At 43.9% G+C, this 288,358-nt stretch overlaps 5 protein-coding genes and 2 pseudogenes across 7 annotated transcripts in view; 2 read left to right on the forward strand and 5 right to left on the reverse strand.

Annotated features, from left to right (window-relative positions):
- Positions 1-29,242: 29,242 nt before the first annotated feature.
- On the reverse strand, positions 29,243-38,176 carry LOC148543148 (uncharacterized). 2 transcript variants are annotated; one of them, XR_015871067.1, is made up of 2 exons: positions 36,981-37,399; positions 29,243-30,151 (listed from the first exon to the last, which is right to left on the reverse strand). XR_015871067.1 is itself a non-coding variant. In XM_088451755.1 (2 exons), the coding sequence occupies exons 1-2, from the start codon at positions 38,139-38,141 to the stop codon at positions 29,984-29,986; spliced, it is 306 nt and encodes a 101-aa protein (XP_088307881.1). In that variant the 5' UTR covers positions 38,142-38,176; the 3' UTR covers positions 29,243-29,983. The 2 variants fall into 2 exon arrangements, 1 of the variants encoding a protein (XP_088307881.1); XM_088451755.1 differs by lacking the exon at positions 36,981-37,399 and adding an exon at positions 38,004-38,176.
- Positions 38,177-58,291: 20,115 nt separating this feature from the next.
- PPIL4 (peptidylprolyl isomerase like 4) lies at positions 58,292-159,082 on the reverse strand. Its single transcript, XM_088455904.1, has 13 exons — positions 158,832-159,082; positions 137,460-137,527; positions 130,522-130,586; positions 114,258-114,375; positions 107,020-107,162; positions 102,809-102,905; positions 102,431-102,547; positions 92,239-92,363; positions 85,020-85,086; positions 84,806-84,917; positions 83,870-83,966; positions 83,103-83,235; positions 58,292-58,616 (listed from the first exon to the last, which is right to left on the reverse strand). Exons 1-13 carry the CDS (start codon positions 158,899-158,901, stop codon positions 58,386-58,388), a joined length of 1,443 nt encoding a protein of 480 aa, XP_088312030.1. The 5' UTR covers positions 158,902-159,082; the 3' UTR covers positions 58,292-58,385.
- LOC148543150 (uncharacterized) lies at positions 88,582-91,030 on the reverse strand. Its single transcript, XM_088451756.1, has 2 exons — positions 90,649-91,030; positions 88,582-89,776 (listed from the first exon to the last, which is right to left on the reverse strand). Exons 1-2 carry the CDS (start codon positions 90,949-90,951, stop codon positions 89,606-89,608), a joined length of 474 nt encoding a protein of 157 aa, XP_088307882.1. The 5' UTR covers positions 90,952-91,030; the 3' UTR covers positions 88,582-89,605.
- Positions 134,544-136,143, reverse strand: LOC148543151 (uncharacterized; annotated as a pseudogene).
- A 256-nt stretch (positions 159,083-159,338) lies between the features above and the next one.
- Positions 159,339-240,493, forward strand: GINM1 (glycosylated integral membrane protein 1). 2 transcript variants are annotated; one of them, XM_088455973.1, is made up of 8 exons: positions 159,339-159,653; positions 187,502-187,558; positions 190,137-190,233; positions 205,710-205,861; positions 207,608-207,767; positions 225,617-225,747; positions 225,973-226,136; positions 238,712-240,493. In XM_088455973.1, exons 1-8 carry the CDS (start codon positions 159,534-159,536, stop codon positions 238,806-238,808), a joined length of 978 nt encoding a protein of 325 aa, XP_088312099.1. In that variant the 5' UTR covers positions 159,339-159,533; the 3' UTR covers positions 238,809-240,493. The 2 variants fall into 2 exon arrangements, with proteins under 2 accessions (XP_088312099.1, XP_088312067.1); XM_088455941.1 differs by having other exon boundaries at positions 159,343-159,653; positions 225,614-225,747.
- On the forward strand, positions 198,857-198,975 carry LOC148543153 (5S ribosomal RNA; annotated as a pseudogene).
- A 36,919-nt stretch (positions 240,494-277,412) lies between the features above and the next one.
- KATNA1 (katanin catalytic subunit A1) overlaps positions 277,413-288,358 on the reverse strand; it is an 80,297-nt gene continuing 69,351 nt past the window's right edge. Inside the window, exons 10-11 of the mRNA XM_088456086.1 lie at positions 286,101-286,227; positions 277,413-277,784 (exon numbers count right to left, since the gene is read on the reverse strand). Of these exons, the coding sequence (XP_088312212.1) occupies positions 277,586-277,784; positions 286,101-286,227 (326 nt within the window). The 3' untranslated portion in view covers positions 277,413-277,585. The remainder of the gene's footprint in view (positions 277,785-286,100; positions 286,228-288,358) is intronic.

Here is a 288,358-nt window from a genome sequence, read left to right on the forward strand (position 1 = left end):
TTCTGTGGGCCTGATTCAGAGCCGGACGCTCTGAAAGAGCACTCACTCTGAATCAGGGCGTTTGTTTTTTATTGGTGCGGTTTCCAGGCCGCTCACATAGCTGTGGGTGACCATCGCGACCATCGGGGCTTGCGACGAGACCCTTGCGGTAGGGTCTCGTTCCCGCAAGCCCCAGTGAGCTTCTGGCTTTTAATAGAGCCAGAAGCTCACCACTGACATCACTCGTGATGTCAGTGGGGCCGCCCCCAAACGGCAGGCGTTCCATCCGGAACGCCTCCGTTTGGCCAGCCATCCCCCCCATGCCCGCCTCCAAAACGGTGCGAGCTGTCGATCAAAATCGACAGCCACCCCCCTTTGGTGCGAGAACCGGAACGACGGAGCGTCCGACGCTAGCCGGGTCTCGGGCATGCGCATTAGCTCTCATTAGCTGTGGGTGGCAACTGACAGCAATGCGAGCGGCCGGGAGGCCGCTCCAAAAAAAAAAAAAAGACGCCCTGATTCAGAGCATCCGGCTCTGAATCAGGGCCACTGTTCTTTGGAAACATCTCACCTTTCTGACAAATTTATATTAGTGCTGTGACATGCAAACATATGCAGTGACATTGTAAGGTCAGAATTTGAATAAACAACATACATTCAACTTCCTTTATATCAATGGTTCAGGCTGGTGGTGGTGGGATGTGATGGTATGGGAAAAGTTTCCTTGGCACACCTTAGGCCCTTTGAAACTAATTGAACATTGTTTAAATGCCACATCCTGAGTGTTGCTGCTGACCATGTGCTCCACTTTATGGCAGTGGGTTTCAACTCAAATCCTCATCTATCCCCAATAGATCATATTTTCTGGATTTCTTTAGTTATGTACTAATTAGGGGTGTGCACCGGTCACTTTTCGTGTTTTGGTTTGGATCTTTCTTTGTGTTTTGGATCTGGATTGGTTTTGCCAAAACCACCCTTCCCTGTTTTGAGTTCTGGGTTTTGTGTTTTGGATCTGTATTTTTTTTTTTTTTTTTTTTAAAGCATAAAAACAGCAAAAATCACAGAATTTGTGGGTTTTTCTGCTCCTATGCTATTATTAACCTCAATAACTTTAATTTCCACTCATTTCCAGTCTATTCTGAACACCTCACAATAGTGTTTTTATGTCCAAAAGGTTGCACCGAGGTAGCTGGATGACTATGCTAAGCGACACGAGTGGGCGGCACAAACACGTGGCCCATCGAGCAGTGACACTGCAGTGGCAGACAGGATGGCAGTTTGAAAAACTAGGCCCCAAACAGTACATAATGCAAAGAAAAAGAAGAGGTGCAAGATGGAATTGTCCTTGGGCCCTCCCACCCACCCTTATGTTGTATAAACAGGACATGCACACTTTAACAAACCAATCATTTCAGCGCCAGGGTCTGCCACACGACTGTGGCTGAAATGATTGGTTCGTTTGGGCCCTCACAAAACAAGCTGGTAATTAATCTGTCCCTGCACAAACTGGCTCTACGGAGGCAAGATGTCGTCCACATCCTTCTCATCCACCGATTCCTCAGCCTCTTCAGTGTTGTGTACATCCTCATCCTCACAGAGTATTAATTCGTCCCCGCTGGAATCCACCACCACAGGTCCCTCTGTACGTTCTTGAGGCTGGTCTCCCTGGAAGAGATCATAATGAATTTTTATGAACATCATCTTCCCCACATTTTGTGGAAGCAACCTCCTATGCCTTTCGCTAACAAGGTTCCCGGCTGCACTAAACACTCCTGCGGAGTACACACTGGAGGGGGGGCAACTCAGGTAAAATAGAGCCAGTTTGTACAGGGGTCTCCCAATTGCCTCTTTTTCTTGCCAGTACAGGTATGGACTGTCTGATATGCCTACTTGGATGCTGTCACCGATGTAATCCTCCACCATTCTGTCAATGGTGACAGTATCATATGCATATGCAGTGACAGTAGACATGTCAGAAATTGTTGCCAGGTCCTTCAGTCCGGACCAGATGTCCAAACTTGGTCCTGCCTGCCCTGCATCACCACCAGCGGGTTGCTTAGGATACTTAAGTTGTTTCCTGGCAGCCCCAGTTGCGGGAGAAAATGAAGAAGGAGCTGTTGACGTGTCATGTTCGGCTTCAGCTGACAGTGCTTTCACCAGCAGGTCTTTGCACCTCTGCAGGCTTGTGTCGGCCGGAAAGAGAGACACCACATAGGCTTTAAACCTAGGATCGAGCATGGTGGCCAAAATGTAGTGGTCTGATTTCAACAGATTGACCACCCTGGAATCCTGGCAAAGCGAATGAAGGGCTTCATCCACAAGTCCCACATACCGAGCGGAATCGCTCCATCTTAGCTCCTCCTTCACTTTCTCCAGCTGCTTCTGCAAAAGCCTGATGAGGGGAATGACCTGACTCAAGCTGGCAGTGTCTGAACTGACTTCACGTGTGGCAAGTTCGAAGGGCTGGAGAACCGTGCACAACACGGAAATCATTCTCCACTGTGCTTGAGTCAGGTGCATACCCCCTTTGCCTATGTCATAGGTGGATGTATAGGCTTGAATGGCCTTTTGCTGCTACTCCATCCTCTGAAGCATATAGAGGGTTGAGTTCCACCGCGTCACAACCTCTTGCTTCAGGTGATAGCGGGGCAGGTTCAAGAGTGTTTGCTGGTGCTCCAGTCTTCGGCACGCAGTCGCTGAATGGCAAAATTTTTCGGGCCACCCAAAGCATCTCCTGCATGCCCCTGTCGCTTTTCAGAAAATTCTGCACCACCAAATTTATTGTGTGAGCAAAACATGGGACGTGCTGGAATTTGCCCAGATGTAATGCCCGCACAATATTGGTGGCATTGTCAGATATCACAAATCCCCAGGAGAGTCTAAGTGGGGTAAGCCACTGGGTGATGATTTCCCTCAGTTTTTCTAAGAGGTTGTTGGCGGTGTGCCTCTTACTGAAACCGGTGATACACAGTGTAGCCTGCCTTGGAACGAGCTGGCTTTTCTGAGATGCTGCTACTGGTGACGCTGCTATTGTTGCTGCATAAGGTGATATATCTACCCAGTGGGCTGTCACAGTCATATAGTCCTTAGTCTGCCCTGTTCCACTTGTCCACATGTCTGTGGTTAAGTGGACATTGGGTACAACTGCATTTTTCAAGAAACTGAGGACACTTTTTCTGACGTTTCTGTACAGTCTCAGTATCACCTGCCTGAAGTGGAATCTAGACGGGATTTGGAACCGGGGACACACCACCTCCATCAATTATCTAAATCCCACTGCACTAATGGTGGATACCGGATGCACGTCTAACACCAACATAGCAGTCAAGGCCTCAGTTATACGTTTTGCTTCAGGATGACTGCTGTCGTACTTCATCCTCCTCGCGAAGGACTATCGGAGGGTCAATTGTTTAGTAAAAGTAGTGGTGTTCCTACTTCCTCTCTGGGATGATGAACGACTCCCAGCAGCAACAGCAGCAGTAGGCGTAGCAATGCAGGATCCTCCGGAGGAATCCCGGATAGGAGAGTCAATTATGCCAGTGACATGGCCTGCAGGACTACTTCCGTTCCTGACTAAGAAGGAAATTGACGAGGAGGGAGTTGACGGTGTGGTTTGCAGGCACTTGGATACAACAGGACAAAGGAATTTAGGTGTCCCTGGTCTGCTTACGGTCTTAGCCAAAGTTTCTGAACTTGACAGTAACTTTTTATGAACGCGCTGCAGGTGATGTATAAGGGAGGATGTTCCTTGGTGGTTAATGTCCCTACCCCTAATTATTTCACCTTTACATATGGTACATATGGCAAGACAGTTGTTGTCCGGATTTGGATAGAAATATTGCCAGACCAAAGAGGTGGAATGTTTGGTCTTCTGCCCAGGCATGACCGTGATGGGCTTTTTCATCCCACGGACTACAACTCTCTCCCCCGGAGCCTGATTTAAACAAACCACATAACAATCAGAATCCTCCTCGCCAACTTCCTCCTCAGCGCCAGCTACACCAGTATCCTCATCCTATTGTACTTCAACAGTGACATCTTCAATTTGCATATCAGCAAGTGGACTGTGGGTGCTCCTTTCAGCACTTGCTGAGGGTGTGCAAATGGTGGAAAGAGCCACCTCTTCCCGTCCAGTGCTGGGGAGGTCAGGCATCACAACCGCCACCACACTTGGACTCTCCTTGGGGATTTGTGATATCTTCTTAGAACGCACAGTTCTTCGCTGTGCTTTTGCCAGCTTAACTCGTTTGATTTTTGTAGCGGGAGGAGAGCTTCCATCGTCATGTGAAGCTGAACCACTAGTCATGAACATAGGGAAAGACCTTAGCCGTTCCTTGCCACTCCGTGTCGTAAATGGCATATTGGCAAGTTTACGTTTCTCCTCAGATGATTTAAATGTTTTTTTTTAAGGTCATTTTCCTGAACTTTGTCATTTAGGATTTTATATGCCCTCTACTATGACATTGGGCATCGGCCTTGGCAGATGACGTTGATGGCATGTTATCATCTATGTCCTGACTAGTGGCAGCAGCTACAGCACTAGGAGGAAGAGGTTCTTGATCTTTCCCTATTTTATTTTTATCGGAGAAAGTTTGGTCCTCCATTTATGTTATATTGATATATACATGCGACTAAGGTGCACACAAACACAGAAAATATTTTTTTATTTTTGTTGGAGACTAGTGCACTTTGGGGGTTACACCACCCTTTAAGAAATGAGCCAGCTGGCTCTTTACTTATGGGACACAGGTGCACGCTTGGCGCTGCTCCTTTGTTGATGCACTTGCAGCTACAGTGCACACAATTCACAAAGACATGGAAAAAAAGAAGAATTTTTTATTTTTTGTGGAGTGCACTTTGGGGGTTACACCACCCTTTAACGGACAGACGCATGCTTGGTGCTGCTGCTTTGAGGATGCACGTACAGTGCACACAATTCACAAACACAGAAGAAAATATTTTATTTTTCTTGGAGTGCACTTTGGGGGTTACACCACCCTTTAACGGACAGACGCATGCTTGGCGCTGCTGCTTTGAGGATGCACGTACAGTGCACACAATTCACAAACACAGAAGAAAATGTTTTATTTTTGTTGGAGTGCACTTTGGGGGTTACACCACCCTTTAACGGACAGACACACACGCTTGGCACTGCTGCTTTGAGGATGCACGTACAGTGCACACAATTCACAAACACAGAAGAAAATGTTTTATTTTTGTTGGAGTGCACTTTGGGGGTTACACCACCCTTTAATAAACAGACGCACGCTTGGCGCTGCTGCTTTGAGGATGCACGTACAGTGCACACAACTCACAACACAGAAAAAAAAAATTTTTTGGAGTGCACTTTGGGGGTTACAGCACCCTTTAACGGATGAGCCAGCCGGCCCTTTACTTATGACACAAGCGCACGCTTGGCGCTACCTTGTTGCACGTGCGGCTACTGCGCACACAATCCACAAACACAGAAAATATTTTTTTATTTGGTTTGGAGTGTACTTTGGGGGTTACAGCACCCTTTAACGGTCAAGCCAGCCGGCCCTTTACTTATGACACAGGCGCATGCTTGGCACTACTTTGTTGATGCACGTGCGGCTACTGCGCACACAATTCACAAACAGAATAAAAAATTATTTTTTTTTGCTCTTGGGGGGAGCACCCCTGATGGACAGAGCACCCCTTTAGGACTGGGACACTGCACAACACAGCCCAGCCAGCCCCTATAGACTTTGGAGTGGACACAGCCCCTATGGACAACTGCAGCACAGCGCAGCACAGCACTACACAGCCCAGCCAGCCCTAACTCCCACCCTCCCTCTTCACTGTCCACAGCCAAGTGAGAAAATGGCGCCGACGCAGGTACCTTTTATAGAATCCAAAACCCGTGAGATTCGGAAGGTGGGATGATGACGTTTTGCCTCGATTTCAGATCCGAGTCAGGCAGGAAAAGTCGAGCCTGACTCAGATACAACTCAGATAGGGGGGACTCGGGGGGTTCGGATTTCAGAAATCCGAACCCGCTTAGCCAAAGTACTAATGAGCTAATCTATTTTGCTTGCTATGTAATTCTCCAACTTGTTTGCACAGAAAGACATTTTGAAAACATGATCTGTTAGGTGTAATTGAAGACTGGAGTTGAAAATAAATACTTTATGGCAGTAGTTTACCCATCTTCTAATGGTTTCTTCAATCTAGATAACCCACCTTGTTGCAAAGCATACGTCATCTCAAGCTGGTTCCACAAATATGATGATGGGTTCTGTGTACCCCTATAGGCGTCTCAGTCACCAGATCTCAATCTAATAGAACACCAATGTGATTTTGTGAAGTAGGAGATTATACGCATTAATGTGCAATTGACAAATCTTCAGCAACGGTGTGATGTTGCCATGTCAACATGGATCAAATGTTTAAGGGAATGTTCCAGTACCTGGTTGAATCCAATCCGCGAAAAAGTCTGTCTGTTCAAGGGGCAAATGGAGGCCTTACCTAGTAATAGAGCGGAGTGCCTAATAAAGTGGCCACTAATATGTAATATTATTTTTTTCTTCAGAGTCACTAATTAAAATGAAGGACTGAAAATATTTTTTCTCAAGAAACCGTAACCTCTGCTTCTAACACTGAAAATTGTTATGCTCTCTAAATAAATGATAGTGCTAATAAACAATATGCATCATTACAAGCCGAATTAAACAATTCTAAACATGAGCACACCATTATGCGGAATTATAAATATGGGAAACCTATGCATATTATGAAAATAATAACAATATGTTTAAGAATGTACAGAAAGTGGTATCTATTATTGTACTGCACTCAATATTTAATACTTGACTTTAAAATCGCTCTATGCCTATATCTGGTGGGTTAAAGGGTGTAAAATGCGGAGCAAGATTGCCTGACTTGCGGCCGGCTGCTAGGGAACAGCTCCCGCCAAATTCTTCTGAAACCTCCACACTGAGAACTCTGCCAGCCCCTCTCTCATCTCCATGTCTCTCTTGCCCTGTTTTCCTTCTCATCTTTCTTTCCTCTACCTCTCTTAGGGGCAGCTGCACCCTCAGTGTTGGGGATGCATATACGGTTCTGGGGATCTCTAGTGCTACACTGTGGCCCGGCAGCAGGGCCAGGTCTAACCTTTGTGGAGCGCAGGGCGAGAGTTTCCTTTGGTGCCCCCATATTAGTAAGAGGAACAGTGCGCGCCAAAAAAATATAAGAGCGTGGCTTTGTGGGGAAGGGGCGTGGCCACATAATAGTACCAATTCACATTACATAGTGTCCGTTATTCAGATTACACCACACAGTAGTGTCCATAATTCACAATAGACCACACAGTACTACTCCTTGCATGCATTACACCACAGTAGAGCCCCTTATACACAATACACCACCGGCACCGGCATCCTCTTTCCGTCCCCCGCAAGACAAGTCAGCGCAGCATCAGGAGACTCGCTCCCCCAGCCCAGGAGGCCGCTAGCACCATCAGCAAATGGCAACATATCCTGGACTGGTTCCTATGAGCACTGGTACACACAGGCAGCGCACATACCACTGGGCTTGAAGACATAGAGGGGAAGGTCACCAGCTTCTAGCATCAACAGCCAAGACATTCTCTGTGCCCTGGAAGGGGGAGACTTCCCCCACACTGTGCCACCTCCAAAGGCAGCCCGAGAGCTGTGAAGGACTCCACAGGTGCGTTACCACACAGACACCCCAGTGAACCATTCTCCGCCTCCTGCACCACAGCAAACAGCACAAGCCAGGAAGAGACAAACCAACTAGCGGCAAGAATCCACTGCCGGCAGCACCTCCATTCCTCTCAAGAACCTACCGGTAGGTAAGAACTTTGGCAAACCGCCATACGGGACGCCGTTTACTCTCAACATCCGAGACTTTGTTCACCCCACCACCTAGTCCACACACTTATATCTGCTCATAAGACTGCAGACCAAAGGTCGAGCAGGGAATACGTGTTGGTCTAGAACCGCAAGGTAAGGAGCCCCCTGAAAGGGTCTACCCATATTCCCTCACAGAGCCAGTCATTCCATTACCAGCACACCATCCCCAACCCCATTATCCCTAGTTCCCTAACCAGACTTCATAACCATACCACCCCTCTCCCCCCGTTCATTCCGGAGCAGCATTGTGAATACTAAAATAAAACGGTTTGGCCCCTACACTGATGTCTGTTTACAATTCAGCATCTCCCATCACAAACACAACACAGGGCCTGATTCAGAGCCGGATGCTCTTTCAGAGCGCTCGCTCTGAATCAGGGCGTCCCTTTTTTTTTTTTTAAAAGACGGCCTCCTGGCCGCTCGCATAGCTGTGGGTAACCACCCACAGCTTATGCGAGCAGCCAGGTGATGGTCGCGATGGTCAAGACCATCGTGACCATCGGGCTTGCGACGAGACCCTTGTGCTAGGGTCTCGAGGCCACAAGCCTCAGTGGACTTTCTGCTCTAATAGAATGCCTCAGTTTGAGTAGCCACCCCCCCACCCCGCCTACAAAAGGGGGTGAGCTGTCGATCAACATCGACAGCCACCCCTTTTGTAGTGAGTCCCAGAGCGAGAGAATTTCTCTCTCGCTCCGGGGCTCGAACATGCGCACGCCAGAGCCGGCTCCAGCGTGCACATGCGCAGTGGGGGACCATCGACCCGCTTGCAAGTGAGTCTGAATCAGGCCCATAGTTCAACACCACAACTCCACCATCTCCAGAAACACACATCTAAAGAGCGCACCTAACCTCCAGTTCGATTTTAATATGGTCATTCAAAATCAAACATCAAATCACTGTTCAAAATCGAACCAAATCGAATATGATTTAGAAAAGCCTTCAAAAATTAAATTTTAGTAAATATGGGATTTTGAATGTAAAATCAAACAACTGTAATTGTAGAGAAACCTCCTTCCACCATTTCTGCACCCTCTGAGTAGTACTAAAAGTAAAGATAATGACATAGAAATTAGGATGCTACTGTGGAAGTGCAACAGGATGAGGGGGATATTTGTGTATCTGATGATAATGAGGAGGTTGATGATGAATGTGTTGGACAAGAAGTTGATAAAATTCAGGAGGAGGATGTTGTTTGTGTCAAAGTAAGTCAGCCACCAGTGGCAGCAGTTATGAAAGACATGCCTTAGCGCAAGACCAAAAATGCCACTTCTTCCATGTGGAATAAATTTTTACCAAATCCTGCCAACATTTCCCAAGCCATCTGTACCATTTGTGAGGCAAAAGTTAGTAGACTTAGGGACCTTAACCATCTAGGCACCTCACCTGTAACGTCAATTTGTAGCAAGTTCATACAAATTATTTGAGTAAATCTAAAAAATCCTGTAAATTATAACAAGCAGTCCAGCATCAGCTAGCAGCAGGGATAGATCCATACCCACCTTCATCATCAGTCTCCTTATTAATGATTGTTGGTAGTCCTCCTGCATCCAATTTGCAAAGGCTAACTGACTCATCCCCTATCCAGCATTTCCATAAAGAATCCTTGCGTTTTAAGGCTGCTGCTCCTGCTGGGGGTGAATCTTCATCACAGAAGAGGTCCAAGAAGACTAGTAGTTTAAAGCAATTGACTGTGGAATAATAATTTGCAAGTGGAACCAATTATGACAGCCACCATCCTGTTGCACAGTGGATCACTGAAGCCATGATGGCTATGTTAGCATTAGGTCTGCATCCAATGTCTGCCATCAATGCTTCTGGTTTTATACAGTTATTTGAGGTCATGTTTTCCCGCTAACAAATTACATCTCATTTCCATTTTACCAGAGTACCGGGATTTTAAAAGAAAACGTATTCTTGGCTAGAGAAAATGCTATTGTACCTACTGTTCACTTAACTACAGATATGTGGACAAAGTGTATTGGTGAAACTAAAGATTACATGAATGTCACAGCCCACTGGGTGGATGTATCACTTTCAGCAGCAATATCTAACACACAACACCAGCTCATTCACAGGCAGGCTATTCTCTGTCTCACCGGCTTCACTAAGAGATATACTAGTGGCAACCTGTTGGAAACACTCAGGGATGTGATACCAAAATGGCTTACCCCGCTAAGACTCTCCTCAGGATTTGTCATTTCCAATAACACAAGTAACATTGTATGAGCAGTACAACTTGGTGAATTTGAAGTCCCACGTTTTGCACCCGTTTTACAAATTGACAGGTGCGTACAGGACATGCTCACTGTAGGCCAAAACATTTCAGGACATTTTTAGCATTCAGCAGCCGCATGTAGAAGATTGCAGCAACTTCAACAACAGTTTCATTTTCTATGCCACCAACCAGTGGCGGGCTGGGCCGGGGGGCAGGGTGCCATGTGCCCCCCGGGCCGCAGCGTCATGCGGGCCGTGGGCAGTCTGTGTCCCTGTGACACAGACTGCACCGCGTGTGTAGCTCTGACCGGACGGAGTTCAGTCAGCGCTACACAAGTGACAAACACACAGCCGCTGGCTCCAGCAGCTGTGTGTTTATTGTAAGCAGCAGCCAATGAGAGTCTGTCAGACTCTCATTAGCTGCAGCTGCGCCCACTGCAGGAGCCGCTCCATCTTCTGGCTCCCGCAGTGGGTAATGGGAGAGGCGTCATGACGTCATATGACGTCTCTCCCATTATGCAGAGCGGCCCGGCCCTGGAGGACAGACAGAGGAGCAGATGGCAGCGGCGGGAGCGGGGATTCAGGTAAGTGTTTTTTTTTATTTTGTTTTTTATATTACGTGTGTCTACTGGGGGGTGTCTGGTACTACTGGGGGCACTACAAAGGGGGGGGACTACTACTACTGGGGGCACTACAAGGGGGGTGAGGGACTACAACTACTGGGGGCACTACAAAGGGGGGGACTACTATTACTGGGGGCACTACAAGGGGGAGGGGACTACTACTGCTGGGGACTACTACTACTGGAGGCACTATAAGGGGACTACTACTACTGGGGGCACTACAAGGGGGGTGGGGGAGTACTACTGGGGACTACTACTACTGGGGACACTACAAGGGGGGGGACTACTACTGGGGGCACTACAGGGGGGACTACTACTACTGGGGGCACTACAAGGGGGGACTACTACTACTGGGGGCACTACAAGGGGGGACTACTACTAATGGGGGCACTACAAAGGGGGGGGGACTACTACTAGTGGGGGCACTACAAAGGGGGGGACTACTAGTGGGGGCACTACAAGGGGGGGACTACTACTACTGGGGGCACTACAAGGGGGGGACTACTACTACTGGGGGCACTACAAGGAGGGCTACTACTACTACTGGGGGCACTACAAGGGGGGCTACTACTACTACTGGGGGCACTACAAGGGGGGGACTACTACTAGGGGCACTACAAGGGGAGGGGACTACTACTAGCGGCACTGCATAGGGGGAGGGGACTACTACTAGGGGCACTACATAGGGGGAGGGGACTACCACTGGGGGCACTGCATCGAGGGACCACTGCTAGGGGCTCTATATAAAGGGCAATAGGGGGGAGACTACAACTGGGGCCACTATTTAAGGGGCATTGCATAAGGGTTACCACTATTGGGGGCACTGCATGGGTGGTGGACTGCTACTGGGGGCACTATATAAGGGGCACTGCATAGGGGATACCACTATTAGGGGCACTATATAAGGGGCTTACTACTGGGGGCACAAGGGGCACTGCACATGGGGGACCACTACTGGGGGCACTATATAAGGGGCTTACTACTGGGGCACAAGGGGCACTGCATAGGGGGGCTCACTACTGGGGGCACTTCTGGAGGCCTGCATAAGGGTGTTCTCTCCTGTGGCACACGAGGGCACTGCATATGGGCACTACGACAGGGGGCTGCCCTAATCTTTATTTTTACCTTACATTAATCCCATATGGACCCACCTCCTCCCTGGAACACTTGAGGGGGGGGGCGCCGTAGCACGCATATTCTTCGGGCACCCTGGCTACACGCTACTCCTCTGCCAGGGTCGCCTGCATGCATTTGCCCCCCAGGCTAAAAGTTGCCAGCCAGCCCCTGCCACTAACTGAAACAAGAGGTAGTAACCAGGTTGAATTCCACCCTTTATATGCTTCAGTGATTGGAGGAACAGCAACAAGCTATCAAAACCTACACTACAAGCCATGATAATAGGGACTGGGAGTGGAGGGCATATACCTTGTACCAGCACATTGGAAAATACTCTGCATTTTATGCAAGCTACTGAAACCATTTGAAATTGTAACCAATAAAGTGAGTTTAGAGTTTAGACACTGCCAGCCTGAATCAGGTGATTCCATTAATTAATGAAAAAACAGGTAGAGAAGCTGAAGAAGATGCAATGTAGCGATTCCGATAAGTACTGTATGTTCGACTTGTAAATCAGGTTCTTTATTCGCTTCACATGGACCAAAATGGTTTGTATCATCTTGAAATTGGATCACTACATTTTGGCAACCATGCTTGATCCTAGGTTTAAGTCGTATATAATGTCTTTCTTTCCAACTGACGCAGATCTTAAGAGATGCAAAGAGCTCCTTGCGAGCAAGCTTTCAGAATGTTTAGCCTAGCCCCGGAACCTTTTGAGCGATCGGCGTAGAAGACTACTTCCAAAATATGTGGAAAACTGATGTTCATTAATATGAGCTACAATTCTATGAGGAAGACCTTTGCTGCCAATTACAAGAAAGTATAGACTTCTGTAACAGTGGATTCCAGTGGGGATGATCTAATATTGTGTGATGATGATGAAACTGTGCATGTCCTTTTAACCACTTAACTGACGAATTCTTTTTCCAAAAACCGCTCCAAAATTGTCGGTTTCTTTTATGATTGAATTAGGTCACGAACATAATTTTAAAGATCCATCACTATTTTATTTGAAAAAAATATTTTTTTAAAACACAGTATACCATAAAAATAGGAATTTTTATATTATACTGTAGTGATTGCCATTGACGGCTGTACCATCGATGGTTCAACAATCAATTGTTTTGCGATTGGTCGAGGAGATCTGTGTACACCACAACTGCCGATGTTTCCTAAACATCGATTGAGGTTTGCCATCGATGGTGCAACATTGATGGCCACCAGCAATGGCAAACCACTTGTTTTCAGTCAGACCATCGATGGTTTGCAAACCATCGATGGACAGTTGCCATCCCTAATCAGAGGCTCTGCGATATCCATCGATCGATATATACATATATATATATATTTATGAAGAGAACAGATGGATACTAGCGCTCCAAGATTTTTAGAGGGCATAGGATGCAAGCGAGCTGCTGTATAGGATATCTGACTAGATCCTTAAGTATTGACAAAGAAAAAGATATAGGGCCTGATTCAGACCCACTCGCGAGCGGCTGTCCGCTCGCAAGTGGGTCGATGGTCTGCACTGAGCATGCGCACGACGGAGGGAGCTCCGTCGTGCGCATGCGCCAGACGCGACGAGCGAAGGAAAGTCCTTCGCTTGTTGTGTCTGATCAAAGGGGGCGTGCTGTCGATGTTGATTGACAGCACGCCCCCTTTAGTGGGCGTGCCGGGGCGTGCCTCCCTGACGGGGGCGTTCCCAAGGGAACGCCTACCGTCAGAAGCCGGCCCACTGACATCACTAGTGATGCCAGTGGGAGTGATTTTGGCTCTGAAAGAGCCAAAATCACTCCGGGCCTTGCGGTTGAAAACCTCAACTGCAGGCTCCGGCTCGCAGTTTCGATGGTCGCGATGGTCACGACCATCGCGGCCATCAAACTGCACGTTCGTATAGGCTGTGGGTGGTGACCCACAGCTATACGAGCGTCCAGGAGGACGCTCCATTTTTATGGAGGGCGGCTCTCATTCAGAGCGTGCGCTCTGCTCAGAGCGTACGGCTCTGAATGAGGGCCATACTGCGCTCAGCTAGCATATATTACTATCATGCGGTGTCTGTGAACCAAGTATGGAGTTACTCTATGTTAAGCACGGATGATATGATAAGACAATATGTAACAAATTCTTAATAGACAATGTAGATATTATGTAATAAAAATTGATTTATTCTCAAAGTGGCTAAACCATACAGAGTGGAAAACCAGCACATGCACATAAATAAACAATATCCTACCAGATCAGTTAGGAATGAAATCAACATTAACTGATCAAAAGACCATAGGATATATGTATGCCAAGATAGAGTAAATGGATAGTGAATATCAAGCCAAGGGGTGATAATACTAAGAGTGATAGAGTGCACTGGGGTGCACGATCCCAAATGAATCTGGATGCTTAATGTCAGTCTTTTAATCAGAAAGCGGCGTCCCGCTGTAGTGGCAGCAAGAAGTGGTTAAAAGTTCAGTCTGAGGTATGGTGCCCGGGATGATCTTCACGGGGACAAGAGTACAGTGTAAATGCCGGGGAGCAGTAGCCTCCTGGTTTTCAGTGTGATCCGCTTGCCATGTCAGTATCGGAGGTTGCCTGAATGACCAAGCTGCCTCCGACCTGCAACACCGGGGATGACACTGTGTCCAACGGGAGACTGCCCGGCACCACCGCTCACTTGAGTAGCGTGCCGAGCGTCTTTAACTGTGTAACCGGTGACTTACCTGTCTCACCCTGGGATTCACCGCTCCTTCCCCTGCTGGCTATGTTCCTCCAGATGGTAGAGTTGCTAGTAGTACCGTCCGTGATGTGATCACCTGACCCGGTGGTCACGTGTGTGGAATGGGTAATTAGTTCAGTCTGGATATTCTTTGTATGCAGCGCATACTTGTACTGGTAGCCACAATGAAAAACAGCAAATGTTTGGATGTATGGGATAAGTCCAACGCGTTTCTGCCTGGATGGCCTTTCTCAAGGAGTAATGTGTTCTGTTCCTGTCAGTGTTAAATAGCAGAGTTTCTTCTCTCTGATTGGTCGTATGCACACTGGGAGGATCTAGAGTACTAATATGCAATAGAATTGGCTTACATCAGTGTATATATTCTCTACACTTAATCCACAGCAGTATAAGTATTAAATCTATTATAGATTAAAGCAAAGGTAGGAATATATTACATTAAGTATTAGGACAGTATAAATTGGGTATGCATATGATAATCATACATAAGACATGTCCTAATTAATAATATAAAATGCTGCGTCAGTATTCTACCAAAAAGAGTGCCCCCATATTAACAGATAAGTGAAAATTATAGCAGTAAGTTTATTTTCCATATAGTCCAAGTAATAGACAGCGGTAGACTAATATCAAATTATCTGCGGAAGTATCTTATACATCCTGAGCTCCATATTTCAAGTGAGCATGGGATTTGCATACACGACTTAGTGGTAAAGATATAAATGGTAGTTCTAGACGCACTGTATGTGATGTCCAGTACGGGCTAAAATTGGCATTGTAGTGCTTCTATTGACAAGAATTAATTAACTCAGAGGTACTATTTAGTTTCTTTTTTTTACATATGATCGACTTAATTTCGTTGTCTAAATTGTGTCCTCGGGGGGCAAATGTCTTAAGTTCATATATCCATTCAAGTTCTCTGCTGTTCATCTTATGCTTGAAATCCCCACCTCTCCAATTGTGTGTCACTTGTTCTAGACCCAGAAATTTTAGTAATTTTGGATCACTGTCGTGATGAATTAAGAAGTGGTTTGACAGATTGTGCTCTTCCAATCCTCTTTATATGTTCCTAATATGTTCACTAATACGGGTTTTAAAGGTCTTATGGTCCTGCCTATGTACTGTTTATTACAGCTACATTCTAGCATGTAAATTACCCCTTTTGTGTTGCATGTTATCGTGCTCTTAATCGGGTATTCCTTTCCTGTCGTGCTAGATGTAAATGTCGTGATTGGTTTCGTGGATCTGTAGCCATAATTTGTACAACCTAGGCAATTGCTGCAGTGGAAAAAGCCTTTGTTGTTGGCATTGTCTAAAGTGGTTTGTTTAAGTTGTTTGGGTGGGATATGGTTTTGTATGATCTTTTTTCTTAGATCTGGTGCTTTATTATAGATGATTCTCGGATTTGGAGGTAGGTGTTTGGCCAGTGTGTCATCACCAAGCAGTATTGGCTAATGTTTGTTCAGGATGCGCCTAACATCTTTTGCTTGTTTCGAATACTGCGTGATGAAAAGAACTTCATCCTTGAACTTGCTCTGTCTGTTATTGGTGTTTTTATAATCCAGTAGATATTGTCTATTACTCATTTCTACTTCATGAAATGTTTTGAAGACCGAGTTTTTGTCGTATTCCTTCTCAAGAAGATCATCCTGGGCACCATACCTCAGACTGAACTTTTAACCACTTCTTCCTGCCACTACACCCAAGTGCACTCTATCACTCTTAGTATTATCACCCCTTGGCTTGATATTCACTATCCATTTACTCTATCTTGACATACATATATCCTATGGTCTTTTGATCAGTTAATGTTGATTTCATTCCTAACTGATCTGGTAGGATATTGTTTATTTATGTGCATGTGCTGGTTTTCCACTCTATATGGTTTAGCCACTTTGAGAATAAATCAATTTTTATTACATAATATCTACATTGTCTATTAAGAATTTGTTACATATTGTCTTATCATATCATCCGTGCTTAACATAGAGTAACTCCATACTTGGTTCACAGACACCGCATGATAGTAATATATGCTAGCTGAGCGCAGTATATATTTTTCTATATATATCTCAATCGAGCATTATATATATATATACACACACACACACATATAGACATATACACACACACATATATACATACGTATATATATATATATATATGTTGTGATAGGATCACTGGTAAAGTGGTCTGTGGCAGGGACATTTATCCCAGATTCCTGTCCTATATGTTTAAAATCCCCAGGAGAAAGTCTGCAGTATAGCAGGCTTGAGTTTCGGCTTTTTGAAAAGCCGGTTTGGGACCTGGGGGTTGTGGGTGAGAGGAGAGGGAGGGCTCCACCCACGGCCACTCCAGGTTTTGGATCTTGCAGCCTGGTAACAGGCTTGTTAAGGTTTCCACCTGAGAGTGGCCAATATAAGCCTAGTGTGTTGAGGGCTGATTGTCTCACCTGGGAGAGCAGACAGGGAGTTTGCTCAGAGACACTTGAAAACCTAACTGTAAGTGTTGTGCTGTGCTTTTGTTGCTGGTGAGGGCATTAGGTCCTGCCAGGTTCTGGTAGTGAGGGAACTACCTGTGAAGTTAGTGCGCCGACAGGGCTAGGATTTACGTTTAAGTTTTCTTTGTGTTATTTCTGACATTGCACAATAAAGACTGGCACCGACCAGCTTGTACTTGCATCCAGTCTGGCGTACTGTTTCCCAGCTGCTGTGTGTGAAAGGAAGGAGTCCTCTACCCAGGAGAGGGACCCCCTAACCTAACTCTGTCACAGTATGGTGGAGAATGCGGGCAACCACACACACTGAAGTTGCAGCGAGAGGAAAACTTTCCGTTTAAAAATGAAAGGGACAGACACCCAATTTGTGAGTGTGGAAATAACACTGTGTCCTTGAAGTCCCATAGAGGAGGCGTCAGCCACTGCTCAGAGAGGCAAGGTTCAGCTTCCAACCTACACCCCAGAACAAAATGGAGGAAATTATTAAAGCCTTGCTCCAAGCTACAGAAGCTCAGCAGGAGACGAACAAACTTCAGCAGGAGACGAACCAACTTCAGCAGGAAGCTACCAGAGCTCAGCAGGAGACTAACAGACTTCAACAGGTCGCCATTGAGGAAACCCGCCAGGCCTTAGCGGAAAACAGCCAGGCCATAAGAGAGGTGGTACAGCACCTGGTCGCCCTGCCCAGAGATGTTAATACTGGTCCTCCCACCACCACTCACTGCGTACGAGCCAGTCACTTCCTCCAAAAGATGACTTCGGGCGATGATGTGGAGGCCTATCTCGCCGCATTTGAAAGAATGGCCGAAAGGGAGAGTTGGCCCCAGGAGCAGTGGGCAAGTCTGGTGGCACCTTTTTTGTCTGGGGAGCCACAAAAAGCATATTTCGACTTATGCCTGGCCGATGCCAAGGACTATAAAAAACTAAAACAGGAGATCCTAACTCGCTTGGGAGTCACCAACTTTGTTCGTGCCCAACGGGTCCACCGCTGGGAGTTCCATATGGACAAGCCTCCACGTTCACAGATGCATGACCTCGTCCATCTGTCCTCAAAATGGCTACAGCCCGAGACGCTGATGGGACCACAGATCATGGAAAGGGTCGTGATGGACCGGTACCTGCGATCATTACCCGCGACTCTGCGCAAGTGGGTGAGCCATGCAGACCCTAAGACCGCGGACCAGTTGGTCGAGCTAGTGGAGAGGTACGTGGCAGCTGAGGAGCTGAGGAGTATGCCCCACCAAGCCCCGATGGCGCACCGGCGAACTCCCACAGACACTGGTAAGACTGTTCCAGGGGAGAAGGGTGCTGGGCGGTGGGATGTACCTAAGACTGAGGGTGTAGAACCTGGAGACAGGCCTGCCAGGCCAGGAAGGTTCTTGCCCCGTAAACGACTAGACATTAATATGATTCAGTGTTTCCGGAGTGGTGACTTCGGCCATATTTCCGCTAATTGTTCACTTACAACTGAACCTATGCAATGTGATACTGCTCATGTCTACCGCAGGGCGTCTTTCTTTGCACAGACAGCCTGTACGGCTGACCGGCAGGCTGAGACTGATAAGCACATGTGTGTACTCACTGTAGATGGCAACCGAGTAGAGGCACTGTTAGACTCTGGTAGCTTGGTGACACTTATAAAAGCTGAGCTGGTGAACCCCTTGATGCATAAGGGGAAAACTGTTGATGTGACCTGCATACATGGGGATAATCGATATTATGTTACTGCCGAGGTGAACATCGAGACACCATGTGGCTCTGCTATAGTTTCTATGGGTTTGGTGCCTGGTCTGATGTACGATGCAATATTGGGGAGAGACTTTGCTCACTTCTGGAAATTGTGGGAAAGCCGTTTTGTTCCAGAAGTGAACAACCCCGGTCCACTTGAGAAGGTTGTCGATATAGTGGAGGAGGGAGTTTCTTCTGAGTCAGAGTTATTCCCTTTTCCTACTATGGTTGGCGAACTAGAGAATGCGGAGCGTGACGGTGGCCCGCCAACTGATGTGCCTCCCATTGAGGTGGGAAGTGTTGTTGGGCCAGTGGATCATCTGCCTGATTTAGAGGTCAGAAGAGAGGTCTTTGCCGTGGAGCAGTTGAATGACCCTACTTTGGTAAAAGCCAGGGAGAATGTAAAAGTAGTTGATGGTAAACCCATAGACCCCGATAGTCCTTTGTCCTATCCCCACATGGCAATGTGTCAGGATTGGTTATATCAGGCGACTAAGAAAGGGGAAGATGTTGTGGAACAACTAATAGTTCTCAAAGCCTACAGAAGAACAGTGTTGGATCTGGCCCATGGTCGTATAATGGCAGGTCATCTAGGGGTAGAGAAAACCACTGAGCGAATAATGCAGAGGTTTTTCTGGCCCGGGCTTCATAAAGAGGTATCTGACTTTTGCGCATCCTGCCCTGAGTGTCAGTATCATGCTCCCAGACCACGTTTTAAGGGACCCATTGCCTATTATAGAGGTGCCGATAGCGAGAGAGCACCTGAAACAGGCTCAACAGGCACAGCAGAGGGTATACAACCGCAATGCTCGGTTACGCAGCTTTGCTCCTGGGGACAGAGTGTTAGTGTTGGTTCCCACTGTGGAAAATAAACTTTTGGCTAAATGGCAAGGGCCCTTTGAAATCTTAGAAAGAGTGGGACAGGTCAATTACAAAGTTTACCAGCCGGGGAAAAGAAAGCCGGAACAGATACACCATATAAATCTGTTAAAGCCCTGAAAGATAGAACGGTACTGTCGGCCGTCCGAGCCCCTCCAGTAAGTCCAGGGCCCTTAGTTCCCGAAGTGACAGTGGCAAAAACCCTGTCGGCAATTCAACGAGAGGTCAAGGAGTTTCTGGTTAGAAATAGGGTGCTGTTCTCTGACGTACCTGGGAAAACCTCGGTCGTTAAACATGACATCACCACTGACCCAGGGGTTAAAGTTAATCTAAAGCCCTATAGGTTACCAGAAGCACCAAGAGCATCTGTGTCGAAAGAAATTAAAAATATGCTAGAGTTAGGGGTTATTGAAGTATCAACTAGTGAATGGTCAATTCCCAATGTGTTGATTCCAAAGCCCGACGGGAGTGTGCGTTTCTGCAATGGCTTCCGAAAGTTGAACAGTGTTTCAAAATTCGATGCCTACCCGGTGCCACAGTGGAGAAGGAGGCGTTGGCCATAAAGTGGGCGTTACAAACTTTTAAATTTTCGGTGTGACACAGGCCAGGGGGCTTGTTGTTTAAAGCAGACGCGTTGTCACGCGTTCATTGTTTGGGGGCTTCAGTTGTTCCGCCCCATAGGTCGAAACAAAGGGGGGGGATATGTGATAGGATCACTGGTAAAGTGGTCTGTGGCAGGGACATTTATCCCAGATTCCTGTCCTATGTGTTTAAAATCCCCAGGAGGAAGTCTGCAGTATAGCAGGCTTGAGTTTCGGCTTTTTGAAAAGCCGGTTTGGGACCTGGGAGTTGTGGGTGAGAGGAGAGGGAGGGCTCCACCCACGGCCACTCCAGGTTTTGGATCTTGCAGCCTGGTAACAGGCTTGTTAAGGTTTCCACCTGAGAGTGGCCAATATAAGCCTAGTGTGTTGAGGGCTGATTGTCTCACCTGGGAGAGCAGACAGGGAGTTTGCTCAGAGACACTTGAAAACCTAACTGTAAGTGTTGTGCTGTGCTTTTGTTGCTGGTGAGGGCATTAGGTCCTGCCAGGTTCTGGTAGTGAGGGAACTACCTGTGAAGTTAGTGCCCTGACAGGGCTAGGATTTACGTTTATGTTTTCTTTGTGTTATTTCTGACATTGCACAATAAAGACTGGCGCCGACCAGCTTGTACTTGCATCCAGTCTGGCGTACTGTTTCCCAGCTGCTGTGTGTGAAAGGAAGGAGTCCTCTACCCAGGAGAGGGACCCCCTAACCTAACTCTGTCACAATGTACACATACGTGTATATATATATATATATATACATACATATACACACACACATATATATATATATATATTTAATAATTGCTCAATTATTTATTGACCGATCACTGTGGCCAGCAGTGATCGGGCACATGGGGATGGGGAGGCGGAGCTAAGGCCAGAAAAGAGTGGGCGGGAGCGCCGGGGGAACATGGCAGCAGCCGCGGCTACCAGAGCCGCTGCTGCTGCTCCTACAGTGATTTTACTGATCACTGTGTTCCGAAGCCGTAGCGGGAGGGTGTCTCACTAGCGGCCCAGAAACATAGCAGCGGCGGCGGCTACCAGAGCCGCTGCTGCTGCTCCTACACAGTGATTACTTAGTCTCCCGCTGGCGGCCCGGAAACATAGCAGCGGCGGTGGCTACCAGAGCCGCCGCCACTGCTCCTTTACACATAGTGATCAATATGTAATCACTGTAGTTCCGGAGCTGCAGCGGGAAGGTGTCCCGCTGGCGGCCCGGATACATAGCAGCGGCGGCGGCTGCCAGAGCCGCCGCTGCTCCTTCACAGCGCCACTGCTCCTTCCTTCTCCTAGTTCCGGAGCTGCAGCGGGAAGTTGTCCCGCTAGCGGCCCGGATACATAGTAGCGGCGGCGGCTACCAGAGCCGCCACTACGGCTGTTTGCTGAAGGAGGTGGAGATGGCTGCCCGATCACTGCTGGCCACAGTGATCAGGTCACAGGAGCAGCACTGCTGCTTCTATGGGAGGGGGGCTGCCAACGGTGCCCGATCACTGTGGCCAGCAGTGATCGGGACACGCTAGAGAGGCAGCCACGCTTGCAGAGGGACCAGAAGGTCCCTCTGATGTAGGCGGCTGTGGGAAGATTAGCTTCCCACAGCCACCTAGTGGGCATTCCTGACTGGTCGTATCAGATAAGACCATGTCAGGGAAAGCCCAGCCTGGTGCGGTCGTATCTGATACGACAGTGCCAGGCAAGTGGTTAAATTTACAATATGAGGGTGAGAGGGAGGGCCCAAGGACAATTCCATCTTTCACCTCTTTTCATTATGGACTTTGCCACAATTTTGTGTGTTTGACAGGCAGCGTATATTACTGTACTTTACTTGGGTGTTCAAGTTCTTTTATATCTTGCAATGCCATCCATAACTAGCTTCTCATCCAGGCGTATAGGCCTGTTTCCTGCAGCTTCTCAACAGACACAGAGTAATATAATCAAATCATATAATTAATAATTATCAACTGCGACTAGGCTGTTACTCTTCTTTGAATCCTGAGGCCTGTGATTTTCTCTTTGGATTCAGTTTCCACTTTAAAAATCTAATTGGAATTTTGGAAGCATGTATTTTAATAGTGTTTAATATTGTTTTCCATCTGATTTGTTATTTTTTTATAGTTAACTTGTAATCAATCAATTAATCAATGCTTTATATGGCTTCCAGTAAATACTTCACCTCCATTTACCTGTGCTGGCCTTAGGCCTCTGATTTAGTTCTTTAATAAAATCATTCTATAGCATCGTATAGCTTATTAAACTGCCATCCTATCTGCCACTACAGTGCCACAATGTTTCATAGATGTGCTATATTATGTTTTAAACCACAATGTGTTTGTGCCACTGCACTGTCGCTTACTTTAACAAGCCAGTTTGCAGCATCCTTTGGCCAATATGGGTGAAAACAATATTGTGAGCTGTAAATGACTGGCAATGAATGTTATTCATGTCAATAATACTGTAGGAACAAAAACAGGCCCAAAATTACATTGATTAATATTCATTAAAAAATGCTCAAATCATGTAAAGAAAACCAAAACTGAAACAGAAAACCAAAACAAAAACCAAAACACTTGGGACCCTGCACATTTCTAGTTATTAAGGACTGTTGGACTTGTTAAACTGTTGCCAATAATTGGATACATAATAATGCTACTGGGGTACACAGTGGTTTAGTATTTTATCCATGGTGCCCCTAGGTCACAGTTTCCTATTTATGTAATCCACAAAAATGATAAATTTGAGAAAATGTGTCATCCTTACATTTATTTATGTTCTGATGGAAAAAACTCCAAATGTTTGTCAAGTAGCATGTGATTAGCAGGTACCCACACTATTTGCCTATTAAATTGAAGAGGGGAGAAGAGGAAGATGAGGAGTGAGAGCTTCTCACTGCGTGCACCTGAAATAACAACTGCTACTCTGCAATGAGACAATCGTGATGCCTGCAAGGTGCGATTTAGATGCCTGCGCGGTAACAAAAACATCACTCCACTATCTCCAACATTGAGTGTGCGTACATCTCTGAAAGGCCCTAGATCCAACAATATTAAGGTATAAAGCCTATAATCCAGGTCATCTTACAAGTTGATAGTCTTATCACATATGACTCTGGGAAGCACCATGGCCCTCATTCAGAGCCGTTCGCAAAAAGCGAGCGCTCGCTCTGAATGAGGACGGCCGCTTTTTTTTTTTTAAGCCGGCCTCCTGGCTGCTCGCCAAGCTGTGGGTGACCACCCACAGCTTTAGTGAGCGGCCAGGTGATAGTCACGATGGTCGTGAACATCGGGCTTGCGACAAGACCCTTGAGGTAGGGTGTCGTCTGATGCAAGCCCCAATGAGCTTTCAGCTCTAATAGAGTTGGAAGCTCACTACTGACATTACTCGTGATTCAGCAGGGCCGCCCCCAAATGGCAGGCGTTCCTTCGGGAATGCCTCCGTTTGGCCAGCCACCCTCCCCACCCCATCTACAAAACGGGGCGAGCTGTCGATCAACATCGACAGCCGCCCCGTTTGTAGCGAGCCCGGAGCGAGAGAATTTCTCTTTAGCTCCGGGGCTTGCGCACGTGACGCATGCGCAGTGCCCTACCATCGACCAGCTTGCGAGCGGGTCTGAATGAGGGCCCATATGTCAACCAGAGAAAAAAAATCATAACATAGTAAACTTGCAAAATTTCAATTGAGGTATAGTTTCATTTCATAATTGTTAGTAATAAACAGAAAGCACTAGAAACCACAAAGCATGCCAGGAAGGGAAATTCCTTGTATTGCCTCATGAAAGGGAATTCCCATTCATTTATTTTTATAAAGAAATATCCCCTACTGTCTTATATAGAACAATTCATTCAATTAGTTTTGCACCCGCTGTACTTTTCCGCCTGCTGCACTTTTCTCCTACATCGAGTGTTTAGGCCGCACCCTCAGCAAGCACCTGCAATCAAAAAAACACCTTCCCCATACTTGCAGACCCCCCAAAAGTCTGTTTTGCTACTTTTAATGTGTGTACTCCCACTTTGTAATTTTTCGCCCCCATTTTTAAAGTAATTTTTTGGAGTGTTATTTTTTGGGGGGGATTTTTTTACACATTTAACCTCTGGGGGGCTGTCCCAAGGGTGCAGAGTGGTTTCCGCACCTTTGCACCCCAAAGCCGCAATTCTGCACTTTTTCTGCCTGTAAATATACAGGCAAAACATTTTTGCCTATTACATTCCATTGACTTTCCGTGGACGGTGAAAAGTTTCCGCCTGGTGAAATGACGTCATCCGCGATAATTTCGGGCGGATTCCGATTTTTCGCTTGTAATTGAATACGGGCCATGGTTTAATATCAATGAAAACATTCTTCAGTTAGACAAATCAGAAATAACGCAGTTCTGCCAGCTTACCTTGACAATGCTTTAAAAATTGCATTTTTGGGGGGAATTGTATCAGATCTTAGAGAGAGATAAATTAAAAAAGTTTCCCAATCAGCTTCTAGCTATCATGAACTGTATACAGCACAGTTTATAAAATGACAGTTAGAATCCACTTGGTTGCTATAGGTGACTTCTCTTTCTCTCTTTCTAAGATTTGATATATCCATACTTGCCTACTTTTGAAAATGCATTTCAGGGAGATTGTGAAAGCAGCACCTATGAGCGCGGCAGTAAAGTGGACGTGTTCTGGTACATCTGAGAGGCATGTCATAAAACTGATATATCCAAATGTAAATGAGCCCTAAAGCAGTTATGGTGCATACAGACGGTCCAACTTGCTCGATCATCGATATCGTTGAACGATTATTTTATTTTTAAAATGAACGATATCGATGAACGATATTAATGATTTTGCCAACGATCATGAACGATTTCATTAATGATGAACGATATCTAACAGTATTTAAATGAAGAATTCAAATGCCAATGATTGGTCCAGGAATGGGTATGATATACCGCCGGCCGCACGCAGGAGCAGAGTGCGATGCAGCGGAAGCCCGACAGCGCTGGAAATCCTTATCGTGGATAGGTAAGTATCCACTAACCTAAGCCCCCTAACCCTCCTTATGGGTGCCTAACCCTAACTTCCCCCCCAAGTGCCTAACCCTAACCACCCCCTTCCCCGCTGCCTACACCTAAGTCCCCCGGGGGGCTGCCTAACCCTAAGTCCCCCTCGGGGTTGCCTAACCCTAACCTTCCCTCCCCCTAGCCTAACCCTAACCCTCTCGGGGGGTGCCTAACCCTAAGTCCACCCTGGGAGCCCTAAACCTAACCCTCCCCCCCTCGCGGCTGTCCGCTCGCGGCGCTCGGCATCACTATGATCGTGATGCCGGGCGCCAGTCTCCCGGCGTCGGGGAAATGCGGGCGTCTACATCTAGACGCCCGGCATTTCACCCTTGCCGGGATAAGACAGCCGGGATAAGACAGTCGGGAAGCCGGCTGCCGGTATATAGGCAGTCGGCTTCCCGATTGCTTCCCTTGGTCCAAGTGTTCTTGAGGGGTGTATAAATTCACAGATATTTCAACAATGTTGGGATGGACTACCATGAGGGAATAAAAAGGCTGGGGACATTTTAAAACTCTACATTTCTTGCTCTGTGGCTAGTTTGGTTTGGTTTATACCTGCTGAACGTTGTTGCATTGCTAATTTGCTTGGCTTTGTTTTTGGCTTGCCTACAACAAAGTACCTCTATTGTGCTATTGTGTCATGGATTCCAATAGTCAGCGAATGATGTTGGCGTACGCAGGAGTAGTGATCTTGTCTGAGAGGGAGAGGGCCAAGAGGAGGAGAAGGCCTCACTCCTGTTGGACAAAGGAGAGGCTGCTGCAGAGGGATACCATGTCTCACATGCCTCTGTTGATGGAGATACGTGAGAATAATCCGGACGACTACCAGAATTTCTTGGGTATGGACAAGGTGACGTTTCAGGAGTTGCTGATTTCACCACAGGCTTTGGGGGTCATCATCCCCGAGTCGTGTAAGGCCTTTTGCAAGGCCCTCAAGTCTGAGTATTTAAAGGTAAGATATTTTTGCACATTATGCACTATGATATTTGCAATCAAAGAGACACTGTATGTGACCTTGGGCCAGATGTATGATCCACCAAAGTGGTATCAGCGCACATTAAGTGCGCTGACAGAGCTTCTCCCTCAAGTATTGTGTTGTGGCCGGTAAATTACAGGGGAGCTCTGCGCCCCTCATTATTGGCGCTGCCATCTACAAGATAGCATTGCCGATAGCCTGGACTATGTACGAACGCTCAGTTCGCCTGACCGTTGCGTTTGCTGTCGCTATAGACAGCTACAGCCTGGCGACGCCATATCCCCACAGCAGGGACAGCACTGTCCTTGCTGTGGCGACTGCTGGCTCTAGGGCTGCACGCGGGTATCTCGCGACACTTGTGAGATTCTGCGCATGCTCCGTGGAGCCAGCCGGGACTGAGATACAATAATTAGCACTATGCTGATGTGCTGTGGTCTCTAGCGGGGAGCGCAGGAGGGGGGAGGTATCGCTCCACCGCTCCGACCAATGAGATGTTAAAACATGTCATCGTTAGTGCTTCCTACTTCGCCTCAGTAACGAGGCAAAGCAGGAAGCGTTATAGCGGCATGTGCCGCTATAATACATCTCCCCCCCCTATGCCTGTGCCCCCTAGCCGTATATGAGGCTAGAAAAATAGTGGGTACTTATATGGATATTAAAGTATTATGGGGGAGATGTACTATAGCGCCAATTATGGTACCGCTGTAACGCTTTCTGGTTCGCCTCATTACCAAGGCAAAGTAGGAAATAGTTTTGATGAGATGTAATAACATGTCATCATGCTGGAGCAGGGGAGTGCTAAATTTCCCCTCCGGCAATCCCTGATAGAGATAACAGTCCATCAGTCTAGTGGTGTTGCGCAGTGTTTCTTTCCCTGCCATCTCCACTGAGCAAAGATCACAAGGTGAACTGAACGTTCATACATAGCACTTGGCCATCAACTATGCTATATTGTACATAGTAGCGGCCATAATGACAGGGGTACATAGCGCCCCTGCCATTTACCGCCAAAAACCCCAATGATACATGGAGGTGAAGCGGTATCAGTGCACATAACATTTGCTGATGCGGCTTCATCAGTTAATACATCTCCACTTTTGTAATAGGACCACTATCTAACCACCCTGTTTAATAAAATAGTCCTCAAATGTGATGATTTTATAAAAATTATAGTGTGTAAACTATTTAGTCTAACTTTATTTCTTTTCCTATTTACAGTTTCCTTCTACTGTCGCAGAATGGCAGACAATCGCTAGTGAATTCGAACGGAAATGGAAATTTCCTAACTGTGGTGGTGCCATTGATGGCAAGCATGTGAGGATAACCCAAACCAGCAGCAGTGGCTCATTGTACTACAATTATAAGGGCTATTTTAGCATAGTCCTTATGGCAATTGTTACGGCCAATTATGAGTTTATATTTGTGGACATTGGGAAGAATGGCAGCGCTTCAGATGGTGGATCTTTTAAAAATACAGTTTTTTACAAACAGATGGTAAAGAAGACCCTAAATCTCCCATCGGCAGATCAATGTACTCATGGGTTGAGTTATGTCTTTGTAGCGGATGAGGCTTTCGCTTTACACGAACAAGTCTTAAAACCTTATGCCCAAAGGTCATTGACGACCGAAAGGCATATATTTAATTACAGGCTGTCCAGAGCACGACGGACAGTGGAAAATGCATTCGGGATCCTCAGCAACTGATTTAGAGTATTTCATACAGCAATAAACTTGAGGATAGATAAAATGAATTGGGTGGTGCTGGTCTCATGTGTTCCGCACAACTTACTACTGAGGAACACCCAACAGCAAATGAGTTTGCCATCTGCAAATTTTCAAGAACCTGGGGATCAAAACTGGCCCTCTGTGAATAGGCCACCAGTTCCACATGCTGGCACTGCAGGGGCAAAGGAAGTCAGGGAGCGGTACCTTGCATATTTCAATGCTGAAGGTGCCATTTCCTGCCTAATTGTTAAAGATCAAAAAATTTCTGATCACTTATGTTGAAAAATTTATAAATAAAATCATTGTTTAAGATGAATTTTAATTTTTGGTTTGCTTTCATATGTGTCTATAGGTATTTTATTTTAACGGGAAAAAAAAAATTACGAAAAGTTATTACCATTGAAAAGATTATTTCACATTAGATTATAAAATCTATGTTTAAAATGTGACTATAAACAGTTAAGTTTTTATTAAGTTTGTCTTCATTAATGCATGTCATTAAACAGTGCTTTTAGTTTTGGAAGGCTGCTTATTGCCACCCCTACTCTAGGTGGACAACACAGCGATCCAGGAGAGCCTGAACAATGCAGAACCTGACTACAGGTGGCAGGTACACTAAACTACACCTCTTCCTGCCACACAAAAAAACTCCTGCAGTGTTGTGTAAATACCAACTCCATGGGTGTTGTTTTAACCTAATCTCTACCTAATTTTGGGGATTTACACCCCACCAATAGACACATAACTTTCACAAACCATATACCCCGGTCAAATCCACAACTAGATAGTGGAACTAAAGTACGATTACAGCATTGTAATCGTACAGTTGGTCCTCGGCCCCTGTACTGTCAACACAGAACAATATGTCATTCAGTGCAGGCACCCTTACTCATCCCCGATCCTGGCCAATCTGGCATTAGCGGCAGGTTGACCGGCATGTTCTGGCGATGACTGATGTTGGAAACAACCAATGGGAGAATACACTGCTGGTCATTTTTGACATTCAACTTCCAGAATTATGCACGATTAATGAGCGTTTGAACGATAACGATGACGTTATGGTTCAATCACTCATTAATATCGACAAGATGATACGTGCGCCTTAGTCTTATCTTTTTTGGTCACAAATCGGTTAATATCAAACAAACATTGCAAAAAAATTAGCCAAAAACATATGTGTAAATATACACCGAAATTAAAGACAGACAACCATTTGTTTAGTTTTTTGTTGATTTTTATATAAAATAATTATATGTAAACTGTCGAATTCTGGTCAGGATCTAGAGATTTGAACCAAGCCAATGAGTGCCTTCACAATAAAGAGTACTCAGATCAGGACAACCAGGCACATCAGCTTTTGGTGATGTATTGCAAGCACCCAAAGAAAAAAGCAGACATAACTGGGTAAAGAAGATGATACATACACTTCCAAACAGTGTCCATGGAAGTCACAACCACATATTGGAATGCCAAACATCCAGCAACAGGGGCAACTGAGGTGGAGAAACACAAAGTTTATGGTAGGATGAACTACTCAATATCATCCTAAGCAAAGAGCAGGAGAAATCGGGCAGAACATTTTTAAAACATGCTAAAAAAAACGAATGTAAAAATATTAACTATGAAAAAATCATCATCGGCAAGAAGAGTTGACTGTGCACTCCACCAAGCAGAGTGCACGCCACTTGAGGATGGCCCAGCGAGGTTGATTGGTGGCGCAGGGGTACCCAATGCATAATGGGGATAATACTGTAGAGGAGGATTTTGGGGATACAGCTTTGGGGGGGTGAGAACTACTGTGTTCCAATGGAGCTGGCTGCTTAGTTATGTATGGGGTTAGCGTCATGGATTCATCGACCATATCATGATACAAAACCTCATACTTGATCCTTGTGCAACACATCTGGGTTTGGGGCTTCATTTTCCACAATTCATTACCGATGTTTTGCCCAAAAGTACTAAAATCATTTTTATTTGTCTGTAGGACCTCCTCGGCACGTTTTAAAAATTATTCTGCCCAACACGGTTCGGAACTTGAGGATGGAGCTGCCTTGCCTGCAGACCTCCGCTTCTTGGCGGCAGATTCTGAGGGTGGTGGTGGCGCCTCAACGATGGACTCCTCAAGTTCCAACAGCTCACTGGCTGGAGCGTCAGGATCCACTACCGTGAGAAGTAACTAGGAGATAAACAAATGTGATTTATCAAATAAAATACATGACCAAATTGGTCCAATCATTTTTATTTACATTATTAATATCATTACATTAGTTAAGGAATCGGTATGTTATACCGCCAGACTTCAGTCCTGCGGATAAAATACCAATGCCGCAAGGCCGCCAGCAGAAGATCCAGACACAGTTGAGTAAGCCCCCAACCATTCCCATATCCCCCCCTTAACCCTAACCCCCTCCTTTAGGGGTGCCTAACCTCCCACCGTAGTGCCAAACCCTAACCTCCCTTCCGGAATCCCTATCCCTAGCCTAACCCTCCCGGGGGGAGGGGTGCCTAAACCTAAGATCCCTCCCTCCGTGGCTAACAAGTCCAGACGCCCGGCTTACCCACGTTCCATATACCGGGCATTGGGATTTCGCTGTGGGGCTGATGTTGGAGTCAGTATTTTGACACCTATCATTGGTCCCATGGCAGGAGTTCACAGTCGGGAAGCCAGCGATCGACATTTTGGCCGCTGGCTTCCTGACTACATCCCATTGGTAAAGTGAGTAAGGGTAAAAACAAGTAGTTAATCCCTTTCCACTTGTTAAAGTCAGGATATGACGCCATCTTGTTCAAGACACCATTTTGTTAAGGTGATTCCATTTTCTAATATTCTTGTGTGGAACAGACACAGAAGTTATTTCAAATGCTGAATTTCATTGGGGAAGGCAGAGACAGGCACAGCTTCACTGATAACCATGCTTTGATGTATGTAAACTCCTGATTTATAAGTTTCTGGGAGTTCATTTCTGACATATGATATCTTTTGTGCTTATTAGAATGTATCAACTCACAGTTTGTTTTATATTCGTTAATTAGGTATGTGCACCATCAAATGATTGGTTAGGATATTAGCCAGAAAGAAGTGGTCAGCAGGCAAATTTCAGTGTTCCATAGCACCCATGTTAAAATAACCTATAAATACCACACCTTAATACAATAAAATTCAGATATACTTCAACCATACTCTGTGCATGCTTATGTATAGTCTCCCGCGGTTAACTGCAGATAAGGAATTGGAATGTGGCTATCTGAACTCACAGCACAAGACTACAGGTTTATTAGCCTGAATTAATCACAACTTTGACAGCAATGGAGGTTTCCCAGCGGGATGTTCATGAATAATAATTCTCTGATGGACACATAAGACGCTGGCTGGTGGGAGAGACACTGAACTATCCGCGGTGTGAGTATTTTTGCACAATTTCAGACTCTATCCCTTCACCCTGTTATATCTGGGTATTTTTTGATAGTCACCTTCCAAATTCTTTCCATGTTCTTTTATCTGTTAGAACTTATGCGTTATGTGCATCAGAGTATGAAAGTTTGAATCTATTGTTTGTCTGTGTGAATTTGGATGTCTGGCAGGGGCCGTGCAGCCCAAGGTCAAAAGATATGTTTCTCTGTTTAAAGCAATGATAATACTCTGTCCAGATTATATATGCATATGTATAATTACCTTGATATGCCCAACTGATTTAGATAGTGAATAGGGAGGACAGCAGTAGTTTGTACTTGAGGTTACTGAAAAGGGGGACGCCCCACTCGGTGCCGAAAGTGCAGACTCTGGAGTCTGGGTGGAAGGATTTGATTACTGAAGTGTGTTTGTTGTCACTTTTGGGTTGCTAACATTCATCAAGGTAGACCGTGGATAACAGTGTGTCAGGAGTTAGGTGGTGACTTGCATTCTGTTCATGAGGAAGATGACTGGACCATGAGAGGGATATAGCTTTGCTGGAACATATATTGTCACACTGAAAGATCTGCACAAACCACAGATCAGTTCTCAGATTGCCTCAAGGAGGGGAGAGAACTTTTAATTGACTGATCTTAATATCAGCAATTAAGGGGAGTCATTTGGCTCCCGGAATTATAAGGGAATTTAGCTCCAGGAAAGATAAGGGCGTCATAAGGTTAATTTGACCCCCTGAGCCATAAGGTTATTTTGGCTTGAAGATAAGGGCATCATAAGGCTACTTTGACTCCCTGAGTCATAAGGTTATTTTGGCTCGAAGATAAGGGTGTCATAAGGCTACTTTGACCCCCTGAGTCATAAGGTTATTTTGGCTCGAAGATAAGGGCGTCATAAGCTTACTTTGACCCCCTGAGTCATAAGGTTACTTTGACTCGAAGATTATTAAGGGACCATAAGGTAATTTGGTTCCGCAAGAAAGGTCAAAATGAGAGATTGTTTTCTTTTTTACCATGGGGAGCGCAGAGAGTAAGAATGTGCCCAAGGGTACTGCCTGTCAGGTTCTTAAGAAGCTGTATGGTGAGTATAAGGCTGACAAGATGATGAGGGTGTTCCACAAAGCTAATGTCCCTGAAAGCGATTGGTTTGGTCACCACAGAATGATGGATGTGAGAAAGAGAAACAGGGGTTTTGTTAATAGACATGTTTGAATGACGCATTAGATGATTGGATTGATAAGTGCAACAGACTTGAATTTGAACAAGAAGAGGGACAGGATAAGACGCTTATAGATCATCTGACTCAATTTGATCTAGACAGCAGGGTTAGATAAAGGAGAGGAAACAGACTATAAACATATCTCAATTGGTCCTGTTTGAGCTGTGGATTCTGCAATCCAGCGGTGGACACTATATGCAAAAATTATAGTTCCCCATGGTCCGAAGCCTGCCCGCCCTGTGGTACAGGTCTGGTTGGCTCCTTAAGACCTGGACCACTGCTAATGGCAGATCAAATTCTAAGCTATGTGCAGAGACCATGGGAAAAGCGGACCTGGAGATGTGATTGTGAATGTTGTCATTATTGGACTGATAGACAATGTGCTGTCTGTAAAATAATGAGAAAGGACAGACAGGATAAGCAAGACATGGCTAAATTAGCACCACAGCCTATTTATGTTGTGCAATCATTAGGAAAGCGACAACAGTTAGTGTTATTTAAGCAAAATATAGGCGCACATTTAAAAAATAAAAAATATGCTAACAGCGTCACCTGTTGCTATAATGTTATCGAATGTTAAAATTAGTCAAAGATCCCAATCTTATATGTAGATTGGTTTGTGTTTTCACTTCCCTCATCTCAGTGAACCCATAGCAGAACACACAGACAGAACAAGTCAAAGGAATTAAACTCTAAATACCTCTATTGAATATGTAGACGGTCCAATGTGTAATAATCCAAATACCTATACATCAAATAGATCTAGGAAGAATAAAGTTAATCCACAGACAGCTCGATACAAGGAACTGTCATTCTGTTGTGAGAGGAGGGGGCATATAAAGAGGAACTGTTATGATTTTCATGACAGCCCAGACGCTCCTTCATACAAAGCGACCCACAGCATCGACACACAAACAAAATTGAGAAACTTATGAGAGATAAGAAGTATGTTCAGTTGACTAAATTGTTCGCAGCTGTGCGTGAGTGTAGAATGTGTGGTGTAGAAATTGATTAGTCAGAATGTTAGTTCTAAGTTAAAAAGTACTGTAAATTTAAAAGTGTACATGTAATAGTGTAAATAGATATGCAATCCTCGGATGAGGACAATGTTGATAGCTTCCCTTTAAGAAATTCCATAGGGAAAGTTAAAATTGCAGTGATTAGATAATTTGCTTTGTCCAGCGAGGTGGTGTGAAGAAGAACAGAATGAGACAACCATAGACCCCTTGACCCAATTGAATTTGGAGGCATGTTGCATTTTAAATAAACTAGTGTTTTTTCTAAATGTATTTTCACAGTATTGCTATTGCAGAACTATTAGCTTTGTATCATGAATAGTTTTTGTTACGCTATTCTGATAACAATGGAATGTTTGGAATACAGGATTTCACAGAAACTAAGAAACTGTAAGTGCTGTAATAATGTAATGAAGCAGATGTTATTTTGTACGGTATAATTACCTCATGTATGTACAGTATGTGAGGAGAGAAAGTCAACTAAATCTGTAGTGAAAGTTTGTATTTGTTTGCATCAAGTTATATCGATCGGCTGTAACAAGAGAAAGCTTTAAGTGAGGTTGATGCAGAGGGATGTGACTTTTAACGTGTTAGGAGGGGTGCTCTCAATGTAGAAGGTTTTACAAATGTTTCGCTGTGAGATATAGTTCTATATGACAGGAAATCAGGAAATATTCAAGTGCCTAAGTAAAAGGGTGGGCTTAATGCCTGCTGCATTGTGTGATGAAAATATGGGAGTTCCTAAAAGCTGGTGTGTGTGTGTGAGTTAGGCAGGATTGCCAGTATAGCACATGCCCCTGAAACAGGAGACAATCAACGTGAAGAAATACATTTACATGGTGTAAAATGCAAGCTATAATTGCAAAATAAAAATGGTAGAGCTGATTTTCAAATACCACAAAAAGTGGGGTTAGTACATAGTGATGTACAACTGTTTTATAAGCTGACTAGTAATTAATGTAGATTTTTGTAAATAATGACATTTAGATTCCAATGTACTCCCCAACAAAATGTTTTATTGGCTGATGATTTATGAAACAGTTAAATGATGTTTACATACAGATTAAGATGTTGAATTGCTTCAGAAAAATCAGCAGAATTTTTTTACAAATATAGAATATAAGCAGGAGAACAGTTAATCAGTACAGGACTACTGTGATTTAATACTATAAGAATTTCAAAGCATTTACTGGCTTAAATGTATTTCTCAGTTGGTTTATGTTATGAATATCAGATTCACCAAGTATACAGTAGTATTAATTTAATATTACTATCCAAGGGTGTATAGGTTTGAACCCAGCTATTTTATTATTGCTGAGTTCAAAAAGAGGGGAGAATATAATTATGTGATTATGAGACAGAGGACTCAAATGTTACTTTTTTTTTCATTTTGTTTTGGATTATTTTGAATTAATGAAACTTTTACTTTGATAACGTTTTGTTATTATGAGTTAGATGTGGATTATGTAGATTGCATTAGATTCTTGTTTGCTGCTTTTCAATTCCCTGCAAATTTAGTTGTAATTTAAGGTCAAAGGACACACTGGAGAAAATACCCCAAAGGTAAGAGACGATGCCCTAGCAGTTCAAGCCGCCAAATAGGCCGCAGTTAAAATCCTACCTGATATTCTGATACTGATGACTATAACACAGGGACATTGGACTTCCTTACAAAAGTTATAGGCCCAGGCCTCCACAGGAGGAAGTAGAAAACTGGAAAAGACTAGTGCACAACTTCAGGGTGATGGATAGATGGATGATTGAGCACCATCTCTGTCTGCCACGTGCACTGTTTTCAGTCTTAGCCCAGATACTTCATGGAAATACTCACCAGTCAAGAGATACTATGGTGAGGGTGCTAAACCAGCATTGGGTAGCACCAGGCTTCAAGGCCACATAGGCCTACCCTCCAATTGTTACAGGGTGTGTAATCTGTGTTTTGCACAACCCAGGACAAGTAGGCAAGGTACTAGTAAAATGTACCCCACAAACATGTTATCCCTTCCAGAGATTATAATTACTTTTATCAAGTTATTTAAAGTGTTATTATGGGTATTATTATGTTTTGTGCTCAGACCTGTTGTCAAATCGACTATGGTTTTGCAAGGTAGCAAACACAAAGGAATAAAAAAAGAAATAAATCACAGAAGTAATTTTTATATATAAAGCACTTGAAGTAATAGAGAGTGACAAAGGTACACATTATACTTAAAACATTTATAATGTATCTTGGAGAATCTGAGGATAAGTAGTTTCCAAAAGCAATGATAGAATGTAAAGACTGAACTATAAGAAGTTTGTTAGAATGTTTATTTTTAATATGGTTGTTAGTCAACCAAGAACATTCCCAGTGGGAAACGTAGGATGATAGCTTATGAAATACTATTTAGTATAGCTGTTAGATAAAGATGTGACTTCCTACAACAGTTACGATATGAGCATAGTGACTTGATTCAACATGTGATGTGTATATAATAGAAACTAACCAAAGTCCACCACCAGGTGTTCTCTTATATTTTAGATCCCAATTCAGATTGCAGCACCCAAACTGCAACCAGGTGATTGGGTCGTGATAAAGAAGCATCTGAGGAAAAGTCCTAGAACCCAAATACAAGGTTCTTATCAAGTTCTCCTAACTACTCCAACGGCAGTAAAGGTGGCCTCACATTGCAAGATCTTCATACAAGGGGAGTTGCAGTAATTTGAAATTATGAACAGTTATATGTTGTTAGGCCCAAAGCCAGATAAGGGCCTGTGGGAATGCATACTTTGCTTTGTTATGGTTTTAATTTTATTTTTAAACCTTGAGTTTTTATAACAAGTATTAAGCTTTTGATAACTGCGTGAGTAGTAGTATATCAATAGACGGGAAGTAGTAACAATATCTAGACTCAGAGTATAGAATGTTCACAATACAGAAGTTTTAGCCAAATTGTTTGATAATGTTACAGATGAAATATTTGATGTGCTTGAAATAATCACTAACGAGTTGCAATTCCAGGTAAAGGTTTTGGGGCAGTTTAGACTGGTCCTTGATTACCTCATGGCTGCAGAGGGAGGTATGTGTCAAGTGGTAGGACCAGCCTGCTGCAATTACATATCTGATAACTTCACTGATTCCATACATGGGCATCTGGAAAAAAGATTCATGAACCCAAGGAAGAATTTAGGGATAAACATAACATTGATTCCTGGGATACATCCACAGAAGGATGGGTTTTATGGTTGAACCCAGCAAACTAGTTTAAGGGAATTCGTGGATGGATTTCAGGCATACTTGGTGTAATAGCTAGGGGATTAGTAATACAGTTTATGATATATATAGCAATAACATTGCTTGCGTGTGTGATGGGAAAAATACTTACACTTGACTATTGTTCCAGGAACCAGACTCCAGCATCAACTTCAATGATGGTCCTTTATGATGGCACTGTACAGACTTGCGTAATTTGCAAAAAGAAAGCAGCTCTGCTTGAAAAGGACGTATGTGAACTTTGTATGGCGACTGCAGAAAGACTATACATAAAAGTTGGACAAGATAAAGAGGACACAGGACTGTAGGGACTGAGGGATTCACCACCTATATATGGTCTCGAATGAAATGGATGTTGCCCATACAGCTACCTCGTTAGGAGGGATAACTTGTTGTGTGAAGTAGGGACCAGATGCATAGGGGGTGGGACCGTAAGTTAGGTAAGCTAGATGTGTCAGATTTGAATAAAAAGGAGGGAAGTTGTTAAAGTCAGGATATGACGCCATCTTGTTCAGAGACGGCATTTTGTTCAAGACACCATTTTGTTAAGGTGATTCCATTTTCTAACATTCTTGTGTGGAACAGACACAGAAGTTATTTCAAATGCTGAATTTCCCTGGGGAAAGGCAGAGACAGGCACAGCTTCATTAATAACCATGCTTTGATGTATGTAAACTCCTAATTTATAAGTTTCTGGGAGTTAATTTCTGACATATGATATCTTATGTGCTTATTAGAATGTATCAACTCACAGTTTGTTTTATATTCGTTAATTAGTTACGTGCACTATGAAATGATTGGTTAGGATATTAGCCAGAAAGAAGTGGTCAGCAGGCAGATTTCAGTGTTTCATAGCACTCATGTTAAAATAACCTATAAATACCACAGGTTAAGACAATAAAATTCAGATATACTTCAACCATACTCTGTGTATGCTTATGTATAGTCTCCCGCGGTTAACTGCAGATAAGGAATTGGAATGTGGCTATCTGAACTCACAACACAAGACTACAGGTTTATTAGCCTGAATTAATCACAACTTTGACACACTGTAAAGTAATCTATGCTCAAAAAAAAAAATACAAAAAACATAAAAAAAACCATATATTTTATATATATTTGTTGATGTACTTACGGTATCCTGACTCTCTGGGTCATCCTTCCTCAGGCACTTGCTGTATATCAGCAGCTTCTGATATGCCTGGTTTTTAAGGTCCCGATCTGCGTACTCTTTAATCCTGACCTTCCACAAGCACTCATTGGCTTGGTACATATCCAGAAATCCTGACCAGAATTCTCTATTTCCAGCCATGTCTGAAATTATAAAATGTAAAAAACACACATTAAAAAAATTATTAAAAAGAGTTCTTTGGAGTTCACTATTATATACTGAGTCCGATAAATATGGGCCTACAACTATGCAGTCCCACCTTATGCTGTGCATGCCCCCTTATAATGTGCCCCTGTTGTGTCTGCCCCATAATGCAGAACCCCCTTATATGCAGAGCTCCCTTATGCAGAGACCCCTTATACTGGCCATACACTAGTACGATTTTGGCCCGACTGCCCGATTTTTTGACGCGTCGTAATATGATTCGTGTAGAAGTAGGATACGATCCAATGTGTGCTCCCACAGCTCCTAAAACGTATCGTATGATCAGATGTGCAGCCCATACGATCCATTGTATTTGTATGTTGATCTTGCAGTTTATTTGTGCATGCAATGTATTGTGCGTCCAGCCGGTGTCATTTGTTAAAATAAAAAAACAACTGATGCAAGCACGGGGAGATCCGTGATGCAAGCATCTGTCTGTAATAAAATAAGCACAGATGAGTGAGAGCCATCCTTGCATCTGTGAAAAAAAGAAAGTGTTTAAAAAAAATAAATAAAAACAGCGTGCCCCCCCCCCCCCCCCCCCAAAGAGCAACCAGCCCCGGGCCTTAGTGCTGGTTGGGAAACATACGGGGGACAAACAAAGTAGGCGTCCCCCATGTGTAAGCACAACCAGCACCAGGCTAGTCAGAACCAGTCCTGGTTGCCAAAATACGGGTGACAAATGACATAGGGGTCCCCCGTATTCTGCGCAACCAGCACTGGGCTCTGATCCGGTCCTCGTTCTGGAAAATACAGGGGGAAAAAATGCACACACTTCACGTTTTCCAGGTCTCCTCACAAAATCAGAAGCAAAATAATTAGCTCCACCTGTGGATCTTTTAAAATGTGTCAGTGAGTAATGACTGCACCTGCTGGGTGACCTTGAAATATAAACTGTGTGGGATCCTGAGGACCGAGTTTGAGAACCACTGCTGTAGACCATTGATTGGGATAATTTAAATGGAGAAAATGTTCCACTAGTTTCTGCAAAAGCAGCCTGGTGCAAAAATTAGATCTCCTGTCGAACTACAAATTATCCTAATAAACTCTATTTTTATTCTGCAAACTAGTTGAGTAGTCCCACTCAGAACTGTAATTCAAGATAACTAAAATCCTTTTCCCTGCAGTGGCAGCTCACTAGGTTCCTGCAGCATACCATGTAACTTCTCTCTTCTGACTACATCCAGCTGTCTCTTGTAACAGTAAAAAAAGAGTTCGGCCGCACTGCGCGTGCGCAAGCCCGTTTCTCTCTCGCTCTGGAGCTCGCTACAAAGGGGCGGCTGTCGATGTTGATCGACAGCTCGCCCCTTTTTGTAGGCGGGCCGGGGAGTTGGTTTCCAAAACGGAGGCGTTCCTTAAGGAATGCCTACCGTTTTGTGGGCGGCCGCACTGACATCATCAGAGCAGAAAGCTCCCTGGGGCTTGCGAGTGCCCAGACCCAACCTTAGGGTCTGGTCGCAAGCCCCGATGATCACCATCGCGACCATCACGATGGTCGCTAGCTAAGCTGTGGGTGGTAACCCACAGCTTATCTTGCGTCCAGGAGGCCACACCAAAAAAAAAAAGAAGTGCCCGCCCTCATTCAGAGAGAGCGATCGCTTCTTGCGACCGCCTCTGAATGAGGTCAAGAGTGTGAAACTGTGGTTAAAACTGCTTTACAGACCTAACTCTCGTCAGCTGCACTGGACTTAAGCTGGGCATCCACTATACAGTTTTCTGTCAGATATCTGTCCAATCTGGCTGGTTGGAATGAAAACCTGGTGATGTATGGGAGGAAATGAAAGTAGATTACAGGTTGAGTGTCCCATATCCAAATATTCCGAAATACGGAATTTTTTTGGCATGACTGAGATAATGAAACCTTGGATTTTTGATGGTTGAATGTACACAAACGTTGTCTAAGGCACAAATTATTACAAATATTGTATAAAATTACCTTCAGGCTGTGTGTTTTAAGGTGTATATGAAACAAATTAATTTAATTTCTGTACACAAACTTTGTTTGAGCCACAAAATTATTGAATATATTGTATAAAAGTACCTGCAAGCTGTGTGTATAAGGTGTATATAACACAAATGCATTCTGTGTGTATATTTGAGTCCTATTCCCAACATATTTCATTATGGTATGCAAGTATTTCAAAATGTGGAATATTCCGTTATCCAAAATACTCTTGGTCCCAATAATTTGGATATGGGAGACTCAACCTGTATATGGTTTTAAACACTGAAAAGAGGACAAATTTTTTTTTCAAATTGGTTAAATTTGTGTGTTCTAACCAGTTTGTCTGAACAACCATATTTGGCTATTTTCCAGTGTTTGTGAGCAAATGGACGATTGTCATTTGCTCCCATACATTACCAGGTTTTCAATCCAACCAGCCAGTTTGGACAGATATCTGACAGAAAATTGTATAGTGGATTCCCAGCTTAACAGAAGGAAATTGCAGTGACACTGTCTATCCATCGCTTTAGCCACTCCCCTGGGAAGGTCCTGCCTTTTCAGCCACCATCCACTGCCTATCTAGGGCCATTGCCAGCCTCCTGTGGTAAGAGGTCTGCCTTGAAATCGCCCAGCTACTAACTTTGGACTGTGTCACCGAGGTGTGTGAAGGGGGGAAGGCTGGCTCTGATCTCCCCTGCCCACTTCTGGCTCCGCCTTCTCCTGCTGCAGTCCTTAACATGCCAGAGGCGAAGGGCGGTAAGTCTTTCTATGATGCAGCTCTGCTTGTTGTTGCAAGGAATATTAAGCTGGCAGCCAGTTTCTCAGCCTAGGTCTCCTCTTTGAGAAAGCTCACTCGGGACTCATCAACAGTCCAGGGATGAGTCCTGTCAGGGGAGCCACAAAATAATATATACAAAACATATTTTGACCTGGCTCATTGTCACATAGCTGCAGGACATCTAGGGTTAGAGAACACTTCTAAGAGAATTTTACAGCATCGCCCTCCAGTGACCGGCATCCTTAGGCAGCCAATTAAAGCTGGAAAATGGTAGCACTGCCCTGCCTGGGGAGAAAGCTGTAGGCTATCTTAAGAGATGCCATTACTACTGTAAGTGAGTGCCGTCATAAACTACTGTTTTGTGAGTTGGGCAGTAGGTTTTTCCATCTATAGAGAAGGAAGCATTTGTTTAGTTAGTGCCAGACAGGCTAGGATTGATTTGTTTTGTTTTTACTTTTGTTGCAAATAAAAATAGCTGCAGCTTTTTGTACCAACCACCCTGTACTGGCGCGCTGTGAATTGGCTGCTGTGTGAAAAACCATCCTGCTTACCCCAGACAACGGAAACTTGAGAGCAGAAAATTTGCATAACTTCCTTATATCCAGCAATATCATTGGACATCGGAAGTGATCTTTTAGCAAGTTTGGAGCCGAGAGCGCAATGCCATGTTAGTACAGTTTCTTTTTCAGTTCTTACAAAGAGAAAAATAATAATAATTTGATATTTAATGTTAGGGAGATAGATAATAGATTACATCAACATATACAGTAGATAGGCAATAGATTACATTAACACGTAGAAATGAGTTGAAAATGTAGATTGTACTTCATAAGATTGGAATGTGAGTGATGGAACCTAGGTTACAACTCTAAATTTGTAGCCTGGGAAAAGGAAAGTGTGGAAGGAGACCTCAGTGTAGGTATCAATTTAATGGGGATCATCTTCTCAAAGGGCTGCAGGTGAAGCACTGTCTGATTGTGTGAGACTTTTTATTCTGTTAATGCTAGAAAGTTGAGGTTGTTTGAGAGAAGAGGTCATGGGTGAATGTAAAGCTGGGTACACACCTAAACAATGTGCCGACAGCGCATTCTTGCCTACCCTCCAAATTTGTCCGGGAGCCTACCGAAAATTGTGTGCCACTCCCGGCCCCCTGGAAAGGCAGGCAAGCCTCCCGGCGGAAACCGACCCCCCACCCTAGCCCCGCAATTACCTGTGAAACTTCATTTTGGCAGGGCCAAAATGACATGATCACCTGGCCCCGTCCACAAATTACCATCATCCATCCGACCACGCCCGCCCTGTCCTGCCGATCTGGCTGCTCCTTCCTGGAAGAGGCAGCCAGAATGTCGTCAGTCATGCGACTGCGATGCAATGTAACGATATAACGCTTTGCCGTTCAACAATGCTCTGTCTCTGGCATCATCCCATCTGATGTGGAGCACATCAGATGGGAAGATACGACCACCCAATTCATCAAATAATGAATTGGTTTTACACACTATACAATGGTTGTTGCGATCCATTGCGGACAAGATCAGCCATTATATAGTATAGTTTGTCTGTAGCAAACTAAAGCTGGGTACAGAGAGGCTGATGCAGAGTTGGGAGTAAAGCAAAAAAAAAAAAAAATGATGCATATGTGCTTGTTAGCAAAACCACACTGCACCACAGGTGGTGCAAATTTAAAATATGATGAAAATTGCAGAATAAAAATAAAATAAAAAGTTGTCCAGTATTTGAAGGATGTATAACAATAGCTGACAGATATTTCACTGCAAGGGAAATTTAAATAAATAAATGCATTTGCACCACTCTCATTTCAACAGTTTGTCTATCAGCAAAGTTGTTGTTTTTTATATGCATCTGCCTTAGAATGTGCAAAGGTCCCATTTAAGTGAGTTTGAAAGTGATGGGTAACAAGCTACATGTTTGTAATTTGCTGGGTTTTTCATAGTGTGCAAAATCAAGATGAAATACATGAGAGATGGTGATATTATTATTACAAGTGTTTCCGTAGCACCTTACAAAGTACATAAACAAATAAGTGAACAAGAAACCAGTGACTTACAGTACAATACAGGACAAGGACATGGTTTCTATACATTGCTGCGTTAGCAATCATAACACTCAAATAAGCAACAGGGCGTAAGCAACCTAGTGTTAGGTGCCCTAGTGGGAAGTAAGGAGTAAATGAAAGTATAAGTAAAGAGAAGCGTGAGTGTAGAGGGCCCTGCTTGTAAGAGTTTCCATTCTATATCATTTTGAGGAGCAATGATGGGAAAACAGTTCATGAGTGTTAATTAGAGAGTAGTACTATAAATAAAGGTGCATGCCTGAGTTGGCTGTGAAACATTTTAATTCTAAAGATAATACCATATCAAGAAAACAGTATGACCCTTCACTTGTAAGTATAATTTATCTACTTGATAGCATGGAAAATGAAAAGTCATAGTCATTGGGCATATATTCAAGCCAGTAGCGCAGCCGCCACTTGGCCCAGAGTGTACGGTTTTTAAGCAACCTAAAAACAAAATTTAAACATGCATTGAAGAAGAGGTTAATGAGAGGAACATTTATTTTCAATCTGGAGTGTCCAATGAAATTGAGGATCTTGCTATTTAATGTGGCTCATGTGGGGAAGGAGCAATCAACTTAAAAAAGGTCACAGGAGTGACTGAAACGCGTTGTTGTTCCCCGTAACCAAATGCTGACCGGTGCTTAAGAACCTAATACTACGGGCCAAGAGGCAGCTGCACTACTGGTTTGCATGCCTGCCCGATGAATTGGCAGAGACGTGAGTCGGCTCACACAGAATTACTTTACAGCCCCTGCCAAATCTCTACATGTACTAATGGCAGGCTCCCTGTGAGTGGGGTAATGGCTGCTGATGATTCCCCTCACAAAGTAACTATACAGCACAATATAGGTGGTGAAGTAACTGTTACAACCAGCCGCTCTCATTACTATGCATACCAGAGCTAATTGTCAGTGGTTGCCAGCTGCCCAGCGCTGACGAGAGCTTCTCAGGTTTGCGGTACAGTGACTGTGCTTGGAATTTAAACAGCAAGCATTTGGATTACTATACTAACTCTTGGTAAGTGCTAAGCACAAATAATAAGAGATATGGTAAGACCTTACCTTTGTTATCTCTATTTCTACGAAGTCCATAGGGCTCCACAGGAGACCTTGGGGTATAGGCTGATGACGTCAGTCGTAGAGCACCTCAATAGTTAAATTTGTGCTCCCAGGATGCACCGGGTCCCTCTCCTATACCCCGCCCCCAAGCCAAGGCACCTCAGTTTCGTAACAAGCCAATGGCCGGAGGAGGAGAAGAGAGAAGGAAGAAATTCTGGAACACGCAAGTATCACACTCTCACATACAGAAGGAGATGGAAAAACCGGTGACCAGAACACAGCTCATCTGCAGCACAGGTGTGACAGGGTGGGAGTCCTGTGGATCCCTATGGACTTCGTAGAAATAGAGATAACAAAGGTCTTACCATATCTTGTATTTTCTACTGCAGCGTCCATAGGGTTCCACAGGAGACCTTGGGGATGTCCCAAAGCAGTCTCCTTAAGGGTGGGGACGCTCCTGTGCAAAGAGGAGAATCCGCCGCCCGAAGGAGGCATCCTGAGAGGCAAAGGTATCAAATGCATAATACCTTAGGAATGTATGGACAGTAGACCAAGTGGGTGCCTTACAGAGCTGAACAGGTGAGGCGCCACGACGAGCTGCCCACGAGGGACCCACAGACCGAGTAGAGTGAGCTTTGACAGAGGACGGAACAGGAAGGCCCTCATGAATGTAAGCCTCTAATATTGCCAGGCGAATCCAGCCTGAAAACATCTGCTTAGTGGCAGGCCATCCTTTCTTTCGAAAACCAAAAAGGAGAAACAATGAGTCTGACTTACGAAATGAGTTGGTACAGTCAACATAGGTCTTTAGAGCCCGTACCACATCCAATGAGGCCTCACCAGCTGAGAGGTCTGGGGAGTTAAAGGCTGGCACTACAATTTCCTCATTAATGTGGAAGCTGGATACCACCTTAGGCAAGAAACCAGGGCGAGTATGAAGAACCGCCCTGTCCCTATGAAAAATCAGAAAGGGAGGACGACATGAAAGAGCCCCCAAATCTGATACCCTTCTGGTCGAAGCAATGGCCAGAAGAAACACACAGTTTTAATAGTAAGCCATTTTAAATGGTTCAAATGGCGGTCCTTGTAGAGCCCTAAGGACCATAGTCAAATCCCACGAAGCCACCGATGGGATAAAAGGAGGTTGGATGCGAAGCACCACTTGCATAAAGGTGTGTACATCAGGAAGGGTAGCAATCCTACGGTGAAACAGTACTGACAGGGCAGAAACCTGCACCTTCAGAGAAGCAAGGCGAAGACCGTGATCTAAGCACTCCTGTAGAAATGCTAAAATCATGGATAATCCAAATGTCTGAGGATTCGACACCATTCAAAGAATGTGTGCCACACTCTAATAAATTCTCGCAGAAGCAGGCTTGCGAGCTCTGAGCACGGTGTTTACCACCGGGCTGGAAAAACCCCTGGAACTCAAGAGGGCAGTCTCAAGAGCCATGCCGTCAAAGACAGATGACTCAGGTCTGGGTAGAGGCAGGGACCTTGGGACAACAGGTCCGGACATTGAGGCAACAGCATCGGAGTGTCTATGGATAGACCCTGAATATCTGCGTACCAGTGACGTCTGGGCCACGCTGGAGCCACCAGCAGCAGCGTACCTCCTTCCTGCTTGAACTTCCGAATCACCCGAGGCAGAAGGGAGAACGGAGGGAACAGGTACGCGAACTGGAAGGTCCATTTGACCACCAGAGCGTCTACCAACAGAGCCCCCACGTCTCGTGTCCTTGAGCCGTACCTTGGCAACTTGTGATTGTGCCAAGATGCCATCAGATCTACTTCGGGAAAGCCCCATGTGTCCACCAGAAGCTGAAATACTTCCTGGTGAAGTGACCATTCCCCTGGATGTACGTCGTGACAGCTTAGGAAGTCCGCTTCCCAGTTCAGGACTGTCGGGATAAACACCACTGATATTTTCCTTCAACAAAGTCAGAATGCGGGACACTTCCTGACTTCGAGTGCCTCCTTGGCGGTTTATGTAGGCCACTGTGGTGACGTTGTCTGACTGGACTTGTACAGGTTTTCCGTGAAGTATGAGCCTTGCTTGCTGAAGAGCCCTTAGAACCGCCCTGAGTTCCAATATGTTTATTGGAAGCACGGACTCCTCTATTGTCCACCTTCCTTGGAAGAGGTATGAACCTGTCACTGCACCCCAACCCCGGGGACAGGCGTCTGTTGTCAACAGAAAGGTCAGCCCTTGGTGAGGCGACCTGTTTGTAGCCACCTAGTTAGAGACAGACATACCTCCAGAGATAGTACCAATGTCTGGGTTCGTATCCGACGTGGTGATTCGTCCCATCTGGAAAGGATCAGTGTCTGTAGAGGCCGGGAATGAAACTGGCCATACTCCACCATGTCGAATGTTGACACCATGGAGCCCAGTAATTGCATTGCCGAGTGAATCGACACCTGGCGACTGTGTAAGCAGCTGCGAACCCGCTGCTGTAGTATGGTTATCTTGTCCCTGGTTAAGAAAATCCTCTGTTGAGAATCCAGCTGTAGATGCTGAAGAAGTAAATCCGCTGAAGAAGTAAATCCAGAGACCTGGCTAACAGCAGCAGGTCGTCCAGGAAGGGCAACAGGCGGATCCCCTGCAGACAGCCCATGCTGACCACTCTGAAGAAAAAAAACTATTCTCAGGGGATGTCCATGCAGCCCTCCTTGAAGTGACCCAACTCTGTGCCGAGCACCTACGAAACTGAGGTGCCTTGGCATGGGGGCGGAGTATAGGAGAGGGACCCGGTGCATCCTGGGAGCACAAATTTAAATATTGAGGGGCTCGATGACTGACGTCATCAGCCTATACCCCAAGGTCTCCTGTGGAGCCCTATGGATCCTGCAGTAGAAAATTACATTATTAATCCAAGTGATTGTGGAATCAGAACTGTGGACACTGGGCCTGATTCACTACGGATCACTATTGCGATTGCAGCTGCGATTATGCACGCAGACCCGCTGCAAAAATATGCTGTGTGCAAATCGCAAAGCCAGCATAGAGACGCCCACTACCGCTTTCACACATACGTAATACCTTGCAGTCCTGTGTATACATCGGCCCCTCACACACAATTACAGCAGGTCAGACCGTACTCAGAAATTGCTAGCCGTGACGCACACAGTGAGTACACAAGCTGCGTATGCTGTCGCAGTGGCTAATTTATGTATGCTCATGCAACGGCGTTCAAACAGGCAACTCGCCTGCGTTTCTCCTACCACTCCCCCGTCACCACCCCCAAACACTGACATCCCTTCCCTTGATCTGTGATGGCTTTGTATCTGCGTAGGTGATCGCAGTGCCAATTCACGCACATGCCCTGCAATGCATACGCAGTACACACCATCGGTCGATCTGCATACGCTATTGCAGTTGCAATCCGTAATGAATCAGGCTCATTGTCAACCTTTTACGTGCAAAACTGCAGGACTTGCTACAAAGTTACATAGCCACATGTATAATAATTCAAGTTATTTGTATCTAGCGATTCTCCACTGTATAGAATTTACTTAGGTGTTTTATTTCATTTATGGGATTTGTGTATTTTAAATAAATGTTTTATATTATTACACCTGTGCAGAATTGGTTTTTTTTCTTCAATTCACATTGCAGTATAGCGCTTCATTCATAAAGTATATAGTGAAGCATGTGATAGAAATTCCAGGCAAAATTAATAAACCTGTAACAGATATTTACCAGCAGTCACCTTTCAAAGACCAAAGTCCACAAGGCAAAAATCCATTACGCCTCCCTTTTACACAGCAGATGTAATCAGTCTGCTCCTCTCTGGGTGGGTGGTATGAATTCAATCCCATTTACAGTTACTGCTTTTATGTTGCTATTATACTGTGAAGCTACATGTTGGGAGACAGTGTGTGTCCTCACACCCTTGATATTTCTCCTATGTTCCATGAACCACGATGTTAAGGTTCCTAGTGGTTCTTCAGACATATTGTTTCCCACAGATACACGTGATCAGATAAATGACAGCAGTTAATAAAATGCTCAACTATAAAAATAGTACCTAAAGATGAAGAATTATAGGCAATGCTTCTCTGTTTCATAAATTTGCAGTTAACACATGAAGTTTTCCCGCATTTATAAACGCCTTTGGGTTTCGTAGTAAAAGCCAGTACACACTAGACGACCCTGTTAGCGATGCGTCCCGGCAGGGTGCCGGTAACGGCAAGTGATTACACAGTTGCCATTGCCGGAAGACATATCGTCTAGTGTGTACCCGGCCTAAGCCAGCTAGAGGTTCTATCTAGAGAATTAAAAAGAGGTTTCTGTTCTATAAAAAAAAAGCTTGGTGACAGATATTTCCTTAAATTAAGAGCGTTACAGAAAATTATCACTGATTCCTCCTCCAGATGGGGAGCTAAAATCATATTCATCCTAAGTAAAAGGAAAATTCCGCTTGATGATCTTTTTCATTTTATGAGAATAGCGGTTTTATTTTAAAACAATGTATACCACTGATTTAGTTTAGTTCTAACTAATGTCTGATTTTCAGTAGAGATAAGATCATCTCTATTGTACATTTCCACTTCTCTAAAGCTTGATTTAGTATCTCATCTGGATATCCCTTAAAGGTCAATGTTAATTTTAAAATCCACATATTCTGAACAATTACATTTTAACTGTATAACGAATAATAGAGCAAGTGTGATGCGCACAAACGAGCAGCAAGTCGGTGATCTCTATAAAAGGTGGTTCCCAAACCTCCACCACAACTGGAAAGTTTATGCAATAAAAATTATATAGCGATCATATAACCTGCGCTCCTAAATGACCAAATGGCAATAGGTAATCTGGGACTGCAGATCAAGATGAAGTCAGGAGTTGTGAACTCACAAGGCCAATCACAGTGTACCCAGAAAAAAAAAAAAAATTATAATATGCATATAGTGAAGTACAATTTAATATGACATATACATAAAAACAAGTGAATACATAAATCACACAAGGATCCCCAAGGAGGCAACAAAGATGACGTTTACCGGATCCGTGCATGAAGGAGCATGTGGTGTTTAAACATCAAGGAAAGTCCCGGTCACTTCACTGATACAGCTCCCAAGCCTGGGTCCGTGTCAATCGTAATCCCCGTCAGCCGCCGAGGTCTCCGTTCTACCGATGCGTTTCGACCCCCGTTCTGGAGTCTTTTTCAAGGTAAGATCAAATGGTAAGTGTGCTTCCCCAGTTCCCTATACCTTAAAAACCCCCTTTATCCAATCGGATCGGCGCCGGCACAGCTGATCTCTATACAGGAATCGACTACAATGTCCATGATCCTTTGCTGCGCCAGCGCCGTCCGCATTCCTAACCAACGTCACTTCCGGTATTGCCATGGCAACCGGATCTTCTCCTCATCACGTTGTTTCACATGATCTTCCAGTGGAAACCTCCCGATACGTCACATCCGGGATATTTGTATGGCCAATAGTAAAGTCCTCATTCGTTGTCATGACAATAACAAACAGCAAGCTCCTCACGTCATAATTAACTCCATCATTGTTATATTCCAAAATGGATGCCAAGAAGTATAAATAAAAGAATAAAAAGTCACAATTAATATTAGTCATTTTGTGCATGCATATAACATTGAAATTTCACATGAGGGCTTAATTCAAAAGTGCAACGTGCAGGAAGGTAAGAAAAGTGCAAACCAGCATTGAAATACTATAGAAACCACTTAATTTCGAAGTCAAGGTTTAGGCCTCCCGGGGTCAAAGTAGCACAATCAAATATACTTTTCATTTCAGCTTTGGCTAATTGCTTAGCTATATCATTTCTTCGCCAATGACCCACTATATGTTTTAGACCTACAAAACGTTTGATCTCCGCGGTGTTACAATTGTGTATTTGTTTAAAGTGATTAGCGAGTGCATGCGTTTCAAGCCCTTTACGGATATTTCGTAGGTGTTCACCTATCCGGACTTTTAGGGGCCTAGATGTTCTACCTATGTAGAACAAATTACAGCTACATTCGATTGTATAAATAACACTCTTAGTGTTGCACGTAATAAAATCACTGATTGCACAACACTTCCCATTTATTGTAACTTCAGTTGTCTTATTCTGTCCGTCTCCCTTAATGCCTTTACACCCCAGACAGAGTCCACAACGATAGAACCCCTTTGAGGTGATACCCCCTCTTTTCGAAATATTTGGTACGGCACTCTTAACTAAATGAGAGCCTAAGTTTGGGGCCCTTCTATAAATACATTTAGGTTTCATTGGGAGATGGGGACCTAAGACAGCGTCTTTCTGTAGAATACCCCAATGTTTGTTTAAAGTTTTTTCTATATATTTGTGTTGGCTACTATAGGAAGTTATGAATGACCATTCCACAGCGGAAGGTTTCTCATTTATTTTCCTGTTATTTATCAATAACTCCTCCCTTGGTATTCTCCCTACCTCTTCTTTCGCTTTAATCATAAGATTGGAGGGATAGCCTGATGCTGCGAATTTGGCCTGCATATCATCTGACTGTTTTTCATACACTTCTGGTTTGCTACAATTGCGCTTCAATCTCCTCAATTGACTGCCTGGGATAGAGTGTAACTAGTTTGAGTGGTGACAACTATCTATTCCAATATAGGCGTGGGAGTCTGTTGGTTTCAAATAATTTTTGGTATGTAGTGAATTATCAACCATGTCTACCATAATATCCAGAAAATTGATGGATGTGGTACTTTCATTAAAAGTGAATTCTATATTTAAAATATTCTTATTAAGATACGTATAAAAATCTTTTAAAAGTGCACTACCTCCTCTCCATATAAAAAATGCGTCGTCTATATACCTGGACCAGGACACCAGGTTCGCTCCGAAGGGGTTGGCATTCCATATCATATCCTTCTCCCATTGCCCCATAAACAAATTTGCGTAACTCGGAGCGAACCTGGTGCCCATCGCAGTCCCTACCTTCTGTAGATAAAAGACGTCATTAAAAGCAAAGTAATTATTAAGTACTTCCTCTTAAACTAGTCCTTATTGCTTTTATTCCATCCTGGTGATCAATGATGGTATAAAGGGACTTGACATCACCTGTAACCATAACAAAACCCTCTTCCCATTGAATAGTTTTAAGTTGATTTAAGAAATCCTTTGTATCTTTGAGATGTGACCGATTCTGTGTCACTAATGGCTGAAGGTAATAATCGATAAATTCTGCGCACAAACGAGCAGCAAGTCGGTGATCTCTGGAGGTTTGGGAACCACCTTTTATAGAGATCACTGACTTGCTGCTCGTTTGTGCGCATCACACTTGCTCTCTTATTCGTTATATCTTTGTGTATTATTCCCACCTGAGTGGAGTTGGTGCTGTATAGATGTTTAAATATAGAGACAAGAGGCGGTACCTATTGGACAATATATTTAAAGAAAATGATTCAGTGATCCTAATAGATGAGGATTTAGAGAATATAATGAGAAAACTAGAAAATACTCTAATACGGGAAAATAAGATCTGGTGGGAGACAGTGACATTGGAAAAATATGTCGCCCACCAGATGATCCCTAAGGGTTTGATTATAAATAAAGCGGCGTCATTTGCATCAGCTAATGAGAATTTTAAAGCAGAATGGAATAGTATTCTAACCACTTGCTCGTTCTCTTTGATGCAACTCATTATCAAGGATAGAAGGAAAGATCTCATACAGATGGAGGAGGAAATTGCCACTTACAAAGAATTAATATCACCCTTTATTGGTTCACCAGAATATATAGAATATGAAAAAAGAATAGAATTAAATATGAAAAAGAATGAGAAGATTCTCATAGAGAGGAAAATTAAGAAATTCAATAGGGATAAGATGTCATTAACAAATGGTTCCCAAATAAAATCCTCCATAGGGAAAACAAATATGTATAGAAAACAAAAGAAACAAGGTCATTTGCATAATTGGACCACTCCGTACAAATTTCAAAGAGATGAGTTAAATGAAATCCCCTTCAGAAACAAGCCCCAACCAACTATGGAGAAAGGAGAAAGAGAGAGAGGTTCATGGGGGGAATGGAGGAGAGATCCAAAGATTTCTGGGGAACCCCGGAATTTCTATAACAGAAGAAACTCTATTCACAATGATAACGGTAATTATAACTCATGGAGGTCTGTACCACGGAGAAATAATAAAAACACATTAGAAAGGAAGGACAATAGAGAGGAACCCCTTAGATTGGAGAATCGATACTCCTATCTACCAGAAGAAAAATACCCTACCTCTTTGCCTTTTTTATCCAAGGAGATAAGACGTTATCCTGTGAGATGAGACACTTGAGAAAGAGGGGTTGTAGAGGATTGAACTCAAAAAAACAGAAAAAGGAAACTTTATAGGAAAAAGAGGGCTACCCAAATGAGCAGAAAGAATGGTAATAATCCAAAGATAGTTTCTCTAGAGACAGTAGAAAATCAAGAGAGTAGCAGCCCTAGTGGGACAGTTAAAATATTTAATTTAAGTAGTCACACATTATCCAAAGAGGAAAATGCCATCTTAGCTAAAGGATTGAAATATGCTCCCACCATATTGTTAAATAAATTCTCCACATTTGTAGATCTGAATAAATTCATCCGCAAATTGTCTATAAAAAAATTATTTCTTATGAAAGGAGACAATGAAGTGGAGGACTTAGAACAGGGGGTCACACCTTTCAGACCGAAATCAGTGTTCAATCCATCACATATAAGAGGAAATTTGGTAGAGACATTTTATAAATTAGTTCATGATGACATACAACTGATGGACATAAAAAGACCAAAATTCAATATGACTTATAAGGAACGCAAAGCACTAAAAGATCTGGAGTCCAATATTGACATAGTGATCAAGCCCACCGACAAAGGCGGGGGGGTGGTAGTTTTAAATAGAGATGCATATGAGGAAGAAGTACTACGACAAGTAGAAGATAGAAGTACATATTATAAACTCAGGGCAGATCCCACCGAAAATGTTTTGGATAAACTTAATTATTACTGGATAAATATAGAGATGTTAAAGTATTATCAGATAGAGAGTTTGCTTTTCTTTACAATATAGAACCAGTCATCCCAGTGATTTATGTACTCCCTAAAGTACATAAAGATCCTGTACATCCCCCAGGCCGACCGATAGTGTCAGGAATTGACTCGATAACAGCAAACTTATCAGAATTTATCGATTATTACCTTCAGCCATTAGTGACACAGAATCGGTCACATCTCAAAGATACAAAGGATTTCTTAAATCAACTTAAAACTATTGAATGGGAAGAGGGTTCTGTTATGGTTACAGGTGACGTCAAGTCCCTTTATACCATCATTGATCACCAGGATGGAATAAAAGCAACAAGGACTAGTTTAAGAGGAAGTACTTTGGATTTAGAACTACAGAATTTTATAATTGATGGAGTCCAGTTCATTTTACATAATAATTACTTTGCTTTTAATGATGTTTTTTATCTACAGAAGGTAGGGACTGCGATGGGCACCAGGTTCGCTCCGAGTTACACAAATTTGTTTATGGGGCAATGGGAGAATATGATATGGAATGCCAACCCCTTCGGAGCGAACCTGATGTCCTGGTCCAGGTATATAGACTACGTATTTTTTATATGGAGAGGAGGTAGTGCACTTTTAAAAGATTTTTATACGTATCTTAATAAGAATATTTTAAATATAGAATTCACTTTTAATGAAAGTACCACATCCATCAATTTTCTGGATATTATGGTAGACGTGGTTGATAATTCACTACATACCAAAAATTATTTGAAACCAACAGACTCCCACGCCTATATTGGAATAGATAGTTGTCACCACTCAAACTAGTTACACTCTATCCCAGGCAGTCAATTGAGGAGATTGAAGCACAATTGTAGCAAACCAGAAGTGTATGAAAAACAGTCAGATGATATGCAGGCCAAATTCGCAGCATTAGGCTATCCCTCCAATCTTATGATTAAAGCGAAAGAAGAGGTATGGAGAATACCAAGGGAGGAGTTATTGATAAATAACAGGAAAATAAATGAGAAACCTTCCGCTGTGGAATGGTCATTCATAACTTCCTATAGTAGCCAACACAAATATATAGAAAAAACTTTAAACAAACATTGGGGTATTCTACAGAAAGACGCTGTCTTAGGTCCCCATTTCCCAATGAAACCTAAATGTATTTACAGAAGGGCCCCAAACTTAGGCTCTCGTTTAGTTAAGAGTGCCCTACCGAATATTTCGAAAAGAGGGGGCATCACCTCAAAGGGGTTCTATCGTTGTGGACTCTGTCTGGGGTGTAAAGGCATTAAGGGAGACGGACAGAATAAGACAACTGAAGTTACAATAAATGGGAAGTGTTGTGCAATCAGTGATTTTATTACGTGCAACACTAAGAGTGTTATTTATACAATCGAATGTAGCTGTAATTTGTTCTACATAGGTAGAACATCTAGGCCCCTAAAAGTCCGGATAGGTGAACACCTACGAAATATCCGTAAAGGGCTTGAAACGCATGCACTCGCTAATCACTTTAAACAAATACACAATTGTAACACCGCGGAGATCAAACGTTTTGTAGGTCTAAAACATATAGTGGGTCATTGGCGAAGAAATGATATAGCTAAGCAATTAGCCAAAGCTGAAATGAAAAGTATATTTGATTGTGGTACTTTGACCCCGGGAGGCCTAAACCTTGACTTCGAAATTAAGTGGTTTCTATAGTATTTCAATGCTGGTTTGCACTTTTCTTACCTTCCTGCACGTTGCACTTTTGAATTAAGCCCTCATGTGAAATTTCAATGTTATATGCATGCACAAAATAACTAATATTAATTGTGACTTTTTATTCTTTTATTTATACTTCTTGGCATTCATTTTGGAATATAACAATGATGGAGTTAATTATGACGTGAGGAGCTTGCTGTTTGTTATTGTCATGACAACGAATGAGGACTTTACTATTGGCCATACAAATATCCCGGATGTGACGTATCGGGAGGTTTCCACTGGAAGATCATGTGAAACAACGTGATGAGAAGATCCGGTTGCCATGGCAATACCGGAAGTGACGTTGGTTAGGAATGCGGACGGCGCTGGCGCAGCAAAGGATCATGGTCATTGTAGTCGATTCCTGTATAGAGATCAGCTGTGCCGGCGCTGATCCGATTGGATAAATGGGGTTTTTAAGGTATAGGGAACTGGGGAAGCACACTTACCATTTGATCTTACCTTGAAAAAGACTCCAGAACGGGGGTTGAAACGCATCGGTAGAACGGAGACCTCGGCGGCTGACGGGGATTACGATTGACACGGACCCAGGCTTGGGAGCTGTATCAGTGAAGTGACCGGGACTTTCCTTGATGTTTAAACACCACATGCTCCTTCATGCACGGATCCGGTAAACGTCATCTTTGTTGCCTCCTCGGGGATCCTTGTGTGATTTATGTATTCACTTGTTTTTATGTATATGTCATATTAAATTGTACTTCACTATATGCATATTATAATTTTTTTTTTCTGGGTACACTGTGATTGGCCTTGTGAGTTCACAACTCCTGACTTCATCTTGATCTACAGTCCCAGATTACCTATTGCCATTTGGTAATTTAGGAGCGCAGGTTATATGATCACTATATAATTTTTATTACATTTTAACTGTAAATATTACACTTGGCAATGTTATTCTTCCATTTTTAATAATGGCAAGTCAAATAAATGATATAACATTTACAATCCACTTCCATTTTAGAAGTATTGCTGGAAATTCGATCCCCTCTGAATGAGAGAGCGATGTCCAGAAAATTAATGTGAGTTGAATGAACAGTGTGACTAAAGTATAAACCAAAATTAGAATTAAGGTGTGACACAAAGGACATAACAGAAGTAGAATCCCCATTACAAATGATAAACAGATCATCAATATATTTTGCCAAAAAGCACCAAATTCGCCCCAAAATGTAATGTTCCTCAAAGAGGCCCATATACAGATTGGCGTAGCTAGGGTTGAGGGAGTTCAACAGAAAGTAGCTGTGTATCTAGATAAATAAAATTGAATCCTAAACAAACTCCCGCAATCCAAGTGCCAGGTCCCCATCAGAGCATAAGAAGTGGCTACTGGCTTCCACTTCCCCTTGATGGACAATGTTGGTGTACAATGACTCAACATCACAAGTCAACAGAACATAGCCTTCCTGCAACTTCACAAAACTCACCAGTTGGAGAAAGTTTGTGGTGTCTCTGATGTAGGACTGGAGTGCGACCACGAAGGCTGCAAAAAGGAGTCAACAAAAGCTGAAAGATTGGTGGCAAGGGACCAAACACCTGAAATAATAAGTCGACCAGGATGTGAGGTCTGAAATTTGTGAATTTTGTGGAGCTGATAATACATGGGAATAACTAGGTGAAAATTGTAAATTATAGAAAATTCTTCACTAGAGATCGCACTATTCAGAGCATCATCCAACAAATGTTTAAGCTCTAATGAGTACTTAACGGTGGGATCAGGGGAAAATTGATAAAATGTAAAATCATTAAATTGTCTGGAGGCCTCGTTGAGATAATCTATACAGTTCTGAATTACAATACCCCCCCTTATCTGCCACCTTAAGCACAATCGATTTATAATTTTTTAGAGTTTTAAGAGCCCTTCTTTCATTTATATTCAAATGTTTACATTTAACCTTCCCCAATATTTTTATTACATAATTTGCAAAAGTCCTCCAATATAGTATAGAATGACTTAATAAATTAGCTCTTAAATTGAATTGGATAAAACTCAACTTTTTCTTACTTTTTTTGACTGCATTAAAATCATTTGCAACAAATAGTTTAATCTGACTCTCATTCTGATTGGTTAGTTCTCCATCCAATTTTAATTGAGAATTTGAAGTGTCAATTCATCATCTTTATCTAGCACAATAGGTGTACCCTCAAATCCTCTGGGTTTTAGAGATTTACTCAAAAAATATCCCTTACGACAAAGATCTCTAGTATACCTGTTCAGAGCAACAAACCGCTCAAAAAGATCTGGGTTAGAAGCTGGAGCATATTTTAAACCTTTAGCAATTATTGACTTCTCGTGTTCTGTTAATACCCGATGACAGTTTAAAAATACCTGTTTCTTAGTTTAGCTCTGCATTTTTGGAGGAATATTTTAGATCCTCCTCTGCAACATCTACACCTTCTTCTCTGAACCTTTTGGGTGAATTTAGACTTAATATTTCAAATTTGTTTGGGTTTTGTCTGAGGTGATCCTGAACTCTTCCTAAATAATAACATTGTTGTTCTGATGTTCATGATTCTCCACCCTTCTTTCGTCTAAAGTGGTCTTTTTGTTTTGCTCCTTTCTCTAAATAAGATTTTTGTCTCTGTTTAGACTAAAACTGATACTGTGGATCATCTTCCACTCTGAAAAATGTGACAGACAATTAAAGGCCTCATTGTATTGGAATGAATTCTCTCCCTTCTGATATTGGGTAAAGGTCTATTAGTTTCTCTTGTATATTTATCTCCCAAAGTTCCCTCTATATCGTAATAGGGTCTATACTTATGATAATTAACCCTTGGGATTTTTCATATTCTTCAATTTTATTATTCAGGAGTTGATCACGTTCTGTAAACTTTTTTCCTTCCACAGTCTTCTACTAGAAAGAGAAAAACGGAACGTAGGACAACTTAGATGCATAACACGCTTGTGTGTATGGCGGAAGGTTTATTGTATGCTATAGGATTATGAGAGGGTCAGAACCAATGAACCATATGCTTACTCTCTGACAATATCTCCCACTTTCAAACTTTTCTGTCTGCTGAACAGAGAGACTGTGTTGCACAACCCCTTTAAAGGTCACTAGAAATAATGCCCAATGGAAGCATTGTACCATTAGTGCAACTTCTTACCATGTTGACAATGCTAATGTGTACAGAAAAAATGATTTGCCATTATTTGTAACAAATATGGAGATAGTGAACGCCGTTTTGGTTGTATTTGTGAGTGGTGGTTCTGCCTAGACTTGTGTCTTTGGAATGCCATAGGTACTCTTTTAGATAGCAGAGGAGTCACCCGACAGCAGAGAGTAAGTGTGGATCTTGAAAGCCCATATACACGTACCAGTGGATGTGAAGGCATTTTGCAATATGCTTCTAGTGGATCCATTATAAGAATAATCAAAGATTGTATATATGTGTCAGGTGGTTCATACAAATGACATGAGCACAAAATTAAGGAAATATTTATTTTTCTGCTTACAAGAGCAAACGCTATAACTTTAAATAAACAATCCTTGATATACTTATTCAATTGTCAGTCTTCAATCTCTTTCCCTATGTTTAGACCTCTCTTTATACTGCTTTGGGCTTCGGTCTCTCTTTTTGTCCCTGTCTCTTTCCTTTTTTTCTTCTCTGGACTTGTCTTTGGAGCTGTGGTAGTTGCTACGTTCTCGAGAATGACTCCGTTTCCTGGATTCTTTCTTATCGCTTCTCCTCTTCTCTCTACAGTAATCTTCCTCATGTCTACGGTGGCGGCCATCCTTCTCAGACTCCTGTAACAGAGAAAACATTAAAGCTCATTAAAAATCTTCATATATATATATATATATATATATAAAGAAGTAAAGGAAGGTGGCACTGCAGGTCTTAATCAATCGTCGTGTTTATTGCCAACGTTTCAGGGCTGAACGCCCCTTTGTCAAGGATGCCGGACCGATTGGACCTATATATATATATATATATATATATTTTTTTTAGTTTACTTTTGTTTTTTTTCCTCCTTTGAATTTTTTATTTTTTTTTGAAAATGCAAAAATAAACACACCCTTCTACCACCCAACAAGGAAAGAAAAAAAAATTGTAATACAGATTGCATAACCAATGCCATGCCAAGGTAAAAACAATATAGAATACATACAGTTGTAACTGAAGTCAAAAGTCCAAGTAAAAGACTAAAGTAATCACAGGAGACTATTACATGTGCTTAGTGGATGATTGTTCCCACAAATATGCAGTCAGTTATAATCACAGAATTCCACACTTCTTACTATGCCATCTCGGGCGGTGCAGGCCCATCAGCAGGTGGAGCCCCACCTTCTCCAGTGATACAGTAAACAAAAGCAGTCCAAGAGAACCTTTATACGTCATATTTATGTATACAATTACACTTTCATGCCCCACAACCTCATTCTTTACCAGTACCACAGAGCAAATACAGCATCCATGTGCGAGCAATGCAGACTTTAGCCACGGTCAATGCATTAATAATATATTGACTAGTGATACAATTGACAATATCAGAGACCCACACCAAAAATAACATTTTCGGGACATAAAAAGAGGTATCTGACCTCCTTGTTCTAGTAATACTGTCGAAGCTGGAAAATTGGCTGAGACAATATCAGTTTAAAATTGAATCGCGGCGCGACTGGCCGCAAGACGCCAACTTGGAAATGAGATCGCAAGACACCATTTTGCAAATGGCTGCCCAAGCGCCATTTTAGATAAACTCACATTTAAGTACATATGGCGATATTACTATTAGCACCATGCCATTGCATCTTTCATCATTTCTCATATACACAGTAATACGCACAATTGCGCTGTTAACTAGTCGCATATTAGCGAATGCATAAATTCCAATATGAAAACACAGTTTAGTAGCTAAATGCGCACGCATCTGCACCAAGTTAACTAGCGTCTTTATATCAAACCCCGCATACTCACACATTACATATTCACATACAAGGTTTCATAAGCTTTAAGGTATAAGATTTGTTGTTCATTTAGTATAAATGCTATGAAATAAACATTGTTTGGTAACTAAGGTTTTATACATGTTAAGTAAGCAGTGTTTGGTTTTGTACTGATGCGTACTCTTTCCACAGTATTCCGGTGATATCGGTGGGGAGATCGCATCATGCATTCTCGAGTTAAGGACTGCAGAGACTTCAAGCAACAAAATGTATATGATATGAATAACTGTTAGGATGTTGCATGTGGTGGGAGGGCAGAGACCCCCAGTTGTTAGAGGCTGGGTGAATCTATTTGAACCAGCCTGTTAAACTCTGTAACAGATGCTTCCTCCCTGGGAACCAATGACATCAGCAACAAACTTCTCTATTGTTTTGTCTATTCCTGGGGGGTATAAATATGTGTGCTCAAACACTGGGTCTTTAGTCTTCGTGCTGAATGCTGATAGGCATCAGCAAGAAACCCCTCGTCTAACATCTGGTCCGGAAGCGCTGCGTATGTATACTGTACTTGGGTCTGTATAATTCCTTTGCGCCGAATTGTGTCTGGATCAATAGCGTGTAACTGACTGTACTTTTACTTGAATAATACTTGTGCTTTGGAACCACAGATTCCAGGTCTTAAGTCTTTATTTACTGTATGACTGCGTATGCAAATTAGCGACATCTTTAGAAGGTATAGGCAGGATATTAGAAGGTATAGGCAGGATATTAGAAGGTATAGGAAGGAGTGTATAGAGGTTCTGATCCAGTATTGTTAGTACAAATGGTGACTTGGGCCTCAAATGATTGGGCAGAAGAGCATTCCAAGAGAAGATGCTAAAAGAAGCACTGAAGGGCAGAACATTTAGGATATAGTTCAGAGGCTCTGGACCTAACTTTACACAGAATCGAAGGAGTAAGGTAAACCCTATGAAGTGTAAAAAACTGGAGCTGCGCAACAGAGACCACTCATACTCCAGAGTGCCCACGTCCTCCTCCCATTTAAGTCTAAGCCACATCAATTCAGTGTCAGAGCTCTCAGCAAGTAGATAGGAGTAAATTGTGGAGATCAGTCTCTTCTCAAAAGATGTCTGCAACAGAGTCTTAATATGGTCAGGAGCAATCAATGAAGGACTAGTAGAAAACTGAGTTGAAAGGGCATGTCAAAGATGTAAATAAAGGAAGAAAATTGAGTTTGGGATGCCAAATTCATTCATAACAACCTCAAAGGTTTTAAAAACCCCATTACTATACAAATGTCAAAGAGAAGAGACTCCCTAAGCAGACCATAAAAAAAAACACTAACATGGCCAATTCTCAAAAGCTAGTAGAATTCCACAAGGGCAAATCAGGGTCCATACACTCCAACCCCTACCAAGGCACGGGCCTGTTTCCAAAGTGTGTGAACTTGTGCGACCAAGGGAGCGCCATCTCTGGGACAGCCACCATCAAGCAAGAGTTGTAATGGAGAATGCTCACTAGAAATAGTATGCACCAATAACGTATGTAGATCCTGGTTCTCATCACCCCAAACCTACTCTCAAATGTATCAGCTGAGAGGCCATGTAATAGAGATTTGAGAGCGCTAGACCACACAATACCCTCTGCTGACAGGTTCCTAAGCGTAATCTGAGGTCAATTGTATGCACAGACTAGGGAAGAGAGGGAGCTATCTATCAGATGGAGAAAACGAGGGGAAAGATAAACAGGGGCATGCTAAAATACATACAAAAATTTAGGGAGAACTACCATTTTAATTACATTTACCCGACCAGTAACGGCCAAAGGTAGTTTATTCCAAACACGCAGCTTAGATTAGGAATAGTCAATTTGTGGATGGACAGTTTTTCAAGGGCTTTCCTAGACACTAGTATTTTAATAAATGTGCCTTATATACAGTAAAGTGCAAATCTGCAGTACAAAGACATCTTGTCACACACCTAACTTTTATAGAATTGCAACCAGTTTTTTTGGTAAGTGCATGAATCTGCCGTTCTAGATGGCATTGTCTGGAAAAGTGCAAATGTGGGTAAACATAGGGGGGCTGATGAAGAATTGTACGCAAGTCCATTTGCAGATAGACCATGCGATTTTTAGCACTGCACATATTCCACAGCCAGGTGCATGAATAAACTGCAATTCAAAGTCCTATGTATATCAGTCACAACTTCACAGCTGAAGAGGCATAATTGTTTGCACTTAGGCTTAGTTGGGTTAGGGTGTGTAGCAGGCTACTCTGCGTTGTGTATACGCAGAGATCCAGGTATAGTGCTGATACAAGTGCACATTGAAGAGCAGCTTCATAGGGGCTGTATAATTAGATGAATATCCACTCTAAGTTCCATGCATGTAGTGAGAATGCAGTTGCGGCATAACTGCATGCAACTGTGTACTGGCCCCAGGATTTTCATTGCAAGTACAAATCAGGAAAATTAATGTGTCTACTTTGCACCAATATATAAAAGCAAAGAACGTGAGAATAGAGTGGATACAGTACATTTAGGGGAGTACTTGGCTATGTGAGAAGACACACATAGCCTTTCTTCCCCTACAAATATACTTGGCTTCTCCAACTCCTCCAAGATACCAGAGATAGTGACTTTTTAATAGAAAGCATTTTGCACCTATGAATTGCATTGAAAACCCACATTACTTTTAACGGGATGTAGTGGGCATCCCGGCGTGTGGTATGCCAACAGTCTAAATACCGGCGTGGGGATTTCTCCAAAACCTGAACTGTTGGGGTGCCTTGAGGACTGTGTTTAGGAACCTCTGGTCTAGGTGATTTAATAGAACTCCCTAGGACGTGCGGTCCTCACAGTTCCCAAAAAAGAATATACATAATGTCTACCCTCATAAAGCATTCATATATTCAGTATGTCAACATTGATGAAATGGCGACTTCACATGTCGACAATTCATTTTTAATGGATCCCTAACTGTAACCCATAAACCTAACGTCGACAATTTCACTGTCAACTTTCTGCCCATGTCGACTTTATGAAAGTTGACTACAGTACTGCATACTGTGTTTTTCCACTACACAGGCTTTAATCTATTAGTTATAAATCTGAACTACCTGACAGCCATTATTGGATATTTAAATAATTAGGTACAAAACAATTAAATCCATAGAGATACTATTCTATGTAGTTTGCCAAAGTTGGCATTTAAAAAAAAAAAAAAACGAAAAAAACAAAACAAACCTCAAACCTAAATGGCTTAAAAATTGTGTTGCCTCAGCAGCCTTCCCATTAGTGACTGATTCAACTGAAACTAAATACTATTTGCTCCTTAAAGAAAATAAGTTATACTGCTAATATGCAGGGACTTCCACACTGGATGGATAACCTGCTGGCAGATATAATGAAACTATACTTCTCTTGGTACACTGTGAAAAAGCAGCTTACAGAGAATTTTTTAAAAAATGTATCCTATTATTCAACTAATAAATCATTCTTTTCGCAGCCTTGTACTCATGTCTAAAATGTGACCAGTCAGAGATGGATCTTTGTCATCATTTCTGGAATGACCCCAGTATCAAGAGCTTTTGGAGACAATTTGTAGCAATACGCTATTACTCACCAGGTTAACTGTTATAAGACAGAAACACCGTTAACCTCCTGCTACATCTATGAAAAACCAGGCTTGCCTAGTAGTAAAACTGGACCAAAATATACAATTTGCTATAAATAACTGATATTTTTTATGAATGGAGGATTTTAAAATAATCTGTTATGTGATGTCACATGGTATTTCCTTATTTTTGGATACATTGAGCCTAAGAGTTGCATGAAAGTCCACTCTGCGGCTGGTACTTGTGATCTTTACGAACTGCACGTGTCAGACTGCATATGAAACTTAAACGGCTACATTTTTTCCCCAAAACCGCTCAAATTGTCAGGGTTTTTTTTTTTTTTTTATGATCGAATTAGGCCAAGTACATCTATTTAAAACTTAACCAATTTTATTTAAAAATAAGAGTAATGGTATAACATACCTTTGTTAACTCTTTTTCTTCGAGGTCCATGGGGTCCACAGCCATTACGTTGGGGTATGAATCCCGGTCACCAAACAGTTAATACAAACGAGCTCTCTGCTCCCAGGATGCACCGGGTTTCCTCCTCATATACCCCACCTCCTGCCTCAGGTAGACAGTTCGTTACCAAGCTCAAGCAGGCAGAGACAAACAAAGGGTAGGAAAGAAAAGACCCATACTCACGGGTCCAGACTCTCAAGAGAAGAAACTACGGAAAACCTCCCCCAGAACTACAGGTGCGTCTGGGTGGGTGTACTGTGGACCCCATGGACCTCGAAGAAAAAAAAAAAGAGTTAACAAAAGGTATGTCATACCATAACTCTTATTTTCTTCTTCGGGGTCAGCAGAAGCACCCCGGCGGGCCACCCATGATGGACCTACCGCCCTAGTAGAATGTGCTGTCACTGAATCCGGCACACGCATACCAGCCTGTGTATAAGCCAATGAAATTGCCATGCGAATCCACCTGGCCAGTGTCTGTTTATTGGCTGGCCAGCCACGCTTATGACAACCATAAAAGCACAAAAAAGTGAATCGGACTTCCTCCATTTGCTCGTGCGTTTAACATAAATTCTCAAAGCACGGACCACACCCAGGGAAGCCTCACCTTGTGAGAGACTTGTGCCCTGAAATGCTGGAACTACTATTTCTTCATTAATATGAAATTTAGACACCACTTTCGGAAGGTAACCCTCCCTAGTACGTAGCACTGCTCTATCTTGATGAAATACCAAGAACGGCTCCCGGAAGGAAAGCGCAGCTAAATCCAACACTCTACGTGCAGGTGCCATAGCAAGGAGGAATACAGTCTTTGCTGTTAGCCACTTGATGTCTATTGAATTTAAAGGCTCGAACGGAGGAGCCTGTAAAACCTTCAGAACTAGAGTCAAGTCCCACGGAACAACCGGGGAAACAAAGGGAGGCTGAATCCTCAACACCCCCTGAAAAGAGGTCTTTATATCTGGTCTCAGCTCTTTCAGTCTGGTTCCAACATAAAATTGCTCTGACACCTGTACCCTTAAAGAGGCTAGGCTTAGCCCTTTTTCCAGACCGCTTTGAAGAAAATCCAGCACTCTGGATATCAGGAATTTATGTGGATCATACCCTTTCAGTTCACACCACAGAAAGTATGCCAAACCCTATAATATATACGGGCTGAGGATGGTTTCTGTGCCTTCAACATCGTCCGTATAACAGACTCGGAAAACCCCTTTTCCCTCAAGACGGAGGCCTCAAGAGCCATGCCGCCAAAGTAGCCGATGAAGATCCGGGTACCAGCAGGGACCCTGTAGCAACAGATCCGGTCTCAATGGCAGAGGCCATGGAGTGTCTATGGAGACCGTAAATCTGTGAACCAGTGCCGTCTCGGCCATGCCGGAGCTATTAATATGACGGTGCTGCCCTCTTGTTTGATCTTTGTGACAACTCTGGGCAGAAGAGCAAACGGGGGAAACCGATATACCAGCTTGTAACGCCACTTTACTGTTAGTGCGTCTACAAACTGGGATCTCTTGTCCAGGATCCGTACCTGGGAACTTTGTTGTTCCTTCTTGATGCCATCAAATCTATTTCTGGTAAACCCCACCTGTCCACAAGGTTCCGAAAAACCTGTGGATGTAGAGCCCATTCCCCTGCATTTATCTCTTGCCGACTGAGAAAATCGGCATCCCAATTCAGGATTCCTGGAATGAACACTACAGATATCGTGGGCAGATGAGTCTCTGCCCATACCAGGATTCTTGATACCTCTGCCAAGGCGGCCCGACTCCTCGTGCCCCCTTGATGATTTAGGTAGGCGACCGCGGTGCGATTGTCCGACTGTATCTGCACCGACCTGCCCTTTAAGATTTCCTGAGCCTGCACTAAAGCTTTGAATATAGCTCTTAGTTCCAGGATATTTATCGGTAGCCGGCTTTCCGTCACTGACCACTTTCCTTGGAAAGTATGTGACCCCGTCATCGCCCCCCAACCTTGAAGACTGGCGTCGGTTTTGACGAATGTCCAATCCTACACCCAAAAGGGGCGACCCTGCCTGAGATGCTTTGTCTGCAACCACCAGGTCAGGGAAAAGCAAACCTCTGGAGAGAGATGCAGCAGCTGGGACCTGATCGTGCGATGATCCTTGTTCCAGCGAGACGGAATGAATTGCTGCAGTGGTCTGGAGTGGAATTGAGCGTATTCCACCATCCTGAAGGTGGCCACCAGCGACCCCAGGACCTGCATGGCTACTAGAACGGATATTTGCCTGTTGCGAAGCAATCTGCGTATTCGTGAATGTAGAGCAAGGATCTTCTCCTCCGGCAGATATATTCTCTGCACCACGGAGTCCAATCTCGCTCCCAAATGACACATCTGTTGTACCGGACAGGGTGACGACTTTTGCTAGTTTATGATCCAGCCGCGACTGTACAGACATGATACTGTCAGCCTCAAATGATCCTGTAACTGCTGTGGGGACTGCCCCAGCAACAGGAGGTTGTCCAAGTAAGGCAAAATCCTGACGCCTTGGCGCCTGAGGCATGCCATCATCACTGCCATCACCTTGGTGAATACCCGAGGGGCTGTGGACAGGCCAAACGGTAGGGCCTGGAACTGAAAATGTTCCTCCCCTACCGCAAAATGAAGACATTTTTGATGAGCCTGTGTGATTGGGATGTGAAGGTAGGCATCTTGTATGTCTAGGGACACCACATAGTCCCCCCGTTACATTGCCAACACAATCGATCGCAATGTTTCCATCCTGAACCCGGGGGCTCGAACAAATTTGTTGAGCTCTCTCAGATTCAGAATAGGCCGGTATGACCCATTCGGTTTCAGAACCAAGAACAGATTGGAGTAAAACCCCTCTCGGAACTGGTTCTCTGGCACCGGAATCACTACTTCTGATGCTAGTAAGGCAAGAATAGCCTTCTGAAGGGCCAAAGCTTTTTCTGAACCCACCTGCGGGTTTACACAAAAGGACCTTTGAGGAGGAGTGCTCCAAAACGTCAGGGCGTACCCTCGGGAAACAACTCACCGAACCCAGGCATCCTCCATCGTGAGGTGCCAGGGCTCTGAGAGCCGAAGCAGTGGGTCCCCCACCCTGGGATCCCCCAGGGGGAGGCCCGTCCCATCAGGCCACTGGTTTATCCTGGACCCTAGATCCTGGACGTTTGTTCTGCCAGGGCTTCCTGGGTCCTGCCTTTCTTGGTGGAAATCTCACTGAGGGCTGACCTTTGGCCTTGCCCTGCAGCCGAAACCCCCGAAAGGACGCCCTCCTCAATTTAGACAAGGTTGCTGATGGTAAACCTGCCGTCTTTGAGGCTGCCATGGAGGATACAATTTTTTTCAGTTCTGGACCAAAGAGCACACCTGAATGGAAGGAATTCTAGAGCCTTTTTGGACCCGACATTTGCCCTCGAATCTTTCAACCAGAGGATCCTACGTGCCACTACGGACTCAGCTGAAACTTTAGAGGAAAGGATCCCTGCATCCAAGGCGGCATCACCCAAATAAGAGGCCCCTTCTCTAATAAAGGAGATCATATCCAGTTGCTCCTTAGAGGCATCTGGTAAAGACTCCGTTAGAGTTTTGGCCCACTCCTCAATAGCTCTTGCTACCCAGGCAGTGGCCATAGCTGGGCGGGTGGCTGTTCCTGGCAGCGAAAAAATTGATTTGAGACAAGTCTCCAGTCTCCTATCCGTGGTTTCCTTCAGCGAAACTGCTGGGATTAGCCAAAGTGGTACGTTTAATCAGCTGTGCCACATGCGCATCAACTGATGGTGGATTCTCCCACTTGGAACAGTCCTCTGCTGAAAAAGGATATAGAAGCGCCATTCTTTTAGAAGAATGGCTTATCTTATCCGGACGGACCCAGGCTTCCTCCATAAGCTCTGATAAATGTTCAGACTTTGGGAATTCTGCCTTAACCACTTTTTGGCGCTTGAACAGGGGGGCTTTCCTAAGCGGAAGATCCCCTTCCTCGATATTTAACACCGATTTTCCAGCCCTTATCAGAAAAGGGACATCGGCTACTGGGAAATGATCATCACCCTCCTCGGAGCTAGACTCCTGCGAAAAGTCCTGTGCCTGTTCCTCGGAGGAGGAGGCACTCAAGTACTCACCCATGTAAGGCGGTACATGGCGCCTAGATTTAGGCTGCTTTGGCTTGACAGCCTGAGGCTGAAAAACTCCCGAGGATGATGCCATAACCTTACCAGCACCAGGGTCCATCCAAGGTGGCCACATCATGGGCATAGGATGCATCTGCTGAGGCAAACCCCAAACCGGTGGTACCGGGGCAGCCAGCCATTCCGCCACCTGAGCATAACATGAGAAAATGATGCCCAAGGAGGCTCAGGGCCTGAAACAGGCAAACTTAATTGGTGTGGTGGCTGTCTGAAACAGTTCTCACAAAGCCCATTTTGTAGAAAGTCCTGTGGGGACAAACCTGCCTCGCAGGCTACACAGAATATCAGCAACGGGGCTCCCGCCACCTGACCCTCAGACTCCTTAGACATATCACTATGCCACTGGTTCTGAGTCTATATGTGCTGCCTTCTACTCTCAACCCACACACCTGTAGCAAGGGAAGGGGAGAGACAGTGACAGTATACAGGAATTACAGTTCTTTTACAGAATAAACAGGATCCATAAACAATCACGTCATGCATAAATACTCTGCGAGCCATATGCATATAAGCTCTCACTACCATAATCAGCCTCAACTTAGGTAGGATAGAGCGCTGTAAAAACCTAGACCAGCAGTAGGCAAGGTATACAGGGAGACTGCCCAGCGTCCCTCTTGTAGGAGCAGCGTTCAGAGAGCAACTGACATACACTCTGGCTGCCCTATATTGAGGCTGGAAGGAACAATCCACAATCAACTGTGCCAGAGGACTGAACTAGCATGTGGATTGGGGGAGGGGCCGCCGGGGAAGCGTACCTCCCCTATGCTGCTTGGACCTGCCCGGTAAACTGACCTGGCCGCCGCCACAAGCCCCGGCTGGTCAGGAACATCAAATCCTGGCGGTCTAGGCTAGGAGAACAAGCCGTATGCCTCCTGACTGCAGGACTTTCACCCCTCTATCTAACCTAATCTCTTGGCCTCTCCCAATGGACTGACTCCTCTACCCATCAGGATGGCCCCTGCCTTGAACTTGTATTCACCAGATTATGCTCAGTTTCGGATTTCACAAATTCTCCATTCCCTCTCGCAGATCACAACCTGATCACCTGCACACAAATCAACCAAGCCTCCTCAAACCTGCAGAGAAATTAATGCTATTCATTTTGAACTAGCTACCTCTCTGCAACAATTACTCTTACCAATTTCCATGTTCACTTTTCCTGAAACTGCTGTATCACACCTGAACCAGACTCTAGAACTAGCCCTTGATGAAGTAGCTCCAGCTACCAATCACACTCCAAGTAGACTTAGAAGTCAACCGTGGCATTCCAAATTGACAAGACGCCTACAAAAACACTCACGTAAAAGTAGAACGTCAGTAGTGTAAATCTCGTACTCCAAGTGACTTCCTCACATTTAAGACTATCTACCACTCTTATCGTAATGCACTGGATACTGCCAAACAAACATATTTCCAATCTGTCATCTCAGCCCAAGATAACCCAGTGATTCCCAACCTTGGTCGTCAAGGCAGACTAACAGTCCTGGTCTTAGTGATATCCATGGTTGAGCACATATCGTTAAATCAAAATAACTGAGGAACTAATTAAGTCACCTGTGCTCAAGTAGGGCTATCCTTAAATCCTGGACTGTTAGTGTGTCTTGAGGACATGGTTGGGCACCCCTGCTCTAACCCAAGCAACTTTTTAAATACATTTAAATAATTTCTTACCCCTCCCTCACCCAACCCACCTACTGCTATCAGTGCACAAAATCTTGCTTCCTATTTCAAGGATAAGATTGATATAAGAAATGAAATGGTGGGCTCTTCCTTGGCCAGTGACATGCTCAATTCCCTACCCGAACCTGCTTGCTCATTCTCTTCATTTGACCCCACTAATGAAGAATCTACACTCTTCTCATCCTCCTACTCTACATCTCCTCTTGAACCTATAGCCTCACAAATCAGTAAAGCTCTGTCTCCTGTACTCATCCCACCCTTAACTAAAATCTGTAATCTCTCCATCACTGTTCAAGCATGCAGTGTTCACTCTCATTTTGAATAAACTACATTCTGACCCTAACACTCTCTCAAATTACAGTCCTATCTCCCAGCTCCCTTGCCCCTCCAAAGCTACTGGAAAGACTTGCCTACACTCATCTCACACACTTTCTTAACACCCACAACTACAGTCACACTTTTGTTCCCAACACTCCAGAGAGAGCACTGACTAAAGGTAGTAAATGACCTGGTCACTGCCAAGGCTAAAGGACATTATTCACTTCTAATTCTTCTAAATCGCTCTGCTGCCTTTGACACTGATCACTCTCTTCTCATACAAACACTACAATCCTTAGGTCTTCAAGACACATCCCTTTCTTGGTTCTCATCCTACCTATCTAATCATTCTTTCACTGTTTGCTTTTCTGATTCTACCTCCACTTCGCTACCTCTATCAGTTGGAGTAGCAGAAGGCTCAGTCTTAGGTCCTCTGCTTTTCTCAATCTATACCACCTCTTTGGCAAACTAATCAGCTCTTTTGGATTTCAGTATCACCTGTACAGGGGCGATACTCAAATTTACCTATCCTCACCAGATTTGTCACCATCTGTGCTGGTCCGTGTCACTTAATATCTCTCTGCCTTTTCACCTTGGATGGCATCTCGCCACCTCAAAATTAATATATCCAAAACAGAATTAATTATATTTCCACCAGCCAATAGTAGTTACCAACCTGATATCTCTATCCACTATTGACAACTTGACAGTCAACCCCACCCCACTAGCTCGCTGCCTAGGTGTCATCCTTGACTCTGCCCTGTCCTTTATTCCCCACAGTGATCGCGGTGAGCCAAAAAAAATGTGGGTCCCAGGGACCCCTCACTTTGAAAAACTGGGGTCTTACCTGACATTTTCTGGGTCCCATCTAAATTAAGGTTTTCTGTTAATCTAACAATTTAGCAGCTACAGACCATGAAGCATGTAGCAGATGACATTGCCCCGTTAGTTTTTTTCCTAACGAATCGGCCCCCACATGAAGAAAAACACACATTGGCCCTCACATGCAGAAAAGCACAGACATTGGCCCCGGTAGGATAAAAAACAAACAAAAAAAATAACACATTGGCCCCCCCAACAGGAAAAAATAGAAACATATTGGTACCAATAGTAAAAAAAAAAAAAAAAGCAAACACACTGGCCCTCATAGGAAAAAAAAAATGAAACTGATTCAAATTCATTGCACTGCAGCCTGCCATGCTGTGTCACTGCATAGATGTAGCTGAAGGTGGCATGCAGCTATGTGACGTCATGTCACCACATCTCCGTCTCTGGGTCATGCCAGGATCGGGCTGCGACTGAGCCACCTGGAAAAGTCCAGCGCTGCCAGGCTACAAGGATGCAACAAGGTGTGTGCAGGCGGGATTCCATTAGAATGTGTGGGGCCCAGTATAAATGAAACAAGTAGTGCTCCTCAATCAGGGGCACACAGATACGGGGAAGCGAACAGATGCTCATGATGGCTGGGTGGGCAGAGGACCAGATGGGGGGTGGGCAGCGGCACACATGGGGGGCAGGCAGATACACATGGGGATCGGGGCAGAGGCACACCAGTGTGTGTGTGTGTGTATATAATATATATATATATATATATACACACACACACACATACACAAACACACATACATACATATACACACACACGTACATACATACACACTAGCCATTGATAGAAATACTGTACCTGGTGGTGAAAATGATGGGGGAGTCAATAGAACTGATGTTTTTTTTTTATACACAACCAGCAGGGAAGGAGGGGGGTAGTGTGTGGGACTCTATATACTCAACCAGCACCAGTATCATCAGATTGCTTGCCTGTCATTACAGTGCGCCGGCTGCAGGGAGCTCTGTCGGCTCTATGGTACTTTGTACATCGTGTGGTGAGCAGTCTCAGTTCCTTCCCTGCTCACCAAATTGTGCTCTGAGCGGCCGCCACATTGGTGTATAGTCAATAGAACAAAACAATCAAAATAGGTTTAAAAAAAAAAACAAACAAAAACATTTACAGTGCGCTAGAATTAGTAAGCAGCCACAATTTCACTGTGAGCTCCTGTGCTTCTGTTCTGAGCACGTATATTGTTCATGTGTCAAATTGAGATACAGTAGACATGAGTGCTCCATCTTCTCTCTTCAGTCTTGCTTACCTGCTCTTTTTTTTCCAGACAGGCAGTATGTTGTCCACAGAAAATACGCTTCCAGTGAGATCATTAAGAAGTAGGGAGAGCAGTGGCAGTGCGAACAAGCTAATTTTATACATTCAGAGACCCAGCTGAATACCCGACTACAAGTAACCGGCTTGTACTAAATGACAGGCAGCCAATCTGATGCTCAGCAAGGCTGTTCCGTCATACCCCACTCTATGCTGCCGGGCCGGCAAGAATAAGCAAACGCCCGGCAGCCGTCGGGCAACTCCCTCTCGCCGATGCAGACAATAGCGGGCCTCCCAACACTCCGAGCCTGTTAGAGGTGTACTCCAAGCCCTGGGAGCGGGTCCAGGCGGCAGCCACACAGCACACATTACGTGGTGGCACCCTTGCCGCTTAACTGGGACATGCCGGAGTCAGCCCTGATCACCAGTTACCCTGCTCACCACCAAACCCCCACCCGCTACTCATTCATACTTACTGGAGGCCGTCTTCAATCCAGGAGCAGGGGCAGTCGGCAGAGAGCAGTTTGTCACAACAGTTGCATGGTCCAGTAAAGGCACTTACGAAGTCTGCACTGACTCCACCCCCGCCGTTTACAGCCTGCAGCCGGGCCAGATCATCAGAAAGCCAGGGATTGGCTGGAGCTGAGAGCATCCCCGGGGACCTACCCATTTTGAAAAAAATGAGTCCCCAGTCCTCAATACCGGTTAAAATACGCGCTATAGCGCGTATCCGCGAACAGTGCCCACATTCAATCTGTCTCAAAATCCACAGACTCTTGCCATTACAATCTATTATAAATGCAGCTGCGAGGCTGATCTTTCGCACCAAACGTTCATTGTCTGCTGATCCACTCTTTCAGTCCCTCCACTGACTACAGGTCTTCTACCTTATTCAATATAAACTACTTACACTCACACACAAAGCTATTAACCAAACCACACCAACATACATCTCTTCACTCATCTCAAAATATCTCCCAACCCGATCTCTCTGCTCAGCACAAGATCTGCGTCTCTCATCCCCACATATTACTTGCTCCCATGCACGGTTACAGGACAGCCCTCCCATGCACAATAAGACTTTCCACTAGTCTCCAAACATTCAAGCGTTCTCCGAAAACTCACCTCTTCAGACAAGCTTATCAGATTCCAGAGTCACCTACGTAACCTTCATAGCTTCCCTATCTAATTATATCCCTTCTTACAGTCCACAAATAACCCCACATATTTTCTCTTTCTTCAATTTCACTTCCTCCTAACCCTAGGCCAACATTCCTGTGTGACTGTATCATACAGCTCACCAAGAAACTCTGCAATCTGGCTGGACCAATTTGCATTATGTTGCACCTTTCCTTGTGTATCACCTATTTCCCTATAGATTGTAAACTTGAAAGCAGGGCCCTCTTACCTTTATGTCTGTCTCTTACAACCCAGTCTTGTTCTATTAATGTGGTTTCAAATTGTAAAGTGCAACGGAATATGTTGTGCTATATAAGAAACTCTTAATAAATAAAATAAATAAATTGTGCTCTAAGAGAAAGCTTATCATCTAAACCATGTTTAGTATTATAGGCTTTTGTTCCCTTATGAATTATTAACGAAAATATTTTAACAAAGACTAAACTAATCCTCATTTTTCCCCAGCTGGCAGTGATCAGCCTAATTCAGTAAGGATATAGGCAGTTATGCTGCATTATTATTATTGTAATCCGTTATTTGTAATGTGCCACTAAGTGCCTGTAGCAGCCTGCAAAGGGTAATCATCAAAGACCATTAAAAGTAGGAATGATAAATGTGAACAAATCGCATGGCAGACTTAAGAATTCGGTGTAAGACATGGAAAATATGAACATAACAGCCATGTAAAATAAGATGAAAAGGTGTAGCCTGACGAAAACGCAAACAGAACCAGTTCAGTATAAAACAAGACAGGGATACGTGAGGAAGACGAAGAATGGACAGACATTAGACATAAGGAAGAGGTAGTGTTTATTACTAAGAGACAGAATTCCCATATTCTCTATGACTATACACTGTACTGTCGTTTTTCATATGACACCAAGAGCATTCTGTTATTTGATTTACGCAGCGTAGGCCAGAATCAGTCTAGTACAGCGAGGAGTCATCCTTGTTGCTCACTTTCAAAGAGCAAATCATTCTAAGATTTAGTTAAGTATATTTTTCCAATATAAAATGTTCATCATTAATTGTTGGAAAGATTACACCTACATTAAAATTTCTATTAAGAAAACAACAAAATCTAATTAAAAATAATTATTTTGCTTCAAAATAATCCATGGAAGCCACTGCAATGGGTATTTACCTTTTAGGTTAGGTATAGACATGTAGTTGGTGTATAATGCAGCTCCTCTTTTCCCCCTGAGTCTTTGAATTACCGTACTTCCCAAACTGCCTATGAAAAATATATATCATCTCAACAACATGGGTGGGAAATCTGAGCAGCCGAGGACTATCGAAGAAAAGGAATGATCAGAAATTAGAATTCACTGTCATCTTCATCAATAGTAAATGCCAATGGAATGAACCCAAGCAATACATTATGGAGGGCTAGAATGGAACTAGGACACATATGCAGCATAATCAAATATTTATTTAAGTGGGCGTATGGAGAACATGTGTCCCACACTGAGCTGGAAAATAGAGGATAGTATATGTAGATGCCATGGACTTGAAATCATGGATAGATGTCAAGCCTACTGCCTTGCAAAGTTCGGTCACCAAGGCCTAAACCCTTCTTTGCCCAAAAGATTGGCATTGCTCAAGCTAAGTGCACTCTTAGAGCCTGATTCTGAGTTACACGCAACTCTGCTAAACTTCTGTACAGCACCTACAATCGGGAGTCTAGTATGAGTAATCGCCCAAATTCTGAGTCACACAGATCTGCGACTACACAGTACCCAGCCCTCCGTCCACAAGGGCAGCCGCATCACTATTATTAGTACTTAACACCTATCCCATGCTGGGTGCAAGAGACCAGTCTGAAATAGACGACTCAAACGCATATGCGCAACTCACAATATGGTGCGACTCTAGCAACATGCCAATGACACTCCCACAAGTTCTGTTCGATGCAAATGCTCATTGATATCCATTAATGCCCATTTCATAGATGGAGAGAAATGGCAGAGGGTCTCATTCAGACCCGCTCGCGAGCGCAGGACGCTCACAAGCGGGTCAATGTTACCCCAATGCGCATGACGGAGGGAGCTCCGTCGTGCGCATGCGCGAGACCCGGACAGCGACAGCCAAGCTGTCGCTCCGAGTCTCGCACCAAAGGGGGCGTGCTGTTGATGGTGACTGACAGCACGCCCCCTTTGGTCGGCGTGCCGGGGGCGTGGCTGCCAGACGGAGTTCCCATGGGAACGCCTACAGTCTGGGTCCGGCCCCACTGACATCACTAGTGATGTCAGTGGGAGTGATTTTGGCTCTGATAGAGCCAAAATCACTCCAGGGCTTGCGGCCACGAGACCCTACCGCAGGGTCTCGTCGCAAGCCCGATGGTCACGACCATCATCATGAACGCTCCCATAAGCTGTGGGTGTTAACCCACAGCTATGCGAGCGTCCAAAAGGCAGCTCCACATTTAAATAGGACGGCCCTGATTCAGAGCGAGCGCTCTGGTCAGAGCGTCCGGCTCTGAATCAGGGCCAGAGATTCATCCGACCCACAATTACTGAGATATGCAAAGAGGTGCATGCTCGCTACAGCACATGTGCAGCTTGCTAAAACCCACTAGATGCGGCCGCATTCGGTCTGCGCAAGACTCAGAATCCGGCACTAAGCATTTCTGCCACCTTACGTCCACCTTTCTTGCATGCCTGTATGAACACTTCTCTAATCCATCTGGAAATGGCTTGCTTGGAAAGTCTATGTGATCACATACAATTGTTCTGTATTTCTAAAGTCTTCCTGTCCAGGATAAGTATAGGGTGATTGCGCTCACTAGATCAAGTAAATGCAGTTTCTTGTTTTTATTCATCTATCGGCTGTGAGTAAAAAGATGGTGATACAGTCTCCTGGTTCATATGACATGTAGATGACAATTTTAGCAAGACCGTTGGATTGGGTCTTAGACCCACTTTTCCCCTATAGACTTTTGGAATGGGATTGAAATACCAACACTCCCTTAGTGGTGCCTAACCCTAACCTCCCCCACTAGTGCCTAACCCTAACCTCCTCTTACCGCTTCCTAAACCTAACCTTCCCCCTGGGAGTTCCCTAATCTGTCCCTGGGGGTGCCCAACCCAAACCCTCCCCCCTAGGGATGCCTAGACCTAATCTCCCCCCCCAGACCTAAACCCGCTAGACTCCCTCCCCCCCCCCCACGGCGGCTAATGCTAAGGGCGCCCCGGACTTACAATCGTCCGGGCTCGCATCCTCGGCGTCAGTATTTCAACGCCCATCTAAAATCCCTTGCCGGGATTCCGATGTCGGTATTCAGACCGGCGGCCTTGAGGCTGCTGGTCTCATAACTACATCCCAGACTTTTCTCTTGTAATTCTTTATTTTTATATATTGTTAACAGAAGTAAACAGTGGATTAGGTATTAGGACATCACAAATAACAAATAAAACATATCTAAATTACACATGGGGAGCGATGATAGACTCAGCAAAGGAATACCAGGTTATGGTAGCAGATTTAGAGTTGTTTTTTGTGTGTTTGGGATTAAAGAGTGGGAAGTGAGGGGCAACTATTGTGATAGCAGGATCCCTATAGACATTTAAACAGAGTTTATTGTACAATAGTGCCTGCAACCCGCCAACTCTTCTGCAAGATGTAATTGGAAGGAAGACTGCCTTCACTGTCACCCTTCTCAGAGACTTTCTGTATCGTTCAAGCATCACAGCATTAAGCACTAGATTCAATGTGTCCCTTTTAACATGGCATAAATGCGCAGACATGTGTTTTTATAGATGTTACAACCAGATCTTATCCTGGAAGTAGCAAACTGGTGTTCCCTGGGTAGGCAGCCCCCCTCCTAGGATTGCAGAATCACATGGAGCGTCGCCAGTACCAATGAAAAGGAAGACAGGAAAAAGACACAGGGGAAGGGTAGCTACACTACATACATGGGGCATTCTACCTGTCTCCACATAACTTATAGGGAGAAATATATGGAAATAAACTTTGCCAGTTTAGGGTTGGTACTGGCAGTGTCAAGAACTGGAGTCAAATGAAAATTATTAAAAAAGAGAAAAGTTATTCCTTTGTGGGGCACTCATGGACTAGTTATATTTACAATTTGACAAAGTTTTTGTCAACATGAAAAGGGAGATCATGACAAATACTAAAATGTAACCTTTATTTAAATAAAAAAAGAAGATGTCCACAAAACATAAGATAAACCTATACATACTCATATCAGGATCAAACAAAATGTGATCCAAATGAGAAATAAAATAAATTGTGAAACCACTTTATTTCTCCTGCGTATTTCTTAAATGTACGTTGTAATGTTTTATAAACAATATATTAGGGTGTCTGCATGACTGTGGACAAATCAATAATAAATAGATCTATATTTCTATCATATCTAAGGGTCTTATTTCTAGTCCTCTCTAAAAGCTTTATTTGCAAAAATTGAAGCTGTATGTTCGATTCCAAGTGTGTATAAGAATCATTTAAGCTGCATACACCCGTAACAATTTTGTTAGTGAACGATTTTTGTTCAGTTTTTCCTTTGAAAAAGTGAACGATGTTTTGAAGTGTAATGAACGATTTTTTCAACGATGAACGAAAAATGTACCTTCCCTTAATAAAAATAGTTAAGTTGGTCAGTCAGAAATGGTCGATGAACTACAAACGGGAACATGCAGGAACGATTATCGTTCATCGTTATAACTCAGAAACTGAACAATATTTTTAATGATTGAACAAGAACGACGTCATTATCATTAAATCGTTGTGTATGCACCATAACCAATAAAATGGTAAACTAGTTCATATTAATATCCAAATGCAATAGTCTGATCCAGATCAGAAGATTGATTTACTGACACTATATTCACTTAAGGAATTGTAGCACATCCCAATGCAAGTCCGCAATTATTGGTGTATTGACAGTTGTCTCGGACCTACGTATAGGATACACACGTATTATATACCCTGTGTTTCCATTCAAGACCAAAAAATTATTCTGTATAAACATATATCGATGTGAGCATTGGGGAACAGAACACCATATTAATTTAGGAATTATTGCAAATCCCACAGCATTATCATGTGTTCACAACTGCCATTTCATTTTGATAATTAGTGTGGTGAACCATACCAGGGAGTTTAAATAAGTCCCGTTAGTTTTCAGGCATAGATAGAATGTGTATATTAATGAGTGATACTATTTGTTATCCTTGGAATCAAATCCACATATAAAAAGTCCAATGATTTTATCAATATTATCCTCATAGTGATCTATGTTGAGGAAAAAAATATATATAATCGTGTAGCTTCACTATAATAGTATAAATAAATTGCTTCTATTTGCAGTTATGTTGTTAGTATATTATTGATAAGGTAGTCGAGGTCTGCCTTAGTAAGCTAACAGGTATATTGCGTGATTACTCTATTTATATCTCATAGTTTATTGTCATGCATTTGCAACAATGTAGTCTACTGTAACAGCATGGATATAGAGAGTCATGTGTTCCTGTTTTTCCGCTCCCACTGTCTAACAGACACCCTGTCATTAATAAAAGTAATTCATTATGGTTTAAAACACTAACATATATGATATAGCACACGCTACACTACGTGTGCCGCGTGTCTCCTGACGCGCGTTTCGCATGGACAGTTTAATCACAGGGTGCACCGCCTACAAAAATCATTAAGAAGTCAGGATTTTTTTATTTTGTCATCACTAACACAATCACTATAAGGTAGGACTAGTAAACGATATATCGGTGCGGGTTAACCAACTCTTTCTGGGAAGCCCCAAGTCACAGACCCCCAACTGCCCCTTAACGCAATTAGCTGGGCGTAAAGGTGGTGTGCTAACTAACAAAAAGTACACTATCACAAGACACAGAATTGTCCAGCGTAGCAATGGTCAGGGTCACAGGGCTCAATAAATGTTGTACAGGCGAAGTTCAGCCTCATAGCCAAAGATTTGACAACAGAGTACCAAGACAGTCCGAGGGAGCTCACCAGTACTCTTACTTTTTTCTGTATGCATTTTGGCCAAGATTTGTAGTGCCCCCAGTAAAATGTGGTTAAACTAGAAGAATTTATCTCCTACCTATTAGTCAATTACAGAGACTAATACCTTCACATTTGTAACATAGAAAAGAGTGGCACCTATTAATACTATAATTGTGTAAGAGGGATTTACATGTTGCTTTATTATCACTGTACATTGAGGACACCAAAATTACTCAAATTAAATGTAATGACTTGTGACAGAAGGTAAAAATGACTCTGGCTAAATGAACTTGCAACACAGTAATAATGCTGGTTAGCGCTAGTTCTTAATGCTCTTGCAAGCTCTGCAAACGGGGGAGGTCCTTTGTGGGTTTTTTTTTTTTTTTTAAAAACCCAGAAGTGAAAAATTTATATTCACAAAATGTAAAATTAATGTTATGGTACATAACTTGACGGAATTACTAATTTCTACTTCAGGGTGCATAGGGTATCCACAGGATACCTTGGGGTATAGGCGATGACGTCAGACATCAGGCACCACAGAGTTAAGTTTTTCAGCCTCCCAGGTTGCACTGGGGTCCCCTTGCTATACCCCGCCCCCGAGCCAAGGTAAATCAGTTTCGTAGGTGCCCAGCTCAGAGTCGGAGCACCTGTAACAGAAGGGGCTGTTATGGTCCCTGAAGTTTCTTCAAGGCAGCTGTGGCTGCACAAAATGAGCTGCACAGCATAGACAGTCAGTACTGCCAGAACGCCGATACCGATCCGGTGTCCGGGGTCACAGCTAGCGGTGTCCCCGGATTGCCTGGACTGTGGCCGAATCCAAGGAAAAGGTAAGCGGTGGGTCCCGCGGAGGGCACCCGCCGAGCAACACAGTCCTAAAGTCCCCAGGCAGGGGGCTCCCTGGGGACTGGCTGCAAGTGGAGCCAGATATTAACCTGCACTTTTACGATTCTCCTGGGACAGTGGGCCGCAGCTGAGCGGTAAAGTCCGGCATCCCAGGGGTTAAATGCATGCCAGGGGAGCGCGCCTTCCCTGTTTACAGCCGGCGCCTCCCCCGCTGCACACTGCCTCTTCATAGCAGTCTGGCTGCCTGTGTGAGCGCTCCTCCCCTGGGCCCGCCTCCACTATGCTCCTCGGCGGGCATTTTCTGTGACTTGGCAAGCGATGCTGGAAGACTGTGGCATCGCGGTCCGGGCCCCCCCGAATACCTCTCCTTCGATTAAGGTCAGTGTATGCAGCGCTGTTTACTACCAGGCTCTGGTCTGTGTAGTTGATCTCAGTGCTGATAGTGCAGGGATTTATTTCTGCATTGTATGTGACTTACTGCTAGTGCCGCTGCCTGTACTTTCACTTCTGACTGTCAGCCATTTTGCTATCCCTATTCCTCCTCTGCTAAAGCCCTTGCGGTGCGATGTTGCAGGGTGTTCATTGCCTCACTATACAGACATTTGTCTGTGAGGTGTGTCACATACTCTCCGTTACACTCATGTCTGACAGAGTGAACGTGATTTTCCTCTTCAGCTAAAGTGTACCACATGTAATGTACAATTAGCGGAGGTGATGGAAACGCTGAGGGGTTATTTGGGGCGTGTTACCTTATATCACGCCCGATTTCTGTCACTGCGCCTGTGCAGGAACCGCCCTGGGCTTGTTTTGCTAAGGCACTTACAACCCTTGTGGACCAGCTTGCAACACCCCCTGCGTTCTCCCAGATGGGGTTATCACAGCAGTAGATGGTGTCCTCACCCATGCAGGGGTTCCCCAGACAGTTGATGGTACCCCAGTGTCTCCCACTTTCACCTCCCCCCAGGTCTCAAGGGCCTGCGTGGGTGAATTCCTTGTCCAATATGGTGCAACACCTGTCGGATATTTTACAGGGGGAGTAATCATTATAGCTGCATAAGCAGCCTTTAGCGTCTCAGCCGGCTCAGTATGATGAGGATTATGTGTCGTCTGATGACTGAGATTATTGACCTTTCTGACCAGGAGCCCCTCCGTACCAAGGAGGCGGAGTCTAAGTCTAAGGTCTATATACCTGGCCTTATACAAGCAGTTTGTGCAGCCTTGGTTATTGAAGATGACGATCACTCCGTGGCTAAATCCAAATACGCCTTCATTAAGGAAATTAAGGGTGATGCCACTGTATTTCTTCTATTTAGAGGAGGCATGGAAGAATCCGGGTAAATGGTACCAGCCTCAAAAACATTTGGCTTTTGCATACCCCTTTTCGGAAAATTATTTCTCCAAGTGGGAATCTCCTCCGCAAGTGGATTCTCATGTAACACGCCTAGTGAGGCATGCTACATTGCCCATGCCCTCCTTAAAAGATGCTACGGATCGCAAGGTTGAAATATGCCTTAAGTCCATTTATTCCCTTGCAGGGGGGCGTCCAGAGCGGCTATGGCTGTGTGTTGGGTGGCCAGAGCCATGGAGCGCTGGGATGATAGTTTGGAGGAGTCTCTGGACTCTGACTCTTCTGCGTAGCAGGCGGTGTTAGTGGGCAATCTCAGAGACTCGGCCACCTACATTAATGAGGCAGCCTTGGATATCAGTCTCCACACCTCCAGAATCTACTCGGCAGCTGTGGCCGCTCGCCGCACCCTATGGTTGCACTCTTGGAAAGCGGATGCAGATTCCAAAAAGGGATTGGAATTCTTGCCTTTTAACTGACAGGTCCTGTTTGGCCCTGATCTGGACAAGATCGTGGCCACTCTGGCAGCAGCTAAGTCTGCGTGTCTGCCATCGACTACAGTCCCGTCGGGGTACGGTACTTCGTCCTTTCTGCCCTACAGGGCCCAGGGTAGGTCCATAGTACAGTCCTTTCCGAGACAGACCGGGCCCAAGAAGTCTGCCAAGCCCAAGAAACAGGCTTAGAGTACAAGACGCCCTGCCCCCAAGTAGGACTCCTTGTTTGTCCTCTATGGCTTCCGTAAGAAGGGTCAGCTTGCTACTAAGCAAACTTTGGCAGGATGGATTCGCATGGCAATTTCAGAAGCTTATATTCATGAAGGCCTTCCTGTTCCATCCTCTATTAGGGCTCATTCCACTAGATCTGTGGGTCCTTCGTGGGCAGCTCAACGTGGTGCCTCAGCCATTCAGCTTTTCAAGGCTGCCATGTGGTCTTCTGTCCATACTTTTGTGAGGTATTATGCATTTGACACCTTTGCCTCTCAGGATGCTTCCTTCAGGCTGAGGATTCTCCTTTCAGCACAGGAGCGTCCCCACCCTTAAAGGATACTGCTTTGGAACATCCCCAAAGTATCCTGTGGATACCCTATGTACCTTGAAGTAGAAAATATGAGATATGGTAAGAACTTACCCTTGTTATCTCTATTTCTACAAAGTCCATAGGGTTCCACATGACTCCTGCCCTGTCGCACCTGTACTGCAGATGGGCTTTCATCTGGTCACCGGTTTTTCAGTCTCCTTCTGGTGAGAATGTGATTCTTGTGTGTTCCAGATCTTTCTTCTTCTCCTCCGGGCCTATGGCTTGTTACGTAACTGATTTGCCTTGGCTCGGGAGCGGGGTATAGCAGGGGGACCCCAGTGCATTTTGGGAGGCTGAAAAACTTAACTTTGTGGTGCCCGATGTCTGACGTCATCGCCTATACCCCAAGGTATCCTGCAGAACCCTATGGACTTCGTAGAAATAGAGATAACAAGGGTAAATTCTTACCATATCTCATTTTTTTCAGGCAAACAATTTTTTTTGTACATTTGCTAAAATGGTGAAAAAACTAAATCCAAAAACACAGATGTGCCAGGCTCAGATTAAATAAGAGACTTACCTTTGATCTTTTCATTTTTCTCTCATCTTCATCATCGGAATAGTGACGTTTCTTTTCTTTATATTTAACAGGAAGTGGCTGATTGTTGCCAGTCTCCTCCATGTTGTCGTCCAACACTAGCTCATATTTTCCACCAAGATAGTTAAGAATTGTTTTGACAGTGAAATAAAAAACAAAAAACAAACAACCCACACGTGTCTACAAGCATACTCTGCAATGCCCTGGACTGTAATCATGTAGATGATGGTATACTGATTTTTTTCAATGTCATTTTTTTAAATTATTTTGTTTTGTAAATGTAATAAAGGCAGTAAGACAGCAAGTAAGGTAAAGCTGTGAATGTCATGATTGTTACTGCTGTGTTTGAGAAAATCTAGCCGCTCAATAGTGGCATCTGCAGGATATTAATTAGAGATGTGTGGTTCAGTTTTGGTTTGGATCTTCCATGAAAGATGACGTTTTGCCTCGTTCGGAGATCCGAACTTGGCGGAAAGAACTGAGCCAAAACCAAACCACTAATCTCTAATGTTAATAGGTAAAACATCAAAGTAACAGTGAGCTATATCAATAAATGTAGTCACAAAATTTATTTATTGAAATTATGAACGTGGCCTTAAAAAAAAACACCAAAAAATATCCTATCATAGTGTAAATAAGTTACGTACAAAGCATAATAAGCTATGTTTAGCGATAACACGACCATTGCGTAAACGGTCCACTGTGGACTAGCATGCGCACACCCACATACTACAATCTGTAAAGGATACTCTTGTTTCGGTTTGGCTTTGTCTTTCAGAGCAAGTTTGGAATATTTTCCAGTGTCCTTCTCATACTCTTTGAAATCATCCTTTGTATATTTCCCACCTGAAAATAAAATATAAAAAAAAAATAAAAAAATCTAAGATCAGAAATGGTCATGTATTTTACAGACAATGATTTGAGGGCAGGTTGGCTTTTGTTTTTAGACAAATTGAAGAGTCATTTCTGTAAACTCTTTTTCCATCCCCATTTCTGTCCACAATAGGACTGCTGAATCCCCCTAAAATGATATATGCAATGTATTAATATACCTGGAAATTCTCTGGATTTGACCCAAAGGTCCATATTTCGGTAGAGTTCAATATTTACCACTGGCTTTATGCAGCTATTGAATAGCTTCGTCAGGCGCCTCTTCGTATAGCCGACCTGCATGGGGCGTCTACAACATTTAAGTTGCAGCCATTGAGTGCTTCTTGAAGAATGTTTGTTTTTCTCACTAATATCGAGATCTCAACTATAACCAGTTATAACAAGATAAAGTAGCCACAAGCACAAGGATTTTGTAAGGCTGTACAACATTGTGTATCATATCCAAAAAAATATACAAGCTGACAGACCAAATCAAGCCATCTAAAGGCCTCATCCGCTTACGTGTGGCCGCCATCGTCAGACTTAAAGACAAGATCTGCCCATTTCTGCCTACCACATTACTCACCAATTGGGATGAACAAATAGATTGCTACTTGTGTGATCATCATTAGAACCATCCCCTCCAGCAATCTAACCAAAATAACCACAGCTCCAATAATCCAATGTCAAGTCATACCCACTAAATCTACTTGGATCTGCTGCTACACATAAGACCACTGGTTAGGACAGAAAGACAAGTCAAAATAATGCAGTTCTATGCATTATAAACCCCCTGCACAAGGTAGGGCTAGTACCTTTTCCTTTCCATTTCACTTTAGCAACAGACTGACTGAAATCCACATGTATTCGTCGGTCATCAATGAGCACATTATCCATCTTAAAATAGGCTTTTTCACAGTCTTCTTCCTGAGAAAGAAGCAGATATTATAGTATGATTTAGAAGTATGTTTCTTTTGTTTTCTCTGTTTGGCATGAAACTGCAGAAATATATAGTACAAAAAGTGCTACCTTTTCAAACTCAATAAAAGCGTAACATAGCGATTCCCCAGTCTTCCAGTCCCGAATTATTTCACAACTAGAAGGGGGGGGGGAACAAAATGACATTCAGAAATACTAAAATAAAAGGTTAAATGGCATTCACATTCTACACGACTGTAAGGATGGCCTGTTTCTAAGCAGGTGGCATAAAATAAAAATCTGTAAAAGGCATCTTTGCTTATTGCGCTAATTAAATTTATCTATGTCAGCTGCAGATTCTAAGGAATGTGTGGTTCCTACAAGATTGCAAGAATCAGAGAATATAGTCAAACAGAGAATCGGGAAGCGCTCATAGGGGTATAATTACTAAAGCGAGAGTTTTTAGAAGTGGAGATGTTGCCCGTAGCAACCAGAATATTATTAGCGTTTATTTATATGGCGCCACAAGTATTCCACAGCACCTTACAAAGTACATAACCAAAAGAGTGACTTACAGTACAATACAAATAAAATGGAGGACAAGGACAGGTATAATATACATTGGTGACCTTAACACCCGAATAAGCAACAGAGCATAAGCAACCAAGTGCTCGGTGCCCTAGTGGGGAGTAAGAAGTAGATGAAAAAGTAAGGAGAAGCACAAGAGGGTTTATTCCACAACATTTAACTAGCACCTTCTAGAAGATAATAGCCATCATCCGATTGGTTGCCATGTGCAACATCTCCACTTCTAATGCAGGGCATCCACTAGACGATTTTAGCAGGCAATTGAACGATAACGATATCGTTATTGTTCAATCGTTTAAAAATAGTTTACAAATCATTCACTATTTGTTTCAAACGATGTACGATGCGCGCTCCCGCTGATCGTTTGATAGTCTCCTCCATCGAGTGAATATGCAGGTCAATTTCACTTGATTGCTTTAAAATCGCTTACACATAGTTTACACATCGTTCACGGTGAACGATCAAACAATGAACAACTCCCCGACACTACTCCCTGACACTCCCACGCCTCCATTTTGTGGATTCAGCCCTGACTGAGCTTGTGAAAGGCAGCAGTATTGGAGGACCACGCAGATCACAAATAGCAGCTCAGTAAGTATTTAATTGTAAAAATGTATAAACCACTGACCACCAATGTAGCACTCCCTGGGGACTGGCACTGGGAAGGGGTACAAGAGCCAGCACACATTCGGGGTGTGGCACTGTGGGGGTTCTGCATAAGGGTCATACTGTGGGGGGTGCTGCATAAGGGTCATACTGTGGGGGGTGCTGCATGAAGGATTACTGGGGTTGTTCTATAAAGGTAAACTTGGGGGGTAATGTTTTTTTTTTGTTTTTTTTTGATTTTTTGCAGAAATGACTGGAACTCAATCAAGAGCTTTCATCGCCGGGTTCATTGAAATGTACCAGGCCAATGAGTGCCTCTGGAAGCACGCCGATAGGGGCTATTCCAAACGTGATGTCAAGCTTCAGGCACTGAAGAAATTGTTGGTATACAGTCGGGAGTATGACAGTGATGTTGGCATACAGTGGGTGAAGACCAAGATCCAGGGTTTGAGAACAGTGTTCCTGAAGGAGCACAAGTAGTGTGAAGAATCAAAACGTTCGGGAGCAGGTGCAGATGAAGTCATAAACCCAAAGTTATGGTATTATGACTTGCTCAAATTCGTCCTTGACCAAGAACCAAAGAAACGGGCGCGGTCTTCGCTGGCTCCCAAGGTAGAAGAGACCCTCGTGGAGAATGTGGAGGGGCAGGACCAGGTATGCCATTAAACTATTGTATTTTTTAATTGGACATGCTGTATTTTTCTCTAGGATTGACGGGATGGTGATGCTCCAAATGCTGTGTTTTAATTAAAAAAAACAACTTGTAAGGCACTGTATGTATGTTTATTTTGTGAAGTCCTGGAGGTGAATCCTGTCCCTTCAACCAGCGAGACCACAGAGGCTATGGAGTCTACAATCGAGAGGCCGGCAGTGGCAGCACCCGCCAAGAAGCGGAGGTCGGCTTCCAAGACTCCATCCTCTGGCCCGTCAAGAAGTGACAGATTTTTGAGTCACGCGGAGGAGGTATTACATGCACCCCGCCGGTCCAAATCAAACTTTTGGTGCTCACATCGGCAACTAAATGGACAGCATGGCTCAAAACCAGCTGCATCATTTCAAGCGTATTATATATAACGCTATGTTACTAGCTCACAAAGGAAAATTGGACGAGGATAGTAACACAGGGTCATATATTATGGCGCAGCCCACCACATTGTCTTCTGACAATTTCCCTATCCCATCTCATAGACCTGCGCCCCAACTAATGCCAATTCCTCCTCCGTCACATCCCCTCACCTACCATGCATCGGGCGCCCCACAGACACCAGTTCCCATTCACACCACATCCAGCAGTGACGTATGCTCATAATTTTTCTTTGGTTCTTTGTCAAGGATGAATTTGAGCATGTACACAGTGCCTTAACTTTGGCAAATGTACTTCATTTGCACTTGTTTTCCGAACGTGTTGATTTCTGCATACTTCTTGTGCTCCCATGGACACTGTTTTTGAACCCTATTTCTTGGTCTTCTCCCTGCTTATGTTGACATCACTGTTTAGCTCCCGACTGTATATTACACTTATTTCAGTGCCCGAAGCTTCTCATTTTTGGAGTACTCCCTACTGAGGAGGCACTCATTGGTCTGGTAATATTCAATGAATCCGGCCCAGATTTTATTTTTTATTTTGATACTTATAAATATTTTAAACTTCAATGCTCTGGTCTTGTGTTTTTCTGTACTGATGGTGCATTCATGTAGAATAAATGGTGGGTTGTGGGTGTGATTTTCATTAACCAATGTTTGTGAATTGAATGTGTGTGTACCATTCATCCTATGTATACTGAACCTGAATCATTTGTGAACTCAGGGCCCGATTCTGACCTGGTCACAAGCGCTGAGCGCTCGCAACCGGGTCGATGGTTGACCACTGGGCATGCGCACGACGGAGCCGGCTCTGTCGTGTGCATGCGCAAGACCCGGCTAGCGTCGGGTGCTCCGTCGCTCCGGGTCTCGCACCAAAGGGGGCGATCTGTCGATGGTGAGTGACAGATCGCCCCATTTGGTGGGCGTGCCGGGGGGGTGGACGCCCAAGCGGAAGCGTTCCCAACGGAATGCCTGCTGTTTGGGGCCGGCCCCAATGACATCACAAGTGATGTCAGTGGAGAGCTTCCGGCTCTGTTAGTGCCGAAAGCTCTATGGGGCTTGCGATGGCAGAGACCCTACCACAAGGGTCTCGTTGCAAGCCGGATGACATCGCGACCATCATCTTGGCCGCTCGCAATAGCTGTGGGTGGTCAAAAAAAGGACTCCCTGATTCTGAGCGAGCGACAGTCTCTGAATCAGGCCCACAATTTTCACACCTAATCATAACTTAATACCCATATTATATCCAGATGTTCTAAAACCCCAAAAAAAACCTTATTAAAAAAAAAACCCTGTAAAAAACAAAAACACTTTATTCTTTTTTTTTTTTTTTAGGTAAGTATTATACAAATGAATTTATCTAAAAGCATAAGCAACTTTAAATTAAGAACATTTTGGTACATAATCTAATGACATTTCATTAAATTTAATTCAAATAAGAATCCAAAAGTAAATGCATGTAAAAACTTTTATTTTCATTTTCAAAATATTGGGTATGGGTATAATTAGATGTAATTTTCTTGCCATTCCACGGCACCCACGCCACTGAAGAAATGCAGGTATTCCTCCCTTATTGCTTTTGCACGCCCTGACGCAACCAGAGGGATTCTGGATCGGGATACTGATGGCAAGAGTTCATTGTTCACCGTTTGTTCGGGCCGCTCCAAAGCAGAGGTAGGTGTGTTTGCGATGTTGCTTTACGCCGTAACAAGTTGTGTAGAGCACAGCAGGCCATTGGGCAGCACAGACTGTGTAATGGTTAGCGTTACTGCCTCACAGCACTGAGGTCGTGGGTTCGATTCCCACCACAGCCCTACCTGTGCGGAGTTTGTATATTCTCCGTGTGCTTGCGTGGGTTTCCTCCGGTTTCCTACCACACTCTAAAAATATACTGGTAGGTTAATTGGCTCCCAACACAAATTACCCCTAGTGTGTATGTGTGCGCGCATGTGACAGGGAATATAGATTGTAAGCTCCACTGGGGCAGGGACTGATGTGAATGGCCAAATATTCTCTGTAAAGCGCTGCGGAATATGTGTGCGCTATATAAATAACTGGTAATAAATAAATGCCATTTTTGTAATTTCAAGATTAATAGGTGTATAGAAAATTCTAAACCTGCTGCACATGATGCCAAACTAATTTTCAACAGTACGCCTAGCCCTTGAAAGGTGATAGTTAAAGATACGCCGCTCTTTGGTTAAACCCCTTTGGGGATAGGGTTTCATAACATTCTCCTGTAAGGCTACAAACACATAGTTAAATTGATGCTTGCATTGTGAAACAGGCGGTAAAATTGAGGGCTCCAGAGATCATACTATGGTAAAATTCAGTGTCCTTAAATGATTCACCGTCAGATGCACGGCCATTTTTTCCCATATCTATAAAAATAAATTCATAGTTGGCGTTGACAATGGCCATCAACACAAGGCTAAAATAACCTTTATAGTTATAGTAGAGAGTGAGCCACTATTAGCTGGTGGGACAATGCGCACATGCTTCCCATCAATTGCCCCTCCACAATTTGGAAAGTTCCACTTATCTTCAAATTCCTGAGCAATTGTTTGCCATTCCTCCACAGTAGATGGAAACTAAAACAAAATAATATAAAAAAAAAAAAATTAAAAAATGCAAAAAGACATTTAAACACTTTGGGGTAGATGTATGATAGCGGCACTTACCGTGCCCCTATAACGTTTCCTGCTTCGCCTCTTTTCCGAGGCGAAATAGGAAGCACTACCGATGAGATGTAATAACATCTCATCGGACGGAGAGGGGGAGCGTTAACTCCCCCCTCCGGCGCAAACCGCTAGAGAGCCCAGTGCATCACCCTAGTGCTGATGCACTGTGTGTCTGTCCCGGCCAGCTCCACTGAAAATGCGCGGGATCCCACCAGTATCGCGAGATCCCTGCGTGCAGCCCTATAGCCGGCAGCAGCCCCAGAAGGGACAGCGCTGTCCCTATTGTGGGTATAGGCCAGTGCCAGGCTGTAGCTGTCCATAACGACAGCTACAGGCAGACAAATGGTCATGCGGTATGACTGTTCATACATAGCCCCTATGCTCGGTGCTGCTATCTTGTAGATAGCAACGCCGATAATGACAGGGGCACGTAGCGCCCCGATCATACATCGTGGAGAAGCGGTATCAGCGCACATAACGTGCGCGGATACTGCTTTTGGGCTTCATACATCAACCCCATTATAATCCAAATTTAAACAGATTATTAAAAAAGGGTATGTGAAGTGTGTTTTAGAAACTACACATACACATTTCAGGGGGGGGAAATAGTGGGGTCCTACAGCATATAGTAGAGGGGCAGCACATGTGTGACAGATTAGGGCAGACTGCGGGGACCTGCAAGTGTATACTAGGAGTCCTGCACATACAAACATTTCTTAGGGGAGAGGGGGGTAATGGGTTCCTGGATCACTTAATAAATGAACAGTATAAAATGTGATTACCTTAAAATACTCAGCCTTCAAAACCATAAATATGGCTCGACAGGTCTCCGGAATTATGCGACCTAAAGTTTGCGCAGAGATGAGGGTGCCAAACTTTAAGTCAGGAAGGGATCTGCCATTCACCAGGAACCGAAGGGTAGCAATCAGCCTCTCCTCAGGGGGTATAGCCCTTCGCATCCTCGTATCCTGCCTCTCGATATAGGGCGTCAAACTCAATAGATCCCGGAAGGTGACGTCATCCATCCTCAGATAGTTTCGGAAGTCATCAGGGTTGTTCCCACGAAGTCCCATCAGCAGTGGCATATACGACAGAGTATCCCTCTGCAGCAACCACTCCCTGGTCCAGCATGAGTGCACCCTTCTCCGTCTCTCAGACCTCTCCCTATCAGCTAACAGCACGACTCCAGCATATGCTGTCATCACACAATAGCGATAAGAAGGATCCATGAGGAAGAGAAATAATTACAGTTTGTTTAAAGACAAGCCAAAAACAAACCACAGCAAATTAGCAATGCAACAGCGTTCAGCAGGTATAGACCAAACCAAACTAGCCACAGAGCATAAATGCAATGAGTAAAATGGTCGCCACCTATTTATTCCCTCATTATAGCCATGCCCAGCCCTCTAAAATATTATCTGCCCACTATAGCTGAAAGCTGTCAATCACAGTTTGAAACGACATCGTTTATCGTTAGATCGTTTGCAAACCGTTCAGAGTGGAAGATCAAATTTCAAGGGAAAATCGTTTAGAGGTTGGACAGGGCTAAAATAGTCTAGTGGATGCCCCCCTTAAAAACTCTCACTTTAGTAAACATACCCCTTATATTTAAATAACACATAGGATAATCAAATATGGTGCTTCAGAACAACTAACATTAGTACAAATACAATAATGAATAAAAAAACAAACAAACAGCTATCCATATTATCTAATCATAATATTACATGAATATATTCTAAAACAAATTCACCGGCTATTAATGGAATGTTTGTCATTGTAGCCTCTTTATAGCCTGTATATAAGACTGAAGAACAATTTGCAGTGAAATGTATGGGTATGGGAGATAGAGCATTCAGAGATAGAAACAAATAATCCCAGATCAATAGTGCTCACCATCTTTTCTCCAATTGATTATCTTGTAAGAGGCCGATCTGAGGTGCATTATGGGGAGGCACAATTTTCTTTAACATAATCATGCCACAAAGTAACACTAACAAAAGCAAGATAATAAGGCACTTTGCAATCTTTAACAGAAAATATGAACTTTATCACAAAAATGTAAATTGCTGACAATTAAGGTGCCCATACACAGAAAATCAGCTGTGTGTAGAACCAAACATACGTCAATTTGTCCCAATACTACAGTTGCATGATTATGGCAAACAGATAATTTTCCAACTGCATTTTTCCCCAGTCCAGATTGATATTTGAAGAATGCTGCACAAAACCAAGGTCTGGATCAGCAGTTGCATTGTTCTACATACTCAACAATCTGTAGCCAATTAGGTCTAAAACAGCAGAACCAAAGCATTTATAGGATCCATTAAAAAGACTCGTACAAGCACATAAAGCCAACATTTGAAATATACCTCTTTATAGCTCCAAATCTTGAAAAGATGATCTCCAAATCTTCATCTGTTGTTACAGGATTCAGTTTACATATAAAGAGCACATTTTCAGGAGGCTTGATATCTGCATCTGGTATATCTCCTACCTTTAAAAGAAATTGTATAAATTCATGTAGCATTCTCCCTGGTGCGATACTGGAAATCTCGATTAGCATTGCTTACTTATTTTTAGATTTGGGATTGAGAATTAAGATTGTTAAAACAAATCTATATAATGGAATTTACTAGTAATACATGACAACAGGAGACACATGAGCAGAATGGTGGCTACAAAGTTTGATAGCCCACAAACACAGTTGGACAGCACCGTTGTAGTAAGGTAATGGACCATACCACAAAACAGTAATGGTGCGTACACACGGGACGACTAAGATGCTCGATATGAACGATAACGATATCGATCATATCGTTAATATCGTGCATTTTTGGTCCCTTCCAACCCACCAACGAACTACGATGCGCGGGCATGTATGGACAATAACGATATCGTCCATCGCCCGTGCATGCAGACCAACCTGGTCGATATGGACCAGGTTGCTATAGGGACCCGCAAATTGGCCGCCGTTGGTGGTGTGCTGGATGATCGATTTATAGATCATCCAGCACACCCGGGAGATCGTTCAGCGATATCGTTATCGCTGACAGTTGTCCCGTATGTATGCACCATAAGAGTAAGATTTTGGTCTTGCATCCATCATTCAAGACATTAGATGCCCATTTCAAAAAGTGTATTTTCTAAAAACAGTATATTAAATGCAGTAACCCATAGCAACCAGTCATACATTTAGGGGCTGATTTAATTACGAGCCCATAACGGTACATGCAACATCGCTAGTTTTCCTGCACATCTCTATAGCGCGCGAGGAAAACTACAAATGTGGCTTGGTTCCTCCCCTTTACCTTCCCAAACCTGGACTAGGCCAATTAGAGCCAATTGTGAAGTGTTTTATTAGGAGTCCTTTTACATTTGCCCTTTAACAAATAACACAAATTAACTAGATATGATGCAGCGTTATCAGCTTTTAGGGCTTAAACCTAAACATTTAATTTTGACATGAAATATGAAAGTGAAAAACACTGTTCACTCTTAGGGGGGAATTCAATCAGCCTTGATAAGCTGCTTTTATACTCATCGAGCCATAGTTTTCATAAGTGCGAATCCTGACACGCAATCTTCGCAAATTTTAGTTTTCACCTCCCCGAGCAGTTGTAGACTTAGGGAAAATCCCTATTTCAAAGTAAAAATAAGTTTTTTTTACTTACCGTAGAATCTCTTCCTTGAAGTCCATCTGGGGGTTGCCATTACTCTGGGTTATGCTCAATGAGGCGTGGAGTCGGACACTAGCTTAATTTAAAACTGGCTCCGACCCCCTATATAACCCCTCCCCTTCCAACCAACAGGTATCCTAGTATGTTTTAAACATTGCTGCATCCCCCAGATGGACTTCAAGGAAGAGATTTTACGGTATGTAAGAAATCGTATTTCCCTTATCATCCATCTTGGGGGGGGTGGGGGGGGGTGCCATTACTGTGGGTGATATCCCAAAGCAAGCCAATTAAGAGGGGGGGGGGGGGGGGGGAGCGTCAGAACTGACTGCTCTCCAAATTTTTCTACCAAAAGCATATCATATAGCCCTTATTTCTACAATATTGATGGGAAGTTCTGTTTCCTGAACAGACCCCTGTGTGTCTAGAATCACCACTTCCCAGCCTGTAAGGCTGGCACCTGTGGTGACAATGACCCAGTCTTTTAGTGATAAGGGACAACCTATGTTCAGATTTGTATCTCTTAGCCACCACCTGAGAGACTGCCGAGATAATCTGAACATCTGTTTTGTTTAATCAAGGGTTTGTTTTTACCCATTGATGAAGCAGTTGGTTCTGTTGAGGTCGGGCGTGAAATCTGGCAAAAGGAACCGTTTCGAATGAAGCTACCATTTTTCCCAGTATCTGCATAGCTCTGAGCACCGAGATCTGAGATAGTTGTAAAATGGTCCTTATACTGGATTGCAGATCCTGAATCTTTGGCTGCGGAAGAAACACTCTGTGACACTGAGTGTCGAAGAGAAGGCCCCAAAATACCGCCCTTTGAGAAGGAATTAAATTTGACTTTTAAAAATTGATGATCCAGCCGAGTCTCTGGAGCATGTCTAAGGTAACATGGAGATTTTGTTGCAATAGGACCCATGAAGGTGCCTTTAGCAATAAATCATCCAGATAGGCCAACACATTTATCCCCCGACTCCTGAGTAAGGAAATCATGTGTGCCATAACCTCGGGAGCAGTGGCCAAACCGAAGGGTAGATAGAGCCTGAAACTGAATATGCTGATGGCCTCTGCAAACCGCAGAAGATGCTGATGCCCCCTCCATATAGGAATATGAAGGTAGGCATCCTTGATATCTATGGAGGCTAGAAATTCCTTCTTTCTACATGGAACAAATGACTGACCTTATGGACATCTTGAACTTTTTCAAGTGAAGATAACCATTTAAGCTCCTGGGTCGAAATGACCAGTCTGGTTTGCTTACCAAGAAGAGGTTGGATTAAAACCCATCCCTGCTGTAGTACCGGGACTGGAATGATTATTCCGGAATCGGAGCGTGCAGAAATTGCTTGCATAAGAGCCGCCTTTCTGCAACCCTCTACTGGAAGAGGAGTGGAAAAGAAGATTCTTTGAACCGAACCTTCCAAATCCAGCATGTAATCTCTGGTAATTATACGATTTACCCAAAAATCCGTATTGGAATGAAACCAACGTTCACAGAATCTGAGTAAATGACCTCCCACCAGAGGAAGGGTCCCAGACCCATGATAGTCATGTGTATTGGCCTACTGATTTATTAGCAGGCTGACTGGTGCCTGTGACCCTACGTCCCCTAAAGGTTCCTCTTAGTGAACCCCTATGTGCACCATGGAAGGCCTGAAAGTTTCCTCTAACCTGATACCGAAAGGATGAAACCTAGGAGTTATAAAACTTTTGGAATATTTACAGGAAGATATGGACTCTTTCCTCCTGTAATCTGACCATACAAAACTCCTCCTTCAAAAGGCAGAAATCTGAGACTGTACCTGAATAGTATCTATCAAAGCGTCCCCTATATAGGTTAAGGCTTCCAAAATCTGATCAGTTAGGGAACTAGCTTCAGACATCTCACCTGTTTGAAAACCAGTAATCATCTGAATCATCCAGCTTTAACCAAGCTTCTTTTAATACATCCTCAAAATTTTAAAATTCAGGGAACACAGATACCTTGTTTAAAGAAAGAACTTGAACTAGTCTCTGGGACAGTTGTTTGCTGTATGTGCAAAGACTCTCTGACCGCATTAACCAGCATAGACACACCTGAATAAGAATGGGAGTCTTCCTCCCAGTTCGAGGAATTCTCCCAATCAAAATCCAATTCTCCTTTTTCCTGAGAAGAGATAGCAGCAGTATCTTCTCTCTGATAATCCTTTAAAGCATGATCTGCTCGGCTCTTAGTGGCAATAACTTCTGTCATTCTATTCAGGAATGTTGCCATTTGTGTAAGACATCGTCCCATGTTCTGGGCCCATCTGGGCTCCACAGAAGAATCAGATATAGAAGAAGTCCGAGTAATGGGTATCATATAATTTGCCTGGGAGTGACGTAATTCATCTATGGCATTAGCCATAGATCTGGCCCAATCAGGCATCACCGATTGTTCAGCCAAACACCCCGGTAATGAATCACCCTGAGAACAACTCATACATAGAAACCCTGGGTCCGCACCCTTTGGTAATTTGTTATCACATTTTATACAGGTGTGAACCACAGAGCCCTGCTTCTTGATGCCCTTGTCTTTCCTACTAAGTATGGAGAAGCCAGACAAGACCACTCACCAATAGTAATAAAAAAGTGTAACATAATATGATAGTGGAAGCCAAGAAAAGGGTTAATAAGATTCTATTCACCCTCTGTAAATGCAACAAGTACCAAATGATCTTATATATGTTACTGACTACTTGCTAATGCACTCATCCATCCCCTCTGTATGCTGCTCCACTTTGCTGTGGTCTGCAAGCCTTTCAGCTGTAATCACTCAGCTGCTATTTATCAGAAGGAGGTTTGGCTGGCCATGCTTTCTCCTGAACTGCTGTTTGTATTCTCCAGGGTCTCAGGAGCCCGCGGCCCATACTGATGAAGTCAATCTCGCCGCTCCACCACGTGCAGCGCACCTGAACCGGAAGCAGCCCGCTCTCTTTAAGAATCAGCTGTCCTGCTGCTGCTCTGTAATTTCCTTCTGGATGTCAACTCCATAAAAGCTGTGAGACCTACTGGCTCTCAACTGTGAGTACATTCCAACAACCTCGGCCATCTGTTCAGAACAGTGTGCCAGGTGGGCATACATATAGGCAATGTGAACAGCTCAGATCTTAATACATCAAGTCTTACCTTTATATTGCCTGCGAATCCCTCAGATTGTGTGTCTGGCCTGGAGAGAGACCCAGGGACATTTTTGTAGTTTGGCGTCTCTCTCAGAGGTCGTCCTTTAGAGTGTGAACAAGATTCACACAAATCCTTTAAGTAACTCTCACTCTGCTAGCGCTTGTTACCTATATTACAGAAACTAAGCACCCAATGTTTAAAACAATAAATCAAAATAAATAAAACCTATTAGCCAGTTCCTTACTCCAAAGGCACGAAAAAGACTGAGTTTAGGCTGGAAGGGGAGGAGTTATATAGGGGGTAGCAGCCAGTTTTCAATTAAGCTAGTGTTCGACTGCACACCTCACTGAGCATAACCCAGAGTAATGGCATCCCCCAGATGAACGATGAAGGAAATATAGGGACTTGGTTCAGAACTACTGGGACACCCTCCTTAATAACTAATTAGGCAAAAATAATTTTTAATTAGCTTGGAGAATAATGACGTCATTTTTGGGGTGAAAATGTGCAAAGTGCAGGAAAATGGGTGAATTGATGTGGGACATGTATATGGGGGTGCTATATGAATGGGAGAGGTGTTTTTAGGATTGCAGGTGGGCGTTATATGCACATTTTGAAGGTTTTTTAAAAGTATCTTTAAATGGCACAAATATATACTTATGTTTTTAAATTGTGGGTTATACAAATGTCTATAATTTATTTTGCAAAAGAACACTTTCATTATTTGTAGGATTTAGAAATATGCATATAACAGCCATTTGACACAATTTAACAATCCCAACTACTTTTATTAGGGCCACTAAAACACTTCTATATTGTTACCCTATATCACTTTGCCTTTTCTTGGGGTACCGACAGATTTAATAATCATTATTTATATAGCACTTTTCTCCTAAAGGACTGAAAGTGCTTTACATTTGCCTTTACAGCACAAAATACAAAACAAGTGGAATGGGTATGAAGTCCCGGCGGCTAAATAGCTGCCGGTTCATATCCCTATGCCGGCAGCTCAAAGGGAGAAGATCTTGACAGGGCAGGTAAGTACCCTATCCCTACCCCTCTCCACCCCTAACCTTAACCCTCCCTTAGTGGTGCCTAACCCTAACCACCCCCTTACTGCTCCCTAAACATAACCTTCACCCCCTCCTGTACGGCTAACGCTAAGGGCGCCCCACACTTATCTTAATCCCGACGCCAGCCCGAATGAGGTAAGCGTCTGTAGTTAGACGCCTATTTTAAGTCCCTTGTCGGTATTGAGACCAGCAGCATCGCTCCTGCCCATCTCATAACTACATCCCAAAACAAGCTTAACAAGGGACTATAGTAAAATGCTTGGTTGAACAGGTGAGCCTTGAGTCTATTTTTGAAGGACTCTAGAGTGGAGGCCTCTCTAACTGTGTGGGGAAGAGAGTTCCATAGAGTCGGAGCCACAGAACTGAAAGCTCGACCCCCAGATGAATTCCAGAAGATTCTAGGCACTGTTAATAGTCCTTCGTCAATGGATCTCAGTAATTGAGTGGGACAGTAAGGGATTAGAAGCTGCTTCAAGTACCTTGGGCCCTAGTCATGTAGGGCTTTGGAAGTCAGTAAGCCAATCTTGAAAACAATTTGCCAGTGAAGGGAGTAGAGAGTGGGTGTTATGTGGCTGGAACGGGGCTGGTTGGTAAATAGCCTGGCAGCTACATTTTGTACCATCTGCAAGTGGTGCAATTATTTTGCTGGGAGACCAAGGTAGAGGGCGTTGCAGCAGTCTAGGCGTGATGATATCAATGCATGTATGACTTTAGGCAGACCTTCTGAGGGAAGTGCTTGATGCTGGCTATGTTTCGCATATGAAAGAATGAGGATTTGATTGTGGCTGATACCTGATGTTTAAGTGTCAAGCCACTATCCAGGACAACACCAAGATTCCGCACATGTTCAGTGTTTTGTAGTTCTGAACCCCCAAGCGTAAGTCCTGGTGGCTGGCTATTCTGCAGCATTGTCCTGTGACCTATCATCAGGACCTGTGTTTTATCAGGGTTTAGTCGCAGCCACTGGCACTCATCCACTCCTAGAACTCAGCTAGGCAGCCATTTAGTGTTATTGGGTTCTCAGTACCTGGAGCAAAGGACATGTACAGTTGTGTATCATCTGAATAGCAGTGGTAGACCAGGCCATGACGTCTTATTTCACCCAGAGGTAGCATGCATACTGCAAAAAGCATGGGAGTGTGTATAGAACCCTGTGGGACACTGCATGGAAGTGGCACTGGTGATGAATTGTTTACTCCAGAAGAAAATCTGTGACCTGCCGGTGAGAAAGAATTTGAACCAGCTACGGACTGTGCCATCCAGTCAATAGAAATTTTTCAGGCACTCAATTAGGATCCGTGGTCCACGGTATCAAATGCTGCAGAGAGATCCAGGAGGATTAATATTGAACAATCACCTCTCTGTCTTTTGCAATCAGAAGATCATTAAGCACACATACCAGGGCTGTTTCAGTGCTATGTCTTCTACTGAATCCTGATTGGAATGGATCATAAATATCACGTGTAGACAGACGGGTTTCCAGTTGCGTTGCCACCATTTTCTCAATGACCTTTCCTAGAAAAGGAAGCTTTGATGCTGGTCTTTAGTTGGTCATGCAGTCAGGGTCTAAATTAAGTTTAAAAAGTGGTCTTATGCCTGTCTGCAAAAATCACTGAACTATTTTTGCAAATGCAGGGCCAATCATGTCCATACACCCTATGAGAAGGTTGAGGCTGGGTCCAGATCACAGGTGGTGGGTCGCAACATTCGGATAATTTTAGCAATGTCTTTTACTTCCATTATGACAAAGCTGTTCCATGGAGACAGGTGGCTTACCTTGGCAGGCTTGGTAGTTTGGCACTCATTCGATGGCACTGTGGGGAATCTAGCCCGGATAGAGTATAGTTTTGCAAACTCATTGTATATTGACTGTGAGGGTTTCATCAAGCTGCAGGCATGCTGGTTTGCAAAGCATCTCCACGGTACAGAAAAGCTGAGCTGGCCTATTGTTTGCTGCCATGATCTCATTTGACAGGAAATCTGTTTTCTTAGGGTTGATTGATATTCTCCAATATGTTTAATTAGTTTTAACTTATCCTCTACCAGGTTACTCTTCCTCCATCGTCTTTCAAGTCTACGACCCCTTTTATTGAGTTCACTAACACTATTGTCAAACCAAGGGGTTTGACGGGGCGGTATGCGGAGGTTGCATACGCACAGGGGCAATAATATCCATTGCAGCTGTCACATCCCTGTTATAGTAATGGACTAGGGAACAAGGATCATCACAGACCTCTATTACCACAGAGATCCAGGTTTGCTGCAAGAGCCTGGGGAATCATAACCCACCTTGGACAATACCTTGTCAACACCATGGGTAAAGTTCTATTTCGAGGGGTTGCGAATAAGCAAATTGAGTGGTGATCGGACCACATTACTGGCTTTATATTTAGGTCATAGACTTCTAATCCAATCTGGAAGACAAAATCAAGAGTGTGACCACTGTGTAACAGAAGAAATGACTTGTGTGAGGCCCAGAGCATTCACTGTGCACAGGAGGTATTGGCCAAGTTGAGAGAGCTCATCGTCAACCCATGCATTGAAATCCCCAAGGATCAGCCATGTTTGATGCTCCAGAACTAGTCCAGCAACAATAGCTACAAATTCTTGCAGAAATATCTTTCCATCTCCAGGGGTCGGGCAAAGGAGAAGTACTCTGAATCCTAATTTTGTAGAACTCCGAGCAACGATGCACTCAAATGAGAGTCATTTCCACTGGGTGGACCCTCAGTTTAAGTGTTTTTTTTTTTTTTTTTTAAAGCAGATGGCCACTCCCCCTCCCCTGTGGTCAAGTCTTCGGTTGTGAATGACAGAGTAATTTGTTGGAACTGCAGCTTCCAAGATAGGTGCTGCATTTTCATCTAGCCAAGTCTCTAATACGGACAAGATCTGAAGATTCAATAAGGTCAGCAATTGTAGCAGTCTTGTTTCTTATAGATCTGGCATTACAAAAGACGGACCTGATTGGGCATGCAAGAGGGCCTGTAGTTTTCTTTATATTGAGTGTGGGGGCTCTGGAAATGTCAGTCATAGATCTGTTCTTCCAAGCACAGGGCCATTTGTTAGTTACCACTTCTATTTGTCTCCTATGTGAAACTGGTGAGCCTGAAGGCAAGGAACTTAGGTGGTTACAGCGGATAAGAGATTTTCGGCCTCGCTTCCCATGACTGCCCCACTGAGTTTTTTTGAAAATGCCAAGGAATATATGAATGGAAGCCTGTGCTGGATCAATAGGAACTGCTGCCCGTGGTGGGCGGAGTGAAAGTATAAAGCTAGAGGTGTACAAATACATTGGGTCATCAATGATAGAGTAAGTATGAATTGCATTTGATGATGAGAGAAAATCAAGCCGTTTTTCATTTTTATCAACTCTGTGTGTGATCCAGAAGTTATAATGGGATTAATGAACAGTCTAATTTAATTTGGCTATTTCTATGTCCAGTTGCTTCTCTCTTGCACAAAAGGTATCTTTTGAACAAGGAGTATCTAAATAAGCTAACTTTTCTTTTCAGTTGATAATTTAGAGTCATACAAATTATTCCAGAACAAAGCAGGCTTGTGGAAAGGTGTTTGATTTTCATACCTATTCTATAGGAATTGCTTCTAAGTGCGAGACTCTTTTTGAAGTGGATATTTCATGCAAGATTTTCCTCATTTCATCTATACTTACTGCGGGTAAAACCAGTAAGAATTTTTGCTGCATCACGACTTTTGGAATTGGATTTGCGTGATAAACGGGAGTGCGCATAAATGCAACATTCACACGCGAACAGCGCAAAAAGATATTGCATTATCGCGGCTAAGTGAATTCCCCTTTATGCTAACATGCCCCTGCATGCAAGTTAAAAAAAGAAAATTTTGTCAGTAGTACTGGTTACCTTCACAAACTGCTAAAGTCTTAGGTCGTGTACAACACTTCAATGATATCTGCACAATTTGTTGTTTCCCGGCAAACTGGAACGACAAAACATGCATACTGTGCAGTGTGTATGCACAATTGCACGCTCCCGTGGATCATTCCAATTTGCCGGGAAACACCATATCTATTGGTTCTGTTTAATGAAGGATGGAACGAGATATCGGTCCTTTGTTCATTAAATTGAACAGTGCGTATGGGAAATCATGGATGGTCTTGGATGAAGGGAATTTGTCCCGACCATCGTCCAGATTGCCCGTGGTTTTAGTGCGTACGCGGCCTTAGAAGGTAACAAAACACTGCTAATATACAACATAAAGATCAAATGGCTTAACCTAGTACATAGCCTGCACTGGTTGTGTAACAAATCCTCTTTGCTAAAAAAAAAAAAAAAAGATACAGAACAAGAAACTTGACTTATGCAGTAATAATCCAGACACAAGATAAAGTAGGGCTTAAGGTCTGTTTACAACAGAATAACGTGATACTAGTGGGGAAAAGATTTATTACTATATGTAACTTTTTATTTTACCAAAGATTGGTATGCTTTTTTTGTGTTTTGTATCCAAATTGTCCCCTGACTAGGTGGCATACAGTAACTTTAGTACTGTACTGCAGCCAAGGATTACATTGTCCAGTAACCTAAATTTCAATAAAACGTAGTGGTAAGACACACAATTCCCTCCACTCACAACAGGTGCATTTTATAAATGAAGAGTCTTATAGGGTTATTTTTGCAATAAAGTTGTGTTACCATTTCCAAAAGAACAGATTGTGTTTTGGCTTCTTTTTCAGCCAGCAGTTCTTCAATTTCTTCAGCGGATTTTCCTTTATAGTCTTCGATATCTTCATCTGCGCCTATCCTGCCGCTCTGTGGTTCATAAGAGAGTAACAAAGATTCATCATAACAAAAGACTTGATTTTAAATTTAAAAAAAAAAAATGAACAAGAACCTTTCTTAACAAATAAAGCATGATATGCAAAAACACATTGACATAACATTTAGTCTAGAAACTGCTTGTATTTATAATGGCATTACAGCAAATAAATACATTAGAAGATATAGGAGTTGGAGAGACTCCATGTGAGCTAAGCAGGAACACGTATATAATCATATAACTACAATACTTACGTCTAACTGCTCTCTTGTCGGCTCTGGGGAATGGTCTGGAATGGGGAGTCCTGCTGGGTCATCAAATGGATCATCCAGGATCACTGTATGGTTTATTCTAGAAGCACATTGTATTATCAGTGTTAAAATATTACTAAATCCCAATATTTATATTTTTAGAAGTAATACATGAAGGTAAATGTACATGATACTGTGTTATTCTCATAATCCACTGCACAATCCTCCAAAGAGCATTGCACAAAACTGACACCACATATATTGGGCAGTGTTATAACTGAATCTAATACAGGTATAAAATAACATCCCGAAAGGTCAGCCATTTAATCTATTGCATCATCACTGCTCCTTATTAATTCTGTAGAACAAGTGTACAAGCCTGTCACTCTCCTCCTGACCGCTGAGATAAGGAAGCCTAGAAATTAATGAGAAGGTCGGACACATTTAGTTACAGATACAGTGCATACGGAAAGTATTCACAATGCTTCACTTTTTCCACATTTTGTTATGTTACAGCATTATTCCAAAATGAAATAAATTAATTTTTGTCCTCAAAATTCTACACACAATACCCCATAAGTGTAAAAAGTTTTTTTGAGATTTTTTCAAATTTAATAAAAAAACAAACAAACAAATAAACCACAAAGAAATCACATGTACATAAGTATTCACGCCCTTTGCCATGAAGCTCAAAATTTAGCTCAGGTGCATCCTGTTTCCACTGATCATCCTTGAGATGTTCCTACAGCTTAATTGGAGTCCACCTGTGGTAAATTCAGTTGATTGGACATGATTTTGAAAGGCATACACCTGTCTATATAAGGTCCCACACTTGATAGTGCATGTCAGAGCACAAACCAAGCATGAAGTCCAAGGAATTGTCTGTAGACCTCAAAGACAGGATTGTCTCGAGGCACAAATCTGGGGAAGGGTACAGAAAAATATTTGCTGATTTGAAGGTCCCAATGAGCACAGTGGCCTCCATCATCCGTAAATGGAAGAAGTTCGGAACCACCAGGACTCTTCCTAGAGTTGGCTGTCCGTCTATACTGGGCGATCGGGGGAGAAGGGCGCTAGCCTGGGAGGTGACCAAGAAACCGATGGTCACTCTGTCAGAGATACAGCATTCCTCTGTGGAGAGAGAAGAACCTTCTAGAAGGACAACCATCTCTGCAGCATTTCACCAATCAGGTCTGTATATTAGAGTGGCCAGAAGGAAGCCACTTCTTAGTAAAAAGCACATGGCAGCCCATGTGGAGTTTGCCAAAATGCACCTGAAGGACTCTCTGGTCTGATGAGACAAAAATTGAACTCTTTGGCTGGAATGCCAGGTGTTCTGTTTGGAGGAAACCAGGCACCGCTCATCACCAGGCCAATACCATCCCTACAGTGAAGCATGGTGGTGGCAGCATCATCCTGTGGGGATGTTTTTCAGCGGCAGGAACTGGGAGACTAGTCAGGATAGAGGGAAAGATGAATGCAGCAATGTACAGAGACATCCTGGATGAAAATCTGCTCCAGAGCCCTCTTGACCTCAGACTGGGGCGATGGTTCATCTTTCAGCAGGACAACGACCCTAAGCACACAGCCAAGATATCAAAGGAGTGGCTTCAGGACAACTCTGTGAATGTCCTTGAGTGGCCCAGCCAGAGGCCAGACTTGAATCCAATTGAACGTCTCTGGAGAGATCTGAAAATGGCTGTGCACCGACGCTTCCCATCCAACCTGATGGAGCTTGAGAGGTGCTGCAAAGAGGAATTGGTCGAAACTGCCCAAAGGTAGGTGTGTCAAGCTTGTGGCATCATATTCAAAAAGACTTGAGGCTGTAATTGCTGCCAAAGGTGCATCAACAAAGTATTGAGCAAAGGTCAGTTATGTACGTGATTTCTTTTTTTTTTTTTTTTTTTTTTTAATTAAATTTGCAAAAAAAACCAAAAAAATTTACACATTGTCATTATGGGGTATTATGTGTAGAATTTTGTGGACAAAAATTAAGTTATTCCATTTTGGAATAAGGCTGTAACATAAAATGTGGAAAAAGTGAAGCGTTGTGAATACTTTCCGGATGCACTGTACATGTAAAACATTTTAGGTACATTATGTTGTCACAATACATAGTCTATGTTATATTGTAATGTGATATTGTTAATAGATTTTCTGTTTTTATGAGTAAATACAAGCTTTTCTAACAGAGGGATGCTTTGCTTATATGTTATCATTTGGTACAATGATTCAGATACTCTAACCTTAGATAGATAGTAACTCAATGCACAACTTTAAGTTAAGTTAGGTGTTATACAGTATATACTGAACAGATTACAGCAGAGTTGTCAAACAACAAGCCTGGTAAATGGTAATTCAGATACTACAGTGTTTTGAAACTAAAAACTCCTCTTTATATCAATAGACTGAGTATCACTTTAACTTTATCAGAAATGGCTGACTCACCAAAACTGAGTTTGTGCAGTGGATAAACCACATTGTTTTCTGTGGTGTAAAATAAATTAATGGTAAACTGGCTTATGATTTTGAAAACAAATCTATGTTTTATATCTATAAAATAACAAATCTTTACATATAAACATAAAATTATGTGTATACAGAGAAAAAAAAGCAATGATTTTTACAGCAACAATTTACAGTTTCAGGTTCACAGACCCAAATAATTAAACTCATTACAAGAATAAGCTGTATAAATGCATTATGGATGCACTTTTCTGAACTCATAATCTGTACACTAAAAATATACATGGAAACCCCCCCGCCAAAAAATGAAGCGCTGATTGTCAGAATACGACAGAAAATGTAATTATATACACACACACACACATATATATATATACATACACACATACATACACATATATACGTTTATATACACACACACACACACACACACACACACACACACATCTGACCAATATTTAAAAAACTTTAAAATATTGGCCAAAATACACCATCATATTTATAACAGCAATAATTCATGCACAGGAAGGTACGTTTGTAAAAGTTTTTAAACAGTCATTTGGTGTTTATGGGAGGATTTCTATGCTCTTTGCAACATCACACAGAGGACTGCTTATACCACTGGTATTGTAACAACATCTGGCAATATAATGTTTATCTGACCAGGAATGGATAGTTACTATACAAGTTGCAAATAACATTTGGGAAATGGTTTAAGACTGTTGTTATGGAATAATATACAGCTACTGATACTTGTTTCCATACTAATTTACAGCTGCTGCTTTATAAATCTGCTGCAATACTAATTTACAGCTATTAACTGCTGCTGCCCTACTAATCTACAATTTCCAACAACGGCTGGGACATTTGCTATTACATTAATTTACAGCTACTAGCAACTGCTGTTATATTAATTTACAGTTTACAAACAATTGCTGCCACATCAATCAACAGCTTCTAACTACTGCCATAAACACCAAATGACTGCTTAAAAACGCTTACCTACCTGTGCATAAATTATTGCTGTTATAAATATATGGTGTGTTTTGTCCAATATTTTATACTCATTTTTTAATGTCAGCCAGTGAATTTGTTTTAGAATTGTATATAAGAAATGTTGTCATATTCTTACAATCAGTGCTTCTTTTTTCCTGTGTTGCTATTTTCTATGCAAAGGGTTAGTAATTCCCTTTATTAAAAACTGCAGACTGTCAGATTAAATTACACTAATTGGGTTCAGCACCGGTTATAGTTTTTAAAAAAAATATACATCACTGCAGAATGCAGAAGACACTTATTTAGCTGTGAAACTTAACTTGAGTGACGGTGACATGATGTACTGCCTTTGGCACTCATTTTGCGCTGTATTTGTGATTGGAAATTCAGCAGAAATGGTGAAATATTTGTGATGTGCAATACAGGGAAAATGACAATCAATGTCAGATGCAGTTTCACCACCACAAGAGCCTTGCACCTGCATCACACATTATCAGAAACTTGGTAGGACAGGTAAGTGCAGATTTCTATTTTATTAACTACTCATGTATTTTACTTATTGTTCTCTGCTGTGAAATTAAGAGTCAGACCCAAAGTAGCGCTTCTAGGGACTTTCCATTTACAGACCGTCACCATGGAAGTCTCTGGTGATGCATAGGCGCACTAGTGTTTAGTATTACGGTTACATGGGATTGGCATCTTTGTCTTTCTGCTTCAGTTCATCTATTGTGCACAGTACATTGTCAGCATACCTGATATCTTGATAAGGAACAAATTCTTTATCCACAAATGTCTCATTGATTTTCTTCACTACATCCATTCCTTCTGTTACTTCCCCAAACACTGTGTGTACACCATTAAGATAATCCAGATCCTCGCCTGTAGTAATGAGAAACTAAAAACAAAGTTCTCAGAATAATTAGCACTACACCATATAAACCAATACGTTAATAAATTATCCTTAATTCAAGTACCACATTTATTGCTCAGCTAAGCAAGCACTATAGCAAAATATCTGAAAGCACCTAATAGTTGAATATGACTCCTTCAACACTAACATAAAAGGGGAAAGAATTTTACTTTGATAAATACCAATTTGACAAATGTCTGTGAGTTGTGATCTTGTTGATTATTCAATCTCCTTGTTTCCTAAACAATATAGCCTTCCAAGGCTTTGGGACTTCTCTCAAACAAAACAACTTCAGCTGGGTACACATCTGCAGATATATCGTTTGACGAATGATATATCAGTAGCGGATCGGCGGGTGGGTACAGCCGATATGGCTGTGAATTACGTAATTCACAGCCATATCAGGACGCCACTGCAGCACAGCCGATATACAGTGCATCTGGAAAATATTCACAGCGCTTCACTTTTTCCACATTGTTATGTCACAGCCTTATTCCAAAATGGAATAAATTCATTTTTGTCCTCAAAATTCTACACACAATACCCCATAATGACAACGTGTAAAAAGTTTTTTGAGATTTTTGCAAATTTAATTAAAAAAAAAAAACAACAAACTACTAAGAAATCACATGTACATAAAGTAAGTATTCACAGCCTTTGCCATGAAGCTCAAAATTGAGTCCAGGTGCATAATGTTTCCACCGATCATCCTTGAGATGTTACCTCCAGTGTAGGGGTGCACTCACCCGTCTCTCAGTTCATTATAATCTTTATTCCATCATATAAAAAAAATTCTCACCAACGTTTCGGTCCTGTCTGGACCTTTGTCAAGGTATAAATAACTTATCCACAGAGACCATAAATACCCACAACCCACTCCCTAGAGTAACATCTAAATATAGACATATATTAAACAAATAGCATAGGAATCAGCTGTTTACCATATAACAAATATAGTATATTTCACATCCAGACAACATCCAGAGTCCAGTATTTATAATTACATAAGCTCACCCAGATCAGTGTTCCCAGTACCATCGGTGACATGCAGATGAACCGCATGTCACCAAAAGTATACACGATCACGTGCATCATCGTCACTCAATCTCATAGCAGCACTAATAACGGGAAGACATCGTGGCTCACTCTGCCACGTCATACCGTACTACCATGGACTCGAGGGCATACACGTCACCCTCCAACGTGCGTCACTGATAAACACTAACTAGGCAACTAGAGTGATCACGTGCCCGTGTCATTAAACAACATTCCAACAAATGACATACAATAAACTTTAGAACAACATCATGTCAGACTGAATGTCACACATATATCTTATCTGGAGGGAAGTGGTGACTCATAAATACCATAGAGTAAACACTGTTTAATATATTGCAGATCAACAGCAAATATTCAGACATAATGTATATGTAAAAACAAACACCAATTATAGCAGATCACAAATCAAAAGTATGTGTGTATATATATATATATATATATATATATATATATATATATATATATGGAAAAGAAAACCAATTTAGAAAATGTACATATAAAAAAAATATTATATAAAAATAAAAAAACATTTTAAAGGAGATAATTGCCAAGATACTCGAGACATACGTATATCCTTAGTTGTATCAATGCTCAATATGTCGGAGTGCCCACTACAAAAAGATGTTCAGATGTATTGATTCATTCAGGCCTTTTGGCCACACTGTATCCAGTCTATATATCCATTGGGCCTCCCTACGCAGGAGGTCTTTCGCTCTGTCACATTCGCTATCATCTCTAAATGACATATTAGGACACATCAACATGTCCCGTAGGTTGGGTCCTCTTCTGTGTGCCATCATCGGTTTCTTAGGAAGGGATTTTCCCAGAATGGGATCTGTACTCACTAGATCCCAGCTTTTCTCTATGGCTGTTCTAGCAGTATGACTACCGGTATCAAAGGTGGTTGGTTAGAAAAACAAAATCATCATCCTTCACTCTCCTCTGTGAATTATTATTCTTGAAGATAGTTTTTGCTCTACACAGGTATCTTTCAACAACCCTCTCCAGAAATCTATGATGCATCTCCTTCAACTGCATCTCCAACTTCTCAGCGTCAGAATTATTTCGCATCACCCGAATAAATTGTGAAATCGGGAGATACTCCTGTAACGGCTTAGGATAACTATTATAATCTAATAGTGTAATCCTATCAGTGATCTTTCTATACAATAGGTGTCCAAAGCCCTGTCCAGTGGCAAACACAGTTACTCAAAGTAATTACAATTTTTGGATGTAACACTGCATAGTAAATCTTATTGGCAAATCATGTTCATTAAGTAATTTGACCATCACTTCAACCGATGTCTCATCACCACGCCATAACAAAAACACATCGATAAATCGTTTACAGTAACCGATGCTACCCCAAACCCCAGGTAGATGTAATGCTGCTCATACTCACTCATGAATATACTGGCATACCCCAGTGCGATGTTACTTCCCATTGCAGTCCCAGAGGTCTGGAGATAGCATCAATCACCAAACTTAAAATAATTACAAGTCAAAGTCAGACCCAGCAAAAAATCAATAGGTGGTTGGCCTTGATGATGTCATAAGGCATTTTTAACTGCTTGAATACCATCTGCATGAAGTATGACCATATACAGAGATGACACACCCATTGTCACCAATAGATGTGTATCTAAGTCAACGGACAACATTTTGAGATCTTTAATATAGTCGCCTGTATCCTTGATGCAACTCTGGATGTTTCACACACGGCTAAATATAGGTGTCTAAATAGCGAGCCACTGGCTGAAACAGAGACCCCCGGGCCGATATAATCGGTCGACCCGGAGGTCTCTGTAGGCACTTATGTACTTGGGCAGTGAGTACAGTATAGGACATATCGGAAACTACGTTTGCATGAAATCAGATTCAATTTCAGTTATCCACCCATTTTTTTAGTGCCATATCCAACATGACATCCAGTCTATTTTTAAAGATAGTAGTCGGGTCACTATCCAGAATCCTAGAAGTACTGTCATCAGACAGTTGCCTCAACAGTTCTTCATTATATAAACAGGTACTACAGCCCCACCCTTATCGGCTGGTCTTATTGTAATCAGTTTATTATTCGTCAGTTCTCCAATCGGAATCGGTATGATTTACCGCCGGATCCCTGCCCGGCGGCTGGAATCCCGACACGAGGAGGCTGGCAGAGGAGGAAATCCCGATCGTCGAAGGCAAGTACTTACTAACCTATTTCTAACCCCCTAACCCTCCTTTAGGGTGTCTAACTCTGACCTTCCCCCCCAGTGCCTAAACCTAATAGACCCTTCCCCGCCACCTAAAGCTAAGTCCCCTAGGGGTGCCTAACCCTCCCTCCCCCTAGCCTAAGCCTAACCTCCAGGGGGGGGGGATGCCTAACCCTAAGTCCCCCCCTGGGAACCCTAAGCCTAACCCTCCTCCCCCCGCCCGGCATCACTTCGATAAGGATGCCGGGCGCCGGTAAAATGACAGGCGTCTAGATTTAGACGTTTGTCATTTAACCCTCGCCGGGATAAAGCAGTCGGGAAGCCGGCTGTCGGAATCACATCCGCCGGCTTCCCGACTGCATAACCTCCAATCACCTCCCTCTCTCGTCTAGTGAGGTTATATCTGATCTTTTTATTTCTCTGAATCTACTCTCTAACCGACTGATCCATCATTCGTGTAAATGTCTTCATATTAATATTATTGTACACTGAATCATAAGTACTTTTCTTGGTAAATCTAGAATTTCTCAATGAGTCTGTTTACGAGAGGTACAGTAGTTGTCAATTTTCCACCTCATATTATCAAATTTGTCCAGTGGTTTAAAAGGACAGTCCACGTGACAATACACTTTCCTGATCTGGACTAAGTGCCACTGAGGAAATATTTATGATTTTGTCCCAGTGTTCTTCTGAGATTTTTTTGTGTTTTATGGTCTTGCCCTTCTCGGATGGGGTCTCCGATGTTTGCTTGCGTTGTATCTATTTGTGACCTTGTGGCAACCTGAGAAAAAGGCTGGTACCGTCCAGCCTGTGTGTCCGAAAAGTCTATCAGAGGAAGAGCCAATAGAATACCTATCAAACTGACATGGACCACGTTTATTTCTGAAGTTCTTAAATCTGCGTGTGGGTATATCTGACGCCGCTAACCAACCATATACCCTATGGTCTCTATAATCTCTCAACCTTATTAAGTGTGTTTCTTTTAAAGTTAATAAAGTCAGTTTTAGATTTATCCACCTGTGTTCTTAGTTTCAACAACCAATCATGTTTTGTTTGTTTCGGAGTCAGTGCGAGCTATACTTAGATCGCCCATTACCCTATTCTATAACTAGGAGTAACAAGCCAAGTCAAAAGAACACTTATAAGAATCCCACACCATCGGCAGCAAAATACAGGGTTACTGTGGCCATGGTGAAAATATTCTTAATACAAAATCCTTGTGGGATTTGCTTCTTTTGATAATAAAACCAGAGAGAAATTGACCATGTAATAACAGATCCATCTCTCTTTTCTCTAAATTCAACAATTTATGATAGACATCTATAGGCTTTTCAACAGATATACTACTAAAGTCAGCTAATTCAAACAATATTCGTTCAACTTCCTCATCTGTATAGGATACTTGATTATATTCAGCATTAGCAGCTCAGGATTCACCAAATTATCCAGATAACTATACACATTGAAGTGTGTGCTTAAGTAACTGTGCTGGCCACTGTAATCAGGGTCTATGTTCAGAGAACAAAAGCTTAGATAAAAAAAAAAAAAAAAAATCAAAAAATAAAACAAAAAACTACAAAAATTATATATATATAAAAAAATAAAAAAGCACAGAGTTCATCCTATGATCTGATCCACTATGGGCCATATTCAATTAGCGGCAAAAAGCAGTTTGTCAAAAAATTTCGCCGGTGACGTCATTTCGTCCCCGTACTCAATTGTGGCGACTTTTCGCCGGTGTGAAAACACAGCGCAATGTACCCGGTGAAAATGTTTCACCTATGAATAGCGGTCGAGAAAAAGTGCAGAATTGCTGTTTTGGGGTGCAAAGGTGGGGAAACCACCCTGCACCCTTAGGACAGGTCCCCAAAGGTAAACTGCGTAAAAAAAAAAAAACCCCTCAAAAAATTAAACATCCCAAAAATTGACTTTGAAAAAGGGGGCGAAAAAGTACAAACTTAAAAACTAGCGAAATAGACTTTCGGGGTCTGCAAGTAAGGGGGAGGGTTTTTTTTATTGCAGGTGCTTGCTGAAGGTGCGTTTTCCACGTTTATTAAAACCTCGCTTTTGAGATTTTCAACTATGCTTGCACCCATTTTCATGTACCCCAAATTTGCTGGGACTAGTTTTCACTAAAAAAAAAAAAAAAACCAGCTAAATGCTAATCTTCACCACTTGTGCAAAGATGCTAATTAGCAGCTATTGAAAACATTTAAGTACCCCAAATACCTTCAGCAGGTCTATTCGGGGGTATATATAGTGATCCTCAATGTTAGTGCATCTTTTGGGGGGTGTCAGGCTAATTTTTCCAAAACTGACAGCACTTTTCACCTGTTTACGTTTCGCCGAGTCCCGTTTTTACGTCCTTTGGAATTAAAAACGACTAATAGCAGGGACGCGCGCAAAACTTTTCTTCAGGTAAAACCAGCGATGACGGCGAAAGGTATGGCATGCGAAAAGCGTCCGACTTCTCGCGGCTAATTGAATATTCCCCTAAGTGTCCATCGATGGCTGTGTAATGGTATCCAAAATAAAGTACATTATATCAGGGAATTATCATATGTATAGTTTATTTGATAAATATTTCAGGGTGCAGGACAAAAACTACCATGGATCCAGCTCATCTGTTAACAGAAAACACAAATTCATAGTGTATCCACACTCACTTCAGAACAGCCAACACCATGGGGTGCTACTCAAACCTTGGCATAGGAAAAATCCATCCACCAAATAGCATATAAAAAAATGTAGGGGTGCACTCCACTCACGAGTATCTCAGTTCATTATAGTATCAAATTCTTTATTCCATCATATCAAAAAAATTCTCATCGACTGATTGACAAGTAGAGGCATTTAAGGGGCGGTGCACGGATGGGGACGGCCGGCAGGGCCGTAGCTAGGGTAGTACGGCCAATGCCATGGCACAGGGCACTGCAGGGGGCGCTGTTTGGGCCTGTCAATTTTCCTGTTTATTATCATTCTCACTTGTAGTTTCCTCTTCTTTTATCCCCAGCATCTCCTGGCCTCCACTATCTCTTCCCTGACCCTTCCCCATGAGGCCATGGCCTTTTTTGGGTCTGTTATCTCCCTATACAAAAAAAAAAAAAAAGGGGGCGCCAATACTCTTTCTGGCACAGGGCACCAAAAACTCTAGTTACGGCTCTGACGGCCGGCGTTCCCGGAAAAGGGGGGTGTCGGCCCAGTTTTTCTGGAGTGGCAAGGCCAGGGTCTGCGTCCACAGACAGTTTGCTGGCCCCGCAAGTCAGTCTGAATAAGCAAAGGTTTACTAAGCTGGCCGGCGCCTTCCACCATCGCGTGTGATGGTCGCACTGGTGATCTCAGCCTATGATCTTGGTCGCAGGGCTGGGATCGTAAATGCAGCAGGGTTATCGTACACCTCCTGCTGCATTTGCAAATTAGCAAGGATGGAATTGCAAAGCTGCTTGCAATGCAGGCACAAAAAGTTATAAAAACATACTTTTGAAAATCTTGTTATCTTACGCCTTGTTTTTCTCTGATGTAATTAAATTTGCAATGATTATGTAGACTAGTGACCAGTGGAAGGTAATTTTATAATTCAACTCCAGTCCACAGGGAACCCTAACAGTACATGTTTTCCATACTCTGTTCTGGAGAAAAGGTGTTTTATTACTGAATGTTAAAAGAACCACAGGTGGTACTAAATTTAAACTAACAAAGCTTAGTTGCCAGTTATCTACTATCTCTTCATAATTGCATGCTGGTTTCATGAAAGGAAAAAAAAAAGTTACAAATCTAACATTGTTCATAGCAAAGAATGAAGACACAAGACTTCCCTTCTCACCTGTGATCCATGCTGGTCACTGCCATTATTCACCATTGACACTGTTCCCATTTTCTTATGCTTTATTCTTGGTACTTTTTCAGATTCAAAATAATGAGCCTGTTCACCATACAGTTTACTAAAGGAAAAGAAGAAGCTGGTAAAACAACCAACTGAAACAATTCTGTTGTAGTTAAGCACAAAAGTCAAAAAGCTCTACTTTGTGAAAATGCCACTGCATTTGTATGGCAAGAAAAACTATATAGCATTAGTTAGTACAAGAATAAAAAAAAAAAAAAAAGAAGATTTATGTGCTTACCCGTTAGATCCTTATCTTCGATTCCATAGGTGACACAGGCTTTACTCTCCGCACCGCACAGATAACTCCGTTAGTCACAGCCCATGCTCCCCCCTATACACCGCCATAAGCAACTCAGTTTATGTAACAATCCTAAGACAAGGAGTAAGAAAGAAGACCGGCACGCACTCAGGTCCAAACACACAAGAAATGTGAACAGGAGAACTGAAGCAGAGCAAAGGCCCACAAACCAGGCACGTCAGGGTGGGAAGCCCTGTGTCCCCTATGGAATCAAAGAAAAGGATTTAACAGGTAAGCACATAAATCTCCTTTTCTTCTTCCTCCATAGGGGACAAAGGCTCTACACTGGGGCGTCCCAAAGCCAATTCCCTAAGGGTGGGGACGCTCCTGGGCTGCACTTAGGACCCTTCGCACAAAAGCCGCATCAACGGTGGGGAAGGTGTCAAAAGGAATAGAATTTCAGGAACAGATTGGCAGAAGACCACATGGCCGACTTACATAGGTGCTGCTCCGCAGAAGCACCAAGTCGCACTGCCCACGAAGTTCCCACCGACCGGGTTGAATGAGCCCTCACCACGGACGGTGCAGGTAGGTCCCCTGCAGCATAAGTGTGGAGAATAGTCAAACGGATCAAACTGGCCAGCGACTGCTTAGTAGCCAGCCAGCCCCATTTGCGAAAGTAATACAGGACAAAAAGCATCTGTCCTATGCAGGTCCTTTGTCCTGTCCACATAAATCCAGAGGGCCAGCACAACATCTAAGGAGGCCTCCTCCGGAGAGGAATCAGGAACCTGGAAAGAAGGTACCACAATCTCTTGATTGATGTGAAACCTGGAAATAACCTTAGGAAGCTAACCTAGTCACGTTCAAAGGATAGCTCTGTCCTGGTGAAAGATTAGAAACAGAGCGAAAGGACAATGTGCTCAAGTCAGACACCCGTCGGGCAGAAGCTATGGCAAGGAGGAAGACAGTCTTCCAGGTAAGCCAACAAATGTCCACTGTGCCCAGGGGCTCAAAAGGCAAAGATTGAAAGGCCCTAAGAGCTAGAGACAAATTCCAAGGAGCCACCAGTGGTACAAAAACAGGGTTGTACGTGGAGGACACCTTGAAGAAAGGTGCGAACATCAGGGAACAGTGCAATCTGTCTCTGAAAGAGAATCGAAAGAGCGGAAACCTGCACTTTTAGTGAAACAGGTTTAGTGAAGTCCTCCAAACCAGATGGGAAATTCTAGCAGAAGAGGGCTTACAGGCATTGAGCATAGTGTTAATGACTGACCTGGAGAACCCCTTAGCTCTCAAGATGCATGACTCAAGAGCCACCCCGTCAAAGTGAGACGGGCTAGATCCAGATGAAAGCACGGGCCCTAAGACAGAAGATCTGGCTGCAGTGGAAAACACAGAGGAGCGTCGATGGAGAGGCCCTGTAGATCAGCGTACCATGCCCTCCACGGGCAATCAGGAGCCACTAGGATCACCGGGCCGCCCTCCAACTTCATTTTGCAGAGGACCAGAGAAATTAGAGAGATTAGAGGGAAGATGTACAGGAGCGGAAAGGTCCACTAAACCGCCAGAGCATCCACCAGAAAGGCCGCCGGATCTCTGGTGCGAGAACTGTACCTCGGAACTTGGCGATTGTGTTGAGACACTATCATGTTTATGCCTGGCAAGCCCCAGCGAAAAAGCAGGAAGGAGATGAAAGAAGTCTGGATGTAGGGCCCATTCACCCTAATGAATGTCCTGACAGCTTAGGAAGTCTGCTTCCCAATTTTGTACTCCGGAATGTAAACCGTTGACAGAGACGGAAGATGCCTTTCCGCCCATAGGAGAATGCGGCGCTGACTTCTCTCATGGCAGCATGACAGAGTACCACCTTGACGGTTTATGTAGGCACAGCAGTCGTGTTGTTGGACTGTACCAAGAAGCAAAGCTCGACACAGGGCCCTGTAAACCACTCAGGAGATCCAATTGCCGATCAACATTCTGGAACTCTGACAACTGACAGGACACTGCCCCCCACCCTGGAAGACTTGCATCGGTAGTAAGGAGGACCCAGTCCTGAACTCAAAAGGGACGACCCCTGGTCGGAAGGGATCCCTGGAGCCACACAAGAGGTAGTGACATACCTCCTGAGAGAGAACAATTGTCTGAGATCTGAGTTGTAGATGGACTTTTTTCCACCGGGCTAGAGAGTCCCCAATTCAAGAAGCTGGGAATGAAACTGGGCATACTCAACCATGTCGAAGGTGGAGACCAGAGAACCCAGAATCTGCATGCAAGAATGAATTGACACCTGGCAGTGATGCAGGAACAAACAAATCTTGGACTGTAAGTCCCAAACCTTGTCTGCTGGGAGGAACACCTGCTGAGCCATGGAGTTCAGCAAGGCTCCTAAATGCACCATTTTCTTGGAGGGAGTCAGAGGGGATTTCTTCCAACTGATGACTCATCCATGAGCCTGGAGAAGATCCACCTTGATCCGAATGTGCTCCCTGAGAACCTGAGACTGGGCCAGGATAAGGAAGTAGTTCAGGCAGGGAAAAATTGGGATTTCCCTGTTCCAAAGATGAGCCGCCATGAGGAGCTATGGAAAGTCTAAATGGCAAAGCCCAAAATTGGAAATGATCTTCCTGGACCACAAACCTGAGAAATTCCTGCTGACCAAGATGGATGGGAACATGCATATAGGCATCCTGGATGTCTAAGGAGGCCATGAAGTCCCCCGGCTTCATGGCCAGAATAATGGAGCAAAGCGATTCCATTCGGAACTTGTGAATTCTCAAGTACCTGTTGAGAGACTTGAAGCTTAAAATTGGTCAGAATAACCCGTTCGGTTTGTGAACCAGAAACAGTCTGGCATAGAAACCTGTGCCCTGCTGAGACGCAGGAAACGGAACAATGACCTTGGATGCCAGAAGAGAGCGAATGGACTCCCTCAAGGATTCTGCCTTCTCCTGATCCAAAGTAAGACCTGTGAAAAAAAAAAAAAAAAAACTGTCGGAGCATACTCCCGAAAGGTCAACGCGTAAACCATGGAGACCACCCCTCTTACCCAGGCGTCCTCCGTGGTCGCCTTCCAAATTTAAGAAAAGAGAAGAAGCTGGCCTTTCCCACTGGTGTCCCCCAGGTGGAGGCCCGCCCAGTCATGCAGCAGGCTTTTCAACTGACTTAGCAGCCGGGCAATCTGGTTGCTTACCTGCTGGTTTAGGACCCTTAGCAAAGGAACCCTGGGACCTAGAGAACGGCAAGCCCTTGGCTTTACCCTTCGGATGAAAGGATCAAAAATTGGAAGATCGCAAGCTAGGAGCTGCCCCAGAAGACAGAAAGGCTATCTTAGATGCCGTCACTGTAGCAACTATTTTATCCAATGCTGGACCGAAGAGGACATCCCCCAAAAGGAGAAAGCTTCAAGGGCCTTTTTAGAGTCGGAATCCACCCGCAAGGAATGAAGCTAGAGGGCTCTTCTAACGGACAATGAAGGGGCCGAAAACCTTGGAAGTTAGTATACCTGTGTCTATAGCGGCTTCCCCAAGATAGGAAGCTGCCTGCCGGATATGCTCCACAATAGAAAAAAAATCATTCCTGTGGGTACCTGATAGAAGGCCATCCTCCAAGGCATCTGCCCTAGCAACCAATGGCCTTAGCAACCCAGTCTGATGCAAGGGCCGAGCGAGCTACTGCGCCCACATTAGAGTAAACAGACTTAAGATAAGTCTCAAACTTCCTATCCGTCAAATCCGTAAGTGATGCAGTGTTAGGAAGAAGAAGGGTGGTATTCTTGACCAGACGGGCAGCATGCGCATCAACCGGAGGAGACTACCATTTAGCCCTATTGACAGCAGGCAGTGGATAGAAGGAAGTAATGCACTTAGAAACCAGGAAGCGCCTATTAGGGTGGCATCACATTGGAAATCTGGGCCATACATGAAGAGCCACCAGCTGGAGGAGCGACCAAAGGGGCTGAGAGCCTGTTCACTACCTGTAGCTTTATCTGGGATAACAAATAAATCCAAGCAGGTTCCTGGCTAGCAGGTGCAGCTGAAGGGGCCTCCTGCTGTGAAGTTGTAAAACAGTGAACACAGAGACCATCGTGGTCCGGAACCTGTGTAGAAAACACAGCAGTACAAGCCCTACAATTACCCAGCATAGAAGCACCCACCTCCTTGGGAGCTTTACCCCTGGAAGACATAGTACAGAAATCCAAGGAGAAGCACACCCACGAGAGCAAGAACTATAAATATGCAATTAAGTGCAGAGCAGAGAATGTAAATGCATCACAAATAAACAAAGTGGGACTATGCAGAAAAATTAAACAGTCAAACACACTGAAACATTAAATGCAAAATAAGAAAGGCAGTAAGCGCTCAACAAACCAGCCCTAAAAGGGGAGGAAGGATCAATATGTATAACCCAACCACTGAGGGTGAGGAACACAGGGAGACCATGAGCCTGCACTCTCCAGAGACAAGCTGAATCGGCAGGCACTCAGAAAATGGTTGCCCAGCGTCTGTGAGGAGGGGAGAGAGGAGGAGGAATGACATTGGAACAAACTTCCTCCTATGAGGGAAAGCATCCAGGGGCAGGGGAGAAGCCAGCAGGGAGAGCCTACCTCCCCCCTTCTGGCATGGACCCCAAGGCAAATGGCCGCCAATCTGCACAGCGCCCCGCTGCCCTGGTGGTCTAGTGGTAATGCGGAGAGGACCTATGTCCCCAATGCCAGCACCGCCGATGTCTCCCATACCAGCAGTGAGAAGCCACGATCACGCGGCTCCTTGCAAGCAGGGAACCGCTCTTACCTTTCCCCCTGCTGCGGCTTTGAGCTCCCTCTGAGACTGGAGCTCCGGGCAAGGACACTAGCCCAGTCACCAGCGCTGCAGCGAGGGTGTTCTCTAGGATGCCTAACGCTGCATACTTAGTAAAAAAAAAAAAAAGGTAATTAGATTAAATTAAATAAAAAAAGACTAAAGCTGTAAGCTTATTTTACACTGTGTGCCTGACCGCAGGCACCAACAAAAAACTGAGTTGCCTGTGGCTGTGGGCGGGGTATAAGGGGAGGGGGGAGTTGGGCTGTGACTGTGTGGTGCCCGGACTCCATCCCACCAACCTATACCCAGCGTAGAGCCTGTGTCCCCTATGGAGGAAGAAGAAACAAGCATTTTAGAGTTATAAATATATAACATGTAAGAGATCTGTAACAGTTTCATAGAATAATTGACGTAGAACTGTGAGATAAAAACAAAAATAAAACAGAATTAGCCAGAAGCATTTCCTGATACAAAGCGGTTTCGGAGATTGTTCTGGACTATAACTGGCAATGGGATAGTAGGCTCTGGAGTATGAATAGACACATTAGATACACAGGTTGAGTTTCCCATATCCAAAATGCTTGGGACCAGGGCTATTTTGGATATCAGAATATTCTGTATTTTGGAATATTTGCATACCAGAATGAAATATCTTGGGAATGGGACCCAAATCTAAACACATAATGTATTTATGTTTATATACACTCAGTCTGCAGGTAACGTTATACAATATTTTCAATAATTTTGTGGCTCAAAAAAATTGTGTGTACTTGCAGGAAATTAATTTATGTTTTATATACACAAAGCCTGAAGGTAATTTTATACAATATTTGCAATTTTGTGCTTTAAACAAAGTTTCTGTACATTGAACCATCAAAAAACAAAAAGGTTTTACTATCTCAGTCAAGCTAAAAAAATTCCATATTTCGGAATATTTGCATATGGGAGAGATATAATTTTTTTTTTTCAGTAAATCAATTGTAGCCTTACTTTTAGAGTCCTTAAAGCCAGCTAAATAATTTATAGATATCAGTGTTAAAAAGACAGAGTAAAAGCATGATTTTTTTTTTTTTTAAACACTGGTGGGATAATTATTTGCTTGCTTTTTACCATTTTGCAGGCTATTACTACTTTTTGATAATATCACAAGGTTGAAACGCGTTAAATGAAATGTTATTAAATGGACTCCTCTGTGATATCCATGTGAAGCAGCGCACTTATGGACTCCCACTAACCATCTTTAACATAGCCACAAAAACAGCCAGCGCACTATACAGCCGGTATGCCCTTCTTTCTGCTGAAGTCTGCCCGCTGAGGAGCGCTGGAATCCAGGAGCTTGCTGCCAGTATTTCCTACAAAGGCAAGAGTAGCGGGACCTCATTGTGGAACTGGCAGGTAATCAAACAGAAGCATTCCTGGATAGTGGAAGACTCCCATTAAGGTGAATTGTTTCCCCTCGTCTCCCTGCAAAACATTTCCTAGGCTCCCAGTTATCCTAAACTACAAAAGTATATGGATATACATGGATGCTACTCACAGGAACCATTTGTTTATATGATCTGCTATCCACAGAGAAACATTATTTTAATTAAGTGATGTCTCATGCAAAACATTAATCTGCTCAAATAAAATTTAACTACGGTACCTATTTTTCTAAAAACAACAAAAACATTGCTTTATATAATTTGTGCAAATATGCATATAACAGCCCTTTGACTCAATATAAGATCACTAAATACTTTTATTAGGGCTATTTATACTCTTCTATATTGATTCCCAGGGTCAGTTAGGCTTTTTAGGGGGTACAGACTGATTTCCCCAAAATATGCTGTCCTTTTTCGCTAGTTTCGCTTTTAACTACATTCACCTATCCACGGTTTCGCCTGTTTTTAATTGAACAGGGCGAAAAGCGGGGATGCTCATGGAGAAAACATTGCGTCATCATGTGTGGCATCAGCGTGCATGTGACAGTCGGATACACAGAAGACCCCGCCACGATCCACACGGCAGTCTCAGGTCAGTAGAGAGCTGGAGGGAGTCACCGCACCCCTCCTCTCACTGACAGCCTAGACGAAGCTGATGCCTCACATGCTTCTCAGAGTCCCACCCGACAACACTCCGCTCCCTGCTGCTCTGTAAGTAATCTCTTGCAGAGTCTCACCTCTCCCTGGTCCCGCTTGGTACAGACGGTGAGTAGGCGGAGCGTGCGCGCCTGTGAGTGAGGGATCGGGTGTGCACACTGGGTAATATAGCGTTTATGGGGCCGATGTATGTGTTTGTGCACAAGATAAGGTTGTGTACGATAACAGACAGCAGGAGGAAGAAAATGGGGTAAAGTTGGAGAAGGTAGGTAAGAGGCAGGGGGTTACAGATGATGAAGGGGGGAGGATTGAAGGCAATGAGGCAAGTACATAGCTAAAACTACTGATGCTGGTGAAGACTGGGAAAATGGAATCAGGCAGGCGAAGGGAATGAGAGGTAAAGAAAAGGGGTGAGAGGAATGGGTGGGGGAAGTCACAAGGTAAAGAGGGACTGGATAGGGAATGTAGGTGAAGAGTAAAGAGGAATATAAAGGCGGATGTAAAAGGGAGGAGAAAGAACTATAGGCAGAAAATCAGAGGGTTGTGTATAAATCCCTTTCAGTTAATGTAACCGGATGTGACGTGGAGTGATGGCGGAAGTGGGGGTCCATGCCCTTAAAGCACACTGTTATTTTCTCCCAAATGAAGTATCTGGTCACTACCAGTGGAAACTTGTACCTTCGCAGGCTCACTTCGCTTTCCACTCTTCGGGCTTAGTGGCTCATTTCGTTCGCCACAGTTACTATTCCAAATATATCTCCCCATGGACAGTAAATTATGACGCCAGGTTACATTTACTGAATAGGATCTATCCCCAACCAAAATGAGTGGCAAAGGAAATTAGGTAGTTATAGAGGCAAAGGTAAAGATGGGTAACAAGTGTGAGGTTTTTTTAGGGAGTTAGAAATATTGAGGTTAGTGAAGGAGAGTAAAGGAAATCAGGCAGGTAAAGAACGTATAACGACTATCTTGCCTAGGGCCCTATGAGGCCTAAATCCGCCTCTGGGTGAGCGGGTGCTGTAGCGGGTGGCTGCAACGTACGTAGGGGGGTGTTTGAGATATCTAGAAATCTCCCTGCTCAATGATTCATCGCCACAGGTGACCAAGTGGTTAGCCGGAGGAGCTCAGGCAGCTGTACAAGTAACACCATTTAATAATAATGTCCACCACATCATGGTTTAATCTCGGGGGAGGTGGAGTGGCAGCATGCAGCTCCTCGGTTACCATGGAGCTTTGACTGAGCTGGTGACATACTAACTTACTGCCTTCCATTCTGTACTGATAGCGGCAAGTGTGCATCTGGGTGCCGGATCTGTGTGTGCCCCGCAGGGGGGCTGGATAAAAAAAGTGTAGTGATGTGGGAACTTGTAAAAAAAAAAAAAAAAAAAAAAAAGAGGGAGATGTCAGGGTATGACGACAGGACAGAGGGGGGCATGATAAACAAGGTGTGATAAATATTAAATGCAGTGGGGACTGTCAGAATAGAGGGAGGCTGGGGACCATGATAGGGTGTGATAAATATTACATACATAGAATGTTTAGAGTGGGTCTGTTGCACTCTGGGAGCTTTTAATCTGTAGAGTGTGTTGTTGTCTTTTTTTGCTAAACAGTGTCCAGACACCTTATAACACACATGGGGCGAGATGCAGGAAGGGAGAAATTCGGTGAAATCCCGAAAATGCGGGTTTGACCACATTTCTCATATGCACTCCAGGACTTAGTTGCGGTGGGTAACACCATCTTCCTGATGGCATTACCCATAGAAACATATGGGCTTCTTTCCGCAAAGTGCTGATAAGAGGAATCCAATCCCTTTCAGCATCCCGCGCGGCATGCACAGGACGACGCTGGAGGGGCTTCTGGGTCATAGACAGAGCGGTCCTTACCGGGATCTTCATGCATACCTGCATTACCAACGCCAGCATGCATGCGATGACTGGTGGAATGCATCCCACTCATGATCTAGTCTGTGATTGAGCGTGATCTTCATGGGCTGTACCAGACAAGATGCACACAGGCGGGATCCGTGTCATTTACCAGAACTTGGGTGATTACCGTTGTCCTCATAGTCATATCATCTTTTCTCCATCCTAAATACTTTTCACAATCGGCATCACATGGCAGTGTACTGTTTTCCTAAACATTACATTCTTAGTAGCGCATCACATGCAACACCGCTCAGTATAGAGCTAGATTGCTACGTAACATACCTTTGTTTCAAAAATAGAATTAATGTGCAACAACATATATAAACGGCACGTGGGGTGGTCTCACGGCATATGGGGAGCTCAAAAGTATAAATTCTGATGGGACCCAGAAACTGTGGGGTAGGACCTCAATTTTTTAAAGTGAGGGATCTCTGGGACCCACATCTTTTCTTGCTGAGCGCAATCACTGCTGAGGTGTGCGGTGATTGGGAAAACAAGAGATATGGTAAGAACTTACCTTTGTTATCTCTGTTTCTACGAAGTCCATAGGGTCCACAGGGTGACCTTGGGGTATAGCTGGATCCTGGATCCTCGGGCACCACGGAGTTAAAGCTTTTAGCTGCTCCCAGGATGCACTTGGGTCCAACCTCCCCTATACCCCGCCCCCGAGCCACAGGCACCTCAGTTGGTAAGCAGCCCAGGCCGGAGGAGGAGACGAAACAGAGAGAAGGAAGACTGGAACACACAAGAACCATACTCACAGAAATGGGAGACGGAAAACCGGTGACCAGTCACAGAGCCCATATGAAGCCAGGTGCGTCAGGGCGGGTGCCCTGTGGACTCTATGGACTTCGTAGAAACAGAGATAACAAAGGTAAGTTCTTACCATATCTCTTGTTTTCTACTTCAGGGTCCATAGGGGTCCACAGGGTGACCTTGGGGATGTCCCAAAGCAGTCCAACTAAGGGCGGGGACGCTCTTGTGCTGATAGGAGAACCCGGCGCCCAAAGGATGCATCCTGAGAGGCAAAGGTGTCAAACGCACAGAACCTCAAAAAGGTCTGAATGGAAGACCAGGTGGCCGCCTTACAGAGCTGAACAGCAGAGGCGCCACGGCTAGCAGCCCAAGAAGGGCCCACGGACCGAGTGGAATGAGCCTTAACAGAGGCTGGAACAGGTAAACCCTCCTGCATATAAGCCTCAATAATAACAGAACGAAGCCAACGGGCTAGAGTCTGTTTGTTGGCAGGCCAACCCCTCTTGTGAAAACCAAAGAGGATAAACAAAGAATCCGACTTCCTCAAAGAACTAGTCCGGTCCACATAAACCTGGAGTGCCCGGACAACGTCTAAGGAAGTCTCCCCAGCCGAAAGATCAGGCGACTGAAAGGCTGGTACAACAATTTCCTGATTAATGTGGAACCTGGAAACCACCTTAGGCAGGAAATCAGGACGAGTGCGAAGCACCGCTCTGTCCTGATGAAAACTCAGAAAAGGGGGACGACAAGAAAGCGCCCCCAAATCTGAGACCCTCCTGGCAGAAGCAATTGCCAAGAGAAAAACAGTTTTAAAAGTTAGCCACTTGAGCTCCACTGACTCCAAGGGCTCAAAAGGAGGACCCTGTAAGGCCCGAAGAACCACCGCCAAATCCCACGGGGCCACAGGTGGCACAAAGGGAGGCTGGATTCTCAAAACACCCTAGAAAAAGGTGTGTACGTCCGGCATAGCAGCGATCCTGCGCTGGAACCACACCGACAGAGCAGACACGTGTACCTTCAGTGAAGAAAGACGTAATCCTAAGTCCAAACCCGACTGAAGGAAAGCCAGAATACGCGAAACCCGGAACACCTGGGGATCATAGTTTCTGGCCTTGCACCACTGAAAGTAAGTGTGCCACACTCTGTGATAGATCCTCGCGGAAGCAGGCTTGCGCGCCCTCAGCATGGTGGTAATAACGGAGCTAGAAAAGCCCCGAGACCTCCGGACGGCTGTCTCAAGAGCCACGCCGTCAAAGATAGTCGACCCAGATCCGGGTGAAGACAGGGCCCCTGAGACAACAGGTCCCGCCGTTGAGGTAGGAGGTACGGAGCATCGATGGACAGGCTCCGCAGATCGGAGTACCACGGCCTTCTGGGCCACCAGGATCAGTGTGCCTCCGTCCTGTTTGAACTTGCGCAGGACCCGAGGCAGCAGAGATATCGGAGGGAACAAGTAAGCCAGTTGAAACAGCCATTTCACCGACAGCGCGTCTATCAGACTTGCGCCTGCGTCCCTTGTCCTTGACCCGTACACAGGCAGCTTGTGATTGTGACGGGACGCCATCAGGTCCAGCTCTGGCAGCCCCCACTTGTCCACGAGTAGTTGGAATACCTCTGGATGAAGCGACCATTCCCCGGGATGCACATCGTAACGGCTGAGGAAGTCTGCCTCCCAATTGAGGACTCCTGGGATGAAAACTGCCGAGAGAGCTGGAAGATAGCGCTCCGCCCAAGCCAGGACGCGGGACACCTCCGGCATCGCAGCTCGACTGCGAGTCCCTCCCTGGTGATTGATGTACGCCACCGTGGTGGCGTTGCCTGACTGCACCTGAACGGCCCTTCCGTGAAGAGCGGTGCCGGACGACTGCAGGGCTCTGTATACTGCCCGCAGTTCCAGGATGTTGATGGGAAAAATCGCTTCCTCCGCCGACCAACGACCCTGAAGTGACAAGGAGCCTGTCACCGCCCCCCAACCCTGGAGACTGGCATCTGTCGTGAGCAGAACCCATTCCGGGATCCAAAAGGGGCGCCCCTCCAGGAGATGAGCTGTCTGCAGCCACCAGGCTAGGGACAGACGCACCTCCGAGGACAACACCAGCATCTGAGAGCGGATCCTGTGTGGCAATCCGTTCCATTCCGAAAGAATCAGCCCCTGCAGGGGCCTGGAATGGAACTGGGCAAACTTCACCATGTCGAATGCCGACACCATGGACCCCAAAACTCTCATTGGTGAGTGCACCGACACTCTGCCACTGCTCAGACAACTGTGAATCCGCAGCTGTAAGGAGGAGACCTTCTCTGGAGTCAGAAAAATCCGTTGCTGACGAGAGTCCAGCAGGGCCCCCAAATGAACCATCCGTTGTGATGGGATGAGGGAGGATTTCTTCCAGTTGATCAACCAGCCGTGCGCCTGTAGACAAGCGACAGTCAGGTGGAGATGCTGGATCAGTACCTCCGGGGAGCTTGCCAGCAAGAGGAGGTCGTCTAGATACGGTAGCAACCGTATCCCCTGGCTCCGAAGGTGAGCCGCCATGACCGCCATCACCTTGGTAAATACCCTTGGTGCCGTGGAGAGACCAAAGGGTAGAGCCCTGAATTGGTAGTGGTTGTGGAGAATAGCAAACCGCAGAAACCGTTGGTGCGATGTTGCTATAGGCACATGGAGGTAGGCGTCCTGGATATCCAGGGAGACCATATAATCCCCCGGTTCCATCGCCAGTATGATGGAACGCAAAGTTTCCATCCTGAATTTGGGAACCCTGAGAAACCTGTTCAGGGACTTCAAATTGAGGATGGGGCGATGAGAGCCATTGGGTTTCTGCACCAGAAACAGCGCAGAGTAATACCCCATCCCACGTTGAGACTGTGGTACGGGTATAATGACCCCCGCCGTCAGCAAGGCCTCTATGGCTTTCTGAACCTGCAAGGCCTTGGTTTTGTCCTGAGAAGGACTTGTGCAAAAAAACTGGCAAGGCGGCCTGTGCCGAAAAGACAGGGCGTACCCCTGGGAGACCACTTCTCGCACCCAGGCATCCGTAGTGGTATTGTGCCAGCACTGGGCGAATTGAAGAAGTCGGCCTCCCACTCTGGGGTCCCCCAGAGGGAGGCCCGTCCCATCACGCAGAAGGCTTATCTTCTGGCTTGGAAGAAGGGCGCCTAGCACTCCAGGCTTGCTTCTTTGGCTTTGAGGCGGTCTTGGGTGCGGACTGCCTCGGGAAGGACTGACCCTTTGCCTTGCCCTGAACCCGAAAGGAACGAAACGCCGAGCTCCGGACCTTAGCAGGTGTAGTAGCTGAAGGGAGGAAGGCTGACTTGGATTTTGCCAGGGTATCTACTATTTTGTCCAGGTCCGGACCAAATAGTAATTCCCCATTAAAAGGTAAGGCCTCCAAGCCTTTCTTTGAATCTGCGTCTGCTCTCCAAGACCGCAACCACAAGGATCTACGAGCAGACACTGCTGCCGCCGAAACCCTAGAGGTCAACAGGCTAGCATCCAAAGATGCTTCTCCAATGTAGGAGGCGGCATCTCTCATCTGTCCTAACAACGCCCTCTGGACGTCCGGAGATTCATCCGTAAACGTGTCCTCCAAGGCGTTGGCCCACCCCTCAATGGCCTTGGCCACCCAGGAGATGGCCATGGACGGCCGGGCTACAGCCCCTGAGAGAGAATAAATACACTTTAAACAAGTCTCCACCTTCCTGTCCGTAGGATCCTTCAGCGAGGATATAGACGGCAATGGCAAAGTAGCACTCCTGATGAGGCGTGTTACATGGGAATCGACTGCAGGCGGAGTTTCCCATTTCTTACAATGCACTTCCGGGAATGGATAATTGGACGCCAAGCGTTTCTGTGGCAGGAAACGCTTACTGGGCGTCTGCCAGGCCACCGCCATGTGATCAGTCAACTGATCAGACAAGGGGAACGCTGTAGAAGTAACCTTAGCTTTTTTAAAACTAGGATACCTTGACTTGGGAGCGGGTGCCTCATCCTCAATCAGAAGAATGGCCCGCACCGCCTTAACCAGAGCCCGCACATTGATGGAAGACTTAGTGTCTACCTCCTGGACTGAGGCATCTGAGGCTGAGTCATCCTGCACCTCACCATCATCCGAGGACCCCTCAGAATCCGAAAGATGCGCAGCCTGTGCCATGACTGAGCGTTTAGACGCCCTGGAGGGCACGTCACTGCGCAACATCGACTGAAAAGCCGATGATGCTGCCGCCAAATCTTGGACAGTGTGGGAAAGCGCATCCACCCAGGGTGGAGGAGCTGTCACAGGAGCCTGAAACGGCACCACAGCCGGCTGTGCCACAGGGGTGGACTGAATATACATTGGCAACCCCGCATAGGGACCAACAGGCTGAGACCTCGGGGGAGTCTGCAATAATTGTGGGACACCCGGGGAATGGGGGATGGCAGGCTGGGGCAACGCCCTAGTAGGGGCGGCAGTCGGGACCGACAGACGGTCCTCGATGGACACCAGCACCTGGGAAAACATCGCCCATGGTGGCTCCTGCGACATGGGAGGTTTAGACGTACCAGGGACCGCCTGGCACCGTCCGCACAGGCCGTCCTGTGACAAATCCTCCCTATCCACTCCTGCAGAACAGCGCCTGCAGGAGAACAATGCCGGAGCCCCGGAGTGCTCAATCTCCTCCTCAGACATGACTTAGGAAGAAAACGTGCGCACTCACCAGTGTGCTGAACAACAGCCCACAATATGGCACCGTGTAGCACACAACTGTATGTGACGGACCTCACAAATACATGATCTATATAGGTGAGGTCAGTAGAAACTCCCTTCCCCCGCACACCTGTAGGGCTTGTAGGAGAAGGAAAGGGATAGGTACAGGCTGACAGTAAGTAGAAAAAAAAAGACACAGACAGGCAGCACTAGCAAAAGTCACATACCATGCAGAGAAGATATACTCACTGCACCTTTCTACTACAATCAACCTCCCAGATTCAGTGTCTGGGAGGGCTATAGCGCTGTGTACACTGTCCTTGTCGGGGGAGAGGTACACAGGGGGACCGGTCCGCGTGCTCCCTGAAGATCTGCGCTGCCAGTAAGAAAATGGCCGCTGGAGACCTCAGAGGAGGAGTGGCTGCAGCTCAGCGACGCCAGACTACGAGCTGAAAGGCGCGCTGAGCTGAGGGGAGGAGCCGCTAGACAGGGAAGGCTTCCTCCCCTGGCTAGCATATTTAACCCCCAAGGTTGCGGCATCCCGCTTGCCGCTTAATTTACCCTGGTGGTCTAGTGGTCTGACGGGGTATGCCTCCGATGGAGGGGGGGCCCGCCGCCACCGCTAGCGCCCCCGGTCTGTCCCTTAGACCGGGGGCATGGGACTGTGTATAAAAGGCATTACCCGCGCACCGCCGCTAATCACCGATGCGCGGCTTACCTTAAGCTCCCCGGCATCTTCCGGCAGCTGTCCCGGGGGAAGCCAGAGTCCGGCTAGTACAGACTCTGGCTTCCCCCGCCGCGATCCCCAGTTCAGTGCTGGCGTCGCGGCGCCAGCAGGGAGAAGGAGCGGCAGCGTGGGCGTCTGTACAGACAGCCTAGCGCTGCCGCTCTGGAGAACAAAACTAATGTAAAAATAAATTTAACCTAGTTAAACAAAAAGCTTTAGGGGGCTGCTCCTGCAGCCCCCCCCGCAGGGTGACCCGACTCCGGCCGGGCACCATCTTAAACTGAGGTGCCTGTGGCTCGGGGGCAGGGTATAGGGGAGGTTGGACCCAAGTGCATCCTGGGAGCAGCTAAAAGCTTTAACTCCGTGGTGCCCGAGGATCCAGGATCCAGCTATACCCCAAGGTCACCCTGTGGACCCCTATGGACCCTGAAGTAGAAACAATGCACAGTCATGTGATCTATTGTGTCCAATCATGTTGGTGGGATCTGTCTCAACAACATTTTATAAAAATATATGTTTTTACATATACAATATATATATATATATATATATATATATATATATATATATATATATACACACACACACACACACACATACATACACATATACACACACACTAATATAAAGCCAGTGTATTCATGTATAAATATTAGAGTTAAAAACACACCAGTACAAGCCTGTCTCTTTGGACACAGCAGCGATGCTAACATATAGTAATGCAGCAGGAGTAGCCTGTAGGAAAAAAAAACAGCACCTCCTGCCAGCATCTGCAATCTGAATGCTGCGTCCAAAGACGACAGTCGTTAAGTTTAAATTTACTCAGAATGGGCAACAGAACTGCTCAGTTGGGGGTCAGGAAGTCTGCGTAAGAGGAAACAGACCCTAACTGCCAATACAGTTGATGGATCTTTTCAGCGGTTTTAGAATGCAGAGCGTTAAGCATATTTTTTTCAAATCAGCGCAAATAAAGCAGAATAAACGTACCTAAAGATAGACTCTCCTCCTCTGCCAGTTCCCAAAGGATCACCAGTTTGTATGATAAAGTCCCTCTACGAATGAAATGAAATTATAACAGATTCTACTCAATATGCAGATCTGCATGTTAACAGAAAAGTAATCTTAAAAAAAGTACTGTAGTTCCATCATCAAAGCCTCTGCTTTCTTCCTAATACTACCCAGGCATTGCAACACTGACTTTCTTCTTGGTAGTAGATTAACATTATAGGTCCTGCATAAAATTATAAATTATAATTTACCGATAATTCAGTTTCTTCGAAAGCTCCATGGCAGCCATAACACTGAGTTAGTCCTCCATTTCCCCAACAACAGACAGGAAGTTATTTCTACAGGGACCTCCCCACTGGGCGTATATATGTAACCTCCTCCCCTTCCTTAGTGTCTTCAGTGTCTCTTCATCACCTTCTCTGTAGAAAAAACACAATTCCGGGAGGGTAATCTAAAGGCTGCCATGGAGCTTTCGAAGAAACTGAATTATCGTTAAGTTATAATTCGTAATTTTCTTCTCCAGTCTTCATGGCAGCCATAACACTGGGATGTACCTAAGCTTTACATATATATACATATGTATTTGGCCCACCCTATATAAGAAAAAATACATTCAGGACTTAGGGCCTGATTCAGAGCCGGACGCTCTGACAGAGCGATCGCTCTGAATCAGGGGAGGCCTTCTGTTTTTTTATAGCAGCCTCCTGGCCGCTTGCATCGCTGTGGGTGGCCACCCACAGCTATAGCGAGCAGCCAGGAAGATGGTCGCGATGGTCAAGACCATTGGGCTTGCGACGAGACCCTTGTGGTAGGGTCTCGTTGCCGCAAGCCCTAGAGTGCTTTCGGCTCTACCAGAGCCGAAAGCACTCCCACTGACATCACAAGTGAACGCCTTCGTCTGTGCAGCCACACCCCCTGCCCGCCCACCTAAGGGGGCGTGCTGTCACTCAACAACAACAGCACGCCCCCCTTGGTACGAGACCTGGAGCAACAGTTTGCCCGTCGCTATCCGGGTCTCGCGCATGTGCACGACGGAGCCGGCTCAGTCGTGCGCATGCGCACTCGGCCACCATCGACCCGCTTGCGAGCGCATTGCGCTCGCAAGCGGGTCTGAATCAAATCTATTTAAGGCCCCTTGAAGAACTTGACTTCCAAAGTGGGGGTCCGCAATATGCAAAGCATAATGTTTTGAGAGTATGTATAGAAGGCCACGTAGCTGCTTTGCAGATGTCCACTGTTGACGCCTGAGCCTTTCCTGCCCATGAAGCTGACATTGCCCTGGTAGAGTGTGCCTTTATGATTTTTGGAATCCTTCGTCCTTCCTTCTTATATATGAAGACTATCACTTCTCTAATCCATCTAGCTATGGTTTGTTTGGTTGGTACACAACCCTTCCTAACTCCTTGCAGGAATCACCAGAAGATGTCTTGTTCTTCTAATCTCCTTCACTTTGTAAATATACAGTAAGAACTCTTACTAAATCCAGTTTATGAAGATTCTTTTCTTCTTCACTTTCTGGATGAGGAAAAAAGTTAGGTAAAATAATCTCTTTATTCAAGTGAAAGGAGGACACTACCTTCGGAAGAAACGTCGGATTAGTTCTTAAAACCACTCTGTCAGGGAAAACAATTAAGAAAAGGCTCTTCTGCCCATAACACTTGTAACTCGCTCACTCTTCTGGCAGATGTAATTGCAATTAGAAAAACTACCTTCCATGTTACATATCTCAGAGCCACCTCTTCTAATGGCTCAAATGGTGCCTTCATCATAGCGTTCAATATAAGGTTCAGATCCCAAGGTGCTACAAACGACCTTATCCATGGTCTAATCTTCTTTATGGCCTGACAAAACCTCTTAATTAATTCTTATTCTGACAACCTTCTTTCTAGTAATACACTTAAAGCTGAAATTTGAACCTTGATAGTTGCCACTGCCAGGCCATTCATAAAACCATTATACAATAATTGTAACACCTGTGGAATGTCTACGATCAAAGGTCAAGTTATCACCTTTCTCCAAGCAAGAAATGTTTTCCATATTTTATAGTACACATTTGAAGATACTTACTCTCTTGCTTGTAACAGTATCTCAATGACCTGGTCTGAGAGACCCTTTTTCTCAGTAATTCCCGTTCAATCTCCACGCCGTTAAATTGAGCACTGATATTCCCAAATGAAAAACCGGCCCTTGACTCAGCAGATCCACTCTGCCTGGTATTGTCCATGGCTCCTTTACTGACATCCTCAGGGCTGTTGGGAACCATGGTCTTCTCGGCCAGTATGGTAACACTGCCACTACTTCTACCTGATCTTCTCTTATCTTCTTGAGCACCTGAGATATCATCAGAGGGAATGGTGGAAAGATGTATCCAGGTGAAACTTCCACTTTATTGATAGTGCATCCACAGCTTGTGTCCCTTCCATCTGGTACCTGGAGAAAAACCAAGGGAGTTTCATATTCTGATTTGTCGCCTTTAAGTGTATCTCGTGCACCCCAAATCATCTTATTATGTCTTGAAAAGCTTCTATATTCAGCTCCCATTCTCCTGGTATGATCTCCTTGCGACTTAAAAAAATTGGCTGTCATATTTTCTATCCCTGGAACATAAACCGCTGAGATGGACTGAAGATATCTTTGCGCCCAAGACATAACTCTGCTTACTTCCTCCATCATACTTCTGCTCTTGGTGCCCCCTTGATGATTCAAGTAGGCTACAACAGTCACATTGTCTGACAAAATTTTCAGATGAGAACCTCTGATCTGCCTTCTGAAATACATCATTGCATTCCAGAGTGCTCTCATTTCTCTTAGGTTTGATGATAGCAGCCTCTCCTGGGGAGACCACTGTCCCTGTGTGATTATATTTAATAGGTGTGCTCCCAATCCTATTAAACTTGCGTCTGTAGTCAATCTTGGATATGCCACCTGTGCTAGTGATGTTGATCTTTGTTCTTTTGTCAACATCCTCCACCACATCAATGATTTCTTTGTGTGCTGTTCCATTCTTACATAATGGTTTAGGGACAGTCATCTTCGGGTAAGCTTTAAGATATTCCACTTAAGATCCCTCATATGCCATCTCGCCCATGGTATAACCCCTATGGTTGAAGACATCAATCCCAACAGAGACACCGCAGTCCTTAACTGTATTCTTCTGCACTTTAAAACCAGACCAATCATTTTCTGAATCTTTGCAAATCTGTCTACTGACAGAGTAATTTCGTGTCGGATAGTATTTATTTGTACCCCCAGGAACTGCAATTGCTGTACTGGTATCAATCTGCTCTTTTCCCAGTTTACTATCCATCCACTTAGCTGCATGACTTCTAAGATCTTGTCCCGGATTGCTTCTGATCTCTGATGCGGTCCTCCCTGAAATCAGGATATCGTCCAGGTATGGCCATATTGCCAAACCCTGCTTTCTTAGATAAGCTATTATCACTGATAAGACTTTTGTAAAAGTCCTTGGAGATGATTTTAGTCTGAATGGTAGGCATGTAAACTGGAAATTACTGTTTTGAATACAAAACCTTAAATAGCTTTGATGCTGAGGCCAAACTGGAATATGAAAGTAAGAGTCTCTTAGAAAATCTCCTCTCTCTACTCCCATCAGGATAGTTTTCAAAGTTTCCATCCGAAACTTTCTTGTCTGAAGAAACTTGTTCAGGTATCTTAAATCTAATATCGTTCTGAACTGCCCTGATGTTTTCTGAACCAGAAACATTTGAGAATAAAATCCTTTTCCGCTTTCTATTTGTGGTACTGGTTTTATTGCTTGCAAACTAATTAACTTCTCCGTACTTTCCCTCATCATTTTTAGTTCTGACATTGAAACTTGTGAAACCACAAATCTGTCCTCTCTGGGTAACTTCTGAAATTCTATTTGATATCCTTTTGAGACTATTTGCAAAACCCATCTATCCTGTGTAAACATTTGCCATATTTCCGCAAATTTCAGCAGTCTGCCTCCTACTTGAAATCTGGGTTGACACTGAATATAGTCATTGACTTTTCCCATAAGGTCTCCCTTTGTTTTGACGAAATGACTGCCTTGTCATACCTGATGAATATCTTCTATTGTACGGTCTTCCAGATCTGTAACCTCGTGCTTCCCTCAACTGCTGTTTAGAGGTCTGAGCCTGATATCTTGTATATCTTGAGGTAGCCTTGTAGATTTCCCACCAGTTATTCTCTGTATTAATGCCTCCAACTTATTTTCAAATAACAGTGATCCTTCAAAAGGTAAATTCGTTAGTCTGTTTTTTGAATGAGCATCAGCCGACCAGGAACGCAACCATAGTGCTCTTCTAGCCACTACTGCATTAGCCATTGACCTTGCAGTAAATGCTGTCACATCCAATTGCTCTTTGCATTATTTCCAGATTTGAACAAATACGGTTTTCAGAGCTTCTCTTCTAGATCAGCATGCATATTAGCACTCCATAACCTCAAAGCCCTTGATACGGAAGCAATAGCTACACCAGCTCTTAAGGATACCGTTGAGGCAACATATCCTCTTTTAAAAGAGGTCTCCATTATTTTATCCATTGTATCTTTAAAAGAAGCCCCATCCTCCAAAGGAATAGTCGTCTTAGATACCACTTCTGCTACTGGAGCATCCACTTTAGGGATAGCACACCATCTAAGAAAATCTTCATCCCTAATATGGTACATACGGTCAATTCTTGCTAAATTTCCTTGCCTTTTATCCAGATTCTGCCATTCTTTCAGCACAATATCCTTCATAACCTTATGTATAGGAAAAACTCTATTCTTCTTTCCTCTATCCTCAAATAATATATCTTGTTGTTCATCAGGTAAATCCTTAGTTAAAAGATTTATAAATATTTTTTTTTAACACCATCTCTACGATATCCATATTAAATGATCTTGTATCCTCATGCATTTCACCAGACTCATCACTAGATATTTGTTCCAAACCTTCCGTAGCACTCTGCTCAAAGGACACCAACTCATCATATCCCAGACTTGTCTCAGACCTTGATCTCTTAAGCCCCTGCATGGCTAAAAACTCCTCCTTGGATACAAAAGGACCTTTTCATCCACTCAATCAGTTCCTGAATCTGATTCACTTGCTGACTTTGGCTAGGTGAGGATTTATGTTTGCATAGATCACTAAACACCATATCCTGACTTCCCGAGTAAGACCTATCACATGCTGCACATTTTGAATTCATGTGTTTCTTCTTAGAAAGCCTCTTCTTATGTTCCACAGAACTAGGCACACTGCAGAAGACACAATGATAAAGTTTCTACTATTCCTATACTAACTAAAAGAAACATTTGCACCCATCTAATCAGGACTTACCCCATCTGGGCGCTAATCGGCTGTTGGGGGAAAGGCTGTTGCTCCATGTCTGCACTTACAGGTTCACTCTGCAGAACTCTCAGCTGATGCTCCGGTGTGTGGCGCCATTTTAATAGCCCTTTGACCCTAGTGACGGTCAGGCGCTTGCGCGGTGTGCGCCGCACTGCCTTCAGGGTGCCGACATCATTCCACACCGCCGGCCGCGCTTTACACAAGGCTGCCGCTGATCGATATAACTCAGCGTCCAGCCTCACCATGCTTCTGACAGCCATGTCTCGTCAACAGACCTCAGTCATAGCGCAGCAGCCATTTCCATGACCCCGGGGCGCCACCCAGCCACAGACTGCAGAAAATCGTCACTTGCTGAGCACAAAAATTGAGGTAAGTCCCCTAGGAAAATAACAAACTTCCCTACTCTGTCTAGAGAGACAAGAAAAAAAGACACTAAGGAAGGGGAGGAGGTTACATATATACGTCCAGTGGGAGGTCCCTGTAGAAAAAAACTTCCTGGCTGCTGTTGGGGAAATGGAGGACTAACCCAGTGTTATGGCTGCCATGGAGACTGAAGAAGAAAAATATAATTCACCAATGGCTATTTTAATATTAGTGTCTAATAATGCTCTTACCTTACTGCAGCCAAACTCACCTACCTCATCAGCGACTACAATTGAGCTCCCATTACCTTATGTAGCAAGTGTTGCCTATACCGTACTTCTTAGAGATTGTAAGCAGGGTAATTGTTTCCATGTTATTGTATGTACAGTGCAGTGTAATATATGCTCTATAATAATGAAAGGCATTTAAATGCTTTGATTAACTCGAAAACTCTTTATTAATCACTTAACGGAAGATTTTTTTAATAACATAGATAAATTTAATAACATATTTAAATATGTTACTGAAAAAAAAAAAAAACATACCTACAAGTGTCGAACACCCAACCCCCACCACCCTCCCCTCCCAGTGTAGATGTGTGTCCCCAGTGGACACTAATCCTCCGTTCCGTTGTCATTAACCCCACACCACATGCTGAGCGGATCACAGAGGGGTCTGCACATCACTACCCTGCTGATTTCTGCACTCCGGGTGCATAGTTCAGCAACAGTGCTCAGAGAGGAATTTTTATTCAGCTCCCTTCTTGGCACAGGATTTCCCTTCATTGTTCCGTCATGTGCTCCACAAAGCTGGTCACACAGCATTCTGGGGTGCAAATTTAGTACTGATGTTGGCAGTCACAGACCATTACATCACTGACGGGGAGCCGGAGGAGATCTGTCCTGCACATATATGAATGAACAAAGACGGAAGATAGACTATAAAGCATTTAGCAAAGATAGCAAGATGACATGTAAATGGAAGTGAATTAAAGTTGTCTAAAGGCGATTTTTGAGCAATCATTCTATGTGTTAAATGAAGTTCGAGCGTGGATATATTGAAACAAATAGTTTGGTACACAAAGCTACATTAATAAAGCCAAACACTGTTCACTCCAAAGATGATCAGTGAAAGTACTGGCAGTAAATAAAGATAAACTAACATAAATGATGTTCAGATTTACTTTGGCTACATGAAAAATATTAATACTCACCTGCACATTGTGAATGAGACAGTAATTGTAGTATTTTATTTTGCAAAGCTTCAGGAAATTTAGGCAAGCTAAAAGAGAAAGCATTAGATATTAGAAGGGGCATACAGGTAAACTAGTGCACTCAGTTAAATGCTTATAGATCACACACTAAAAAAAGATTTCAATACTTAAATACCTCATACTGATCTTTATTAGGTCCTACATTTTCAAATGTGCCAAGTTTTAAAAAACAAAACAAAAAAACAAAACACTTAATTCAAAAATAGCAGGTAATTGATGTTCATGTAAAATCATAACTAATTTAGTCCAACACAATTGATGTACAAGTTAGTTAGATGTATGACTTTTGTTTTCATAGAGCCTTCAGCACCAGTTTTCCAGAACAATTTGTAGGAACCTCATTCACTACTGCGTGTTGTTGAGGACCCTGTTCTTTCCATTACCTTACTCTTGCAGTCTAGCATTTGCTGCTTGCCTTTATTTCCCTCTTCACATCATAATACTGTACCTGTCCCATGCAGCCCTTTCATCATTAACACAACCACACACATACCGTATACAGGTCTCGGCCTGTCATCAGATCAGGTCATGCCTCGCAAAATGTGGGCTAAAAGTGGTTGGATTGGTTAGAGGTTGTTCTATGCCCACCCACATGATACCTGAAGATATACTGGGGGAGCAAGAATTCTGGCCTGATTGCAATTAGGTGTTAGGGACCTAGACAAATGAATGTTAATCCTTTCACCGCTAATGCTGGGCATACACGGCCAGATAAAATGTCTGTCAGACCGACAGACATTTTATCTGGCAGCCTGCCAGCCGCAGATGTCGCCGGCATACATTGTGAGAGAAATCTCAGTGCATCAGCCCGACATCCGCGCTCCGCCCCCGGGGGAGGAGACATTTCCCTGTTCCTTCCCTAGGAAGGAACACAGGAAATGTCTGTCTGTCGGCCGCGGCTGGGCATACACTGCCCGATGCGACCGACAGTTTACCGGGTAAATATTGCATCGGACGGGCATGCTGGGCAATCCGGCATGCCCGACCGAGCAATATTTAACCCTCGGTCGCCTGCACACACACTACAATTATCGGGGCGATCCGCCGATATCAGGCGGATTGCCCCGATAATTGTAGCATGTATGGCCAGCATAAGGATGAGAGGCACTCGTCCTCAGAACTGCAGGAGTTCAATAGTTAATATCACTGGGTGATATTGTGAAAACAAATACTTGTGTCAGTGTCAAAACTTTTGGCCATGGCTGTACATAATGATGATAAATTGTTCAATGTTTGGAGACACTCCACAATTGTGTGAATGGCCCAGAACATTGTACCTTCAGTCAGGTTGTGTGAAATAATCTACACTGTATGAACTGTTTGAGACGCTACACAAAACTGGAACCATTAACTAGAACCTTAATATCTCCTTAAAAGATCAATATATACAATTTGCTTCCATGTTTAAAGACACAAACATTTACATAAGTAATGGTATTTTATAGAATGATACTTTTCATAACCTTGTGTACATTAACGAGCAACTGACCTATAATCTCTAATTTTACGCAAATTAAGTAAAATGCAGAACATATTCCTTCAGATACAGATGTGTCAACATACACCTATCCTAAGCCCCATTTGGAGTGCTACAGACTTTGCTACCTAGCCACGCCATGCAACTTTTAAAAAAAAAAAAGTTCATCTTAATCTGCTCATTTCTACCAAATATTTTGCAACAAATATATTATTTCATAATCATGTGCAGTTTTTAAATGTATGTGATATTTCATCTCTCATCCTGCCTACTGCATATATACTCTGCATAGACCTTCATGCAATCATGTGCAGTTTTTAAATGTATGTGATATTTCATCTCTTGCATAGAATTGTTTTTACATGTATAGTCTATATTGTTCAGTGAAGCATAGTTTATGGTATATATCTGGCCTGGCTTTTGCTCCAACTCAGAGCAAGTTATCTCCTTTGATCAGCAGAGCAATTGAGTCAGTTGTAGCCTGTCTTAATCAAGGATACCACTCCTTTATATTCAGTCTAGGGGCAGCTGGGGCTGTTTGGCAGCTAGGTTTAAAAGCACCAAGTGTTAAAGGCACAAAGTGTGATTACATAACAGTTAATCAAACAGTTGAACAAACATTGACCAACATCTAAGGTAATTTCAGATTAAGAAACTGATTGCTTTAAAATTTGTCTAAAAATAACAAACCTAAAACTCACCATGTACTACACATTTCTTTTTACAACTCTCTCCTTTGTATTTTCTCTAAGGATATAACATCCCTAACTTTCCCTGCATCTCCCCTCTCTGGGCACACTGCCGCCCTATTGAGTCACTCACCTCCTCTAAAAACTAATGAGATTTCTTTTCATCAAAAATTGACAATTACAGCCTCATTGTGTCACTATAAAAAACTTTTACACACCTACAACTATATCTACTTCTCCATCCTTCTGCTTTTATTATCTGGTGACATATCACCAAATCCAGGCCCCTCACACATACAGCGGATTTACTATGGAATATATATCCTGCAAACCTCACATGTCTCCCATCACCCTCCAAATCAATAAATGTGCCTTATAGAATTCACACTTGATCACAACTTATTATTTTACATCTGAACATCTCTTTACAATAACTGCTTTCACCAATTTCGACATTTACCTGAGACTGCTGGTTCACACGTTAACCACACTCTCTAAATAGCCCCACATGATGTGGCTTCTGCCACCCGTCAGACTTCACGTAAACTGATATAACAGCCATGGCTCTCCACAAACACCTACAAAAACTGCCTCTTAAAGTAGAATGTCAGTGGCGTAAATCTTAATTCAAATGACTTCCACACATACTGTAAAATAGGAATCCAGCCATCTGTCATCCTAACCCTCTGTCCCACGCTCACTGTCTACTGCAACTGTGTCACCCCTGTCTGTCTGCCCATCCCCTTTAGAATGTAAGCTCTCACGAGCAGGGCCCTCTATCCTCTTGTGCTTATCCTTTCTTTACTTATACTATCTGCTCTATACTCAAAAGCACCTAACCCGTGACTTTTGCCATCCTGCTTCTGTTGCAGCAGTGTTTATATACCATGTACTTGTCTTGTAGTGTCTTAAACTGTATGACACTGTTTTCTTGTTCTGCTCAACTGTTTATGTACTATGTTTCTGTACTATGTAAGGCGCTGCGGAACCCTTGTGGCGCCATATAAATAAAGGATAATAATAATAATTATTATTTCTAACTATTTAGGGCCTGATTCAGAGATGTACACTATTCCAATGTTCACACAGTTTAGCGATTATTGGTCATATATGCATGCGTCAGTCGCACTGTGCATGTGTCAAGGTACATTACTGTAGTTGGGGCATGTCGTAGCCTGCGTCTGCGATTCCATATGCAGATAAAGTGATTCCAACAACTCAGGTGGCCATTCTGCACGACCATAGGGTTACTTGAATGATCTGTGACGGCGACTGCTTATTTGTACAGTTACTTGGAAACACAATGGTACGTGTGGGCACCTCAATACATATCCCGGCATCTCGAACATTTGCATATTTTCGCACAGCCGCTGCGTACGAGATCACAACTGCGATTGCATTAGTGTACATCTCTGAATCAGACACTTCCTACACTATTAGCGGATTAAGATGAAAAATTCAAGAAAAAGAACTCAATCTGGGTAACAAGCCAAAAACAGAGGTCCTATACTAGTGACTCTTGCCACGAATCCTTATGCTTAATCTGCTAATTTATACCAATTCCTTTGCAACAAAAAATAGTAATTGTAAATATTTAGGGGCCAAACCAATTAGTTGCAATGAACTTGTGGGTGCTAGTCATCGCGACAACGGGCACACTTGACGGCAGCCCAGATTCTCTTAAAAGAATTCACAGCCCCATAGAGCTCCGAGCAAAATTAAGCAAATTCGGGCTCAGATGGGGCCGCAAAGGGTGCGAGGTCCCGGTCCTTTGCTGGTGTTTTAACACTGTTGCAATGGCAACTCGCACCCTTCACATATAATTGGATTGACCCCGTAGTCCACTATAAGTGAAATAAGACACAATTCAGGAAAACAACAGGTGTATGAGGACACGTCTGTACATAGTTATTTTTCCATTCCAGTTGGCAGCAGATGACCAAATCCCTAGAATAGCAGATGGGAAGAGTTCAAGTCAGAGTGGCGCCTGTGTAATTTAAAAGTATCAGTAACGCTCATCAATGTAGTCTCCCAGAATTACTCTAATTCCTGAATTTACGCTTAGTACTTACGCACAGCCTTAATTTGAGAACCAAGGGTATTCTTGAACACTTCGTACTGAGGGAAGTGTGAAAAAAGATTAAATGTGGCTTCCCTGAAATCAGGGTCTTATTCTCTAACCAGGGGCAGGCTGGACCAAGGTGCCACCTGCCTCCTGGGCCAGTACAATTTTACTGGTCCACAGCCATACACTGCATGCACATGGCTGGCTGCGGGAGGCAAGCACAGAATGCTCCCTGGCTGCTCTGTACTATTACACAATGGGAGCAACTGCAGTCGGGCAGCATTCTTTGCTTCCTCCCAGCAGCAAACCACATCCATGTCTGCAGCTGCGCACCGTGTGGCCCAGGGTAGACTCCCGTCTGAGCCTTCGGCCCTTCTCTGCTCTGTCCCGATTCTTTTTGCCCCACCTCCTATTCCTCTTGCTGACTCCTTTCGTGCCCCAGCTGCTATGCTCTGTCCCCTCTCCTTGTCTTAGTGCAGCCTTCTCTTCAAAGGGGAACAAACAAAGGGGTCATTAGGGAGAGAGGGCAATTTGGGTGACAGAAAGAAGTTGTCAGGAAAATCGCATTATCTGGTAGACAAGGAAAGCTTACATAGAAGAGATGTTAGTACAGGTGGCGTGAGGAGGAGGGTAGAGTGTGGGGGAGACCAGGAGAAAAAATAGGCAGAAGAGACAAAAGGTGTGAACAGAGCGACATCTAGTTAGAAAAAGTGGGGGAAACTGGGTGAGGTCATTAGGAGGGGGGACGGGTGGGGTAAATGGAGAGAGAACTCACAAGGGAATCGGAGAAGGGATAAAAAGGGTAGATGAAAGCAGAAACAAAATCAGAATAGGACGCTAATGTCATCAAGTAGCAGGGACAGATGGAGGAGAGTGATGTAACCAGGGAGAAGGGGTAGAATTGAGAGGCAGGGAGAGCTTGTGGTGGAGATGGAGCAGAATAGAAAAGAAGTCCTCAGGAATTGATGCAATATTATTAATTTAGAAGGAAGAATGTAAAAGGCAAAGGATATAGGATTAGAGGCAAGATACCCAAGTGGTTCATTATGATGAGTTTGATAAGTACGTACTTTATTTTTAAGTCTCTGGGCCTGATTCAGAGATCTATGTGGTTTCGATTTTTATGCAGTTGAGCGATTATTATGAAATGAGCATGTATCAAGTTAGGGTATGACAGCCATCTGTTTTCTGTCTTACACTGCTGCTAGCATGTCCATCCTCCAATCACATTAGTGGGAGGTCTCCAAATACTCATTGATGGCTAGCTGGAGCTATCCGCCAATCAGAGTGCAGGCAACTTCACTACGGTCTGAGAGATGAGGGGCTGCAGGAGGGGTGAGTGAGTTAATTAGGTCACCTCCATAGATCCAATATCTACTCACTTCACCAGTCCGGAAATGAATGCCAGACTGGTGAACTGAGTAGTATGCCGAGAGACTGATATTTTGGGTCTATGCTAAAAGATTACCTTCCTGGTGAATTTCCAGTAGAAGTAGGATAACCCGTTGCTAACAAGCCAGACTGGCTGAGAGACTGATCTATGCTAATAGTGGTAAAAAATAGCACCACAAGTGTGGTTAAGAGTTTAGAGGCATACAATTGTCTGAAGCCCAACTGAGATTAACACATACATCATTGCAACACCCCTGAGGAAGTCATTTATGACGAAACGCGTTGGGTGACAAGATGTCAAGATCCAAAGTGGGCCCTACAGGCTGTTAAAGAGCTTGTTCCTATAAAGGGAGACAGCAAGTGTACTGCCATCCATCTTACACTGATCAACATGTCTATGTGAGAATAAGTTTAAAATGTGATTTTATGTTTTATTTTTTTAAATAAATAAAACTGTACTAAAAAGGAAAAGTTAGTTGTATTTAGGTGTACTCAGGTTGAAAAGGTCTCATAGTAGACCCGATAGGAGGAATAAAAACTTCACACATATCACCTCACAACATTCTATGGAATAGGGATAGTGTTCCCGCTAGGCTGTTTTAGCTGGGTGACACGCCCTACCTGATTTCAAAAGGGCAGAATGCACCCTGCCCTTTTGGGGGTGTCCCACTAAAACATTGTGGCGAATAGGCTCTCCCAAAATATGATATTCTTAAAATACATAACATGTCAAAGTCTATTCTGTATGATGTTCTTTCATTTTATATTCTGTATAAATATGGTATGTCAATTGCTATTCGGTGTGCATGTCAGGAAAGACTGGGATTAGCAAAAATGGGATTTTGGTACCTACCGGTAAATCCTTTTCTCTGATTCCACAGGGGACACTGGAGGTCCTTACGCTGGGGTATAGAGGCGTGGATAAACTGGAGCTGTCACTTTAAAATAATCTAGTGTGAAGCTCCTCCCCTTCTATGCCCCATCAGCCCTCAGATTAGAAAATGAAGACCGAGAGGAGATGGAGAACAAGCGGAGTAAAAGGGAGAGAAGAACACACAATAATCAAAACATACAACATACGGAACAAACCGAACAGGCAGGCGAAGAGCGCTGAGGTGGGCGTCCAGTGTCCCCTGTGGAATCAGAGAAAAGGATTTACCAGTAGGTACCAAAATCCCATTTTCTCTTTCATCCACTAGGGGACACTGGAGGTGCTTACGCTGGGGACGTCCCAAAGTTTTCCCCACGGGCGGGAGCGCTCTGCGGCACCTGCAGAACTAGGCAGCCAACACGGTATGCCGAAACAGCGAATGTATCAAATCTGTACAACTTGACAAACGTGTGAACTGAAGACCAAGTGACCGCGCGGCACAATTGTGATGTGAAGGCTCCCCTACAGGCCGCCCATGGCGCAACCACAGAACGTGTGGGATGAGCCGAAATGGACGATGGAGGCCGGCGGTCGGCATTAACATAAGCCTAATGAATGGTCAGCCGGATCCAACGTGCCAAAGTCTGCTTAGACGCTGGCCAACCCCTCCGAACCACATCATAGAGGACAAAAAACGACTCAGACTTATGGAGGGAAACAGTCCTGTCAACATAGATGCGGAGAGCTTCAACCACCTCCAAGGTAGAAGAACCACCAGAGTCCTCCACCAAAGATGGTACCACAATAGGCTGATTAATATGAAAAGCCGACACTACCTTGGGAAGGAAGGCGGCTACCGTCTGGAGTTCCGCCCTATCAGCATGAAACACAAGGTAAGGTGGCTTATAGGACAGAGCACTCAATTCTGAAACTCTACGAGCCGATGCTAGAGCCAGGAAGAGGACCGTCTTCCAAGACAAGTACTTAATATCACCCTCTTCCAAAGGTTCAAACATGGACGACTGAAGAAACAGAAGCACCAAGTTCAAGTCCCAGGGAGCTAGTCGGAGGTACAAAAGGAGGCTGCAAACGCAAGACTCCCTGAAGAAACGTCTGTACCTCAGGAATGAGGGCCAATTTCCGTTGAAAGAAAATGGAAAGGGCAGAAACCTGCACCTTTAAAGTTCCAAGACGAAGTCCAGAATCCAGACCAGTGAAGAAAAAGCAGATACCGGGACACCGAAAAATCCTAGAGGGAAGATCCCGACTGGAACACCACGAGATAGAAGAACGCCAGAAGCTATGATAATGTGCAGCCAAAACTGGTTTCCTGGCGCGTAGCATGGTGGAAATAACAGAGTCTGGGATTCCTCTGCGTCTTAGGACATCGGTTTCAAGAGCCACCCCGTTAAACACAGTTGCTCTAGGTTGGAGTGTATGAAAGGACCCTGCTGCAGCAGATCCGGGCGCAGAGGAAGAGGCCACAGATAGTCTGCCAATAGGGACCAAAGGTCCGAGAACCAACTACTCCAAGGTCAGTTCGGAGCCACGAGAATGACAGAGGCTGACTCGTGTTTTATCATTTTTAGCAGTCGAGGAAAAAGTGGAATCGGAGGAAAAAAGGTAAACAAAGTCGTAGATCCACGGAACTGTCAGAGCGTCTACTGCCACTGCCTGCGGATCTCGAGTTCTTGACATGTATACCGGGAGCTGACGATTCATTCGTGATGCCATGAGGTCCACCTGAGGACATCCCCATCGACGAATCAGCGCGTTGAACACGTCTGGATGAAGCTTCCATTCCCCGGGATGGATATCCTGGCGGCTTAGGTAATCGGCTTCCCGGTTGTCCACACCCGGGATGAATACCGCCGACAGGATTACTGACTGGCTCTCGGCCCACCTGAGAACCTGAGTTACTTCTCGCATGGCCCTGCGACTCCGAGTCCCTCCTTGGCGGTTGATGTACGCGACAGCCGTCGCATTGTCGGACTGAACTCTTACCGGACGAGTTCTTAGAAACTCTGTTGCTTCTATCAGAGCATTGTAAATTGCTCTGAGTTCCAACACATTTATGGGCCACTTGTTCTAGAGGGGACCGTCGACCTTGAAAGTGATAATCGAGGACTACTGCTCCCTATCCTCGAAGGCTGGCATCCGTTGTTACGATGATCCAGTCCCACACTCTGAATCTCCGTCCTACTAATAGTTTGTTGGATTGTGTCCACCAGAGAAGGGCCACTCTGGTAGCTGGGCTCAGACGGATCTGTCTATGTAGGAGCAGATGAGACCCTGACCCCTGTGTTAGTAGGTCCAGCTGAAACACCCTGTAGTGGAATTGCCCAAACTGTAGTGCCTCGAAGGCCGCTACCATCTTCCCCAGGAGACGCAGACAAAGAAGGAGGGACACCTTCTTTGGTCTGAGGAGCAGCTGAACCAACCACCAGATATCCCGGGCTCTGTCTATTGGAAGGAAGCTACTCTGTGATGCCGTATCTAAGAACATGCCCAGAAACAGGAACTTCTGGGACGGATAGAGATTTGATTTCTTGAAGTTTATTATCCAACCGTGTTGGAATGTGGTTCCCAGATGGGAACGTGGAGATAGGTATCCGTGATATCCAGGGATAATAGGAATTCTCCTGGTCCCAAGCTCGCAATAACTGACTGCAGAGACTCCATTTGGAAACGATACATCTTCAGATACAGGTTCAATGACTTTGGCCTGACCGATCCATCCGGTTTGGGTACTACAATCAGGTTAGAGTAAAACCCCATACCTCGTTGATGTTCTGGAACCGGAACTAGCACAGATGATACTACTAGAGACTGGATAGCCTCCTGTAGAAACCTGGCCTTGTCTGCAGGTATTGGCAGACTTGTAATGAAGAACCGAGGTGGAGGGGGGACCTCGAAGTCTATTCGGTACCCCAGGGAAATTAGTCTGCGGATCCACGGTACTGGAGACGTCTGGTTCCAAACTTGTTGAAATCTTTGCAGGCGGGCTCCCACTGTAGGTGGTCCCAAGTGGGACGGAAGACAGTCATGCCACCTGTTTCTCAGCTGGCTTAGGCTCCTGTCTACGTGCAACCGTGTGTGGGCGGCCTCTACCTCTGTCGCCTCTTGCTTGGGAGGGAGCCCCTCTGGCTCTCCCACGAAAGGAATGTGGCGCACGAAAGGAATGAAACGAAGGTCCAGCGTAAGCTCTTCTGGGAGCCGATGCAGTTGACGGGAAGGAAGACTTACCCCCCCGTGGCCTGGGATATAATTTGTCTACTTCCGGGCCAAACAGCATGTCGCCATTGAAAGGTAAACCCTCCACTGCACGCCTGGTTTTTGCGTCCGCATGCCAGGCGCGCAACCAGAGGGTTCTGCGGCCCGAAATAGCAGAAGGATATATGCGAGCACTAATCTGACTAATATCTTTTGACGCTTCTCACAGGTAAACTGCAGACTCAGGGATGTGTTCTGCTAGTAGGCATAACTCTGCTCTGGAAGTAGCAGAGTAAAAACTTGTAATCAACTGGTCAGTCCAGCAAACCACCACCTTGTTAACCCAAGCAGTAACAAGGGTGGGCCTAAGCTGAGCACCCACTGCGGTATAAATAGATCTTAGCGTTGTCTCCAATTTACGATCCGAAGGATCTTTTAGTACTGTGGCTCCCGGTACTGGGAGTGCGGTTTTCTTAGAGAGACGGGAGGCGGACGCATCTACTGGAGGTGGCGTTTCCCACTTCTCCATCATGGATGATGAAAAAGGGTAGCTAGAAGAAAACCGGCGCGGAATTTGGAACAGTTTATCAGGTTGTTTCCAGGCCACTGAGAGCTGTTGTTGAAGATGCAGTGAGAACGGAGAAACCGCCAAACTCTTTGGTTGTTCTTGAAATAATTCACACTCCTGGGATGCAGGAATAACATCCTCAGGTAATTTAATGATTTTTCTGACCACCAAAATTAAGAGATTCCACCCCAGGAGAGGTGGACTAACTCTAGAGGGGTATCGTCCTGTAATGCTTTCTCCAATTCCCCTTCCTCTGCGTAGCGAGGAATTCCTCGTCAGACTCTTCTGACTGGAGAATAGCCGATAAAGGACGCTTTAAGAGACTTGGTTAGCCCAGCAACCCAGGGAGGTTGAGACTTGCGTGCCTCAGCTAACTGAGACGTTAAATCAGTCATTACTCCTACCATGTCAGCGGCCCATGGAGGCGCAGGTGAGGCAATATGGCTTGGGACACAGAGGAGCACACCCCACTCCCTTCCCACAGATCAGATTCCCTGCACCCCCAGTGTATTATGCACAGCCTCTGTACCAGAGCCTTCTGTGCTTATGTAGCTTTGTAGCCAGGAATGGGGAGCAAAAGAATCCAGCCTTCAGTTCTGCTGCACTCTTCCTGGATTAGGGAGAGATACAGGCATGAAACAGTTAACATACAGCCGCTTGCCGCATATAGTGGAGAGAGAGCCCGCGCTGATTAGGCTCCGCCCCCCTCTTCATGCCCTAAGGGCTCCATTATGGCTGTGTGGCCCATCCCTCCCCTCCCCTCCGCGCTACCCGCATGTATTAGCGGGGAGAGGGAAGAAGCAGGGAGCCGCGTGTAGCGCTGTGTACACACAGCAGACAGCGCAGGGCAACGCAGACAACGGGCTTCCCTTACACAGCGCACAGGTGTAGCGCTGTTTAACTGTGCTATGCACACACTAACAGCGCACGGCAGTGCCGACAGCGGGACATTTGTAGCGCTGTCTAACAGCGCTATGCACACACTAACAGCGCAGCATGCTCTGTCAGCGCCGGGCAGCGGGGCAGGAGCCGGGGGATGCGCAGCTTGTTACTCACTGCGTGTCCCCTGTAGTCTCTCTCTCTCTGCAGGTCAACAGCCTTCTCTTCTTGTGTGTGAAGACCTGCTGTGGCGGTAAGGAGCTGTCAGGAGCTCTTTTAGAATGAGCCCTGCGCACTCCTTCCTAAAACACCAGGGCGCCAGGTACCTGGCCAGGTACCCGGACCCCACCTTTTAGATATGTGGCGAAGGGTACCTATAGGAATGTAAAAGATTCTTTGAAATAAAAAAAATTAAATAAAATAAATGTATTTGCTGGAGCACAGCATGTAGTGACCAGCTCCTAGAGGCACATTTTCTAAACTGAGGGCTGATGGGGCATAGAGGGAGAGGAGCTTCACACTTCTAGATTATTTTAAAGTGCCAGCTCCAGTTATCCACGCCTCTATACCCCAGCGTAAGCACCTCCAGTGTCCCCTAGTGGATGAAAGAGAAAGGTAAATTGTAAATCAAGTGGATGGCTCTCAGATAACAAAAATAATGAATTCCCTGCACAGTGTGAGGTCATGTGTGGAGAACTAGCCCTCTCCCTTTTTATGATCCCTGGAGTCAGATTGTACTGAATTGGAAATTTTAAAAACCAGACCTTTTACTCTAAAAATTATGGTATGCATCTGAGTTGTGCTATAGAAGCTGAGATAAGTATTGTGATGCTTACTTTGAAGGGGGGAGTTGAAGAGGGAATTATGTAGTCACATATCTTTAGAGCAGGGACCCTGTTGGTTTGGCCTGGTAACCCTGTATTGGAAATCACAAGGGCCCTCTATTGATCTGAAACCCTGCTCATCTGATAGGGAGAACCTGTTTAAGTAGGAACAAAGAACTAGAGATCTATAAAAAGAAATGCCACCCAGCATTCAATGTCCATTTCCGGGGAGCAGCCTTCTGAGGTTGAGATGCACCTGAAACTAACTTAGTGAGTTCCTGCACACAGAGATATATTGGTAAATTCATAATCTCTGATTTCTCCCTTTTATTCTATCTTCTGAAATAATTTGCATATATAATCTGTGTGTCATATTATTAATATTTTTGTAACTAAGCCTTGAAAATATATTTTGGGATTAAACACATTTAATCTATCATGATTCTTATTGAACATGCGAGCCTGTGAGGCCTATGCTACATACCTGTGTGTAACTGAAGGTGATTTATGAATAATTTGTTCGGAGATCGGAAGACTCCTGAAGGAAGCAGCTTGCGTGGAGGCAGAAGAATTGTGTATTCTGATAAGAGACCAAGGAGCGCCAGCGTCACAACTAGCTGAACCAGACTGCTGTATCTGTGAGTCAGCCCGGGATAGTGACAAACATGCTGGGTGCTGTCCCCACTTGCGGGCCGCAATGTCCCGCTGGTGGGAAAAATTGGGATGCAGCAATCACCGTCAGTGATGCGCCCAGTATCTATTCACAAAGAAGGGAGAGCTTGGGGGCAGCCTGGCATGTCCGTAAGTGCCGGGCACGCCCCCATGAGTTATGAAAGGGGGCATGTCTTAAAGACATGCCCCCTTTTCTCTTGACCACGGCCCCTGTTCGGGCACTAGAGTGCCCCCTCTCTACAGACCGGCGCCATGTCCCACACCAGACCTGGAGTGAAGACTATAGGGACAAAAATTATACTATAAGAAAGGAGAATTGGACCCAATACAGAGTTGTAGAATCTAGTTTAGGTGCCCCCCCAGAAAAACAAACAACAACATTGTGTGTGTGTATGTGTGTGTGTGTGTGTGTGTATATATATATATATATATATATATATACACATATAAACATACTCGTATATATATATATATATATATATATATATATACACATACACATATATATATATATACACATACACATATTACTTTGTAAGGCGCTGCGGAACACTTGTGGCGCCATATAAATAAATGCTAATAATAATAATAATAATATACACACATATATATATATATATATATATATACACACATACACATATATACATACATATATATATATATATATATATATATATATATATATACACACACACATACACATATATATATATATATATATATATATATATACACACACACACACACACACATACACATATGTATACACACACATACATATATGTATACACATACACATATATACATACATATATACATACATATATACATACATATACATATACATATATACACACACACACACATATATATATATATATATAGTAGAAAAAAGAGGGGCGCTCACCAGGCTTGTAAAAAATTAGTCCATTTTTAATGCAAATAATGTATCATACTCAACGTTTCGGTCACAGTTTCTGACCTTCTTCAGGAGAACCAACATCAAATAAAGTTCAGCAGCAGTAGCATAAGATACAGGAATATAGCTTACCTGGACGCAGCTACCCCTTAAGCAGTGCTGCTAATCATAGATGCACCGAAACACATGCAGACATCAAACAGGAAGCCTCAATAGGTCACTTCCGGTCACGGAAGCTGTAAGAGTTAATTGACCCTAGTGTTCACTAAAAAGATGCAGGCACCACATGAAACTAGGGTCACAAGTAGCCCCTCAATCAACAATACACGGACAACAACAGCCTTCATACTAAAAAGGACACGATCGACCACCGACGGACATCCAGTACACTGCACGGTACTTCAGCTCCGTCGCGTGTATCACCATGGTAACCTGTAAACACAGGCTAGGGATCCGCTTGGCCAATCACAGCAAAGGGGGCGGTAACAACATTATGTTGGAGTGTCCAACGTATGTAAACAAGATGCGCGGGCATAGAGAGCAAAGACTGGCACTTTCAACACTTAGGGATAATCAGAATATTGTTATTCGCCCTGCCGACAAAGGCGGGGCAATTGTGATACAAAACTTATGTGACTATGACAGTGAGATCAAAAGACAATTGTCCGACATTTCGACTTATAAGAAAAGTGCATGTAATCCCATTCCAGCTTTTAAAAGGGAAATTGACGTAACTCTTGAACAAGCACTTCAACATGGTTGGGTAGATGATCGGTTGTATGAATTTTTGAAAGTTGATCATCCATTATGCCCTTACATTTATACACTTCCTAAAATCCACAAGACGCTGAAGGATCCCCCTGGTAGACCTATTATCTCTGCCAGGGGGTCACTTTTACAGCCACTTGCTATGTTTGTGGATAGTATTTTGCAAGATGTTGTTACATCGATTCCTAGTTACCTAAGGGATACTGGTGATTTTATAGACAAACTAGCTACTTTGAGTGATTTACCTAGCAAGATTCTGTTGGTATCTTTGGATGTGTCATCGTTGTATACTATTATACCACACGATCTTGGCATTTTATCTGTTAAGAAATTCTTGATTGATAGAAGTAAGATCAAGATACCTATTGAATTTGTTTTACAGTTATTAACATTTGTTTTGAAGATGAATCATTTTACATATAATGGTGATTACTATGTTCAACTGGCCGGGACGGCCATGGGATCTAACTTGGCACCGGCATATGCCAACATTTTCATGCATGATTTTGAATCAACTTATGTTCTACCTATCTTTGGTCAGAAAATATTATATTACAAACGTTACATTGACGATGTTTTTTTAATTTGGAATGACACTGAGACAACACTTACTGAAATGGTGACTACCTTGAATAAATTGGACTCTACGGTGAAATTTACTTTCACGTGTAGTCCAACATCGCTTAACTTTTTGGACCTTACTATTTTGTTTAATGGATCCACTTTGGAAACTACCCTATTTCGCAAAAATACTGACAGAAATTCTTTACTATTTGCTACCAGCAACCATCCACCAAGGCTGAAAGAAAGTTTGCCAATATCTCAGTTTTTGAGAGTGCTTCAGAACAACTCCCACCCTTACAAAGCTGAAGAACAAATCTATGAAATGAAAGAGAGGTTCCGCGCTAGGGGCTACTCTAAGTCCACCATTGAGGGCTACCTCACCAGGGCGAGACGTTATTTTTCAACTAAAAATAAACGCAAAGTACAAGAACGAATGATTTATGTATCACAATTTGATCAAAAATCGTCCATAATATCTAAATCTTTGAAAAAACATTGGCCGATCATCAATTCTGACCAGACATTGGGTCTGGGCCTACAAAAGCCTCCTATGATGGCCTTCAGACGAGGCAGAAACTTAAAAGATCTGCTGATGCGTCCAATACAATGTTCTGCTGTTGTTGAACACACGTGGTTGCACACTCAAAAACCAGGCTGCTTTCGTTGTGCTGGATGCACGACATGTAGGTCCCTTATACCTGGATCGTCTTTTCCTCACCCACACAGTGGCAGACCCATAAAAATCAGATATAAATTACACTGTCTAATGGACCATGTTATATATCTACTGAACAGCCCGTGTGGTTTAGCCTATGTTGGGCTGACGACCCGTCCCTTTAGGGAACGAATGGCTAACCATCGAAGTGCTATAAGATCAGCACTCAACTCTGGATCTACTGATAAACCAGTTGCTGGACATTTTTTAGCTTTACAGCATCAAGTATCGACTTTGAAATGTCGTATTATAGATTGGATACCTCCACCAGTGAGGGGAGGGGATCGCTCTCTCCTCTTAAGGAAATTGGAAGCCAAATGGATTTTTCGACTAGAGACTCTCAAACCAAAGGGTTTGAACGAAAATAATCCTTTCAATGTATTCTTGCGATAGACTATGCATCTAAAATTAAAAAAATCTTTTTTGCGACCGTTTATATCCATTGAGGGACAATTCCCTACTTTTTTTGGTAGTCAACCATCAGTATTTAAGTGCTTGGAATTTTAATTTTACAACTTTTTTGAATAAAGTACATCTTTTTGAATGAAATATATTTCTTTTGAATAAATTGTGTTCTATTGATATATTCTTTTTGTTGTATATGCTGTAATTTTTGATTATACTTATTTGCAATGTATTACTGAGACGCTTTCTGCCGACCTTAAGTGGTGTTGCTAAGTGATGCACTTTATGATAACTAATCCGTATCCTCTCCACTTCTTAGACAGCTCCATTGTTAGCATATCTTGAGTTTATTAGTGTTTTTTTACAACAAGTTTTTGACACAATCCATATGCGTGTTCGTCTTAAGATGTTTGTATCATCTTATTAAATGGTTGTATAGACAATAAAATGATTAACTTTAATCTATATTAGTCTATTTATCAACCTTGCCTGCTAATTGCACTCATACAGTATACTGGCATTATTGCCTCTTTTATAGACATTGGTCTAGTGAATCCTATGCTTATGCTTACGCTTACAGGTTGCCATGGTGATGTTTGGGACGGGTTAGATGTATTGTATAGATGTCTGACTATGTGATCCCTCGCGTTCCCCGTGATAGGGGAATTGCTGTATTTACTCTGTGATGCGTCTCCTGCTGACGGAGGAGATATAGTGGCACCCTGTCGTTATGTGATGTAGTTTTACAACTGGTGTTGTCTTATCGTTGTTTGTTGATTGCCTCATCTTTTGTAATATGGTTTGTCTCTGGGTGTGTGAGCGTCCTCCTGAAGTTATATTTATTTAACCAGTGATGTTATTTGGACATCCCATCCACTAGTGATGTGCTGCCCGCGCATCTTGTTTACATACGTTGGACACTCCAACATAATGTTGTTACCGCCCCCTTTGCTGTGATTGGCCAAGCGGATCCCTAGCCTGTGTTTACAGGTTACCATGGTGATACACGCGACGGAGCTGAAGTACCGTGCAGTGTACTGGATGTCCGTCGGTGGTCGATCGTGTCCTTTTTAGTATGAAGGCTGTTGTTGTCCGTGTATTGTTGATTGAGGGGCTACTTGTGACCCTAGTTTCATGTGGTGCCTGCATCTTTTTAGTGAACACTAGGGTCAATTAACTCTTACAGCTTCCGTGACCTATTGAGGCTTCCTGTTTGATGTCTGCATGTGTTTCAGTGCATCTATGATTAGCAGCACTACTTAAGGGGTAGCTGCGTCCAGGTAAGCTATATTCCTGTATCTTATGCTACTGCTGTTGAACTTTATTTGATGTTGGTTCTCCTGAAGAAGGTCAGAAACTGTGACCGAAACGTTGAGTATGATACATTATTTGCATTAAAAATGGACTAATTTTTTACAAGCCTGGTGAGTGCCCCTCTTTTTTCTACTTTGTATTACCAGTGGATTTCTGATCAGGTCTCCAGTGGTGTGGTGGACACCCCAGCATTATCTATACAGAGTTTGATGTGAGTGCAGCCTTTTCTTGGATATATATATATAGATATATATATATATATATATACACACACACACATTTAGTGTGTGTCTTTTTTAACTACATCTATTAATCATACTGTTTATGATTTGCCATGGTCTGTTACCAATACGCATTTGTAAGTTGATTGTAAATAGTTTATAGGGGAGGGGCAGGTCTTTCCTTTATGAGCAGCAGTAAGGGTGTATCAGTAGGTAACACACATTGGCTTTAGCTTATATCCTAATATTCTACAATCTAAGCACCTGTATATTTTATAATATTACTTTATATTGCTTCCTATATTTTATATCAGTCAATAGGACAGTCTCTTTTTGTCAAACAGGACATGATGTTAAGTGAGGGCGGGAATTTGGTTAAATGCCCTAAAAAGCGCTGTTATTTAGTCTCAAATGTAGTACCCGGCCATCAACAATAGAAACTTGTACCCTCGTGGGCTCGCTTTGCTCACCACACTTCATGCATGGTGGCTTGCTCTGCTTCACTAGCCACAGGTTACTATTCCCAATAGATGTCCGTGTGAATGGTAAATGATGATGTCAGGGTCTGTTAGCTGAAGGAGATCTAGCCGCAACCGAAAAGCCAGGGTCACTTAATTTAATTTGCCCCCTAGACTAAAAGTTGTCAACCAGCCCGTCTCTTATCAGGGTTAAGTACGGGATGCCGGCGCTCAAAATCCTGATGCTAGCACCCAAACTGGGTTAGAATGCCGACAGCTAGCGGTAGGTACCCTAACCCTCCTGCAGTCTAAACCCAGGGCTGGATTAACAGGGGGCGGGGACATGTGCCACAGGTGGTCGTCCCGGGGCCCCCACACTCACCAGGGGTTGAAGTGGGCAGGAACAGGTGACGGAACCAGTTCCGCCTTCTCTTGCCCACCTAACCCCGGCGCTGCAAGGAGGCTCCATTTGCCGGGTGCCCGCTGAGATTTTGTTACCAGCAGGTGCCTGGCTCCCTCCCTGCAGCGCCAGCCGGAGCTCACACCTGAACTCCGGCTTCCAGTGTGCAATGCGTCTCTCCCATAGTTCCGAGGAGCGGCCAGCCGGACGGACGCGAACGCGGGAGCAGGGCTTAAGGTAAGTATTATGTTTTCCTTTTTTTTTTTCGTGTATGCGGCTTCACTACAGGGGGCGCTACTACAGGCGGCACTACTACTGGGAACATTACAACAGGGGGCATCAGTACTCTGGCACTACCACTACTGGGGGCACTACTACTGGGGACACTGCATAAGAGGCACTACAGTGTTCTCCCCAGGCTGTTTACTGCGGGCGCATCGCCCGGCAGAAGCAGCCTACCTACCGCACTTTCCCCCTTCGATCGCTTCAGAGGCAAGCATTCCTAGTGATGCACTGCGCGGGTGACGTCATGACGTCACCCGCGACATGAGGAGCCTGCCCTGCACGCCTGCTGGATCTATTAGATCCAGTCAGAGAGAGGGAGCGGGAGCGGCGACCATGTTAAAGTAAGTTCTGGGCTGGGTCTGGGGGCACTGCATAAGGGGCACTATTTAAGTCTGGGGGCACTGCATAAGGGACAGTATTTAAGCCTGGGGGCACTGCATAAGGGGCCAGCCTGGGGGCACTGCATAGGGGCACTACTTCAACCTGGGGGCACTGCATAAGGGCAAAGCAAAATTACAGAGGGCAAAGCATACAAGGGAAAACGACAGGGGGGGGCAAAGCATAAAGGGGAAACCGACAGGGTGGGGCAAAGCATAAAGGGGAAAACGACAGGGGGGGGGGCAAAGCATAAAGGGGAAAACGACAGGGGGGGGGGGGGCAAAGCATAAAGGGGAAAACTACAGGGGAAAACTACAGGGGGCAATGTATAAAGGGGAAAACTACAGGGGGCACTGCATAATGGGCACTCTTGACTGAGAGCCAGTGGGGGAGCAGCCGAGACCTGTCGGACTGGAATGATAAGGGAGATACCCCTTTTCCCGGCATGCGCAAAATTGCGAAAACGCCCACCAGGCTACTTCTTGATGCCACCCAGCTGGAAAAAAATTCTGGGGAGAACACTGCACTACCACTACTGGGGGCACTGCATAAGAGGCACTACCACTACTGGGGGCACTGCATAAGAGGCACTACCACTACTGGGGGCACTGCATAAGAGGCACTACCACTACTGGGGGAATTGTGTAAGAGGCACTATGTGCGTTGTAATGTGGATAAGTTTGTGCAACTGATGAGTAATATTTCATGTGGGGTTTTTTTCCTATGGGTGTATATTGTGTTTTTTTTTTTCCTTCATGTTAAGCCCATGGGCCCCATTTCACAATGAGACATAACCCCTTTAGTGAGTGCTAAAGGGTTATGTCCTCCTTTCAGTATTTAACAAACAGCGCTGAGCTTTGCTTATTGTTGTTTTTCAATGTACCACTTATGAGCAATACAGTCACCATTGTGCATACCCCCATTTTATCCATATTTAATAGGGGCCACCACATCAGTGATCGTGGTGAGTGGAAAAAATTGTGGGTCCCTGGGACCCCTCACTTTAAAAAATTGGGGTCCTACACCACTTTTTCTGGGTCCCATTACATATTATGGGATTTGAGGGCAGGCACCAGTTGGGACTGTGCTGGGGGGTATATAGCAGTTGGGGTAGAGGGGGTTGGGGTAGAGCTGTGGGTAAAGGCAGGGAGATATTGGGGTAGAGCTGCAGCTATAGGGAAGTAAGGGCAGGCAGGGCTGGGGGTAGGGAGGGGTAAGTGCAGACAGTTGATGCGACAGTGCTGGAGGGCATGGAGGGTACTAGGGGCAGTTTGTGTGAGGGGCAATGGTAGATAGCAGCTGGCGCAGTACTTGGGGGGGTATGGTGAGGGTTAGCGGAAAGCAGTACTTGGAGTAAGGAGGGGGCGAGGGTAGATAACAGCTGGGGCAGTACTGCGGGCAAGGAGGAGGTTAGGGACAGGCAGTGCTGGGTGTAGGGAGTGGCCAGGGTAGATAGCAGCTAGGGCAGTACTGGGGGGGCAAGGAGGGGGTTAGGGGCAGAGTTGGGTTAGGATAGCAGCTGGGGCAGCACTGGGGGTAGAGAGGGAGCAAGTGTAGATAGCACCAGGGGCAGTATGGGAGGCATATAGGGGAAAAGAGTTGTTAGCAGCTAGGGCAGTACTGGGGGCAAGGAAGAGGTTAGGGGCAAGCAATACTGGGTGTATGGAGTGGTAATGATAGATAACTAGGGCAGTACTGGGGGGCAAGGAGGGTGTTAGGGGCAGGCAATAGTTAGGATAGCAGCTGGGGCAGAAAGATAGACTGCACATGGGATAGTGTTTACCTCATTGCTTTTGCTGGGAGCCCCTCGCCGGGTCACTGTCCCATGCAGTGTCCACCTTCCCTGCCTCCTGTGTGCAGAGCGCTCAGCTGGCTGAAGGAGCGCAGGCTGCCGGAGGGTCCCGGCACCACTGACAAGTATGCTGCCCGATGGACGCTGCGCGCCCATTGGCTGGGGGAGACACTGCAGCACAGCCATTGGATGGGGGAGACGCTGCAGCACAGCCATTGGCTACAGCAGCACAAACAGACCCAGCGGGTCCTACAGGACCCGATCAGTTTTAAAATCTGGGTCCCCAGTTTGCTATAGCACGTATTTTGCGAACCCTGCCACATGTTTGTTGCCCAGGGGCCCCCACAGACCTTAATCCGGCCCTGCCTAAACCTAGTATTGGTACACATTGGTGAAATTCTTTGCTAGGAAAATGTAATTTGCAGTAAGTCAGATATTACCTCGGGGTCTCTCCTCTGTATACAGATCTATGACAATGTCTCCCAACGTAGTCTCCAGGAGCACAGCCATGGTAATAAGCCTTTAGTACACAACAGCCCCTCAGAGCCAGGATCAGAGAACTGTAAGTCCCGGGCTCACACCGTAGTCACTGAGCAGGCACTAGAGAGCCAACTGACACGTAGCCCTTCATGTATGTACATACTGAGCATGCCGCCATTTAGCCGCTAATGTTAATGGTGACAGTCTCCAACAAAATGGGCGTTTAGCAGACGCATCTATTACAAAATTCTGTCTCTCTGGTATTATACAGTGTTATTACCGTTTCTGTTCGGCGCAGACTGTTTACGCTTCAGAACAGAGATCAATGACGGGTCTATTCGCGCTAGATAGGGTCCTGTACACAGCACAGAGCCAATAGAGAGTGGCGCAGAGAGAACTACGTCATACTTAGTATATGGTAATGTGCTATGGGCAGAGCTGTGGCGTGTTGGCGCCGCCCGGCCGCTGCTGTGTGACTGACCGTGATACACGGCCCACACGCAGTAGTATTAGTGAGATAATGTTGTAGAGGTTTAGGAGACTGCACTGCACGGGGGAGGTGGGAGGCGCCAACATGGCTGTCACTCCCCGCCTAATCTTCCCCTCCCCTTCCCATCAGCTATGTGACTGCGGTGTGTTGTGAAAGACTAGTCTGAGAGAAGATGGTGCGGTGTGCGCCGTATACAGGGCCCTGCTGGGGTCATCTGCTGCCTGCGGCCTCCCTGCTCCTCCTCTCCCTAATCCCCTGCGGCCAGGGCAGCGGGGACAGTGCGCCCATCCAGGTAATGACATGCAGCCCCAGACCGGCGTCTGTCCCTCATTGCCACAGACAGTCCCGATCTTTACAGATGTGTTTTTGGAAATGTACTTATTATCAGTGACAAAGTGTATATACATTTTCTCTTGTATGTTACATTCCGGGGCTTATAAGTAAGTAATGGCAGTGGAATATTAAAAGTGCAAAAACATTGAGGATCAGTGAACATACATTGGGGTCTATTCACTAAGCTTAGTTGGGGGGAGATTTAATAAAAATTGGAGAGTGAAAATTGGGAGAGATGAAGCACCAACCAATCAGCTCCTGTCACTTTACAGACCTGTTTGAAAAATGACAGGAGCTGGATGGTTGGTGTTTTATCTCTCCAAGCTTTATTAAATCTCTCCCTTGGAGAGAGAGAGAACGTGGATGGAGTTATAGCACTAACCAATCAGCTCCTATCATTTTGCAAGCACAGCCTGTAAAGTGTCAGGAGCTGATAGGTTGGTACTTTCTCTTAATTTTATCTCTCCCCAATCTTTATTAAATCTCCCTCAACAATTCAGCGAGAGTTGATTAGAGCTGAGAGGGAGCTCCCGAAGCTATTCAATTGACTGCACCCTCCTGAGGGAGCGAGGAGAAATCCGACTAAAGTTCTGGGTGCGAGTTTTTTCCGGCTTAACAGCCTCGCGGACAGCACTTTAGTCGGAGAATGCCGGTTCTCGCGAGAACTGGCATTCTCCGACTTGGGGCCATATTCAATTAGGAGTGAAAAGCCATTTTCGCATGGTTTTTGTGAAAAATTTGCCTGTTTTTTTTTTTTTCTTTCTTTTCTCCGTATTCAATTCCATCCGTTTTTCGCCTATGCGAAAAGTCAGTGCACTGAAATAGGCAATACTTTTTTTCCACAGAATAACAGGTGAAAAAAAAAAAAAAATGGGGGTAAAATCTATTTCGGGGTGCAGATGTTATGAAACCACTAAAAACCCTTGGTACACCCTCCCAATGGATAATGCACCCCCCAAAAAAAAAATTCCAGGAACACCCCAAAAACGCCTTTGAAATTTGGGGCGAAGACGACAAAAGTGTGTGTGGGGGGGGGGAACAACTTCAAAAACTAGTGAAATAAGCTTCTGGTGATGCTTTAAAAAGGGGCCAGGTGTTTTTGGGACTGCAGGTGCTTGTATAACAGAGGAACGTCACTTTTCTAAAACTTCATTTTAGAGATATTAAAATATGCTAGTACCCATTTTCAAGTACCCCAAATTTGACAGGACTACTTATTTTCAACCAAAAATACTGCTTAATGCCATTCTTCACCACTTTTGCAAGGACGCTAATAACAAAGATTTTAAACAACTTCATTACCCCAATTAGTTTTATTAGGGCTATTGGAACACTACTACATTGTATCCCAATGTTAGTGCATGTTTTTGGGGGGTTCAGTCTGATTTCCCCAAGTCTGATAGTACTTTCTGCCTGTTCTGCATTCGCCACTTGCTGTTTTCGCCTGTTTAGGAATTGAATAAGTCGGAAAGCTGGGATGCGCACAATAAGTTTTCCCGTCCAAAACACGCGATGTAGGCGAAAAGTTAGGCAGGCTGAACTTTTCGCGGATGCAAAACGAATTGAATACGGCCCTTAGCTTGTAAGTGTCGAACTAAACGGCACACTATTGAATAGCTCCAGGGTCAACTTCCTGATGCTATTTAATCCCCGCTGGATCGATTCACCCCCAATGCGTCTTAAACTGGACACACACCTGTGCAATGCTTGGGCTGTACTCTCGAGTGTGTGCACACCTTTGATCATGTTTCCTCTGGAGAAAACAGGTTGCATTGAAAGATCGGGCTTCATGTGCAGTTTAATTTTCATCAGAGTCAATGGTACAATATCGGACAAAAAGTGAAGTGTGTAGGTACTTTCAACTGCTCTTTCTGATGAGTCTGTCCATACTCCTCAAGTAGCAGCGCTTCCTTTGTCTTTTTAGCAGATATTTTAGAAAGATGAGTTTCCTGAACCGCAAGTTAGATTGTAAAGGGATGTATGCATGAATCGGTTCTTTGAACGGGACTTCTGAATGTAAGTGCATTCGAAAGTAAAATCGCATTGAAAATATCATTGTTCAAGTGCTTTAGAGTCAGTACTCAAAGAAATCACATGCCCACAAATGTAGTAAGAGGGTTAATTCCTAGAAATGGTTTTAAAATGTTGGCAACTATGGGGCTAATACAGAGGTGGACACTATTTTGATTATTTACGCAGCTGGCAGATGTGTGGCAGGAGCCACACTGCCCATGTGCAGATTTGCGGATGCGATGTTGGTCGCAGTACCCCAAAAGCCTCAGCATGACTGACATTCTGCAGGCGTTTGGGGGCAGCTACGGTGAGTGATTTTATGTGCATGCAAAAGCCAGTGGCTGCATTATTTCACCATGAAATCTTCTGACCCAGCAGCGGAATAATGGGTTAAAAGATGTGGGGCAGGTATATCTGGGTGCTGACTGGAAGGGACAGCTGTTTCTAAGATCGCAGGTGGGAGTTATGGGTGTTATTTAAATAATTTTGATGCTTCAAATGACTCAAAAATCAACTTTTGGAATTATCTACAGCATTTATTTTAATGACAAATAATTGCTTTCTATAATTTTTTCACTGCTATTTAAAATTGCACAAATCAGCCATTTACATTTTTTTAAATGCTTTTCTTTAAGACAGTAATACACATCTATACAGTTATCCAATATTTATTTGAAGTTTTTTAGGGTACAGGCTGATTTCCCCTTTTTAAACCAAAAAAATTTCCCATAGTTTTTTTGAAGAAAAAGTTATTGTGCCCAATTCCTTTCAATTGGTAAGTGCGAGAATCAGGAGTTCACATAGCTGCATTAATAAAAAATTGATCACGTTAGCCACATTAAGTTTTGCTGCAAAAAATCTTGCTGCCAATTGGATATGCCCAATGCTTTAAATCCAGTATATAATCTCTGTAGATGTCAGGACCCTGTCATGCTTCATGAAGTATTCCTACAGGGACTAAGTAGATTAGAATGGACAGATAAATACAGAAAACAGGCTGCCCTACAAAGTGGGAAGTGGATAGATCCCCTTCAGATTTTGTACACTGACATCATCATCCACTGTCCAACGTCATTCCCTACCATCCACATGGGCATAGAGGGGGAACCTAATCTTGTGGCGCGCAAGCTATTTCTTTTTTTGGTGGACTGTATGGACAGGGTACCGCACTTCCGCCCTCACTCCACATAATTTCCAGGTACAGAAACTGAAGGGAAAATATACCTTTCCCTACAAAGTGCTCAGCATCTTGGAGTAACTGATAGAATACTATAAGTTTGGAGAAAATGTATAATACTAATTTCTCCATGGCAAGATATTAATTGTTTTTCAGCCAATAAAAGTTTATGTTCAGATGACATACAGAATCATCGTAGTTGTCACTGGAAAATGCTTGCTTCCTTTCACAAGAGAGCTCTTGGGCAGTGTGCACATACGAATAAATGTAATACACATTATCCGTATTATATAATCATATGTCCTTTTATAAACCTATACTAGCAAATTGTGTCCAAAATTTAGTAGTGTGAGATTTGCAAAGTGAACAGATTTCAGCAAATTAGCACAAAGAGCGGTATCCAATTAGCCCCGAATATTGTTTGTGCCCCAAGTGATCGGCGAAAAACGTGGACTTTTCGCCGATTATCCCCGATTTTCGTCTTTATTTTTTCACCCTATCCTATTATTTCGGTCAAAATAATAGGATAGTTCTCCCGAAAACACATGAGAGCCGCGATAAGCTCACGGACCTATGTGTTTTCACCTTTATTTTGGTTAAAAAAAAGTTACTTAGCATGGATTATTTTACGGGACACATTGGGTCGTGCCGAATTCAGGGCTAATTGGATAGCCCCGGGTGAGGTAATTATCTGTGGTAATTTACAGCTGCTAATTGGATACCCCCCTAAGATTAAGATGCATTTTATTAAAATACTAAAATGCAAAACCAGGCTGGGTTTGTACTGTAATAAAATTGAAGCTCTAAATTTAAATGCTAAATCAATGAAATCGTTGCACTTTGCAAATTTCATACTCTATTACATTTGGACCTGTATCTCTCCGTAGGGCAGTGATCCCTTTCTTCACCATCTTTCACTCCCCCAAAGCTGTCTTCACCAGTTCTAAAGGGCAACAGAGATTGATAGGGGTATATTTACTAAGGTGCAGGTTTTTAGAAGTGGAGTTGTTGCCCATGGCAACCAATCAGATTCTAGTTATCATCTAGAAGCTGCTAGATAAATAAGTAGATTCTGATTGGTTGCTATGGGCAACACCACCACTTCTAAAAACCCGAACATTAGTAGTATTCCCCTTAGGAAGAAATCTGCACCTATGCAAAAGCTTTTGTTTTTTAAATCCAAAGTACAGGTTGAGTCCCCCATATCCAAAAAAAAAATTTATTCGTGAAAGCAAACAACACCAGGTACAAAATTAGTCACAACGATATTATCAATCATCGTGGCATATGTCATAGATAGAAATAGTCAATACAATAAACTTTTCTAGCATCGCGTATAATCCTAGGTACCATTATTTGAAACATATAATTCCACAAACTAAGTAGAATTATAAACTTGTGTTCAACAGTAGAACATAATTCAAGATATCAAATCTACATATTAATTGTGTCACTAATGACAAAATTCTTATATAAAATATAAAAATAATAAAATACTGTCTGGCGCTCACCCATTAGACAACATTATAGGAGGGTCCCCCGAAAGAACTCGAGTCTCATACCACTGAGTCAGTCTCATACTATGATGGATCTGAGATTTTGATGTAATTGGGAGGGTAGCTATGAGACTCTCCCATGTGTCAAAAAAAATAGGCAGCTTTCTTTTCTTTATCGAACATAGTTTCCACCCAATCCATCCGAAAAATAAAATTCAACTTTTCCTTATATAAAGAAAAATTGATTGGAGTTGGGTGTATCCATTCTTGTAATATGGACTTTTTTGCGGTTGCGCTTATTGCAAGTAACAATTTCCTGCTACCCTGAGTTAATCTTTGTCCCCTTGGAAATATGCCCAGGATAGCCCATTCAGGGGTAAAAGGCACGTAATTCACCAAATGAGACTCTGCATCATATTTTCCTCTTCGCCAAAAGCCCTGGACCACTGGACACTCCCAAAGGCAATGATATAGGTCCGCCTCCTCACCCGCACATCTGGGGCAGGTATGAGAATCAGACAGGCCCATTCTATATCGCCTATGCGGGGACAGATAGGTCCTATGGTACACATTTAGAAAAAGTTCATTATACGCACTGGCAGTTAGAAGCGATCGTGATCTCATCAATCCACGCAATAAATCCGTAATAGAGAGTGATGGGAATCTTGTCAACCATTGTCGCATTCCCTGACTAATCAGGTTATGATCTAAATCTTCACTGAGAAGTTTGTAATAGATGGATATGGCCTTATGGATAGGTGTCGATCTCAAAAGACATTGGTCTAGCGGGTTTTGCCAGTCAGCTATTGAAAATGTCCGTATCACGGAGGCTATATAATGCTGTGCCTGGAAGTAAGCTATAGGGTAAGTCCGTAGAGTCTTGAATTTGTCTATTGCCTCGTGGAACGCCAGGGGTCGCCTCAATTCCAAGTCTAATAGATGACTTATAGTGTGAACACCCCCCACCCTCCAAATTATGAAAGGATAAGATGCTGCTCCCTCTTGAAACTCTAAATTACGTAATAATGGAAGGTGGATTGATTTATATGAATTTAGGTTGAGCTTATGACGTAGTATATGCCAGGGGTTATCACGAACTTCTGGTGGAATTTCTTGGTCATGAATATGTAAAAAATATTTTAGGGCCATTGTGGGAAGGAATTGCGATTCTAGGGATGTGTTGGCATAGACCACCTGATTGTTTAGCCAATCAGCCAAAAACCTCAACAAAGAGGAATGATTATATACCAAAATATTGGGAAAATTTATTCCACCATTAGATTTAGGTTGACACAATTTGCGGAGACTAATGCGGGCCCTACCACCCTGCCATATGAAGGACCGGAAGAGCTTATTAATTAATTGAATATCTTTTGTGGTGAGCAGAATGGACAATGTCTGTAACATATATAAAAGACAAGGGAAAGTCATCATTTTGATGAGAGCAGCTCTACCTAAATACGAGAGAGTCAAATGTTTCCAACCCCTGAGCTCCTCAGTAATACTTTGAATTAGTCGTGATACATTTTTATCATATAATTGAGCAGGGTTCTTAGGCAAAATAATGCCCAGGTAATCCAAATGTGAGGAGGCCCAGGAGAAGGAAAAAGACGAGCCCCATGAAGGGGTAGAAATAGTGGGATGAAGAAACATTGCACGTGATTTGTCCTCATTGATTTTCAAACCAGAAATGTGGCCAAACTGTTCAAACTTGCGCATAATCAGGGGTAAGGTGTATTGAGGATCAGTGATGTATAAAAGGATGTCATCCGCATATATTGTCAATTTAAGACTATGTGTACCAACCCGGACTCCTCGGAATTCAGACCAATGCTGTAAAATACGGAGAAGAGGATCTATAGCCAGGTTGAAGAGGGGGGAAAGAGGACAACCCTGGCGTGTCCCTCGTCCCAGTGCCATGGGTGTGCCGTGTAGCCCATTGATCAGCAATGACGTGGAAGGGGAATGGTAAAAGAAATGCAGTAATTTAATAAAATATGGGGCAAATCCCCTACGGGTCAGAATTTCAAATAGGTGAGGCCAGAGAATATTGTCAAACGCCTTATGCGTATCGAGGCTGAGAAGCATGTTCTGTGCTTGAGAGTCTCCTCTGGAAGCGATTATAGCGGCCAAGGCGGTGCGAATACCCTTAACCAAGTGCCTACCGGACACAAACCCTAATTGGTGGTCAGTTAAAAGGGACGGTAAAATTTGTTGCAAACGCGTAGCCATGATTTTGGCAAGAAGTTTAAAGTCCAAATTCAGCAGAGTTATAGGGCGATATGAACCTAGTAAAAGGATCAATCGTATGTGAGGAGTTGAAATAGGAAAGTGAAGGAGAATGGCGATGTATATCACGAAATAGATCCAAGAGAAGTGGAGAAAAATCCTCTTGAAGAATTTTATAATAGTCACCGGAGTAACCGTCTGGACCGGGTGCTTTATGAGCAGGTAAGGCTCTTATGGTGTCTCGGAGTTCCTGATCAGTAATGTCTGAGTCGAGAATGTCGCATTGGTCTTGAGTAAGTGTAGGGAGACGGGCCTCATCCAACAGTAATCTTTGTTGTTCCACATCAAGTGGCTGGGAGGAATATAAAGTAGAGTAATAATCAGTGAAAAGTGACAGAATGTCCTTTGAATCAGTAATTGTAGATCTAGTGATGGGGTGGAGCACTGCTGTAATATGATTTTTCGACTTACGAGATTTGGCTATATTAGCTAAAAGGCGGCCCGACTTGTTGCCCCAGCGGTAGTATTTATGTTTAGAAACTTCTAGACAATGTTTCGCCTGTGAGAGAAGGAAGTCCTCTAATAATTGGCGGGCTAGTTTATATTGATGTAGTTTATCAGGTGATGGGTCTAGTGTATAGGCCGTGAAGGTTTGAGTAACCGCGGTTCACAGTGAGGCACAAGTAGCTGACGTTTCGCGTTTACGCTTTGCCATGTAGCTAATGATGTGGCCCCGTATTACTACTTTCGAGGTCTCCCACAGTAGACCAGGATTGTCCCAGTGTTCCAGGTTATCGTCGACAAAGTCCGACCATTTAGACTTAAGAAAAGATCGGAAATCCGCTGAAGAGGCCAGGAATGTGGGAAATCGCCATATGTTATCACGGTAAGGGTCTGAGGGAAATGTAAGTGTCACAGTGAGAGGAGCGTGGTCAGAAATTGTAATATGTAGTCGAGCGCTGTGGAGTCGGGACATTAATATATCAGATAAAAGAAAATAGTCTATGCGCGACAAGGAGCCATGTGCTGCCGAAACATGCGTATAGGAGCGGTCAGTCGGGTTTAAAAGACGCCAGGGGTCTGAAAGGTGTAATGCGGTTAATAAAGATGGTAGTACCTGCCATGAGCTAGAGGCCGGTCTAGCTGGTGGGGGAGCTTTGTCAATTTGGGGATCTAACATTGTGTTGAGGTCTCCCCCCATAATTAAAGGATAATTTTCTCTTTGGTGTAATAGTGAAGTTAATTGATGGAAAAAAGATGAGGAGTCAGTGTTTGGAGCGTAGACATTAACCAAAGTGAAACGAGAGTGTAAAATTTCAACATCGAGAACGATAAATCTACCATGTCTATCCACAATCTGATTTAAAATAGTAAATTGTAAACCCCGCTTGAACAGAATGGCGACACCCCTAGATTTAGTGCGGAATGGGGCTGCAATGCATAAATCTAGCCAAGGGGCATGAAGAGCAGCCTCACTTCCTATACGCCAGTGAGTCTCCTGCAAAAACATCATATCGGGGTGTAGCCTCTTAAGATGAGTAATCACCCGTTTACGTTTTATAGGCGAGTTTAGACCCCCAACGTTCCACGAGACCAAGTTTAACCGAACTGGGCTACGAGATGAGGTTGGGTTCACCGCTGATGCCAGTGTGCTATCTCTCAATGCCATTTAGAAAATTGTTGGGCCGTAAACCCGCGGATGAGCGCCAGACACATAAAACAAATATCAATATGTAATTTAGAGAGAAAAAAAAGAGAGAAAAAAAAAACAAAACAGTAAAATGGTACAATAATAAGAATACATAGTGCTTTGCCTCACAAAACTCCAATTTTCAAATTTCCTTCCAAAAAATAAAAGAGGCAGGTGTCGCCTGGGATAGGCGGCACGTAGCCAGAAAAAAAGAAAAAAACAACCAAGAAAGTAAATGTAATAACATTTGAGTACCCGAAGAAATAGGGGTATCGTGGATGTAACTAAATATAACAATGTAACCCAATTCTATTACTGAGAATACATGGACCTAAATTAAACTGAGCTATATGGAGTATATCCTTCCCACTCCACAATTGAATCAGTAGGAAGTACTCACTCCAGAATTAATTTAGCTTACAGGTCAAAGATGAATAAAACAATATTATACGAGTACAAATCCGACAAAAACAATTGAGTCTGATCCAAGTGCCACAATTTTATCAATTTGTGAATCAAAACCCGGTTAGGGGGTTTCGGCAATAATCAAGGTGATGGGGGTGACCGAGAAGGGGAATGAGATGGGAGAAGATGGCGTTTCGCCTGTGCAGGGTCATCAAAGAATAATGGATTGCCATCTTCAAATACTCTCAGTTTTGCCGGGTATAACAGGGCAAATCTACGATTGTGAGAGTGTAAGTAATTACAGACCTCAGAAAAAGCTTTTCGATTTTGGGCCACCAATACAGAAAAATCCTGAAATATCAATATTTTGTGGGAGTGTACCATTAGAGAGTTAGACTTACGGTAAGCAGTTAAGATTTATTCCTTAGCCCGATAATCTAAAAATTTTGCTATAACCGGACGGGATCTGTTATTATCTCCTTGCCGTTCTGGGCCTAGGCGATGAGCTCTCTCAATTTGGGGGGTACCCAATGTATCTGCTATGTCTAAGGCTAGAGGTAAATCCTTGGCAAGTAAGTCAAGAAGCTGTGGACCCTTGTAAGACTCCGGGATACCGATAAACCGCAGATTATTTCTACGGTGACGATTTTCTCCTTTAGAGATTGAATAATGGAGGAGTGAGAAGATGTATCATCTTGAATTATTTGAACTCTGTCCTCAGTATCGCTAACTCTCGTCTCCAATGTTGTTAAGCGAGCAGCAAGTGCATCAATTCTAGTTAGAGCCGCCTCTATTTTCATTTCTGTGCTCTCTAATCTTTTGTCAAACTGGGGCATTAGTACTTTGGAGATGGCCTCAGCCATTTCGAGCACGGGTAAAGATGAAACGAGAATGGTACCGGAGTCTGCGGGGTCAGGAGGGCCCACAACATCCTGAGGCTCGAGAGGGGATGGGGAGGGAGTATTCTTATTTGAAGACTTATTTGACTTTCCCGTGATAGCTGTGTGAGATATGTCTGAGGATGATGAGGCTTTGGGGAAATATCTATCCATGCCCTGTTGGCCAGTTGGCTGGTACAGAGAGGATACCAAGTTAGGCTATGAGGTCACCAACTATAGACTAGATTTTATTTTCTTTTTATTAATTTTATTTTATTTTTTTTAGAAAAACTGTGTCACGTGCAGATTATGCGGATTACAATTTAAGAATGTTACGATACCCCTAACAGAAACAACATAGCATTACATTTTAATCAATCCACCAGCAATAAAGATAAAAGTAAATTCGGGTTACCCCTAGATGTTATTATTGGAGAACAACTCAGCAAGTAAACCTGAGATATAAACCGAATTTATCCTAAATCTCCACTAGGTGGGAGTGTCGTATAAGAAATAACACAAATTATGCTATAAATATAAACTCTTACAAATTATTAAATGCTCCCGATAAATGTTGAAGTTATTTTAGCCTACTTTAAACAGATAGAGTATTTTCTGAAACGAGGGATATTAGAGAAATTCCAGTATCATTAGAAGGTTAGATCAAAACAGATAACAAAAGGTATAATGGGCAAAAGACTATGGGAGGATAAAGGGTGTAGGAGGGTAAGGGGTAACACACAAGGAGGGTAAGGGACCAAGTAGGGGAAAGAGAAAGGAGTATTAGTGCAGAGGGAGGTAAATAGAATATTGTGATACCAGTGAGAGTGTCTGCTGAGATTAAGCAGCAGGGTTCTTCAGGAATAGTGAAAATCAGCAAACTTTTAGTCCCTGACATCCGATGGTACCAGTCCTCGTCTGGCCAACCTCAGCCACAATCCCCCCGGTCCGTCCGGCAGGAGACAGCACAGGACAAAAGATAAAGGAGGCAGTAGGGAGATCTCCGGGCAGCCGTCAACAGGATTCAGGGCTCCATGAACTCATCGCAGGGAAGGAACCAGATGAATCATCAGGAACAGACTGTGCAGCCCTTCAGTCAGCGTCAGAGCCCCACCAGCAAAACGGGAGCAGCAGGATCACCGGCAATTAGCACGCTGGCACTCAATTTTCTGTGGTGCTATAGGCAGCCTGCGCGTCTCTTCAGCAGATCAGAGCCCAAGCTGAGGGCGCCCGCCTCAGATCTCCAGACGGAGTGCCTGCCCTCGGTCACACATGCAGAGCCGCCCGCAGCAGGATCAAATGGAAAGACGTAGAGCGCGGATGGAGCCAGCAGCGTCCAGGATCCGACTCAGGCTCCCCACAGCCAGGTCGGGGAGATATCAGCGACAGCGCGCCCACCCGGAAAACATGCGCCACGGGGTCCCGCCGACACTACAAGGGCTACGCAGACCGGAGGCAGGACAGCCGAGTTAGGTGATTCAGTGAGGGATACAAGTAACAACTCTTCCCAGTCACACTCCGGAGTCAGTGGCAATCCGGGTCTCCACTGAGGCAGAAGTCTCCAGCGCACTGCCGCACCACGAGGCCCCGTCAGTGCCGATGTCATCCAGCACCACCACACCTTACGAGGTTGTTTGTCTGGGTCTGCTAGCAAACAATAGGCGGATGATCTCTCCGGAACAGGTTTGGGAGTTGAGAGCAGAAAGAGCTGTCAGCCATCAGAGTATTTTTCGCGCCCAACAGTCTGTCGGCGGTCATTCAGGCCATCAAACTTTATGGCCAGGCTTCCGGGGAAAAAAAGAGAACGCTCCTGGTCGATAGAGGTATCGTTAGAATCCTTGAGCAAAGGGGAATGTTATAATGACCTTAGTAGGTCCATATATTTAAGAGTTGTGCAGGATGGCTCAAGATTTGATACGCAGTGTTAGGAGCAGAGTTAAAAAGCGGCCATACTGGATGCCCCGCCCACCGGAAGTCCTCCCATATCGAAATATTACAGAATGACGATATAAGGATTATTTCTACTTCAGGGTCCATAGGGGTCCACAGGGTGACCTTGGGGTATAGCTGGATCCTCGGGCACCACGGAGTTAAAGCTTTCAGCTGCTCCCAGGATGCACTTGGGTCCAACCTCCCCTATATCCCGCCCCGAGCCACAGGCACCTCAGTTTTAGATGGTGCCCAGCCGGAGTCGGGTCACCCTGCGGGGTGGGCTGCAGGAGCAGCCCCCTAAAGCTTTTAATTTTTTATTTAACTTAGTTACATTTTATTTTTTTTTTCTACAGTTTTTCCCCAGAGCGGCAGCGCTGGGCTGTCTGTACAGACGCCCACGCTGCCGCTCCTTCTCCCTGCTGGCGCCGCGACGCCAGCACTGAACTGGGGATCGCAGCGGGGGAAGCCAGAGTCTGTACTAGCCGGACTCTGGTTTCCCCCGGGACTGCTGCCGGAAGACGCCGGGGAGATCAGGTAAGCCGCGCACCGCTGATTAGCGGCGGTGCGCGGGTTCCTTTCAAATGCAGTTCCATGCCCCCGGTCTAGGGGACAGACCGGGGGTGCTAGCGGTGGCGGCGGGCCCCCTCTCCAGCGGAGGCATACCCCGCCAGACCACTAGACCACCAGGGTTAATATCGCGGCAAGCGGGATGCCGGCAACCCGGGGGTTAATATGCTAGCCAGGGGAGGAAGCCTTCCCTGTCTAGCGGCTCCTCCCCTCAGCTCAGCACGCCTTTCAGCACGGAGTCTGGCGTCGCTGAGCTGCAGCTACTCGGCCACTCCTCCTCTGAGGTCTCCAGCAGCCATTTTCTCTGTGGCAGCGCAGATACTCTCAGGGAGCACGCGGACCGGTCCCCCTGTGTACCTCTCCCCCGACAAGGACAGTGTACACAGCGCTATAGCCCTCCCAGACACTGAATCTGGGAGGTTGATTGTAGTGGAAAGGTGCAGTGAGTATATCTTCCTGCATGGTATGTGACTTTTGCTAGTGCTGCCTGTCTGTGTCTTTTTTTCTACTTACTGTCAGCCGGTACCTATCCCTTTCCTTCTCCTACAAGCCCTACAGGTGTGCGGGGGAAGGGTGTTTCTACTGACCTCACCTATATAGATCACGTATTTGTGAGGTCCGTCACATAGAGTTGTGTGCTACACGGTGCCATATTGTGGGCTGTTGTCCAGCACACGGGTGAGTGCGCACGTTTTCTTCCAACGTCTTGTCCGAGGAGGAGATTGAGCACTCCAGGGCTCCGGTATTGTTCTCCTGCAGGCGCTGTTCTGCAGGAGTGGATAGGGAGGATTTGTCACGGTGCCAGGCGCTCCCTGGTATGTCTAAACCTCCCATGTCGCAGGAGCCACCATGGGCGATGTTTTCCCAGGTGCTGGTGTCCATCGCGGACCGTCTGTCGGTCCCGACTGCCGCCCCTACTAGGGCGCTGCCTCAGCCTGCCATCCCCCATTCCCCGGGTGTCCCACAATTATTGCAGACTCCCCCGGGGTCTCAGCCTGTTGGTCCCTATGCGGGGTTGCCAATGTATATTCAGTCCACCCCTGTGGCACAGCAGGCTGTGGTGCCGTTTCAGGCTCCTGTGGCAGCTCCTCCACCCTGGGTGGATGCGCTTTCCCACACTGTCCAAGATTTGGCGGCAACATCTTCGGCTTTTCAGTCGATGTTGCGCAGTGACGTGCCCTCCAGGGCGTCTAAACGCTCAGTCATGGCGCAGGCTGCGCATCTTCCAGATTCTGAGGGGTCCTCGGATGATGGTGAGGTGCAGGATGACTCAGCCTCAGATGCCTCAGTCCAGGAGGTAGACACTAAGTCTTCCATCAATGTGCGGGCTCTGGTTAAGGCGGTGCGGGCCATTCTTCTGATTGAGGATGAGGCACCCACTCCCAAGTCGAGGTATCCTAGTTTTAAAAAAGCTAAGGTTACTTCTGCAGCGTTCCCCTTGTCTGATCAGTTGACTGATCACATGGCGGTGGCCTGGCAGACGCCCAGTAAGCGTTTCCTGCCACAGAAATGCTTGGCGTCCAATTATCCATTCCCGGAGGCGCATTGTAAGAAATGGGAAACTCCGCCTGCAGTCGATTCCCATGTAACACGCCTCATCAGGAGTGTTACTTTGCCATTGCCGTCTATATCCTCGCTGAAGGATCCTACGGACAGGAAGGTGGAGACTTGTTTAAAGTGTATTTATTCTCTCTCAGGGGCTGTAGCCCGGCCGTCCATGGCCATCTCCTGGGTGGCCAAGGCCATTGAGGGGTGGGCCAACGCCTTGGAGGACACGTTTACGGATGAATCTCCGGACGTCCAGAGGGCGTTGTTAGGACAGATGAGAGATGTCGCCTCCTACATTGGAGAAGCATCTTTGGATGCTAGCCTGTTGACCTCTAGGGTTTCGGCGGCAGCAGTGTCTGCTCGTAGATCCTTGTGGTTGCGGTCTTGGAGAGCAGACGCGGATTCAAAGAAAGGCTTGGAGGCCTTACCTTTTAATGGAGAATTACCATTTGGTCCGGACCTTTACAAAATAGTAGATACCCTGGCGAAATCCAAGTCAGCCTTCCTCCCTTCAGCTACTACACCTGCTATGGTCCGGAGCTCGGCCTTTTGTTCCTTTCGGGTTCAGGGCAAGGCAAAGGGTCAGTCCTTCCCGAGGCAGTCCGCACCCAAGACCACCTCAAAGCCAAAGAAGCAAGCCTGGAGTGCTAGGCGCCCTTCTTCCAAGCCAGAAGATAAGCCTTCTGCGTGATGGGACGGGCCTCCCTCTGGGGGACCCCAGAGTGGGAGGCCGACTTCTTCAATTCGCCCAGTGCTGGCACAATACCACCACGGATGCCTGGGTGCGAGAAGTGGTCTCCCAGGGGTACGCCCTGTCTTTTCGGCACAGGCCGCCTTGCCAGTTTTTTTGCACAAGTCCTTCTCAGGACAAAACCAAGGCCTTGCAGGTTCAGGAAGCCATAGAGGCCTTGCTGACGGCGGGGGTCATTATACCCGTACCACAGTCTCAACATGGGATGGGGTATTACTCTACGCTGTTTCTGGTGCAGAAACCCAATGGCTCTCATCGCCCCATCCTCAATTTGAAGTCCCTGAACAGGTTTCTCAGGGTTCCCAAATTCAGGATGGAAACTTTGCGTTCCATCATTCTGGCGATGGAACCGGGGGATTATATGGTCTCCCTGGATATCCAGGACGCCTACCTCCATGTGCCTATAGCAACATCGCACCAACGGTTTCTGCGGTTTGCTATTCTCCACAACCACTACCAATTCAGGGCTCTACCCTTTGGTCTCTCCACGGCACCAAGGGTATTTACCAAGGTGAAGGCGGTCATGGCGGCTCACCTTCAGAGCCAGGGGATACGGTTGCTACAGTATCTAGACGACCTCCTCTTGCTGGCAAGCTCCCCGAAGGTACTGATCCAGCATCTCCACCTGACGGTCGCTTGTCTACAGGCGCACGGCTGGTTGATCAACTGGAAGAAGTCCTCCCTCATCCCATCACAGCGGATGGTTCATTTGGGGGCCCTGCTGGACTCTCGTCAGCAACGGATTTTTCTGACTCCAGAGAAGGTCTCCTCCTTACAGCTGCGGATTCACAGTTGTCTGAGCAGTGGCAGAGTGTCGGTGCACTCACCAATGAGAGTTTTGGGGTCCATGGTGTCGGCATTCGACATGGTGAAGTTTGCCCAGTTCCATTCCAGGCCCCTGCAGGGGCTGATTCTTTCGGAATGGAACGGATTGCCACACAGGATCCGCTCTCAGATGCTGGTGTTGTCCTCGGAGGTGCGTCTGTCCCTAGCCTGGTGGCTGCAGACAGCTCATCTCATAGAGGGGCGCCCCTTTTGGATCCCGGAATGGGTTCTGCTCACGACAGATGCCAGTCTCCAGGGTTGGGGGGCGGTGACAGGCTCCTTGTCACTTCAGGGTCGTTGGTCGGCGGAGGAAGCGATTCTTCCCATCAACATCCTGGAACTGAGGGCAGTATACAGAGCCCTGCAGTCGTCCGGCACCGCTCTTCACGGAAGGGCCGTTCAGGTGCAGTCAGACAATGCCACCACGGTGGCGTACATCAATCACCAGGGAGGGACTCGCAGTCGAGCTGCGATGTCGGAGGTGTCCCGCGTCCTGGCTTGGGTGGAGCGCTATCTTCCAGCTCTCTCGGCAGTTTTCATCCCAGGAGTCCTCAATTGGGAGGCAGACTTCCTCAGCCGTTACGACGTGCATCCCGGGGAATGGTTGCTTCATCCAGAGGTATTCCAACTACTCGTGGACAAGTGGGGGCTGCCAGAACTGGACCTGATGGCGTCCCGTCACAATCACAAGCTGCCCGTGTACGGGTCAAGGACAAGGGATGCAGGCGCAAGTCTGATAGACGCGCTGTCGGTGAGATGGCTGTTTCAACTGGCTTACTTGTTCCCTCCGATATCTCTGCTGCCTCGGGTCCTGCGCAAGTTCAAACAGGTCGGAGGCACACTGATCCTGGTGGCCCCAGCGTGGCCCAGAAGGCCGTGGTACTCCGATCTGCGGAGCTTGTCCATCGACGCTCCGTTCCTCCTACCTCAACGGCGGGACCTGTTGTCTCAGGGGCCCTGTCTTCACCCGGATCTGGGTCGACTATCTTTGACGGCGTGGCTCTTGAGACAGCCGTCCTGAGGTTTCGGGACTTTTCTAGCTCCGTTATTACCACCATGCTGAGGGCGCGCAAGCCTGCTTCTGCGAGGATCTATCACAGAGTGTGGCACACTTACTTTCAGTGGTGCGAGGCCAGAAAGTATGATCCCCAGGTGTTCCGGGTTTCGCGTATTTTTGCTTTCCTTCAGTCGGGTTTGGATTTAGGATTACGTCTTTCCTCACTGAAGGTACACGTGTCTGCTCTGTCGGTGTGGTTCCAGCACAGGATCGCTGCTATGCCGGACGTACACACCTTTTTCCAGGGAGTTTTAAGAATCCAGCCTCCCTTTGTGCCACCTGTGGCCCCGTGGGATTTGGCGGTGGTTCTTCGGGCCTTACAGGGTCCGCCTTTTGAGCCCTTGGAGTCAGTGGAGCTCAAGTGGCTAACTTTTAAAACTGTTTTCCTCTTGGCAATTGCTTCTGCCAGGAGGGTTTCAGATTTGGGGGCGCTTTCTTGTCGTCCCCCTTTTCTGATTTTTCATCAGGACAGAGCGGTACTTCGCACTCGTCCTGAGTTCCTGCCTAAGGTGGTTTCCAGGTTCCACATTAATCAGGAAATTGTTGTACCAGCCTTTCAGTCGCCTGATCTTTCGGCTGGGGAGACTTCCTTAGACGTTGTCCGTGCACTCCAGGTTTATGTGGACCGGACTAGTTCTTTGAGGAAGTCGGATTCTTTGTTTATCCTCTTTGGTTTTCACAAGAGGGGTTGGCCTGCCAACAAACAGACTCTAGCCCGTTGGCTTCGTTCTGTTATTATTGAGGCTTATATGCAGGAGGGTTTACCTGTCCCAGCCTCTGTTAAGGCTCATTCCACTCGGTCTGTGGGTCCCTCTTGGGCTGCTAGACGTGGCGCCTCTGCTGTTCAGCTCTGTAAGGCGGCCACCTGGTCTTCCATTCAGACATTTTTGAGGTTCTATGCGTTTGACACCTTTGCCTCTCAGGATGCATCCTTTGGGCGCCGGGTTATTTATCAGCACAGGAGCGTCCCCGCCCTTAGTTGGACTGCTTTGGGACATCCCCAAGGTCACCCTGTGGACCCCTATGGACCCTGAAGTAGAAAACAAGAGATATGGTAAGAACTTACCTTGTTATCTCTGTTTCTACGAAGTCCATAGGGTCCACAGGGCACCCGCCCTGACGCCCCTGGCTTCATATGGGCTGTGTGACTGGTCACCGGTTTTCCGTCTCCCATTTCTGTGAGTATGGTTCTTGTGTGTTCCAGTCTTCCTTCTCTCTGTTTCGTCTCCTCCTCCGGCCTGGGCTGCTTACCAACTGATGTGCCTGTGGCTCGGGGCGGGGTATAGGGGAGGTTGGACCCAAGTGCATCCTGGGAGCAGCTGAAAGCTTTAACTCCGTGGTGCCCGAGGATCCAGGATCCAGCTATACCCCAAGGTCACCCTGTGGACCCTATGGACTTCGTAGAAACAGAGATAACAAAGCTAAGTTCTTACCATATCTCTTGTTTTTTAACATGACTGAAATAGCGAAAAATCTGCTTTTTGATGGTTCAATGTACATAAACTTTGTTTAAGGCACAAACGTGTATAAAATTACCTTCAGGCTGTGTGTCACGTCTGAAACTGGAGAAGAGGACGTGGTGGGCCTAAGTTGGGGAAAGAAACGGAGACGAGGGGCCTGGATGTACGTTCTCCTCATCCACAGGTCTTGAGTGTTGGCGAGACCTGGGCAAAGGTGCGGAGTCTAACCCACAGGATGGTGTTCGCCAGTGACCCCCCCAATTGGGATATGGGCTTAGCTGCACCCCGTGAGCAGGTCGCGGTCCTTTGACCAGGTACCCAAGCCCTGCAGGGATAGAGACACTACACCCGTGGCCCAGCGAGGATATGCCTGTTAGGCACAACACAGTCCCTTAAAATACTGTATAGAAAACACCTTGACACGAGGATCAAAAAGTCAATAAGGATTTCAAAGTGGGAAGCGACTCACGGTTACTTGGGACGTCACCAGAGATAGAAGGCACACGGGTAGAGGCGGTAAATGTTGTAGCACGGATGTCCACTGGAGACGTGAGGCACACAGGTGGGGATGGTAACACTGCTGCACGGGTATTCACCAGAGACGTATAGGCACACAGGTAAAGGTGGGTACACTGCTGCACGGGTATTCAACAGAGACGTAAAGGCACACAGGTAAAGGTGGTAACACTGCTGCACGGGTATTCACCAGAGATGTTTAGGCACACAGGTAAAGGTGGTAACACTGCTGCACGGGTATTCACCAGAGATGTTTAGGCACACAGGTAAAGGTGGTAACACTGCTGCTGTACGGATGAATAGGAACCTGGACCGGGAACTCACTAAGGCACGCTAGGAGACAACCATTGTTCAGGCAATTTCCCATAACCTGTGGAACAGTTTTATACCCAGGGGAACCCTTAGACAGGTGCACAGCATCAGCTGGAAACGAGCCTATCAGGAGGAAGGATCCAGTCACATGGGCCGACTGTCATGGCGGCGCCCATGTCCGGATTTGTGATGCCAGACACCAGCCCTCCAGGAAGCCACACCAAGCGGGGAGAATCCTCAGCTTCTCCCCCGCCGTCGCGCAGGCCGACCGACCACCCAGGATGAAAGGGGAAGCCGGCGGTGCGGTAAGCGGGCGCCGATCCCCGGCTGAGCCCTGACACTGTGTGTATAAGGTGTATATGAAACACAAATGAATTTCCTGTAAGTATACAAACTTTGATGCACAAAATTATTAAAAATATTGTATAAAATCACCTGCAGGCTGTGTATATAAGGTGTATATGAAACAAATACATTCTGTGTTTAGACTTGGGTCCCATCTCCTAGAAATCTCATCATGGTATGCAAATATCCCAAAATACCCCTGGTCCCAAACATTTTGGATATGGGAGGCTCAACCTGTAGTACCTACAGTATGTACACATTGTTTGCTTTGTAATATGTAGGAAATATGTATGTTCACTAATAAGAGTATAGATGTTGAAAACAAATGTTAGGTTTGTTTAAAAAGCCTACAACTTTGGATCTAATTCTGGGCCAGATGCAAGTCCAAAAGTGAACGCATCTCGTGATTGTCCACAGACTAACAGCAAACATGGTCTGCACATCTGTTGCACAAATAATCCGCAGCGGCAAGGAGCTCTGTGTAAGTTGGATCTCGAGTGGGCTTAGCCTTCCGTGAAATGGTAGTTTCTGGACAGCAACTAATTGGTTACCAAGTGGACACACAGTGCAGATGCGTCATGGGCTTGATGCCGACTCCTGTGCTTGTTTGAGGCATGTGTACAGAGATGGGTGGCCAAATGTAATAGGGTGTCAGTATTGGTAAATTGCGAGTTTTGTGCTAAGCTCGCAATTTTTCACAACTCTCCAATGTAATATGGTGTGAGTTCACTAAAACTGACACATTTTTCAGAGTTACTAAAAATCCCCATTCTCAAACTCGCATCCAGATGTTTTGACATTAAAAAACAAACAATCAACTCGCCCAATGTAATAGGATGTCTGTTTTAGACTCACAAAATAAAGATAACCAAAAGACCCCAAATAATAGACCTGCTTCAGGCTAGCGTGTATATCCTGAGCAGGTCATTTTAACACAGAAACATGCACATATCCATGAGATAAGTTTGTCTCTGTACTTATGGAGAAGGTTTTAAATTATTTAAAAAATGACATGCACCCCCCCCCCCCCCCCTCTAAAAGCATAACCAGCCCCAGGCTTTATAAAGCATGTCCTGGTTCTAGAAATACAGGAGCCAAAATGTGTAGGGGGCCCCTGTATATTAAGAACCAGCACAGGGCTTTGTTGAGCTGGTTCTGGAAAATCAGAGGACAAAACAAGTAGGGGCTCAAAAAAAGCAAACTCAAATCGTGTCTTTTTTTTATCACTAAAGCTTCATACACACACACACACACACACACACACACACACACACGATTTTGTTACCAACGATTTTCTGAACGATTATCTGTCAGATTTTAGTGTAATAAACGATTTTTTGGAACTACAAATGAGTTTTGCATATTCCCTTAATGAAAATCGTTGGTCAGTCTGACTGAACTACAAACGTGAACGCGCATGAACGAGAATCATTCATCGTTTTAACTCAGAAAGTTAACGATTTTTACAGCGATTGAACGATAAACGATATCGTTAACAATAATCATTCAAAAAATCGTTGTGTACGCACCTTAAGTAATGGCTTTTTTCTGGCCACTTTTCCATAAAGCCCAGCTCTATGGTGTGTACAGCTTATTGTGGTCACATGCACAGATACACCAGTCTCTGCTGTGGAAATCTGCAGCTCCTTCAGAGTTACCTTTGGTCTCTGTGCTGCCTCTCTGATTAATGCTCTCCTTGCCCGGTCTGTGAGTTTTGGTGGGCGGCCCTCTCTTGGCAGGTTTGTTGTGGTACCAAGTTCTTTCCATTTGATGGTGCTCTGGGGTATCCTCAAAGATTTGGATATTTTTTTATAACCCAATCCAGCATTGTACTTCTCAACAACTTTGTCCATGACTTGTTTGGAGAGCTCCTTGGTTTTCAGGTGTGATGCCTCTTGCTTAGTGGTGTTGCAGCCTTTGGGGGCCTCAGAAAAGGTGTGTTTATACTGACAGATCATGTGACACTTAGATTTCACACAGGTGGACTTCATTTCTCTAATTATGTGACTTCTGAAGGTAATTGGTTGCACCAGAACCTTTGAGGGGCTTCATAGCACAGAGGGTGATTACATATGCACATGCCAATTTTCAGAATTTTATTTATAAAGATTCTTTTTTATATATATTTTTCTCATTTCACTTCACCAAATTAGACTATTTTGTGCAGATCCATCACATAAAAAATAAATAAATTACAGGTTGTAATGTAACAAAAAAGGTAAAAAGCCAAGGGGGGTGAATACTTTTGCAAGGCGCTGTGTATATTTGTGTCTGTTAGGCTTATATCATGAAGTAACAGCACTCTCGTATCTCTTGTTACAATTGTTTTCAATTCAGCTCTGGAGCCTATAAACTGTGTTACCAGGTCATTGGCTCTCCATTAGATCTTTACTTCTAACTAATAAACTATTACTGCTATTTCTTTTACATTTGCATCTAATTTCTAGTCATAATGTAATAAAAAAAACCATACCATTTAAGAAAGAAAGATAAAAGAAAATTCAGAATTCAATTCAGGACTGAAGTTGTGGTTCCTTTGTCGAATAAATCTTAAAGTAAATGTTTATTTCTCAATAATGTGGTGGTGTTTTAATATGATAAGTCAATATGTAGTGCTTATAGGGTTCACAGGGGGGACTTAGGGTCAGGCACTCCCTTGGGAGGTGAGGCTTAGGCTAGCAGAAGGGGGGGTTAGCGTTAGGCACCCCCGGGGGGGACTTAGGGTTAGGTACCCCCCCCGGGGGACCTAGGTTTAGGCGGCAGGGAAGGGGGGGTTAGGTTTAGCCACTTAGAGGGGGGATTAGGGTTAGGCACCCCTATGGGAGGGTTAGGGGGTAGAAATAGGTTAGAATATACTTACCTTTTGACGATCTGGATTTCCTCCTCTGCCGGGATGCCACTGTCAGGATTCCAATGGGTCTGGCGGTAAATCATACCGATTCCCTCTAATACCCCTTGTACACCGATGCAAGGGCCTTAGAAAACCCCAGGTCGTGTGTCACTGTGAATGGTTCATCCTGGATTATGTGACCTGTGATTTTTTCGGTTCTGAGCCGATAAGGCTGCTGTAAGAAATGTTGTTCCCGGGTTATCCTACCCAGGTTATGATCAAAGAACCTCATTGGTGGAACAATTGCTGAAATGTCCACCTTAATGACTTCAACTTGATGAGCCTGTTCTGCAGGACAGACATAGGTCCAGTGTGAATGGCGACAACACAGGATTTACCCAGGACCAAAGTGTGATGTGAGTAGATGCAACTTTGGTCAATATACCGAAAGTCAGGATGCTGGCGCTTAGAATGCCAGCTCTGGAACCCATTGGTAAGAACTGGGGTTAGGGGGAGGATTAGGGTTCGGCACTAGGGGAATGGTTAAGTTTTAGGCACCGGGCAGGGAGAGGGGGGATGGTTAGGATACTGACCGGCAAGTGTCGCTATCCTAACCCTGTCTGGATGCCGGCATAGGAATTCTGACAGCTGGGATCCTGAATGCCGGCATCCCGTACTCAACCCCATTGGTTGATCCTGTGTATATTATACTGCCTCTGACCCAGGGTTTGTGTGGGAAAGGGGTATAATAAAGCATTATTTACCTGCTCCATGCTTTTCCCTCTTTGATATGTCACCTCCTGAGAACCCCTATATGTCCAGAAACAGAGAGCCTGCTGATAAGCTTGGGCCACTTAGCGCAATAACTATTTTGTCTGCTCAGTTTGTGTCTTTAGCTTACAGCCCATGTGTGGAGTCAACATTCAAAATGTGGACACCAGGATTTTGACATGGATGGAATGTTAACATTCACAATGTCGACCATGTGGTTTTCTATAGACCTCCTTAACCGTAAACCTAACCCTGACTGCAGCCTAACCCTAAAATCGTGTTTTGACATTTGTAATGTCAACATTCTTTCAATGTCGACATTCAGGTCCTGTTGACATGATGAACAAAACCTGTGGCTGATTCAAAGGTCCCTGCCAGTTTTTCAGCAGGCAACAAATGAATGGCACTCTGTACTGGATGATATCACTTGCCATATTGAGGTTATTAAGTATGCCATTGGGTTACAGCATGATAATAGGTAAACATTGCAGGACAGGATTAGTACTGTGAAGACAACAGTTGGGGAGGTAGAAGACTAAGGGCTTTCTTTACGAAAAGACGCTTCCCGACGGGTTGCAGGTGAAAATTTAAAATGGCACCTGCAGTCAGAGTAAACCTCGGTTTGCTTTACTGTAACTGCGGGTGCCGCTTTAAATTTTCACCTGCAACCCACCGGGAAGCAATGGCTTACAAAAGCTGCTGCTTCGTAAATAAAGCCCTAAGTCCTCTCTGGCCTGCAGACAGTTTACCAGGGAATTGCTGCATATATATTTATTATTATTTATTACCAGTTATTTATATAGCGCACACATATTCCGCAGCGCTTTTACAGAGAATATTTGGCCATTTACATCAGTCCCTGCCCCAGTGGAGCTTACAATCTATATTCCCTATCACATGCTCACACACTTACACACTAGGGTTAATTTATGTTGGGAGCCAATTAACCTACCAGTATATTTTTGGAGTGTGGGAGGAAACCGGAGTACATGGAGAAAACCCACGCAAGCACAGGGAGAATATACAAACTCCACACAGGTAGATGTACAATTATTTACTTGAGAACAGGTGGAGAGGGAATAATATAAGAAAAATTAGGTATTAGAGAAAATGGGTGAGAAGAAGTTTTGTGGAAGACTAATCGATTAAACTTTTTATCAAGGATTCCTTTTCACCTGGCTTCTCATTTGAAGGTGCACATCAGATGCCTGCAGTGCTACTTTCTACATGTGTACTGAACTGCTTAATTATGAAGAGATTTTGGGGGAGATGTACTAAGCTCTGAAAAGTGATAAACGACAGCCACTCAGCTCCTAACTGTCATGTTACAGGATGTGCTTGAAAATGACAGTTGGGAGCTGATTGGATAGGTCGTTTATCACTCTCCAATTTATCACTTTTCAGAGCTTAGTACATCTGGCCCAAGACAAGGACAGGAGAAGGATGATATTTTAAGAAATATGCAGGTGCTAAATAAGAAAAATTGTAATTAATAATAAATAAAATATACCCCTATCTAAAACTGGAAGTGCAGGAAGAGGCCTGATGTTGGAAGCCATTGGACATTCAGTTTGCAGTACACTAGTTCCAGATTGTAACTAATGCTATTACCCACTTCTAAAAATTGTGGGGAGCAGTGTCCCAATAGATGAATACCAATGAACGGTATGCGTTCGGCATCCCGGCGGTCTGGAAGCCCAGCGCCGTGATCCCTACCACATCTGGGATATCGAAGGCAAGTATCTGGGTGTTGGGGGGGTTAGGTTTAGGGTGCATGCTTAGGCACTAAGGGGGGAGGCTTAGGTACCGGGGAGGTTAGGTTCAGGCACTAGGGGGGAGGGGTTAGCATACTGACCAACAAATGTCTGTTAACCCTTTCAAGATGCCGGCGTCTGGGTTTCTATTGGCCGGGATCCCGAGCGCCACCATCTCATACCGATTCCCCAATAAACAGACTGGCAAACAAGCTTATCTTGCAGCCACTAATACTATTGGCATGATACTATAATTGATGTTGCCAGGAAATATGATTTTAATGACTGTGTTAAGGATAAGCATGGTGAGAGTTGGGTTCCTTGGGTTAATCTTTTATATTTACTTTGTGTATGTGTTGCTAAATATGTGGTCATGTTACTGTTCCTGTGCACTACAATGGTTCAGTATATGAATAGCAACACTTGTTGGAAACCACCATACTTTGTCTGCAAACCGATTGTGTTTTATCTACTTAATAACCATATCAAATTGCTACAAGACTCATATATTTGGCATGGAATATGATATTGATTAGAGATAAGATTAAGTCACTGGTATTTGATGTTAAAGTTTATTAACCATTCTGCCTAAATTGGTAATTATTATTAATATTCATCAGGGATATCTAGTCACAGTCCTGTAACCACCTACAAGCAGATTTACTTCACAAATGTTTTGGGGTGAGGCTATATATTATTTTTATCCTTTATTTATAAATATGGCACCACAAGGGTTCTGCAGCACCTAGCAAAGAACATAAACAGTTGAGCAGAACAAGAACAGTGACTTAAACTAGGTACACACCAGAGTGACGGGAATTTGTTCCGACATCGGAACGAATGTCCGTCAACATTGATTGTGCGTCCACACTAGACGACTTTAATGAACGACGTAAAGATCACCGTTAAGTCATTCATTAACAATGCACCGGCTGCTAGCGATATCGCTAAGTTTGATGTGCAGCACATCAAACCAGGAGACCGTCGCTAGCATCTGGGAGCGCGCAATCATGCGTACACACTGAGCGATGTAGGTAGTATGTCATTATGAGTTGACATATCGGCCCGACATCGCTCCAGTGTGTATGTGTACCCAGCTTTACAGTACAGCACAATGCAGGACAAGTATATGGTATATAAACATTGCTGTGGTCCTAACAATCAAATAAGTAGCAGGGTGGCAGAAGTCAAGGGTTAGGTGTCGTCGTAAGAATGGAGTAGATAGTAGTATAAGTAAGGGAAGGAAAAGCACATGAGGGAAGAGGGCCCTGCTCGCGAGAGCTTACATTCTAAGGGAATTTGTCCATGTGTGCGTCTGATCCTTTTGTTTTTTGTAATGCTGGTCATACACTGTCAGATTAAACTCACCATCAGGCAGACATACCAATTATCTGACATTGCCATACACTGTTAGATAATTGTTCTGTATGGTGGTGAGTAAATCTGAGCACAAATTATTGCATCTGTTTTGGCATGCTGAAAGCTTTTTCATGGCTGACACTCTGATATTTGGTACTCGACTGCGGCCATACATTGTTCAATTATCGCCCCGATCAGCCGATAACTTCTGTAGACCACCAAAAATGCACCTTCAATGTCCCTCAGACCTCCACACATGCCCCTACAATTGCCATCAGACTTCACTATATGCCGTTCCCTTGATCTCCGTTCACAGAGTGCCAGACACACACGAGTGCCCCCCATTTCATAGTGTGCCACTCACAACACTAGTGCCCCCAATTAATAACAGTATTATATGAGGAGTAAATTCTAATGAAACGAAATACAGCCACTCAACACTGTGTATAACACCACGGCGGTCACACTCTTCTTCCCGTCAGCAGTGCTGCAGCTCCCGAGGAGCCCACTCTCCTCCCCCCTGCCAGCAGATTGCAGCTTTCCGGAGGCCACTTTCTTCCCTCTTGGCAGTGCTGCAGCTGGAGTCACACTGTGGACTAGGGATGGACATTGGTTTCCGATAGTTTCACATCATCAATGTTTTTTTCTTTTGGTGGTAGTGTTTAATTAGGAGAATATTTGGAAATATGCTCGTTGTGCTTTTTTGACAGATTTTTTAAAACTTTACACGGCATGAGATATTTAAATAACATGTTGTATTTTTCTTAGACTACATACAGTACATACTCTCCGTACTGTGGACCTGATTCAGACCCGGTCGCAAGAGCTGAGCGCTCGCAACCGGGTCGATGATGGCCCAGAGTGCATTCGCACGACGGAGCCGGCTCCGTCGTGCAAGACCCGGATAGTGACGGGTAATCCGCCGCTCTGGGTCTCGCACCAAAGGGGGCGTGCTGTCGATGTTGAGTGACAGTACGCCCCCTTTGGTGGGCGGGGCGGGGGGGTGGCTGCCCAGACGGAGGCGTTCCCATGAGAACGTCTACCGTCTGGGGGCGGCCCCACTGACATCACAAGTGATGTCAGTGGGAGAGCTTTCGGCTCTGTTTGAACCGAAAGCTCTCTGGGGCTTGCGGCACGAGACACTACCACAAGGGTCTCGTCGCAAGCCCGATGGTCGCGATGGTCTTGAACATCGCGACCATCATCCTGGCCGCTCGCATTAGCTGTGGGTGGCAACCCACAGCAATGCGAGCGGCCAGGGGGCCGCTCCATTAAAAAAAAAAAAAAGACGCCCTGATTCCGAGCGAGCGCCTGTCAGAGCGTCCGGCTCTGAATCAGGGCCTGTATACCAAATTTTAACAAAATCTGAGCTGGTGAGGTAAAATTTTAATAAGAAGTGTGTTGATTTGACACGGAATGGGCCAGATTTTTTTATTTTTTTTTTCATCTAATTTTTTTTTTTTTTTAATGCGATGGTCAGTAACCTTCACATTGAATCTTTTGATGGCGGAAGTCCATTTTGGTGGGCTTCCAATGTACATTCCTACTCCGGACACCCAGTCTTAGCGACATCTACGCTTATGTGGGCAGAAGGGAGGAACCACATTAATTAAATGTGTCAGGCACACATGCCTCTTCGTGATGGGCGCAGCATCCACTAATGTAACCACCTATGGTGGAGCACTGCTTTGTATTTAATTCATTTTATTTTTTCTTTATAATTTAGCTTTAATTTTCGTAAAATCTGGTCACCAGGACTAAAAGTTTAGTTGCCATGACGACCTGTTGCCCAGGATTTGTCGAGCCCTGTACTAAGAAAGATGAATTGCCCTGATAAAGATACCTAATTCTATAATAATATATTGCAATAATTTCCTTATTTTTGTGTTTAGGAGACTGTAAGAGTCAATGTGACAACCTTGCATGATGCTGACCAAGTGACAGAACAGGTGAGTGATAAATTCTAGTGACCGAGCATCTCCAGTATGCAGCTAATTTTTAAAAAAATTTCTAGGGACTCAAAATACACTTTAAACAACAGCACTTTGCATGTCTGGAATGTTATATGTAACACATTTATATCTATAAAGTACCAGATGAAGCACAATTAGCATGACATTAATTTTGGATGCAAGGTCAGTTGTGTAAAAGCTCCCCCCACCTTACTACTTTCAGATGGGGAGAGATCCTAATCTAGGGATGCCCACCTTTAGCAAGATTCATTAATATCTTACTACAGCCATTCTATGCCTTTTAGACACTGTAAAATCTAAGGTATATGGTAGATCAGACCTCTGGGACATGCAGTCTGTTTGCCTATGTCTTGTCAAAACTTCCATCACAAGGAGAACATCATCTTTAAAATTAGACGTGTACATAATATAGATGCTGTATTAAAAGTATGTCCTGTGCATGCATAGTTACTATTGCAGATATGCATTGGAACAAAATTTATATGCATTTATTAGTAAGTATGTATTAAATCTTTAGGTTTCCCAAATCTCTGTACAATAGATCTTTTTTTGTACTCTGGGCCTGATTCAGAGCCGGACGCTATTTGCGCTCGCTCGTTCAGAAAAAGGGGCCGGATATTTTAATAGAGCGCTCGCTCTTTGCGGTCTGTTGACGCCTCGAAGTCTGAGCGAGCGAACGAAAAATGCACTCGCTATTTTGTAAAGACGCCCCCTGGCCGTTTGCATCATAAGTCATCTCCGCTATTTATTAGATTAATCGAGTACATCGAAAGGCGTCTGAACTGCTCCCAGTGTTTGTGGTTGGATTTTCCTACCGCAATCATGCGAACAGTTCAGGCTAAGAGACAACCAAGTGACGTGGCCGATGACGCTGCTTTGTTAATTATGTACACCCTTAAAACGCCTGTTTTGACCGTTTGGCACGCCTGCGTTCGGATCTCCACTCCCCGTTTCCAAGCACCTTCCCATGTTACCACCAACAAACGCCTCATCCTGTCACTCAAATTAGCAGGCACTCGCTATTTTGCGAACACACGATTTCCGACCGCACTGACTGGTTGGCGCATGCGCATTACAACCCATACGCATGCGCAGATGTGCGAACATCGCTCGGAGCGAACGAGCAGCCGCTTACGAGGGGCTCTGAATCAGGCCCTAAATCCATACTGTCAGTTGCATATTAAAATGAAGCATGATGTTTGTTCATGTTAACTTATTATATCAAGCTGTTAGAAGGTATAACGCTTGTCCAAAACCAGTGGTTCCCAAACTTTCTTGAATCACGGTGCCCTATAGTATCAGTATTTTCTCCTCAGCACCCTTCTTATTCAAAAACTCAGCAAAAAATATTAAATTTAACAAAATGTGCTTACCGGTCATCCATAGGTTCAGTTATTTGGTGGTGGACAGGGCTCTGCTTCTCTATATCCACTCTAATCCACATATTTTATGATTGGCAGCCACCAGAACTAGTTTTACTATCACATTGACCATAAATTGGCCACTGACCCGTGGCACCCCTGCAAGTGTCCATGGGCACCCCAGGGTGCCAATGCACTCAGTTTGGGAACCAATGTCTTAAACATTCAAATCATAACAAAATAAAGATTTGTTTGACTGACAAAATCTCATGGTAAAACCGGAATCTTGTTTAAATATAATTCGTAGTTGACCAAATCCTACTTTCAATGCATTCCCTTCTGGTAGTACAACATTAAGATTATAGCAAAAGCACAGTTAATCAGCTTCTTATTTAACCACAAAAGACTGAGAAGTTCACTTGACAAAGTCGGTACAGTGGACCTAATGTTGATTAAATGGGATGTAGTCGGTATCTCAGCGTGCTGAATGCTGACCTTCTGTATACCGGCGCCGAAATCCTGATAGGTCGGGATCCCGACACCAGTATCCCGACCGCCGGCATCCCGAAGGTAAGTATTGGGGTGTTATGGTGCATACACGCGGTCAGTTAAAAAGGATGATACAAACGATAACTATATCGTTTGATCGTTTGTATCGTCCTTTTTTAGCCCCCCTCCAACGACCAAACGATTGTGGATGCGCGGGCACGGATGGTCGATATCGACCATCGCCCGTGCATGCAGGCCAACCTGGTCGATATCGACCATCGCCCGTGCATGCAGGCCAACCTGGTCGATGTCGATCAGGTGAGCCTGGTTACTATAGGCATCCGCGATCGTTGATGGCAGGTCGTTGGGGGTTGGTGCATGTGCTGGGTGTTTGATAACGATCATCCAGCACATGCAGGATGATCAGACAACGATATCTGATAGGGTACAGGGAGGGGGAGGTTAGGGTTAGGCACTGGGTAGGGATTAGCAAAATACTTACGAGCGTTCCCATGGGTGTCGGGATTCTGGCTGTCGGGATTCCGCTGTCGGTATTCTGACCAGCGGCATCCCGACAACCGGAATTTCATACCCAACCCATTTAAATAGTTGTACAGAAAAAATGTATATTGAAGGAAAACATGAACTGTATCTTCATTTATTTCTCCTTTTGTCTGATTTCTTTCTTGTTCCTATGTTTTAAGGTCAGTTTTAACATCAGCTATGATAGGGGACAGGTACATTTAAATGGATTCCCTGCAAACAAAGGTGTTTCAAGAATAACCTGTAAAATGGACTTAGGTAAGTGATTGTGTTTTGTCATCATACAAAGAGTGATGTTGTTTACTAATATAAATATGTTACATACTTATACTTGTAAATGGCATTAGAGACATGTAAATTCCATAGGCTGTTTTCACACCTGCATTTTAGAAGCAGCATATTTCTGGCCATAATAAACACTCAACGCACAATTTATAGGTAACCAATTTTGTTTTGTATCCTCAATGGCTTATTCAGTGTACCTGCTACATATGTGGCCTCATACACTGTTGCTGCAGTCACACCAAACAGTCCCTCTCGGTGCGACTCTGCTAGTGCTAAACGTCTTTCTTTTGTCTTTTTTGCCCGAATGTGTATCTTATGCTGCTTACACACCAGACGATATGTCGTCCGATCCGGTGGATCGGACCGACTTATCTGGCACATCTTCTAGTGTGTACCCAATATGTCGCTGACGATGCGTGCTCCCGCAGGTTGTCAGCAACATCCTCCATGAGCCGGGGGTTGTCAGCGAGAGCCGTGCTGCCGAATGCAGCATGGTCCCCGCCGTCGATTCCCGCATCAGCAAGTATGTATGCACTTGCCGATGCCGGGTCCTGTAGCTGCAGATGTCTGGCTGGGTACACATAAGTCTAGTATGTACCCCGTCTTAGTTGCAATGCTATGCGACTAAGTCGCATCAGGAGCATGGGTTGATTAATTTGATATGCTACACTTGTGTACCTGTATGCGATTAATCCCCTGAATCTGTATACAAAGTGCTACGATGCAGCAGCCGCAGCTTTTTTCCACGCCAAGTTCCGTTGTGCTTTGTATACAGACTCATTCGCACACAGATATACAAGTGTTGCAAATCAAATTAATCGGTCTAGTCTCCTGGTGCTTCTTGGTTGCATTGCATTGCGTCTTAAGCTGGGCCCACACTAAACGATATTTCATCCGTTTCGGGGGATTGGGCCGTCATATCGTCCACATCGGCCAGTTTGAACCAGCTATGTTGCTGACGATGCGCGCTCCCATGCATTGTCAGCAGCATCTTTTGACGGATCATGCACGTCCGACAGGCTATATAGTTAGCGGGGGCGATGCAGCCGAATGCAGCATGGTCGCTGCCATTGCTATCGGCAAGTGTGTATGCACTTGATGATGCCGGCACCCCTGCTGGGTCCCATCGCTAACAAGGTCGTACACACTAGACATCATCTGATGTGTACCGGCCTTAAGACTCTCTTTCAAATGAAAAGTAGTAGAGTTGCACGGGACCTGGCTGCTCACTTATGTCAGGCGTCTCGAGACACATGGCGTATTGAGTAACACAAGGAGCCCGCAATAGGCGTGGAATAATCTAATGAATGTATATAAATTGCCGAAGCTGTGAGGAGGGGTGTGAAGCCTCCTAATTGAATCTCCAAAGAGTATTCTGAATGTACAGCACTTGGAAATTGCATATCAGTTATATAAACAAAACCGTGGATTGAGCTTCAAACCTTGAAGCAGGGTCGGCTCGAGGCATGTTCGACCAGTGCGGTCGAACAGGGGCGCCAGAGGGCCCCTCCTAACCGTTCCCAATTTCAGCGGGACAGTCCCGTTTTTCGGGCACTGCCCCGCTGTTCCACCGCAGCGGCAGTACTGGCCCCGGAGAAGAGGAATGGATGCGCGCGGCATCCATTCAGTGCAGGAAGAGGGCTGGGGGCATCCCAGCTACTGACGTAGTGCTGGGCTCGCCCCCAGCCTGACATTAACGGGAGGCCTGCCATACGGGCACGCCCCCAAATAACAGCATTTAGGGCGCGTGGCCTACGGTAATTAGGCCACGCCCTCGCTTTCGGTCGCATACGGCTTCGCCGCGCGCGGGTAAGGGCCTACAAATTACCCCTGGAGCCGGCCCTGTGCTGTAGGATTACTTCTCCTATATATCAGCGGAGCCGGCAAATGCCTCCTATTAGTGGCTATACCACTGCATAGCAAGCCACGTATACCTGCTATCCCTCAGCGCTGCTGGACGCTGTCTGTTTTCAGCACAGCCTATTGTTGGAGCGGGATCTGACTCATTTACACTTACTGTAGGAGGATCTACCACATGACGTGTGCTGTGTGCTTCGTCAAGGGCACCATCCAGCCGCAGTGCTAATAACCCAGAGAAGGGCGATTCACTGCTGCTTTCAATTACTGGTATTCCATCTATCCAGCTTATATTGGAATTTACAGTCTAGTACAAATCTATATTAGAAATGAAAACCACACCGGCGCTCCTAGACGTGCAGCCTGAGAAAATTCCAAGTTGTACCCAATACAACAGAAATAACAGAGAAAAAGATAATGAGGAAATTCCCAGGGCGCTACTGTTGTTCAAAAAGTGGATAAAGGATTAGAAGAGTCAATCAGGAAAAAACCTTTTTGATAAGTTCAGTCTCATGTATTGTCTCCTTTAACACAATTATGTCTTCATACGGAATGTTCATAACCATAAGAAGTTCTTCTCTAGACAGTCCATTAAATGTTGCATGAAGTATAATCACTCCTTTTAATCACACACTCTCAAATAAAGACTAAAACACATAGTGCAGATCAAAAATGATTTAATTCCTAAAAATAAGCCATTTTAAAATATGCAGTAAAGCAGATATCACATGAAAAAGACCATCTCAATAGAGTTCAAAAATAAGCAGATGGTAAATAGGTATAGCGTATCCAGGAAGATAATACAAGTTGGAACCGTACCGTGTTAGCTCCTAATGGAAGGAGCATGGAAATGGATATTTATTGGTGGGAGCCTCCGGAAACTTCCCTCTTCATCTACAGGTTCAGTCATAGAAGGTTCCACTGGCCGGATTCAATGGTCAATATTACCCAACAGGTATCCTGACTATTTAGTAGCGCTCTGAGAATTCCTCAGTCTAATACAAGCCTACTAGGAGACCTCTGTTACGGAAGGTATTGTTCACCCTAGGTCCTGCGCTGGACCTAGAGAAAGGGCACTCTGTTGTGTGCGTGCCTGAAAAGGGGGCGTGGTCACGAGAAAAGAGGTTTGTCTTTAAGATGCGCCCCCTTCTCATCACTCTTGGGGGCGTGCCCTGCATTTAAGGACATGCCATGCTGCCCCTAAGCTCTCCCTGGTCTGTGAATAGGTGCCGGGGGCTATCGCTACACCGCAGTTTTCCCCACCCGCTGGACACTTTGGCACGCGAGTGGGGACGGCACTCGGCAGGCTGTTTTAGCTAAAACAGTCTAGCAGGAACTCTAGGAAGGCACAGTCTACCATTTTTACTCCAGCTTGTGCAGACTTTTCCTATGCTGGTAATAGTATACAACCTTCACTTATGGTTACTTTTTATCTAATATATGCAATTTCTGCAGGTGGACTCTACTGTACGGATTACACTAATTCTATGTATCCTACTGTTATTAACATTTGATCTTATATATTTTATGATTTATTGTTAAATTTGTTCATTTTAGATTCCTTGTTAACTTCATTTTATATAACTGATATACAATTTCCCAGCACTGTGCATTCTTTACTACATATGGCCTATTGAGGTTAGGTAAGAGGTTCCCAATCATAGTCCTCAAGGCACCCCAACAGTTCAGGTTTTAGAGATATCCATGGATGAGCACAGGTAGTTAAATCAAATTGACTGAGGTACTAATTAAGTATCCTGTGCTCAACCATGGATATCTCTAAAACCTGAACTGTTGGGGAGCCTTGAGGACTATGATTGGGAACCTCTGGGCTAGGTGTATGAGGACACATCTGTATGTGTGAAGACTACAGAAGCTCCAGAAACAATGTACCAGCAAATGTCAGATCTGCTATAGGTATTTAACAGCAGATTTCGGCTGTTTCTTACTGATGTAACAGATGTTGCTTACAAAATGCAGGTGTGACGCGTGCCATCCATAAAGATTAAAGGCACTTGTATTTTTTCCTTAAGATCTGTGTCAGTCACATATTGAGTGGGATCCACCATAAAATTCTATTTAAAAGATCCTTTGTTGATGAGCAATGCCGGTTGGTAAGGAAAAAGTAAATTCCATGACAATAACTATATTTGCTTTGACATATCATTTAAAGCATGGGTAGGCAATAAGTGGCCCTCCAGCTGTTCTACAACTACACATACCAGCATGCCCTGCAACAGTTTTGCTATTTGGCCATGTTAAAACTGTTGCTGGGCATGCTGTGATATGTAGTTCAACAACAGCTGGAGGGCTGTTTATTGCCCACCCCTGATTTAAAGTGTACCTACTGACATTAAATGCAAAAAAAAAAACCATTTTAGTTAGAGCTTTTCTGTATTGTTGAGACAATATGACCCATGCTCTGTGCTTCAACCAAATTAAACTAGTAAAAATTAGCCTACTTCAGTTCCCAGTTGTGGTATGCCTGGGGCTAAATGGGGGCCTGGCTTAAAGAGAATTGCTCCTACTGATGGTTGGCAAACAGTTTAAAAAGTGAGCTCTTATCTGGATTTATACACTAAAGCTGGGTACACACCTGAAAGTTATATCTCCAGATCACCTGGCTAGGTGTCGCGTCACGCCCCCCTCCCTGGCGGCCTGTGCAGCAAGTGTCAGACGGCTGCTCATATACACAACACGATGTGCAGATATATCTGGGATGGGATATGTCTGTGAAAGACGTCGTTCACAGACATATCGCTCGTACATACTGGCCGATGTGCACACAATATATCGGCCATTCAGTTGAACGGCCGGTATGTCGCCCAGTCTGTCCCCAGTATTAGGGGGAAAGTGTGGAGTGCCCCTGGCGTAGTTACTTTGTGACCAATATCTTAGCTCATTTTTCCTCGCATTCCATACATGTCTGCAGGAAAGTCTGCCTGATGTAATTAACATTTTCAGCTGGGCATCACACTGAATTGAAATACCCCTTTTAAATTGTTGAATAAACTAAAGCAGGGAATGGTATTACCCCTTGAGTGCTGCAGGTTTGGAAATAAATGTTTTCAATATCAGGGCTATACATTCATAGGACTGCTCTCCTCGGTTTTAAATCAAATAATCGCTCAGTAATCACTGATGCATTCCAATGTTTCAAATGTATTTGCACATTTTTCATCAGGGATATACATAAATACAAACGACTTACCTTATATAATAGAAGTAAGACCCTGTGAGAAGACGCCGGCATCCCATACTTCCAGGTGCGGACGTCATCAGAGGCTCCGTCCATCGGATAATTGAGGAGTCAGCCAAAGGTCCTAAATAACATCACCATAACTAACACTAAAATATAAAGTATAACATTATATATGACATAGAACACCGAAGAAGAAACAGTGTCTGACACATAACCCCCAATAAAACCATGTAAGACTAATCTAAACTCTCTTAACTACGCCGCCTATAAATAGCAATAACATACAAGTTAATAACGGGATAAGTATAAACTACCTACCCCTTGAAATATCTACTGTCAGAATCTAACAAGAAGAAAGTTCCTTAAATTAGAAGTATCAAAAGTGTCAAACTATGCAGTGTCATTGCATTGGATACAGTATACCACAAGAATGTTATATAATAATGTTACATAAAACATGAAAGTCTAAATGCAAATTTCATCCATACAGAGAAACAGTATTGCAGTTATAAATCCACCTTGCATCTAACTTCAATAACTTACAATTCTTATCCCCAACTCTCATAGATGGGGGGATATGGTCAATCACTTTGTAACGCAGTGTAGCAATAGGATTACTTTTCATTTTAAAGTGACGTGCAACAGGCTGGTCTACTGTTTTTTCCATCCAGTGCTTGTCGGATAGCAGATCAAGGCTGATTCTTTGTTTCCTTAAATTGTTTTCCCTATATATACCAGCCCACAAGGGCATTTGATAATATAAATGACATACTTACTAGTACAACTTAGTACATGATTTATAGGGATTTTTCTTCCTGAATGAGGATGGGTGACATACTGTCCCGTTTCCATGTACCTACAAGTGTTACATCCTGTGCACTTATAGCACCCAGGGCCCTACTGAGAAAATTATGTGAAGATGGATTTCCAACATTGGTTATATCATTATGAGCTAACCAGTCACGCAGTTTCTCCCTCGTTTGTGACAGGGTAATACAGTAGGCGAGTATTTTTTATCAGAGAAGACTGTCATCGGTACTCACCAAAGGCCACAGTTTTTTAGAGGTGTGTTTTACAATATAGCTGGCTGTACAATATTTACTCACAAATGTAAAAACATTTTCAGTATAATATTTTTTTTTCTTTATATATTAATGAATCCTCTGTTTTAGTCGACAAAGCTCTACTTTTGGCCAATTCCAGATCTTTCTCCTTCATCCACTAGTTGACACTGGAGATCAAGACAGTGGGGTATAGACGGTGGTAGATTAGAGCCTGGCACTTTAAATAATTTAGAAGTGTGACTGGCTCCTCCCCCTCTAGCCGGTAGCTGTCTCCAGCCTTTTTCATAGTTTTTTTTTATCTTTTGGATTTAGAATCAAGCATTGAGGACAGGCAGGCTGCTTGCTGTGGCAGTCTGCCTGCTACGGGGGAGCCGCCGGGAAGGGCACCACACGGCTACTGCAGCCCGTGTCCGGTGACCCAAGGAGGGGGCACCAGCAAATGGAGTCATGGGACCCTGCGAGGACCCGCCATTGCTGACACCGGCATGTGTCCGGGTTCCTCGCCGCCCCCTGAGCCCAGCATCCCGGCCGCAGCAGCCCGTAAGTATATCCCACCACTCCTGACTAGCTGGAGTGGTGGGCGAAAATGCTGGGCTGAGGACAGCGCGCGCTGCGCGACTGCTACACAGCCTCCTTCCTCCTGCAAGTAAACCTGGCAGTGTCAGAGCTGCTGATGAGACCCGGATCTGCACTCGGCAGTCAGCGTCCGGGTCTCTGGCTTAGCTAGCCACTATTCCCCCTCCTATTTAAATGAGGGTATGGATAGAGGCCCCTCTACGTTGGTGACAGTGCGGTGCTAGCCGCAGCTGTCACTGAAGACGCCTGCTCCTCCCTCCCTCTATGCAAGGAGGAAGGCTGCCGCGTCCCACTACTCCCATAACGGGAGTCTGCATTTACACCGCTATTATAGCCCTGCATAACGGGGCTGGGGCGGGGCTTAAGGAGCCGCTCAGCGCGGTTCTTCGTTGCCGCGCTGGATGCTTGTATGAAAGTACCGGCGCTGGCTTATGCTCATAGCCGCTGGAGAGCGTGGTACAGCGCTCTCAGCTGTTGGTTGCTCCGCCGGTGCTTGTTTGAAGAAGCACCGACGCTGGCTCTCCCAGCGCTATGCCTGCCTAGGATAGCACTAGTAGTGCAGAATCCCCGTTAGCGAGACGGGGGTGATTTACCGCCATTAATGTGGCGTTGGGGGCGGGGCTTAGCGGCAAAACGCTGGGCTCAAGGACAGCGCGTGCTGCGCGGCTGTCAGAGCTAATAAGCACAGCTGCGCCTTTATACGGGCTCCCCCCTCAGTACTCTGCACCAAGTAAGCGCCTCACTGTGACGCTCTGGAACATTTTGCCAAGGCAATGCCAGCAGTCTGTTCCAACACAGGTCGGCAAGCGCTGACTCTGCCCCCGCTTTGGAGAGAGGCTGGAAGACAGGACCCGCCGCAGCTGAAATCGGCTGGGTCCGGGTCTCCTGCCCCTTCCTCACTATGCGCTGTATGACAGCTCAACAGCATGGCTGTTAGTATGCGGACAGCGGTGAAGTCTCCGTTGCACCGCGCACCCTCCCGCCCTGTATGCTGCGTTGTCACTTACAGGGAAGTGCGGGCCTGTTGCAGTATTTGTACAGAGAAGAAGCTTTTCGGAAATACTCTGCAGTTGGCGCGCACTCCACGCGCTACAGACCTGTGACTGCCATTTCAGTATGCGGGCTAGGCATAACGCAGCACTGCCTTAACTATTAGCAGCTCTCATCTACTAAAAATGCTGATTTAGCCCCCCTCGCTTGTGTAGGAGCCATGATTGCTCCTCCCGTGTTATCTGCGCCGGCCACCTTCAACCACTCCGCTTTTCTTCAGTTCTACTGCGTGGGCAAGTAGCGCTGTGTTGACTGGAGTATATCAGTTGCACACACAGCGTGGTAATTCAGGAATGCATAAGGTCCAGCGACTACAACAGCGATGGGTAGCAGTATCTACCTGCACACAAGCAGTACAGCTCAGTGCACTACCTGCAGCAGGGAGTGCTTTAACGCTGGTCTCCTACGAGACCCCTCCCTTGTTGGGAGTTCTTCAGCAATTAGGGGATGTCTGTCACTATGACAGGAGAATTCCCGGCTAAATGCGCTGTGCTGACGGGACGCGGTTCCGTCATTTTGCCAGACAGTGTAATGGTTAGCGTTACTGCCTCACAGCAATGAGTTCATGGGTTCTCTTCCCACCATGGTCCTAGCTGTGTGGAGTTTGCAAGCTCCGGGTGTTACCCCCTGTCAGGCTTCCCCTTTGGTTCTATAACAAAGGGCGCCTGGCTTAACCTAATTGCTGACATATAAGATATATAGTATGTATAGTACTTGTACTAGTCATTGTTCTGGTGCTGGGGGCCAAAACTTATGGTTATAGCTTACCCTTAACCAGGGTTAGCACATTATTGCGCCTTATGCCACATTGGCTAGCCTTAAAAAGGGACAGTACTCTTCCCATGCAGCCTACGGCCACACCACCCTGAACACGCTCTATCTCGTCTGATCTTGGAAGCTAAGCAGGGTCAGGCCTGGTTAGTACTTGGAGGGGAGGCCGCCTGGGAATACCAGGTGCTGTAGGCTTATATAGGTGCCAGCACATATATTATAGGCTGGTTTTAAAACCTTACAGTTCTGTATAGTGCTAGCTACTGTGAATAGCTAGTTGTTAGCAGAATGGGAACTAGCCTAAACCCCTGTTGCAGGGCTGGACTGTCTGGACACAGTGCCGCCTTTGCAGCGCAGGGTATTATCCACTGTCAGGCTTCCCCTTGGCTCTATAACAAAGGGCGCCTAGCTTAATCTAATGGCCTGATATCATAGCCTGTGAAGGTTACCCCATGGTGTACTAGCTACTCTGCCTAAACTGAGATCGTCTTTTTGATTCCCCCTTTGAAAATAGCTAAAATAGCTCACCTGAAGCACGCACGCTCCTAACATATAAGGCAAGTACACCAGTAACAGAAGTCCCAGGATCGACACCAGTCTGGGACAGCACGCTGCTAACACATCTTGCTCCTATGCCGTAACAGAATGACGGCCACACGCGACACATGAGCAGTCTCCCGCGTGGAGGTAAGCCACGTGTATGTATATATAATATATTGTATTTTATACCAGCCCTGCTTTAGAATATATACATGCTGGAGTGAATTTGTCCTTCCATGGTGTTAATTATGCTCATCTATTTGAAATATTATAGTCACCTGCTAAACTTGTATGTAGGTACACGTATGCATATGTGGATATCGCTTTTTATCCTTACCATAACATACTAGCATAATTAAAGATGCTGCGATTAGAGGCTGGACGCTCCTGATGCGGTAGTTGGTACAATAACTCCGCTTTACACTATCTCTCCCTAGGTATTGGGGTGTGTGTGTGTGTGTGTGTGTGTGTGTGTGTGTGTGTGTGTGTGTGTGTGTGTGTGTGTGTGTGTGTGTGTGTGTGTGTGTGTATTATGTTCATACTTCCACATGCATTAGGTTTACCTATTATTCCACGGATGGGTAGCCATCTGGGTTTACCAGAAGCTGTAGGCTATATCCATACCCATTATATGGTGGATCTATAAACTAGAATCCTGTTCTGCAGCTTACATAGTGATGGTCACAATTCCCTGGGCATTGCTTCCAGTATGGACCCTATACATGTCCTGTGGTGGTCTTGTATGTACACACACGTATATAAAGATAGGTACATTCACCCTCCGGGGTTTATAGTCCGGTTCCCTTAAATCTATATCTACGGTGCCCCGTTCAGGGGACCTATTATCATTACAACTACAGTGGTGCACTTGTATTAATATTTCTGAATAATTGGGAAAAACCTGTTTTTTGTTTAACACTAACTGGGGTTATCACCACTGATATATCCCTTCTTACTTGGGATAACCAACGCAGTCTATGTCTAAGTACAGGTACCCTTCTCAGTATCTATTCCGGTACTCCATATTTTTGTCGCATATCTCAATAAAATGAGTCTCAAAAGGGCCCTTAGGTACAATTCATACCATGAGGCATTGGGCCGCCTGCAGAACAGACTCAAATTAGAGTCCTGTTCTACGACCTTCTTGTCTCCATTAACATTTTACTAATTTCTACTGCACTTCTCCAGACTGAAGTCCGTGCTGTGGAGCATTGGTCTAAGTCCACTGAAGCTACTCTCTATACCGAACTTGGCGGGTTGCTGTGTGATAAAAAGGGTCAGTGACATTCTACATAGCGTCCAGAGGGCTTCTGGTCGCTCACAGGTAACAGCTTACCTCACTAATGCCTCAGAAGATGCTCCTATTTCAGGCAACCTGATGTACATAACGTTAATCTCCCTTACGCAGCCTAGCTGCTGTCCTAGCAGCCATCTGCTCTTTTAATCAGTTGGCTCTACACTTTAGAGTTTCCCTGGTGTGTGGGTGCATAGTTTGAACATTGAGATTAGCGACACTATTCTACTAGAATCTGTTGGGGTTATGGACCAAAGCGCATCTCTGGGCTAGTGCACATCTTTACATAAGTGTGACAGTCACTATGTTCCACGCAGGGGGCCTGGTTGGGCTTTCCTGTTCAGTATCTTTTGATATTTTTACCACACTGATAGGTACCGGACGGGTACTTTCATGGTTGTCCTGCTGCCCTGGCCTTGCTGTGTGGGATGCTTCCCTATATTGGTAGCTCTCCCTGGGTGGGGTTACATTCGTGCTCCTTTACTGCTAAGTTCCTGGTTGTGTTCACACTGTTCAGGGCTGGCAGTTAGTACTGACTACGCACTTCCATCAGGTTGGAAGTTGTGTCTTTTTATCCCTGTTTTCAGTATGGGTTGTACTGCTGTCTGACCCTCTGAAAGGAATTCTAGTCTCCATCCTCTCATATTCGCCTCTGCCTCATGCCCCGCGGGATCTCCACTCGTTGGAGACTTCTATGGTCTAACCTTTCCGCTGGTTCACAACTTTGTTGTAGTTGGACCTCGAGGATCATTCAGGGCGACTGTTCGATCTTATATTTGACCTCCCGACATACTCTTTGTTAGGAGTCTGTGGACAGGATCAACTTTGTATCTGTTGATTTGGTATTGTCATACTTCTATCTATATGATTATGACCAGCGGTGCTGGGATTCTGCTGTCTGCAGCTGTTGCAGATTCCTGTGCAGACTCTAGTACGGTTCACGAGTTCTTCTCGTTTTCTGCCCTTCTATGGATTCTTGTTGGGGCTCTCTGCTACCAACTGTCTGGTTTGGTCTATTTTCAGCCGCTTCTCAACTGTGGTTGTTTTCTCGCCAACCGTTCGGTTCCTTTTGGCTTCTGCTGTGCGTACGTTGTGGAAGTTCTTCTGTGACTGTGTCTTCTGAGGAGTAGTATTTGTCTACTGTGCTCTATGACACTTGATCCTCTGCTGGGCCTGTTGTTCTTGGCGGTCCCTGTTTCGGTTTGGCCGAGGGGTAAGCAAGTTCTCCGCGCTTCCCACCCAGGAAGTTGGCTTTGGGACGTCCCCACTGTCTTGATCTCCAGTGTCCCCTAGTGGATGAAGGAGAAAACAGGATTTTGGTACTTACCGATAAATCCCTTTGTCCAATTCCACAGGGGACACTGGACGCCCGCCCAGCGCTGCGTACCTGCCGTTTTGTTTGGTCCTTATATGGTTGTGTGACTGCATGTGTTCCCTGCAGTGGGTTCCTCTGTTCTCCTTCAGTCGGTCTTGTTCCGTTCTGTGGTCTTCTCCTCGTATTTTCTGTTGTCCTCCGTCTCCTCTCGGGCTCAGTTCTTAAACTGGGGCTGATGGGGCATAGAGGGGGAGGAGCCAGTCACACTTCTAAATTATTTAAAGTGCCGGGCTCTACTCTACCACCGTCTATACCCCACTGTCTTGATCTCCAGTGTCCCCTGTGGAATCGGAGAAAGGGATTTATCGGTAAGTACCAAAATCCTGTTTTCTCCTTGTAACCTCTGGCTGTAAAGTTTTGCATAAGTTCATCCATTTGTTTATTAGCTAATTCTTCAGAACTAGTAATTCTACAAATATGCAAAAATTGAGAGTACGGTAACTTCTTTTCATGGCAATTGAATGGAAGCTACTTGCATGTAAATAGGAGTTCATATCTGTTGGTTTTGTATAAATGTTTGTATCAAGCTTATAATTCCGTTTAGTGATTTGTACATCGAGAAAATTATTTTTTTCCACACTATATTGCCATATAAATTTTATAGTTTCATCCATCTGATTTATATGTTCCATCTGAGAACTAAATTCTTGTTCCTTTCCAGACCATATAATCATAATATCATGTGAACTGTGTCAGGAACAGAATCCTAGGGCCAAACAAGGGATTTTCTATGACTAATTTCTGTTCAGTGGCGAATATATATGTTAAGGGTTCAGAGCCACTAGTGAGGAAAAGTCTTGCACAGCCTTGAGGGCTGGAGTATCTTGGCAAGATGCGGCCATATAATTGTGATGCGGCTTTTGGGGCCTGTCGCAGCCTCTGGGCTGATTGAGGCCTGAGGGCCGGTAAGCTGTGATGTGGCCTTTGGGCCGGTAGCAGCCTCTGGGCTGGTTGAGGCCTGTGGGCCTATGAGTTGGTATGTGGCCTTTGGGCCGGTAGCAGCCTCTGGGCTGGTTGTTGCCTTGAGGGCAGAGGGACTTGACAGGAGGATGCTGAGGTGGAGGAAGCGCACTGTGCTGCCTAGATGACACAAGCAGCACGAGCAGGTGGAATGCAGACTGTGCTGCCTGGATGGGACAAACTGCAGTAGATAAACACAGTAGACTGGCTCTGGAAATCGACTGGAAAACAGGAGACTGGACCAAGCGGAAGTACGAGAAACTCTATCACCGGCAAGGAGTGTAGGGCTGGCAGAAACAGGGCCCAAACAGAGCAAGTCTCCCTAATGACAGATTATTGAGCACCTGGGCTGTGTTCAGACAGGAGAATCAATCAGTGTGCACCTGATAGTGCATACAGACAGGCAGTAATTAGTGCAGAGGCTCAGCAGCAACCAAGATTGGAACTGCAAATAATATGCTGCTAACCACAGATCCTAACAGGAGGAAGGAGGAGACTTCAGCGAACGCTTGTCCGGCGTTCACCCCGCACAGCATTGGCAGCTCGGCGGCTTGTAACAATATATGAGTTAGTGAAGACTGGTGCTACATTCGACCCCATAGCACAGCCCAATTGTAGTAAATAAAATTCACCATTGAATATAAAAAAAATTCTTTGACAGAGTTTTCTCCAAAAGTTTCAGAAAAAAGGAGAGTTCTGGTCCTGTATATTTACAATTACCTCTGAGGGGATTTTCCATAGGAATAAATCCTGTTAGTGGGGTATATTGGTGTAAAGACTCACCACGTCCACACAACATAACAAAACGTTATCAGGTAGATCCGTCAAATTCTGTAGTTTTGATTAAACGATCTGTGGTATCCTTAATAAATTTAGATTCTCCTTGGACAGCTGGTTGTAAACAATAGTCCAGATACATAGCTATTTGCTATACAAAGAATCTCGAGCAGCGATAATGGGGCGACCGGGTGGATGTAAGTGGGCCTTATGTACTTTAGGCAAGGTGCACGAGACCAGCATGATGGGAAAATCCACCGTCAATGGCTTACATGTAGTTTCATTTTTTATATCCTGTTCTACCGCCTACTTCAATAGTAAATCGATCTCTTGTTTGAAATTTCCAGTGCGGTCATTATTTAGTCGTAAGTACACCCTTTGGTCAGATAATTGTCGATAGATTTCTTTCATATATGGCAAAATATACTGTAGGACAATAGCGCCTCTTTTATCCGTTGTACGGATTATGATAGAATCGTACTCACTCAAATTCTTCAATGCCAAATACTGTTGTTTACTTAAGTTCAAATGAGGAGTATGCAACTTTCTCGAATTTGTGGCCACAGTTGTTTCTAACATACGAGTATAACATCTGATAGATTGATTATACGTTTCTGGATCAAAGCACGATTTGAGTTTAAAAGGGCATGTTACCCCATCAGCATATAAGCTAGATTCAACCCTGATATTTAAATCTGCATCAGGCTTAGTACCAAAAAACTCTTTAACTTTTAAATTTCTCTGGTGCTCCCATACATCATTATTCCATTTCAAATTATTGAATATATTGGTATGTATAAACTTAAGCCCTTTACTTAAGATCTCTCTCTCTCTCTCGATATATATATATATATATATATATATATATATATATATATATATATATATTTATATTTATTTATATATTTATAAAAGGGGTGTTTGGTTCATGGATAAATTAATGCAATTAGACCTGCAGCCCACATCTGGGACCCCATTTTTCTGCAGGTCCTACACTATTAATCATACATATGATAACCTGGTAACTGCTATCACAGAGTTTCAAATGTTAACTGGTTTAAAGCTCACCTGCCAACTAGCTTATGGCTTTTAAAGGTAAGACGGTCATGAAACATAGCTGCTATCATACTAACAAGAAGGCAGCTGAAATAAAGTGGAGAAAGATACAGTACCAACCAATCCGTTCCCGACTGTCATTGTACAGGCTGTGCTAGAAGCTGATTGGTTGATACTTTATCTCTTTACACTTTATCTCTCTCCAAGTTTTAATAAATCCCCCCCCTTTGCCTAAAATATGTAAATACACTTGCTTTTCACTCTAATTAAGGAATACAATTGTTTTTTGTGTGGAGTAAAATATTGGACGCCCAACGGAGCAATTCAATTGTTGTTCTGAGCGGGCGCTAGAAAAAGGGCACATGTACCATTTACTCTTGTGAGGATGGGGTATTGATGTCCTGTAGTTTAAATGAAGTCTGCTACATATTGTGATAACATTTAAAGAAAAAACACAAAGAAAAACAAAAAAGAAACCAACCATATAATGGAGAATATGGAGCTTTGGAATGTGACAGACAGCATGTAGTCTATTAAGCCTTTAAGGTTCACATCCTACCAGTAGTCTCATCTGATGCATATTAAAATCAATAAACGTTTTTGATGACCACACTTACTTGTGTTGACTGTGTCCACATTCAACCTTGTTTCAGTTATTTTATACTGGGATATACATACAGATATTTGTTCAAAAGGTTCTCTGCTTTCTGTAGTGCTGGTAAACTGGCAAATTAATGCATTCTAGCACCATGTACCACATTGCCCACTACTGGTGTCACTGTTGGTATGTCATTGGCTGTTTAGAATGATGGTAATAGCGCTCAACTGGAGCTGAATGTGTAATCTTTGGAAGAATCTACCAATGTGCAGGTCATATATTATTCAGAATCAGAAGTTTATTAATTGTAATCAATAATCTTTGTTCAGGGGATTATGGAGCATCCAGTGAGCAGCACAACCTGACACGTGAGGCTTTTGTCAGCATACGTCTACTTGTTCTATTCATGGCCAAGAATTCCAGTACTGGGGTTACAAGAATCATTCTTCAGCATGAAGTGATAGCAGTAGATGGCAATAAGGTAATCATAACTCTAAAAAGTATTTTTTAGTTTGAGTATAAGCAGTGTACTACTTGCCTATTGTTTTTTTTATGTAATTAAAGTACTACTAAAATGTAAAGTATGATAAAGCATCTTGTAAAATTCCCAATTTTATGTTATTTTTTTCTTAATATGACAGATTTTGTGATGTTTGGCATTGTGCGAGCTTTCATAAATATGGTTGTCTTCTATTGCCGGGAATTCTGGGCACTGAAAGACAGCACTGCTTGCAGAAGCTAAACAACTTGCCCATGATCCAAGTCTAATTGCCAGTGTCTTTTGTTGAAGTGCTAGTCACAGATTTTTTTTTGTGGATGGATGGTATCTTATAGTTTAGAGTTTGTGGCCTTTCGTTAACATTCTGACTCTGGTAAAATGAAAATGTGAGTAAATTCAAGTGTTTTTGTTCCCTAGATTGACTGATTGCATTTGCATATCGTTCTAGTGTTTTCAATTTCTTAGAAATATAATATATTTACAGGGTGGTGGTTGTTGTTTTTCTGTTTAAATAAACAATATAGTAACCACCATATATAGAAAAATTCAAAGCCGAAAAAACATTCTTCCAAAGGAATTGGAATAAAAAAACTAAATTGCTATGAGAGAAATTGGACATTTCTCCAAATGGGAATTTCTGAGCCAAGGGACCTAAGTGTCACAAAAGGGTGCATCTGGACACTATGAGGTATATTTACTAAAGTGATAGTTTTTAGAAATGCAACCAATCAGATTCTAGCTATTATCTTCTAGAAGGTGCTAGCTAAGTCTTAAGTAGAATCTGATTGGTTGCTATGGGCAACATCTCCATTTCTAAAAACTCTCTCTTTTAGTAAATGTACCCCTATATGTTGTTTTCACAACCTGAAGCTATGCAAGCCACGCACTCTTGGGACATGGACCTGGCACAGCAAACCTCTATATTTTCTATAGCCCATGCATGTGTGGTAGGACTGATTTGCATTAAGTGCACAGTGATAGATTTGTGTTGTCATTTTAGATAGCCATTGACACCTACTGAAATGTCGTGCTCTAAGGCACTGAATGTCCCTTTTTGAATTTCCCCCTTGCTAACTGCAGTCACTAATTAAAACAAGTGCACATAGATGCTGTGTGTTATGGGAGTATTGCAGTTGCGAGGATGATAGTGGTTGCGTTCATAGACGCAGAATTGCTCACATAGGAGGCCATAGTCAGATGGATAATCTGCATCTGCCATAGGGCTGGTGCCAGTTTCCATGGGCCAACGATGGTTCATCTAAAGTCATACCAAGTGGTGTTTCAGCATCTACGGACACTGAAAGTGGGGGGTCTCAGTCCTCACACATTCCGACGCACAGATGTACATCAGGGACGGGTTTGTAACAGCATTTGTGAATGCAGTAAAAGACGCAGTGCATCGCCGCTGCATCCGACTGAGAATCAGGGCCTAGAAGTGAAGCAATTTATAACAAAGAGGTATATGTGTACTGATGATGAAGGAAATTCATTTCAGGAGAGAGTGGTGGAGGGAAATGAATTACAGTTTGTGACCTGCACAGCAAGCGTGATACCCAGTAGTATCCTAATAAAAGTGTTTTTAACTGGACAGTGATTTTGGCTTTTGGACCATATGGCAAATTTGTGTGTGGCCAGCCTAAGCTGTTCTGTGAAATGACTCGCGTATGCAAGTATAATCTCATGCTTTATTCATGCAGTGAATTTGTAAATATATGTCCTTCTTTGCAGGTTAATCAAAAGAAGACCACTGAGTTGGTGTTAGTAGTTAATAAAGAGATGGGAGTACTTCGATACTCAAGTTCCGTTATCAGTCTTGAAGAAACCTGGCTTCACTCCATCCCATGGACCAATGATGTCTCATTTACCTTTCCAAATGCCCCAGAATCTGGTAAGATGTTGTTTCCCTCTTTACAGTATTTATTAATGTTGTTCCGTGTTTATTTCCGGTTCTACTTGAATCTGTTCGTAGTCCGAAGCCGGTCGGGTCTGTCAGCCCCTTCCTGAACCTGAAGTCGGTAAATCACTATTTGACGTATTACAAGTTCAAGGGAGTCACTCTGTTCAGTTATCGCAAGGAATTTCTTGTTTCTCTGGACATAAAGGATGCGTACCCTCACATCCCTATCTGGGAAGCCGCATCAGGCTTTTCTTTTTTTTTGCCATCCGGGAGTCTCATTAACCGTTCCGGGCATTGCCGTTTGGTTTGGCCTCGGCGCCCAGGGTGTTCAGATGATTTGCTGATCAAAGCCCCGCCAGAACAGATTCTTCAGGACCACGTATCCTTGACTCACCAGGTTCTCATCCATCACAGATGGATAGTCAATTTCAAGAAATCCAGCTTAATTCCATCAGTTCCATCAGTTCCTTGGCATGATTCTGGACACAACGTCTCAGCGCGTTTTTCTCCCAATGGACAAGGTTCAGTATATTCAACAGATGGTCAGAATGATTCGCCGAACAAAGAGGGTGTCAGTGCACCTCTGCATTCGCCTTCTTGGAAAGATAGTGGTCTCATTCGATGCTCTTCAATTCGGAAGGTTTTACTCTTGTCCATTCCAGCTGGACCCTCTGTCTCAGTGGTCGGGGTCCCTTCTTTCCATGCATCGGATGATACGGTTGTCTCCTCAGCCCCGTATCTCACTACTATGTTTAGTGTTCACTCTAGCTCTGGCGGCAGGCAGGGCGCCAGAGCCAGAGAGGGCACCTTTTGTGCGCCCGGAAAGGGAGCGTGTCCATTGAAAAGGGGGCATGTCTATTAGACGAGTCCCCTTTTCGTCACTCTTGGGGTTGTACCCGGCACTTACGGACACGCCTGGCAGCCCCCAAGCGCTGCAGACAGGGAGAATAGATGCCGGGTGCATGCGCCCAGCATCTGTTCTCCGGCGGTGACCGGGTCACCGCACATTTCTCCACCCGCGGGACACTGCGACCTGCGGGTGAAGACGGTACCCGCAGGCTGTGAGGGCAGAGCGCTTTTTGCACTCCTTCTGGAGGGCAGGGTGCTTTTTGCCCTTCAGAAGGAGGGCAGGGCGCCCCGCCCCGCTAAAACAGCCTAGCGGGAACGCTATATGTTGGCTTCAGACCCACAATCTCACAGCGGGTCGGCGCTTCAGGGTTTGGGGTTGGATTATTCTGAAGATAGATGCCAGCCTCTGAGGTTGGGGGGCGGCTGTTCTGGACAATCAGTTCCAGGGACAAAGGACGTTTCAGGAAGCTCTTCTGCCTATCAATATCCTGGAACTTTGGGCCATCTATAATGCTCTTTAAAAGGCGTCTCAACTTTTCTTAGGACGGGGGCGGTTCAAATCCAGTCGGACAACATGACGACCGTAACTTCTATCAGTCGGCAAGTGCGTCTGAGGTTTATTCTCATAAGACCCTTATCTTTGTAAGTTGTTTGCAGGGCTACCCACATGTCTTTTGCGGATACCTTTTACCATCGATGATGGAATATACTTGCTGTTCTACAACTAAGCCAATGGTTCCAATGGCTGTATCCACCATATTGGGATTTGAGTTGTTTTCTGGATCAATCATGACCTTTCACAGCTTCTAACGCATTTTAACTGCATTTCTATAGCAAATTTCCAAGTAGAGTGTTTCTCTGAGCCTTTCAATTTTATGATTGGCAGATGCCTACAAGTTGGTTGGTGCATAGCTGATGTGAGCAAGGAGGTTAGTCCACACGTTGATCCCAAACCAGAGTAGGTTTTATTGAAAATAACAGGATACAAGCTAAGGTATCAATCTCTCTTGGCCTAAGTAACGTAAAGCTGTACAGTACTGTGATGCTCCAATAACACAGTGACAGGCTTGTGCACATGCAGACTCTTTTATATAGCCATGGAAATAAGTCTTGCACCTGCAGTCTAGTAAGCCTGACCCTTAAGTCTGGTGACTCAGATGTGATGTTATTGTAGCTGATGAGTCATGCACAATAGCACTCTGTTAAAGAGAGGGCATGTAGCGTTTAACCTTTTAACTGCATGTCAAAACAAAGTAACATCACAATAGGCAAGATAACTTGACCAACGTTTCAATGTTACGAGAATATTTTTATCTATCCTTATCTAAAAGTCCTTTCACCAAGTATGGACCACGTAATTTTAGTAGATGACCTCAAAGGAAATATTTATGTCATAGCGTAATACTGTTTTAAAACTTTGTAGTTTTATTAAAAGTAAGTAACAAGCTGACAATAAAAAAAACTTAACAAAATTGCATATCTCGCACAAAAGATACTGGAAGCCAGGTACTGTAAGTTGGTATAGCAATCAGTTACTCCTCCTGCCACAACCAGGTGTATCCCGAAAGCAGTAGCATGGTACACGGAACACCTCGTTATGGCATGAAGAGGAACTGGTTATATATATATATATATATATATATATATATTTAGAAATATATATTATAATAGTTTTTTATATATATACATATATATGGTCAAAGAAGGAGAAGAACTCAACCATTTCCACAATTAACTCCTGAGAGGGAGGATTGAAGAAAAGAATCAGTGCTGCAAACAGTGAATACATAAAGAGGACTTTCACTCCATTACAAATTGGGACTACTATTCTGCGCATGGTGATGTACACTTGCAACGTTGATATATATATAGCCAGTCAGACGGCACTCCCATGTATATACAAAAAGATAGTTGCTCTCCGTAGGTACCCCCAGCCGGGTCCAAACGTGTACAGCAATAACGGCGGCACTCGGTCATAAAAAAACTCACAGGCGTAGGTGTAATGCCAACGTTTCGATACCTTTAATGTATCGTCTTCAGGGTATAATCACTGAATAACAAGAAAACTCACCTTATATCCCCACCAACATGTGCACGTACAGACGCTAAGACCAGGAACAGGCGCCCGTCCTGATGACAGCCGCAACCAAACATCTCAAACTCCGACGTCTGGTCACAGGGTACGCCGTCACCAGGAACCGCCTGCACCATGGTCCGCTGTCACCAGACACATCATATACACAAATCAAAAAAATATCATAAAATATGTTATTTGTCGCATATCATAGTAAAATGACACATGTACAAAGTTAAAAACTATCCTGGAGGCAAACAGGCATATAACATATTGTCAGTCATTTTAATACTAAATGGAAAAAAAGCATCACTAATTACCAATCCACTGGAGTCGGTGTCAAACCTAATAGTGAAACTAAACCATACACATGTGGACCTAAAATTGTACTATAGAATTATACATTAACTATACATAAGTACTGCAAACCTAATCATCATAGATAATAACCTTCACAACAATTCCAATACTTATCTATACAGTTATTCCAATAATCAATAAGAATTCCCATAAACATTAATAAATATCTATAAGAAACAATGGAGTCCCAGATTTTCATTCAACCCTTAGGGCGTCAGTGTTCCAAAATGGTGAATCCACCGGGATTCACACTGCAATAATTTCAAAGACCTATTGCCTCCTCGTAATGCAGCAGGTATATGGTCAATGATAATATATCTCAAGGCTGACAAGTTGTGACCAGCCTGCGCAAAATGTCTCGCTACAGGCTGATCACAGGTCCCTGATGTTATAGCTGCCCTAATCGCTGAGCGGTACAAAGCCATTCGCTCCCGCAAGGTCCGATCCATTTTGCCTACATACCTATGTCCACAAGGACATGTAATAAGGTAAACTATGAATTTATTCATACAATTCAATCTATAGTGTATCAAATATCTCTTACCCGCTATAAGGGTGACAAAAAGAATCACCCATGTTCATGTACCTACAGGTTAAACAATTAAGACATTTATAACAACCATTATAGAAAAAAACAAGGACTCAGCGCTTACACTCCAGTAAGCACAATAAAGAATGATATGTGTTTAAAAAGTGTACTAAGGATAATTACCTAACAATGAGATGTATAAAAATTAAACATTTATTAGCCAATAATAGTACATAAAAAAATAATCTAGACAATAAAAGAAAAATAATAACATTCAAAAAATACATAAACGCAAACCGTAAACCAATAATTGGACATGAGTGGACCCCAATTATTGGTATACCTGAACACTGTGCTCCTTGTTACAGATAATACAGAGAAATGTAGATCATAAGTAGCCTTGTGTTAAACTTTGATACAAAGTAACTTCATGCTCCTGTGAGCTAGTGCTGCAGCAGATAAATGTGGCTGGATATCCAGAGAGTCTTGATATAGGGAAAATATTTATGGAAATCAGACAGTCTGTCCAAAAACATTTATGTTTTTTGTATGTTTCCTTCCAGCTTTCAATAAACAATCTCTGTAGATTAAATCATGATGTGATGTCGGCTCCTATTAATGTATTCTGAAGCAAGTATTTCAAACTGCGCCTGTTAGCACTTCCACCGCTAATCAGAAAATTAAATAAGAATAAAAATAGTTCTCTTTGCAATAAGTACAGCCCTTCAAGGCAAAGTGGTAGGTGCTTTGTAGGCAATTATAAATTGGATACAGCTCGTGCAGCTGATTAAATCAAGTCTCCAGCCAAGACTTGTGAGTAAAACCTTAGACACGGACCGTCCATAGGTGGAGGAACTGTGAGTACTCACGGTATGTAGAGAATGGGGGCCCCCTTTATTCTCCTCACCTCCTCCGTCTTCTGTGTTCAGGAATGTGTTGTCTAGTATCAGACTAGACTGAAAAGCCGATCCGCGTGCAGCAATGATCTCTTACGTGTCACAGGCGCCTGGAGCATGAGCCTGGACACAGCGCCGGAGCGTGTATCTGTTCAGAGCGTAGACAATCACAGGAAGCAACAGTGTATCAGTGGATACTGAATGATGAGGTAGTCCCGCCTAACGCGTTTCGTCACTTAACATGTGACTTTATCAAAGGTGATAGGGAGATCTCCATGCTACCTTTATATACCTGCTAACACAGGTGATTCTACAAAAATCAATTAATCAATCAATAAGTTGTTTTAGTCTGATCATTGTGACATTAAATGTTAAACGTAATACATTTATATCTCATTGCATTCAAAGAAAAAAAAGGAAAGTTATTCATGAAACCACACAATAAATAATAAATGTATATAGAAGCGCGACCAACATATATTGATATATAACAATGTTAATAACTTAAATAATCTACCAATAATGGATAGTAATTAAACATAACATAGATATGACACTACTGATATATAGCTAATATTAATCTCTCGATCATATAACCCATAACATACTATAACTAGACATATAAATATATATATACTAAAAAATAAATGTATTGAAAAATACATAAAAGTATAGATATCTGCAATCAATATAGAAAAATATATAAATATAAGATCATATGACATATTGGACCCAATATACTATTATAATACATGACTCACCCCATATAAATCATAAGGACACTGTGTAAATTTTTACACAGGATTCTTATAACAAGATAATCAATTGTAATTTATAAGATAGTATCAGAATACATCTTGATCGCTGTATATAATGAAGATGAAATTATAGCGACTATTTCCTACAGATCCCAATAAATGTATATATATCCATATATCCAGTTGGTACATATATGTATAATCTGAAACAATCACCCTTAGAGTTTATGATATGAAAAAGAGATTATTGATGGTAAAAATAAAAAAATATCTGAGGGATAAAAATGATTATGGAAAGAACCTATAAGAAACAGGCTAAAGGACCATATCCCTATAGGACTTCCTCCAATGATAGATTCAATCCCAGTATGTACTCTACAAACAGGAGAAATCGTAGTAACTCAGGTAGGAGAGGTTTCTTTAGAGAAAAAGTATTGAATTATAATAAAAGACCATATCTCCCAAGTAGAGATAAACAATCTCCCAACTTTTATAATAGATATAATAAATCCATTAGACATGATTATTATCGTATCCCAGAGAAAGAAATAGAGAATGATCCCCATAATATTGTAACAACTGATGATCAGATACGAGACTCCCCTTCTAAATCTAGGAGGGACCCTAGTAGTCCAGTAAGAACTGATAAAAGGTAGATCTCCAACCATGGGAAAAATACTGACCACTTGACGATAAATAAGGATGTCAGACCAAAGACTTATAAGACCCAGGGAGAGACTAATCAATATGTAACCAGTCCACGTAGAAATGATGATCAGCCTCATCCTTTTTTTAGGGGAGGAGTGGAGGATACAACATCCTCCATATCTAAAGCAGAGAAACAGATATCAGATCCTCTCCTCAGAGTCCCCGAATAGAGGAAGAGAATTAAATTCAGAGGAAAGAGAGGGGGATATAGGAGGTGCAAAAAGAAAAACACGATTTCAAAACTAAATAAGACAAAAAGCAACAGGAGTATTTACAATTTATCCTCCAGAACATTAACCGATGATGAAATCAGTCTTTTAAATAGAGGCTTAAAATTTTCTCCATCACGTGGTCCCCAATTCTTCGATCTATTTGTTGATCTTAACAGATACATCAGGACATTGTGTCGAAAAAAATATTTTGCTACGAAGAAACTAACATCCAATGATCTACAAGATGAATATAATAGTATCATCCTCGATGATGGTGACGTAGAAGCTCTGGAAGCTCTCAATGATTTATTGCGAGATAATGATAAAGAGGGATTACCAACACAAAATCCCACAGATGTTGCTATATCCTCTATTAAATTTTTTGATATTAATAATACACTAAGGAAAAACACATTTAGGAAGAAATCACAATTTTTTCCTACACAAGTTAAAAGCACCCCTATTGATCTATTCTATAAGAAAACACTAAATGAATTTAAGCATCTGTGCACAAGACAAAAGAAGAGGTCAAAATTCAGGGACAATCTTCTTATGAGGGAAAGGGCGGCATTGAAGAAACTGTCTGGCGATCTCTCCATCATTATCAAACTGGCTGATAAGGGTGGAGGTGTCGTCATTCAGGATACCAACGACTATATGACTGAAGCACTTCGCCAATTAGGGGACAGGAATCAATATATTATTCTCAAGGTTGATCCGACGAATGCCTTTCAAAAAGATCTGATAACCTTGCTTGATAAAGCTTTAGGTGAAGGGGTGATATCGAGGGATGAAAGGAATTATTTGTTATTGAATCACCCCATAATACCCACTTACTATCACCTTCCGAAAATCCACAAAACACTTGTTACACCACCCGGGCGTCCCATTATAGCTGGCATTGGGTCCCTCACATCTAACCTTTCACAATTTATTGATTTTTTTCTTCAGCCATATGCCACTGCACAAAGATCACATATTAAAGACACTAACCATTTTTTGCACTTAATTAAAGATGTAAAATGGAAAGACACCTATCTATTTGTGACTTGTGACGTACAAGCCCTATATTCTAATGATTTGGGCATAAAAGCTGTCAGAGATATTCTGATGGGAGACCTTTAAATCACAGAAAGTCAAAGAAATTTTATTTTGGATTCAAATTCTCTTACTCTCACACACATTTATTTTATTTTTGATCACGTTTTTTATTTACAGACACTTGGGACAGCGATCGGCACGAGATTCGCGCCCAGCTTCGCCAACCTCTACATGGGGGTCTTTGAGGAGATACATGTGTGGGGGGTGGGGCTCGGCTCGAATCTCGTGCTCTACGGTCGTTATATAGATGATTTATTTTTCATTTGGGATGGGGATGTAGAATCACTCACGTTATTCATTTCTCAGCTTAATTCCAATACTTTTAATTTAACATTCACTAGCACTTATCACCCTTCAACTATTTCCTTCCTCGATATCACCCTTTATATTGAGGATGATAATATTCATACCAAAACCTATAGAAAGGATGTGGACACATACAATTTTCTTCATTTTAACAGTTTACATTATAAGCCCTGGATTAATAATATCCCCTATGGACAATTTAGGAGGATGCGTCGCAACTGTACAAGTGACGCCATTTTTGAGAGTCAATCTGTGGATATTCTTGAAGCTTTCAGAGAAAGAGATTACCCTGACACCCTTCTAAATACAGCACTTGAAAAAACTAGATCACTTGACAGGAAAGAGCTGTCAGCTTCTAAACCAAGATCCGATCCTTTTCTAGCTCAGCCTAAATTTATATCTAAGTATAATAATTGCTCTAACCAAATTAGGAACATTATATCTAAGAATTATCAGATTGTATTATTAGATAATAAACTCAAAGAGCATATCCCGGCAGATGCCTCAGTCATCTTTAGAAAAGCCAATAATCTGAAGGATATATTGGCACCGAGTTTCTTTAGAAAAGATCCTACAACCACCAACAAGATGAATAATAAGGGCGATTGACTGAGTAATAAACCTAAGGGTTGTTTCAAGTGTGGTCGGCCATGACTACATCACAAATAGATGCTGTGAAATTGTATCAACAAATTCTAATGAAAAGTATCCTATAAGAAGTTTTATAAATTGCAATACAACATACGTGATATATATGCTGGAGTGCACTTGTGGCACCCAATATATTGGTAGGACTATTAGACCACTAAGGTGTCGTTTTTTAGAGCACAAGAGACTTATCATGAAGAAAAGTATAATACATAGTGTTCCGAGGCACTTTATGAATATACATCACTCCAATCCTAAAGATATTAAAATCACAGGAATTGAACATATTCCACAAACAGCAAGGGGTGGTGATAGGTTTCAAAAACTTTGTTTAAGAGAAAACTACTGGATACATAAAATGGGTACACTTTCTCCTGAGGGGTTTAATGAAAACATTGAAATAGATTGATGAGTACACCGTCCAGTAATGACGACTTTTGTTAATGGCTTTTTGGATTATTAGGTAGATGTATAACAGGGGTGGGTGGGACTTGATATCGGGGACCCTCTGTCCGTAGGGATCTGAGATCTATATTTCCGCCACCCCTTATGTACTATGCCCTTCCTACTTCATTACTAAATTTGTTGTGCATTGTCCGTTCCTTCAATATCCATTTGATGCTGAAATATAATGTTTTCTATTCTTTTGACACCCCTGTACAATATAATATATTGCTATTTGTTACCTATTAAGATATATACTGAAGGCTACTATGCTTATATTTTGAAGACTCAAATAAACTCTAAGGGTGATTGTTTCAGATTATACATATATGTACCAACTGGATATATATACATTTATTGGGATCTGTAGGAATTAGTCGCTATAATTTCATCTTCATTATATATAGCGATCAAGATGTATTCTGATACTATCTTATAAATTACAATTGATTATCTTGTTAGAAGAATCCTGTGTAAAAATTTACATAGTGTCCTTATGATTTATATGGGGTGAGTCATGTATTATAATAGTATATTGGGTCCAATATGTCATATGATCTTATATTTATATATTTTTCTATATAGATTGCAGATATCTATACTTTTATGTATTTTTCAATACATTTATTTTTTAGTAAATATATATTTATATGTCTAGTTATAGCCTGTTATGGGTTATATGATCGAGAGATTAATCCACCACAATTAGCTATATATCAGTAGTGTCATATCTATGTTATGTTTAATTACTATCCATTATTGGTAGATTATTTCATTTATTAACATTGTTATATATCAATATATGTTGATCGCGCTTCTATATACATTTATTATTTATTGTGTGGTTTCATGAATAACTTTCCTTTTTTTTCTTTTTTCTTTGAATGCAATGAGATATAAATGTATTACGTTTAACATTTAATGTCACAATGATAAGACTAAAACAACTTATTGATTAAATTGATTTTTGTAGAATCACCTGTGTTAGCAGGTATATAAAGGTAGCATGGAGATCTCCCTATCACCTTTGATAAAGTCACATGTTAAGTGACGAAACGCGTTAGGCGGGACTACCTCATCATTCAGTATCCACTGATACACTGTTGCTTCCTGTGATTGTCTACGCTCTGAACAGATACACGCTCCGGCGCTGTGTCCAGGCTCATGCTCCAGGCGCCTGTGACACGTAAGAGATCATTGCTGCACGCGGATCGGCTTTTCAGTCTAGTCTGATACTAGACAACACATTCCTGAACACAGAAGACGGAGGAGGTGAGGAGAATAAAGGGGGCCCCCATTCTCTACATACCGTGAGTACTCACAGTTCCTCCACCTATGGACGGTCCGTGTCTAAGGTTTTACTCACAAGTCTTGGCTGGAGACTTGATTTAATCAGCTGCACGAGCTGTATCCAATTTATAATTGCCTACAAAGCACCTACCACTTTGCCTTGAAGGGCTGTACTTATTGCAAAGAGAACTATTTTTATTTTTATTTAAATTTCTGATTAGCAGTGGAAGTGCTAACAGGCGCAGTTTGAAATACATGCTTCAGAATATATTAATAGGAGCCGACATCACATCATGATTTAATCTACAGAGATTGTTTATTGAAAGCTGGAAGGAAACATACAAAAAACATAAATGTTTTTGGACAGACTGTCTGATTTCCATAAATATTTTCCCTATATCAAGACTCTCTGGATATCCAGCCACATTTATCTGCTGCAGCACTAGCTCACAGGAGCATGAAGTTACTTTGTATCAAAGTTTAACACAAGGCTACTTATGATCTACATTTCTCTGTATTATCTGTAACAAGGAGCACAGTGTTCAGGTATACCAATAATTGGGGCCCACTCATGTCCAATTATTGGTTTACTGTTTGCGTTTTATGTATTTTTTGAATGTTATTATTTTTCTTTTATTGTCTAGATTATTGTTTTTATGTACTAGTATTGGCTAATAAATGTTTAATTGTTATACATCTCATTGTTAGGTCATTATCCTTAGTACACTTTTTAAACACATATCATTCTTTATTGTGCTTACTGGAGTGTAAGCGCTGAGTCCTTGTTTTTTTCTATATATATTATTTTTGCAAATATACACAGAGTTTGCAACTTGGCTGCATTACTCTAGTATCTTATTTATATCTATTATTAATAGTTTAACACTAATCGGTACATGCGCCAGTATTCTGGTGGTTCTATAACAACCATTACGCTGTGTCAAAAAATGCCCTGGTTCATCCATATTGTGTAAGGAAGAGATATCTGTTGTAACAACCCAATCACGGATGTTCTTTCCACGGCTATAAAATGGCATAATAGTGGTGTCTCCCAAATTGAGATCATCATCACCTTGTATTATGGGCCATAGCCTCTTGGTAATGTTGATAATCTCATTACTTTTGTCATTGAAATTATTAACCCAAGGGAATCTAGTCTTTTGGGTGTCTCTAAACTTTGATGCTAGCAGCTGTTCACGAGGAATGGCCAAAGCCCATTCCTTAGCAGATAACAAGGATTTCATCTCATAGCCCCTCTGTAAGAATTTCTGTATTAAAGCCTCAATTTTTGATACTGCATCATTACGCTCACTACATATCCTCATTATTCTAACAAATTGTGAGTATGGTAATCCATACTTTAGGGGCTTAGGATGAAAACTGCTGGAGTGAAGCAACGAATTTCTATCGGTACTCTTCGTGTATAGGGATGTAGAGATTAAACCATCCTTTTGATGAATCTGGACATCTAAGAAATTTACACTCGATGTATCGATAGAGTAGGTGAACTTAATGGGTCTAGAATATCCATTGTGCACTTCCATCAATTGTATGAACTCCTCCCTAGGACCTGACCAAATTAGGAAGAGGTCATCAATATACCTTGCATAGAATAAAATGCATGCGGCAACCTCTTCCTGTGAAAAAAATATGTCCTCCTCCGCCTGGAACATAAACACGTTGGCGTACGATGGGACCACATTGGACCCCATCGCACATCCCATAAGCTGGAGGTACATCCTACTGTCATGTAAAAATCATTTCCAGCAATTTTAGAATTAAATCTATATCAAGGCCTTGATATAATGGATTATCTACCACCAATTTGCATACTGCAGTTAACCCCTCTCCTTTGGGAATAATGGTGTATAAATTTTACACATCTACACTACATAAAAAACAATTAGGTGGAACTGTGCCCAATGCTCCCAACCTATTTAGAAAAGTTGTAGTATCCAATAGGTATTTAGGGTGCCCCATCACACAAGGTTGCAATAAAGAATCAATATATACTGAAATAAGTTGGAACAACGACCCCCGGGCCGAGCTAATAGGATCTCCCGGGGACGTTGTCCAAACTCTTATGCACCCTAGGGAGAGTATACAAAACCGGCACAACAGGATGTTTAGGAACCAAAGCTATACTCAGATCATGAGAAATCAACTCCTCTTATACAGCGGATTGCAAACAAGTAGATAATTCTTCACTAAACTTAGCAGTAGGGTCACACTCTAGCAATCGATATACAGAAATATCATTTAGCTGACGCTCAATCTCTGCCTTATAACAGGCTAAATCTTGAATAACAATCGACCCACCTTTATCCGCAGGTCGAATTATAATGTCATTATAAGATGACAAATCCTTTAGGACGCTTCAGACGGTCACACCCGCTGCTCTTACAGCTCCCAGGAGCATCCTCCGGATGCTCCGGACATTGCTGTAATCACCATCGATTGTGGCCCTTCCTTTTGTGACGTCACACAGAGGGGGACTGTCTGCACCAGGCCCACGAATAATGTTATATATATCAAAATGGCCCTCCGCAGAAAAAAGGTTCCCCACCCCTGCTGTAACGGAATATCGGTATCCTGAACAATAGATGGTCCCACTTTTGAACCTTTGAAATGTTTATGGAGTTTAAGTTGGCGTTGTAATTTAAACTGCTCAATTTCCCAATCCATCTCACTAAAATGAACAGTGGGGACAAATGACAGTCCACGAGAGAGTACCCTAATTTCATGCTCTGTTAATTGGTGCGTGGATAAATTGAAGACTAGCGTCTCCTCTGGAGCGGTGGTCGACCCCTTCTTTTGCTGCGACCACTACCCTCCGCACCGCGTGTGCTTAAGCCTAGCTCCAATTTTCGGGTACTCCTCCCTAAAGGGACTTGTGGAGCTGTACGACTGTTCATGTCATTTGTGTCGGAATCACTCGTTAATACATCATGTGCGGAATCAGATTCCTGAAAGAAGCGTCCCATACCCCTTCTCATGGGGCGACCGCGGTCACGGTGTCCACCGTGAATCCACTGATACAACCTATTTTGATCATAATCATTAATCACTTTATTCAATTTTAATTTTTTTTATTGAATTAAGTCCCGTTTATAGATCGTAAGTTGTGTATTTAATTTCTCCATCCAATTGATGTTACTGTCAGATTCAAGGGTCGCCTTATAAGATGTCTCAAATGCTGATACCGTCTCCTTCATGCTATTCAGTTCCCGACCAACCTAATCGATCACGAGGAGCATCAGGTCGTAGCTGCACCCATTTAATAAGGCTATCCACCGTTTACAAAATGAGACTTTATGCCTCCCAATTCTCAGGCAATTTTTGACCCTGAATCCCCTCGGGATACGTTTGTCCTTATACTAATCACTGTGATCAGCCTGTAGCGAAACATTTTGCGCAGGCTGGTCACAACTTGTCAGCCTTGAGATATATTATCATTGACCATATACCTGCTGCATTACAAGGGGGCAATAGGTCTTTGAAATGATTGCAGTGTGAATCCCGGTGGATTCACCGTTTGGGAACACCGGCGCCCAAAGGGTTGAATGAAAATCTTGGACTCCATTGTTTTTTATAGATATTTATTAATGATCATGGGAATTCTTTGATTATTGGAATGACTGTATAGATAAGTATTGGAATTGTTGTGAAGGGTATTATCTGTGATGATTAGGTTTGCAGTACTTATGTATAGTTAATGTATAATTCTATAGTACAATTTTAGGTCCACATGTGTATGGTTTAGTTTCACTGTTAGGTTTGACATTGACTCCAGTGGATTGGTAATTAGTGATGACAATATGTTATATGTCCGTTTGCCTCCAGGGTAGTTTTTAACTTTGTACATGTGTAATTTTTCTATGATATGCGATATGACATATTTTATGATATTTTTTTTGATTTGTGTATATGATGTGTCTGGTTGTCACGACAGCGGACCATGGTGCAGGCGGTTCCTGGTGACTGCCTACCCATGTGACCAGACGTCAGAGTTTGAGATGTTTGGTCGCGGCTGTGATGTCATCAGGACGGGCGCCTGTTCCGGGTCTTAGCATCTGTACGTGCACATGTTGGTGGGGATATAAGGTGAGTTTTCTTGTTATTCAGTGATTATACCCTGAAGACGATACATTAAAGGTATCAAAATGTTGGCATCATGCCTGTGAGTTTTTATGACCGTGTGCCGTCATTATTGTTGTATGTATGTATGTGTGTATATATATATATATATATGTATGTATATATATACATACATACATACATACATACATATATATGTGTGTAACCTGAAGACAGTTAGAATACTGAAACTTTGTTGACCTAAGTTCCAGTCTGTGACTCTTTCATTGGTGCCAGAGTGCATAAGAGTATGAGAGGATCCAGAACTTATCTTAAAACAGGGATAGTCTTCAGTCACATGACCATCAAGTTTGTTCGGTATATGTAAGAAAAAAGCATAGTGTATACCATAAAGGTATGTCCAGTGGAGCAAACAAAATTCACATAAGGAAAAAAATATTTGACCATTAGGAACACCTTGGTTGCAAAATTACAGAAACTCCACAATAACTTAATACATAAGACATTTATTAAATCCGGACAACAGGCAAATAATAGGTAGCACACGTACAAGAAAAAAAGATTATAGGGACTATTGCTGCTTCCCCTATGGACAGATAACCTAATTTTATATATATATATATATATATATATATATATATACAGTCAGGTGCATAAATATTGGGACATTGACAGAATTTTCATATTTTGGCCTCTATTCACCACCACAATGGCTCTAAAATGAAACAAACAAGATGTGCTTTGACTGCAGACTTTCAGATTTAATTTGAGGGTAATTACATTCAAATGAGGTGAACGGTGTAGGAATTACAACGGTTTCTATATGTGCCTCCCACTTTTTAAGGGGCCAAAAGTAATGGGACAAACTAAACAATCCTAAATCTAACTTTCACTTTTTAATAGTTTGTTGCAAATCCTTTGCAGGCAATTACAGCCTGAAGTCTGGAACGCTTAGACATCACCAGACGCTGGGTTTCATCCCTGGTGATGCTCTGTCAGGCTTCTACTGCAAATGTCTTCAGTTCCTGCTTGTTCTTGGGGCATTTTCCCTTCAGTTTTGTCTTCATCAAGTTAAATGCATGCTCAATCGGATTCAGGTCAGGGGATTGACTTGGCCATTGCATAACATTCCACTTTTTAGCCTTAAAAAACTCTGGTTGCTTTTGCAGTATGCTTCGGGTCATTGTCCATCTGCATTGTGAAGCGCCGTCCAATGAGTTCTGAAGCATTTGACTGAATATGAGCATATAATATTGCTCGAAACACTTCAGAACTCATTCTGCTGCTTTTGTCAGCAGTCACATCATTAATAAATACAAGGGAACCAGTTCCATTGGCAGCCATACATGCCCACGCCATGACACTACCATCACCATGCTTCACTGATGAGGTGGTATGTTTTGGATCATGAGCAGTTCCTTTCCTTCTCCATACTCTTCTCTTCCCATCACTCTGGTGCAAGTTGATCTTTGTCTCATCTGTGCATAGGATGTTGTTCCAGATGTTGTTTGGCAAACTCTAATCTGGTCTTCCTGTTTTTTGAGGCTCACCAATGGTTTACATCTTGTGGTGAACGCTCTATATTCACTCTTGTGAAGTCATCTCTTGATTGCTAACTTTGACACATATACACCTACCTCCTGGAGAGTGTTCTTGATTTGGCCAACTGTTGTGAAGGGGTTTTTCTTCACCAGGGAAATAATTCTTCTGACATCCACCACAGTTGTTTTCAGTGGTCTTCCGGGTCTTTTGGTGTTGCTGAGCTCTCCGGTGCGTTCTTTCTTTTTAAGAATGTTCCGAACAGTTGATTTGGCCACACCTAATGTTTTTGCTATCTCTCTGATGGGTTTGTTTTGATTTTTCAGCCTAATGATGGCTTGCTTCACTGATAGTGACAGCTCTTTGGATCTCATATTGAGAGTCGACAGCAACTGATTCCAAATGCAAATGTCACACCTAGAATCAACTCCAGACCTCTTACTTGCTTAATTGATAATGAAATAACGAGGGAATAGCCCACACCTGTCCATGAAATAGCTTTTGAGTTGATAGTCCCATTACTTTTGGCCCCTGCAAAAGCGGGAGGCACATATAGAAACCGTTGTAATTCCTACACCGTTCACCTGAATTGGATGTAATTAGCCTCAAATTAAATCTGAAAGTCTGCAGTTAAAGCGGGAAGCAATCGGGAAGCCGACTGCCTATATACCGGCAGCCGGCTTCCCGACTGTCTTATCCCGGCATGGGTGAAATGCCGGGCGTCTAGATGTAGATGCCCGCATTTCTCCAACGCCGGGAGACCGGCGCCCGGCATCACGATCGTAGTGATACCGGGCGCCGCGAGCGGACAGCCGCGGGGGGGGGAGGGTTAGGTTTAGGGCTCCCGGGGGGACTTAGCGATAGGCACCCCCCCGGGAGGGTTAGGCACCCCCGGGAGGGACTTAGGGTTAGGCACCCCCCCCCGGGGGACTTAGGTTTTGCTATCGGGGAAGGGGGTGGTTAGGGTTAGGCACTTGGGGGGGAAGTTAGGGTTAGGCACCCCTAAGGAGGGTTAGGGGGGTTAGTTAGTGGATACTTGCCTATCCACGATCGGGATTTCCAGCGCTGTCGGGCTTCCGCTGCGTCGCACTCTGCTCCTGTCGGGCTGCCGCTGCGGCCGGCGGTATTCCATGCCCATTCCGTTAAAGTACATCTTGTTTGTTTCATTTCAAAGCAATTGTGGTGGTGAATAGAGGCCAAAATATGAAAATTCTGTGAATGTCCCAATATTTATGCACCTGACTGTATGTGTGTGTGAATATATATATATATATATCTCTCTATATCTGACAGCAAAGTGACTGACTACAGGTGCGAATTGTGGTAACAGACTCAATTGACATACACATTTGATGCAGGAGGTACCAGACACATATCCAACATTCCAGTACAGGGTTCTTTAGCTTTTAGGCAATATGGGAGCAAACAACCCAAGCGAGTGCCCCTGTTAACACTACGACACCAGACAAAGCACCCCACCGGGGCTAGTTACGGCGCTAATTGGAACCTGGAGGACTGGCAACATCTCCAGAGGTCTCCTGTCCTCTTGTGTCATTGATGCTACGTCGAGTAGCTGCACTTCGCAGGGCTAGAGGGGATCCTACACAATTCTAGGCACCTATCCTATGACTTTTGACATTTCAGTGTGTACATAGGCTGTTATCAAAATGAAAGGAGAGCAAAGGAGACCAGTTCTTTTCAGGAAGCATAAACTATGGTCAAACTCTAGAATATATGTCCATGCTTAGAATAGTGCATAGAGATGAGCATTATACACTTCATGTTTTATAGAGGTGTGAGAGATAGATATATATATATATATATATATATATATATATCTATCTCGATCTATTATTTTTTTTTATTGTTATGTGTTTTATCCTAATAAGGTGATGGTTAATAACCCTTGGAAGCACACCCTTTGCCATTTCATTATTACATTTGTGTAGGCTATTTATTTAGACTATTACATAAACAACCATCTACCTGCACTGCAGTAACAACATATTATGTGGTTTGAATCAGCAGGTGATAGTGTTCCACAACAAACCACCAGAGAGTATAACATTGGGCAGAATACAACATTGGACGAGGAGCCATTTCCTGGCAAGCTCCCAGAAACCCCTCTGCGAGCAGTGATTCCAGCTTCGTCTTATAAGGTGATATATAGTGTACATTAACTTGCAGACCTTGGGAAGTAGATTCTCTTGCAAAGTGCTAAACTGATTTTTGTTACTGATTGATTGTACATGGGGACCGGTTTTCACTTGTCTATTACCAGTAAAAGAGCACTGGTGAATGTGTTGTGCTTCTGGAAAATCATTCTAAGAAACCTGTGTAAATATATAACATTACTTTTGTATAAAGTTTATGTTTTATTTTAGGTAATGTGCCAGATTGCAGATGATGTGAGGGAGAAGCTGTGCCACATATGGTTTGTTCTGTATCCCGTCTTGGTTAACCTCCTACAGGTTGTTTTTTTTGGAGTTGTAGGAGCTACTATTGTACTGGAGCTACTGAAGATCGTGTACCCATTGAGAGAACAAAAGTAAGTCATAATTTCTCTGGACCAGCTAAATGAGGTTTTGCTCTAAGGCAGGTTGAAGACTGGTTTTAGCATCTTGGTTTTTTTGTATTTGTATAACAGTGCATAAGGCAGAGTTTTTATCATGAAATACTTATTTAACTATTTGTCCACATATGCTGGATATGTATTCTTCATGTGTTAAACATTACTCAGTTCAATATAACATAATAAAATGATTGTATGTAATAAAGTTAAAAAAAAACACTCAAAAAGCACTTAAAAAAATTAAATGATGTACATTTCTTTTCCTGCACAGACCTCATAGTGCTCTATTCATAATGCAAAGGAGGCTCTGTGAAGTCACTAGAAAAGAGGACTTACTCTTAGACTTCTTTTTGTAGTTCCTTCCTTTTAGTTTACTGGAATATACAATTGAATATGGTCATACCATTCACTGGTATGTAGAGAAATCTTAGAGAGAAATGATTTTGGAGACTTAATATATGGCTCCTGATGTGTACCCCTTATTACATGGGATGTATTTAACACCGTAATGAGAGGAAGCTTTATAGATTTTGATTCTTAAGGCTATTCATAGATAATAGAGAGTCTGCGAACCATATAGTCTATTGAAGAGGTATACCACTTTTTTTTTTCTTCCTTCGCTAGAGGGCACAAGGATGACACTGGGGTATAGCCTGGAGAGGAGAGTCTGGGCACCAAATAGTTAATTGAAAATACCCACAACCCCAGGCTCCTCTCCGCTGTACCCCAGCCACTAGACCTCTGTTTAAGTTAGAGAACTGGGCACCTTTTTTAAGGGGGGACTGTGTTAGATGGTCCCCCTGCATTTTATTTAATTTATTTGTTATTTTTTACTTACGAGTGGGCAGTGTATAGCATCCTGTAGAATGCCCCCACTGCCGCTCCACTCCACAGCACTGACGACCGGGTTAGAGACTTCGACCTTGGACTCCTGACACCGAAGCCGCAGTTGGTGCTGACAAGGGGTCAAAGTAAGGCAGGGAGCCGCAGATTGCGGCTGTTTACCGCCAGTGTAGGAGACCATCAGCGGTACTGGCTAGTGGGGGCTCCCGGTCTCCCGCGCTGCCCACTAGACAACCAGGGACTGACAGTGCTGCAGGGGGCTGCTTAATAGCAGCCGCAGTCATCACTCTTCAGGTCCGGCCAGATGGGGGAGGTGGCACTCCCTGTTAGCCCCACACCCAAACTAGGGGCGCGCACTTCTCACAGAGACGGCAAGTCCCAAGTAGGATCCTCTCCTCCTCATCCAGAATGCTGAGCGGTCATTTTCCTCAGCCTGGTTATGTGAATTTAACTCCTTCCTGTCTGTATACAGCTGAATTGTTGAGTAATATTGCCCATATTTTTATGCATTGAGTGGTCTATGTGCATGTGAGTATTTCTACTCTGTGTCTGTGTGCTTGCTTATATCACTGGTCATTTGGGGGACAGCTCTCTACATTTGGAGCACAATGGCCTTTGCGTCAGTTGCTTTACGGCCCTGCAACAGACGATCTCTCCTGCTGAATACAGTCAGGAACTGGCTTGGGCGTCTAAATTAACACAGGTAATGTCACAGTTTGTAGACCGGATGGCAGCTCCAGTGCCCCCTTTTCCCTACCGCGGTGCCTCAGCTTCTTGCGGTGGAGCCACCGTGGATACAGACATTTTCTCTGTCAGTCCAGGGACTAGCTCAGGTGTCCCCATCTTTTCAGCAAATGCTGCATACAGATAGGGCTCCCAGACGCAGGCCTACTGCATGCGAGAGCTTGACTTTTTATCTGGAGGAGCTTTGGAATCTGAAGTATCCTCAGATGGGGAAACAAATGCTTCTATTACCTCTGACTTTGAAACGTCTTCAGTCCCTGAGGAGGCTTTGGGCCTGATTCAGAGCCGCTCGTAAGCGGCCGCTCGTTCGCTCTGAGCGATGTTTGCCCAACTGCGCATGCGTACGGATCGTTATACGCATGCGCGAACCAGTCAGTGCGGTTGAAATTCATGTGCTCGCAAAATAGCGAATGCCTGATAATTGGAGTAGGCGTATGTGGGTGGTAACGGGGGAAGGTGCTTGAAAACGGGGAGTGGAGATCCGAACGCAGGCGTGCTTAAAGGTCAAAAAGGGGCGTTTTATGGTTGTGCATAATTAAAACAGCAGCGTCATTAACCACGTCACTGGGTTATTTTATAGCCAGAACTGCTCGCAAAATTGTGGTAGCAAAAACCAACCCCAAGAATAGTGAGCAGTTCATACCCTGGTCGATGTACTCGATTAATCTAATAAATAGCGGACATGATGTAGGATGCGAGCGGCCAGGGGGCGTATTTTTTTAAAAAACGACCGCAAGTTTTGTTCGCTCGTTCAGACCTAGAGGCGTGAACAGACCGCAAAGAGCGAACTGTTGATTTGAATAGCCACCCCTATTTTCTGGACGAGCGAGCGCTAATTGCATCCGGCTCTGAATCAGGCCCTTTGTCTCCAGTAGATGTAGAGGCTCTTATTAGAGCAGTAAACGCTGTTCTCCTTGTTGAGGACGCCGAGCAGCCTCCTAGATCCAAAGACAAAAGAGTACCGTAATGGAAATGGTCTTCAGCGCAGCTACAGGATCTTCTAGCGGAGGAATGGTCTCACACCAATAAACGCTTTTGTGTGTCCAGGCGCATTGCTGCCTTTTACCCTCTCCCAGCAGCGGTCAGGGCTAAGTGGGAGTGTCCTCTCCTGTAGACTCTCTTATTAAATCGTCCCTCCTTCCTATCCCTAACACTGCATCTCTCAAGGATCCCACAGATAGGAAGTTAGAAAATTTTCTGAAGTCCATTAATGTTAATGCAAGTGCTCTGGCTCGTCCTGCTTTAGCATTGGCCTGGGTGGCTAAAGCTATTGGCCGCTGGGTGGAGGCTTTAGAGGATGGTCTCACCTCAGGCACTCACAGGGGTGACCTGGTATCTTTAGTGGTGCATGTTAAGGATGCAGCTTGCTATCTCTCTGAAGCGCCCATTGACTCAGGGATTTTAACATCTAAAGAGTAGGTTTCTACTATTGCAGCCAGAAGAGCACTATGGTTGTGCACATGGAGGGCCGACTCAGATTCAAAGAAGGCGCTTGAAGCCCTTCCTTATTCCGGAGACATTCTGTTCGGTCCGGAGTTGGACAACATAGTGGCCACTCTGGCGGCATCTAAGTCCGCCTTCTTACCTTCAGTTGCTGCTCCCAGACCTAGGACTTCAGTATCTCGTTCCTTTCATCTGCAAAGGCAAAGTCAGAAGTCAGTCATTTCCTAGAAGCCAGGGTTTGATCACCAATAGCTCCAAGCCCCGTAGTAAGCAACCATGGTCCACCAAACGTGTGGCGGACAAGCCTGCCGCATGATGGGGCGGGCCTTCTCCCAGGTGACCTCAGGGTGGAAGGCCGGTTTGTTCACTTTTCGGCAGTGTGGATACAGACCACAACAGACGCTTGTGTCAGAGGCGTTGTATCTCAAGGATACGCTCTCACATTTCGGCAGCGTCTGCTGTCCCGGTTCTTTTCTACCGGTCTTCCCACACAGCCAGTAAAGGCAGAAGCTCTAGAGGAATCTATTCTCTCTACTGGCCTCAGGGGTCATTATCCCTGTTCCCCCGTCTCAACAAGGGTTAGGCTTTTACGATACAGAAGCCAGATGGCTCATTTCGCCCCATTCTCAATTTAAAGCATTGAACAAATTTCCGCATGGAGTCTCTGCAGCCCATCATTCTAGCCCTGGAGCGGGTGAACTTTATGGAGTCGTTGGATATCCAGGATGCCTATTTAAAATCCCCATTCGGGCCAATTACCAGCATTTCCTCAGGTTTGCGGTACAAACCAACCACTATCCGTTTCAGGCGTTAACCCGCCACTATCTGTTTCATGCATTACCCTTTGGCCTGTCCACAGCCCCTTGTGTGTTTTCGAAGGTCATGGTGGTAATGGCAGCACATCTTCGATACAGGGGCTTCGGAATCTTACCCTACCTGGACGACTTGCTTCTCCTGGCCCAGTCTCAGTCAGTTCTCAGAGATCACATCCATCTGACGATAGAGCTTCTACAGTCACACAGATGGATAACCAATTGGTGGAAAACCACGCTATCTCTGTCCCAGGAAATGCTACACTTGGGAGCCTTGTTGGACTCAGAGTCTTCCTTCTTCCGGGCAAAATCTTGATCTTATATGCCAGAATCTGGTCCTTTCTATGCCAGCGTCTAGTGTCCATTTATTCGTGCATGCAGATTCTGGGGTCTCTGGTCTCAATGTTCGACATGGTGGAGTACGGTCAGTTCCACTCCCGGCCTCTTCAAGGGGTCATTCTGAAACGATGATCAAGTTGCGCCCAAACCTCAAGGCACAGACTCTTATTCTTCCCAGAGAAGTGCGTCTCTCTCTACTGTGGTGGCTCCAGCACTGACATCTGGACAAGGACCGCCCCGTTTGGATCCAGGACTGGGTCTTACTCACGACCGATGAAAGCCTTCGGGGGGTGAGGGCGGTGAGCTGTTATCAGACCTCGTTGGAAGGTCTAGAGAAGCTGCTTTCCATCAACATCCTGGAACTTCGTGCCTATTTTGCTTGGTGTGCGATTAGGGGCTTTAACACCAGTTCTTTCCGTCTATCCCGCATACTTTCTTTACTGCAGGCAGGTTTGGATTTGAAGGTCCAGATTTCGCACTTGTCTGTTCTCTTCCAAAGGCAGATAGCACTGCTCCCGGACGTGTGAACCTTTTTTCCAGGGTATTCTCCATGTTCAGCCACCATTTGTGTCTCGTGTGGCTCCCTGGGACCTGTTGCTGATTCTCCAAGCTCTTCAGTAGGCTCCCTTTGAACCAATATAAACGGTTGATTTACGCTGGCTCACATGGAAAACCTTTTTTCTTCTAGCCATCACGTCGGCCCGGAGGGTATCAAATTTGAGAACAGTATCGTGTCGCTTTCCTATACTTATCTTCCATTCAGACAGGCCTGTGTTGTGGATTTGCCTGGACTAGCTTCCCAAGGTGGTGTTAGGCTGCCACAAAAATCAAGAAATTATGGTACCTGCTTTCCAGATTTCGGATTTTCCTCAGCCAGGAGCTTCCTTGGATGTGGTGAGGGCGTTTTTACACCTTTGATACTTCGGGTATTCTGTGCTTTCTTCAGCTCAGGAGCGTCCCAGCCCATAAGGGGACTGTTTTGGGAAGTTCCAGTGTCATCCCTATTTTTATGCAAATAAATGTGCAGTGAAGAATTGGGTGCAAATGTAGAATTGCTTTTATCATTGTTTTTTTTTTATCGGGTCCACCTTTAGGAGTTTGTTTATAAAAGATAATTGCAGAACACCCTGCAATTATTAAGCAGTCCCAGGATGTATATATGGAGGACCATAGCAGATATCTACTATATCTGCTTCAGTCCTCAATTTCCAATTGCAAAAGCAGCCCCCATAGATTTTTATGAGGGCTGTTTAACTGCCTTATTTAATAAGTTCTAGAATGCAAAGGATTCTGAAGATTGGCCCCGGTAGCAAGCGCCATCTTCAGATTACTTTAGCCCACATTAATCTATAGGCTACAAGCCACAAAAGTGTTCTACTGACCATGCATGCGAGAAGCATAGTTGTGTTTCCAACTCGGAAATAAGTTCAATCACTTTATAACACATTGCGGGGATGGACTCCAATCAGAGCCTCTATCCATGGATATGAATAATGTTACATTTTGGCTATACTTAGGGGTATATTTACTAAAGGTCAATTTGGGGTTTTTGGTTGTTTTTCCATCTGTTTTGCAAACCGACCATTTGCTAAAGTCAAAAATGCCAAAAACCCAACTTTAGAACATCCGACCAACAATCGATTTATCCACATAGAGAAGAATAGGATCTGCATATTTACTATTGATCGGTTTTAAAAACCGACCAAAAATCTACAGCACAACTACGGGAAACCCTCCCAAAAAATAGACCTGTGCGGCTCTGCAAATCAATCCATCTCTGAATCGGACCCGACCTGTCATTTCCCGTTAGCACTTTACACAATGTCCGTGGGGTTTGGTGGTGGTTTTTTATTTTCCCAAGACCTACGGATGTCTACATGTACTGAAGAGGAGCTCACCCAAGGATTTGGCAAGCATGAAGGGTGCGTGTTTACTGTATTTATTTTAATATTTTCTTTACAGGCAGACTTGTCAGTGGGCCCTCAATGTCCTGTCATGCTGGCACTTGTTGTTCCAGATGCAAGACAGGCTGTCTGGGACTTGTAGTCCACATGTAACGAACAATATTATCTTTTTTTCTCACGGTTAACCCCGCATCCACCACCACTTGGGATGCAGAGAATAGTCCTGGGGATTTTAGCGCAGTGCTTCTAGTTCAACAGGAGGGGAAACCCCATTTTATTTTTGAGGTCCCCACTTTCCGTGGAATTCCAGGTCTATGCTGACGAGTTTGGGACTGGTTAATGGGACAACAGGAAGGACCTTATGCTTTGTGTTCCCTGCTATGGCATTATACCCCCGGCTGGTTCAGCCCAGTGTAGGTTATTGGAGAATAGGGAAAACCCAGTTCTGTTTTTTTCCCCCTATTCTCCAATACCAGCCCTGGCTGAGAGGTCCAAGGATGCTTATTGATTTGGGGGAAGGGACCTCACGCATTTTTATTTAGTTTTTTTTTTTAATTTGAACTATTTTTAGTCTTTTACACCTAACAAAGCCTGCATAGATCATGATGATCTGTGCTGTGCTTCTGTTTGGGTGGGTTTGCCATTGTTTTTTCATTTCTGTTTGCCGTCTGTTTTGAATTGAAACCCTTTAGAGCTGTAAAAACGACTGACATTGATGTCTGGTTTCAATTGAAGCTGATACTCAATGGATAGTAAATAGTAATTTTTTAAGACTGTTAAACACTGTCAATGATCAGCAATTGTTGGTTTTGGTTCTAAATGTACCCCTTCATTTCTTATTTGCCGCATAAACTGCATATTAGAAATGAATACATAAAATTATAATTATATGGACCAATTCCAATATTTAATAAATATGACCCTTTTTCTTAAGCCATATTAGTATGTCACACTATACATAAGTACTGTTATTTGGTATTGTTAAACTTAGAGGTAGATGACCATCTAGTTCCATTTCCATTTTGGATGAATATTTAGTGCCTCACAAATCAAATAAAAGCTATTTGGGAAAAATCATAGAAAGAATCATGGGAAACTGTATTTTACCATTTTTCTCATTATCTGCCCAGATATGTCCAATAAAAGAAAACCTCATATATTCTTAATATGCTACAAAAGAGACAGTCTTATATTATGTAGAGTAATGAATAAAAAAATATATATATATTTCTGGCAGATCTTATAAATGTAACAATTGTCCTGGTCATAAAGGGCTGAAAACCCCTCAGTGTAGGAAGCTGTTTAATGTCAGTTCTGGTTTTACTTTTAAATATTTTTATATAATTTTAAAATGCACCTTTGAGACTGTGGGGGACATGTAATTTCGATAGCTGCGCACGTTATGTGCTACAGTTATCGCTTCCCTGCATGTAATAATGTGATCAGAATGACAAGGGCGCTATTTGCAAGTTATGAACGGTTAGTGGCACTAACTGTTCCAACAACTGCAGCTGCTGGTGCCGCACTCACACAGCACTACCCCTGGCAAAAAAAAAAATTTCCTCGGGTGCCTCTGGGAAGTTTTTGACAGACGCATGCATAGAATCCCTGTAAGCGCCAGTCAAAGCAGCCACGAAGAGCTAGATTCACCAGACAGGAGATTTAACACACTCCCTCTTTTTAATCAAGTATTTTTTTATCATATTTCTTTTAACAATAGAAAAAAGAAAAACAAATAATATACCTCCAATAACGTACAGCAATACATAGGAATCAGTACAATAGTAGAGTAGTTGACATTCCAACAAAATTTTCCTTTTTTTACCATAGTTCTACAGTACATAATATAAGAGAAAATATAAAAACAAATACAAGCATTTAACATTTCACAATATCAATCTTGCATATAATATAAACTAAATATTTCAATTTATTCAGTTATATATGAATGGCTTACGGAGACACACCAAACACAAGTACTAAGGAATCGTAGTCACTAGCGATCTGGGAGAGCATAGCAGGATTTCTGCCACAGGGACCAAACTATATCAAATTTACTACGCCATTTCCATTTCTGGTACAAATAACGTTCATGAGATATTGTCAAATTAAACAAGGCCACCCAGGATGCAATGGTGGGTGGATCAGAGGCCATCCACATGCGGGCAGTGTACACCCTTGCCAGAGTTAAAAGGTTACACTGTACAACAAATTAATACTTTTAATTTGTTTCCTTTCTAAAAATAGTCATACATTACTAATTTGAGGTCAAGAAAAACTAAAATGATTTCAGAATGTTATTACTAGCTCTATTTTTTTAGCTACATTGCTTGCACTATACTGTATGTACATTAGTAATATAGTCATAGTGAAAAGCTATTTTAAAATAATCTATTTTCTTGATAGAAAATAAATAACAGTTGTTTTTAATTCAATCAATCACAAATAAGAACACAAAACGAAACAAACATACAGCATACGAAAGTACTATCTAATATAGTGGCCTATTCATGGGGGTGCTTTCTCTTTGCTTGTCGCTTGTACTCCTCTTCTGGGGCATCTCTTGTCACTGTCCAACAGTAGTGATTCACCTACCTTGATATCTTTGTTCCACTGCTGAAATGTCTTGGTGGAATCGCTCACTATGCTTGTCACTCAGTGCACCACAGTTATCTTGTGTGGGCAATCCCATGAAACGCATATATTTGAATAGGGGAGGGGACAAATAAGTGATTCATTTAATTGGGTCATTAGGCCCCACCCCCTCTGCCCGGAACGCAGATTGCTGGTAAGATTCTCTCCATTCTGCCCACTTCACTAGGAATACCCCTACATTGTCATAAATGGGCTATATCTCGGAACTCAGAGCTAACTGAGAGTTTTAAATGTTATATTCATTCTTTACATGCTGAAATCAGAAGTAACTATTTTCACATCGGAAACATTTTCATTCTTGTGCAGTGTTATTGACCTATAATCTAAGTGAAACAGAGATGGAATCCTCCAAATCCAGGCCAAATAAACAAATACGCGCAGACAGCAAAGGTACACAGATACCCGTGCCTCGCACACCATCAACCACACTAGTCCAAAATAAAGCAATACAAAGGCACGACCAGAGGAAATGCCAGAAATCAGCAGAAGGAGCAGAGCATTGGGGCAGGAGTCCACATCAGAACCACCAAACTCGAAAAGTATAAGCGGAGTCCAGTAAACCCTATGCAAAATATACAATTGTATCTTCTAAAATCTGGCATAAACCATAGCCTCCCGAGGAGTCCCCACAACAACTTTCCAGTTATCGTCAGTCAGAGTACCCAAATCATTATCCCAACGGGCTCTAAGGTTAGTCAATACCCCTTCACCCCTAGAAGATAGAAGTAAGGAGTAGGCCACAGAGACTGATCTCTTAGAAGGCAAAGTACGCACCAATAAATGCATCGGAGCCTCACAAAAATCAGGAACTGCGTCCCTCCACTGTGCACAGAGAGCATGTCGAAGCTGAAGGTATCTGTAAAAGAAGTGAGCTGGAAGACCATATTTAGAGGACAAATATGCAAAAGAGTGAAGAACCCCATCTTGATATAACTGACCAATAGCTACCACCTCATATGACTCCAAGCCAAGTTACCCTGCAATCCCCTAAATTCTGAAAAGTAAAGATTACCCCAAAGCGCAGAGCATGGATCAACTGGGGTCTCCCCCAATAATTTCTCCCCAGCGAGCCACACCCTACGGGCCTGTTGCAGTAACGGTGGACACAGAGAGAGAGAGAGAGAGGTACGGGCCTGCAAAAACTGTAAGGGAGAAAACTTCATGCCCGCTTTTGCAAGAAGAGCCAATTGGAGATCCCCTTGATTCACAGGAGTGACCCATTCTCTCAACTGAGACATTTGAGCAGCTAGGTAATAAAGCTATAAATCAGGCAACGCTAGTCCGCCCTCCCCTCGCGGCCGACTCAGTGTCTTATAAGCTATACGTTGAGTATAAATTAAGTTAAATTGAGTAAACCACCTAAGGGAAAAATTGTACGCACTTGGAGGAGGGGTGTCAGAAATATGTTGGATTTGTCCCAGTTTATGCGAACACCTTTTCCACCAATTCGAGAAGTGCAGGCAAAGAGCTCTGTATATTTGTCAAAAACAGAATCATATCATCTGCATAAAGTCCAATTTTTTCCTCTTTTTCCATGATCTTGAAACCAGAGAGGAGGCTCTAATAGCACAGGCCAAGGGCTCTATAGCGAGGGCAAACAATAAAGGGGGACAGTGGGCATCCCTGTCTAGTCCCCCTTTCCAATTGAAAAATATTCGTAACAAAACCATTCACACTGACTCTGGCAGCCGGACATGAATAGAGGAGTTTAATCCATGTCAGGAATTTAGAACCTCCCATAGAAAAGGCCAATCCACCGAATCGAATGCACGTGCTGCATCCAGAACACTCTCCCTCTTTAATAAATTAAGTTATAATACACCCGGCCAGTGTATGGACCTGCTTCACCTCGATATTGGGCGAAGCAGGTCCAGACAATTACCGATCGATATCCACATGGTAACACTATGTAACACATTTTTTGTCCTTGGGTAGTAAGTGCTGTTTCTTCATTGCTTATGTCTCAAAAGCATGGAAAATGGTATTTATTCCCATCAAACATTGCTTTTGTGATTAGGACATTTTTTACTTTGAAATGTACATAATTCAGATGAGAAAAGGGCGAATTTGCATTTTCTTTCAAACAATGTGAGAAAAAAATCCACTTATGTATGAAAAGTAACATAATGTTGTACAAACATGACCACAAAAGAATTAGAAGTGAGTAGCTTTTCCAGTTTTACGATTATACAGTACATCACTTTCACGAATCAGCCCCCAGATGTAGTCTCCTATAATGTTCTCATTATACTGTCCTTGGTAGCGGCATTCAAACTCCAGTATATCCTGGTGGAAGCTCTTGCCTTGTCCCTTTGAGTATGCTCCTATGTTCTCCTTGAATTTCTCAAGATGAGAAACATCCCGCACCAAAGTCTCAACCAACTCCACATACTTTTTGGCCAGGAAGCAATAAAGCTGGTTCAAGCAGCTTCTTCCTTCTGAGTAAGCATCTTTGGGAATTCCTTGCAATGCAGGATCTTCTTAAAATGTGGTCCCACAAAAGTAACGACTTTGACCTTTGTCTCAGACAGCTTAGGGAAGAATTCTTGAAGGTACTTGAAGCCAAATCCTTATCTAGAGCTCTAACAAATTGTTTCATAATGCCAAACTTAATGTGTAATGGAGGCATCAGCACCTTCCTGGAGTCCACCAGTGGCTGCCACTTGCAGTTATTCGCTGCCCACACAGAACTTTGGAGCTGATTCAGACCCGCTCACTCGGATGCATAATCTCATAGCTGCCCGATTTTCGCAATATGAGTATGCATTGCAGTGCGCGTGCGCAAAACAGTGCAAGAGATCGGGAAGCGTTCGCTCATTGTGCATAGACAGCCCAGCCGAGTGAGTGACAGGAGAGGCCGTTTGTGGGTGGTGACAGGTGCAGACTACTAGAAATGGGGGAGTGGAGGTGCGAACGCAGGCGTGCCTGAGTGTTGCAACGTCGTTTCAGAGGCGTGCATAATTAAAAGGCAGCGTCCTAAAACACGTCACTTGGTGGGATTTCACACTGAAATGATCGCAGTGCTTGCGGCAGGGTATAGTCAACCTTAAGCGCTGCGATCGCATCCGATGGTGCTCGATGTACCAATGTTTTCATGCACGTCCAGGTGGACGCAGGTGGGCGTCTTATGAATGGCTGATGGGCGTCTGCATACACTAAGTGATCGCACGCCAAGACATAGCAGGCGTGCTAATGCCTTGCCGTGCGATCACCTGCCTTGCTGGGTGTGCACTGGATTTGCATATGCTGGGTGCGAGCGAGCCGGTCTGAATGAGCTCCTTTGTACGCTGTGGCCAGTGTCGTCTGTTGTAGTTCACCTTGGTGTCCCTGCTGACCCAAAAGCAAAGAAAGCAGGGAAACTTGATAACCCATTAGGAATCCCATCATTTTGAAATCTCCAATGACCTTCCATCATATTTCAAGGCTTGTAACAAGGTACAGTCCGGGTTATTAGGCTCCCCTCTGGCAGAGTTGGACTGCTCTGCAGCACCCGCATTGCAACTGCACTGAAGTATCAAGAATGTCCTGGAAAATAAGAACTTTAAAAAATATATCTGACCTGTTCACAAAAGCATAGTTTGTGGGGAATAATTGTCATTTCTATGCTCTTGGGGCACGGGCAATTAGGAAATAACAATTCAAAGGACAAACAAACAAAAATAAATGTTATTACATAGCGTAATACATCTCCCCCTGTATTGCAAGGTTTATATCAAAATAGCTTTGTTATTTTAATGTCTGTACAAAAACATTTGTTTTGTGTGTGTTTTTTTTTTTTTTTTAATATATGAACCTATGTTTTTGTTTTTAGGGGAATGCTGCAGTCGAATGATCTCAATGAGTCTCCAAAGTTTCTTCCTTTAATACCAAGCAGCACCAACACAATGGAGAAGGGAACCATTCTATGAATCTGGAGTTTGCCATCTTGGTCTGCCAGTTTAGTTTTTACAATTGGATTGTGGCCTCCAGCTGTAAATGATGTTCAGTGATCAGCTAAATATGCCTCCTAAATTATTGTAGGAATTCTTCATGGGAGACTGAGTGGCGGTCATGCCCAGTAACAGAACACATGTTGGAATTGCCTTTTATATTATGGCTCGTGCATACATGTTGAAAATTGGAAGACAACATTTTTTAGTTTGACACATTTAAACAAATCTGTTTTAAAACAAGGGCTAGGCTTCCCTCCAGCATAGTTTTCTATGCAGTTAATAAATGTTCCCATAGAATGCCATGGTATTTTATTTAACATTGCAAGAAATGTCAAAATGAACAAAGCAAAGCATATAAGAAAGTGTGTACAAAGGTCTATATGGTTACATTATTTGTTGGAATATCAGTGACAAAGCTTGTTTAATAGGATTTGTGAACGCGTGTTAAATGCTTGTGTGTATGAGACCTAATAGTGACAAAGTATCAACCATCATGTAGTACAGATGCCTCTGGACACTGCTCTATGTATTGCAGTGTGCCCATGAGTCCTAATATGTCTGCTTCATTTTAAGTATAAAATGCTTGTAAAAGGAAAAGCAAATAGAATAGCTCCCTTTAAAGTATGAGTATTTTTTTTCTATAATGGAAAGGATGAATCTCTGAAGTTCTCCCAAAATGTCAAATTTGCTTCTCAAGTGCAAAAAAAAAGTATCTTTTACATTCTTGAATCATTAGAAAACATTAGAGAATGTTGTCTACTAAAAACAGTTTACTTGGGTTTTTGCTCCAGCATCATAAGTTTAAAAACTGCTGAATTTCATGTTCAATTATTATTTTTTATAAAATACTGTATATTCTGACGGCCATGAGCAGTTCATCCGACACCAAGCACTTTTTCTCTAGGCATTCAGCCAACTTTATTTATCTTTTAACAAATACAATCGCAATCTGGATGGGAAGGGGGAGGGGGGATCTGTTGGTCACCATTTTGTGCCATGCATCCTTTTGAGACTGGAAAGTTATTAACAACTGACATCAAATGCTGTCTCTAAATAACACTAATTCACTTGCAGTACTGTAGGATATAAATTGTATTTTCACAGGCATATTTTATATTTATTTTTTATCAATAGCCGGACACAGATATTTGTCTATTAACATCTTTATCATTATAGATTTTCCTAGGTTGTGTTGTTAGAATGGTTTGAACACTTAACGCACCCGAGACTGTTAAATATAATAAAATAACGGTAAATGTAAAGACAATCCTATAACATTATTTGGATCAATCCACAAAATATGTATACGTTCTGATTCTTGTTCTTTGTAATCTAAGAAGAATACATAATGTAAAGTGGTTTCATGTGAACAAAACATGTGAACGATCCTGTTCTCTTTGCTCAGGAAGTTGCAGTACAGTAAATATTCGCCATACTGTAAATTCTACATCACAACTTGAATGTGCTGCACCTTAGTAATAAAAATGAACATATTAAAGTCATTTTGTTTCATAGTTCACACTACATCTTTGTTTTTTGACATTTTGGAGCTAAATAACCAAATGTGATTTTATTTTTGTTTTGAAAAGTCATTAAATCTTTTTCTGTTTTGTTAGAAGGAAAACAAATTTAATGAATAAAATGTTTTGTATTCACGTCTATACTTTCACTTTTCTTTCCAAGTTTTTGCCTTGTACAGCTGCGTAATGCCAAAATGTTTAAATTTCTCAGTGAATGTTGTCTCTGCTTCCATCACTGATCTCTGATGTAGTTGGCATCCTAGCATGCGGGATGCCGACGGTCTGAATACCGGCGCCGAAATCCCAACACCAGTATCCCGACCGCCGGCATCCCGAAGGTAAGTATCAGGGTGTTAGGGTTAGGCATTAGGGTGCGGGGAGGGGTAGGTTGGGTTTAGGCACTAGGGAGGGAGGTTAGGTTTATACACCGGGGAGGGGATGATAGGATTAGGGTGTGGGAGGTTAGGGTAGGGGTTAAAAAAACACTTATCTGTCTTCCATATGGGTGTCGGGTTTCTGGCTGTCGGTATTCTGACCAGCGGCATCCCGACAGCCGGCATTTCATACCCAGCCCCTCTCAGCAATTTATTTTTCTACAGAGGAGGCCCCAGACGGAGACTCCACACGGGCCCCCTCCTCTCTTAATACGCCCCTGCTTTCAGTCTGTATATCACTTATATAAGGGTGCTTCAATAAATAAGGTAACAAGACCTCATTATGTAAATTTATTTAACTCTTACATATACGTATAATCAATAGTATGGCCTTGGTACAGATTATTTTTCCATGTAGTCCCCATACTTGTCTAAGCATTTGTTCCAACGGTACACAAAGGCATCTATCCCAGCATGGAAGAAATCAGTGTCAAGAGCCTGAAGCCAGGACACGATGGCTTGCTGAACTTTGGTTGCAAATCACTTTCCACTCAGGTACTTCTTCAATGGTCCAAAGAGATGGAAATCACTCTGTGCCTGGTCAGGGCTGTAGGGAGGATGGTCCAGTACCTCCAAATGGTAACAACATAAAAACTCACGCGTGCAATTTGCTGAGTGTGGCCTAGTGTTATCGTGCAGCAATTCAACGCCTGTTCGCAGTAACCCAGGTCGTTTGACTAATTGCCCTCAGCAACCGGCTCAATATGTCAAAATAGCGGTCAGCATTCACAGTATCTTGGTCGAGTGCACAAAAATCCCAACCTATTTGTTCTGTGAACTTCTGTGAATTGCTTCGGTAATCGGCGTGAACACTTTTTCCTGTACCCCAGTTGCTCATGAATGATGTGCATAGTACCCACTAAGATGTTTAGTACATCAGCTATATCACTAACTCGAATGCCTCATCCTCCTGAATCAGACCTTCAATGCAGCATAAACTGTCATCTGCGGTGATGTGCTTGGCCGGCCGAATCGCTGCTCATCTTGATCATCTATCCTGCCATTGTCAAAGGCTGTGCACCAAACCTGTTTCTGTGAGATGACGTTATCACCGTACTCATTGACAAGTTGGAGAGTAATTTCAGCTGCTGATGTTCTCTTTAGACACAGAATTCTGATCACGTTACTCACCTCAATGCAGGGGTGTATCTAGGGATCTGAGTGCCTGTGGCAAGGTAATTGACAGGTGTCTCCCATATTTTCTGAATAATTACACACTGTACTAAGTGTAGAACAAAAAAAAAAACTTAGGATAATTAATACAAAAAAATGTGATGGATATAATAATGATATTTTCTTCAGGGTCCATAGGGGGTTCAAAGGGTTGACCATGGGCACCACGCAGTTAAAGCTTTAGCTCCCAGGATGCACTGGGTCCATTCTCTATACCCCGAGCCACAGGTACCTCAGTTTAAGTTGGTGCCCGACCGGAGTCTGGTCACTGTTTGCACAGGGGGGGGCTGATTAGCAGCCTTTTATTTTTTGAGTTGATAGTTTGCTTTTACCTTGAACTCTTCAGAGCGGCAGCGGCAGACTGTCCATTGGACGTCCAAGCTGCCGCTCCGTCACCACGCCGACGCCAGTACAGATCTGGGGATCGCAGCGGGATCCCAGAGTCTGTGCTAACCGGACTCTGCGGGCTCCCTGGACTGCTGCCAGATCTACGGGGACAGGTCAGTTGCGGATCACTGCTTGCGGTGATCCGAGTATTATGCAGTCTGTTTTCTCTGAGGACAGACCGGAGGTGCTGGCAGTGGTGACGCCCCCCTCCCCCCCATATACCCCGCGTGTCAACTAGACCACCAGGGAACCTTAACGGCAGCCGGCGTTCTGGGGGTTAATAGCCAGCCAGGGTAGGCAGCCTTCTCTGTTTAGCGGCTCCTCAGCTCAGCGCGCCTTTCCACTTGGGTGTGGCATCGCTGAGCTGCTCTCCTACGGCCAGACTCCCTAAGATCTCCGGCGGCCATCTATTTCTATAGTGGCAGCACAGATCTCCCAGGCTTTGCGTGGACTGGTTCCCCTGTATACCTCTCCCCTGCAGGGACAGTGTATGCAGCACTCTAGCCCTCCCAGACAATGATTCTGGGTAAGTTGATTGCAGGGTGCAGTGAGTATTACTTTCTGCATGGGATGTGACTTTTGCTACCGCTGACTGTCTTTATTTCTGAATACTATCCTTTTTCTTTTCCTACAGCCCTGACAGGTGTGTGTAGGAAGGTTTTTTGTTATTTTTTTTATCTCACTTATATAAATTCAAGTATTTGTGAGGTCCGTCACAAAGTTGTATGCTACACAGTACCATATTAGTGGACCTGTGTGTTGCATGCTTGTGGGTTCCCAAGTTTGGCGCTTCCAGACTTCCAATTATGTTTTTTTATATATTTATTTATGACAAGGAGGTTGAGCTCTCCACTGCTCCCACTCTGTTCTCCTGCAAGCGCTGTGCTGCAGGGGTAGGTAAGGAGGATTTACTTGGACTATGTGTGAGGTGCTATCAGTCACCTGGTCTCACAAACCCCCCCCCCCCCCAATTCAGCGGGTGATGCCCGCTATTGCCGTGAACACAGAGGCACCAGCATGACAAACTAACATGACACATTAACACATGGATACAGTGATATAGCACATAGGGAATTATATATGTACAGTGGATATTTATATTATCCGCAACACGGATCTATAATCAGCGTCAATGGGGTAGTGATCCCCCGTGTATATACAAGAGTGACGGCGTACATAGTGAATTGATTACCATGCATTATAACATTCACAGCATGCATGTTACTAAAAGGTATAAGTAGTAAAACGAGATATACCTGTTAATAGTATATTTATCCGTTTCCATAATCATTATAAGTAGGTGACTGACCCAGCAAATTATAGCTGGCCCATATCTCCTTTTATAACTGAGTTGGATCTAATTGTTATACACTGACGAACTATACAAGTGGCACGCTTACAGACTTTAATATCAGCATTGTGCTCACTACCGTTATATTGTATACTTACTGAAACTATATGCAGCATTGCGCTGTTATGAATTAATTTAGCTTGAGTTTCAAACAAGCCACATTGGAATTGACACATTATAGGTAGCTATATTCTGTGACTATTTAAGTAACATAGTATCTTGATCTCTTTAGCTACATCTACAGGTGGATACTCTTTTTGATTAGACTCATGATTAACAGCTTACACTGATTTAAGACCATAGGGAAAGAAACACAGAACGAGAATTGTTTTAATCACATTTAGTGTATTACAATGTCCTCACAATTTATGTTTACACGTATATAGGAAGTTTTAATATTTCGCTGTATTTTTCCTTATTTTTATCTTGCCAATAATAAAAGTTAATTTTTAATATTCATACCATTTATGTATTGTGCGCCCCAAACAAGACAACTCCTTTTCCTCTATCTCTTGGGTGGCTAAGGCCATTGAGAGCTGGGCCAATGTGCCGGAGGATACCTTCCCTGAGGAGGCTCCGGAGGCTCAAAGAGCCTTAGTGGGCCAAATGAGAGATGCAGCTGCATATATTGGCGTGGTGGCTTTGGACTCCAGTCTACTAACCTTATCTGCAGCCGTGTCGGCTTGCCGCTGTTTGTGGTTATGCTCCTGGAGGGCGGATGCTGATTCCAAAAAGAGCCTGGAGGCCTTGCCCTTTAATGGGGGGATTTTGTTTGGCCCAGACCTGGACAAAATTGTAGACACCCTGGCAAAGTCTAAGTCAGCTTTTCTGCCATCGGCAGCTGCACCATCCAAGGCTAAGACCTCTGCATTTCGGTCCTTTCGTTCACAAGGAAAGCCAAAAGGTCAGTATTTCCCTAGGCAATTGGCAGCCAAGTCATCCTCTAAGCCTAAGAAGCAGGCCTGGAGCACCAGACACCCTACTTCCAAGCCGGAGGATAAACCCTCAGCCTGATAAGGATGGGCAACCCTCTGGGGGATCCCAGGGTGGAAGGCTGACTTCTTCAGTTCGCCCAGTACTGGTGCCACACCAACAGGGATGCTTGGGTAAGAGAAGTGGTCTCAGGGGTATGCCCCCTCCTTTTGTCACAGACCTCTCCACCTGTTCGTCTGCATGAACCCTCCTCTGGACGAGACCAAGGCTTTGCAGATTCAGGAAGCCATAGAGTCCTTGCTGAAAGCAAGGGTCATTGTTCCAGTCCCGCTTTCTCAGCCCGGGACTGGTTACTACTCTACTTAGTTTTTGGTTCAAAAACCAAATGGGTCTCATCGGCCCATCCTCAACCTAAAGTCGTTGAACAAGTTCCTCAGAGTAAATATAACCAAAAATGGAACCCGGAGGGGAGCGCTGCACAATACACCAAAAGAACTCAAAATAAAGAGCAGATGGTCAGAAGGAACAAATAGACAGTGGTACATATATTTTTTGTCGAATTTCTAAGTCCTCTGAATTGACATATGATCTTTTGGTCCTTGCTCCCTCTGATATTTTGTCAAATTCCCTCCGTGGTAGGAAACATAAAAGAGAAAATAAACAAAAAAATGTCCAATGGGTATATCTGTATATAAAGTGAAGTAGGTGAGATAAATCTACATATCCCCCACTATAAGTTCATGACGAGATAACAAAGGTTCTTCAAATTGATGAACGGTCTTTATGTGTATAGATTATATACTGTTTGAACCCTCTTTTCAAATCTGCCACCAACGGTATCAATAAGCTGTAGGGGACGTACCTCACTCACTTTGCAGTGAAGGTGTAGAGGTATATCTAGGTATCTTTGATCTTCACCGACAATATAAATAAGAAATTAGCAAATCTTGTTGGGAAGTATATGACTAAAGGCACCCTAACTAAGAAGGAGGGACAATTTATAAAGATTAATAAGCCATCAATTCCGGTACTGTATACCCTCCCAAAAATCCATAAGGATAGCCACCATCCACATGGAAGACCTATAGTGGCAGGTACGGAGTCTATTTCTTCTAATTTATCTCAATATATAGTTTGTTACAACCAGTGGTGGTTAAAACACCATCTTATTTGAAACTTACAGGTTATCAGGAATCTGGAGACAATGAACTGGGACCCTAATATGTTTCTGATAACAGCGGACGTAACGTCCCTTTACACTATTATAGATCACCAGCACGGTTTAGAGGCTACCAAATACTTTTTGGAGTTGGAAGAAATGGATTTGGAAAAGAAAGAGTTTGTTCTAGAAAGTATTGAATTTATCCTCAAAAATCTTTTTTTTTGGTTTGGCGACTCTTTATATACATAGGTAAATGGAACAGCCATGGGCACCAGATTCGCCCCCACTTATGCCAATTTGTTCATGGCCTTCTGGGAAAGAACTCATGTGTATGAGGGCCATGATCTGGGGGCGAGTCTGGTGTCCTGGACTAGATAGATTGACAACATTTTATTTATATGGAGGGGAAGTGAGGAATCCCTAGATTATTATTCTTATTTAGATGTTCACAAAAATTATCATATTAAAATTGACATATGACAAGAGCTCAGAATCGGTGAATTATTTAGATTTACCATCTTTATTAAAGATGGGAAAATACACACCAAAAATTATATAAAACCCACCGATTGTAATTCATATATTGACTATCAGAGCAATCATCACAACAATTGGCTATATTCCATCCCCAAAAGTCAATTTCATCGGATACGGAGAAACTGCACTACGAAAGAAGATTATGCAGTCCAAGGAGTTAGTTTAAAGAAACAGTTTTTACAAAAAGGATATGATAAAGAGAAAGTGGAAAAATCGTATGTGAAATACCTATAATGCGACAGATCACAACTGATCCAAGAAAAAAGAAAGGAATCTGAGGATATAGGCATTCCTTTTATTACCAGATATAGCAGCCAATACCAACAAGTGGAAAAAATCATAGCCAGACTTTGGGGGATGTTGAAAAGAGATGAGAAAATAAGGGAATACATACCGGACAGACCAAAGTTTGTCTATCGTCGGGCTAACAATATACGAAACAATCTTGTGAAAAGTGTCTCCACTGTTGTACCTAGAATAACACATAGCACTATTAAAACTAAAGGTTTTTTTAGGTGTGGTGAATGCTCTATGTGCAAAATCAATTCCAATAAGACCACTAAATATTTTTCTACATCTAACGAAGGAAACATGCAAATAAATCATCCATCACTTGCAACAGTAAAAACCTTGTATATTTATTAGAATGTACAGGTAAAAAACAATATATAGGGAGAACTTCTCGAAAACTAAAAGAAAGGATGGGTGAGCATGTGCGTAACATCAAGAAAGGTCTCCCCACCCACAATGTTTCAGCACATTTTAACACCTATCATAATAGGGATCCAAGCCACATATCCAGCTTTTGTGGCATCATTTCAGTCCCTCCAGTTTGGCGAAAAAATAACAGCGATGAGAGACTGGCATGGTCAGAAATGAGGGCGATTTTCGAGTTGGGGACCCTTGATCCCAAGGGGCTCAATTTGGATTTTGAAGTTAAATGGTTCCTACCATGAACCCCTGGTTAACTACCAGATGTAGATTTATTGGTTGTGTTAAGGATCCATTTAATCCATGGGGAAGGTTTTATTCCAGTTGCCATAACTGTCTTCTTCCGTTTATTTGATTTTAATTACTTTAAAATTTATTTATTTGTACATGAAATATATTACAGAGATATACAGACTATTTATTTAGTTCACATATTTTATGTATTTATATATTTATTGTATCCCCATATGAGGAAACATTTGTTTCTGGTGAATGTTTTAGGTTTATAATGTATGCGCCATTTAAAGTTCAAGATTTTAATTTAGTTTTTTCCCTAATAATTGGTTTTATATTTAAGTGATATATTTATTTATGGTACCATTTTCACTTATATGTTAGGTGATCCATTTGTGTTTTTAGATCCATATGCATATCTATAAGTTTGAAATATGTATTCATTATATAGGAAAGAAAAGCATCTCTTTCATTTACATTTATTTTAACTCTGTATGTTTTGACAATGTATAGGAGGTATGGGCAGATCCAATTTTTCCTATAACCTTAAAAATCCTGTTATTATAATATTGGATTCTGTTATAAGTTAGGGCATAATATTGGATGGCAGAGATGTGCGTTCCAACAGTGGGTACGCAATGCATTACCCTGTACTCCATTTCTGGTAAAGGTTTTTACATTTGATACAAGAGGGAATTAGCCGTCCATTTTAGCCGGGGGACTAACGGAACCCCGATTAGAGAGAGATGTTCTGGAAACCGAGGATACACAGGTAAATGGGTTTGATTGGAGAAACTCCGCCCCTTTTTGTCTGTTAATTACTGAAGGGGTATATAAATGAACATGTAGCAGCACACAACACCTACCTTGATAAAGAACTATAAGGTCGAAACGCATCGGGGTGTGTTGCTTTTTGGATTGATTTTATGTTTTGGTGGGCATTTTAGTATCCAGCTTTAGCAGGTATATATTGTGTCACTCATCCGGAGAGTTGAATTTACACATGTATCATCTGTACGTCTGCTTTTGTCTGGACCCAGTAGCCTGCATTTTGGGTAATTAAAAGTTTTGAAAGTTAAAAGTTTACAAGCGCACGGGTGGCTGATAAATTGGAAAAAGTCCTCCCTAATTCCATCACAAAGGATGGTTGTTTATGAGAATCCAGAAGGGCTCCCAAATGAGAGGTTTATTTCTTACACCATAAAAGATCTCCTCCCTGCAACTGTGGGTGCGCAGTTGCCTGAACAGTTGCCAGGTGTCGATTCACTCAGCAATGCGGGTTCTAGGGTCCATGGTGTCAGCATTCTACATGGTGGAATATGCCCAGTTCCATTCCAGACCCCTGCAGGGGCTGATCCTATCCACATGGAACGTGTTACCACACCGGATCAGGACTCAGAAGCTGGTACTGCCCTCCAGGAGGTGCGCCTGTCCCTGTCCTGGTGGCTTCTGACGAGTCATCTCACCAAGGGTCGCCCCTTTTGGATCCCGGACTGGGTTCTTCTGACAACAGATGCCAGTCTATGAGGTTGGGGTGCAGCGACAGGTCTGCGCTCGCTTCAGGGCCGTTGGACAGCGGACAAAGCAATTCTCCCTATCAACATTCTGGAACTACGGGCTGAGTACAGGGCCTTCCAGTTGTCGGGTCATGTTCTTCGGGGAAGAGCCGTACAGGTTCAGTCAGACAACGCCACCGCGGTGGCGTACATCAACCATCAGGGGGGCAATCGAAGTCGGGCGGCGATGACGGAAGTGTCACAATCCTCAGGTGTTTCGTATTTCTAGGGTTTTGGTATTCCTTCAGGCTGGTTTGGACCTAGGTCTACGTCTGGCCTCGTTGAAGGTGCATGTTTCTGCACTATCTGTGTGGTTCCAGCAATGGATAGCTCCGCTTCCGGATATCCACATCTTTTTTTCAAGGGGGTCCTCCGGATTCAGCCTCCTTTTGTTCCTCCTGTGGTGCCTTGGGATTTGGCGGTTGTTCTTCAGGCTCTCCAGGGTCCTCCTTTTGAACTGCTTGATTCGGTGGAGCTCAAGTGGTTGACGGCTAAGTCACTTTTTCACCTGGCGATTGCTTCGGCAAGGAGGGTTTCAGAATTGGGGGCACTCTCTAGTCGTCCTCCTTTTCTGATATTTCATCAGGACAGGGCTGTGCTTCGCAGTCGCCCTGGGTTTCTAGCTAAGGAGATCTCTAATTTCCACATTAATCAAGAAATTGTTGTACCGGCCTTCCAGTCACCAGGCCTCTCGGCTGGTGTGGGCTTCTTGGATGTGGTCCGTGCTCTCAGGATATATGTGGACCAGACCAGTTCCATTCGGAAATCAGATTCCTTATTTGTACTCTTTGATTTTCACAAAAGGGGATGGCCAGCCAACAAACAAACTTTGGCTAGATGGCTTCGTATGACTATCTCAGAGGCTTACCCACAGGCAGACCTGCCTGTTCCGGCTTCTGTAAAAGCTAATTCCACTCGGTTTGTGAGCCCCTCGGGGGCAGCTCGCCGTGGTGCCTTGGCTGTTCAGCTGTGTAAGGCGGCCACGTGGTCTTCTATTCAGACCTTTCTGAGGTTCTATGCTTTTGACACCTGCGCCTCTCATGATGCTTCCTTTGGGCGCTGGGTTCTCCTCTCAGCATAGGTGCTTCCCTGCCCTTAATTGGACTGCTTTGGGACATCCAAGGTCAACCCTGTGGACACTGAAGAAGAAAATGAGATATGTTAATTTACCTTTGTTATCTCTCTTTCTTCGAAGTCCATAGGGTCCACAGGGCACCCGCCCTTACGCACCTGGCTTCAATTGGGCTGTGTTACTGGTCACCAGTTTTCAGTCTCCCTTTCTGTGAGTGTGACTCTTGTGTTCCAGTCTTCCTTCTCTAATTTTCCTCCTCCGGCCTTGGCTACTTACCAACTGAGGTGCCTGTGGCTGAGGGGCAGGGTATAGAGGAGGACGGACCCAGTGCATCCTGGGAGCTAAAGCTTTAACTGTGTGGTGCCCGTGGCTCCAGATCCAGCTATACCCCAAGGTCAACCCTGTGGACCCTATGGACTTCACAGAAAGAGAGATAACAAAAGGTAAGTTCTTACCATATCTCTCGTGTTTCCTGTTTCTCCCAGTCGGATTCCCCAGGGGCCTTCCTTTCAAATTCAGCCAGCACCCCCCTTCTGTCTACTCAGCCAGCACACCATTCTGTCTTACCAGCCTATCTACTTAGCAAGTAACCCCTTCTGTCTCAACAGTCAGCACTTCTCTTCCAGCCAGCCCTCCTCCTGTCTGACCAGACAGCCCACTTAAGTTTCATCAGCCAGCACCCTTTTCTGTTTTATAAGGTAGCTCCACTTCTGTCAACCAAGCCAGCCGCCCCTTCTGTGTGACCAGCCATCCCCCGTAATGTTCATCAGTCAGCCCCACCCCCCGCAGCCCAGAGATACTTACCATCTCTTGAACCTTCTGACTGCGGCTGTGGCCGACTCTTCTGTATAACAGCGAAACAATGCGGCGCTCATGATGTCATGCGCCTTGTCTAAAAAAAAAAAAATCACAACAACTTTATTTATTTTACCAGTCAGTCAGTGCTGCGTTGCCCTGGACATATACACTGGGTAGGAGCCAGGGGCGGGTCCGGGACTCTGTTTTATAATCTAACACCACCACAAAATGTGCTTATAAACCAGTTATAGGAAATAATTACTAATACAAATAAGTAAAAATCTCAGAGTTGACTTACAATAGTACAAAAAATAATTTAACTATGTTGACAGTTTTGAAGTATGATAGTTACCAATAAACAAAATACACAGTGTTGTAAAATTAATTCATTAGGAGCAACTCTGTTCCCTGGGTTTAAAAACAATATTGCAGCATAGTAGACTCCGATAAACGACTGATCTGCGTCCAATGCTGCATCTATCTACGCAGTCGCTTGGATTTGCAAAGCAGTCTGTCGGCATCTCAATACAAAGCCCCGCAGCTATTTTGCACAGCCACTGCATAAACACGCAGTGGTAGCGGCATTAGTGTATATCTCTGAATCAGGCCCATAGTCATTTGTACAGGTCAGTCTATCCCTTAACCCTTATGTGAGTCTGAAAGCAATGTGCCTGTAATAATTCCTCTGCAAGTTATGTAATTAGTGCATTTGAAGCTGCCCTTCTTGTTGCCACCACACCATGCTTATATAATACTTGATCGTGCATACTACATTATAAGTTGTATTAACATTTATTTCTAATTGCCCTCTGGGGAGGTAGTTGGAATCCCGGCTGTCGGGATGCCGGCACTCAGAATGCCTGCGCCAGCATCTCGAAGGTAAGTAGTGGGGTTAGGAGAGGGTTAGACACTATGGGAGAGGTTAGGTTTAGGGTGTGGCGAAGGAAAGTTAGAGGTAGTGTTAGGATACTTACCGACATGTCGGTATCCTAACCTTGTCAGGATCGGGATTCCCATTGGGATTCTGACCGTCGGGTCGGGATCTTGAGTGCCGGCATCCCGTACCCAACCTGCCCTCTGAATATATATATGCTACTGAGGCAGCAGGCTGGGTTGGCACTGGCCAGCTGTGTAAGACTCAGCTTCTGCAAGCTGGCTGGCTTGCGAGGCCAGGAAACCAAGTCCGCAATTAAAATAGTTTTATAGGTCCAACATTTTGGCAAGAAAACAGTAATTACCTGACACATGCTCATAGATAAAGACACTATTAATGGGACAATTTTATAGCCCAGACAGAGAGGGGCCCATGTGGCAGCGGTGTGGGTTGGTGCCAAACTGCCACCGCTAGCCGATTACAGCTGGCGGACCGGCAGACATCCATTGAGCAGCCTGCCCAGTGCCCTGCATTCTGCACTGGCCAAGACCACACAGCACAGGACAAGAGGAGGTGTAACCAACAGCTAAAGAGGTAAGTGATCAGTCACCAGTTGTCCACATTTGCTCCAAGCCCAGCCTGGCCACACATGGTCCAAACTGACCTGACCCATTCCTCCCAGCCCACACATGACTTCTATCCCCTGCATGCTTGGTTGTCCTACAACAACAGTCTATGTCTGCTTCTCCCTGAGAAGGACTTTTTCCAAAAAACATCATCTTATATAATAGATTGAGTAACAGCATTACAATATAAATAATTGGATATAAGATAAGGAGTATGCAAAATTTGAACGGTTGATTGGATAATGTTTTACCAACATCATTAACCACTTAACCCGGTGTCAGTATGGTAGAAAATTGTTACACCAGCAGTCAGGTGGGTCAAAATTACCCTGAAATATTTAACCCCACATTTCTAATTTGTTTTGCAAAGATTTGTAAATCCATCGGTATATTTTAGTTAAAAGACTCATAAAAAAGTTATTTATGTGAAATAAAAGACCTTAGAAGTCATCTTAGGAACTTTATTTTACTATTATGAAAAACTATGAAATGAATTAACAAAAATAGACATCCTTAGTCTCACTGTTATTAAACTAGATAAAAGTTAACTTTTTGACATAAATTTTACATTTTGGTGTAAGTGAATACGAGATCTTTAGGATATAAATGCATAGTCTTAAACTAGTCAAGTTCTTGCAGTAGTACAGAACAATATGTTTGGGGCAAATAAACTTGTTACAGTTTGTGCATGTGTGGGTGGTCTTGCGATCTTTTCCATACACCTTGAACTTTTGCTGGTGGCTCCTCAGAAGCCTCCTGCTCTGTGTCACTCTGCTGGCTGCGTATACCAACGTGATCTTCATTTACCTCACTTTATGTCGAATGGTCACTTTGTTCTGAATCAGATTCCTCTAAAAGAGATAAAATATGTTGCTGTTCACGTTCCTCGCGATCCATTTTGAAGACAAATCTATAAATAACAAAAAAAAAACTATAAACACTACACTAATTTGGCACAAAACTGTAACATCAACTGTAAGGTTGGGTCATATTTACCTTTTTGACATTTGCACACGTCTATCTCCCTGCGCAGTCGCATGTCAACTAATTCACAAAAGAACCCTAGGCGCTCCAGAAACTAACTAATGACTAAATAAATTCTAGAAGCAGCTCACCACTGAGGGGATTGGCTTGTCCCCAAAAGGAATCCTATATCTAAGAACAGGGGTGTGGGAGCGCTGATTAGAAAGGCAAGGTGAACAAATGAGATATGCAAAAAGCAATAAGTATATAAAAATGGGGAATGGCACCCCTTATTTTAATATAGGTATAATTGGATCATAACCTTCCTATAGTCAATATAAAAAATACACAAATACATGACAGAATGAACATGAGTGAAAATCCAGAAACAATAGGCATATATAGGAATACTCCTAGGTATTCAAAGATAATTAATTCCATATAGCAATGTCCACAGAAAAAAAAGAAAGTTCTGTAAATAGGTTCAAATCTCTTATGGTTGGAGATGTTCTTATCACAGTGGAAATGGAATTATAATGTGCTAAATATAGGTACAGGGTAAGTATATGTGTGTATCCACGTTCCTCTGTGGGATACTTGTAGTAGTCCCGCTTGCTTACCTACTTGAAGTAGATGTCTCTAAGCGGTGTTGCGGACAGCGCAGTGGCCCCCCTTGTTTACCTGCTCGATATGAAAATCTTGTGAGCAGTGAAGCGGTGGTTGCCAGAGTGTGTCTTTGAAGGATGCTTCCCTGCAGGGAGAGAGCTCTGACTCAAACTTATATTCTGCTCATGTGGGCTCCGGGCGGCAGTGCGGCTTTGAAGGAGGAGCCGTGCTTGCAGTCTGCCTCCGTATGGTATTACAATTTGTAAATCCAAATGAGTGGTGCGGGACTGAATGCCAGTGATTATTTGGTAACAAGGCAATGGTGGGTGAGAGAAACTAACGCATTTCTCGGCCTCACATATACTGGCCGTTTCCTCAGAGGTAGTGGATCTCACTCCTATGTGCTTTCTTTTTATGCTCCTGTAATGATAATAAGCACTTGCAGGTGTGGAACTTAGACAATGATTTGTTGCCAGTTAGTTGGATGCAAATACCTTTGTAATCCACTGCGTGTTATCTCAGTCCTGTTTAAATTGTATATTTAATTACAGAGAATATATAGCTCATCTTAGATGTAATTATAATAGATGATTATTGTAGTTCTGTTATTAATCCAGTAGACTTTTTAAAAATATGTATAAATGAAGCATACAGAAAGTATATATCTATCTAACAAATTAGTGGCTATATTTTAATTAAAACACTAGAATCTTTATTCAATATAACAATATATAGAAAGGTTGTTTAATAAAATAATGGAAAAAAATAAAATATTTTCAATAAAATAAATAATACAATATAAATATATTTAATCAAAATATCCTTATGAATTATATTATTTATAGTTATAGAACACATTGTCGGTCAGCATAGGTAGTTTTAGTCATAGGTCTGTTTTAATTTAGCTTGAATACTATACGTCATACAAGTGACAAAAATAATATAGATATTAACACTAAATACTATACTCTGCTGGACACCGAAGTAGTATTATTATATTGTCATCAATATTAATTTTGTAACATCTAGTTATGTTTATATATTTATATCTGTATATTTATATATATTTGTGTGTGTGTATGAACCATACATGTATATATGTTTAGGTTTCTCTTATATAACCATTATGTTTTCCTATTTTTATACTTATATTATATTAATAATTCTTCATGTGGAATATCTTTACAATGTTTTTTTTCCTTTTGTGTATGTACGTGAAGATATGTATGCTGACATTATGTGTGGATATTCACATATGCATACATATATTTATTCACTTCATTTTATTCAATTAATTTATTATTTATTTCATTGAAAATATATATATTTTTTTTCCATTATTTTATTAAACAACCTTTCTATATATTATATTCAATAAAGATTGTAGTGTTTTAATTAAGATTTAGCTACTAATTTTATTTATATATATATATATATATATATATATATATATATTACTTTCTATATGCTTCATTTATACATATTTTTAAAAGTCTACTGGATTAATAACAAAATAACAATAATCATCTATTATAATTACATCTAAGATGAGATATATATTCTCTGTAATTAAATATACAATTTAAACAGGACTGAGATAACACGCAGTGGATTACAAAGGTATTTGCATCCAACTAACTGGCAACAAATCATTGTCTAAGTTCCACACCTGCAAGTGCTTATCATCATTACAGGAGCATAAAAAGAAGGCACATAGGAGTGAGATCCACTACCTCTGAGGAAACGGCCAGTATATGTGAGGCCGAGAAACGCGTTAGTTTCTCTCACCCACCATTGCCTTGTTACCAAATAATCACTGGCATTCAGTCCCGCACCACTCATTTGGATTTACAAATTGTAATACCATACGGAGGCAGACTGCACGCACGGCTCCTCCTTCAAAGCCACACTGCCGCCCGGAGCCCACATGAGCAGAATATAAGTTGGAGTCAGAGCTCTCTCCCTGCAGGGAAGCATCCTTCAAAGACACACTCTGGCAACCACCGCTTCACTGCTCACAAGATTTTCATATCGAGCAGGTAAGCAAGGGGGGCCACCGCGAAGTCCGCAACACCGCTTAGAGACATCTGCTTCAAGTAGGTAAGCAAGCGGGACTACTACAAGTATCCCACAGAGGAATGTGGATACACACATATACTGACCCTGTACCTATATTTATCACATTATAATTCCATTTCCACTGTGATAAGAACATCTCCAACCATAAGAGATTTGAACTTATCCTATTTACAGAACTTTCTTATTTTATCTGTGGACATTGCTATACGGAATTAATTATCTTTCAATACCTAGTAGTATTCCTATATATGCCTATTGTTTCTGGATTTTCACTCATGTTCATTCTGTCATTTATTTCTGTGTGTATTTTTTATATTGACTATAGGAAGGTTATGATCCAATTATACCTATATTAAAATAAGGGGTGCCATTCCCCATTTTTATACACTTATTGCTATTTGCATATCTCATGTGTTCACCTTGCCTTTCTAGTCAGCGCTCCCACACCCCTGCTTCTTAGATATAGCATGTCAACTAAGCTTTGGCGAAAAACAAGAAGTGAGGGGTCTTAACTCCAGCTACTGAGAAGTTTGGCAACATCACATTACATTACAATATACACACAAGTGCAAACTGCCCGGGTCATAATGACCCAACCTGACTGACATCGGGTTAACTGGCTAATATTATTTAAAAAAAATGTCCCCAAAATTGTCCATTTTTTTTTATTATCAAATTATGTAAATAAGAGCTATTTAAACATGATCCAATATAATGTTTTAAACAAAAAAGTAAAATTGTGTTTAAATAGCTATTAATTACATAATGCGATATTGAAAATGAATGACTTTTGGAGACTTTTTGAAAAAAATGTGAGTTTTAAAAAAAATTGTGCTAGCTGGGGAGACGGATCAAGGCAGGTGTGTGTATATTATACACGCACAGACACACATACATATGTACACACACACACACATATATATATATATACACACGTATACATGTACATACATATATGTACACACATATATATGTATGTGTATATATACGTATATACAGTAAATCAGAGGGACCTGCAGGTTCCTCTAATATAGGCAGCTGTGGGATGATTAGCTTCCAACAGCCACCTAGTGGGCATTTCTGACTGGTCGCATCAGATGCGACCAGGTCAGGGAAAGCCCAGTCTGGCGGGTCGCATCTGTTATTAAGAAGGGGCGTAAATCATCTTTATTTTAATAGGTGGTATATGGTACGGTGGTATATAACTTCTATTCAATATTGCATCTGTCTGTGATGGGACAATAAACCATTATAAGATGGACAGAGATTATTTCAATACCTTTTAGCTTTTTATTAACTCTATATCAATGGTGGCAGGACTTTTGTGACCTGGGGGTATATTTACTAAAAGTCAATTATTGGTTGATGTTGGGGCGATTTTTGGTCGACTTTGTGTTTCATGGTTTAAAAACAGTCAAATTTACCAACATGACTTTTGACATTTTTTTTTAAATAATGTCAAAATAATCATCTCTCTCAGTGAATGTGTGTTTTAGACCCTAAATATCGACCTAAATCGACTTTCAGTAAATATATCCCTAAATCACACATTGATTAAAAGATGATTTTTGACATTGTTTAAAAAAATATGTAAAAAATCATCTGTTAGTAAATGTATGATTTAGTCCCTGAAATACAAAATCAGCCCAAAATCAAACTGCAGTAAATATACCCCCCTGGGATCAACTTTTTGTTCACTTAGCTGTGATCAAGCAGCGTTAATACATTGAAACTTTATGTAAAATATATTGATGAGATGACCGGCACTGCATGGTGTCAGCAAGCTTTTCTATAATCACGACAGTAGGTGCTCATTCCTAACCGTGAGCAGGCATCAAGGTGATCATCAGTTAAGGCCCCCATACATCTGAGAGGGATTGCAGCAATCGTGCAATTTGCAATCGATTGTGTATAAAAATCTGCAATTTATGGGCTTCACAGATCGCAGATTGCAACCAAAAAGTGATTGGATTTGTTTAATCAGATTGTCCAACATGTTGGATTTCACAGATCGATTGGGGCTGTAGATTGCTAGTGTATGGACATGATCAGCAGATTTGCAGATCGTTTCTAGCAAAATGATAGGCCTTTCAAGATTGCCAGATCTGTGTTTGCTGCAATCGATCTGCAAATCACTGAAAAAGATCTGTAGTGTATGGGCGCAGATTGCTAGATTGGGAAATCCTAAGATCGGGCAATAAATCTTCAAATTGTTCAATTGTGGTTTTCAGATTGCTGATGTATGGGGGCCTTTAGAGTTGAATGGTATTTCGATTTAAAGATTTTCATGTGAGAATACATACTCACAAAAGGTATGTGGAACCAAAAAGTGCTGTTAAGTACATGGCACATTCTCCCATTCAGTGTGAAAGCAGCACGTTTTCAGCTTCTTGGTAACTTGTGCAGCACTCATACTGAGTTCAGTACGCGCCTAACAGACAGAAACAGCAGAACATAGGGCCTGATACAGTAAGGATCGCTATTGTGATCGCGATACGCTAAGGATTGCAATCGCATGCCATTGTAGCCTAATATAAGGATGCCCCCTTTACCTTACACACATACGTAATACTTAGCAAAACTGCGAAATCATCGGTAACATCAAGTACAATCGCAGCCTCACACACACTTGCACAAGTCTGACCTTACTCAGGAATTCTAACCTCATTGCACACAGTGAAAGCCTAAGCTGCGTATGCACGCCCCTGTAATGGCTTTCAAATGCACTGGCACGCCTGCGTTTCCCCCCGTCACTACCCCCAAAACGGTATTTCCCGTCGATCACATTGCAATGGGTCTGCTGCAGTCCCGATTGCAGTGGAGTCTTTGCGCACTGCGATGCATTTGCAGAACGCAACAATCGGCCGATTGCGTGTATAATCTCAGTTGCGATCGATAGTGAATCAGGCCCATAGTAGTATCCACATCACATATTAGCCTTTACACTTACCTACATTTTGAATGTTCTTCTCTCCAAAATGTTATTCCCCAAACAATGTGTTCCTGCACTGTGACTGTTCAGGCTGACTCAGAATAAGCTCCTCCCCACTTTGCAAAGCCTTTGTGACCTATGTCCCAAAAGTGCAGAACAGCAAATAGTAGCCCCAATAATAATGCCCACATCAAATTATAATGCCAATAATAATGTCCACATCAAATTATAATGCCAATAATAATGTCCACATTAAAATAGCATTAATAATAGTGTCCACATCAAATAGGCTCAATGATAGTACATGCATCAAATAATAAGCCCAATAACAGTGTCTGCTTCAAATAATAGGCCTAATAATAGTACCTGCATCAAGTAATAGAAGGCCCAAAAATAGAGCCTACATCAAATAATAGGCCCAATAATTATGCCCACAAAACACTTATCTGATGTCTTCAATCCCGTTCTGTGACTGTTTGGGCTGTCTCTCGCTGCCTCTGATTGGGTCAGACCGATTCAGTCTGGATCTGTTGCCCTGTTTATATGCTCCTCACAGAGCCCGGGTAGCATCATGGTGTTACCTGTGCGCTGCACTACCGGGAGTTGGGCTTCTACGGGAGTTGGGCTTCTAAGGCTCCAGATGATCATACAGGTGTTTAGTTTTGTTCAGTTGGTCGTAATCTACCACCTGATGATCCATGATCCGGTAGATTGCGATAAACATTTTGGCCAGGTCTGTCCTTTACAAATCGCATGGTGCCAATGCTTAATTAAGAGATCATAGAATACAGCACTTACATTCCATTTTGAAATCAGTCTTATTATTAGGCCCTGATTGCAGTCATAAGGAACTTTGCTAGTAAATTGAATATTGAATAACTGAATTCATGTTTTTAAAGATTTTGCTATATGTAGATTTTTATTTCTTATTTACAGCCTCATTTATCAACGAGTTTATCACTCAAAACTAGTGATAAATATCACTTTTTCTGATAAATGGTGCTCCAGCCAATCAGCTCCCAACTGTCATTTTTCTAACAGTTGACAGTTGGGAGCTGATTGGCTGAGCACCATTTATCAGAAAAAGTGATATTTATCACTAGTTTTGAGTGATAAACTCGTTGATAAATGAGGCCCTTAGTATTTAATTTCATGTTTTGTATATTTTTTGTGTTGTCCATACAGGGAGGTTGATATAGTGCTATTTTAATGCATACTTAATAAACTTGTGGTTTTAAAAGAACATACACAACAAACTAACCTTGAGTGCCCCTTATGTTGGAAACACCTCTGTGTTGGTTTTCTCCAAACTGTTTTGTAATTAAATAATTCCAGTCCTTTTCATACTGCAATGTATGGCAGGATCCTCTTCTTCAGGAATCTCTTTAACCACTCAGCAGGTCTACCAAGGAGGACAGCAGTGGCACCTCGGAAAGTGAGCATAACCTTCTCTCTACAACTTAAATAAACATAGTAACAAGTATTCTCTGACCTTTTCATTTTATACCAGGATCACTATAATTACAGGTTGAGTCTCCCATATCCAAATATTCCGAAATACGGAATATTTTTAGCTTGACTGAGATAGTGAAACCTTTGATTTTTGATGGTTCAAAGTACACAAACTTTGTTTAAGGCACAAAATTATTAAAAATAAAGTATGAAATGACCTATAGGCTGTGTGTATAAGGTGTATATGAAACATAAATAAATTTCATGTATGTACACAAACTTTGTTTGAGCCACAAAATTATTGAAAATATTGTATAAAATTACCTTCAGGCTGTGTGTATAAGGTGTATATAAAACATAAATGCATCCTGTGTTTAGATTTGGGCCCTATTCCTAAGACATTTCAATATGGTATGCAATTATTCCAAAATACGGAATATTCCGATATCCAAAATATCCCTGGTCCCAAGCATTTTGGCTATGGGAGACTCAACCTGTAATTGTATTTCTTCTAGGCTGCAGATGAAACAGTTATCGGCCCAAACTGCCCACAGTAATAACTAGCATTTCTTCTCTGTACCTATGCTACCTGTCCACACCACTCCAGCTATTTAAACAATATCCCAATATCAAAATCACAATTTAAACAAACAGCCTACACTATTAAAATTTTAGTTCTTCTAGACCTGTGCTCAGTGGCGTATCTATAGGGGGAGCAGGGGGTGCGCTTTCTAATAAACCTGGAGATTTAGGGGGCCTGCAGCAACTAACCCACTGCACCCTGCAGATATTTTATTTTATTTCCCACTTTGTTTAATTTAACTCCGCTGACCGCGGGCAAACGCCGGACAGGGAGGGGGGTTTGTGTGTCACTCACCAACACCGTTTGGCTTCCATACGACGCGCAAAGCTACTGGTCTCGCGAGATGATATCATCTCACTAGTCTCTTTTTTGAGTGGCAGGCAGGGACTGGTAGTGCGAGGGTCATGTGGCACAGCAGGTAGCGGCTTCGGAGTGGCGCCGGTGTTTAAAGGAATGACTGAGTGACACAAACTGTACTGCTGCTGACAGCCTGCTCATGAAGCTAATTTATCATTTATATATAAATATAATATGCCCATCAATATATATATATTATGAGCACACAATTGTGTGAATTAGCAGCTCCACCATTTTGTGAGTGACAGCAATCTCACTGTGTGAGAGTTCTCAGTCTGCAGTTAACCACAGGGTGTGATGGCATACCATATCTGTATTGCGCAAGGAACACGTCCATTAAGGAGTCACCCTCAATGATCGGAATTTCATTGCTTTTTTAAGTTTGAGTGGCAGAAATTCAGTAGGTTTTGGGAAAATTCAGATCATGTTTTTAATCTATGGAATTTCATTGCTTTTTTTAAATTTATTAACTCTCACCTGCAGGGGAGAAGGGCAACAAAATTGTACACTAACGCAGGTGGTGGAGGGGCTGGCAAACAGGAGGTGGTTTGGGAGGTGCAGAGTGAGAGCCGGCTGCAGGGGAGGCTGTAAGATTACAGGGTAGTGGCAGAAGCAGTGGCAGCAGCGAGGCAGTGCACAGGGGCATCAGCAGGCTCACCAGTAATGGGCATGCACCTGAGAAAATAAAATCACTAAGTCACAGATGCATGGACGCATCGTACTTTGAGCAACCAGCACTGGGTTCTGATCCGGTCCTGGTTCTGGAAATACAGGAAAAAAAAAAAAAAAAGGAGTAGGGTCCCCCTGTATTATCCAGAACCAGCACCAGACTTTTTCTAGCGGGGGGCTAATGCCACAGCCAGGGGAGCCCTTTCACCGGGCCCCCCAGCCGAAGCATTAACCCTATCCGCTAGTCAGCCCAGGCCGAGGATTCCTGGGGACCCTCCCAATAAAGAGGACCCCCTCTCCAGAGTACCCCAGGCCTAGGCTAATAGCTGGGGAAATCCCTAGCATCCCTGGGTGGTGGGTGCCGGGTTGATTATGTGTAGTGTACATATTGTACTTTGCAGGTGAACCACAGGTCCCAGTAACCCTCCCCTACATGCTGGTACTTGGAGAACCACAAGTACCAGCATGTAGGGCCCACTGGCACCTGTAAAGAAAATATTAAAATAAACAACACACAATAATATTGTAATATTTAATTTTACTGCATCTTCACGTGGGAGGTTGGAGGCCTTTAAGCGCTTTTGCATCTTCACCTAGCGGGCGACAAACCCGCAAGGGCTTCGGCGTCGTCGCCTGGGGGACAGCGGCCTTTTAGCTCTTTTGCGTGGCCACCGTCACCTCAGGGCCTCGGCGTCTTCGCCTGGCAGGGGCACCAACCTGCCAGGGCTTTGGCGTCTTTGCCTGGCAAGCACCAACCCACCAAGGGCTTCAGCGTCGTCTAGCAGGTGACAACCCAAGGGCTTTGGCTTCTTCGCCTGGGGACGACGGCGTTTAAGCTCTTTTGCAATGCCGCCGCACCCCAGGGCTTCAGCATCTTCACCTGGCAGGCACCAACCCGCCAGGGCTTCGGCATCTTTGCCCGGCGGATGGCAGTCTTTAAGCTCTTTTGTGGGCTGCTGCACCGCCAGGGCTTCTGGCGTCTTCGCCTGGGGGGTGGCAGCCAATTAGCTCTTTTGCGTGGCTGCCACTTTCCCAGGGCTTCTGTTGTCCTCTTCACCTAGTGGGCGGCAGTCTCTGTCAGCTCTTTTGCATGGCTGCCGCCCACTAGGACTTCCAGCATCTTCCTTCTTCAGGAGCTCTTCATTGCTCCCTCCCGGCTGTCGGACTGCCATGCCGCCTCCTCGCGCTAGCTTATATAAGCCAGCCAAGGGGGCAGGGGCAATAACGTCACAAGCCGTAATTGGATCGCGGCGGCCATCTTAGAATTTTAAAAATGGTGCTGCAGAATGGCAGGAAAGGACTGGATCCTCTCGGATAAAAGCCCGCCGGCAATGCCCACACCGCCGCTGGTTCCCCTGCCGCTGACACCCGCGCCAACTCCACTTATGATCGCACCACCACCGGGTCCCCTCCGCTGCTGCCATTGCCGGGTCCCAGCGTTGCTAACAACAATCATCTTGGTGCACCCAAGTGAAGCCACAGTGATTACACCTGCTAAAGGCACCAAATGAGGCTGCACAACAAGTTGAAACTTCCTATCTGTATAATGGCGCATTCTTGAGGTAATAGTTTAAAAACTGCAACTTTCCAATTTACCTGAACCCCAAAAGCACCTACCCTGGAACAATAGCTAATAAAACAAACCCCAAGTCTAAATTCGCCCCCTACCACCATGAGTTATACCTTCCAAAAATTCCCTATAGAGAACAGCAGAAAAGTGGTCCTAATTGAGTGTCAGAAAAAAAAAACCTGACAGTTGGAACGTTAGGTTACTCTCCAAATCCCAATTTTTTGCACTGAAATATGGCATGCAGCACCATGCGACAGTTCTACCCGCCCATGCCAAATATCAGCCCGGCACCTCCAAGAGCTTTTGAGGTGTAGTTCCTTAAACACCATGCCCCCCCTCCGGAATTCTCTATGGGAGAATTCCATTTTTTTTTTTAGATTCAGCCTTAATATACGACTGTGCCCTTATATATATCGGTCTGTCTATCTGTCTGCAGTGCTGGGTAGGTTTTGATTGTCATGTGGGGGTCAAAGTGTTTTTACCATGTAGGGTCAAATGTGTTTTTTTTTTGCCAGTGGGGGAGGGGGCCCTTACTTGATATGCTATGGGGCCCACAAAGTTTCAGTTATGCCCCTGCCTGTGCTACATGTACCAACCTCTTCCTAGCATGGCATACACATACATAACCTAGTCTGGTGAACAGCAATAGCAAATCATTTGTTTCTAGCCCCCCTACCAAATTACATTTACAGCAAAAACACTTATTTAATTGTATCCTAATACATGTTAATCTACTTTCGCTACACTCTCTCTAGTGCCAGGTCTACTTTTCCATAACATTACATAACCACAACAGCCTCAAAAAGGTCATATCAAAGTATTTGGGTCTGGCTTGCTAATGGTAAAGATACTGACTGCGCACTCTTTCCAAGCCCTGTTCCTTGATACTCTCATTTCCTAAACGCACTTTTGACCCACTTATTCTCACAAGCCACGCCTACTTCAGTACATTATATATCATCCAATTCTCGCAAGAGCCCTCTGTACAATAGTTACTGTATGAAGGCAGTATAAAACCATGACCACAATGCAGATATAACATGAATGTGATCGGATTTCAGCATACTATCCATGTGCCAAGTAGGACAATGTATCAGACACACACACAGATGGAGATCGCTAGTGCATACAGCATGATCCGATGGACGACATTTTCTACGAGATGCCAATTTCAGGGCAGTAACCATGCAAATCCATGGAACTGTTCCATGCTCAACGGGTATAGGTTTTATTTTCTCATGCCCATTGTTTTTTACCGTCAGTGTGGTCTTTATAGTGTCTTAGTTACATTACATATCTGCTAACACTGCTGTGCTATACTTTTGTATTTTGTCTGGGTGTACTCAAAGAAAAAAATGAAAAAAAAAAAAAATGACATGACTTAAGGGGGCTCCCAGAGGGTGAAAAAGTCCTTCCTATTTCCTGTACATAGGGTCAGGGATTTAATTATGTATTTTAAAATAGTAGTCCAAAAGCAGGCAATCGTTTTAAGAATTGTGAACACTGTGAGTACCACAGGAAGACGAGGAAACAGACACTTATTCCTTCCAAATCCTAAATATGGTAGTGAGGGTCAAAATAACGACTTGTCAACTATATTCTCTTTAATTAGCTATTTGTATGTTATTACAATGAAAATCTAAGGATGTGTCACTTGTAATTTTACTGGTGTAGATTTCTTAAATCCTCACAATTAACAACAATTTGTTTTAGTGAACACAGTGTGTGTGTGTGTGTGTTTTGTATAAATGACAGATGCTGAGTTCATGGGCTATCACAGCCTTTCTAGAAAGCTAGAGTGTAAAATGTTAACATTTCTTACTAGCAATATGCAACGTTCCATGAGAAATATTTGGACCAGCTTACACTTGTCGATCATGCAAAGCAATCATAATATAAAGCTATGGCCTAGATTGAGTAACGAGTGATATTCTTATTACTCGTTACCAATCTTAATCGAATCAATAAGCTTCTAAAGGTCATGTGTTTGAAAAATTATAGCTAGGAGCTGAATGGTTGGAGCACCATTTAAGATTCGTAACGAGTAATGACTTATTGATAAATCTAGGCCTATGTCAGCAACAGCCCCCACCTCCAACACACACACTGCAGAGCCACTGGATGAGCTAAATGGTGATATTGTTATCTTCTCTATAAAGAAATTCACACAGATAACTTGTCCTCTCGGTTAGATGGTTGTATGGCTGCTCATCCACTTTAAAATGTGTTTACAAAATGAGATTTAAATTTGCTTATACACAATAGATATGATATTGATCATAATTTATATATATATATAATATGAGATATGGTAAGAACTTACCCTTGTTATCTCTATTTCTACGAAGTCCATAGGGTTCCACAGGATACCTTGGGGTATAGGTGTGACGTCAGTCGCAGGGCACCAAAGAGTTAAGCTTTCAGCCTCCCAGGATGCACTAGGTCCCCCTCCTATACCCCGCCCCCAGGCCAAGGCACCTCAGTTAGTTACCAAGCCATAGGCCGGAGGAGGAGAAGGAAGAGAGAGAACAAAGATCTGGACACATACAAGAATCACATTCTCACCAGAGGGAGACGGAAAACCGGTGACCAGAGCAAAGCCCATCTGCAGCACAGGTGCGACAGGGCGGGAGTCCTGTGGAACCCTATGGACTTCGTAGAAATAGAGATAACAAGGGTAAGTTCTTACCATATCTCATATTTTCTACTTCAGGGTCCATAGGGTATCCACAGGATACCTTGGGGATGTCCCAAAGCAGTATCCTTTAAGGGTGGGGACGCTTCTGTGCAGAAAGGAGAATCCGCCGCCCGAAGGAAGCATCCTGAGAGGCGAAGGTGTCAAACCTGTAATACCTCACGAAGGTATGGACAGAAGACCACGTAGCAGCCTTGCAGATCTGAACTGCCGAGGCACCACGTCGAGCTGCCCACGAAGGACCCACAGACCTAGTGGAATGAGCCTTCAGAGAAGGAGGGACCGGTAGGCCTTCATGAAGATAAGCTTCAGAAATAGCCATACGGATCCAGGCTGCCAAAGTTTGCTTTGAAGCAGGCCAACCCTTTTTACAGAAGCCATAGAGGACAACAAAGCGTCCGACTTCCTAAACAAAGAAGTGCGGTCAACATAAGTCCTTAAGGCCCGCACAACATCCAAAGAGGCCTCACCCACGGAAAGACCCGGTGAGTTAAAGGCCGGAACAACTATTTCCTCGTTAACATGAAACTGGGAAACAACTTTGGGAAGAAACTCGGGCCGAGTGCGGAGCACTGCCCTGTTCCCATGAAAAACCAAGAAAGGGGGTCTACAAGAAAGAGCCCCTAACTCAGAAACATGTCTGGCTGAAGCAATGGCCAGAAGGAAAACAGTCTTAGCTGTTAGCCATTTAATATCCACTGAGCCCAGTGGTTCAAACGGCGGTCCTTTGAGAGCCCTCAGGACCACAGCCAAATCCCAAGGCGCCACAGGTGGAACAAAGGGCGGCTGAATACGGAGAACACCTTGCATAAAGGTGCGCACATCCGGGATTGTAGCAATCCTACGGTGAAACCAGACAGATAGGGCCGAAACCTGTACCTTCAAAGAAGCAAGGCGAAGCCCATGATCTAGTCCCGCTTGCAGGAAGGCGAGAATCCGAGACAGACGAAACTCCCGCGGTGCATAACCTCTCGGTCGACACCACTGGAAGAACGTATGCCACACGCGATGGTATATCCTCGCGGAAGACGGTTTCCGAGCTCGTAACATGGTACGCACCACAGAGCTGGAAAACCCCCAGGACCTCAGCATGGCCGTCTCAACAGCCACGCCGCCAAAGACAGCCGAGTCAGGTCCGGGTGAAGACAAGGACCCTGAGACAGAAGGTCCGGTCGTAGCGGCAACTGCAGAGGACTGTCCACAGACAGACCCTGAAGGTCTGAGAACCAGTGCCGTCTGGGCCACGCGGGAGCTATCAACAGGAGCGTCCCTCCTTCCTGTTTGAATTTCCGGATTACCCGTGGAAGAAGGGAGACCGGAGGGAACAGGTATGCAAACCTGAACGTCCACCAGACGGACAGAGCATCCACCAGAGACGCCCCTTCGTCTCTTGTGCGAGACCCGTACACCGGCAACTTGTTGTTGTGCCGGGACGCCATGAGGTCGATTTCTGGAAGACCCCACCTGTCCACCAGTAGTTGAAAAACGTCCGGGTGCAGGGACCATTCCCCTGGATGAACGTCCTGGCGACTTAGAAAGTCCGCCTCCCAATTTAGCACTCCCGGGATGAAGACCGCTGATATGGCCAGAAGATTGCGCTCCGCCCAAACCAGGATCCGAGAGACCTCTACGAGAGCCGCCCGACTGCGAGTTCCTCCTTGCCTGTTTATGTAGGCCACGGTGGTAGCATTGTCCGACTGGACCTGCACCGGGTGACCCTGGAGAAACCGCTGTGCCTGCAGGAGAGCATTGAAGACCGCACGGAGTTCCAAGATATTTATTGGAAGCTCCGCTTCTGTCGGTGTCCACCTGCCCTGGAACAAGTGTGGACCCGAAACTGCTCCCCAGCCCCGAAGACTGGCGTCCGTTGTCAACAGGACCCAATTTGGAACCCAGAACGGACGTCCCTTGTTGAGGTGGGTCGTCTTTAACCACCACGCAAGGGACAGGCGAACCTCCGGGGTGAGCACAATCGTCTGGAACTTCAGAGACTGAGGCAGCCCGTTCCACTTGGACAGGATCAGGTGCTGCAGAGGTCTGGAGTGAAACCGGGCGTATTCCACCATGTCGAACACCGACACCATGGAGCCCAGTAACCTCATCGCCGAGTGTAAGGACACCCGGCGGCTGTGCAGACAACTGCGCACCCTTGACTGTAAAGCAGAGATCTTGTCCTCCGTCACGAAGATCCTTTGCTGTCCCGAGTCCAATAAGGCTCCAAGATGCAGAATCCTCTGAGACGGGATTTGAGTGGACTTCTGCCAGTTGATTAGCCAGCCGTGCCGTTGCAGCAGTGCAATGGTCAGGTCCAAGTGGTGTAACAGGAGCTCTGGAGATCCTGCCACCAATAACAGGTCGTCCAAGTACGGCAACATGCGGACTCCTTGCAGCCGCAGAGAAGCCGCCATGACCGCCATAGCGTCCTGTATGTCCAATGACACCATGTAGTCCCCAGGTTCCAGCGCCAGAATGATGGACCATAGGGTCTCCATCCGAAACTTCGGGACCCGCAAAGACTTGTTGAGTGCTTTGAGGTTGAGAATCGGACGATATGACCCATTGGGTTTCTGTACCAAAAATAGATTTGAATAGAAACCCTGGCCCCTCTGGGAGAATGGAACAGGCACTATAACTCCAGCCTGGAGCATAGTGTGCAATACCTTCCGCAGCTCCGTAGCCTTGTTCCGGTCTGATGGTAGACCCGTGGTGAAGAATCGAGCCGGGGGTCTGTGCCGGAAGGAGAGGGCGTACCCGTGGGAGACCACCTCCAGAACCCAAGTGTCTGTCGTAGTGAACGACCCACACCGGGAGAACTGCAGCAGGCGGCCTCCCACCCTGGGATCCCCCAAGGGGAGACCCGGACCGTCAGGCCGCAGGCTTGTCATCTGGCTTGGGGGCCGGACGTCTGGTACTCCATGCCTGTTTCCGGGGCTTGACCGATTTCTTAGGGCCAGCCTGTCGAGGAAACGACTGTGGTTTGGGCCTGCCCTGGGCCCTAGATGACCGAAAGGACGATGGTCCAGAACCAGAAGGAGCAGCGGCCGACGGGAGACAAGCAGATTTGGCTGCCGCCAGCGTGGCCACAATCTTATCCAGATCCGGACCGAAGAGAACTTCTCCGGTAAACGGCAACGCTTCAAGACCTTTCTTGGATCTGCGTCCGCCTTCCAGGATCGCAGCCACAAGGTGCAACGAGCAGCTACCGCTGCTGAAGAAATTCTAGACACCAGAGTACTAATGTCTAGAGCCGCCTCGTTGATGTAGGTGGCTGAATCACGGAGATTGCCAATCAACTCCGCCTGTTCGGCCGGACAGTCGGATTCAAAAGAAGCCTCTAATGAATCCGCCCAGCGCTCCATCGCTCTGGCAACCCAGCAAATGGCCATAGCCGGCCGTGCTGCCCCCCCTGCAAGGGAATAAGCGGACTTCAGGCAGATTTCTACCTTGCGGTCCGTAGCATCCTTAAGGGAGGACATGGATGGCATCGGCAATGTGGCACTACGGACAAGACGGGTCACGTGAGAATCCACCTGTGGAGGGGATTCACACTTAGCAAAATAATTATCCGCGAACGGATAAGCCACCGCCAGGCGTCTCTGCGGCTGGTATCTTTTGCCAGGTTGTTTCCACGCCTCCTCTAAATGGTCCACAGACTGCTGGGACAAACCCATCGGAGTAAACGTGGGCTGCGGAGCTAACTGGCCCACTAAAGCTGTTAACGCCTGAGCGAAACAAGCCCAGGGCGGCTCCTGTACCGGTGCTGTAACCGTAATAGGCCGCGCCATGGACAAACACTGCCGGCAAAGGCCCTCCGCGCTACCCTCCCCCTCCGCTAACGGTACTTTGCACGTGGTACACTGTAGCCGGAGGGGAAAATCACTTTCAGACATGATGGCACCACGTATGTGACCTCTCTCACCAATTAAGTATTAAATAGGCGAGAGACCACCCTGCAGCACCGCACCGCAAGGGCTTTAGCAGAAAGAACAGGGACAGTAATAAAGCTGACAGTTTAGAGAAGAAAAGTTACAGGCAGCGCTAGCACAGTCACATACAATGCAGAGAAATAACAATTCCTGCACTAACAGCGCTGATCACTCAACTACACAGACACAGGGCCTGGTAGGACACAGCGCTGCATACACAGACCTGAGCCACAGCGGAGGAGAGGTATGCGGGGGGACCCAGACCACGATGCTTCCTTCCAGACTTCCAGCAGCCTTCACCATGCGTTGCAGAGAAGATGGCCGCCGAGGAGCAGAGAGAAGCTGGCCTGGGGGAGGAGCGCTGACACAGGACCAGTCAGCACAGTGCAGAGAGGGCTGTGTGCAGCGGGGGAGGCGCCGGCTGTGAGACAGGGAAGGCGCGCTCCCCTGGCATGCATTTAACCCCTGGGACGCCGCAGCGCTACCGCTCTGCTGCGGTCCGCTGTCCCAGGGGGTAGTGGAAGCGCAGGTTGGTCGCCTGGCTCCACGCTGCAGCCAGTCCCCAGGGAGCCCCCTGCCTGGGGACTTAGGACCATGTGATCAGCGGGGACCCACCGCGGGACCCCGCTGCTTACCTCTGTCCCCCTTGAATCCGGCCATGGTCCGGAGCATCTGGGGTCACCGCTAGCTGTGACCCCAGACGCCCACCAGCATCCCCGGATCAGTACCGGCGTTCTGGTACCGGCGGGGTGTAGGGAAGACAGCATGGACGTCAGGACTGACTGTCCATGCTGTTCATCCAGATGTGCAGCCACAGCTGCATGAAGAAAAAGCTTCAGGGGCTCTTCTAGCCCCCACTCCAACAGGTGCACCCGACTCCGGCCGGGCACCAAACTAAACTGAGGTGCCTTGGCCCGGGGGCGGGGTATAGGAGGGGGACCTAGTGCATCCTGGGAGGCTGAAAGCTTAACTCTTTGGTGCCCTGCGACTGACGTCACACCTATACCCCAAGGTATCCTGTGGATACCCTATGGACCCTGAAGTAGAAATATATTTATATATATATATATATATATATATATATATATATATATATATATACATACTGTATAATGAAGTGGCACTCTGAGACTTAAAAGCAGGTAACAAATGTTGTTTATTCCATAAGCTGGAAAAGTGACCAACGTTTCGGGGCCACACCGCCCCTTTGTCAAGGTGAGTAGTAACAAGTGAACTAAAAGACATACCTTATATAGCCAAGGAAACCCGGTCAGATCGGAAGAAGCATGCCAGGAAAGAGTGCAGGTGCACGGCTGCCGTGTCTCGGAATGATGACGTCGTCACGTCGATGACGCCCGGTAACCCGGGTAACCAAAGACACGGACCAGCCTGAATGGAAGGTAAACAAAAGAAAAGATCAGTGACAGCTGCGGGATCCGTTACATGTCCCGTAACACCATAAAACAAAACAAAAACAGTGATTACACCAAGAATTAAAAGAGCATATACCCGGCAGAGAGGAAAAGAATGATACAAAGAATTAGAACCAATAATTAAATGCCCCATAAAGAAATAATCTGGATTTACCCGCAGGTTACCCGGGTTACCTGGATTTACTGCACAGGGAGGTTTTGTCTATCACAACATTATCATGGATACACAGTCGACACTGGAGGAAGCACAAGGATGCCGAAGCTATAATATCACCATTGGGGACACTCATAGTTACACAGATGACGATGCAGAAAGGCTGTTATTTAAAGAGCAACTTTCCATTCAGGATACCCAGCAGGGTCCATTGGATATCTACCATCAGTTATTTAAACTTAAGCGCAGAGAGATTGATTTTCTTTTACACGGGATTTCCCTTTCTGACTACCATAGGGAAAAAATGATTCCGAGAGGATTCAGAGTGAGAAATGTTCCAACCATCGGCCGGTTTAATCCGGAGTTTTGTAGGAAATGGGTAGGAATATTAAATAAGTGCAGTATGGATTTAATGCTTCTGGTAGTGGAAGAGGCAGGCCGAGAGCTGAGATCAGCCAAAGATAAAATTGCAGCATTTGAATCAGAGCAACTCCCATTCCTGCAACAAGATCAATCTCAGGACTGGGTCCGTAAATTACAATCACAATGTGATCAATATCGCCGGGACCTCATTAAGTTTAAAAAAAACAAACACAGTATTGTTAAAGAGGATTACGACACCAATAGAGTCTATAAGTGGCTCATGGGAGGTGTACCTGGAGCCCATAGACCTTACAACTATAGATCCAAACATAGCTGGAGACAACGTCGAGAGGCCCACTCGAGGGAACCTATGTCGTCTAATAGCGACAGCGAGTTTGCCACCCGGGATTCAGACGGGTCACAGGAAACTCCATCAGTCCCTTTGGGGACACCAATCGTTATAACAAAAGGTTCAAAAGGCAGAGGCAGACCACCCGCAGGGGGGGCCAGAACTCGAGGCTCCAAAGACCTAGAGCCAAAGAGAATTTGATTTACAACCTGTCTTCGAGAGAATTAAGTCCTACGGAACTTAGCGTCCTGGATAAAGGACTGTCTTTTATTCCAACTAATCACTACAACGAATTCTCTTGGAAAATTGACTTACACAAATTTTCACGCAGGCTGCGTCTACAGGAGCATTTCCAGACTATACCTTCAGTGCCTGGTTCTGTACACCAGGGTTTCATCAATTCTAAATCCAAGTCGAAATTTGATCCTCAATCTACTAATGCATCGATCAAGTCATTTACACGTCTTCTTGACAACTCTGTAACTAGATATAACGCTGCTGCAACCACTATACATAACAATCTGTCTAAAACAGAGAGAGAAGCTTTAAGGGATTTGGGCGCATACAGGGACATTATTATCCGCCCCGCAGACAAGGGGGGTGGGATCGTGATCATGGACTTGAGTGCGTACAAATCTGAGATCTGCGGTCAACTAGCGGTATCAGATACCTACAAACGGTTACCCGCGGACCCGACGACACAATTTAAGAGAGAACTGGATTCTATTTTAATAGAAGCAGGTTCTCAAGGTAAATTATCTAAGGAGTTAGGTACAGCACTTCAGCAGGATCATCCTGTAGTCCCTATTTTATTCACGGTCCCTAAAATCCATAAAGATATAAGGAATCTCCCCGGACGGCCGATCATTTCGGCAAGGAATTCCCTTTTCCAACCAATATCTGAATTTCTGGATAGCGTTTTACAACCCCTAGTGATGAAACAGAAGACCTTCATTAAAGACACCACGGATTTCCTGAATCTTCTTAATAAAGTGGGTAGGGTACCCAGTGGAACTCTGCTATGCGTGATGGATGTCAGTAGTTTATACACCAGCATACCTCATGCTGGGGGGCTTACAGCTATGAGGGAGTTCCTAACAAAAGAAAATATGGAATCAGTCGATCTGGAACTGTTTTTGTGTCTACTAGATCTCACCCTCAAAAGAAATTATTTTCTTTTTGACGGGGATTTCTTTCTTCAGCTCAATGGATGCGCGATGGGGAGTAATGTGGCCCCTTCCTATGCGAACATTTATATGTTCAAAGAGGAGAAATCTGTTTTTTGAGCAACCTGAGATCTCAGAGTGCATACTCACCTTTGCACATTACATCGACGACCTTTTCATGTTGTGGACCGGAGGCAGGGATCGTTTCATTGAAATAATGGATTACATCAACCACAGAGACTCTCCCATCAGACTCACTTATCAAATTGACGAGTCGAGTATTAACTATCTTGACGTTCAAGTGAGCATCAACAATGGGTCCATTGGTACTAGAGTATTTGCTAAAGCGACAGACAAGAATACCCTTCTGAGGGCCGATAGTCATCATCCACGTGCCTTAATTAAGGGACTCCCCAAGTCACAAATGATCCGAGTGGCACGTATCACAAGCGACCACGAAACTCTTGGGAATGAATTGGACATTGTGATCAACAAATTTCTATGTAGGGGTTACAAACTAAGTACCCTGCTTGAACAAAAGGAATCAGTTATGACGATGCCCAGGTCCCATCTGTTATCTCCCCAGGTGAGATTCAAAGAGGACATTATTCCGTGGGTCAGTAAATATAACACCTCTAGTCCTGTCCTACCAAGGGCGACGAGGGCCTTGTGGCCTATAGTTTCCACCGATAGTGATTTAAAATGTTTTAAAAATAAACGACCCATGGCATGTTTTTCTCGTGGAAGGAACATCAAAGATATGATTGTCCACACGGACATTACTAATTTTGCGAAGGTACCAGGAACCATTAATTTTCTATCCAAAGAGAACGGCTGTTACAAATGCCTGCGATGTACTACATGCCGTAGTATGATTACTGGCTCTACCTTCAAGCACCCTCATTCTGAACAGCAGTATTCTATCAAGTATGTGCTAACTTGCACTTCTTCGTTTATTGTATACATTATCATCTGCCCCTGCGGTCAATATTATGTAGGGAAAACCATCAGGTCCCTTCGTGAGAGGATGGCATTACACCGCTCGGCCATTAAATCGGCCTTGAGCGGGAAAAGTTCTGATCAGCCAGTAGCCCGTCACTTTGCGGAGAAGAAGCACGATTTATTCCAACTTAGACACATGATAATTGACCATGTGCCACCGTCTCTGAGAGGCGGCGATCGAGCCAACAAACTCCTCCAAAAGGAAGCCCGTTGGATGTACAACTTGAACACCATCAGACCCAATGGGTTGAATGAGAGAATCACATGGAGTGTTTTCTGAATGTTCTGACCCCGCATGCTGGACCATCCATTGAATCGGTCTGTTTTGCTTCACTCATGGATTTTTACACATTGCTGCTAATCCATGGCCAACAAGTCCGTAATCTGCGTTACAATTCGATTTGTCAGTGGCCTTAGAGTTCCCATTATGCACTTCTCCCATTCATGTATCTAGTATCCACGTGTATTGTGTTTAGTTTGTTGACATTGTTATAGCTTAAGTGTATTTTTGCTTATAGATTTTGTCCCTTTCTTATTAAGATTATTTCTTTATGGGGCATTTAATTATTGGTTCTAATTCTTTGTATCATTCTTTTCCTCTCTGCCGGGTATATGCTCTTTTAATTCTTGGTGTAATCACTGTTTTTGTTTTGTTTTATGGTGTTACGGGACATGTAATGGATCCCGCAGCTGTCACTGATCTTTTCTTTTGTTTACCTTCCATTCAGGCTGGTCCGTGTCTTTGGTTACCCGGGTTACCGGGCGTCATCGACGTGACGACGTCATCATTCTGAGACACGGCAGCCGTGCACCTGCACTCTTTCCTGGCATGCTTCTTCCGATCTGACCGGGTTTCCTTGGCTATATAAGGTATGTCTTTTAGTTCACTTGTTACTACTCACCTTGACAAAGGGGCGGTGTGGCCCCGAAACGTTGGTCACTTTTCCAGCTTATGGAATAAACAACATTTGTTACCTGCTTTTAAGTCTCAGAGTGCCACTTCATTATACAGTATATTTTCCTCCATTAGGAGGCACCTGAGCATTGTTTTGATGGTGGATTTACTAGAGTGCCGGACTATTTGTACAGATATATATATATATATATATATATATATATATATATATTTACAGCGCCACTTTCAATGTAGACCCTCACTTGATTAGAGTTCTGAATAAATTGCAAATCACACTTAGGTATTTTTACAGCACCCCCCAATAATATGGGTGTCAGCTCTACCAGAAAACCTGTAGCAGTGGCAATCAGCTACACATAGAAAATTTCAATAAAAAGACTGGGGCATAGCGCCTGATGTGCCAGTATACCTTTAACTCTATACAAATATGACAAAGTGCTAAATGATAAATAGAAAGTGCAAAAGTGCTCAGTGTAACCTCACAAGATACATATATTAATAGGAGCCTCCAACGCGTTTCGTCCTTTCCTTTGAAGAAGTCCAAGGAAAGGACGAAACGCATTGGGGGCTCCTATATCTTCTCCTTTCATGAACTTACCATTGTCATGATCAGATAAGCTACTCCTAAACCTTTTTTTAATTTTTTAATTCTTTTTTATGTGTTTGTTTTTTTATATAATGTCCTGCTGAGTTGGGGACAGTCTTGGTGTTCTAAATAAATATATATCTTATTTTTAAACCTTATTCTTTTACTTCACTTATTACACAGAATTATATGCATTTCGTTTTTAATATTTTATGAAATATTTTATAAAATATTTATAATCAGTTAATGTCTTTTAGCACTAAAGTGTGAGATATATATACATTAATATTATATGTATCTTGTGAGGTTACACTGAGCACTTTCTATTTATCATTAAGCACTTTGTCATATAGGTATAGAGTTAAAGGTATACTGGCACATCAGGTGCTCTGCCCCAGTCTTTTTATTGCAATATTATATATATATATATATATATATATATATATATATATATATATACATACACACACACACATATATAATTTTTATGTTGGGCATAGTTGTGGTATGCTATTTACAGAACAACGGTTATTGCAATATGGCTCATGAGCCTCAGCTATCTTCTCGTTAATCCATCCCAACTGATCATTCTATCCCTTTTCCGAGTTTAGCTTCCCTCTACAAAGAACCACAAAGACATTCTGGTATTTGAACATCTATAATTATAGAAGAAGTTTAGGCCAGACAAGATCAAATTAAAAAAAAAAAAAAAAGTTTAAAACAAAGTATTGCTGTACAAAAAGCATCTAGCATTTACCTACTGTGTACAAAACAATGTTTTTGTTAATCCCCTTATTAGTTGCAAAGTGTTCAATAATTTAGAAGAATTTGGTTTTCGAAACTTGAAAGAACCATTTGAGGAAATAAAAGCATTTATTCCCTAATATTGGACAGTATATGAGCGTGAGTGCTAAACATTGTTTTAAGGTGTATCCGCTGGACACCAATAGTGGGGCCCGCAATTTTGCGGGCTGAAATAATATTAGGCACTTTATCACTAGCTTATACTGACCAAATTAGCTAAAAACTGGTTCAGCATGAAAAAAGGCTGCCTCCACAGGATGATATGTACAATGTAATTTACAGCAGAACCAATCCTGAACTTCATGTAAAGGGAAAATGTACTTAAAGCATTTATTTATATATGTGGTGATCTATCTACTCTTAGCTGGGGCTGCCAGTGTCAGTGTGCAACGGTTCTTAAATGCTAAAATTGGTAGTTAATAGAATCTATTGCATATATGACAGTTGATTTCTAAAACAGACTCTGGGATGGCACTTCGGAAGCTGGGCCCTCGTATCAATTTACAGGTTGTGTTCCTGTGTTCTAGATAAGGAAATAGTGACTAAAGACTTGAGGCCAAATGTATCATTAGCATTCCAACTTTTGTTTATAAAATGTACGAATGTGTAGAATCAAAACAGCACCTTTTATTATTTTAAGAATCATGGCAATTACAAAAGAATTTTAAAACATACAGCTGACTGTGCCAAAACTCTACGAGTTCAATCTATAGAACCAGCTAAGACATAAGGCAATTGTGTTTTGTTTTGTTATTTTGCAACAGGTATTAAAGACAGTTGTTAACAAGATCCAAACTCTTCTATCCACTTCTCATATTTTTCGATGTCTGAGGCAGACACAGACTTGGATACTTTCTTTAAAGCCATCTCAAAGTCTTCCATTGTGGTAGGCATGTGCATGTCATCCCTTGAGAGGTTACGAATTTCTTCTGGTGTCAAACCTTCAATGCGTCTCCTCATAGCCATCAAAGAAGCATCTCTGTGTAGACAGGTCCACTGATAAGTTCAATAAACCTCAAACCACGTTATAAAACACAACATTAAAAAGGATCATATTAGATAAATTTATATGGTAATAAAAAGTGCATTAAAAGCTTTATTGTAGAAATATTTCCGTTTATATTCTCCTTTGCCATAGGCTCCAGAATATTATGCGCTTTCTATGTATAATTAGCTGACTCTCCTTCTCTTATAGCCAGAGAGTCAGCTTGGAGTGATCATCCTTCCAATTCTGCTGTGAGACTGCCAGTATCATGAGCAAGAACCTGATTATGTATGTGCTAGACACAACAGCGGTAACTGTGGCAGTACTATGGTTATGACTCAGTCACTATAAATGTATATTCCTTCCACTGTCTCTGCTTGGGCGAACAACGCATCAGGTGACGCTCCAACCACAAGTGACTGGGCTTCTTCCCATTATCTGTACCAGCTACCCGATTATAGATCATGGCTAAAATCTACTAACAGTGAGACTCTGCATCAAGGTAATTTTGCAGTATCAGAGACCGGAGATATCCAGCGCAGCTGTTCTATAGTATCCTGCCGCAATCACTTAGTTATATCCAACTGAAATTATCCTACTTCAACCAGCTGTGGCCACTATACTGTACACAACCACAGTCTTTGTACTATACCTAGCCTCAATTGCTCTGTTAAAATTGAATTATGGCAACTGGGATGTAATCAACTGCAACTTTTGGTATCAGAGTCTATATGGACTTTTAACAGCGTCTAAGCCGCATTTACTAATATATTATATATATATATATACATACACACACATATATATACACATACATACACTACAAGCGTCTTAGCTGCGATCACCTTGACATAGACGCTAACAGTGTCTCAGCCACAATTATTGTAGACTATACATTCACAGCGACTAAGGTCCGTATTCAATTTGAAGTCCTTTTCGGCTATACTTTTTCGCCAATGATGTAATTTTAGCCTGTTTTGAGTTTCCTCCGTATTCAATTTGGAAGACTTTTCGCCTAGGCAGAAAGTCAATGCAATGTAATAAGCAAAAAAGTTTCGCCTATGAATAGCAGGCGGAAAAAAGTGCAGAATTGCGGTTTTGGGGTACAACATTGCGGGAACCCTCGTGCAGCCTGAAGACAGTCCCCTAAAGGTAAACTGCATCAAAAAATGTAAAAAATATTCGGGACACCCCAAAAAAATTATGCTTAATTTTGGGGGTAAAAAAAAACAAAAAAAACAATAGGGGAACAAAGTGCCAAACTATCTAAATTAATTCAGTTTGTGTCCCCATGTATGCAGCAGGTGTTTTCTTCATTGCGGGGACAAGCGGCAGGTGCAATTTTGCAGATTTTTTAAAATAAAACTTTAGGGATTTAAAAAAATGCTTTCGCCCATTTTCATGTACCCCAAATTTGATGGGACCACTTTTAAAAACGAAAAAATAAAACCTAAGTGCTCCTTCTGCATCACTTCTTCATTGTTGGGAAAAATAACCACCTGCCGCATCTATTTAAAAAGCAGACTTTCTTCTGAAGGCAAAAACGGGGGTACCCATAGTGATCACCGAGGTCTGGACATCTTTAGGGGGTCCTACAATTATTTCTCGAAAAATCCCGTATTTTTTTGCTGATCCAAGTATCGCCTGTTCCGATTTCGCCTACTTTGGAATTGAATACGGGAAATAGCAGGCACGCGCACGATACTTTTCCGCCTGGAAAACAGGCAAAAAGTCCAGCAGGCGAAAAGTCTGGACTTTTTGCCTCAAATTGAATACGGGCCTCAGTCATAATCTCAGTTACCTCTGTTGCCATATTCACATCTGGTTATTCAGTCTCCCAGGAGCAAAGATCAGAGGACACAATTTCTAGTACCACTCAAGGGTAAGAAAGCAACAACCCATATACAGTACTTATCATAGGTACTTGAATTGAACTCATGTATGCTGAATAAATGGGATTTTTTTTTTGTTTTTGCTGCTAAGGGCCAGGAGAGGATATCATTGCTGGATTTAAAATAACTCACTGGAAATTCTTTGCCTACCTCTGGATACTGACATAATAATACATTGTTGGACATTCGCATACTTATCTTATAAGATGGATTATTTATAATGGGTGCCTACTAATTCACTGATATATTGTATTTATTGTTTGGATATTTTATTCTTATGTATGAATAAGTGTCTATTTAAAATATATTAAACTGTAAAACATTTTATACTGCAAATAAACAGTGCTCCTTTCATTTTTTTTTCATTTGTTTACTAATTTTTAGGAGGGTCAACTCCTCCTTAGGGTAGCTGTAGTTTACTTATGTATATATACAGAATTGTATTGGTTGAATTGATTTCTATATAACTAATTTTTTTTTCTTTACATCCTTTTGCCTTAAAGGACTGATGAACCAAAATACAAGTTATATATAATACAACAACAGCTACAAATAATTAAAAAATAAGAGTTATGGTATAACATACCTTTGTTAACTTTTTCTTCGAGGTCCATGGGGTCCACAGCCATTACGTTGGGTTATGAATCCCGGTCACCAAACAGTTAACGCAAACGAGTTCTCTGCTCCCAGGATGCACCGGGGTTCCTCCTCATATACCCCACCCCATGCCTCAGGTAGCCAGTTCGTTACCAAGCTCAAGCAGGCAGAGACAAACAAAGGGTAAGAAAGAAAAGACCCATACTCACGAGTCCAGACTCTCAAGAGAAGAACTACGGAAAAACCACCCCCAGAACTACAGGTGCGTCTGGGTGGGTGTCCTGTGGACCCCATGGACCTCGAAGAAAAAGAGTTAACAAAGGTATGTCATACCATAACTCTTATTTTCTTCTTCGGGGTCCATGGGGTCCACAGCCATTACGTTGGGGATATCCCAAAGCACTAACCCTATGGGCGGGGACGCTCCTGGCTATCGGAAGAGAGGAGAATCCTACGCCCGAAGGAGGCATCCTGAGAGGAAAAGGTGTCAAAGGAATAAAATTTGACAAAGGTATGGATGGAAGATCATGTGGCTGCTTTACATAATTGCTCAGCAGTAGCACTCCGGCGGGCCGCCCATGATGGACCTACCGCCCTAGTAGAATGTGCCGTCACTGAATCCGGCACCCGCATACCAACCTGTGTATAAGCCAATGAAATTGCCATGCGAATCCATCTGGCCAGTGTCTGTTTACTGGCTGGCCAGCCACGCTTATGACAACCATAAAGCACAAAAAGTGAATCGGACTTCCTCCATTTGCTCGTGCGTTTAACAAATTCTCAACGCACAGACCACATCCAGGGAAGCCTCACCTTGTGAGAGACTTGTGCCCTGAAATGCTGGAACTACTATTTCTTCATTAATATGAAATTTAGACACCACTTTCGGAAGGTAACCCTCCCTAGTACGTAGCACTGCTCTATCTTGATGAAATACCAAGAACGGCTCACGGAAGGAAAGCGCAGCTAAATCCGACAGATGCCATAGCAAGGAGGAATACAGTCTTTGCTGTTAGCCACTTGATGTCTATTGAATTTAAAGGCTCGAACGGAGTAGCCTGTAAAACCTTCAGAACTAGAGTCAAGTCCCACGGAACAACCGGGGAAACGAAGGGAGGCTGAATCCTCAACACCCCCTGAAAAAAGGTCTTTATATCTGGTCAGAGCAATTTTATGTTGGAACCAGACTGAAAGAGCTGACACCTGTACCCTTAAAGAGGCCAGGCGGAGCCCTTTTTCCAGACCGCTTTGAAGAAAATCCAGCACTCTGGATATCAGGAATTTCTGTGGATCATACCCTTTCGGTTCACACCACTGAAAGAAAATATGCCAAACCCTATAGTATATAGGATGGTTTCTGTGCCTTCAACATCGTCCGTATAACAGACTCGGAAAACCCCTTTTTCCTCAAGACGGAGGCCTCAAGAGCCATGCCGTCAGCGATAGCCGATGAAGATCCGGGTACCAGCAGGGATCCTGTAGCAACAGATCCGATCTCAATGGCAGAGGCCATGGAGTGTCTATGGAGAGAGACCGTAGATCTGTGAACCAATGCCGTCTCGGCCATGCCGGAGCTATTAATATGATGGTGCTGCCCTCTTGTTTGATCTTTCTGACAACTCTGGGCAGAAGAGCAAACGGGGGAATCAGATATACCAGCTTGTAACGCCACTTTACTGTCAGTACGTCTACAAACTCAGCTCTCGGATCTCTTGTCCAGGATCCGTTCCTGGGAAACTTGTTGTTCCTTCTTGATGCCATCAGATCTATTTCGGTAAGACCCCACCTGTCCACAAGGTTCCAAAAAACCTGTGGATGTAGGGCCCATTCTCATGCATTTCTCTCCTGCCTCCCAATTCAGGATTCCTGGAATGAACATGGCAGATATCATGGGCAGAGGAGTCTCTGCCCATACCAGGATCTTTGATACCTCCGCCAAGGCAGCCCGACTCCTTGTGCCCCCTTGATGATTTAGGTAGAGATGCCTGAGATGCTTTGTCTGCAACCACCAGGTCAGGGACAACTGTACCTCTGGAGAGAGACGCAGCAGCTGAGACCTGATCGTGCAATGATCCTTGTTCCAGTGAGACAGAACTAATTGCTGCAGTGGTCTGGAGTGGAACTGAGCGTATTCCCATCCTGAAGGTGGCCACCATCAACCCCAGGACCTTCATGGCTACTAAAACGGATATCTGCCTGTTGCGAAGCAACCTGCGTATTCGTGATTGTAGGGCAAGGATCTCCTCCGTCAGATATATTTTCTGCACCACGGAGTCCAATCTCGCTCCCAAATGACACATCTGTTGTACCGGACAGGGTGACGACTTTTGCCAGTTTATGATCCAGCCGTGACTGTACAGACATGATACTGTCAGCCTCAAATGATCCTGTACCTGCTGTGGGGACTGCCCCAGCAACAGGAGGTCGTCCAAGTACGGCAAAATCCTGACGCCTTGGCGTCTGAGGCATGCCATCATCACCGCCATCACCTTGGTGAATACCCGAGGGGCTGTGGACAGGCAAAAATTCTAGGGCCTGGAACTCAAAATGAAGATATTTTTGATGAGCCTGTGTGATTGGGATGTGAAGGTAGGCATCCTGTATATCTAGGGATACCACATAGTCCCCCTGTTCCATTGCCGACACAATCGATCGCAATGTTTTCATCCTGAACCTGGGGGCTTGAACAAATTTGTTGAGCTCTCTCAGATTCAGAATAGGCCGGTAGGACCCATTCGGTTTCAGAACCAAGAACAGATTGGAGTAAAACCCCTCTCGGAACTGATTCTCTGGCACTGGAATCACTACTTCTGATGCTAGCAAGGCAAGAATAGCCTTCTGAAGGGCCAAAGCGCTTTCTGAACCCACCTGCGGGTTTACACAAAAGAACCTTAGCGGAGGAGTCCTCCAAAACGTCAGGGCGTACCCTCGGGAAACAACTCGAACCAAGGCATCCTCCGTCGAGAGGTGACAGGGCTCTGAGAACTGAAGTAGTCGGCCCCCCACCCTGTGATCCCCCAGGGGGAGGCCCGTCCCATCAGGCCACTGGTTTATCCTGGACGTTTGTTCTGCTAGGGCTTCCTGGGTCCTGCTTTTTTTGGTGGAAATCTCGTTGAGGGCTGACCTTTGGCCTTGCCCTGCGGCCGAAACCCCCGAAAGGACGCCCTCCTCAATTTAGACGAGGTTGCTGATAGCAAACCTGCCGTCTTTGAGGCTGCCATGGAGGATACAATTTTGTCCAATTCTGGACCAAAGAGAACACCTCCTGTGAATGGAAGGAATTCTAGGGCCTTTTTGGACCCGGCATCTGCCTTCCAATCCTTCAACCAGAGGATCCTACGTGCCACCACGGACTCTGCTGAAACCTTAGAGGCAAGGATCCCTGTATCCAAGGCGGCATCTCCCAAATAAGAGGCCCCTTCTCTAATAAAGGAGATCATATCCAGTTGCTCCTTAGAGGCATCTGGTAAAGACTCCATTAGACTTTTGCTACCCAGGCAGTGGCCATAGCTTGGCGGGTGGCTGTTCCTGCCAGCGAAAAAATTGATTTGAGACAAGTCTCCAGTCTCCTATCCGTGGTTTCCTTCAGCGAAACTGCTGGGATTAGCAGAGTGGTACGTTTAATCAGCTGTGCCACATGTGCATCAACTGACGGTGGATTCTCCCACTTGGCACAGTCCTCTACTGGAAAAGGATATAGAAGCGCCATTCTTTTAGAAGAATAGCTTATCTTATCCGGACGGACCCAGGCTTCCTCCATAAGTTCTGATAAATGTTCAGACTTTGGGAATTCTGCCTTAACCACTTTCTGGCGCTTAAACAGGAGGGCTTTCCTAGGCGGAAGATCCCCTTCCTCGATATTTAACACAGATTTTACAGCCCTTATCAGAAAGGGGACATCGGCTACTGGGAAATGATCATAACCCTCCTCGGAGCTAGACTCCTGTGAAGAATCCTGTGCCTGTTCCTCGGAGGAGGAGGCACTGGAGTACTCACCCATATGAGGCGATACATGGCGCCTAGATTTAGGCTGCTTTGGCTTGACAGCCTGAGGCTGAAAAACCCCTGAGGATGATGCCATAACCTTACCAGCACCAGGGTCCATCCAAGGCAGCCACATCATGTCCATAGGATGCATCTGCTCAGGCAAACCCCAAACCGGTGGTACCGGGGCAGCCAGCCGTTCCGCCACCTGAGCCATAACCTGATAAAATGACGCCCAAGGGGGCTCAGGGCCTGAAACAGGCAAACTTAATTGGTGTGGTGGCTGTCTGAAACAGTTCCCACAAAGCCCATTTTGTAGAAAGTCCTGTGGGGACAATCCTGCCTTGCAGACTACACAGGATATCAGCAAGGCGGCTGGCGCCACCTTACCCTCAGACTCCTTAGACATAACACTATGCCACTGGTTCTGAGTGTATATGTGCTGCTTTCTACTCTCAACCCACACACCTGTAGCAAGGGAAGGGGAGAGACAGTGACAGTATACAGGAATTACAGTTCTTTTACTGAAGAAACAGTATCCATAAACAACAATCACATGTCATGCATAAATACTCCGCGAGCCATATGCATATAAGCTCTCACTACCATAATCAGCCTAAGCTTAGGTAGGATAGAGCCCTGTAAACACCTAAACCAGCAGTAGGCAAGGAATACAGGGAGACTGCCAAGCGTCCTGTAGGAGCAGCGTTCAGAGAGCAACTGACATACACTCTGGCTGCCCTATATGGAGGCTGGGAGGAGCAATACACAATCACTGTGCCAGAGGACTGAACTAGCATGTGGATTGGGGGAGGGGCCACCGGGGAAGCGTACCTCCCCTATATGCTGCTTGGACCTGCCCGGTAAACTGACCTGGCCGCTGCCACAAGCCCTGGCTGGTCAGGATCATCACATCCCGGCGGTCTAGGCTAGGAGACAAGCCGTATGCCTCCTGACTGCAGCGCGCCTCTGGCCAGTCTCACCGCCGGAGGCCGGACCGCCACGTGGTCCCGGCGTCAGCGGCCGGCGCAACCACCTGCTTACCTGCCATCCCCTTGATCCGGTTGCGGTCCAGGGCCTGAGTGCCCCTGCCGAATCCCCTGCCATGGACCTGCCAAGGCTAGCGGTGCGGCGCCGGAGGAGATAGTTGCAGCGAGTGGCCGGTGCGCCTCCAATCAGGCGCGAGGCTGCTTCCAGGACAGCTCAGACCACCCGCTGAGATAGAGAGTAAAACTCTTGCTTTTTTTTTTTTTTTTTTTTACTCGTCTGCAGGACTGCTCCAGCAGTCCCACTGTCTATGTGGTGAACACACCAAACAGGAAGAACTGGCTACCTGAGGCAGGGGGTGGGGTATATGAGGAGGAACACCGGTGCATCCTGGGAGCAGAGAACTCGTTTGCGTTAACTGTTTGGTAACCGGGATTCATACCCCAACGTAATGGCTTTGGACCCCGAAGAAGAAAAATAGATGTAAAATATAAAAATGAAGGATATTGGGGAATTATTCTGCTAGATACAGCAGCCTTCCTAATGAAAGGACCTAGACAATCATCCATTTTAGACACTTGTTATTCACAAATTGTAGATATACAATGGCCAATGTATGAGAATGTTCACATACATATTGGTGAATGTTTTTAGCAGTTCTTTCTTTCACAGCAACTTGTATGTTATGTTTAGCTGTTCTTTAACAGGTCTACGTTAAAAAAATATAAATAATTGAATCAAGATAAATAAGTCATTAACTAATGATTTTTAACTATAGTAAATACATACATTTTATACCCACTATAGTCAGCCCACAATACCAGAAAAATAGGTACCTATGAAGACATACCTGCACACATTGGTGATATCTGCTCCAGAGTAACCATCCATGTTTTCTGCTATACTATCAATGTCAACATCATTAGCCAACTCCAGCTCTCTAAGGCTTATTCTTAAAAGCTCCCCCCTTCCTTTGGCTGGAAAACAAAACAAAACAAAAAATATATATTTTTCTCCAAGATAAAAGATGGACATTAGACATGCATTACTCCCATAATAACCCTAAACCTTTAGAATGTAAGTTCTCACAAGGAGGGGTCTCTTCCCTCATGTGTTTCTCCTTTCTCTTTTGGTTGCTGCCGCTCTGCTGCTCAACAGCACCACATGGGACCCTGCCCTCAGGCTTTTCGAATCTCCTACTTTGATGCTCACAACCTACTTTTATCTATGTGTGTTATGATCGCGGATGCAGCAAGGTTTATAAACCATGTCCTTGTCCTGTACTGTAAGTCACTGGTTTCTTGTTTTGCTCATTTGTAAGGCGCTGTGGAATATAAAAAAGAAAAAAAAAAATTAATAAAATACAAATAAAAGGGAAATAGGACTTATGTGGAAAGCCGACACAAAACCTTAGGAAGGAAAGCAGCTTGTGTCCTGAGCTCTGCCCTATCGTCATGAAAGATAATGGAGGCTTACACGACAGGGCTCCCAACTCCGAAACCCGACGGGCCGAAGCCAATGCCAAGAGGAGAACAGTCTTCAAAGACAAATACTTGATATCTACCTCATCAAGAGGCTCAAACATGGAAGACTGAAGTAACTCAAGTACCAAATTTAAGTCCCAGGGAGCTGTAGGTGGAAGAAAAAGGCTGCACCCGTAACAATCCCTGAAGGTCTGCACCTCAGGTAGGAGGGCCAATGTGCGTTAAAAGAAAATAGAGAGGGCAGATATCTGCACTTTTAAAAAGGACACTAAAATGGAGACCAGCATCGAGCCCAGTTTAAAAAAAAAAAAAACAACAACAGTCTAGATAAACGAAATACTCTAGACGCAAGGTCCAGATTTTCACACCATGCTACATAAGACCGCCAAATGTAGTGGTAATGCGCAGCCGTAACAGGTTTCCTGGCGTAAAGCATAGGGGGTTAACCAATTCCGGGATGCCCTTGCTTCTGAAGATAGCGGCCTACCCCGTAAACGCAGCCGCGCTACGATGGGGTGCACAAAGGATCCTGTTGCAGAAGGTCTGGACGAAGTGGTAGGGGCCAAGGCTTGTCTGCTAAGAGAGTCCAAAGGTCTGAGAACCAACTCCTCCGGGGGCCAGTCCGGTGCCAAGAGCATGACTGAGGTAGACTCGTGTTCTATACGCTTTCGCAGACAAGGAAGTAACAGGATTGGAGGAAGTAGGTAGACAAGGTCGTAAAACCATGGAACCGTTAGCACGTCTACTGCCTCTGCGGCTGGATCCAGAGTCCTGGACACGTATCTCGGCAGCTGATGGTTTAACCGAGATGCCATGAGGTACACTTGAAGCCAATCCCGACTGCGAACCAAGACCTGGAATACGTCTGGGTGAGATAATCCGCTTCCCAGTTGTCCACTCCCATGATGAACACTGCCGATAGGATTACTGACTAACTCTCAGCCCACCAGAGAATGCAAGTGACTTCTCGCAGAGCCATGCGACTTCGAGTTCCACCCGGCCGGTTGATATAAGCGACTACCTTTGCATTGTCCGACTGTACTCGTACTGGATGAGACCTTAAGTAAGTGTGCAGATTCGAGCAGAGCATTGTAGATCTGAGTTTCCAACACATTTATGGGCAACCTTCCTTCCTGTGTTTACCAACGGCCCTGGAACTGAGAGTCTAGGACTACCGCTCCCCATCCTCTGAGACTGGCGTTAGTCGTCAAGACTATCCAGTCCCACACTCTGAATCGTCAACCCGCCAAGAGGATGCTGGTTTGGATCCACCAGAGGAGAGATATCCTGGTTATCGGGGCCAACCGGATCATCCGATGTAGATGTAGGTGCGACCCTGAACCTTGCGCTAGAAGATCCAGCTGAAACTAACGGGAGTGGAATTGTCCGAATTGCAGTGCCTTGAAGGAAGCAACCATCTTTCCCAAGAGACGGAGACAAAGAAGACACCTCCTTTGGTCGGAGAAGTAGCTGAGTAGGCGAATGTCCTGGAATTTGTCTTCCGGTAGGAACACACACTGTAACCTCGTATCCAAGTATGGAATTATGGTCACACCTAATGTACGAAGGTGTGCAATCATGACCGACATAATCTTGGTGAAGACACGGGGTGCCACGTATAAAC

Source organism: Taudactylus pleione, unplaced genomic scaffold (genome assembly GCF_031769625.1).
Source record: "Taudactylus pleione unplaced genomic scaffold, aTauple2 ptg000006l, whole genome shotgun sequence".
NCBI lineage: Eukaryota > Metazoa > Chordata > Amphibia > Anura > Myobatrachidae > Taudactylus > Taudactylus pleione.

Coding starts and splice junctions, on each gene's coding strand:
- LOC148543148 (XM_088451755.1), bottom strand. CDS start 38,141: ATGTACCAAGCCAATGAGTGCTTGTGGAAGGTCAGGATTAAAGAGTAC. Junction 30,152..38,003: donor ACCCAGAGAGTCAGGATACC/GTAAGTACATCA, acceptor TTTATCTCCTAG/TTACTTCTCACGGTAGTGGA.
- LOC148543150 (XM_088451756.1), bottom strand. CDS start 90,951: ATGCCACTGCTGATGGGACTTCGTGGGAACAACCCTGATGACTTCCGA. Junction 89,777..90,648: donor TGAAGGCTGAGTATTTTAAG/GTAATCACATTT, acceptor ATTTTGTTTTAG/TTTCCATCTACTGTGGAGGA.
- PPIL4 (XM_088455904.1), bottom strand. CDS start 158,901: ATGGCTGTGCTCCTGGAGACTACGTTGGGAGACATTGTCATAGATCTG. Junction 137,528..158,831: donor TACAGAGGAGAGACCCCGAG/GTAATATCTGAC, acceptor TTTCTCTTTTAG/CTTGCCTAAATTTCCTGAAG. Junction 85,087..92,238: donor AGATTTGGAGCTATAAAGAG/GTATATTTCAAA, acceptor CCCCCCTTCTAG/TTGTGAAATAATTCGGGACT.
- GINM1 (XM_088455941.1), top strand. CDS start 159,534: ATGGTGCGGTGTGCGCCGTATACAGGGCCCTGCTGGGGTCATCTGCTG. Junction 159,654..187,501: donor GGGACAGTGCGCCCATCCAG/GTAATGACATGC, acceptor TTTTGTGTTTAG/GAGACTGTAAGAGTCAATGT. Junction 226,137..238,711: donor TACCCATTGAGAGAACAAAA/GTAAGTCATAAT, acceptor TTTTGTTTTTAG/GGGAATGCTGCAGTCGAATG.